At 32.0% G+C, this 282,049-nt stretch overlaps 38 protein-coding genes across 46 annotated transcripts; 17 read left to right on the top strand and 21 right to left on the bottom strand.

Annotated features, from left to right (window-relative positions):
- Positions 1–38,245: 38,245 nt before the first annotated feature.
- On the bottom strand, positions 38,246–38,820 carry LOC139096378 (calmodulin-like). The gene is made up of 3 exons (XM_070648081.1): positions 38,779–38,820; positions 38,357–38,714; positions 38,246–38,301 (listed from the first exon to the last, which is right to left on the bottom strand). The coding sequence occupies exons 1-3, from the start codon at positions 38,818–38,820 to the stop codon at positions 38,246–38,248; spliced, it is 456 nt and encodes a 151-aa protein (XP_070504182.1).
- Positions 38,821–73,488: 34,668 nt separating this feature from the next.
- On the bottom strand, positions 73,489–75,522 carry Tip60 (Histone acetyltransferase Tip60). Its single transcript, XM_070648030.1, has 5 exons — positions 75,390–75,522; positions 75,091–75,217; positions 74,153–75,031; positions 73,928–74,093; positions 73,489–73,863 (listed from the first exon to the last, which is right to left on the bottom strand). The coding sequence occupies exons 1-5, from the start codon at positions 75,459–75,461 to the stop codon at positions 73,644–73,646; spliced, it is 1,464 nt and encodes a 487-aa protein (XP_070504131.1). The 5' UTR covers positions 75,462–75,522; the 3' UTR covers positions 73,489–73,643.
- A 112-nt stretch (positions 75,523–75,634) lies between these two features.
- LOC139096353 (zinc finger protein draculin-like) lies at positions 75,635–77,385 on the bottom strand. The gene is made up of 6 exons (XM_070648051.1): positions 77,200–77,385; positions 76,733–77,142; positions 76,627–76,675; positions 76,543–76,567; positions 76,451–76,480; positions 75,635–76,392 (listed from the first exon to the last, which is right to left on the bottom strand). Exons 1-6 carry the CDS (start codon positions 77,338–77,340, stop codon positions 75,668–75,670), a joined length of 1,380 nt encoding a protein of 459 aa, XP_070504152.1. The 5' UTR covers positions 77,341–77,385; the 3' UTR covers positions 75,635–75,667.
- A 228-nt stretch (positions 77,386–77,613) lies between these two features.
- LOC139096369 (gastrula zinc finger protein XlCGF46.1-like) lies at positions 77,614–79,290 on the top strand. Its single transcript, XM_070648069.1, has 2 exons — positions 77,614–77,805; positions 77,861–79,290. The coding sequence occupies exons 1-2, from the start codon at positions 77,674–77,676 to the stop codon at positions 79,253–79,255; spliced, it is 1,527 nt and encodes a 508-aa protein (XP_070504170.1). The 5' UTR covers positions 77,614–77,673; the 3' UTR covers positions 79,256–79,290.
- A 476-nt stretch (positions 79,291–79,766) lies between these two features.
- On the bottom strand, positions 79,767–81,839 carry Bulli (regulator of MON1-CCZ1 complex protein bulli). Its single transcript, XM_070648076.1, has 3 exons — positions 81,466–81,839; positions 79,879–81,399; positions 79,767–79,819 (listed from the first exon to the last, which is right to left on the bottom strand). The coding sequence occupies exons 1-3, from the start codon at positions 81,791–81,793 to the stop codon at positions 79,767–79,769; spliced, it is 1,902 nt and encodes a 633-aa protein (XP_070504177.1). The 5' UTR covers positions 81,794–81,839.
- A 260-nt stretch (positions 81,840–82,099) lies between these two features.
- On the bottom strand, positions 82,100–87,846 carry Set1 (SET domain containing 1). The gene is made up of 5 exons (XM_070648028.1): positions 87,667–87,846; positions 87,333–87,581; positions 86,988–87,240; positions 82,637–86,917; positions 82,100–82,482 (listed from the first exon to the last, which is right to left on the bottom strand). Exons 2-5 carry the CDS (start codon positions 87,569–87,571, stop codon positions 82,309–82,311), a joined length of 4,947 nt encoding a protein of 1,648 aa, XP_070504129.1. The 5' UTR covers positions 87,572–87,581; positions 87,667–87,846; the 3' UTR covers positions 82,100–82,308.
- Positions 87,847–88,156: 310 nt separating this feature from the next.
- Positions 88,157–89,746, bottom strand: LOC139096358 (PR domain zinc finger protein 5-like). Its single transcript, XM_070648057.1, has 2 exons — positions 89,498–89,746; positions 88,157–89,439 (listed from the first exon to the last, which is right to left on the bottom strand). Exons 1-2 carry the CDS (start codon positions 89,630–89,632, stop codon positions 88,210–88,212), a joined length of 1,365 nt encoding a protein of 454 aa, XP_070504158.1. The 5' UTR covers positions 89,633–89,746; the 3' UTR covers positions 88,157–88,209.
- On the top strand, positions 89,713–92,443 carry Sec10 (Exocyst complex component Sec10). The gene is made up of 5 exons (XM_070648059.1): positions 89,713–90,255; positions 90,315–90,563; positions 90,624–91,208; positions 91,426–92,003; positions 92,077–92,443. Exons 1-5 carry the CDS (start codon positions 89,794–89,796, stop codon positions 92,333–92,335), a joined length of 2,133 nt encoding a protein of 710 aa, XP_070504160.1. The 5' UTR covers positions 89,713–89,793; the 3' UTR covers positions 92,336–92,443.
- LOC139096362 (spaetzle-processing enzyme-like) lies at positions 92,009–94,190 on the bottom strand. The gene is made up of 6 exons (XM_070648060.1): positions 94,024–94,190; positions 93,491–93,967; positions 93,364–93,429; positions 92,744–93,233; positions 92,631–92,685; positions 92,009–92,574 (listed from the first exon to the last, which is right to left on the bottom strand). The coding sequence occupies exons 1-6, from the start codon at positions 94,088–94,090 to the stop codon at positions 92,458–92,460; spliced, it is 1,272 nt and encodes a 423-aa protein (XP_070504161.1). The 5' UTR covers positions 94,091–94,190; the 3' UTR covers positions 92,009–92,457.
- Positions 94,191–94,724: 534 nt separating this feature from the next.
- On the bottom strand, positions 94,725–108,769 carry chb (chromosome bows). The gene is made up of 20 exons (XM_070648055.1): positions 108,632–108,769; positions 107,990–108,428; positions 102,393–102,670; positions 101,240–102,286; positions 100,987–101,180; positions 100,581–100,625; positions 100,195–100,326; positions 99,571–99,687; positions 99,431–99,451; positions 99,215–99,319; positions 98,043–99,148; positions 97,889–97,979; positions 97,717–97,818; positions 97,367–97,583; positions 96,722–96,876; positions 96,499–96,646; positions 96,264–96,438; positions 95,880–96,086; positions 95,608–95,732; positions 94,725–95,539 (listed from the first exon to the last, which is right to left on the bottom strand). Exons 2-20 carry the CDS (start codon positions 108,179–108,181, stop codon positions 95,497–95,499), a joined length of 4,500 nt encoding a protein of 1,499 aa, XP_070504156.1. The 5' UTR covers positions 108,182–108,428; positions 108,632–108,769; the 3' UTR covers positions 94,725–95,496.
- A 773-nt stretch (positions 108,770–109,542) lies between these two features.
- LOC139096359 (traB domain-containing protein) lies at positions 109,543–111,103 on the top strand. Its single transcript, XM_070648058.1, has 3 exons — positions 109,543–109,682; positions 109,799–110,721; positions 110,781–111,103. Exons 2-3 carry the CDS (start codon positions 109,833–109,835, stop codon positions 110,960–110,962), a joined length of 1,071 nt encoding a protein of 356 aa, XP_070504159.1. The 5' UTR covers positions 109,543–109,682; positions 109,799–109,832; the 3' UTR covers positions 110,963–111,103.
- A 114-nt stretch (positions 111,104–111,217) lies between these two features.
- On the bottom strand, positions 111,218–112,228 carry LOC139096373 (formylglycine-generating enzyme). Its single transcript, XM_070648074.1, has one exon. The coding sequence runs from the start codon at positions 112,226–112,228 to the stop codon at positions 111,218–111,220; it is 1,011 nt and encodes a 336-aa protein (XP_070504175.1).
- Positions 112,229–112,274: 46 nt separating this feature from the next.
- Grd (Glycine receptor) lies at positions 112,275–120,283 on the bottom strand. The gene is given in 11 exon segments (XM_070648056.1): positions 112,275–113,076; positions 113,136–113,193; positions 113,264–113,353; positions 113,432–113,638; positions 113,641–113,732; positions 114,243–114,319; positions 114,452–114,578; positions 114,645–114,670; positions 116,132–116,227; positions 116,557–116,729; positions 119,983–120,283. Coding segments are annotated over 10 exon segments (1,647 nt in total). The 5' UTR covers positions 116,707–116,729; positions 119,983–120,283; the 3' UTR covers positions 112,275–112,352.
- Positions 120,284–123,479: 3,196 nt separating this feature from the next.
- Positions 123,480–132,314, top strand: FER (tyrosine-protein kinase Fer). 5 transcript variants are annotated; one of them, XM_070648025.1, is made up of 17 exons: positions 123,480–123,745; positions 124,642–124,807; positions 124,943–125,300; positions 125,702–125,892; positions 125,973–126,069; positions 126,135–126,330; positions 127,019–127,453; positions 127,543–127,708; positions 127,830–128,018; positions 129,989–130,183; positions 130,253–130,429; positions 130,813–131,113; positions 131,181–131,233; positions 131,294–131,369; positions 131,434–131,453; positions 131,511–131,673; positions 132,104–132,314. In XM_070648025.1, the coding sequence occupies exons 3-17, from the start codon at positions 125,111–125,113 to the stop codon at positions 132,241–132,243; spliced, it is 2,589 nt and encodes an 862-aa protein (XP_070504126.1). In that variant the 5' UTR covers positions 123,480–123,745; positions 124,642–124,807; positions 124,943–125,110; the 3' UTR covers positions 132,244–132,314. The 5 variants fall into 5 exon arrangements, with proteins under 5 accessions (XP_070504126.1, XP_070504127.1, XP_070504124.1 ...); XM_070648026.1 differs by lacking the exon at positions 124,642–124,807 and having other exon boundaries at positions 124,851–125,300; XM_070648023.1 differs by having other exon boundaries at positions 124,642–125,300.
- A 253-nt stretch (positions 132,315–132,567) lies between these two features.
- On the top strand, positions 132,568–142,233 carry LOC139096372 (uncharacterized). The gene is made up of 23 exons (XM_070648073.1): positions 132,568–132,640; positions 134,031–134,219; positions 134,286–134,420; positions 134,711–134,738; positions 134,925–135,236; positions 135,307–135,379; positions 135,773–135,860; positions 135,923–136,145; positions 137,507–137,586; positions 138,243–138,412; positions 138,824–138,846; positions 138,924–138,950; positions 139,009–139,093; positions 139,188–139,199; positions 139,265–139,320; positions 139,384–139,515; positions 139,601–139,658; positions 139,726–139,813; positions 139,874–139,907; positions 139,969–140,021; positions 141,392–141,499; positions 141,566–141,735; positions 141,869–142,233. The coding sequence occupies exons 1-23, from the start codon at positions 132,568–132,570 to the stop codon at positions 141,932–141,934; spliced, it is 2,283 nt and encodes a 760-aa protein (XP_070504174.1). The 3' UTR covers positions 141,935–142,233.
- Positions 142,234–144,319: 2,086 nt separating this feature from the next.
- Positions 144,320–150,189, top strand: LOC139096326 (acyl-CoA Delta(11) desaturase-like). The gene is made up of 9 exons (XM_070648018.1): positions 144,320–144,550; positions 148,548–148,729; positions 148,814–148,986; positions 149,049–149,180; positions 149,243–149,425; positions 149,485–149,537; positions 149,606–149,646; positions 149,708–149,774; positions 149,838–150,189. Exons 1-9 carry the CDS (start codon positions 144,469–144,471, stop codon positions 150,077–150,079), a joined length of 1,155 nt encoding a protein of 384 aa, XP_070504119.1. The 5' UTR covers positions 144,320–144,468; the 3' UTR covers positions 150,080–150,189.
- eIF2Balpha (eukaryotic translation initiation factor 2B subunit alpha) lies at positions 150,124–151,455 on the bottom strand. Its single transcript, XM_070648019.1, has 3 exons — positions 151,274–151,455; positions 150,723–151,205; positions 150,124–150,517 (listed from the first exon to the last, which is right to left on the bottom strand). The coding sequence occupies exons 1-3, from the start codon at positions 151,386–151,388 to the stop codon at positions 150,201–150,203; spliced, it is 915 nt and encodes a 304-aa protein (XP_070504120.1). The 5' UTR covers positions 151,389–151,455; the 3' UTR covers positions 150,124–150,200.
- A 63-nt stretch (positions 151,456–151,518) lies between these two features.
- drn (doctor no) lies at positions 151,519–158,447 on the top strand. 2 transcript variants are annotated; one of them, XM_070648021.1, is made up of 6 exons: positions 151,519–151,595; positions 151,828–151,892; positions 156,136–156,548; positions 156,698–156,889; positions 156,975–157,089; positions 157,154–158,447. In XM_070648021.1, the coding sequence occupies exons 3-6, from the start codon at positions 156,453–156,455 to the stop codon at positions 157,300–157,302; spliced, it is 552 nt and encodes a 183-aa protein (XP_070504122.1). In that variant the 5' UTR covers positions 151,519–151,595; positions 151,828–151,892; positions 156,136–156,452; the 3' UTR covers positions 157,303–158,447. The 2 variants fall into 2 exon arrangements, with proteins under 2 accessions (XP_070504122.1, XP_070504121.1); XM_070648020.1 differs by lacking the exons at positions 151,519–151,595; positions 151,828–151,892 and adding an exon at positions 153,336–153,744.
- Positions 158,448–160,985: 2,538 nt separating this feature from the next.
- On the top strand, positions 160,986–163,835 carry LOC139096336 (probable protein phosphatase CG10417). Its single transcript, XM_070648033.1, has 5 exons — positions 160,986–161,223; positions 161,284–161,304; positions 161,420–162,518; positions 162,603–163,126; positions 163,182–163,835. The coding sequence occupies exons 1-5, from the start codon at positions 161,134–161,136 to the stop codon at positions 163,434–163,436; spliced, it is 1,989 nt and encodes a 662-aa protein (XP_070504134.1). The 5' UTR covers positions 160,986–161,133; the 3' UTR covers positions 163,437–163,835.
- Positions 163,836–164,325: 490 nt separating this feature from the next.
- On the bottom strand, positions 164,326–164,968 carry IFT20 (intraflagellar transport 20). Its single transcript, XM_070648085.1, has 3 exons — positions 164,849–164,968; positions 164,719–164,785; positions 164,326–164,645 (listed from the first exon to the last, which is right to left on the bottom strand). The coding sequence occupies exons 1-3, from the start codon at positions 164,903–164,905 to the stop codon at positions 164,374–164,376; spliced, it is 396 nt and encodes a 131-aa protein (XP_070504186.1). The 5' UTR covers positions 164,906–164,968; the 3' UTR covers positions 164,326–164,373.
- A 1,348-nt stretch (positions 164,969–166,316) lies between these two features.
- Hs3st-A (Heparan sulfate 3-O sulfotransferase-A) lies at positions 166,317–174,061 on the top strand. 2 transcript variants are annotated; one of them, XM_070648046.1, is made up of 10 exons: positions 166,317–166,420; positions 166,772–167,087; positions 169,519–169,693; positions 169,758–169,877; positions 169,991–170,206; positions 170,534–170,703; positions 170,831–170,919; positions 171,090–171,194; positions 172,046–172,255; positions 173,430–174,061. In XM_070648046.1, the coding sequence occupies exons 3-10, from the start codon at positions 169,544–169,546 to the stop codon at positions 173,444–173,446; spliced, it is 1,077 nt and encodes a 358-aa protein (XP_070504147.1). In that variant the 5' UTR covers positions 166,317–166,420; positions 166,772–167,087; positions 169,519–169,543; the 3' UTR covers positions 173,447–174,061. The 2 variants fall into 2 exon arrangements, with proteins under 2 accessions (XP_070504147.1, XP_070504148.1); XM_070648047.1 differs by lacking the exons at positions 166,317–166,420; positions 166,772–167,087 and adding an exon at positions 167,940–168,009.
- Positions 174,062–180,926: 6,865 nt separating this feature from the next.
- cv-2 (crossveinless 2) lies at positions 180,927–197,148 on the bottom strand. Its single transcript, XM_070648063.1, has 10 exons — positions 195,947–197,148; positions 192,299–192,413; positions 188,308–188,411; positions 188,134–188,230; positions 187,892–188,068; positions 187,146–187,358; positions 186,825–187,060; positions 185,798–185,839; positions 183,513–184,151; positions 180,927–181,634 (listed from the first exon to the last, which is right to left on the bottom strand). Exons 2-10 carry the CDS (start codon positions 192,384–192,386, stop codon positions 181,230–181,232), a joined length of 2,001 nt encoding a protein of 666 aa, XP_070504164.1. The 5' UTR covers positions 192,387–192,413; positions 195,947–197,148; the 3' UTR covers positions 180,927–181,229.
- Positions 197,149–200,744: 3,596 nt separating this feature from the next.
- On the bottom strand, positions 200,745–202,342 carry mspo (M-spondin). Its single transcript, XM_070648068.1, has 4 exons — positions 202,098–202,342; positions 201,511–201,890; positions 201,157–201,440; positions 200,745–201,101 (listed from the first exon to the last, which is right to left on the bottom strand). The coding sequence occupies exons 1-4, from the start codon at positions 202,189–202,191 to the stop codon at positions 200,864–200,866; spliced, it is 996 nt and encodes a 331-aa protein (XP_070504169.1). The 5' UTR covers positions 202,192–202,342; the 3' UTR covers positions 200,745–200,863.
- Positions 202,343–203,644: 1,302 nt separating this feature from the next.
- On the top strand, positions 203,645–208,253 carry LOC139096377 (protein groucho-like). The gene is made up of 12 exons (XM_070648080.1): positions 203,645–203,859; positions 204,235–204,536; positions 204,627–204,721; positions 204,785–204,848; positions 204,929–204,973; positions 205,080–205,217; positions 205,325–205,540; positions 205,923–206,602; positions 206,665–206,914; positions 206,972–207,395; positions 207,455–207,654; positions 207,720–208,253. The coding sequence occupies exons 2-12, from the start codon at positions 204,501–204,503 to the stop codon at positions 207,825–207,827; spliced, it is 2,256 nt and encodes a 751-aa protein (XP_070504181.1). The 5' UTR covers positions 203,645–203,859; positions 204,235–204,500; the 3' UTR covers positions 207,828–208,253.
- An 891-nt stretch (positions 208,254–209,144) lies between these two features.
- On the top strand, positions 209,145–214,055 carry LOC139096335 (uncharacterized). Its single transcript, XM_070648032.1, has 7 exons — positions 209,145–209,275; positions 210,074–210,183; positions 211,701–211,943; positions 212,022–212,128; positions 212,199–212,259; positions 212,447–212,657; positions 213,261–214,055. Exons 2-7 carry the CDS (start codon positions 210,121–210,123, stop codon positions 213,797–213,799), a joined length of 1,224 nt encoding a protein of 407 aa, XP_070504133.1. The 5' UTR covers positions 209,145–209,275; positions 210,074–210,120; the 3' UTR covers positions 213,800–214,055.
- Positions 214,056–214,583: 528 nt separating this feature from the next.
- Positions 214,584–224,749, bottom strand: Plp (Pericentrin-like protein). Its single transcript, XM_070648072.1, has 11 exons — positions 224,612–224,749; positions 222,744–224,259; positions 222,333–222,494; positions 221,357–221,482; positions 220,379–221,278; positions 219,936–220,112; positions 219,795–219,824; positions 219,068–219,733; positions 217,565–218,194; positions 215,506–217,448; positions 214,584–214,981 (listed from the first exon to the last, which is right to left on the bottom strand). The coding sequence occupies exons 2-11, from the start codon at positions 224,226–224,228 to the stop codon at positions 214,711–214,713; spliced, it is 6,390 nt and encodes a 2,129-aa protein (XP_070504173.1). The 5' UTR covers positions 224,229–224,259; positions 224,612–224,749; the 3' UTR covers positions 214,584–214,710.
- Positions 224,750–226,725: 1,976 nt separating this feature from the next.
- On the top strand, positions 226,726–227,310 carry LOC139096370 (aminopeptidase N-like). Its single transcript, XM_070648070.1, has 2 exons — positions 226,726–227,042; positions 227,097–227,310. The coding sequence occupies exons 1-2, from the start codon at positions 226,726–226,728 to the stop codon at positions 227,308–227,310; spliced, it is 531 nt and encodes a 176-aa protein (XP_070504171.1).
- A 61-nt stretch (positions 227,311–227,371) lies between these two features.
- LOC139096345 (aminopeptidase N-like) lies at positions 227,372–230,456 on the top strand. The gene is made up of 9 exons (XM_070648042.1): positions 227,372–227,426; positions 227,554–227,648; positions 227,766–227,949; positions 228,010–228,155; positions 228,209–228,330; positions 228,389–228,517; positions 228,570–229,545; positions 229,600–229,914; positions 229,974–230,456. Exons 1-9 carry the CDS (start codon positions 227,385–227,387, stop codon positions 230,239–230,241), a joined length of 2,277 nt encoding a protein of 758 aa, XP_070504143.1. The 5' UTR covers positions 227,372–227,384; the 3' UTR covers positions 230,242–230,456.
- Positions 230,431–231,856, bottom strand: LOC139096346 (lysosomal-associated transmembrane protein 4A). The gene is made up of 5 exons (XM_070648043.1): positions 231,688–231,856; positions 231,424–231,609; positions 231,053–231,347; positions 230,856–230,992; positions 230,431–230,792 (listed from the first exon to the last, which is right to left on the bottom strand). The coding sequence occupies exons 1-5, from the start codon at positions 231,778–231,780 to the stop codon at positions 230,634–230,636; spliced, it is 870 nt and encodes a 289-aa protein (XP_070504144.1). The 5' UTR covers positions 231,781–231,856; the 3' UTR covers positions 230,431–230,633.
- A 111-nt stretch (positions 231,857–231,967) lies between these two features.
- Dp (transcription factor Dp) lies at positions 231,968–235,029 on the bottom strand. The gene is made up of 9 exons (XM_070648037.1): positions 234,703–235,029; positions 234,180–234,244; positions 234,045–234,119; positions 233,881–233,981; positions 233,361–233,823; positions 233,136–233,284; positions 232,997–233,079; positions 232,853–232,936; positions 231,968–232,553 (listed from the first exon to the last, which is right to left on the bottom strand). Exons 1-9 carry the CDS (start codon positions 234,746–234,748, stop codon positions 232,381–232,383), a joined length of 1,239 nt encoding a protein of 412 aa, XP_070504138.1. The 5' UTR covers positions 234,749–235,029; the 3' UTR covers positions 231,968–232,380.
- A 482-nt stretch (positions 235,030–235,511) lies between these two features.
- LOC139096343 (high mobility group protein I) lies at positions 235,512–236,794 on the top strand. Of its 2 annotated transcripts, none has more exons than XM_070648039.1 (4): positions 235,512–235,641; positions 236,037–236,086; positions 236,148–236,328; positions 236,395–236,794. In XM_070648039.1, the coding sequence occupies exons 2-4, from the start codon at positions 236,042–236,044 to the stop codon at positions 236,463–236,465; spliced, it is 297 nt and encodes a 98-aa protein (XP_070504140.1). In that variant the 5' UTR covers positions 235,512–235,641; positions 236,037–236,041; the 3' UTR covers positions 236,466–236,794. The 2 variants fall into 2 exon arrangements, with proteins under 2 accessions (XP_070504140.1, XP_070504139.1); XM_070648038.1 differs by lacking the exon at positions 235,512–235,641 and adding an exon at positions 235,704–235,858.
- Positions 236,795–237,575: 781 nt separating this feature from the next.
- Naa15-16 (N-alpha-acetyltransferase 15/16) lies at positions 237,576–240,912 on the bottom strand. Its single transcript, XM_070648036.1, has 6 exons — positions 240,743–240,912; positions 240,159–240,506; positions 238,800–240,089; positions 238,618–238,681; positions 237,881–238,542; positions 237,576–237,787 (listed from the first exon to the last, which is right to left on the bottom strand). The coding sequence occupies exons 1-6, from the start codon at positions 240,797–240,799 to the stop codon at positions 237,653–237,655; spliced, it is 2,556 nt and encodes an 851-aa protein (XP_070504137.1). The 5' UTR covers positions 240,800–240,912; the 3' UTR covers positions 237,576–237,652.
- A 12,839-nt stretch (positions 240,913–253,751) lies between these two features.
- On the top strand, positions 253,752–255,303 carry LOC139096379 (uncharacterized). The gene has a single exon (XM_070648082.1). The coding sequence runs from the start codon at positions 253,924–253,926 to the stop codon at positions 255,232–255,234; it is 1,311 nt and encodes a 436-aa protein (XP_070504183.1). The 5' UTR covers positions 253,752–253,923; the 3' UTR covers positions 255,235–255,303.
- Positions 255,304–260,224: 4,921 nt separating this feature from the next.
- LOC139096352 (uncharacterized) lies at positions 260,225–261,603 on the bottom strand. Of its 2 annotated transcripts, none has more exons than XM_070648050.1 (3): positions 261,012–261,603; positions 260,696–260,939; positions 260,225–260,615 (listed from the first exon to the last, which is right to left on the bottom strand). In XM_070648050.1, the coding sequence occupies exons 1-3, from the start codon at positions 261,325–261,327 to the stop codon at positions 260,540–260,542; spliced, it is 636 nt and encodes a 211-aa protein (XP_070504151.1). In that variant the 5' UTR covers positions 261,328–261,603; the 3' UTR covers positions 260,225–260,539. The 2 variants fall into 2 exon arrangements, with proteins under 2 accessions (XP_070504151.1, XP_070504150.1); XM_070648049.1 differs by having other exon boundaries at positions 260,225–260,618; positions 261,012–261,601.
- Positions 261,604–262,576: 973 nt separating this feature from the next.
- Positions 262,577–263,912, top strand: Txl (Thioredoxin-like). Its single transcript, XM_070648045.1, has 4 exons — positions 262,577–262,746; positions 262,833–262,917; positions 262,986–263,420; positions 263,551–263,912. The coding sequence occupies exons 1-4, from the start codon at positions 262,652–262,654 to the stop codon at positions 263,788–263,790; spliced, it is 855 nt and encodes a 284-aa protein (XP_070504146.1). The 5' UTR covers positions 262,577–262,651; the 3' UTR covers positions 263,791–263,912.
- On the bottom strand, positions 263,892–266,368 carry LOC139096347 (NAD-dependent protein deacetylase sirtuin-1-like). The gene is made up of 4 exons (XM_070648044.1): positions 266,213–266,368; positions 265,840–266,057; positions 264,787–265,766; positions 263,892–264,568 (listed from the first exon to the last, which is right to left on the bottom strand). Exons 1-4 carry the CDS (start codon positions 266,301–266,303, stop codon positions 264,052–264,054), a joined length of 1,806 nt encoding a protein of 601 aa, XP_070504145.1. The 5' UTR covers positions 266,304–266,368; the 3' UTR covers positions 263,892–264,051.
- Positions 266,369–267,136: 768 nt separating this feature from the next.
- Positions 267,137–271,981, top strand: rho-5 (rhomboid-5). Its single transcript, XM_070648084.1, has 8 exons — positions 267,137–267,226; positions 267,488–267,924; positions 267,991–268,674; positions 268,731–270,268; positions 270,329–270,618; positions 270,686–270,940; positions 271,005–271,262; positions 271,332–271,981. Exons 2-8 carry the CDS (start codon positions 267,554–267,556, stop codon positions 271,620–271,622), a joined length of 3,687 nt encoding a protein of 1,228 aa, XP_070504185.1. The 5' UTR covers positions 267,137–267,226; positions 267,488–267,553; the 3' UTR covers positions 271,623–271,981.
- A 432-nt stretch (positions 271,982–272,413) lies between these two features.
- Reck (Reversion-inducing-cysteine-rich protein with kazal motifs) lies at positions 272,414–277,203 on the bottom strand. The gene is made up of 6 exons (XM_070648022.1): positions 276,471–277,203; positions 275,641–275,696; positions 275,231–275,426; positions 273,408–275,162; positions 273,191–273,354; positions 272,414–273,125 (listed from the first exon to the last, which is right to left on the bottom strand). Exons 1-6 carry the CDS (start codon positions 276,565–276,567, stop codon positions 272,493–272,495), a joined length of 2,901 nt encoding a protein of 966 aa, XP_070504123.1. The 5' UTR covers positions 276,568–277,203; the 3' UTR covers positions 272,414–272,492.
- Positions 277,204–282,049: the final 4,846 nt, after the last annotated feature.

The following is a 282,049-nucleotide window of genomic DNA, read 5'->3' as shown; positions in this document are numbered from 1 at the left end:
AATTCTATGATTTTAGCAGTTTTGAAGGATAAAGGAGGTAGTTCGTCAATGACTTCTATCCAACTTCTTTCAATATTCAAGATCAATATTTCTCCAAGGATTTTAACTCATTCTACAAGGGTTTGGTAAAATTCTGAATACTATGTATGACAAGCTGAATGTTTATGTACTTAATTGCTTACATCCTTGGCTTGGGCAGGACACTGCACACTGGAGGGTCCCATTACCGCGAATAGAGAACGTCTGAATATTGCTCTTTCCTTCTAGAAATTCTGCCTGTTTGGAATGTTAAGGACTTTAGCGTCTTTTTCCTCACATCCAATCCAGAAATTTTTAGGAAGGCTTTGAAAGCATCTACAATTTGGGAAATGCAGGCCTGCATATCTTATAGTTTGTTCAAGACAGGAGGCATGGTTTTATGGCCGAAACCTTTATTTATCTCTTTCTTGGCACAAAATCGGAATATATGCTGTCAATAGAGATAGCAATGCACTTGGCATCGGGAATTGACAAGCGAATGCCAGCTTCAGACGCCAACTATGGTAGGCCATGGATCACTTGATCTGTACGGCCAGTGAAGTAAATAAATTGGCACCAAATACCCCAAAAATTCTTTCGTGCAGCTAAAATGCGCATTCCAACTCCCAACATCCCCAAAAATACCGCAACTTGCTTACGTTTTTCATTTTTTGCTTCTTAATATATATGTTTGGTATGAAATTATCGCCACGAATGTAGATTATGCTATAAAATGTGCTGAGCTCTTGAAAAATGGAAAAATTATGAATTTTTCGTTGACAATTTTTTTTTTGGAGAGCACATTGTTCTAGGTTCTACGTCTCCCTTACTTTAATGTCAAACGAAGTGTTTTGATCACGAAAAGAAATTCCAGCAGCAGAAATTGCTGATATAAAGTTAATGACATTTCATGCTGACTTGCACTATAAGCTTTTAAGATTTGTTATCTATGATATTTTCATTTTAAATGGTTTGTAATGTCCAATATTCCATGATTTATGCTTTCTAATTAGTATTTTTTTGTTGGCGTTAGTGTCAGTTATTAATTATATGGATTCAAATAATTGGTTATGATTATTCTTGGTGATAATTTTCAATGAATTATATTAAAAATAGACATGAATTTGTTGAAGGGATGGTTAGCAAATGATGTACCCTTATGAAATGGCGAAGAACATGGTGTCAAGAGCTTGTTCTACTTGAATTTACTGTTCGAGCAGCACAACGTATTCGCTTGGCCACTGCTACTTCGCCATGTCAATGACAAGACTCAAAGTTACCCTGACTGAAACATGAAGGCTGATTTCAACCCATTTGAACAACAATGCGGTTTGTCGTATTGTACAGCTCGAAACGAGCATGAGTAGCTAGTTGAGCATCCTCACTAGTGTGCTCTCAGCTTACTTTTCACTTCCGAGCATGATATTTGCCAGTTAGGGATTCAATTTTCAACAAAGAAAAAAGATTTAAAGCTCTATTTTTAATTGACATCGCTATAAATAATTCCGTCAGTAAGGGGACATTCGCATATTACGTAACGCCAAAAATGACATTATTGTCCCCCAACTTCATTCCTTCCTACAACTAAATCTGCTCAGAAAATCAAAAACGTTAATATAAAGCGTAATAAACCAAATCAGACCCACTTCCATTAGAGTTCCGTAATTGACAAACGATCCCCAAAACAAATATCCATAGCCTGGCTTAATACAGTTTTCCAACCCATAAACATTTTCATAATTGAATAATTAAATTAATAAAAACTTTTATTTTATTAACCCAATTTAAAATGTTTTATGACCGCAAGGATTGCCAATATTAATGAACTTTATTTACCCATTAAATAACTTAATACTTGACCTATTTAAAATCTCAATTCATTTAAAATCAACAGTCATTGTAAAAGTTCAGAAAATTAATTTTCTATTTTTCACAAAAGGCTTCTTGAGTTCTTCGAGAACATTTTTAATGAGATTTCTGGAGGCTCTACAAGATTTTTTCTTGAAATCAATAATGAAAATTTTGAAGTCTACCCAAGCATTTTGAAATTAATTGCTTTATGCTTCTTACTACCCAATACTGAAGTAGTCTACTGTTGATGGTAACCGAGGGACTAAAAATCATTTAACCCAGTGTTATCTATACTGTTTTGGGACATTGGAAACTTTAGTAGTAAGTTAAGACTGAAACCGTCTACGACATGCGGCTTATGGCATTTTCAACAGCATTGGCATCACACTAGTTTGTTACGAGATACAGTTTGGACTGATCTAACCCTATAATGCCACTCATTTATAGGGCAAACTCTTGTCATATCGACACTCTATATCAGTGATTCCCAAACTGTGTGCCGCGGCACGTGAGCATGTTGGCAATTTTTATGGGAATATGGCAAACCGTTTTAAGGTTATGGAAAATGCCATGAACCTCATGTGCTATGCACTGTTATGGTCGTGGCTTTACCCTATGTGTGCTGCACCCCAAGTGTGCTGTACCACAAGTGTGCTGTATCCCAAGTGTGCTGCTGCACCCCAAGTGTGCTGTACCACAAGTGTGCTGTATCCCAAGTGTGCTGTGCTTCAAGTGTGCTGTACCCGAAGTGTACTGTACCCCAAGTGTACTGTACCCCAAGTGTACTGTACCCCAAGTGTGCTGTACCCCAAGTGTGCTGTACCCCAAGTGTACTGTACCTCAAGTGTGCTGTATCCCAAGTGTGCTGTACCCCAAGTGTGCTGTACCCCAAGTGGACTGTACCCCAAGTGTACTGTACCTCAAGTGTGCTGTACCCCAAGTGTGCTGTACCTCAAAAATTTGGATAACAATGCTCTACAATTAAGATCAAGAAGATAAATAGATCCAATCAGTGGTAAGAATCGAACCCGCCTACTCATAAGAGAGTAATACAGAAATTCGGTATGTTGCCTAAGCACTCGGTCATAGATGCCTTACTCTCGCATTGACACATTCGCCTATATATGCCTCGATATCCCAGATTCACAGAATCTACTCTGCTCAGACACCCACACCACTTATGTAACCCCAGATTTCTCCTTTTTAATATGAAATAGCTTTAAGCTTCATAAGCTGTTAGGAACAAAATAAATCACACCTCCTACCCACCAAATTTAATAACTACGCTATTGCTAAAAATAATTAAAATAAGTACAATCATGAATAAATGTTATAAATATTCAAACAGTTCTTTTACTTTGTAAAGGAAAGTCATAATCAGATTATGGCTCGCCAACATCATCTTTAGTGCTGTTTAAAATAACAAGAAGATATTTGACATAGAAAGTAAAGTATTTTTTGGGTATATTTAAATGAGATTTTTTTTCGAGGCAAAAATTAAAGGCAAGAAGTATGGCAAAAAAGTTTTTTAATGAAATTTAAATACGAAAAGATTAGTAAAGGAACTTGAAGATGGAATAAGAAGGAACGAAACTTTATGATTCAAAAAAGTCTCTACCTCTGCATTTTCTATTCATTTCATTTTAGCCTTCATCTAAATCCGCAATGTGGTGCCTTTTTCAAGCATGAGATTCCCTCAGTAGAAGACTTTCTTTTTTTCATAGTTTTTCACTTCTTTTCATTAAGCAGTAAGCAGTTCTTTATCTCTCTTTGCATTCCACATTTTCTATTCATTTCTGTTGTTGATTACATCAAAATGCATTTCATTAACTAAATTCTTTTTATTCATCCGCTTCCTTTCATTTCTATTCCTTTATTCCAGTGGTTGGTAACCTGTGCGCTGCGGCACTCTAGAAATATCACATGAATCAATGCTGTGTTCGGTATTGTCCGTGACTTCCAACAAGTTATGTCGCGATACAAGAAAGGTTCCGTACCACTGGTTTACTCACTTGCTGTATGCTGATATGAGTATATGCAAGTTGCGAATGAATTATTCATGATTTAAGAAGTATGAAAAATAAATTCAATTTTTCCGCAATTTTTTAGCTTCCTTTTCTAGATTTAACATATCATTGACAGATCTAGTCCCGAGCAACACAATATTGAATCAATAGAGTCGACTTCCATTTGATATTAATAAAGAAGCTATATTAACTTGCTTCGCTGACCTGACAGATCATCTATGATCCTTGATCTCTCTTAGTTGGTGTTTATCGCCGGTTGCCAATTGCCAAAACCAATTGAAGAAGCATTGACGGAACCCTAAAACTCCGAGTTGGACTCTACTTCATTTGCAGCATTTTTGGAGTCGAGTCGACTCGATGCAACTTTTTCTGAAAAATCTGAGTCGTCCTCGAGCTCTGCATATGAAGAAGGGTCCGTCTCGAAGTTTAGAACCCCGTCAATGCTTCTTCATTTGACAATTGGCAACCAACAATAGACCCAGTTTAAGACACCAACTAAAAGAGATCATGGATCTGATCTGAGCTGTCAGCGAATTAAGTAAGTAAAGCTTCTTTATTAACACCAAATGGAAGCCGTCACTATTAGCGAACCAAATGGAAGCCACAAGGCTACTGTGGTATGAAGCCTTCTCCATTTGTGCTGCTCAGGACTGAATGTTCTATTGACATGATTTTCAGCAGATTCTAAAATTCTTTATTCGCTGTGGAAAATTCGCTTCCAAATCTAAGTATATGTGCATACTAGAATCAAAAGCGTAGTAAGGAATTATGTATGCATAGAAACAATTCCTTCTAAATTCTCAATTTCCACATAAAGAAACCCAACTGCTTACATCATAAAGGATTAAGCACTAATTTCTAGGATCTCATTGAGAATTCTTCCTCTATTTTTTTTCATGTAAATTTCAATTGATTATGCTGCTCATTTTCATGTGACGATGTGTAAAGATATTTAAATGCGATATCACTTTCATCTTTTCATGCTCATTCACAGTTTGTTCCTTTTTATCTTTCAGTTTACTTTCATGCAAATTTCCTTCTTTATTTTCATTCATTTCGCACATTAAGCCATGATATCATCTTTGAAATTGCTGTTAAAGATGATGTGACAATTTTTTTCCCAGCTATCATCTTGATTACATGTTCATGCACACATGGCATACGATGCTTATTAATTTAATTTTTATAGCCCGACAAATTCGTAAGTGGAACAATTAGGAAGTGCTTATTTTATTCAGGAACAAGGATTGTTTATTACATAACAATAATTAAGGCACGCTGTCTATGTGCTTGTGTCCTCTTCCGATTTTATTATGTCATAGAGATATGATTACAGCTCTTAACATTTAATCCTGCTTTTCGCACGTGACCTGCTGCTTATAAGAGTTCAATCGTATTTTAAAATAAACAAAACCACAAAAAATGCACAAATAAAAAGGGAAACGAAGTGGATTCTTGAACATTTGTGACACTTGAAATTTTTTACAGCTTCACGTGCAAAAAGGAACGGTTTTCACACACAAGTAGGTAGCGAGGTAAAAAGGAACAAATGTGTACATTTTATGGGAATAAAATATGTGAAATGTTCATTCATAGCAGAAGGTATGAAACAAAAATTTTACCATGCATGCCTAGCCTGACTGTCTTATTATCATATGGCAAGAAAATTCTGGTGCTGTACAAAATTTTAATTTTGCCTCAGTTTTGGCATGCAAACAACGACAACAACAGTTTTCATTTTATAGAAGTGGATTTTCATTTCTAATGAAAAACTGCAAACTTTTACGTGTTTACAACAAATTGAAAATTTTGTATCGTACATAACATTGGCAAAAAAAAACCTTTTAATTTTAGAGAATTTTCATTTAATTTTCTCGTGAAAAATAATTTGTTTGGAAAAACATTTCAGGGAAATTTCTAGAGTAAAAACTGTTGAAAATGTTGCATAACGTGGAGATGAGGAGAATGTTATGGTGATTACTTACTTACTTATTTGAATTGCTGGCAGTATATATGTAGATCAATTGTAATTATTGGCCTTGCTCCAAAACTAGATAGGGAATCAAGACATCTCTTGGATTAGAGTTAAAGACAGCGGCTTGTTAGGTCAACGCATCTTGTACAGGATCTTGCTCGACTCTTTACTACTATGCAGGTTATTGGATTGACAGTATTGTCAAGAATATGATGTTGTGTGAAAAGGCTATTGCAGTTCGTAATAGCATATGTTCCGCATTCATATATGCGATCGGGTGTAAGTTTCAATCGAAACCGCAGATGACATACGGTTCACAGGATGCCGCGCACACAAGTTGCACATCACGTTTTTAGTATGAACTAGCATGAAATAAAACGTTGCCACTTTAAATCCTTTAAACATCTAAAGAAAATTAATTACCTATAAAAGTGTAGGTTCATGTCAAAGAGTTCCTATATACAGCACATAAAATCTACCATCTTTTGAATCATTAACAAACCCGAAAGACACAATTGTTAACCGGTCATACAAAAGTATGTCTAGTTAGACATGAATCTGGCTCCAAGTCGGATTTGGCAAAATCACACTATAATCACGCAAATGCCCTGGAATCTACACAGAATCTTAACATCATATAACAAGCAGCATCAAAATCTGATAAACCTCCTCTTTATCAAAATTTTAAGATTGAACATTACAAAATCTAATCACAACTTCTTCTGGGGGAATAAAGCTTTACACGTGAACATTTTGTTCTATGAATGACATGATAGGCAAGTGTGCGATGGATTATAAAGCATTTTGTAATATATAAAACATACATGATGCCATTCATGTGCTTTATAAAATATTTTAACGTAGGAGAAGAGACTTAACAAAGAGGATTTACGAGATGCATGGAAAATGTTAAGCTTAAAAAGCAATCGTGAGAGATTGCAGAGATGAAGGTTAGAGATATTTTGATGATGATGATGGTGCATGTATTGCACAAATATGCTAAGTTATGGCGTGACAGTTATGATTATTATTATAATTGCGTAGTGCAGTATTAGAGCTGCTCAAGATACGGTACACGATCCACAAATGTTCGGAATGAGCAGCACAACATATTCGTTAAGGAATCGCAACATCATCGTATTAACCGTAAGACCTGAAATTGCTCTGAAGGAACCATGATGGCTGATTTCAAGCCTTTTTACACCTAGACTCACCTAAATAAGCATGTTCATGAGTATACTATGCAATATAATCAAACAGGCTCAATTTTGGATGCATACACATGAACGTGCTCACCTTACAGATCAATTGTGCTCCATTGCCTCGCTTAGACGTCCCCTGAAGGAAATTGTATTACTAGATCCCGTTTGTTAATTTCCAATATCGACCAATACTTCAAGTGCATTATATTCTCTATCAACAGCTTCCATCCGTTACCTAATGAGAGGTGAATGGAATTAAACTACTGCTGAATACTTTTTAAATATCTCCTTAGAATTCAATGAGATTCCTCTGATAAGTTTGCTCATTTATACTTAAAATCTTAAATTAAACTGATATCTACTGTACAGAAGACATCGTTGTCATCATTGATCAAAATCGGAAAAACCCGATACAAATGAATAGCAACAGAAACAGTCATTATGATGCGAGAAGCATGAAGGAATATTAATAGAGCAGCATCAGCATCAGTATCAGCATGATTATGAGAGAATATATATGAAGTTGAATGTAGATAGATAAGAGTGAGGAACAAAATATTGGAAAAATCAACAGACATACACAAAGAGGTGAAGGAATTAATGTCAACAGAAAAAATACATGAGAACATACATCGACAAATATACACAAAGGCGTAATGTTCTTAACGTGACTCATTATAATAGATAACATTTTAAGCATCATGTACTTGTGCATAATAAAGTATTCATCTCATAAACATATATAATACAGCATTCACAAAAGCTCCTACATCATTTTCATCAGGATCTATGAATATTCATGTGACACATCATTAGCGGAACTCAAAAACCAATTTTTAAGGCTTTTAATTTTATTTTTCCACGAATTTCCATCAAATGCCTTAAAGCTGTTTTGCTTAATTAAAGACGACTTGAAAATGATAAACAAAAAATCATCAAGGCAAGCTAGTCATTGACATCTTAAGGTTTCCAATAATCTATAGTAAGAAGCAAAACATGATGTAACAACACGTTCAGCATAACATCTTTTATGTATAAAATGTAATGAAATTATTTGGGGTCGATCTATCGGTTTCCAATATTCAGGTCTGACTTTCTCATGTCTCTTACCAAAATTATTCACTTCTGTTGTTGCTTAATCGTTTCAAATTTCAAAGTAGGAATGTTGAATGTGGAAAGGAAGTGGAAGCGTGTGTGTGAAATGTTTTGATGCTTTTTCATGTTCTATGAATTATTGATGCTATTCCTCCTCTAGTTCTTCCCCACAACTTTTTTTTTGTGCTGACTATTTCTTCTGAAAATTCAAACTCGATTCTCTATTTCCATACATACAAACGGCCTATTCAATATTTGCTTAGTAAACCATTCAAAAAATGTGAGACATTATCCACCTTCTCTTATGTCCATACCAGAAGGAAAATATTGAAGTAACTGTAGATGTAATGGATATCATGTTGGCTGCTGTTGTATGCATCACTTGAGATGAACGAAGAAGAACGAGGGGTGAAATTGCTAAATAATTTAATTTTGGTGCCATTCTTTTGCATCATAAATTTGAGTCTGTGCTGTGCTGTGTAAAGTAACAACAGCAGAATGGGAGGTAAATGTGGAAGTAAAAACACTTAAGGGGCACTTTTATGAGTGAGATGACTGAGAGGATATTTCCACGCAACGAACTATAATCGTTCCTTGAGGTGCGTAGATGAAGATATTATAATGGAATTGAAGGAAGTCGTGGGGCGTCCATGAAAAATTTCTTCCTGTATTTTCATCCACAGATTTTAAAGCTGTACAATGGGAGTAATAAAGACAAGGGAAATTCCTTTCAAAATTCTGGTCAGACAATCTCGTTTACGGCTGGTCGTAAATTTCCATCCTGTTTGACATATTTATTGCCAGTTTACGTTGTCTTGATTCCATTCCTGTACCAAAAAGTCATTGACCTTTCGATTCCTTCAAATCAAGTATTTGCATTAATTATTAATGCATAGTAGACATGAAATTATGAAAAGGATACAGAATATGAGGAAGAAGCAGCATCAACAGAATTAAAAGGAAGACGCTATAAGGTGAATTATCAGTGAAAAATGTTCACGCCGTTATGTCCTTTTAAAGGACATAATTGAGATTTATGAGGGTCACTTTACATAAACTTTTTCAATAATATCATAAAAGTAGCACAAACAGCTTAAGAGAAGCGCCAATTTCTCCAAAAAAAAAGATTAAGGAAAGTTGACATTTAAGAGTTCTTGCTCAACAATTTTAGATTTGTCGTCAGCAATCAAGTGACTTGAAAACTTCTTCTAATGGATCTTCACGTAATTAAACTGCATAAAGTGCTTGCTCGACACAAAAAAAGAAAAGGAATCAAGGAAGGAAGAAAAGAAAAGTTTTTAAAAATCTGCGACAAAAGTTAATTAAAAATTCAAGTGGACGAAGCTTGATGACAAGTTGAATCTCACTTCATATTATGCACACTATGCTGTTTGTCGAGAGTTTGTCACATCATCAAGGAGACATTATTTCTGCAACTTTCTCTCGATTATATGCAAGTGGATGGAAAATGTAAAAAAAGGAACTTGGGAGGAAATGGAAGTTGAAGAATTTCATTAAACTCGTTTCTGCAATTAATTATAAAATTTATGTCTTCAAAAGAGACATTCACAAGACATTAGTGAATGTAGTTCCTTTACAAAAGAATCATCGCAATTCCCAAGCACATGAGTAAATGCTTAATGTCTTGTACCTGAACTGAAAATGAATGAAAATTTAATGGAATTTATATTATTACTGTTCTACACTGCCTGCCTGCCTTTTCACGCCTTTTCTTCATTTTCTTACCATTTCCTTACTCTTGACTCATCCGTTCTTAATATCACATCCACAAAAAAGGATTAAGAAGACAACAACAACAACAAAAGTGGTAAATGCTCATTGTTCTCACAATACTTTGTATACACACTTATGGGACTTGCAGTAATTAAGTACGAGGAAAGGAACAAGTTGTAAGTAAGCAGGCATTATTAAGAGCCTTTAAGATGGTTGAGATTAGAAGACATGACATGAGGACGAGGTGAGAATTTATGAATTTCATGAGACACATTCTAGTCGTATTTATGATTATGTGCTCAGATTTTTTGATGATAAGATGTGCTGAATGTTGTGTCATAAAGAATCATTATTCATGCATTAATGTCTTACTTCCTTATAATTACTTGTGCTGTTATTTCTCAACAAATTTTACTTCCTACTTTCATCTACGAGAGAAAATCCTTGAAAGTTCAAGGTTGCAATTTGTGACAACAATTTGAATAATTGGCAGTTGAGTCGTAAAAGGCATACTCGAGATACTGCGTAGTAAACAAACATGAAAGACAATTCTTTTGAAGTGATTGAATATTTGCGAATTTGAAATGACGAAGATTTGTAAATGAAAATGAAGGTTACGACAAGGTTAGGATATGAAAATCTTGAAAGTAAGAGCGACATCCAGTGGTGGGCAACCCGTTCAGCAGACCAGTGTGTCATACACCAATATGTCTTGTTTGATTTCAATCGAGGCTTACCATCAAAGTATGCCGCGAAAAATAAAATGTTGTCCCTAACTGCACCAGTGTGTCATGAGCTGTATGGTGTGTCCAGTTCCGGTCGAGACTCACCAACAAAGTGTACCGTGACAAATAAAAGGTTGTCCATCACTGACTTAGACAGATATTAATTTTCATTGTAAGTTACGATTCTGAAACCGATTTCTCCGGTATTGGTACGATATGGCACGGTTCGGTATGGTATAGGTACACCACTTGTATGGTACAGTGGTATTCCTGCACCGCACCAATGATACTATGGTGGAATGATAAAGTGGTATGCCTGTACCTGTACTGTATCAATTGTACAAAGGCACACTATACCGTACCGCCGGTGCACCATTAATGCCAACCCATTAATTAAGTTTTGGACAGCTAGTCCAATCTGTAAAACCCCAAGCTACATCTCTTTAAAATATCCCATAAATTATGACTTCATCTCCTTTACTTCTTTTACTTCTCAAAATCTCAAAAATTACATTTTCCTCTAATGTTTCACCTGAATTACCTTAGCTTATTAAATTATTCTGTTGTTTTATGGCTTACAATGAAAATCTCTGTGTGAACGTAACCTCGTGTTAGAGACGTAAGATAATGTAAGCAGGTAGGTAAGTATGCTTGTAATTACATTCAATTATGAGACATTTACATAACAAATCCGAGTGAATGTTTGATTCCAAAAATTTAGAGCAAAACTTATTTGATTTAAAATTACAAATGTAAATGATTTGTTTGGCTGTTGCCAATTTAAGATGTTCTACATAATTCAAGTCGCGTGTTACAGTTGTAAAACATCAATAAATCATTATTCGAGTTTAAAATCTCATAAACTCTTCGGCAATATTCAAAGTTCAATGTGTAGACAGTAAATCATCCCAAATAACTCACCCCGTACTTTTTTCTAGGAATTTTTTTTCCTAAACTGCCAATATTTCAAAATGAAAAAGTTTCCTTTAAATCATTAAGCCAGATGATTCATGCGTTTTGAGAGTTAGATTAGGATTATTCAAGTCTTTTTTTATGAATAACTTTTTTTGGGTGCAAGATTTTAGGGTAAAGGAGTTGGGAGTCCGTTCAGTTTGGGTAAATGTGAATATCCAGAGCGACACAAATTAAGTAGACTCCGCCATTGAACATTGAAAACCTCTACTAATACCATTTGAACGACACAAATGATGAAGACGACCCTTCTTCAACATTTCTAGGCTCCGCGTTAAGACTACTTTCTTAATATCAACCATGCCGTCCTGACTATTTTACAACAGCTACAGAATGGATACGAAACGGACCCTATTTCTTCAAGAGAAATGTGTGTCGTGTAGATATATGTGGTCGTCAAGATTTTACTAACCCGATCATGTGACATATTTTCAACATCACCACTGCTTTTAACTGTCACCATTTAGAAAATACCAAAATAATGGCAACCAACCAAAGTTGACCGGGCTTTGAAAGTCTGAACTTTAAAAATCCAAAAAGGTTCCTATAATGGAGATCTGACTTTGTGGGGTTTGGAATCCAACAAAAAAAAAATGAAACCCGGACTTCAATAGAGGCACCTTTACTTTGGAGGTCTTTGCCAATTATGTTTTCAACTATTACATACTAAAATCAGGATGTTCCAAACCCTAGAAGATAGTAAGCGTACTTTTAAGACTAGAGTTAACTAAGAGCAATGCTCATGAACATGCCCAAGTATTATTTTAAACTAGAACAAGCTCTCGAGAGCATAGCCTCCTTGTCTGTTAGGGATATGCCTGGCCTACAAACTCTTTAGTCGTTGTGCATCTTCTGATTGTTAACTACCCATTTACCTTCAATATTCCAACGTTGTCCGTCTCTTCTGGAAAAATCCAGGTTCTGTAAGATTTTCGGGACCCGGAACTGAAATTTCCCAAGATTTTCGATCACAGTCCCTCCATCGAGAAAGCATGCATACCCTGAAATCTTCAAGGAAGCGTCTTATCGCATCGTAAACCAAGTTAAAAATATTCTCGTCCATTAAGTTTCCTTCCCCCATTATTCTCCTCAATGCATTCACGTTTCCTTGAAGTCATCAAGACTCATATTTTAATAAAACAATAAATTACGCATATATTTTTCTTCCTCCTTCTCAACTTTAACAGTCATCGAAACGTGAGCGCATATATGAAAATATATAGCAATTTGAGCAGCATAAGTAGAAAATAAAATATATTGTGAGGGTGAAATGCATTAACATAATTTAACCATTGCTGAATGACCCTTATGCGGTCGTGTGTTTGGTAAGTTAGTCGTTGTATACGATCGGACGTTTATTGCAGTGTGATGGGTTTCATGAATGGTTGATTAAAAATTAAATCAACTCAATTGAAAAATGAATTGTAGATTGGAACTGGTTGTAGTAATAATAATATAAATAATAATAATTTTATGTACACACTCGTGTTTTTTATAATTTAAAATAAATTTAATTTAAATGAAGTGGCGAGAGTGAGATTTATTACAAAATTATGGAAAAATAATATATATTTTTGTTCCTATTTGGTTACCCAAAAAAGGTTTAAAGTATAAATTTATTTTGGAAAAATGAAATTTAATTAAAATATTTTGTGATTTAAGGGATTTTTTTGGGTATTATTGGGAATTTTATACAAATGGCGTTCATCTAAAAATGGTATATCTATCAATTCCTTTTCGAAAATACCCCAGAGTTAGTAACACAACTCTGAATATCAAAGATTCATCCTTAGAGACACGTCATAACGATTTATATGCATTCATAGATAATAGCATCTTAACGATGTCAAATCACCTCCATATGACGGAATAGTCATCATTATGTCGTAATGTTGAATGCCTTCTCGATCGACACAAATGAAGTTGGGACTGCCACGGAGTTTTTAAGGCCCCGCTTAATCTTTTGATATTTATTGACCATCATCCGAAAATTTTGATTTTTAACTGCCTAAATGGCGCAAAGGCAAAGATTCAAAGGTATCAACAAGGAATTGTATGACGTCTTAATTTAGAAGCAGTTATGCCACAAGGAGACGACCTGAATTTGGCAGTTATCTATTTGGTGTTAATAAAAGAGTCTTTCACAAGGCAAAAGTCGAAGCCGACCTTCTGTCTTAAAATTTTTTATTTCAAAGATATGTCGAAAGATTGCCGACTAATTACCAAATATGAATTGGCTCCGACCTCGCTACAAGAGAAAAGGCGTCCCTGTGCTTTAAATGCAATATACGTAACGATATTGAAGTCGAATGCAGTTAGATGTCTAAACTGAGAATTTGGACAAATTTTATGATTCGGCCAGAAATAAAGACAGATGGAAAGCTTTTATAGCAACATAGGTTTCAAGTCAAAGCCTCCTTCATTTATATATGCTTCCAGTAAATCTAAGTTGTAACAACTTTAATTACTTCATTTCTTAAATTTGTTTTTAAGCGTAAATGCTAAAAACAGGACACAGCTGAAATACAAATGCTAAAAGCAGGACCTATCCGTTTACCCTGGCTTCATTTGTGTCACTCGGAATTTACAAAGTAATTATATTTTATGTCACCCTGGATAGATTTCACTTTGAACTCAAATTCTCATTAAATATTTAAACAAATACTTAACTTAACCATAAAACAAGTCCATTTCACACATTTCCTAACATTCTGATTATTTGCATAATAAGTGATTGCTTTCGTGACCCATAATCGACAAGTTGTGAATTTTTTAAAATGAAATAATTGCAAAATTGCGTGCGAGTGACATTTCAAAGCAAGTCACAACTATTAGCAAATTAAATGTCACAATCGACTAATAGACAATGAAATTTGATATATGTAGATGCGGCAGCAATTATAATATGTTTACAAATTGAAATTATATTCAATAAAGGCTTTAATTCAGATCTGATAAGAAGTTTATTGTAGTTGAATCTGAGCTGGACAGTTTTTGTTAAGGAGATTTACAAATCAGTATAATTAAGAACTTCCTTATGGATTTAAGATTGATGTTTATTATTTGAAGTTAGAAAACAAACTAAAATATTCATAACAAGGGGTCAGCAACTATATAAGGGGAAAATCAACTAATTTTAGCTGCAAATACAATTCGAATATTAAATGACAGTTGAAATTTTCTCAGCAGTTTCAAGTGTTATTCAGCCTCAATTTGGTAAATGGATGTAATATGGACGAAATTTAGGTCAAGATTCATTGCACCCTGACAACTTACTCCCACATACTTCATAGATACCAGTCATTATTGTCAAAAATCACACAAAAAGTACAGAACTGTAAATCACAAAGACAATACCAAAGAAAATATTTCATTGCCTTATTTCCAATGTTTAACAACTCAAAAAACCAACAGCCAGTGTAAATCAATTAAAATATCTCGAAACGAGGCATTATTATACACAGCTAGTGGATTTTTATGATGAATATATAAAAATGGATACGAGTAAGTAAATAAACATTAAACAACATTGGTAGCCAAACAGCAAATAACATCAATTGCATTCAATTTACCAATGGTTGACTTTATTTCATGTCATTCATATTTATAAATATCGCTTTGCCAAATATTGTACATGAATAAATATTGAATTATTAAAAACTTTTAACATGATACTGAATAAAACATGTACGACAATTTCATTCTTTTTTTGTTATTCCTGCAATGTTTACAGTTTCAACTCTATGCACGCGAGACAGTTTCCTTTATTTTTATATACATTTTGTAACATTTTAATGTGAATTGGGACACATGTTGCAACGAAAGAAGGAAAAAATAGTACCTAAAATTTACATTCATGGATGGAATTTTTTCAACTCCAAACTCTGCACCCTCATGTTATGTGATACGATGCAAAAATAAAAAGGACAGATTTTTTGGATAGATAAATGATCGTGAATAATTTTTATTCTTCAGTTTGCGAGGGATTTTGGGGAATTTTATTAGCAAGGAATTTAGAATTTATGACTGTTTGACTGCAGGAATTGGGAATATTTGCGGAATTTCTACTAAGCGCTCTAAGTGACAATGAGGATACTCATCTAAATTAGCGATACTAGATAGATAGATAGATAGTTACCTTAAGGTATTAGAGCTGATAATAGTGGTAATTCTACTATATATATAACGAATTTTGTATCATTCATGGAGTCAAGTCAATTAGACTTGTCAGTGCCGCTCATAACGGTCAATTACTAGCGGCAGAAACTTCAAAATCTACATGATTGAGGTTACCTAAATCTCTTGAATTTTGTATGTCGAGTCGACTTAATTCAAAGTAGACTTAGAGCTCTGGTTCTAAAGTAGAACATCAATTTTTTAACATACTTAAGAGCATGATTCTTGTCTGTTCGGGACATTTATCTACAACACCTAAATATATATTTGCGGACCAAAAGATTTCCATAAAACATGTATTTTAGATGTTCAGACCAGATTCAAATCTCCACATGATATGCTTCATAAGAACAAAAACAGTTTAACAAGTGAGATTCCACCAGATCTCCTACTCAAACCTACTCTAATAGTTTAAAGTGAGATCAGAACTACATTCTTCTTTGATGTCATCATGTCTGTAAACTCCAAATAGAAACCAAATGAAAACGGAATCGGGAAAAATGTAACTTACTTTACTTACTTGGCGAAGGCGCACGGGGGCCCATTGCCGCATTTAGAATTTGTCGAAAGCTGGATCCATCTTTAGATAACTTCTGCCAGTTTCTAATTCCCAGTACTTTTGCATCGTTGCTCACACAGCAATCCCATGAGCTTTTTGGTCTACCTCAAGATCTCTTTCCATCCAGAAAGTTACCAGTTGGAAAAATGTAAGTCAGTGTTTATTTGCCATTCCGAATGAAACCACTCTTCTATTAACGACTCGTGAAAAATGGAAATATATCCCTAAAGCCAAATTACCCCTTCGATCAAAAATCTGATCCCAGACCGAAGTGACTGTGACTTCTGGTGTTGAACAACTGGTGTTGGATTCGATTTTGGACCGACTTGACTCTAACATGGTGTCGGATTTATACATGTCATGCCAGAGTCATGCTGGTCTGGTGTCGAATTTAGGATCGATTAACCAACTTGTGTTACACAAAATATAGCTGCCATTGCATACATCACTGTGTTATTGATATTCCTCAAATAAAATGGGGGAAGTAACTCAAAATATTAATTATTCATCAAACAATCCCCTTTACTCTTCATGTTCGCCAGTCGTTAGAGCATAAACTACCAAAAAAATGCGTCATTTTATCATTCCAAACCACTTTATTCATCGTAACTAATCTCTTTTTTTCTGATATAGCTATAAATTTCAATCCTTTTAACTGTGCTTTTAGACAGACAATCTGTTTCAGTCACTAGATGTTATCAGTAGCATCATAATCATCATCACTAACAACATACATCCCATAAACATACGTATGAATGTCTACCCCAATTTAAATGTTAGCGATTCAATGCATGAGAAAAAATCAGCTATTGACAATCAAATTTATCAAACAAATTGCTTTTTTTCGATCATTGAGCTTCTATCTATCCAATTTCTGTTCACATTTATTCATCCAATCAGTTTGAGATTTTTTTTTTCTATGTCCTTTACTTCCACTTTCTGCAGCCACCATATCTTTTTTGTACTCATACATGTGCTTAATTTAATTGACCATTTTATGAGATTTAAAAATAACATTTCGTGTCAATGCACAGGATAGTAATTGAGATTTTTTTTTATAGATAGATCTTGGCAAGCATTAAACTGACACAATTGGTTTTGTCACATTTCTGTCAATTGAATTTAGATGAGAAGTCAGAGAATTGGCAATAAAAGTTGTTTGTGCTATTTGAATGACCTTGATGAGAACATCTCTTATTGATGATGATACTTAAAGTATATCCTTTTAGCTAATAAAGTTTAGTTAGCTTCTATGACCTAGCACTAAGACTGTAATGGTCATTTTGCTCCTTCTTGTGAAATTTTCAAGATTGTGCAATCACAAGTTCAAAGTAAACATAATTGTGGAAGTGTGCAGAACATTTTCATCAATGATTGATGATTATGAGACTTCAATGATTGTCTTTAATTCTTCTATTCATGTTATTTTTTACTAGTTTGTTTTTCTGATGATGCAACCATTTTTTTTCAATGCCATAGATCTTAAATGTCACACCCGAGCGGTAACTATGAACTAATCTCCATGTTAGAGCGTCTTAGTGTCCAGTTGCATTTGGTGGTTTGGTAATTTAGTTTGATAGCTGGCTCGTGACCAATTATAATATAGCTACCTCGGTACCACAATCCATGAATGGACAAAAATACGTTCAGACTAGACATTAACTGGACACTAACTTGCCATTAACTAGCTATAATGTATTTTCATCCAATTGAGAGCACGTCACTTAATTGTTTCGATGGAGTAGTCTTAAAGGTACTAGGATTAAACGCGGTGTGATAAGTCTTATGTTGTTCGGTATTACGAATCTTATAGGCTATTACTACCAAATTTAATGAATTCAAAAATGATTAGATACCTCATACTTAAAGAATTTTCATCAAGACAAAATTGGAGCTCTTGACAATGTTAGATTAAGAAACGGGCCACTGGAACTTGAACTGTGGAACGAAAAAAAGAACAAGGGTTACAAGGTTCATCCTATGTATTCGACTTTTTGTGCCATACAAACCTTGTTGGTAAAAAACGAAACCATCGGCTAAGTCCAAAAGCACTGGCCTTGACTCCAGAACAGATTCAATGAATCCGATTTCTAGATCAGAGTTACGTCATCGACCTAGAGCCATTTTCAATTTTCCGGCCATACAATTCATGACGCCTCCTTAAAAAATCAGTTGAACCAGTGTACCACAGTTTGCCACACATTTTGAACAACACTGCTCTATATCGATATGAATATACATTCTAAATCGACAGTCATTGTCGCTCGGGTTAACAAAATTAATGAAATCGAATAGCATAGAGAAAGATAAATACTATTGATTGGGATTATATTATGTAAGATGTCTTTCAGATTGTGTTTATTTACTAGTTCCAGTTCCTATTGTTTTGCATGAAATTGTTGATGTTATCTGAATGAATGAATGGATGAGAAAACTGCTGAATAGAATAAAAGATGAGACAATAAGAAGAGCAAATTAGTGAATAATTAAGGAACTAAGAAGCATTAAATAAGCAGTAGCAGCAGCAAGTGAGGAAATACTTCTACGCAATAAAAAGGCAAGAACATTTTGACAAATGATATTTTTTTGGATATCCATTATAGAACATTTTTTGAAACTTTTGTCGACATAAACAGCAATGGCTACGATTATGGTAAATTACTGCAAGCACTGCCTGTGGAAACTTGCTTTAATTTATCTTTTGTACATTTAATGGATTCTTACATTCAATTAACACTGTCAGTTATGTTCGCAGTTGCAATTATTTAATTTCTTATTAAAGTAATTTTAGGGAAGTAACAAAGGACGAAGAAGAGATGAAAATGATGTCGGAGGACGAAAAATACCTTGAAAAGGCGACGACAAGATCATTAATCTTTCCACATCTTCACAAAAAATAATTGAAATTTTTCCAGCCTGTCTGTTTAACGGATGTCGTCGCAAATAGTGTAGATTGTTGCTACATCATCATCACCTCCTCAGATATATATTTTTAGATTGGTCGGAATTCCTATTTTATCTTCAACATTTTATTACTAAATGTTGTTAATTAATCAATTCAGTCTACCCACAAGAACATAAAATTATCATGTACATATTTTTAGGTGTCTACTGGGGAAACGATTAAGATCATTGACCTATAAGCTACTTCAGTTTCTAGTATCGGACTAATTTAGGATTCATATCAAACTATTTATAAGTTTCAATAGCAGATGGCAGCAGAAAAGAATCGTTTACTTATTAATTTAGCTTTTAATTGACCTTAATCAGCTTTTTATTGGTGGTCTCTGGTTTTGTAATATGTCCGTCTCAATCCTCAGTCTCGATCTCAATCTTCCGTCTCGGTGTCAATGCTTGATCTAGGTGTCAATGCTCTGTCTTGGTCTCAATCCTCCATCTCGGCCTCAATCCTCCGTCTCGGTCTCAATCCTCTGTCTAGGTCTCAATCCTCTGTCTAGGTCTCAATCCTCCATCTCGGTGTCAATGCTCTGTCTTGGTCTCAATCCTCCATCTCGGCCTCAATCCTCCATCTCGGCCTCAATCCTCCATCTCGGCCTCAATCCTCCGTCTCGGTCTCAATCCTCTGTCTAGGTCTCAATCCTCTGTCTAGGTCTCAATCCTCCATCTCGGTGTCAATGCTTGATCTAGGTGTCAATGCTCTGTCTTGGTCTCAATCCTCCATCTCGGCCTCAATCCTCCGTCTCGGTCTCAATCCTCTGTCTAGGTCTCAATCCTCCATCTCGGTCACAATCGATATCGATTCAGGACAAAATTAGGACCAATGGCATATTCTCCAGAAAGTCTCGTGAAATATGTCATCAAATAAGCGTTGGTTTAAACATTATTTCAAGGTGTCCACTCAAACTAGCAGTAAGAAAGTGTCAAAAAACCCAGCTTAAATTCTCGAAAGACGCAAATGACAAATATTCCTTATGGAATACACAAGGAAGCAACATGCATTTGTCATTAATACATTTATTCCAAAATTTTCCATAACCAAACTTTGACAGAATCATGACGAAGCTTTTCTCACTTGTGTCACTTACCCTAACAGGCAAACATACTGCTTTTAGGTGCCGGAGTAGTCCTTCTGTATTATGTATGAAAACATGCTCTTTGCCTGTTCCGAACCTAACAGGTTGTTTAACTAAATGTTTTAATAAATTCAATTAAGTTCTTCATTTTTTCAAAGATTCTTTTTTTAAAAATTCCAAGAATTTCTTTTTAACTTCACGCAACCAAAATAAGTAGAACAATCAAAAGCAGCACAATATTTGAATACAAAAAAAATATTCGAGCAGTAACGGAGGAAAAATTCCTTTGAATCATGCAAATTAAATAAAATAATTTTTCCATTTTGTTTTACATACAATCAACCTCTTTGAACTGCTTTTAGTATGTAAAGAAAGCAATATAAAAAGGAAGTTTAAAGTTTTTTTATATGTTCATGTTTCATAACAAACAATTGTGGAAATGATAAGGAAACAGTTGGAATGTCAGTGTGAGCTTTGAAACCAACAGCAGCAGCAAAAAAATAATAATAATGTCTCTAAAATGTGCTGAAAAAATTTGTTGTTTTTACAGAGTAAATTCACATCACGTTTGTAGTTATCAGCAGACGAGTAGGAAGAAGTAGAATGAAAATGAATGTGAGAAAGAGGAATTTCCACATGAGTAGAGTGAAAATTTTTCGAGTCAATTTGCAATTCAACTTGTATGAATTGCTATTCTATGCTTGCCATAGTATGTGGTGTAGAGTTAAACAAAATAGAACACATGAATGAGACTCATAATACAGTCACGGAAAATGCGAGAGAGGAGAAAAAAAAAATAACTGAAAAGTGGAAAAGTTGAAATGAGCTTAAATAGAAAATGTATGAGGTATGATGACTGAATAGAACATCTGCGAATCATATTATTTTCCAGGGGGAGTTGAATTTTTTGGTTTACATGATTTGAATTTTTTTAAACTTTTCCAAAATTTCATTAAAATTTAAAACCAGGAAACCTGCAAGGAATTACTCAAAATTGATGAATAGACATTTCTCGCTCAACTTGATCATTTATGTGCGTTGTAAGTAACTGTCAGTATTAACTATTTAAGTAAGTTTAATTTATTACCAAAGGTGAACTCTTACATTTTATGGACATGTACAATAGGTTCTATACCAGATTCTCAAAGTCGACCCGACTTGATTCAAATTTCCCATTTTTCATACAAAATCCGAGCCTACTTTATGTTAAGTTCTAAATTATTAAGATTGTTTAACATCAACTAAAAATTGTCTAGCATCAAAGAACTCACAATGCTTTGATAATGCGTCAGGCAGTAAAGCAATTAAAGGAGTGATGCTGATACCACTACAAACTATAGATCTACAGAGTGCAATGGTCTAGCGCATCAAAGTCTTTAATGAACAAATGTGTTTCATTAGCATCAAATGGAAGCTGCTCAAATTTGGCACTCATATTAACCTCTTATGGACCCTTCTTGGTATTAGCAATTAGCAGAAGACACCCAGCGATAAAGCCTTTTTGAGACGTCAAGTAAGAGAGTCCAGGGATCGCAGTTGATCTGTATGACTAACGAAATAAGTAATTAAGTACGCGGCATTCTACATTTATGTCGCTCAGGCTAATATTCAGTTAATAGTACATCAACTCATAAACCTTAACTACCAGTTGCACCAAAACTTAACCTATCCAACTTTTACCATTCGATTTCCCCAACCACGCACAACAGTCATCCCTTGAACAATCAAATTAAAGAACTTCTCTAATGAAATAGACAAGCGAGTACTTTCAATTTGACAAAAAAAAAAGAGTCAACATTTGCATTATTTCAAATTTTGCATAAAATTGTCGTAATTTTATTACAATACTGAACAATATGCTTTTACAAGCAGTGCAAAATTGAATTTTCCAACAAATAGTACAACAATGTATATTTACAATGCAATAAATAAATTTAGCATAATGCCCTGCATAATACTCATTTAGTGAATGGGAGATGTTTATAGTTTCGATATATTTGGAGCAACTTTTTTATGGTTGTATACATGTGGGAGGATGTGATTAACAGGGAATGAATGAAATTTGGGAATTTAATGAGATTTTTTTTGGAAAATGCTCAGAGCAGTGTTCCTACACATTTAGCGTAAATTTAATGTGTCGCTATATTTCGCTACTTAGAGGTTCCATTGATTATGCTGCAAATGTTTAGAAAGCCTAAGCATGGATGTAATGTCATCTACCTACTAATAATTAAAATGATGTAATTTTCTTAGATAGAAATTCTGTTGCTAAGCTATAGATGTAAACATTTTTGTTTAATAAGATTACTAATTAAATTATGAATATAATTAGAAGCCATAATTTTCATTCAAAGAAGCATAAGCTAAATTTTTAGATTGACTTATAGTAATTAGATCATTAAAATGTTACTGAAGTTTTTTTTTTAATGAATCAAATCCAATTTGGCATATTAATAATCTATGATGATTTTAAAGTCACTCATATTTCAATTAGGAAGGGGGCGTTTATTTATTACGTAACGTGGAAAATTGACCTTTTGAACCACCCTTCCCTTCTTACTTACTTACTTCGCTGGTGGTATAGATCAATTGTAATCTATGACCTTTTTGAATGTCTCCTAAAGCTGGTGTTATTGTCTGTATTCTGTCTGATCAGATACCGATACCAAATGCTCTTCAGACAACTTCTCTTATGAGTTCTTGGGCCTTCCTCGTGCACTTTACCATCAACATAATCTAACCCACTCCAAACAGACAAAGAACATGATTTGATGATGCAGAAAGACCACTAAGAAATCTAAAAGTGGCCTCTTTGCTTTTTAGAGTCCATATCCATATCCCCGAATCCATGTCCCTCCCCGTCCCTAAAAGCGTTACGTAATAAGTGACCAACCCCTTAGAGAACGTTAACGGAACTTAAGTAACGCTAAGATGGAATTGGAGGGTTCACAACTTTGTTACAATGTACAAATTTTAATTCAAATCCTTCAAACACGTCGACTTGATTCTGCTCTGAAGACAGATTTCATCTTATCTTTTATGGAAACAGAGTCACGCTCTCCAGAGGCCAGATTCACTCTGAATTTGGGCCAGATTCACTCTGACCTGGACGCTGGTCTATGGTTGTATTTTCGTTTCCAGTTCCATTCCATGTGCCTTGCGAGTTTGTCGTTACGATGGGGAAGTGGGTGACTAAAAAACTATTTGTGGAGTTACGTAATTTCTGAACATTCCCTTAAATCAGTGGAGAGCAAACTGTGTGCCTCGCAATGTTTGTGTGCCGTCAAATAAGTTTGAAAATGTCATGAATCGTATGCTGTGCAGTGTTGATCAAGCCTTAACAACAAGGTGTGTCGCGACACACAGGTTGCCCATCACTGTTCTAAATAATGTAATTAACATGAAAACTTTAAATTTGGTTGTCATAAGGATAATATTTAATTTATAAAGTTCATTTAATGTAGCATCAGCACGTCTGTTGCTTGTTAATAATAAAGCAATATAAATTTAAATTCAATGATTTTAATTTTATTATGTCAGATGCTTTTATGCTATGCAAAATAAAGAAAAATTCCTTTTGATATTCTATTTGCCTTATTTTTTCTTCATTCACGTTCCAATAACGTGCGATTCTCAATTATTATTATTACTTGTTCTTGTTGCCGTTGGATGAAAAACGTAGATGCACTCATAAGAATGCTATTGATTTCATTATTTTTATTGAAAAACCCTCTCAGTTGTATGCTCAATTGCATGTTCAATGGTGTTCTATATTGATGATACAAATTGATCACGTTCAACACGATATATTATGAACGACTTGCACAATGAATTCTTTTTTATATTTTGTTTGTCTTTTCTATAATTTTTATTAAAGAAAAATGGAACTAAATGATAGAAACATATGCTTTGTGGTGATTTAGAGGATTTCAAATTTTAATGGGACGATTATACAAAAATTTTCAATAACTTTTTAATTAATCTTGTTGCTATTGACATCTAGGAAGTGTTACAACGTCTTTACTAATTTTTTCCAAAAAAGGTTGGGATGGTTGACCCAGGGGCGTATTATCATCGTTTCCAGAGCTTTTTGTCGAGGCAGGGGGTGATTGTTTGAATTTTTCACGATAATCCCTATTAAATTGAGAATTTTCTTCCAAAAAAGAGGGATTGACCCCAAGCATTTGAGTTGATCCTCTAACTCCACCTCCCTCCCCTGAATACATCCCAGGGTTGACTCCTCTTCAGAATAGAATAACACAAATCAGTTACTTTCGTACTTACTTACTTACTGTAACCATGATCCTATGTGGAACTAAGGTTGCAACAAAATACTTTGCATCTGACTCTGTTGCTGGCTCTGTCACCTTTCTTACTTCTTACTTCCTGGCGAAGGCGCACGAGGGCCCATTATTACATTTAGAGTTCATCGAAAGCTGGATCTGTCTTTATATAACTTCTGCCAATTTTTAATTACTGCTCTGTCACCTAGTATGTCCAAATTGTGTATTCGCACGTTGAGCATTCTTTCATCACTGTTCTCGGGCATGTAGCTTTTGGTCCATCAGGTTGTCTTTTCCCTTGTGGAGGGCGTCTTTTCCCCTACGGATACAAATCGGTTAATCAATCAAAAAGAGTGACGCCAATCTGATGCGATTTACGATCGATTAACCAACTTATGCTATTCGTGTCTATTCTTTACTCCAGCAACAGAAAGTATCAGTTACTAAAAAACCTCCAAGGTAATGAAAGTGTTCTAAAAGGAAACGATATAAAATAATAAATCCCCAACGTCTATTTGCATTTTTATCAACATAAATTATGCACTTCCTATTGAATAGACACAGCCGTAAGCAACCTTACTATACCTTAAAAATTGTAATCTCTATGTTTATGAATGTGAGACTATATAATCTCCTTAAATTGAAATATCTTCATTTATGCTGTTGAAAAATAAAAATTGAACATGAAAAGCATGAGGCAAACAACAAGATCCTAATTTATGTCACGCTGAGTTTCGCCTCTCATTTCCATTTATTTTCGTTTTTCATTCTTCCGCAATTTTTCTCTCGATTCCTTTTTTTTTTTGTTTTTCTTCTCCTATTTGCCACCGCTTTCCATCATTCATTGTATCAAGTTCGGTATCAAATACTTAAGCAATCTAAAATATAATAGAGATTAAGAGACACAATAGAATGAAAACAGCATGAAAGGATTTCTTCTCTCCTCTTTTTCTATGCTCTATTCAGTCATTGCCTTTGTTGTTCATCTCTTTTTTTCTCACGAAAAATGAAAAGCTTCAATGTTAAACTAATTGTGATTTTAATTAGCATTGAAATGAGAAATGAGGAATTAATGGAGATTTAAGTGTGAACCTCCTTTCTTTAGATTCAAAAATAATAGTATTTGCGGAAATTGAAAGCTTCTCAATTTTCATTAAAATGAGATTTCAATAAGAATTAAATTGAGGATTTTAAGTAAATTGGAAATTAATATTTTATGTTTTATAACAAAGGAGGCATTGAACTTTTAGTCGAAGACATTAAAGTATGTATTTAAAGCGGTGTAGGCGGTATGATATAATGAAATAGGAGAGTAAGCATGGTTTGAGCAATTAAGCACTAATTTATACAAACATTATATTATATATTCTACTCCGGGCAGCATAAATTAAGAAGGCTCTGTCATGGAGCCTTTAAGACTCCGCTAAACCTCTGTTACTGACACCAAATGGGAGCCGCCTTCGTTTGACGTCCATATGAATGTCCATATTTATCAAGGTCTTAACTGCTCCGTAAGGAACCTTTGCTTTCCCTAAATTCCGAGAATTCCCGGTCCCGATGTTTTAACAAAATCCATTTCTTAGAAGATTGATGTTCCGAAAGATATGTTAAGAATTTTGGGAAAGCATCGGAACCGAGACGGGATCCTTGGAATGTTTTGACTAGGACCATGACCGATACCCCGAGATTACTCCGGTTCCAGTCCCGATATCAATAAAGTATAAGCAGAGTCTTCTTCATATGTGTCACTCGGCAATATAACCATTTAATCATCATTTCACATCAGCTCACTACAATGACTAACAATTTCATAGCTTGTTGCTGATAGACACCAACAATTTTCTTTAATTTTCCTTAACAAGACATTCCACACACCCCAAAAGAGAGCAACATATCTTCATTCATAATCAGAAGAGGTTTAAAGAACACTCAAAGATATTCGCACTTAATTGAAGTATGTGGCTGAAACATATATGTATGTGGATGCATGAATATCATTCATTATTCTCACATTCATCAAAATTCATATCTTGCTTGTGTCATTCATTTGTTCGTTACCACAATGTAGGTTGTTGTTAAGTGATGTCCAGCCATTTAATGTGATAGTGAATTTTGTTCTTTTCACTGTGCGCAAAATTAAGAATTATCATGGAATTATATAGAGTTTCTGACTTAGGTTTTGAGTAAGAATCTAGCAAAAACTGCAAGTCTGCAGACAATAGGAAATAAATGACTGGAGTTTTTGGACGAACTCTGATTTTGAGAAAACTATGGAAAAGTTCCTCGATAGAGAATTGACGGAGATCCAAATTGGGCGTCCTTCCGCTGAGGTCTTCCAAAAAGATTAGGCCTGATTCCAGAAGAGGCTTTTTTCGAAACTTTTGGAATTTGGACTTTCAAAGTCCTGCCTTGAGTGTACCTTGAGGTAGACGGTTTAGTCCCAATGGACGTTTTGCTTTCTTTAACTCAAAATGCTGCATGATCCAGGGAATATCAATGCAACATATCTAGCCACAGATTGTTCAACAAATTAAACAAATTGGTTTTACTAGAACAACTAACTGAATTAAACTAGACTGTGTCTGGAATCGAACTCGGATTCTTTAAGTCCACTTCCCAAATTCGTTACCAATCAAACCATTGCTGCTTTTTCTGTTTGCTAGGACTGTGACAAGTAAATTGCAAACATATGATATCTGATCACATAAGATATCGATTGTATCGCCATAATTCTCGGATTATCGCGTCGTATAAATTGAAAAGCACGGTTAATCGATGCAACTTCCAGTACTCAGCTACCGTGACTCTGTCATGGTGCCTGGTTAAATTTGAATCCCATACCAAATTAAAGTCATTCTGGCCTTGTTCCAGGATTTTCATCAATTAACAGTTTTGTGTTATTCGGGTATGAACATCTTATATTGTTAGAATCCTTCATCACTATTCATTAGACATCATATGTGAATGACTCCTTAGCGAAAGAAAAAAAGCAAATTATTCGAGATAAAATAAATTATTCTGCAAACTCAAAGGGCAAATTAATTAATTAGAATTTTTGCCGAGTGTGAATGTTAAGAAAACAAAACAAAAGCAAATGACCTACGAGCATAAAAATCATCAAGTCATACTAATTAGACTAATTAATGACAAAATAAATTTTCATAGGAAACAATTTCTTTAATGCTGCCCACACATTACAAACACTTGGTTCAGTCATTCATTCGTGCTGAAATTAATTTGATTCAAAAAAATAAATAAATTAATAACGTCTGTACATGTATGTATGAAAGATATCAAGATACCCCTTTCATTCTCCTAATACTCGAGCATGTATATATACACAGAACAAGAAGTTAGAGGCAAAAAGAAACAAATAAAAAAATTAAATGCGCGTGTAGAAGAAAAAAAAGTTATGAATAAGCGCTTTTTTATGTATAACAGGCTTTATAGCTTGACCAGCCAGAAGGAGAGCGATAAATCATCTTCATCGAGAAAGCCAGGCAACGAAAGAAGGTGGACTTGGTATTAATTTTCTGGCTCATAATTTCATGACGCCAATACTATTATGCGAATACAAAAGGAAAATGGAAATAGGAATGAATAAAAATTCATTGATAGCTGAGTCATCAGACTTAAAAGCATTAGCAGCAACCGTTTGCAGGGCCTATAGTAATATAATAAGGAAGTTGGAAGGCGTTAATGCTTGTCTTGATCGTCATTTTATTTGCTTTTTTCATTTTCAAACCAAAATTTCAAACCAGCACGCACGCTTCATTATTCTCTCTTTAATATCATGAACAAAAGGAACTTAAAGACCATATGAGATATGCTTGAAATTGATTTTTCTTCTACGATACCATTAAATTCAAATTTCATATACCAAACATAAATATCGAGTATATGGTGTACACAACATAAAGCTATAAGAATGTGCCGAAATTTGTATTGAATGAACCATGAACAGCATGTGGAGAATCGCATAAGATTAAAAACAACCGAGGATATATGTAAAGAAAATTAATTTTTTTTTTGGCCATTGAGTATGTGTTCACCCGGTATTTGTCCTATTTTATTATCAGCATAGTAAGACTATTATATTTTATACCATGTGTTGCTATTATATCTGCTACCAACTAATTGGATGTTGTAGATTTAATAAAAAAGATTTTGTAACATCTTCTTGTTGTTATGTAAAAGTGATCAATGATTGACCGTAAGTTTAGACCAGTGCCAGAAAAAAATATAGTATCATGTATAGTACTCCAAAAATATAGTACAACACTAACTTTACTTCCTGTTAGAAGTGGATTCCAGAAATGGTATTACAACGGTATATCATTGGTAATGCACTAGTAAGAGGGTTACTGAGTATCTGGAACATATATACGACACTTTGCCATATAGTTGAATAACCCTCGATAGCTCAGTGGTAGGAGCATGTGATCGGAAATCATAGAACGTGGGTTCGAGTCCCACTCGGGATCCCTTATCTGGAATTATACTTTTTCTTTCCATTTAATACTTCCTGCACTTATATGAAGTAGTACTGGTACTTACAATACTTACTGTGCTTATATGGAAAGTACAGTAAGTAAAGAATAATACTTTGGAGTATCTGAACCTTGAGTTTTGGATTAGATGAGATAGAGTATTAAACTTGATGAACCCGTTTTGACCCCAGAATCTAAGGAATTATGAGCTGAAATCAAACTGGATTCAAATTTTGTATGGAACTCAAATTCACTCGACTCCACATAAAATATGAACAACTTCGAGTTCTTACCAATTTCTTGCTTACTTACTTTGTTGACTGTATAGATCAGGTGTGATCTAAAGACCTTGTTCTCTCTCGGTGAATGTCCAAAAATAGCTCTACCGCTGGCTGTTCATTGCCAATTGCCAATACCAAGTCCCACACTGTTTCTTCCAAGAATTATTTGGCCGCCCTCGTGCTACATATTTTGCCAATTTGTAATTATTTAAAATTCGCTCCTTATTTTTATAAAAATTTCTTCTTTGAGATTATCATCCAACGCAAATATCTCTTTTCATTATCGCTGACAATGTATAATTATAAGGATTAGGTTGAATTATGTCTGAATGTATGAAGATTAAATAAGATTGGCAAGCAATATAAATTCTAGTAAGATATCCTCGAATAGCACAAATTGGTTCATCCAAAATCCAACGTTTAGTCGGCTTAGCTCTGTCAGATTCCAATCAAATCCGGCACAATGTCAGAATAACTCTTATCAGGATGAAAGAACTCCTGGAAGGAAGCTGTCGATAGAGACAACATTGCATTTGGTATTGGCAATTGGCAGGCGAAAGCTGGCGATAGAACCAGTTATAGGCGACATTTGAGGGAGTCCAAGGATCAAGATGATCTGAACGGCCAGCTAAGTAAGTAAGTAAGGACTGAAAGCGATTTTCAGGTATGGTACAGGATTCGATTTGAATTCGGCAAAGTCACGCCAGCTTGATGACAGATTATGGATCAATTAACTGATTTGGTGCCAATAATAAATTGTCTTAATTATTGATCAGCATTTCCAAAAATATTGAAATATCCAAATTTAAGCACTAATTTCAATTAATCTTACACATGGTGACAATTAAAACGAATATTTAGTGAAATAGCATGTTACAATAGCTAATAGTTATAGTCGCCGAATGATAAATGTGATCAAGTCATGATACGACCAAAACTGTCCGCATTAAACGACTAATGTGAAATTTATAAATAATCAAAAATTACGAATATTGTCTGTACTCATAGTCATCTATTGTTCCTTTTGTTGATGATAATTACCAATTAGCAATCAGCTATAACAATTTTTTGTGCTCCCTAATGTGCTGTTCGAGTTAGTTTAATTGCAATTTAACTTTATAATGCATATTAATTAAATGAATTTTTGTCATGGTTGAGAAGTTAAGATGCGGAATTTAATGTGAGCTTATCAGGTGAATTATCTATTGAGGGGATAATGTTCCTTTAAAATTTTAGAGAGGGATTCACTAATACTAATATATTAATTTTTTAGCGCATTTTTTGAAGAAAATGCTCGGCTGACTGGAGGCAGCGAAAAAACTGCAGTAGCATAGTGGATAGAGTGTCGCATGGTCAATTGGCAGGATAAGACTCGAAATCTCAACAACCAGACATCCTAAAGAGTTTGGATTTGAAGCATTAGCTTCGTATCATTGAGTTAATGGCTTATTGCTTGATTCAATAGCTTAAGACTATCTCTAAATGCTTTAATTTATGATTTTTCTATAAATTTTTAAATGTATTTTTAAAGCCCTTCAAAAATTGCCTTTACTAAAGATTTGAATTTATTTTAACCGTTAATTTTCAAAACGAAAATGATATTTTCTTCAATTTTGCAATAATACAATGCTTGAAGGGTCAAGCATTATGAGCTGGGGGCACTGCTAAGATAATTGCAATGAAAATTTTGTAACGATAAATTTGAATTTTTCAAATCCGTTAGAAATTCGAATTTCAAAAAGCCGTTAGTTATTTGTTAATAATATACTGATTGTGTATCAGAGAATACCACGAGAAGATTTACATTTGGTATACTTTTGGTCAATCTGACCACTTGACATTTGATCAACTTCAGAGTCAGATATCAGCTTCCCAAATTCCGCATTCAAATAAGGATCTCTAGGCATAAATGCGTTCATGTCCCACGATAACAATAGAACTTTCAACAAATTTTTTTATAAATCATAATTTTAAGTAATATTTTATGCACCCCTTAAACTCTTTAATTGCCTTTAAATCTTATCTGTCAATTATTGTCTTAAATTCAGCCCCAAGCTCGCGTTATGACGACGATGAACAGAATATCTTATATAATAACAATTTAAATATAGACAGATTACATTATTTCCAAGTCATTAATATTTCTGCTTATCGAATCCTAATCATTTCTTCTTCATTTAATTTACCACAAATAAATTAATGTTAATCTCTTCTCATTTCATAGCTACATATCCCCAAAAAATGAAAAAGTCTCAAGTAATAATAAATGACGACCGTAACCAAAAAATAAATAGATTGTGATTGGCATGCTGATTTCAGCTTATTGACATATTTGTGTGTATATGTCAAATACGACTAGTTTGGAACTGCCAATAACATATATTGAATGTCAAATGACAATAACTATAAAGAAAAATGTACATTTGCTTTTCTTTCCTTTTTGGATTTCCGGTTACAAATAATTTTTCACTTCCTTTGACGTGCAAGGTGAAGGTAAAGGAAAGAAAGGTAAGTTGAGTGACTGAAATGGAGATTTTCTTAAGTCTATTCATGAAAAAATTTTAATGAGAAAAGTTTTCTGTTCGACACAAAGTTTTATAAAAATGATGAAGGGTAGTGGATGAATGGATGGATAGATAGATGATATAAAAGTCTTATAAAATCACATTTTGATTTTAATCTCTTTTCATCCGTTTGCTTGCTCTTAATGGAGTGGTGGACAACCTTTAAATTTTCGCGGCACACCTTGGTTAGAGCAATAGCACAAGAAAGTAGCAGAATTAGCAGAAATAACCGTTTTAGCCAGAAACAAAAGCCTATTAAACCGCTTTATTAACGTCCTACGATTCACAGTGGATCAATAGGAACTAATTCATCATCATCACACTTTAGTGATAAGTCTCTGCACACGATAAACTGTTCATGGCATTTACAAACATGTTTGACGACATATCAGTGTATTACTGTGAGTCGAGGAGGCTTGATGGCGGAATGGTTTCTTACTTCGGTTCCAAACTATTGTGATACCGACCATGTGGTCATGGGTTCGAGACTCGGCAGGAGAAACCATTTCACCGGTACTTTTTTGAATCATATAAACGTAGCTCACAGCCTCCCTTTGTAGGCTAAAGACAATAAGCTGATAATATTTTCATCAAAGAAGTGGTTCTGATCCTACTATAAACTGTAAGTCTACTAAGTGCAGAGATCTGGCGTACCCTCACTCAGTCAAACAATCATTAGCCTAAATCACCCTAGCGCAGCTCCGGATCTCAATAGCTAAAAGTCTAGAAATACTCTATATTTTATATATTTTATTCTCAATTTGGTTTAACAATTCTAAAGATTTCTTATTCTAAAGGGACAGATAATGTAATGTTTTTTATTAGAGTGCTGCGGCTCACAGGTTACCCACAACTATCTTTAAGAGATTATCAAAAGTAAAAAGTAATCTTTTCATATTCTTTAATCATTAGATCTGCGTTGTCGAACTGAAAATACCTTTGAGCATTGTGGGAATTATTTTTGTAATTATTTAAGTTGAAAAATTTATTGAGAAATTCAGAGAAATTGTAATTAGACTTTCTTATAATTTCAGACTGTTTTTATAGAGTTCAGGCAATTTATTAAATTAACACGAATTCTCAATTTGAGAATTTCTAGGAATTTTTTGTTATAATTATTCAAATGAATACCAAGTTTGGATGTTGTCAGGGAGAGGAACTTTCACTTTCAATGGATTAATACTAATAGACAAAGAGCATATTCTCTATTTTCGAAGAATTGAATTGAATTTCGAAAAAATTCGAAATTAATCTCGAAAATAATAGAATCCTTTATTGAATTCGCTTCGAGAAAAATGAATGTGTTCGATGATCAGTTGTACTTAAAATCTCTATTGAATGCCTTAATGAAGCCAATGAAGTCCAAATAGCACTGTTTGGGTAAGGATTAATTATCAACTCCTTATCAATGTTTACCTAGGTTTGGTAAGAATCGGAGCCTATTTCAGGTCTGCAATTGTTGCATCTATGCAGGCCTGCGCGTCTCATTATGGCAATTTTACATCTGTATACATCGATCTACACTTACAAAGATTAAAGACAGATTTTGAAGCATTCAAACTAAAATTTTGAAAGTCTAAGTTTTCCATAAGCAGAAAATCGACAATCATTTTATTACTGAGATCTTAGGACTTTATCTAGAAATAGACGTTGACCAGTATAGCACAAATCTATCAATCGATAAAAATCTAACTGCAAGCCGGCATAAATTTGACTAAGTGCCGGACATAGCTCGAAGTCGACTTGATTTTGTATGGTCGATCATTCATGTAAAAATGGAACTTCGAGCTTTGTTGCCTAATTCTGATGAAGCTAATTCAGTGTCAATCCAGCATGATGCATGATTATGATTCCATTAGTCGACTAGCTCTATTCGGGTGATTCCTTTTCTCATCCATGTACAAAGAATATTCTCTACATAACAAGGGTTCAACCAATGCTTCACAACCTTACAAAATCTTAATTCTCAAAACAATTTAAAGACTATACAACATCAGGGTATGTAAATTCAACCCACAAGCATTGCTTCATTCACGATTTTTCTTTTGTTCTTTAATTATCTTTAATCTTTTGGTCTTCAGCTTGAAAGTTTGCTGTATTATTAAAATTAGATTTTATCATTCTCGCATTTATCAAGATTAAAAAAAATTTCTTTATTCAGCTCAAGCCTTTCCGCAAAAAAATTCTCATTCGCATTTTGTTTCCCACTACAAAAGACTTTCTCGTCCGGGCGTTGCTAATTAATTTTAATTGATTTTAATAACATGAGCAAACAGCACACAAAAAATGCTTCATGCATATATGTGTATATACTTCTGTTTCTTTTGTTTCAAATTCAACAAAAGGGAACGGAATTAATGCAATTTTTTTCCTTCTATTTCGACACCCTAATCACTACTTTTTTTCGTCCCTATGCCAAATGCTACTGATGTTGTACAATAGGAAGGAATAAACAAATATTTATAATGAAAAAATGCTGGTGAAATATTCATTGCATTCAACTGTATACATTCTATACGATTTTTTTTTATATTTACTTTAAAATTCCTTGTTGTTTATTTTTCATATTTTTTTGTATCTCAATAAATATGGCAAATTCCTCATGCTCATCTATAAAACGAATTCAATAATACAAAATAATATAAAAAAAAATAACAAAAGAAATGAAAATTCATGAAATTATGAGAGGAATTGGAAATATGGATTAGATATTGGTCAAAGCGCATTTAGAAATTGAAGGTAAGAAAGCAGCAACAAGCCAAAGTGAATAGTTATCTCCCTAACATGCAAGAGCAAGTTGGTTCAAAAGCTGGTTCTTCTAGTTAAGAATTCTCGCGAGCGTATTCTCAGCTTATTCTGCTCTTAAGAACATGCTCTTTGCCTGAAAGGGCCTCTTACAATTTATTATACTTCATCAAAGATCAGCTTTAATGATCCAAGGACATACTCAGTTTGAGACACCAATTCCACTTTCCATTTATTTCGATAGAATTCTTCATTTTGCTTGGATTTAAAATACCTCCTCAATTTTTGCTCTGATACCAAATAAATAAAAAGGTGCTGTCAATGCTTTTCAAGCTCAGAAGCATCTCGGAAAGAGACAACCTATGGAAGAGATCATCAGCGGAAGACGGTAACCTGCAGCAGAACCACTGCGTTAGGTTAGTTGGTAAGCAGCATGACCCGGCTTTTGGCAGCTCTTCTTCACAGATACATTTGCTATCGCAAAATGAAAGCCAATTTGAAAGTCATTCGGAGGTGGATTCCTTTTAGAGCAATGGTCAATCTCTTTTATGCCTTACAAACAAACACACAGATTGCCCGTCACTAAATTTTAGTGCATATTACAATACCCCACCAATCCAACTCCACACTTCACACCAAAAGACAAATTTTTGACAGTTCATTCAACTTAATTCTCATCCAGCTACACCAGAAATCGAATTTCGTTTGCCTTCTGGTTATGCTGCGACGAAATTAGATCTGGATTGTACACAATTTCGGTTCCACCCTCAAAGAAAAAAAAAAATTGAATTTCCAATGAATGTTTATTTGTGATTCATAATTAATTTCATTAGTGGGTAATTTTGGAAATAGATGTTTCCACTAAAAAATTTTTGTATTGAAACAAAATCAAGAAAATAATAAAAAAAATTGAGGCTGAACAATTAGGGAATGTATATAAGTTACGTAATGTTTACATGATTTTAGACACTTTCTTTCTTCCAGAGTTGGCAATAAGCCGGGTATTGTAGCTTCCAAGTCGATTTTTTGTTTGCCACCTTCCGCAAGTTAACGCCTTCTGTCACTGACCTGTTCCACAGGTAGTCACCTTTTGTCGATCGGCTCTTCCGAAGGTTACTCCCTTCCACAGGTTGCTACCTTCCGTCGATGACACGTTCCGCAGGTTGCCGCCTTCCACCGATGGTCCGTTCCGCAGCTTGGCCTCTTGTGAAAATGGCCTCTTCCGCAGGTATCGACCATTTCCAGACGACAATGATGCAAACCTGTAGAAACCGTGATTCTGTGGACTTTCGCTTATTCTTTCTCCCTACATGTCAACTCTGCCTCCTTCTCTCACAGAAAAGCATTGAACAGAACTGTAAACCCTCTACCCTCCTTGTTTAATTATGCATTGATCAGAAATTACGCAATTTCCGAACATTCCCATTACAAATTAATTGTAGGCAGCAAAGTCTTTTAGTTTAATATTACTTTTTGTTCATTCGAGACTCAAAAATAATTACTCAAAGTTTCACATTTTTCAACTTTTCTTTTTTCACTTCACTTCGACTTAATGAAAATCTTCTTCCTTTGTCAATATTAATTTTGATGATAAATCCTCTTCTGTTACTGTACAGTACCGCTATGTGGAAACAGAAAACTTTTTTTTTTATTTTTTTGTGTGTAATTAAATATTCATGAAGATGAAAGAGACGAAGGAAATAGCAACAAAAGAAAGAAAAAAAATCTTATCCTCAGCTATTTTTCAACTTTTTTTGTTCCTTCCTTTTTTGAGGCTTTAAACAATTTTTTGTTATTCTTCTGCACGGGCGGGATGTCGGGATGAGATGAAATTTTAGATGCTTTCCCATCCCTGAAAATTTTTTTTATAGAATTAAGGAATTTGTTGATGCTTAATTGAGGAATGAGGATTTGATTAAAATTAAAAGTTACAAACTGACAATTAAAGGAATTTAATCTACAAAAATTAATTAATTAATCACTCTCCTTGATGATATTCTGATTATAATTATGAATTTTAATGATTTCTCGTTGTTTCTTATTGCTTCCTGCTTTCTAGTTAATCTGTATAAATCAACAACTAAGTAGATTTGTAATTTTTTAATTACTTCATAGGATGTTAATTAAATTTATGAATCTTAGCAATCTTTGAAATTATTTCTACAATTCTGGTTCTTGATTACTGTAAATTTAACAGCGTAATAATGATATTCAGTCTCTAGAGCAATGGTGAATTACCCATGTGACCTTGGCACACGAATGTGCCGCCAAAGATACCATGAGCCACACGTAGTCTGCTATTTAGGTTGTGAATTGCAACCAGGGTGTGCCGTGATACAAAAAGGGTTACCTGCCACGGCTCAAGAAGTTTTGGCAACATTCATGCTAAATCACTGGATAATATTTATCAGAGAGGCGATTTCCTTATTACATAAGATACGTTTAAACCCCTTCTCCTTCTCTTCAATCCAACAAAATCATGATCCAAAATATTTAGTTCGTCGTAAACGTTTAATAATTTCCGATTGTTCCCAAACACTTTTAGGAGGGTTTGGACTTCGTTACAGTTCTTATCAGAGCTCGAAGTCGACCTGAAACTTGCATGGATATTAGTGTAAATATGTTTATACATCCTGTAAAACAGAAACTGTTTTACAACTCTAGCCCCTTTCCATTATAACCTATGGAACCTGTCCATTAAATGTATGATAAATCTCAAAGTATCATTTTAATTTATAATTTATTTGTATTTCCAAACTTTTTCATTATCCTTTGACTCATGGCTTGCAAACAAAATTCATAAGAAATAGCCTCAAGTAAGTTTCACGCCCTCAAGTCATTTTTAAAGGAATATATTTCTTTATTCCTTATTTTTATTTATTTTTTGGAAATGATTCCTCCACTTTGAAGCATTATGGAAGTATGCTGAATATATATGAACCCTTTGGACTTTGAAGAGGAGTTTTATGTATTTGATTAAGTGTATTTAATTTGTAAATTGAAAAGGTGGAAAGGACCAGTTTCAACCCTACCGATGTCGTTCTTGGTCTAGTGTGTAAACTAAAGTAACTGTCCTTAAGTATGTTCTTGATAAATTAAATCATCAATTCAAAATTTCATGAGAATTCTAGATTTCAATTTCGAAGTTTTCGACATTAATTTCGACGTTTTTCGAAAAAAAAAATGAAGGTAGACCGAACTAAATCAAATCAAAGTGCAATAAAAATCATGAGAATCAAATGCGCTTTTTATTGATTGCTCTACATTTAGCTCTCAATATCCTACAAACTTTACATCTATAAAGATAAAGAAAACATCAATTTTCTTTGTTGTTCCTTATAAATTTTTAATAAATTTTACGTTCGAAGAATTTTCTTTTGTAAATATTTTCAATGAAAGTCAAGAAAACATTGAAGATGAATTTGAACAAGGCAATATTGTTGTTTGAAAATGAGCACAAAGTTATTGAAGAGCAGAAGAAGTAAATAAAATTTGATCCCAATGGTGTTGAATATTACTTTGTAGCGCGCAACATTGCAATGAATTCTTCAAAGTTTAATTTCCCATCGCCTTTGAAACAAGTCACAAGTTAAAGAATATCAAAGGTTGATAATTTAATACTCACCATCTGCATCAGCATCCTTCAAAATCTCATTCATTTCTTGATCTGTCAGTTTTTCTCCTAAATTTGTCAATACGTACTTCAATTCCTCAATTGACACAAAACCATCGTTGTCCTTATCGAATACACGAAATGCATCCCAAATTTCTTGTTCCTCATCTACTGGAGACTTTACTATGTTAGCCATCATCTTCAGGAATTCATCGTAATCAATTGATCCACTTCCATCCGAATCAACCTCATTGATCATGTATTGAAGCTCAGCTTCAGTCGGATTTTGTCCTAATGTTCTCATGACATCACCTAATTCAGATGTTGAAATGCTTCCATCGCTGTCTTTATCAAACATTGCAAATCCTTCCTGAAAAGAAAGAGAAAATTGTAAGTTTAGAATTTTGAAATTAAACAATTTGCAAATTTCTTACTTTGAATGATTGAATTTGTTCAGCAGATAGTTTGTCAACCATTTTTAGAGTTTTTGTTTAGTTTTTGTGATTTTTGCGAAGAAAATTACAAATTTAATGTTGAAAAAAAGTTTAGGAAAATTGAATGATTTTAAAGTTTTTTTTTCAATGTTTACTAAGATGTCAAAAGTTAACTTTTTTGCAAGTTTAAACGCGTTTTTCCATATTTTAAGCATACGCGGTTTTGAAACCGCGTTTTTGGTATGTACAATGACATGGTGATTGAACACCAGCATATCGCACAATGAAGTTGGCTCCAATATTTCAGCCTTGACTTGCCACATACCAAGTGCAATGACTAGTCTCTATCAACAGATTCATTCCAAGAACAGTCATGGACATCCAAAATGACAACCATCGGCACCAAATTTCAGTCATTGAACACCAAAATAACAGCATTGGGCACAAACATATCCACATTAATTGCAATATTTCAGTCATGGACAGCAGAATGAAAGCTATTTACAAAAGAATCTTCCAAAGACATCAATCCTGCAAGACTTCATTCAATAAAGCATAAGATCAAGATCAGTTCCAATCTGAGTTGAAAGTGTTAGTCGCAACGTAAATCTATTACATTTTGTTAGTCGCATTTTGAAGTAAATGCTGCTGTTTTGTTGTTAACGGTTAACCTCTGTTAGGAACCCGTAATACATAAGATCGAAAATCGTTAGGACATGGGTTCGAGTTCCACTCGGGATCCATTATTTGGAATTGCACTTTATCTGGCAGATCAAAGAGTAAGCCGAAGTCGGATTTAAGTATTCAAACTTCACCAAAAGATTTCGTAAAATTCCAATTAATTACATCAATTCATAAACTTAACTCTTCGCAAGTTCCTTTCTGCAGGCAATGCAAAACTCTTTTATTTAGAGATGCAATAAAATGTTCATATAACATCCATGTGAACAATCTACTTATAAGAGTACATAAAATATATCCAAAGCTGTTCATCATTCATTTTTTATGTCTCGAGAATCAAAGTTGAGTAAGAAAAGAGAATCCATCAAAAAACAGAAAGAAAGAAAGCTCATCAGGATCTGATAAAAAGGAAACTCATTTCTCATTTATCTCAGAATATTACAAGAACAAAAGGAACATAAAAGAGTGCCATAATTATGATTAAAATTACATCCAATATTTTTTATCCTCTTCCATTTTTTTTTGGATAGATGAAAAGACTTTTGTAATCGACATCGTTTGTCATTTCTCATTCAATACTCTGATTTATATTCACGATAGTAAAAATGCTAAAGGGCACAGTCAATAAAAAGTTAATAAATCTAAGCAAAGAATTTCTCTCTGTGTTCTGTTTAATGACAGTATAAAAAATTACTTCCTCATTCCATTCTTATTATTTTACTGTTCCTTCTTTTCTCTTTTCTTTTTTTAGAGGGTGTCGGTTCTTCAATGCTCGATACCATTAGAAGTGGCGCATGATAGCTCACTTTTTTTTTCGTCCTTCTTCCTCTCGCTGCTGCTACAAATGGAAGGAATTTACCATGAATGAGTCATCAGCATTATTATCATCAAATTTATACTACAAAATTTCCATTTATCTACTCGCTACTCAATTTTATCACCGTTGCTATACTTAATGCGACCATGACATGCACAAGGAGGAATGTTCTTCTTTGGTTGTTAATTTTTCCAGCCCTAGCTGAATATTTCTTTGGCGCATTTTTGAAAAAAATAGGCAGCTCAATAATAGACTTAGTTTGGTCGGTCGACTGACGTTAGGAACTCGTTAGCCAGGCATCGTAGAGAACCTAAATCAGTTTTATTGAGTTATTGATGCATCACGCAGTCTTAAATCTTGTAATCATTACTAAATTTTGATTTTCATTTCATAAATTATTGGTAAACATACCTGAAGTTGGCTACAAATGAAAGAATAGAACTCGAAAATATACCTGAAGTTGGCTACGAATGAAAGATTTGAACTCAGAAATTTGAATTTTAAATAATCGTTACAAATATTATTTTCTTTATGGATTAATCCAAATCTTAATATAATCATGAATTTCCAAGAATTTTGAATGAATTCGCGTTTCCTTATTAATCAATTACTGATCGCTTGGACAAAAATGCGCTGAAGTGACTCGATAAGAACAAGCACTTTTGAAATTTGTTTACTTCTTGAGCTTTTAATAATCATAAAAATGGAAGAAATAATCAAAAAAATCAAGCATGGAATTTTTCAATAAACACAAAAAAAGTGAAACTGAAGAAATATCGCAATCATAAATGTCATAATTGTCTTCCATTGGAATCCACAATCATAATGTAGAATATTTATGACACTTTACGGGAACTTGAACACATGTTGTGGACAAAGACAGGAAGAAGATGAAGGAGAAAGGTAGGAAAAGTGCCATCAAGAAAAATCGATGAGAAATTCCAACAGTGGTTGAATTGCAGCAGTTGGCATCTCAATATTATTGAGCATTATGCAATTCCATGAATTTTCTACTCAATGTTGCTTGCATTTCCATCTTTTTGCATGAATTACTGTCTGTAAAAGGAATTCAATTAAGATATAATATGTGTGCAGTCATTCTCAATAACCAGACAATATTCCTGATGATCAGTAATGGCATTTCATGTAGAATCGATTAAAGGGACATTATGGAAGTGAATTAAGATGCCAATTTATTTATTATAGTCAATATCAATGAGATATGATGGCAATAATTCAATAACTTTTTAATCCAAACTTGCTATTTTGCTATCTAAAAATAAGAATAAGTAGGAAGTAAAGGAATGGAAGAAGATTGAAGGGAGTCATCGATATAAATATAAAAATATCATTCCTTTATTTCATTTATTTTATGAGACGGAAAGTTTATGAGAAGGTTTGGCTGAGAAATAGAAAGAAAAAGGCATTGAGGGAGGAAGTAGCCATAAACACAACAAGAAGTAAGTTGAGCAATCATCTAGCAAAAGGCTCATCTCACATACAGGCACAATCTTACCCTTTTCCATGAATTTCGATTCAATGATCATTTTCAATGTAAAGGAAGGCTCAAAAATCGAAAAAAGGAAGGCCACAAATAAAGATAATTTACAAGCCTGAAAAAGGAAACGGCAGCAAAAGTGTGGCAAAATTAAGATTCCGCAGCAGTATTCAATTAAAAGTTTAATTCCACTTTACTTTCAATTCCATTCCTTTCCTTTTTTACTGTTGGGATAGTCTGCCACATCCAGTGTGACTGCTCATCATTGATTTTAAGAAAATATGACTCGCTACATGCTCTAAGATTGTTACTAGAAACTTCATTCATGACAAGAAAGCAAGAAAGCAGTAAGGAAGCATACAGGAGGGAGAATAAGAGACTCAAGCCATTTGAGACGTCAAGTAAGAAAGTAGAAAATGAAAGGAAAATGGAGATGAATAATTTATAAGATGAAAGTGAATGCAATTACATTTTAGACAGCAGCTATAACCCCACTGATTTATTTACAATTTTGTTCCTTACTCCACCTTCTACTTCCTTACAAATATTTATTTCATATATGAATGCCTACACACATTCATGCCTTAACATTTCCCATGGAACTTAATTTCTCAACCAAAAAAGGTCAACTTTTAGATCAGACTTGCAATAAACTTCCAGTTCCAGTTAATGGATCCTTAAATCTCTAATACTTTTTATATCTCGTATCAATTTAAATGTTTTGTGACTGAAACTGTTCCTATATATAGGAATAAAATTGTCACATTACAAAGTATAAATCGACAGCAGAAGAAGTCATTTGAGCATCAAATTTTTGTGATGTTTACGTGTTCGCTTAACTTCACATTTGACCTTAATTGTATATGTATCAACTAGTTGAGTCATGCTGCATCACATCCATAAATATTCAATTTCTATCATCCATCTTCCTTCTTATTTTCCCTGAATCTAAACAGAGGAACTCGAAAAATCGTGTGCAAATGCACTAACAGTGTATCAAAATTCATCCATAGCTGAAACATTTTTTAACCTGCAGCAGAACAATCTGTAAGGATGAATGCAAAGGAGAGGAAAAAATCACAACATGGAAAATCGATTTCTCGTTGCAGCTAATGATTCTGGAATGAAGCATACAGTTTCTATAGCTATATTGTTTCTTGCCTTACTGATTTCATAACAAGATAAATTAAGGACATCCACTAGAAATGAAATTGCTGCTCTTTCAGATTGATTTCTTAACTATCCAATTATTATTTCTCATATTTGAGGACATGCCAAGCTATAAATAAATCACGGCAGTGTTAAAGCAGAAAATGGAATCAAGTAATTATCGTAAAAAAGTAAGCATAAAGCGCATTTGTCATGCTTTGACAAATTTCTTAATTAATTTAATTTTCTTTGCTGTTTCTTCCTTCCTTTTGTTCCTTGTTGCGAGTCACAATTCTCTTTATAGTCTGTATTCACATTTATTAAATTAATTTCTACAAGAATCTTGTGCATCAACAGGAACTGAAAGCTTTAAAGCACCAAATTTGTGTCCCAATTCTGTCGCATAAACATTTTCTTTTGTTCCTTTAATGTAGCACATAAAAAGTTTTAAGAATTCCTTAGTTACGCTGTGTATAATAAGAACAATTCTATGAAAAACTCATTACGTGCTGTTTCAATGGAATTAAAATGACGATGAAATTATGAAAATGACTAAAATCCCTCAACAGATATAAGAATTGTTTCTATTTCTTCTTCCTTAAATTATTTGTTGCAAGACACTTAATATCTATTTAATTACACTTTAAAGATTGTTTTTGTTTTGTGAGTGAGAGGAACTGGTTTTGAAAATTCTGTTTATTGGGACTGCTTGATCAAGTACTGTGGCCGAGTTCTCTGGTCCTGATACGGTACAGTGGTACAACTAGTATGGCAAAGTGGAATCGCAAAGTCGTATGCTTGTACAGCATCAATTATGCACCGGAGGTACGGTATAGTTACACTTACAAGTGAACACCAATGGTACGTTATTTGAGCATTGATGCTACGGAAAAATGTGATTGGTGCACCGATACCATACCATTCGGTATCACTCACCGTACCACCGTACCTTTGTATGTACCACCGATGACCGTACCACCAATGAACCCATTTTAATACCAGGTGTTTTAATGTACTTTATCAGTGGTGTACCTGTACCATACCGTGTCGCACGATACCATCCCAAAACCACAGAGATCAGCTTCAGAAAATAACTCTTAACCTGTAGAATGTCTCAATTTCATGTAAAATATTTATGATACCTGACTATGGATTTTATTAGAATTTATTCAACAAATCATCGTGCATCACACATTTTCAATCTTATGCTGAACGGTGTCTTTTTATTCCATTCATAAATATTACTTTTGTTTCCACTACCAAAGTCTTGTTTCTCGTAAATAAATCGACAGGAAAAAGAAATAATAATGTAAAGAATGTAAAACAAATGCGGACAAATTTTCTCCTTCGAGCATCGTGTTACGACATTCTTTAAAAGTGAGGGAAAAAATTGGCAAAAAGGAAGAATAAAAGAGAAAATTTTTCTCTAAATATTTATTTTGCGTTTACTTTGGCTCAGATGCCAATACTTATACTTTTTTCATTTTTATTTCATGCTGTATACGCATATACAAATTTATTTTCCCATTTCACAGCCTAAAGGCATAGTAACGTATATAGTATATGTGTATACAATATTTCGCGAGTAGCTTATTATTGACTAGATATTGCTATGTTGATTCTATTTTGTCTTTGGTTTTCGGACTGCTTTGGATAAGAACCTTTTTGTTACATCCAATGCCAAATGACCGTACAATCATACTGATGAAGGAAAATCCAAGTATTGTTACTAAGTAAATCCACTTCAGAGTTGCAAAACAGGCACCTGTGACAGGCAAAAACTGTACAAATTCTCGATAATTTGTATGGTCAGGTGCCTGTTTTACAATTCTGACTCGCATCAACGATAAAGATCCAGTGGTATTCAACCTTTTATTTATCGCGGCTCACCTTAGTCGTATCAACCAAAACAGCACACTACATATGGTTCATGACATTTTCGCGGCACACCGGTTGACCAGCACTGATCTATACACTGTTTAGAAACCTTCAAAGCAGGATAACAGCTTAAATTGCCATTTTGTCAAGGACTTCACACAACCCCGATAGCTCAATGGTTAGAACACACGACCAGAAATCATTTGACGCGAGTTCAATTCCCTTTCGGAACAAGTTGTAAGGTTTGTATCTTTTTAGCAATCAAAAAATTCCTGAGTCATAATATATAATCGTCAAAAATAAGGCTTTTGGTACCTAGTTATTTCAACATTAACAACGAAACTCTCCTAAACACTTCGGGATCACAATGATCTCTGACTAGGCAAAGGTTTTTTTCATGTGGAAACATGACATCTGTCCTTTGTAGGCTTCAGATCCCACTTAATAACTGAATCTCTCTACAGAGTGTAGAGTTTTAGCACCCCCTAATAGACAATGAGTAGCATACTCATCTGAATGAGCGTAGTCATGAGTATACTCAATGAATCTAATTGAGCATGCTCTCCTTGTCTGTTTGAGATACCTTTACTCATTATGTTATTCAATTATTAACCACAAAACGCCTTAACGCAGCTCAACATCTCAACGATCAAATCATGACATTGACATGACCTGAATGCGCTGCAACTTTACAGCAATGGTCCATCCTCACTTCCATTTCTCAACGCTAAGCGATGGGAAAATGTTTTGAAGGCTTCAAATGAAATTTTTTTCTTCGCTTTCACCGAAGACTGATGTTCCATTAAATGTAAATTGATATTTTTTCTGCTGCTGCTCCTCTTGCTGCTACTTTTTTTATCTCAGTTGCAAAAAAATAAAAAGAACGAAACGAGAAAATTGAAAATTCTGAGTGAAGAGAAAAATTCATCCATTCAATCTTATGAATATTTTACCGTATTTTTCCTTTTTAGATACGTACATAAGGAGATATAGGAAAGCGAGTGAAATATTTCAACGAGAATCTAATTAAAGATTAAGAAGGGTAAGAAAAAAAAAGTGGGAGGAAAGACGAGATTTTTTTTAAAACGCTGACTACAAAATCAAACTTTTAATGCTCTGTAAAGTTTGCGTTTTATTTTTTGATTCTGTTCACATTCCAATTGCTTATTTTTCACGGTGAATTATGAGCATCATGTGAAACGTCCACCTTTCTATTTTCCAAAACTACGTTTCGATTTTCGCTTCAAATGATTTATTATTGTTTCCACATCACACACCAGAAATTTATATATGGGGGTATGAAAAATGCTTACTCATGTTGACTTAAATTCACAACTATTACAGCTATTGCCATTAGTGCTGATTATAAATATCGTAGCAGATATGTAAGGAATTTTTGAGCTCTACACTGTATACAGCATTAAATGTCATGCTACATATTTCTTAAAGAAGGTCAAAATTCTGTGAACCGTTGCTAATTTACCGTCAAAGTACTTTTAATGTTCCACATTCCTAGTCTTTATCTAAAATACAAAATGGCATGACTAATTGAAGGAAAAACGGAACATTGTAACAGAAGTGAAAGAAGAAAATTAGATTAAGCTCTAAAGATCCTTGCCGAACAGAAGTTTTCCTCTTATTTCTGTTTCTTTGTCCTTTTAACGCCATTCAAAAAATTTCAATTCATTTTTCAAAGAACAAGAACAAACATCAAAGTATAATTTAAGGTTTTTGTTTAATATTTAACTTCTTATTAATTTCTTTCATTCAAGGGTCTGTCAAATGGATTTCTATTGAATTAGCTCATCAAGTTGTGGGAAGTTCTGATTATATGATTAGTCTACTTATCTACGTAATTATAGATTAATTTTGATTTATAATATGTAGCTGTTCTCTTGTTCTATCACTTATTTATTACGTACAGTATAATAGGGGAACAGCATAATAGGGGAACACACCACAAAAGGTGAATAACACCACAAAGGGGAACAACACCAAAAAAGGGGAACAACACCAAAAAAGGGAACAACACCACAAGAGGTAGAAACACAAAAAAAGGGAACAACGCCACAAAAGGAGGAACAACACCACAAAAATGGAATAACACCACAAAAGGGGAACAACACCACAAAAGAGTTACATCACCACAAGAGGGGAACAACACCACAAAAATGGAATAACACCACAAAAGGGGAACAACACCACAAAAGGTGAACAACACCACAAATGGGGAACAACACCAAACAACAACACCACAAAAATAACAACACCACAAAAGTGAGCAACACCACAAAAGTTGAGTAACACCACAAAGGAGGAGCAACACCACAAAAGAGGAACAACTTCACAAAACATCACCAAAAAGGAGAAATCAACTAATTTTAAATGCAAATATAATTTGAATATCAAATAAACGTTGACGTATTCCCAACATAAAATTGCAATTCCAGTTACAATGTTGACTCTATCAGCAACTTCTTTACATGAGTTAAATAAGTAATAATCCTTTAATCTTCATTCAAAACTTTTGAGCAACTAAAAAGAAAATACAAAACTTTAATAAGATTAAAATGATGAGATTATACGATGCTGCATTTAAAGTTTTCTTGAGCATTTCGTTTCATTTCCAATTAAAATTGTAATTCATAAAACGATACAGTTAACAGCATCATCATCATCATCAAAATATAGAAATCCTTTTATATAATATTCTTAGTTGTTCATATAATAATCTCAGTAATAATTTAAGATACTTGAAGCGTGTTTGTATTGTAAACAAATGCCTGAAATGTGAGAAAAATCACGACATGACATAAATTAGGATCTCATTTTTGACGCCCGTTTCTTTCCTTTCTTCCTTAAGTTACTAATGGAAACGTCTTATGTTTCATTTTTTTCATGCTGTATTAATGAATTTTTAACGTTAAAGCCTTTCATGTCTCTAACAATTTATTCTCATTTAACATGAATAAGATTTTCTTTTTCAGCGTGCAGACAAGTCACACTGAGTTGAGCAATTTGTCACTTCATTCACGTTTTAATAATTTCATTGTCATTTAGGATTCTTTCTTATGCTGTAAGATTTTCATTATATTTATATCATCTGACTGCCATGAAAGCTTTATTATTATTATATATTAAATTATGATCATGATGGAACCAAAAAACAGACCACATAATATATACAATTTTAGAACCTAAAGGACATAAAAATGGACATGAAAGCTTTATGCTATATGTACTGTAATGATTAATTAACGAAATGAAATAATAAAAATCTCTCAAGATGTATTCTGGCCAGTCTAAAAATATATTAGAGGAGGTGGATGATGATGTAGCAACAATTTACACGAGTAAAGACGACATCCGCCAAAGAGACAGGCAGGAAGAAATTTCAATTATTTCTTATGAAAATGTGGAAAGATTAATGATCTTTTTGACACTACCGTCGCCTTTCCTTAAAGGTATTTTGCGTCCACCGACATCGATTTTCATTTTCTTTTGTTGCCTTTTATTATTCCTCTTTAATAAGGCACTAAATGATTACGATTGTAATGATAACTGACAGTGATAATTGATTGTGAGGATTCGTTAGATTTACATCAAGGAAGTTCCCCAACAGTTATGAGAAAATTCTTGTTAATTAAAGATATTTGACGTTCTTGATGCTATTAATCGATGGCTGCTAATCGCCCCTTTAATGTACGGATTCTGGCATATAGTTTGGAATCAAGTGATGTGTTGAGCGGATACTTTACGAAGATACACAAAAAGGAGCCAGCGAGAGAGCCTGCTTTAGACGCCAACCAAAAGAGGTCATGGATCACATTTGAGCTGTACGACCATCGAAGTAAGTAAGTAAACCTTCACGCTGGGCCATAAAAAGAACTGGATTTTATTGCTTCGTTAGTTTTCCTTAACAAGATTTTAAAGCTATAAGGGAAATTTTCCCCGTCAACACAGCTGTAAACAATCAAGTGTTAAAGGAAAACATACAAAAAACTATTAATATTTAAAAGTTGGTCATTAATCATCTAAGCATACTTTCAATGTTTCTTTCTAAGGTTATTGCTCACAAAAGAAAGAAGATTTATTATCCAGGAAGTAATCCTAATTGAGGGTGAAATTTAATTTCCAGATTAAATATCGCAAGATGTTCAAGGATCAAGTCTCATGAATCTCAACATATTACACGTTTAGATACTTGATGTATGTGACTAAACTTTTAAACTCGTCTGTCAATTAAAGGAAAGTCTGCTCGATAGATTTATATCAGTATGAAGTCATTTGGTAATTCCGTAGCCCAAAAAATAAAAGGATCCAGAAGGTAAATCTATTCTAGTCACTGTAACATCAGGACAACTTCACGTCTTATAAATAAGATTGTGCAACTCGAAAATAAGAAAAGGATCCAAACAATGCGAGGTGTTGATGTGTAGTTCGAAATGTGGAAGTCTACAACCATGAAAGCTTAGAACCGTAGAAGCCTTGAAGCGTGGAAACCTATAAGCGTGAAACCGGAAAGCCCAGAAGTCGAGAAATGTGGTAGCTTGGAAGCCTAGAAGTGTGGAAGTCTAGAACCCTAGAAGCGTGGAAGTCTAAAACCATAGAAGCGTGGAAGTCTGGAACCAAAGCGTGTAGCAACAACAGAAGCGTGGAAATTTGGAAGTTTACAACCCTTGAAACCTGAATGACTAAAAGCCTATACGCGTGAAAGTATGGAAGTTCATCCTGATATTGTGTACCGTACATAATAAATGAACGTGTCCCTACCTAAAATCCCAAAGCTTGAAATATTTAATAAAAACTTTTAGTTAACGAAAATTAATTTCACAAAATTGTTCCTGCTTTTAAGTCACACCAGTTTAATGTCTGCAAAGTTTTGAAGTTGCTCAATTCTTTTCCACGAGAATGAAAAAAAAATTAACAACAAGGAAAATTTTCACAAATCAGAAAAGAGCACAAGAGACTGACAGACATGAAATGAGAAATAAGGATGAAAAATTGAAAAATTAAAAACTTTTTAAGTGGAGTATTATGACATTATTATAAAGTCAAAAGATAAAGAAGAGGGAAAAAAGTGTCACTGAATAATTCAAATATGAAGCTTTATATTTGTACAGAACTTTTTATTTATATTCAAGCTGCAAAATATGCTCTTTGGCAAACGACGAGAACAAAAAAAGCTTTTAAAGTTTCATCTCGTAATTTTCAGATTTTTTTAGGGCATATCCTTAAGGGAAAAGACGCTATTGTCCGCACTTTGTCTGTCTATCTGTCTATCAGTCTGTCTGTCTGTCTATCAGCCTGTCTGTCTGTAAGTCTGCCTGTAAGTCTGTCTGTAAGTCTGTCTGTAAGTCTGTCTGTAAGTCTGTCTGTAAGTCTGTCTGTAAGTCTGTCTGTAAGTCTGTCTGTAAGTCTGTCTGTAAGTCTGTCTGTAAGTCTGTCTGTAAGTCTGTCTGTAAGTCTGTCTGTAAGTCTGTCTGTAAGTCTGTCTGTAAGTCTGTCTGTAAGTCTGTCTGTAAGTCTGTCTGTAAGTCTGTCTGTAAGTCTGTCTGTAAGTCTGTCTGTAAGTCTGTCTGTAAGTCTGTCTGTAAGTCTGTCTGTCTCTCTTTCTATCAATCTGTCTGTCTGTCTGTAGTCTGTAGCGTAACTCGACCTCCAGTTTAAGATTTTTTGGGAAAATGCGCTTCTGTCGGTCACGAGTGACTACGTCTTTACTAGTTTTTGTCTTCTTTTTCTTGATGAAAATTAAGAAAAGAAAAAGTTTGAAAATATGCTTTAAGCAGCACTTGCGATCCATAAACAACAACAATTCTCAATAAATAAAAACTAAAAATTAGAACATGAAGACACAGAACTGCAGATTAATTTCTTAGTATTTCATGATCTTGTCGGTGAAAATGAAATCTCCTCCGGAGCTGTAGACATTTGAAAAGATTTTTGGCAAAACTTTCTCATCACTAAAAGTTTTATCTTTATTAAGTAGATCTATTTTTGGATTTTAATTTAAATTTCATACTTAATCTCATCAAAGTTTACGAATGGAATTATTTATGTGTAAGCTTAATTCACATTAACATCTATAAGCATAAAATACTTTTCATCTACAACCACATACATTTTTATGTTTGCATCAATTTGTGAATATTTTGTAGAATGCGCACTTTTACCCATAGCGATAAAGAAGTGTAATATTATATAAATCAGTATGTCAAATTGACAACAATTTTTGAAAGTTAGAACTGGCATTCCTTCATTGCCGTCCTACACATGTTGCTTTGGGAGCGCCAGGAAACCTTTTCCCTTGTGGATTCCAACCAAGGACGATATAATAAGTTTGTGTCTCTCTCCCAGTTACAGCACTATTCTGCATTGCATTCAAAGTGTATAACCTATCAAGTCTTTGTAATGATTGAGAAATGGGAATCAAACTCAAGTACAAGAGAAGTGATACAAAAATCTGGTATCTTGTCTAGGTTACAGAGACCTTAGTCTTGCATTGGCAAAATCATTTTTAGTGACTCGATATACCAGATTCCACTCTACTCCGACACCTTAAATAAATTGTTAAACTAGATATACTTAAGACTTAGCTATGCTCCATCTAATGTCACATTGCTTTTCCAACGAACAACAACCGGATTTTATCGAATCTCTCCTGAAACAGAGTCAAGCTTCCTGGAGCGGGATTTTGTAGCAATTTCTACGTTGCGTGCCTTTCGGGAGAACTGAATAAATAAATTGCCCTGTTAGTTAACATGGCTATTGTTAACATGGCTATTGCATAATTGCTGTCTCTAAAAGCAAAAATGAAATTTCTAGTAGCTTCCTACTTATTCCAAAAATGAGCTTTGTCGCATCACAACTCACCCACAAATCCATCATCAAATTCAAGGTCTGATTTTAAACTTGAAATATTTAATTAATAGGAATTAACATAAATATTGCATAAATGATAATGATAATTATGATGATAATAACATCTCATAATGGAATGTAATTACAAGCCTACTTACCTGCTTGTTTATAGCATCGAATGTCCCTGACGCAAATACAACATTACAGTAATTCATTTACAAATATTCACACAGAGATTTAATTATAATCCATAAAACAACAGAAGAGTTTTTTAATTCTGATGAAAACATTAAGACAGTGAAATTTTGAGATTTAAATGTGGATGGAAAAAGAGCAAACTTTGCCGTCAAAATGATGCAAAATCATCCATTACGGTCCCCTCAGGGCTACTTTACGCCTTCCTTTTATTAAGGAATCTTAGCGGTGTACTCGCGAACAAATTGTGCTGTTCGGGGCGGATTCTATAGTCTGACTTTAGCATAAGCTTAAAACTTTTTTGAAAATTTTCCAAACGTCTTTCATGTTTGCTCTTTGACGACTCAACTGTCAATTATTCAAATTGTTGTCACAAATTGCAACCTTGAACTTTCAAGGATTTTCTCTCGTAGATGAAAGTAGGAAGTAAAATTTGTAGAGAAATAACAGCACAAGTAATTATAAGGAAGTAAGACATTAATGTATGAATAATGATTCTTTATGACACAACATTCAGCACATCTTATCATCAAAAAATCTGAGCACATAAACATAAATACGACTAGAATGTGTCTCATGAAATTCATAAATTCTCACCTCGTCCTCATGTCATGTCTTCTAATCTCAACCATCTTAAAGGCTCTTAATAATGCCTGCTTACTTACAACTTGTTCCTTTCCTCGTACTTAATTACTGCAAGTCCCATAAGTGTGTATACAAAGGATTGTAAAGACAATGAGTATTTACCACTGTTGTTGTTGTTGTCTTCTTAATCCTTTTTCTGTGGATGTGATATTAAGAACGGATGAGTCAAGAGTAAGGAAATGGTAAGAAAATGAAGAAAAGGCGTGAAAAGGCAGGCAGGCAGTGTAGAACAGTAATAATATAAATTCCATTAAATTTTCATTCATTTTCAGTTCAGGTACAAGACATTAAGCATTTACTCATGTGCTTGGGAATTGCGATGATTCTTTTGTAAAGGAACTACATTCACTAATGTCTTGTGAATGTCTCTTTTGAAGACATAAATTTTATAATTAATTGCAGAAACGAGTTTAATGAAATTCTTCAACTTCCATTTCCTTCCAAGTTCCTTTTTTTTACATTTTCCATCCACTTGCATATAATCGAGAGAAAGTTGCAGAAATAATGTCTCCTTGATGATGTGACAAACTCTCGACAAACAGCATAGTGTGCATAATATGAAGTGAGATTCAACTTGTCATCAAGCTTCGTCCACTTGAATTTTTAATTAACTTTTGTCGCAGATTTTTAAAAACTTTTCTTTTCTTCCTTCCTTGATTCCTTTTTTTCTTTTTTGTGTCGAGCGAGCACTTTATGCAGTTTAATTACGTGAAGATCCATTAGAAGAAGTTTTCAAGTCACTTCATTGCTGACGACAAATCTAAAATTGTTGAGCAAGAACTCTTAAATGTCAACTTTCCTTAATCTTTTTTTGGAGAAATTGGCGCTTCTCTTAAGCTGTTTGTGCTACTTTTATGATATTATTGAAAAAGTTTATGTAAAGTGACCCTCATAAATCTCAATTATGTCCTTTATAAGGACATAACGGCGTGAACATTTTTCACTGATAATTCACTTTATAGCGTCTTCCTTTTAATTCTGTTGATGCTGCTTCTTCCTCATTCTGTATCCTTTTCATGATTTCATGTCTACTATGCATTAATAATTAATGCAAATACTCGAATTGAAGGAATCGAAAGGTCAATGACTTTTTGGTACGGGAATTGAATCAAGACAACGTAAACTGGCAATAAATATGTCAAACAGGATAGAAATTTATAGCCGGCTGTAAACGAGATTGTCTGACCAGAATTTTGAAAGGAATTTCCCTTTTCTTTATTACTCCCATTATACAGCTTTAAAATCTGTGGATGAAAATACAGGAAGAAGACGCCCCACGACTTCCTTCAATTCCATTGTAATATCTTCATCTACGCACCTCAAGGAACGATTATAGTTCGTTGCGTGGAAATATCCTCTCAGTCATCTCACTCATAAAAGTGCCCCTTAAGTGTTTTTACTTCCACATTTACCTCCCATTCTGCTCTTGTTACTTTACAGCACAGCACAGAGTCAAATTTATGATGCAAAAGAATGGCACCAAAATTAAATTATTTAGCAATTTCACCCCTCGTTCTTCTTCGTTCATCTCAAGTGATGCATACAACAGCAGCCAACATGATATCCATTACATCTACAGTTACTTCAATATTTTCCTTCTGGTATGGACATAAGAGAAGGTGGATAATGTCTCACATTTTTTGAATGGTTTACTAAGCAAATATTGAATAGGCCGTTTGTATGTATGGAAATAGAGAATTGAGTTTGAATTTTCAGAAGAAATAGTCAGCACAAAAAAAAGTTGTGGGGAAGAACTAGAGGAGGAATAGCATCAATAATTCATAGAACATGAAAAAGCATCAAAACATTTCACACACACGCTTCCACTTCCTTTCCACATTCAACATTCCTACTTTGAAATTTGAAACGATTAAGCAACAACAGAAGTGAATAATTTTGGTAAGAGACATGAGAAAGTCAGACCTGAATATTGGAAACCGATAGATCGACCCCAAATAATTTCATTACATTTTATGCATAAATGATGTTGTGCTGAACGTGTTGTTACATCATGTTTTGCTTCTTACTATAGATTATTGGAAACCTTAAGATGTCAATGACTAGCTTGCCTTGATGATTTTTTGTTTATCATTTTCAAGTCGTCTTTAATTAAGCAAAACAGCTTTAAGGCATTTGATGTAAATTTCGTGGAAAAATAAAATTAAAAGCCTTAAAAATTGGTTTTTGAGTTCCGCTAATGATGTGTCACATGAATATTCATAGATCCTGATGAAAATGATGTAGGAGCTTTTGTGAATGCTGAATATATATGTTTATGAGATGAATACTTTATTATGCACAAGTACATGATGCTTAAAATGTTATCTATTATAATGAGTCACGTTAAGAACATTACGCCTTTGTGTATATTTGTCGATGTATGTTCTCATGTATTTTTCTGTTGACATTAATTCCTTCACCTCTTTGTGTATGTCTGTTGATTTTTCCAATATTTTGTTCCTCTCTCTTATCTATCTACATTCAACTTCATATATATTCTCTCATAATCATGCTGATACTGATGCTGATGCTGCTCTATTAATATTCCTTCATGCTTCTCGCATCATAATGACTGTTTCTGTTGCTATACATTCGCATCAATTTTGTAGACTTAAATCAAAGCGACGATATTCCTGATGATGTGAATCTCATATTAAACTGAAAAATAAGCTATTTAAATAATTTTTTCAAAAAAAAATATGTATCTATTCTTAGACTTGATTGCACTAGCTAACATAACCTCATGCATGCATACCCGAGCGACACAAATGAAGAAGGATCCGCCATGGAGCTTTTGAGGCTCCGCTAAACCTCTTTTATTAATACCAAATGGAAGTCGTTCGCGAGGAAGACCAAAGAATTCCTGGATTGAGTGTGTTGATAAGGACGTGTTGAGGTCCTTAATATCCCGAACTGGCAGAAGGTATCGAAGGATAGAGCTGTCTTCAGACACTCCCTACATGCGACAATGAACCCTCGTGCGTCCCAGCTAATGAAGTTAGTAAATAAGCAAGTCGTTTCCACTTGGCATCCATATGGACGTAATTTGGCCTCCACGTTGAGACAGCTACCATTTGGTATAAATTAAAGAGATTTAAGCGGACCCTTCTTTATTTGCGTGACTCGGGACAGGATTTATTAGGAAAAACAGCAACGAATTCATCATAATAATCATCATCATAATCATCAACAACCCACCATCCTGATGAAATTCTTTTTTGCAGTTCATGCAGCATCAACGTCAGAATTTTTACCATCCTTCCCATCCTCAATCTCGCACAATTGCTTTTTAAGCTCATAACATTTACCATGCATCAAGCAAATCCTCTTCACTTAATCTCCTTACGTTTAAATACCTCACAAGTACATATATCTCATAACGTGAAGCGTTTATAAACTAATGTTGAATATACACATTGCTGTTATGAGCTCTAAGTACATGATTCTTTATGAATCTCTTATTTAGTAAAATTTCACTCACGATTTCTGCCAAACGTTTTGGAATCGCTTTTTATTGTAATATTCGTTTATCGATGTATTATATGTAAATACAGATATGTTTTATTATGTGACATAAAAGACTTCTTTTATTGACTAAGGAATTTGTTCCTCCTTTATTCTATTTATTAAACATACACAAATCATATTCGACGTCTTGTGACAATTTTCTTTTCAGTAATATATCATAAGTATTTGCATTACTACGTGAATGTCAATGATTGTATTACATTGTCAGTAAAATTTTGAGATAAAATTACGATTAAATTTCATATCAAATGTTGAGACTCACTTTAAATCAAACATGCATTGTGATACTTATTTGTTATGTATATCATCTTATTCTGCGATTCTTAACTTGTTTAACTGCAAGGAAATATTTAAGTCATCTTCCATTGAGCATTTCCTGCCCTTACTTAGCCAATATGCACAAAAGAAGTCCTCGTTCTTACCGATTGACTTCAATTATTGTCCCAGCTATCAGATAGGGAATGTGATAAAAAGCATATCCATTTGAGTAGGCAAAAGTTTGAAAACACCTTAATTTTTTCAGTTTTTTGGCAATATCTTTTACAAAAACGATCAATATTGCCTGAAATTTTTACCAATTATGCTTCTTAATTAGTTAAATAAATAAAATAACCAAACTTTAACTTTTACTGTAGCGGTTTTCAAAAATTCAACTTTTATTAAAAACACTGCCGTGCAAAAGTTTGAAAACGGTATAATTTCTTTCAAAAAATTAGTAAAAAAAAGACAAAATTGTCATTTTTGCGTATTAATTGTGCTTAATTATAAGAGATAGTTTATTTTTTGATATATTAGAAGTGAGAAAAACAGGGGAAAGACAAAGGAATTGTCAGACGATATCAAAAAGTTGGTGATAAAAGCTGTTCAGGATAGAATTCCTTGTCGAAAGATTTCTGAGCTCTATAACATCTCAAAACCAGGAATTAGTCTGCTTTACAAGAGATTTCGGCAACGGAATACAGTTGAGAACAATCCACGTTCAGGAAGACCAAGTATAATGAAAGAAAAGTCTTAAAGAATATTGGTAAGATACAGTAAGAACGATTTTGAAAAATCTGCAGTCCAATTAAATCAAATGATGAGCAAATATCATGAAGTAAATTGCAGTGTTGACACCATCAAACGTCGCTTGCGTAAGAACAATTTATTTGGAAGACGTCCAGTTAAGAAACCATTGATATCTGCTAAGAACCGTAAAGCCAGAGTTCAATTTTCGAAGGAACATTTAAACTGGACTGCAAAAGAATGGTCGAAAGTTCTTTTTAGTGATGAATCAAAATGTATGTTACTTGGCTCTGATGGTGTGAAGCTCGTGCGACGTCCAGCAGGTACTCGTTTTGATTCTAAATACAAAATTCCAACTGTAAAACATGGTGGAGGTAACGTGATGATTTGGGGCTGCTTTAGCCGTGATTGTATTGGTCCTGTCACCGCATCACGGCATTAATGGATCAGCAGGTATATTTGGACATTATGAAGGACGTGATGTTACCTCATGCGAAGGATAAAATGCCTCGTGGCTGGATATACCAGCAAGATAATGACCCAAAGCATACTGCAAAATCTGTAAAACAGTTCTTTACAATGAAAAAAGTCAGGCTACTCGATTGGCCTTCACAAAGTCCTGACTTTAATCCAATTGAGCATTTGTGGGAGCAGACTAATTCCTGGTTTTGAGATGTTATAGAGCTCAGAAATCTTTCGATAAGGAATTTTATCCTGAACATCTTTTGTCACCAACTTTTTTATAACTTCTGACAATTGCTTTGTCTTTCCCATATTTTTCTTACTTCTAATATATCAAAAACTAAGCTATCTCCTATAATTAAGCACAATTAATACGCAAAAATGACAATTTTGTCTTTTTTTTACTAATTTTTTGAAAGAAATTATACTGTTTTCAAACTTTTGCACGGCAGTGATTTTAATAAAATTTGAATTTATGAAAACCGTTACAGTTAAAGTTTAAGTTTTGTTATTTTATTTATTTAACTAATTAAGAAGCATACTTAGTAAAAATTTCAGTTAATATTAGACGTTATTGTAAAAGATATAGCCAAAAAACTGAAAAAATTAGGGTTTTCAAACTTTTGCACGCTACTGTAGGTCTAAGTCACTTCGCCGACCTGAAAACAAGATTCATTAAGATCCAAGTATATTCCTCGACCTAAAAACAAGATCCAGTAAAGTTCAAGTCCCTTTTCCGTCCTAAAAACAAGATCCAGTAAAGTTCAAGTCATTTCCCTTACCCAAAAATATGATCCAGTAAGATCCAGGTCACTTTCCCGATGTAAAAACAAGATCCAGTAAAGCTCTCATCGATGTCTGGTTTAAAAGATTTTATTAGCAGCCGACTAAACGAAGTGTATTATTAAGCTATTATTTGGAAACAAGTTTCAAAAATGCGCTAAAAATGTAAACTATGTTGTAAGATTCCTTACGACAAGATTTTAATTTTACTTCCCATCAATTTTTTGTCGTCACGGTTAAGAATCGCATAAAATTTTGATTTTTATTTCAGCACATTGATGCACAAAATTACACACTGAGTATCCATAATATTTTTTCATAAATTTACACATAAGCTTTTTATTTTTATTGAGTTAAATTCTTAGGGCTACATTAGGGTTGTCAATTATTTGAGTTTTTACTATTTGTGCTAGCTAGTGATCAGTATTGATGTGACATTTAATTTCAATGAGCATCATGCTAATTTAGGAGAGAGACTTACCTATTTATCTAGAGCTTATCTGCTATTATCAAGCATCATCTTCCAATAGAGCTTTTGCCACAATTTTTCTATGCTAACTTAATATCCCTGTTGAATTATTTTTCATTTTAATTTCCAGGCAATATTGACTTCAAGTTACAGATCAGCACAAGTCACCCATCAAAAATATCAAAGTGAAATGTCCATTGCATGCGCATGGTTTACTATGTTTTTGTACTAAACATTAGAACAATGTAAAATTCAAATCAATTTTTAACGTTAAAATTTAAAATTAAATAAACCGTTAGACACCAAATACCCAAATATTAGTATATTTTTAATTGACATCCCTTGGCTACATCATGTGAAAATAAATAAATTTTATTGTGTGATAAAAGAGTTAAAATTATGTAAAGAGAAAGAGGATCATAAAAAAAAGCTTTATCTCTTTCTTCCTATATCTCATTCACCATTACGATTGTAAATTTTTATACATTTCTGTTATGGCAAACAAAGCTATTCACTCATTCTACATTTCCGTCTTTCTTCTTTTCTGTCGCATGAAAATGTACAGATAAATTTTCGGATGTAGAAATGTCTTGCTCAAATGAATCCAAAAAAAATGTATAAGGAAAAGGGTGAAATGTGGAAAAAAAATCTGGCACGAGAAAAAATGAATTGCTTAACAAATATATAGCACTGACATAAAATGTTGTTAAGTGCACAATGCATTCATTTACATACATTTTTTTGTAGCATTCTTAAAAAGGGGTCATGGGGTAGGAATAAATACACAAGCTTACATACGATAAGGGCATGCAAAATTCATTAACGTTTTATGCAAATTATTTTAATACAATTATTTTTATCTATATAAGATGCACAATGTAATTTCGCTAATCTTCTTAAATTTGGTGACAAAAGCTTTATTTTATGTGTAACGATAATTTGCTGTGATCGGATGTTAAAGGTTACAACTGCGTTATTGTCGAGAACATTCCGAATAGCACAAGTCGGTAAAGTGAGTTAAAGTAAACAAGCTTCGATGGGCTAGGCATGTTATTGGAAGTCCTGTGGAAGCTCCAGTAAGTAAGGTCTTAAAGTCTGACATTGTAAATGGCAAAAAGTCACGTGAGCCGCCAAAGAACTGATAGAAAGAAGATGACAATCAAGATAATATTGCATTTGGAATCGGGAAGCCAGCGATATAGCTGGACTCAGACGATATCTATAGGAGATCATGGATAACAATTGATCTGAACGATCAGCGAAGTAATAGTAAGCACAAGTAGGTTAATTGGTTCAAAATCTGGCATCCGGTCGGTGTTACTATGGCATAAGCATAACTATGTTAAGTATCAGGCCGATGTCGATGCTTTGGTGTCTTGTTTAGTGATATCTGTAGATTAAGTTACTAAATACAATAATTTAACTTTTAATTGCATGAAGGAAATTAAGAAGTGGACTTGAAATGGACTAAATTTGAAGTTATCTAAAGGCATCTCTAGATTGATAATAAATTGATCCAAAACTTGACTTCAATATGATCCTGAAAAACTTAACACATGACGGATTCCTAATAAATCTCTCGATTTAAGTGAAATTTTATTCAAAACTTCTTCACTAAATTAATATGTAAAGTATTTATCTACAACATATTCCCTCACATATTTTATTCCCATTAAATGTGCACATTTGTTCCTTTTTACCCCGCTACTTACTTGTGTGTGAAAAACGTTCCTTTTTTGCACGTGAAGCTGTATAAAATTTCAAGTGTCACAAATGTTCAAAAATCCACTTCGTTTCCCTTTTTATTTGTGCATTTTTTGTGGTTTATTTATTTTAAAATACGATTGAACTCTTATAAGCAGCAGGTCACGTGCGAAAAGCAGGATTAAATGTTAAGAGCTGTAATCATATCTCTATGACATAATAAAATCGGAAGAGGACACAAGCACATAGACAGTGTGCCTTAATTATTGTTTTGTAACAAACAATCCTTGTTCCTGAATAAAAAAAAGCACTTCCTAATTGTTCCTCTTACGAATTTGTCGGGCTATAAAAATTAAATTAATAAGCATCGTATGCCATGTGTGCATGAACATGTAATCAAGATGATAGCTGGGAAAAAAATTGTCACATCATCTTTAACAGCAATTTCAAAGATGATATCATGGCTTAATGTGCGAAATGAATGAAAATAAAGAAGGAAATTTGCATGAAAGTAAACTGAAAGATAAAAAGGAACAAACTGTGAATGAGCATGAAAAGATGAAAGTGATATCGCATTTAAATATCTTTACACATCGTCACATGAAAATGAGCAGCATAATCAATTGAAATTTACATGAAAAAAAAAGAGGAAGAATTCTCAATAAGATCCTAGAAATAAGCGTTTTATCTTTAATTATATATGCAATTATATTCCTACAGATTGTAATCAAGAATGTAGCCAAATGGGGCTTTGGATCTTATTCAAAAATTTTGAATTTGGTACAGAATTCAAATAATGGTTGTAGTAAGTCCACAATTATTTAATTATTTGGCTTAATTTCCCGATCAGCACAAACTATTCATGGTAGCCAAACGGGTGCGCGCCATTTCTGTTTCGCTTCATATCTTGGTGGTAAGTCACGCACATAGCATGTCTTTCATGATATTTTGAAGTGGCATTTCTAGTGTTCCGCGGTACACAGGTTGGTCATCACTGGAATAAAGGAATATAATAGTCATAGTAGCCAAATGTTTGTCAATTAGCGTTCATGTAGCAAATTTCATGGAAAGTGCCACAAAAATTAGCAATTGAATGTCATGTGGCTGCTTCTTGGAAACCATGTTTCTGCCACTTGAATGCTATGGATGCCATGCCAAAAGTATGCGAATCGGGTTCTCATTTTAAACTGTTAGCCACCCATCCGATATTAATCTATGCATTCGCATGTAAAATCTGGAATAAGAAACGAATAATAAGGATTTTTAAATTCTGAATAAAATTATATGGATATAACATTTATTTGATGTGTCAATAATATGTTTAATCTAGAAAAGGAAGCAGAAAAATTGAATTTTATTTTTCATACTTCTTAAATCATTAATAATTCATTCGCAAATTGCATGCACATACATCAGCATACAGCAAGTGAATGAAGCAGTGGTGCGCAACCTTTTTTCTGTCGCGGCACACTTCGGTGGTAAGTCACACAAATAACATGCGATTCATGGCATTTGCTAGTGGTATTTCTAGAGTGTCGCAGCACAAAGGTTGTACACCACTGGAATAAAGGAATAGAAATGAAAGGAAGCGGATGAATAAAAAGAATTTAGTTAATGAAATGCATTTTGATGTAATCAACAACAGAAATGAATAGAAAATGTGGAATGCAAAGAGAGATAAAGAATTTTACTGCTTAATGAATGAAAAGAAGTGAAAAACTATGAAAAAAAGAAAGTCTTATACTGAGTGAATCTCATGCTTGAAAAAGGCACCACATTGCGGATTTAGATAAAGGCTAAAATGAAATGAATAGGAAAAAGGCTGAGGTAGTAAAAAGAAGAAAAGAAACAGAAAAACTTCAGCAGTGCTCTTTGAAAATAATCAAAAAGAAAATACTCAAAAGTAAAGAAAAGAGAAATCTTTAAAACCACAAACTTTGCCTTTTCTATTTCCATTTTTCATTTTCACGCACTTCACTAATCCTTTGGAATTTAAATTTCATTAAGAACTTTTTCATTTTTTTTCTGGCTTCTTTATCTACAAATATTTTTCCTCTCATTTCTTTTTCCTTTTGCTCTTATGAGATTCAACGAAAAATACCATGAATGTTGTGCTTCTTCACTTTAATGTCGATTCTTCTTTTACATTTCTTTTTAAATTAATAATTTCATTACTGGATGTTTAAAGCGCATCAAAACTAAGTCAAGATTTTATGACTTTTATCCAGGTGTCTGTACAGGGAAGGATCAAATATATCCGCGGATATAAAACAAAACATAAATAATCTCGGTATTGACTTTTTGGTGATGGTAAGGTATGAGTACAACACTGGCTCGGTAAAAGAGTGCACCAATGCCGCACCATGGTACCGCTTTACCATACTGTAACTGTGCACTTTTGTATACCGTTGGTGTACCTTTTCGTATACTACTTACTTCGCTGGTCGTACAGATCAGTTGTGATCCATTACTTCCTACAGGAGTCGCCTAAACTGGCTCTGTCGTTGGCTTCAACTTTCGTTGTTGCTTAGCCTTGGTCGTCGTTGATTGATCCAGCTCGTTTCTTCTTTTTGGTTTCTTTTTGCTAAGAATAGCAGCATGTTAGACAACCAGGACGGTGTCCACCGCGAGAAGGTGAGGTGGAGTTAACGCTAGGTGTAGCTACTTACTTACTTACTTCGCTGGCCGTACAGTCAAGAGTGATGGCCTCTCTCAGTCGGCTCCTGACTAGTTCTATCGCTGGTTACCGCTTGCCAATGACCAATTCTCCTATTTCGCGACAACTTTTTTGCATGAGTGAGGTACCGCGCGATCTCTTGCCATAGGATTTAAATACCTAGGTGTAGCTACAGCCACATACATTACGCGTTCACCACCTTTAGAAGACCATACGATTGATAGGGTAAAGGAATATTACCACTTTCCCAACAGTGTAGTTCCAGAGGTGCACCTAAACCGTGTACCCATACCACAATCGGAGAATACGGTCTCCGACCCAAACAGACAGTATTTAACGATAAAATTATTCCCGAACCTTAACATTACTTAATACGTGTACTAAATCAAGATTAAAGTCTCTGTAGTCTCATTCCTAAACCAAAACTAAATAAAAGCAAGCAAATAGAATTGCGAAATAAAAAATTTAAGAGTCATGAACTCTTCTTCAAATCATGCAGCACAGAAAAAAAATATACTACTTAGTTTGTTGATGTCATTTCTCCCAAAATGAATATTAAAGAAAAAATAATTTGGCAAATAATCTAGTCGAAAATACTGTTGTTGATGTTGGTGTGCCATAAGAGGATTACGAGTTTTATTAAAAATTTAAATTTTTCTTTCTCAAATAAAAAATACGAGAGGATACATTCGCGGTTAAGGGTTTGGAAAGATGGAAAGCAGAAGAAGACGACGATGAAAAATAGAAAGAAAAATTTAAAAAGGAGAATTTCCTCTTGATACTAATGAATGTAGATTTTGATGCTACACTTTGAAGCTACAATATAAGATACATGCATACCCGAGCGACACAAATGAAGAAGACTCCACCATGAAGCTCTTAAGACTCCGTATATCAAGTTAATCATGTATAAAACTCTAATCCGCCCAAAGTTCTTTATGGTTCAAGTCATGGAATATGACTGCTGCAGTCCAACATGCAATTGGTGGTTTTAAGTGGAGGATCCTTTGGAGGTCATCTTTGAATCCAAGAGAGAAGGTGACCAATACAAATGTAGAAGCAACGCAGAACTATATCAACTTAATGTAGAGGATGATACTATAAGAAGAGTCAAAGTGAATAGAGTTCGATGGGCAGGACATGTTATTATAAGACTTGTAGAAGCTCCATTAAATAAGGTCTTTATATCAGACATTAAAGATGGTCAAAAAGTTCGTGGTATACCAAAGAACTTTGAAAGGAAGCTGTTGATAGTGACAGTAATGCATTAGGTATGGCTGTGACGGAAGCCAGCGATCAAGTCATCTTTAGGCGACATTTGAGGGAGTGGATCACAGTTTATCTATAAGACAAGTGAAGTAAGTAAGTAAGTAAGTAAATGGATGCTGCTTTCATGCACCTTAAAAGCTCTATGGCAGAGGCTTCTTAATTTGTGTCTCTCGGGATACTATTTTTCAGAAAAGGGAGGAACGGTGGCAGATTATAGCGATGATAATAATAATAAGATTAATGTTATTGCCTATGCGATTGAATTTTCGAATTTTGTCTGCTGGATGTTTTTTGGCATGGCAAGCTATGCCTCTATACATCTCCTATTCTCGTAAACATTTCAAATTACCATAAAATTTAATTGCAGTTTTAAATATTTACTCGACATAGATTTTTTTGTAAATATCATGAACAATAATGGCTTGTCATTAGTGCGAGATCAGCAGAATGTGCAGGAAAATGAAGTGTCAATTATTGGAAGGATTTTTAAATTTGTTCTGGAATAATTAATTTATTTATGTCATCAACAGGATTGCTTACAATCTTTTTTAATTACTTCTCGTTATCAGTCCACTATAAATGATCGAATGAATGCTGGTTTACAGCATAATTCCTTTTTTTTATCGGAATGTACGCATCTGAATGGGAATAAAAAAAACTTCACTAACCAGAGATTAATTCACAATAATAGAATAAAAAGTGAAGGATGATGGAACTAGAATGCACGAAACAATTAACATGAAAGCTTTAGGATTTTTTTTCAATTGAGTGATTTTAGTCGAGGCTGCTTGTTTTAAATAATCAATTTCATAATTAAGTTTGCTGGATCTTAAAACAATCAATTGAGATATTTTTCCTTATGGGGACTTTTTTTTGGTATATGTACATTCAACCACTCTCTGCCTTTATTAATAAATGCATTTATCCTTTATCCATAAATACCATCCACTTATTCGTGAATACTCAATCCTCTTTCATAAAACCCTTCTCTTTATCCATCAATACACAGACCTATTAGGTATGGTTGCATAGATAGGAGCTTGCTCAATCACTATATTGCCTACAAAAAAGTATATTCTTGCAACACTTACCTAGAAGTCATTCCAGAGAAACACAAGTTTGCTGAGCGTCACAATTTAAATTAGTTTTGAAGGTGAAGAAGTAAATGATTTTAGGAAGCCTGATGTATTATTAACTCAAGTTTGTCCTTAGTAAGCGTGTATATGTGTAAAGTAACGGGTGTGTCTTTAACTTAGTAGTTATTCGCTTATTTAATTTTTAGAGGAAGTGGGTTCTTGTACAAATTCTCAGTTTTGACATGTAACTAGCATTCCTTCATTACCGTCCTACGTCGTGTTGGTTTTGGAGCACCAGTCGTCTTTTTCGATGCGGATTACAACCACGGGCAAACTTGTGCTTCTATCCCTGCATTGACATTCTCTCTGACATTCTTTTCACAAAGCATATGTCCAATTCAACCATACTTCCTCATTTGAATATATTTGCTGATATCTTCCGGACCTGCTTTTTGCAAAAGCTTCTCATTTGAAGAAAAATCATCTGGATTCCCGTTCTACCAAGAATCCTTCTGTAGCAGCTTTTGACTTATACAGCTCTTCTATATAGATAGATCGAACGATCAAGCATCGAAACAAAAATTATTCAATCGACTAACTGTGAGAAACAAAACATCCTCTCAAAAAAAAATTCATCACAAAAATGCAAATGAAATAAGGGATTCATAGTTAAAACACTATAAACGCCTGAATGCATAATTTTTCCACTACAAAAACTAAAGGAAAGGAATATATTCAGGGAATAAAAAAGAAAAAAAAAATTGCATATACATGCATAGGAAAATTCTCGTATGTTAATGAAAAAGTATGGTTCACTCTATGGTGGTCAAACTATTTTGCATAAATGCATATGTGCTTTGTTGAGATTTTTTATTTCTAGTTGGAACTAAAAAATTACAAAAGTCCTCGTGTTATTGATCGAGGGACTTAAGCGCATTTTTGTCCTAGCGATCAGTAATTGATTAGTAAGTCACTTCCTCAACCCAAAAACCAAGATCCAGTAAGATATAGGTCACTTCAAGACCTAAAAAACAAGATACAGTAAATTCCAAGTCACCATACTAGAAATTTAAGAACTTTACCATTTTTCTTATTCAAACCTAATAACGGTCAAAAAAAAATTCAAACATTGTTCAATAAACACTGCAAAAACATCGAAAAACATTGAAGAACACTGTAAAACAATGAAAAAACGTTTTGTTTTTGTTGTATATGAAAAAATCTATCTCTAAGTCTAGATAAAAAGTCTTTAACGTCAGCCGACCGAACATTGTGTCTTATTAAGCTACCTTTTTGAAAAAAATTTCAAAAATGCGCTAAAAATAAAAAATCTTTATTGAAATTTTAATGAAAAAGCACATTTTTGTTGAGATTCGCTAAATAAATTGCCACCCTTACAAACATACACAACCACATATAATGCTAAATATTATCATCATCTACATCATGAATTCGAGAAAAATGATGATGATGATGATGATGTTGATGTTGATTCTGTTCATTCTATCTCTCTGATGATGCTAGGAGAGAGAAAGGAGCTTTGTTGAATATGAATATTTAATGAATCAGCATCAGTGAATTGCATGCTAAAAATTAAAATTGAAATTTATGTTGGAATGAAGTAGTTTGTTTTTATGGTTTTATGTGATGATAAACAGAATGGAAAACAATTTAAAATATGATTTTTTTTTTCAGTAATGAATATGATTTTTGCCATCAGTTTTATAGAGTTCAGATTATGAATATTTATGAATCGTAAAAGCATTTACTTATCGCTCAATTGAAATTTGTGTAATGTGTCCAAATCGCTTTTTAATATTTGATTGTTTTTTAGAGAAAATTAATGGAAAACTCTACGAGTGGCACAATGCGATGAATTGCAGTTATCGACATAACATTTGGTGGAAATCAACTGTGATGGTGCCGTCAGGGTGTAATTTTTTCGTTAATACAGCGGCGTAACAATGTCCCTAACGAGTAAGTTGTGCTTCTCGCGCACTTTAACGTTTATGGTATATGAGAATAATACAGTGATGGGCAACCTATGTTTTGCGGCATACTAGTGTGATTTACCACCAAGATGTGCAATAATGGATGCAATTTTGAACTAAAAAATTTTAGTAGAATTTTTGTCTTTAAAATTGAAATCACAAGATGTTACTTTACTTCGCTGGTCGTACAAATCAGTTGTGATCCATGACCTTGAAATCACTAGATACTTTACTTATTTGTAATGTCGTGACCATTATGAAAATCCTTGTCATACCGACAATACTTTATATGAAACGGGAATTCTATATTGACTAAGGTACAAACCATCAAAGCCTGACGATCTTAAATTTATAAACTACGCCAAATTGGGTTTCTATAGGAATTTCATAAAAGGAACAGCGCTTAAGAGACTTTAATTTACAACAAAATTACCTCAACAAAATGGAACGGAATGACTCATAGAAGAATAGAAGGACAAATGAACTAAACCATATAATTAATTGAGAGAAACACATCTCTGATGGGAATCAAGCCCACATACTTTCAAAAGGGCTATACAGATTTCCGATCTGTTGCCTAACTACTCGTCAACTGAGGTCTTACGCACTGGCAGATAACCTACTCCGCTCTGCTCAAACATACACAGCACAGTTGCAAAATCCCTGTGATATTAAAAGAGTAAATTAAGTGTGTCAACTTTATTTTGGGAACTGTTCACTTATTATGTAACGCTCTTGGGGCAGGAGGATGGGGAACTCTTATCATACTCAAATCGAACGGCTTCTTATCATATTAAATGTCTTTAAAATTTCCATTTTATTTTTAAATATTGAAAAACTCTTGATTGTGTTGTAAATTTAATAATCCTTTATCCTGTAAAATTGGAAAATGTTTTGTATTCAATTTTGGGTATTTAAAGAAAGAGTAAATAAACGCCTAGGTATGTATGTAAAAGACGAGTATCGATGGATTTAAATTTTAAAGAGGATTTAAAGTGAGAAAAAATATTTTTCATGTTTTTCCAATTTATAAAATACCGTAAGGGTAGATTTTTCTATGACAAAATCCGCAGCAGCAGCTTATAGCAATAACAGAAATTCATTCGAGTGAAAAACAAATTTTTTATTTAATAAAATTATTTTTTAAAGCTAAAGTGTCTGATGACTCGCAGGAAAATCAATTTTTTTTTTGTCACATTCAATCCCAAAAAAGTATTTTCAAGATGTGCTGCTATGAAAATAAGATTTATCAAATTCATTCATGATTATTTTCGCTTCATGAATTAAAAAAATAAATTTTTCAAAACTTGGGTGAGGTAAAAAGTAGCAGACGACAGGGTTGTATTCAGTAATCTTCATACGGAGCATAGACGCATAGAACAATCTAGATACAACTAAGTTTCTTCCACAGGTCGAAGTCGGCTCGAATTTCACATAGAGTCGAGTCGACTATTCCATACAAAAATCGAATCAGCTTAAAGCTCCAGTTCCTTCTTTAAGAAATCTCAAGGAACCTAAGCCTCTGTCTCAATTCACTTAAACTCACTTACATTATTGGTAAGGGTGCAGATGGTTCTCTAGCCGCTTTTAGAGGTCTTAGTTAAATTGCCAATTCTTAACTTCACTTTTGTGTAATTTGCATGTTTATTAGGTACGCTAAAGGAACGTTCTGAAATTATACAACACACAGGAAAGAGGGGCACTTACAACTTTGTTATGTAGTCCAAATTTTAGTTCATGATACAATTTTGATTGATACTTTCCAGAGTGGACAAAAATATTTATAACTATTTGATGGTTAGTTAATGTCCAGTTGATATTCAGTTCCAACGTATTTTTGTCCACTTGGGTTTGTTGTCACGCCGCGGTCTAAATTGTTGCCCGTTGTCTCGGGCGGACGGAGCCAAGCAGCGATCGTTATTTCCTCCCATACATTTTTCATCAAATTGTGTATGATTGTCCTTGGTATGGTAGACGAGAAGAAGAGCCAGTCATTTTTAACGTTACACTCTGACTTCATCTCTGTCGATTATCTCCGTTTTCTTTGAAATTTTCCAATCTACATCCCTGACAACAAACTTTTAATTTTTTTATTTGAAGAGTTTTTGATTCAATAAATTGTTTACTGAGATTTGTTTTCGTCGCTTAGATTGATATCGTATCTCACTACTACGTAAGATTTTGGAATAACAAGCTTTTCTTGGAATTTTCAAAATCATCCTGAACATCCTGTTCTTACACATTTTAAATTGCGACTCTAATTTAATATTTGTTACAATTATTATGTCGTATCCTAACAGGCAATGAGGATACTCATCTAAATGAATGTGGTTTTGAGTATACTTAAATAGGAAGTAAGTCCTTAGCGAAAGCGCACATTGTCACATTTAGAGTTCGTCGAAGCTTGATTTGTCTTTAGATAACTTCTGCCTGTTTCTAATTTCCAGCACTTTTGCATCCTCATGAGTATACTCAATGAGTACAATTCAGCATGCTCAGTTTCTAAGAATCCTTCATTTCTGTTCGGGATAAGCACGAGAACATTTAGCATTAGAATATTCTCAAAATACAGACCCTACTAAAAGAAACAAAAGATACAAAGGTAATTAAATAGATATTAAGTGTCTTGCAACAAATAATTTAAGGAAGAAGAAATAGAAACAATTCTTATATCTGTTGAGGGATTTTAGTCATTTTCATAATTTCATCGTCATTTTAATTCCATTGAAACAGCACGTAATGAGTTTTTCATAGAATTGTTCTTATTATACACAGCGTAACTAAGGAATTCTTAAAACTTTTTATGTGCTACATTAAAGGAACAAAAGAAAATGTTTATGCGACAGAATTGGGACACAAATTTGGTGCTTTAAAGCTTTCAGTTCCTGTTGATGCACAAGATTCTTGTAGAAATTAATTTAATAAATGTGAATACAGACTATAAAGAGAATTGTGACTCGCAACAAGGAACAAAAGGAAGGAAGAAACAGCAAAGAAAATTAAATTAATTAAGAAATTTGTCAAAGCATGACAAATGCGCTTTATGCTTACTTTTTTACGATAATTACTTGATTCCATTTTCTGCTTTAACACTGCCGTGATTTATTTATAGCTTGGCATGTCCTCAAATATGAGAAATAATAATTGGATAGTTAAGAAATCAATCTGAAGCTGCAGCAAGTCCATTTCTAGTGGATGTCCTTAATTTATCTTGTTATGAAATCAGTAAGGCAAGAAACAATATAGCTATAGAAACTGTATGCTTTATTCCAGAATCATTAGCTGCAACGAGAAATCGATTTTCCATGTTGTGATTTTTTCCTCTCCTTTGCATTCATCCTTACAGATTGTTCTGCTGCAGGTTAAAAAATGTTTCAGCTATGGATGAATTTTGATACACTGTTAGTGCATTTGCACACGATTTTTCGAGTTCCTCTGTTTAGATTCAGGGAAAATAAGAAGGAAGATGGATGATAGAAATTGAATATTTATGGATGTGATGCAGCATGACTCAACTAGTTGATACATATACAATTAAGGTCAAATGTGAAGTTAAGCGAACACGTAAACATCACAAAAATTTGATGCTCAAATGACTTCTTCTGCTGTCGATTTATACTTTGTAATGTGACAATTTTATTCCTATATATAGGAACAGTTTCAGTCACAAAACATTTAAATTGATACGAGATATAAAAAGTATTAGAGATTTAAGGATCCATTAACTGGAACTGGAAGTTTATTGCAAGTCTGATCTAAAAGTTGACCTTTTTTGGTTGAGAAATTAAGTTCCATGGGAAATGTTAAGGCATGAATGTGTGTAGGCATTCATATATGAAATAAATATTTGTAAGGAAGTAGAAGGTGGAGTAAGGAACAAAATTGTAAATAAATCAGTGGGGTTATAGCTGCTGTCTAAAATGTAATTGCATTCACTTTCATCTTATAAATTATTCATCTCCATTTTCCTTTCATTTTCTACTTTCTTACTTGACGTCTCAAATGGCTTGAGTCTCTTATTCTCCCTCCTGTATGCTTCCTTACTGCTTTCTTGCTTTCTTGTCATGAATGAAGTTTCTAGTAACAATCTTGGAGCATGTAGCGAGTCATATTTCTTAAAATCAATGATGAGCAGTCACACTGGATGTGGCAGACTATCCCAACAGTAAAAAAGGAAAGGAATGGAATTGAAAGTAAAGTGGAATTAAACTTTTAATTGAATACTGCTGCGGAATCTTAATTTTGCCACACTTTTGCTGCCGTTTCCTTTTTCAGGCTTGTAAATTATCTTTATTTGTGGCCTTCCTTTTTTCGATTTTTGAGCCTTCCTTTACATTGAAAATGATCATTGAATCGAAATTCATGGAAAAGGGTAAGATTGTGCCTGTATATGAGATGAGCCTTTTGCTAGATGCTTGCTCAACTTACTTCTTGTTGTGTTTATGGCATTCCTCCCTCAATGCCTTTTTTCTTTCTATTTCTCAGCCAAACCTTCTCATAAACTTTCCGTCTCATAAAATAAATGAAATAAAGGAATGATATTTTTATATTTATATCGATGGCTCCCTTCAATCTTCTTCTATTCCTTTACTTCCTACTTATTCTTATTTTTAGATAGCAAAATAGCAAGTTTGGATTAAAAAGTTATTGAATTATTGCCATCATATCTCATTGATATTGACTATAATAAATAAATTGGCATCTTAATTCACTTCCATAATGTCCCTTTAATCGATTCTACATGAAATGCCATTACTGATCATCAGGAATATTGTCTGGTTATTGAGAATGACTGCACACATATTATATCTTAATTGAATTCCTTTTACAGACAGTAATTCATGCAAAAAGATGGAAATGCAAGCAACATTGAGTAGAAAATTCATGGAATTGCATAATGCTCAATAATATTGAGATGCCAACTGCTGCAATTCAACCACTGTTGGAATTTCTCATCGATTTTTCTTGATGGCACTTTTCCTACCTTTCTCCTTCATCTTCTTCCTGTCTTTGTCCACAACATGTGTTCAAGTTCCCGTAAAGTGTCATAAATATTCTACATTATGATTGTGGATTCCAATGGAAGACAATTATGACATTTATGATTGCGATATGTCAAATATACATCTTGATACATAAAAGAGGGTTATAAAGGATCTCGATTGGTCTAGGTTTGTAACTTTAAGGAATATTTTGATGAAAATTTCGTGAAAGTGAGAATCTAGAACAGTGGTGCGCCACATCTGGACCGAAACAGCACATGGCATACGGTTCATGGTATTTCCAAAAAAAATTGGTAGCCCACAGATTGCCCAGCAGTGTCAGAAGGTGTCATATTGCACTTGCAACTAACGATTGACAAGAGATATCCAACTTGCGGCAGATGCCATAAAAATAAATTCATGACGGTGAAATAGCATCAGTATGCTAAATAAAAGAGCGCTGGCCTTACGTGACAAAGATCCTGGATTCAATCTCCCAGGTCATGTCTAATTTCGAAGCTCTTTTCCCATTTCATCGTTTTAGTTACGAAGCTCGGTTCATGTGTTGGGTACAGTTTTAAAGTCTTTGGCACATAATGTGTTTCCACTGCTAGGTATACAAGGATATGCTGGTTTCTGAATGCTTTTCTTTACGGAATCATATGCACACTAATTGTATCTGGGAACATTGCTAAGTGCATCAGGTCTTATGATGAACTTATGTCTTTGCAGGTTCAGATCTTGCAAGTGGCTCGAATCCCACTATAAATTGTAGGTTTAAAGAGTGTGGTACAACAGATTGTTAATCGAATTGCCTCTCCCTACGGGCAAAGCGATCTGTATTATGAAAGCACACTCTTGGCCTGTTATGCTCCAGCACAGCAGGCTGGGCCCTTCATGCTTTATATATAAGGTCATGGACCGCAATTAATTCACTTAATCAAACAAAATAGAATGAGTATGGAAAAGAAACAAGCATCATTTATGATTGTACCCTAACTAGCCACTTAACTACTAATCGGACACCATAAATTGAATCATCAGGCTTAAATTATATTTCTTAATTTATTTGATTTATGTACAGATGATTCACAAAATTAAAATATTTTTTTCATTCAAAAAATTTTGCAAAAAGTCAAGTTGGAAATTATAGAAAATCAAAGATCATAAAAAAGGTAGAACAACAGGATGTTTTTTAATATCGAGGCTTTTTACTCCAATCTTTTGGCGTCCAATGAAGACATTTAGCATCGACACGAAGACTTCGTTTCTCCATTGCCTTCCTATGTTGATCAATTGTGTCCTTATTAATACAAATTATATATTGGCCATGCTTGTAATAATTTAGGAGATTTAAGGTTCGCAATGTTGAGATGACATCGTCCCTTTTAATGCTTGTCAATTCACATATTTCACTGTGTATGGGAGGAGATTTATTAAGAATTTTTTTCATATCCAACTACAACTAACTGGACTTACTTTATAGTTATTTGTGGCCTCTCGTCACTATCGCCATTATTCCCTTGTTGTAATAGAATCTCTAAAATTGTATGTGCCCAATAACTGCGATATGACAAAAGACCCAAATCCGACAATGGCTTTTCAGGTGAGCCACACTTTCCCTCAAATTTTGATAATTCATAGCCTTTAGAAATGAGAACAATAATTAAAAAGGAATCAAATTGACAGCATGTATCAACTTACTAAATTCAATGAGCATTTTGCCATATCCTTTACGCTGATACGGTGGCAATGTGAGAATACAAGCAACATTATAATCCTCTGTGCTTTCCTTTTCCTTTGAGAAATAACCGACTATGTGAAATCCACGATTATCAAATTCAGTCATAATATAAAATAAAAATGGATCTGTGTCATAATAGAGAGTTTTGTGATCCAAAAATAATTTGGCTAAAAGACATAAATTCTGAGCATAACACTTATTCTTTCGTCCGTCAATTTCAAAAAATGAAATTGTTCCTTTACGATAAATTTCATTTCCTGGCGGATTCCTTAAATTACATTTTGTTAAATGACGTTCCAAGCACTTCCTGCTTTTACGATATTTTAGACAAAATTCACATATATAAATACAATCTAAGGTGCATAATTCTTGAGGATATGGCGAAAAGTACCACGGTTTAATCCGATGCTTTCCTAATTCAATTAACTGAACATTTTTCATACGAGTTACAACATCATCATGATGTGTTACCATACTTCCTGACTGTCTTGGTGTCTTTTCAGAAGCTGGAATGTCTTGAGAATCATCGTCTACAGGTGCTGGTGTAATTGGCGTTGGTGGAGCAGTTGCAGGTACAGGCGGTGGAGTTGGCGTTACAGGTGTCGGTGCTTTTCGTTTTCTATTGAACTTTTTCTGTAAAGCTGCTGCAAGAACTGTATTGCCGTTTACTTGAACATCTTGGTGAATTGGACTAGGCGGGCGTGATGTTGAGATCAGTCGTTTAGGTGTTGATACCCCTGTTGTATTTTGGCCGGTCGTTAATCCATCTTTTCTAGGAAATTGTACCTTTCTTGTGTCTAAATCTTCTTCCCTTACCCATTCATCCAATCTTTTATTAACTGCAAAACAACATTATTCTTAGTTATTCAGTATGAGGACACTATGACTTATGACTTACAATCTACATAATGAACATAATATGTTAATGCTCCATCCTCCTCTCGAATACTAATAATTTCTGCTAATGGCCACTCTTCAGTGCCAGTCATTTTCACTGGAAGTCGACATCCTTCCACCAGTGAAGACTGCAAGAAGAAAATTTATTAATTTATTATTGTTATTTACTTTCAGATCCAGTGAACTGGATCTTGAAACTTTTTTGTTTACATTCTCACAAAGTGAGAAAGAATTGAAAAATTCACTTAAAATCACTAAAAACACCAGAATTGATGGTATTATTATATTTAAACAACTTACTGTGGAGTCACAGATTGAAGATAAAGCATCAGGAATCGTCATATCGTTCGATAAGTTAGTTAGATTATTCATTTTATGAATTTAACATTAGACGCTTTTTTATGCGTTAAGCTGAGCTTCAGCTGAACTGTTTCTCAACATAAAATGAATTTAAATTTTTCATGGCCGTTATATTTGTTCTTTTATAAGCCTATAAGCCGCGGATAATAAAAAAATGCAATTAAAGGACATAAAACAAACACAAATACTGTCTAATTAGTTTATTAACTTTAATCTTTCTATAACTTCATGTCTCGCACTTTAAGTAACAATGCCTTTTTAGTATCTTCCGGTAGTTCCCGATGCGTTAAAATATGATTTCTTAAATAATCTTTTCGTCCAACTGAAAATCTGCATCCCTCAACAAAACAGTTAATTCGTACTTTGTCATGCGACACTGCTATATGCCGTCTAAGATGATTTGCTGAATAGAAGCTCTTCTCACATAAATGACACATAAAATCTCTCTGGCCTGTATGAATCTTTTGATGATTGGCAAGCAGCAATTTTGTAATAAATCCTTTATTACATCCTTCAACTTCACATTTGAATTCTGGATCTTGATGATGCTTCATATGAGTTCTTAAGCTTTTCGTGCTGGAATATTTCTTTCCACAAATCTCACAAAAATGCTCAGATTTATCAATGTATCCAGGCGTGTGTACTTTTAAGGCATGAACTTTTAATTCTTTTGGTGTGAAGAATCTCTTCTCACAGAACTTGCAGGCATGATCTCTAACATTGTTATGTGTTCGTTTAATATGGGTAGTAAGTTTATGCCGTAGATTAAATTCCTTTCCGCAAAAGCATTTAAGCATTACAGGTGTCTCATGTTCGGTCTTAATATGATTCTTAAGGCTTTCGTGTCGTGTAAATGTTGCATCACAAAAATCGCATTTGATCTGTTCCCGAAACTCTTTTGCTACATGCTTTGCCATGTGAGTATTCAGATTGCACTTGAGAACTGCAATAAATTAATTAATTAAAAGGATGTTCCGGAAGTTTTTTGATTAAGGACTTACATGAACCGAATCCGCAGATGTCACAGAAAACTGGAAGTAAATTAATTAGTTAGTCCACAGCTCTAAATAAATGTCAAGCAGATTCTACTTACATCTCTTTACTTTGTAATGCACTTTCTGTAATGAAAAAATGAAGCTATTGATTAATTCTACAAATGATTAATAAATTTACTCACATCTATATGCCGCTGAAGCTGATCCTTATAGTAACTGTTACCGCAGAGTCTAAAAAAATACAAACAAAATAATCACCAAAATCTATTTTAAGTAAGTTCCACTTACCCACAAAGTGCACGCTTGTAAAACTTCTTAGTCTTGCTTACATCTTTGGATGAGAAGGTATTTTCGAGATCCAGTGAACAAAATTGATCGTATTCTCCTGTTTGGTCATTGTCAATTTCCTGGATGTTGTCAAGATATTCAGGAGACACAAAATTAGCAAAATCTTCATTTTCAGCTTCCTCGTATCGTTCTGTTTTGATCTGTGCACTGTCATTTATTGCCTCATCTTTAATATTATTGTCAGAATATGATGTATCTAAATGTTCTGTTTGTACTTCCTCAATTCCTTCAACAAACTGAATTAATGACATTTGTTTGAATATTAAATCTTTCTTGATCGATGAGAAATTTCGGAGATCATTGTTGCAACTTTCGCATATGACATGTGAATACGTTTCTGTTGATCTTAGCTACAACACAGACATTTAGTTAAATTATATTTAAGATGCAAGCTGAATTTAAGTTACCTCCATTTGTGTCAAATTTAAGAATCTCTCCTCAACAATCCTTGTGATTTTAATCTGTATATCCTCGTCATGAAACTCTCGCAAGCAACAGCGACATTTTATCAAATGATTATCCAGCTCTATTATTGTTTCTTGTGTCATTTTTGTTAATCCGCTAATATTTTTGTTTACACCAATTTTAGCCGTTTAAGACAGTTACGGCAAATAAATCTATTCACACCCTATATACTCTTCAGGTAACAATCACTCAATGACGCTCAAAATGGCTATAAATAATCAAAAGGAATGCATTCTTAGAGTTAAAATGATATCAACAATTAATTAAGCTTAAAAGTCAATGATAACACGATGAGGTAAAAATCCGTTAAAAAAATATTCGAAATGACCACGTGGTCTAAGATGTGAATATAATTTTCAGGCAGAAAAAAATAAAAAAGTTGAAAATCCATAAAAAGTTAATTAAAAGGTAGAATAATGAACGAAATAAGGCATCCGGATCATTTGAAAAGTTGTAGGATATGTCTGGAAAAGTTTACACAAAATGAAAAGCAGATTCTCATCACAAATACCCTTAAAAAGCAGTTCTTTGAATTTACAAACATTGAAGTAAGTCATGAAAATTTATTAAAAGATTAATTAACTTAAATATACATCCTTTCAGCTTATATTATCAAATGAATACTCAAGTAGGATATGTCTGAAATGCAAATTGAATCTCCAAAGTTTCTCTGCTCTTCGTCTGGATTTTGTACAGAAGCAACTGGATTTAACAAAATTTGTTGAAAATAAGCAGAACAAATCTATTGAGAAGCTTGATATAACAGAAGTAAAAGTGAAAATTGAACCATTAGAAACAGCAATTCTTAATACAGTATTGACTGATTACGAGGAAAATTGTTTTGATGACGATGATGACAGAATCGATGGAAATGTTAAGGAAGAAAGCCTAAAAAGTGACGACGATGCGCCATTATCAAAATACAGTAATAAGAAAAGGACACAAGAAACCAATGAAGACGGTGTTGCGGCAATTCCATTCGAGTTCAGATTATCAAAGAAATATCGTCGGAATATTCCTCGAACATTCAATTGTGACCATTGTACAGCTGCATTTGAGACAAAAAAGACTTTAGAGAATCACATCATGTATAATCATTCCGAGACAATCAGCACAGAGGAAATTAGACGGATTAAAAAGAGGAATCGGGAAGATAGAATGAGAATATGTCCAACTTGTGGATTGCGTGTTGACCAACTGAATAAACATATTAAGCAATTCCATCTTCAAATTAAACGATATTTCTGTGATAATTGTCCGTACAGTGCATTTAAGAGATTTGATATGATAAGTCATGTCCTTAAACATAGGAAGCATGTCGACAAAAGCTTCATTTGTTCATTCTGTGGAACTGGATTTACAAGAAAATGTGGATTAAGACAGCATTTAAGAGATTTTCATTCTAATCGTGGACCCTTCATATGTTCTTATTGCAATAAGGAATTTAATACCAACACACTAATGAGAAAGCACATCAAATGGATTCATGAAGATGGATCAAAAACAAGATGTCCTGATTGCGACAAAGAAATCTCAGCATTGTGCTTAAAGAAGCATCTTTTGAGAGATCCAGAAGCATTAGATCAGAAATTTACATGCACAGAATGTCTAAAGGAATTCACAAACAAAAGATGTCTAACGTATCACCAAACAACACATCAAGGCAGGTCATTTATTTGCGAATATCCAGATTGTGGAAAGAGTTATACGTCATTAAATCAACTACATTCTCATCAGAAACGCCATACAGACCAAAAGCATTTATCATGTCCATTTGAAGGATGTAATAAAGAATATTTTAAGCAACAAAATTTAAGGCTGCATATTGCAACTGTTCATGATAACAGTTGTCGGAAAAACTGTCCAGTTAAAGCATGCACGTACTCGACTGGAGCATATAATTACATGAGAGATCATCTATTTAGGCATACAGAACTGAAAGCCGACGAGAGACGCCAATTTTTCCTTGCTATCAAACAGATGAACTTAGTGCAGTAATTTGCTTCTAGATTTTAATAAATTATGATTATGAACTTAAGAATTTGTCTAACTTGTGCACTTAAATTAGCACCTCCTTGATTTCAGATGTTCTAAATTTGCAAAATGAGTTATGACCAAAATAGGAGTTAAAAAGATGTATTTCAGGTAGGTAAACTATATATTTTATAACGATAATTTATTCACTTTCTTATAAGGTTCCTATAATATTTTTAACCCATTTTTCCAAAAAGGGCATATCCTCTCCAAGAAACTCCTGAAATTACTTACGTAAATACGTACGTGAGTTTTACGTTGCATAAATTACGTACGTAAAATTTACGTTACGAAAAATACGTACGTAATGTTTATGTAACGTAAAATACGAACGTACGTAATACTTGCGTTACTTAAAATACGTACGTAAGACTTACGTTATTTAAATTACGTACGTAAGACTTACGTAAGTAATATACGTTAATAAATTTCATAGAACGAGAATACTTTATAAATATGCAGGTATATGTCTTCTTTATGCTGGAAACATTTCTTGGAAGATTTTAACGTAATTATCACATTGCTCATCTGAAAAATACCATAACATCAGTAATCACATAATTAACAAAAATTTAGTTCTTCCTTACTCTTCATAAACTCATTATTTCCTCTCAGCCTTTGGTTCCTAGACAAGAAAAAATTAAAGACACTGTAAAATGTCATTTTATCTTCAACTTTTAGTGCTGCATCAAGAAACTTTCGTGCAGGAAGTAAATCAACATTTGTGTACTGCTTTGTCAATCTTATTGCATCAATGATTTTTCCTTGTTCCAATAATATTTCCACTATAATCTCGTGTGCATTTAGTCTCTTCAGCATGTCTAGTGCCATTTGTGAAATCAATGGATCATAATTAGCTAAAGATAGAAGAAAGCATGCCAATGGCTTTGACTCGTGTAGAACTTGAAAACTGAGGATTTGCTGAAGATCCTGGACTTTTTGACTTCCAACAAGTGTCATAACTAGCATCTTGCTTAGGTCATATTCGCATGTTATAGAATGTACCACAAGTGAATATATGTAGCATAACAATACTTTTTCCAGCATATTTTTATCCAGAATTGTGTTAAAGATTTGCAGCATGTCATTTTGGTCAATTACAATTTCTTTTGGATGTTCATTGATTGGCTGTGGTTGGGGTGATGTGAATGTCTTGAAAGCTGATGGAGATGGAAGTGCCTGCATTTTACTCAAATCATGTTGAATTTTCAGCTTATAGACTCGATTCAATTTATTGAAGATAATTTCCAGAATTGGCAAGTGAATCTCATTGTAGTCGTTAGGTAGAATTAGTTGTGTTAGGACATTCATTAGCTGTGATTTTGCATTAGTTCTGTTCATCAAAAAGTCAACAAGCTTGATCTTGTCACCGATCTGAATTTTGTCAATTGACAGTTCCAATTTGAACAGATATCCTAATTTGACATCAATAATGACATCACCAAAGATGATCCAATTGACACTGTACATCTCAAAATTCATGGAATTCTCCTTTAATGATACTGAAGGAATTTTGATACTTAACGGTTTGATTGACTTTCCAGCCAGCAATGGCGAATGAACCATAACTGATTTATCTATAGTATCAGGTTCACCATTTAATGCAATGTCAAACAGCAAGCTTACTTTGGATGTCTGGTGATGAATAATAATAATGGAATCGATAATTGATACAGCAACTCGTCCACTAAATCCTAGTTTTAAGACATGTAGCTTTTTAAATGATGGACCTGTCAATAGATACACATGTATTTCTAATGTCCTATTTCGTGCCGTCGTCTTAAGAATCAAAATTGCAGCTTGATCGTATAAAGTTCCTGTAATGACATCTCGTTCGGATATACTTTGGCCATCTTCCATTTGAATTGGTGCTAACTTTGTCAAGCTTTCCTTTTTTACTAGAATTGGTGTCAATAATAAGCCATTATTTGACGACAGCAGAATTATGTTTGATCTATTGTAACAGAACCAATTTGATGATACAGACAATGATTTCTGTGACTTCATTTGCTTTTTAGCCATGTTGATGTTGAAGATTTCCACTGTATCAGCTGTTATGACTATAAACTCATTCTGTTCACTCCAAACGAATCCATATATTATTGTTCCTGAGTAAATATGAAAGATTAGTTAATGAAATACTGAGACATAAGTTCATAAATTGTAAGGCATACCGTATTTCTTAGTTTCATACAGGATCGATGAATTTGGGATGATTTGATTGTTCTTAAATCCAATTAGTTCCAAACTGTTTTCATTCCTTTGAATAGCTATCACATTGTTCTCGCTGCTAAACTTAATGGCTATCAGAGGATTCTGATTGTCTAAAGAGAATGAGAAATTGCCATTTTTGGAATCTACACTTTTTACACTAACTGCAGCAGACTTGACAATAAAAATCTGCTTCCTACAGTCATCAAAAAAGACATTTGTAATTTGATTGACTGGATCAAACTTTATATAATTATTATCAGCTAAATGGAGATAGTAAAAGTCGTCCATTCTACTATAATTAATGAAATATCGTCAATGTTTACAAATATTATCAGAAAAAATTGTCCTACTGCAAAGTTAAAAATTCAAAAATATTTTGACCGTTATTTTTAAGAAAAAAATTCAAATTTTTATTATTTCTACAATTTCAGATTTATTTTTTTCATGGTTTTATATATGCAATTAAAAATATCTAGTCAATTACAACAAATGTCTGTAAAAATACTTAAAAGCATAATCGTTTCGTTTGTTTTAAACTCTTTAAGGATATTTATATCAAGAGGAAAAAATGGAGAAAAAAAATTAAAACACAGATTTGCAATTTTTGTCAAATATATGAAATATGAAACTAACAAAAGAGTTCATTCATGTTATGGATCTCATAATTATAATTTGTAAAGAACAGTAAGAAACTATACATTATCAATAAAAAAAATAATAAAAAAGTAGCAGAAATTTTTTCGAAAAATGATTAATTTTTTTCACCTTAACTCTGTTTATACATTTAATTATCTTAACTAACTTTAATTTAATGTTCCTCTGCATCCTTGAGCACCACATAGACAAGGAATCTTTTCATCTTCAAGAGGAAATTTGTAATCGTACGTGATTTCTTCATTCACTCCAATCGGTTGTTTAGAGTATATGACGATCTTCTTTTCCGACTCTATCGTAATTACTTTCGCGTAGCAGTTTGGCTGCAAAGAGAATTTAAATTTAATTTTAAAACCATATAAATTACTTCAATATATGAAATCATATTCAAAACCCTACAAATTATTTCTGAAAACATTTGTAGTGTTTCAAATTATTATCAACATTTGTAGGGTTTCAGACCACAAAATTACTTACATTACAACTATGATTGATAAATCTCGCAAGATTACCACATTTGGTTGCATCAATAATAGTTTCCAAATCAATTCTAAACAAGTATGAGCTTCCAATACCAATTGCTTCATATTTTGATTCTCGTAAATCGGCAACACTTGGCCGGACCATTTGTCCAACATATTCAATAACCATTTCGTCAGCAGCGATAGGTTCCATTGCAAATAATCCCCAATCGTGAATAGCTGATTTAGCGAATTTAAGTTGCTTCTTACGAAACTTCAATTGATTAAATTTCAATAAATCTGATTCTGTTGCACCGCCAAATGCAGTAAGTAAGCGACGTTGATTCGAACGTGCTTCTCTTGAGGCATTCTGCATCTTGGCGACTTTTGCTGTCTCTAAATGGCAGCCAGCTACAGTTCCTTTCAAATGATGATATTTATAATGTGCCTTCTCCTTGGAATCAATTTTATAAAATCCTTCAGTTCTCGCACATCCAGTAACATGCTCACGAAGTTCAGGAAAATCATCACGCCTTCTCTTTTTAGGTGCCGATGGTACGAATGAACGATCAGTCGAACAATGATCAACCCAATGTACTTGATGTAAAAGCTCAGTTCCAGGAATATCATTTTGAATGAGATAGGTATAAGCCCGCTTCATATAGTCCACATCCTCTTGATCAATACCCTGAGTAAGGAATCGACAAAGAACATCAAATTCTTCAGTATTTTGACGCTTATTATAACGTGCAATAGGAACGAAATTATCCACAAGCATTTGATGCTCTTTTGCATCCACAATCGTTTCCTTCTCCTTCACCTTTGTCTTGGGTTTCTCCATAACAAGTGACTGATTCTTATCACGTTTATTATATTGAGCTTTTGGTGCATTTGGATCTTTTCGAGGTCTACCAACAGGTCTAGTTCCAATCTGTGCTACTTCCTTCTTTCCTTGCTCTTCCAATTGTGCTGGTTGTATTGATTGTAATGGAGTTGGCGTATCTGTTTTGCCATAATATCCATGATCATGATCAAGTGATCGTACAGCTTGAATTACTTCCTGATTAGGCGATGATTCAGTTGATTGTGAAGCAGATGGTGGTAAGGAATAGCAATGTTCCATTGCTACAAGACTAGCCGTACTTGAACCGCCATCGCTTGACGATGATGGAGATAATTTGAGTGAAAATTTCTGATCCAAATCAGGCTTAATAATTTGAGGTTGAGCAAACAATTTCTCATCGGAAATGATTTTAGCAACAGCACCATTTTTAACTTTCTTGTCTTTCCCATCTTTCGGTTTACCCAAACTACCTTTTGGTCTTCCACGTTTCTTCTTAGTCGCTTGATCACTAATATGATCTTGAGATGATGATTTTACAGGTGAAGAATCTGGCAATTTAAGATCTATTCCAGGCGTTGGAGGTGGTAATGATGTCGTTGGGGTAAATGGTTCATCATAACTAGATTTCTTAATGTCTAATGATTTCTTCTCTTTTACTGGTGATGATGGTCGACTTGTATCAGTTGACACAGCATCATCTTTATGTTGTTCCTTCATCTTTCTCTGTCTCTCGAATTCCTCTTTTGCTTCGCGCTCTATTTGCTCCATCCATTCTGTATTTCTACGAACTCTTTCCTGATATTCTCTTTCCTCCTCGGAATCACTATAAATGCGATCAATAAAATCGGAACTTTGTTTTTTCGTCGGCTGTGGACTTGGTGATTTCTTCCTACTTTCTTTAATTTCCTTTGCTGGTTTAATGTCCTTAACTTCATTTTGATCGTCACTAGACGTTTGCCGTCCAGGCGTTCTTGGAGGTTTAGACATAACTTCATCATTAAAGAAATCACTATCTGATTCCGCTGGATGAATTGGTGTTTTATTTCCATCATCAGGCGTCTTCTCTCGATCCTCAGATGATGTTGACTTTTTAATGTCCGTTTGTGACATCTCATCATCCTCATCATCATCTGAATCGGAGTAAATTTTCATCTTTTGTTTAACTGCAGGTTTTGGTATGTCAACAATTCCATCACTATCGTCACTATCTGAATCTGAGTATATTCTATTATTCTCCTTGTCTTTCTTAGTTGGCGTTGATTTTTTAATCGAAATATCATCATCAGATATAAATGATGCTGTATCAGATGAATATGCATGCTCTTCTGGTTGTTCCTCTTCTTCCTCATCATCCGATGATGAACTTTCAGCATTTTCACTTTCACTACTTGATGACGATGAACTGGAACTAGATGAAATTTTCCTCGTCGATGGTTTTGACGGGCTAATTTCTTCCTTTTCACTATCTGATCCGTGTACCATATCCTCGTCATCCTCATCATCACTTTTCCTTCTTAGGTTTTCATTCTTCTTAATATTTGTTGTTACAGGCTCACGTTTTATTCTTTGTATCCTAAAATTACGTAAAATTCCTAAACTACCACTTTGTTGATGATAACTATCGAGTAATGGATCTCTGGATAGAGGAAGTGATGGATTTAATACAGGAGGAGGTATTGGCTCTAACGTTTCAATTGGCTGTTGCTGTTCAATTTGAGAATAATTTCGAGTATTTTTATTTCTCTCTTGTTCATCCCACCATGCTTCATATTTCTTATATGCTGTATTCTCTATCATACGCTTATTGAAATCTTTCTTTAAAATTTGTTTTAATTCCTGAATTATTTTATCGATAACTTTTTTGCATGCAACTTCATGTGGATCGTCATTTCTTGTGTCTTTTTCTTCCTTCTTATAACTAGGATAATAGCCAGATCCATCATATTGCCATTGAGGCTGTTGAAAATGACTAAATGATTGCTGTTGGTAATAATAATTTGGATATGATGAGAATCCATACATGTATGCAGCAGAAGCTTCTAAATCCTTTAGTTCTGTTTTTATCTCATGTTCCTGTTTAATTGGTTCGGTTGATGATAAACTTGATAATGACATTTGATCATCATCTTTAACTTTTGCTGGCAATGCTGGACTATAGCTTCCTTTTGCTATAAGCTCATCTTCACTGGATGATATATCACTGGCATCTGAATCAACTTTTAACTTTTTCTCTTTTGATCTCTTCCTTAATACGTTTGTTTTTATGAATTTCCTATTGATCTTAAAACTAACACGCGTTTGAAATGGACTCGGCATGCTACTTATTGTACTTTCATTAGTCGATGATGTTTTACTTTCTGCATCATTCACTTCACCATCCTCAACATCACTACTTTTCTCGGTCTTAATTTTCCGACTTTTTAAATCGTTTTTACTGCTGTTATTATTATTATGTGCTATACTCGATGATTTGGATATACTATCTTCATCATGCAGATTTAAGTGCGATTTTAATTTACTCTGTAATTCTCCACAATCATTTGATTTACTATCGACTACTTCTTCTTCTTTTACATGCTCGGAATCGTCGTCTAAATTAAATAGTGAAGGAACTTCCGGTCCAAATGATTTTGTTTTAAAAAGCATGGCAATTCTAGTATCTAAATCAACAGTTGCATCTCCATCATCGGATTTATCATTCATTTTATCATTATCGTCATCACGCGGAGGTTCTGGAGGTGGTCTAGGAGGTGAAAGTTCTTCTTCTTTTGGTGGCGGCGGTGGTGCCCAATTTGATTGATATGGCGGCGGATAACTACTTCCATAATTATAAGATGAGTATGAGCCATAAGATTCATAATTTGAATAAGGTATTTCTGTTGTCGATGTTGATGAATAACTTTCGGATCTTGAATAACTTTTACTATATCCATATCTTTCTTTTTCACTACGTGACGAATATTCATAATAATCTCGATCCTTCCGATGTCTTTCACGATCTCTTTCCCTATAATCATCTTTACTTCTATATCCTCTATCCCTATCTCTATCTCTTCGTTGCCTGTCTCTATCTCTATGGTCATCTCGATCTCTATGATATCGACTTCCATAATCTCTCTCTTTCCTTTTATCATACTTATTACTTCCTCTATAATCGTCATCATATTTTGAACTGCTTCTATTATACTCAAATTCTCTCGATGATTCCCAATCTTCTTTTGGATCTTTATATTTGCTACTATTTGAATTCGTTGCCCAATATTTATCATCCATTAATGGCTGATCAGGTGGCATTTTCACTTCAAATGCTGGAAAATCTGCAGGCGGTAATTTTGGATCGTGAATTGGAAATGGTGGTAAAGCAGGTACAACTGTTGGTTTTTTCTCTGTTGTCATTTCCTCAAACATAAATTTACATTTCTCACCAAAAGGATCGTGAAACACACAAATTATCTAAAAATAATAATAATAAGCATAAAGTCTCAATATTCCATGGATATAAATATACACAAGCAATTATTACCTTTCCCATAACTGATTTATTGTTAAATTTCTCGACACACATTCTCATCTGCCGTGACGATTTTAGAATAACTCTTGCAAGACCTAAATGCTTGTTACTTTCAGGATGGTAATAAATTGTTATCTCGTCAACTTGAAATCCAGCTTTTTGGAGCATGTCTGTTAAAAAGTTCCTATCAACATTATCATTTAAATTAGTTATTGTTAATTCTATTGCTGGTGGCTCGCCAACGTAGTCCTTATCAATTGTGAATCTAAAGGTGAGTAAATTGAACAAATTCATAAATTTTTAATGTGGTAATGTTTGTGTTTTGTTTACATTAAATAAATTTTTAGTGATTTTTACCTTGGAACAGGCAGATCGGCTTGTAGTTTACCTAGTGATGTTAGTCTTTTTCTAGGATCGCGTACAATTACCGTTGTTGGCTGTTCATTAACAAATAAACCATCATAGCGATAAACTTTTGGTTCCTTTTTTCCTGTAAGGAATGGATCGACAAGAAGTTTATAGTTTCGCAATGTTGAGCAGGTTTTCGCAGCTGAACCCGCAATTGGAGTAGATATTCTCTCTCCGCTTCCATTCATTTTGTGTTATCTGTAAATAGAAATAAGACAATGTTAACATTATGCCTGAAATGCTAATTGTTTTTCTTTGAGATTTTCTATAGAAAATTCGCAACCTTAATGATAATTCAATTTTTCTTCTATTCCTCAGCTCTACTGATGCATTTGACAAATTTCTTATTATTCTTGATTGCTTTTTCACGTTCTTAGCCTATTTACAGCGTTCTCGTCATCAAGATTACAGCAATATAGACGATTATTAATATTATTTTTGCTGTATTCTCTTTTTAGCTTTGGAAATGATGAACTCCTTAGCGAATCGCAATATTTGAATTTACAGTTACCGTTATTTTTATTTTCAGTTTATAGTAAGCATTTTTGCTATGCCTTGAACAACTTGTTATTTACTTATGATTTATGTGAATCTGAAAAAAATTATTGGGTACCTACGATCAAAAATTGTTAAAAAAAAAATAACGGTAAAATATATTTTCAAATGATTTGGATAATTCTAGGGATAATTTTCAAAATTTCAAAATTCGTTACAAATTAATCTTACAGATTTTCCACAGATTTAAGAAGCTATATCTAGGTACTTAATAAAATGCCATGATATTTATTATAAATAATCAATTTTATTACCAATTACATCATTATGTTTACCATAGTGGCATTTCTTTAATTCGTTCAGTATAATATTTAAATACATCACTAGGCAGATCTTTATGCTGCTTCTTTACATGGGTTCTCATGTAATCTTTTCGACCAACAGCAAATGTGCACAGATCAACAGGACAATTCAGTGTAAATTTCTCATGAAACAGAGCAACGTGCATGTTAAGGACTCTTTTTATAAAATAGGACTTGTCGCATCCATCATACGAGCATTTATATTCACGGATATTTTTATGGACGCTTTTATGATGAATCAATCGCTTCTCTACGAAAAATGCCTTATCACAATTAGGAAAGTCGCATTTATAGATCCTTTCCCTATGATTCTGTTTATGATACAGTAATGCTCGCTTATTTTTGTATCTTTTGTGACATATTGGGCATGTTTCTCCTGATGCACTTAATGTATGTACTTGTTCGATATGTGATCTGATGTATGATCTTAAAAAGTCCTTGTCACAATGTGGGCATTGAACTCTGACATTATCTTCATCACCTATGCCTTTTCTTTGAGATTTTGGCAGTGCATTTCGATTGTACTTTTTGTCAGTTCGAATGCGGAGATGAACTCTTCTGATGTGAATTTTAAGTGCCATCTTTCTTCTAAATTTATTTCCACAATAGTCACATATAAATATTGGATCTCTATGTTTATGCATGTGAAATTCTAGTTCACTCTTATGGAATGCTGAATGATCGCAGTGGTCACAAAAGAATCTCTTGACTTTCAAGTGCATCCTTTGCATATGATTTTTAATGTAATGAGTTCTAATGCCGCATTCTGGACAAACTAATTTTCTATCATCGATTCTTCTTTTCCTGATTTCTCTTATTTCATTAGATGTGAGTTGTTCCTTATGCTTGTTAACCCAGTGATTTTCTAATAGCTTATTGTCACTGAATTTTAATTTACAGAATTTACATGCAAGTCTTTCAATTGGTTTAATAATTTCATCTTTAATAGGTAGATCTTCCAAAAAGTCATCAAAATCATTGTCAATAATATCATCCAGCACATCCAGTGGCTCGACTTTGACCTTAAACTCTTGTGAAAAACTATCAATTTGGTTCTCCCCAATTGCTGTATTAATTATTAAGCCATCAAGAAATTTCTGGTTGTTGATGAACTCTTGTCTCCAATTAGTAAAGATTTGAAGATTATTGCTACATTCTTTACATAGATTTCGTGAGTAATAATCCGATGAAAGATCCAGCTGAAAAAAATTTGTTTTGTTTACTTTAATGATAATTTGTAATTTTATCAATTCTTACTGATATTTGTGTTAAATCATAAAACTGTTGATGAATTATACTATTTATAGTGATGCTCTCTTCGTTTTCTTCGGTATTTTTAAGACAGCATCGACATTTATTACAGAAATCATTAATATAACTAGCTTGAAACATTTCTGATTAAAATTTACACTTAAGGGTGAGCCAATATAAAATTAATATGTAAACTGAGATGTAAATTTGGGTGATGTGTAAAAAGTGTAAACATTGAATATTCCTTTAAAATTCAATTTTCATTTTGATTTTTGTTAATTCCACTAAATATTTACATCAAAATGTTTTCACAATATATGGAAGAGCTCGAGAAGAATCCTTATGTTGTCGAGGATTTTGTGGAAAAGTTATTTTGGAGGACAAATAGTGGAAATAATTCAGAAAATAATAGTGAACTCCTTATCGAGACATTCCATAATAGTATTAAGGATTTAAAGATTCTACAAGAACGTCAGCAAAGGAAGTGTGAAAAACTTGAAGCAGCACTTAGTGATGAGCAAAAGATTCATGCAAAGCATATCGACAAACTTCTTGAGCGACACAGCATATCCGTAGAATGTTTTCATCAATTGGATGAGAAAATCAATTCTGTTGCTGGAAAAATTATCCATCTAGGTGAACAACTAGAAAACGTTAATACGCCCAGAACAAGAACAGCAGAGGCGCTTAAATTGTTAAATCATATGAGCGAGTTCCTTATTGCTGGACCAATTGTAAATGACATTTTTACGAACAAAGCTAACGTAAGAATAATTAATTCCTACTGGATCTTATCAAATAATACTAATTTTACTGATTACAGCTTTTGGAAGCAGCTGACATAATCCAGAAACTCTATCTCGTTGCACAAGATTTGCCGGCTGATAAATTTGGTGCTGCAAAAAAGAAAATTGAATCTAAATATGATGAAATCGAGCGTAACTTGATTGAGGAGTTCGCTATGGCTCAAACTGAAGAAAACATTGAGAAAATGAAGAACCTAGCTAAGATCTTATCTCAGTTTAAAGGATATAATCAGTGCGTTGATGTCTACATTGAACAAAGTCAAGCTGTAAGTTGATTGACATTCTGTCATTTTCTAGCAATAAAACTAATACTACCCATTTTATAGACCAGCTATAATCGCGGAAAGGACGTTTTCGAAAGCATCCTTCCTTTGTGTAGGCAACACTATGGAATCATCAAACAAGTTTTTGCAAATCCGGACACTGTAATGAGTAAATTCATCCTTAACATTTATCAATTGAGAATCCATCAATTTTCATCGACAAAATTGACTGATGACAGCAAGGATGATTTAAAGTATCTTAAAACTCTCCACTATCTCTATCTTCGAACAATGAAGTTATCAAATGATCTTGCGGAATTTATTAGAGATTCTAACGACGACTTGCTCTCCAAACTAACTCAAAACATGTTTGCAAGGCATTTAGTAAATTATATTGAAATAGAATTAAGATGCTTTGATAACATATGTGCAATGGAACTAAGAAAGTTTTATGAAAGCAAAAATCACCAAAAGAAGCAAACTGAAAGATTTCAGGACCTTAAACGTGACATGCAGGCAATAATAAGTGCAAGAACCAACATAAATATTGTTCAAATTGATAATTATGGAGGAGAAACATTCTTATCGGAGGAATTAGCTATTAATCTACTCCAAGAGTCGACTGCTGCTTTTGAAAGATGCTCTGTGGTAAGCATTAATTAATTTTATTTTAAAATTTCGTACGTTTTTGTTTACGTATTCTTACGTACGTTTTTGCTTACGTATTCCTACGTACGTTATTGTTTACGTATTCACACATACGTATTTGCTTACGTATGTTTCTGTTTACGTATCATTACGTACGTTTTTTCTAAGTAGACATGACAATGATTTAACCATCAATTATACTTGATTTTACTTTTAGCTTTCAAAAGAAGCAGATACACCAACAAACATAATAAAAATAGCAGACATATTGTTGAAATATCTTCTTACTGAACATTGTGATTACGCTGTCGATTTGGGTATACAATCAATTCCAATTGCCGACACCAAATCCGCTCCGCAAATTTATTTCTTTGATGTTGTTCAGAAAGCTAATACAATTGTTCATTTATTAGAAAAGACATATAATGCAAACATAATTCCGTACGTTATTTCCACTTCCAAATACTCTGATTGCATGCATAAGAAGAGATTCTGTACAGATTCGATTGAAAATAAACTGGATACTGGTCTCGATCGTTCATTAAACTCAATATGCAATTGGATGAAAATTTACTTGCAAAATGAACAAAAGAAGACAGATTTTAAGCCGGAATCAGACATTGACACTGTTTCATCAAATGCATGTTCTGCTGTATGTCAATATGTTAATAGCTGTATTGCACAAATTAAGAAAACTATTGACGGTGAAAATTTAACGGAAGTTCTTCAAGAATTAGGAATCAGATTCCATCGCGTAATTTATGAACATCTATTGCAATATCAGTACAATACCCTGTGAGTAGTTAAAATAACTTGCGGAAGTAAAAAAATTTTATTGCTCATTCATTCTTTTTTTGTTCAATTTTAGTGGGGCGATGGTCGCAATTTGTGATGTCAATGAGTACAGAAAATGTGTAAGGAAATTAGGTGATTCACTTGTTTCACAACTATTCGATATACTTCATGCTCTTTGCAATCTGTTACTGGTTAAACATGAAAATCTACAAGAAGTTTGCAGCGGCGACACTCTCAATTATTTAGACAAAACTGTCGTTCTCAATTTCATTCAGCTAAGGAGTGACTATAAAACTATTAAACCACTAACTGCTTCGTTAAAAACTTATTAATCTAATTCATGTTAATCTTGTATTGCTTAGCATTATCAACAACAAATCATTATTATTGGCTTAGTCTTATATTATCATTTATACAAATAAATAATGTTCATTAATGTACTGGATATACTTAATTAAGGTTTCAGTTTACTCTCGATCCAATCTATATATTGGTCAACTTTAGTGTATACTGCTGGATTTCCCTCAATTCCGCAAGGCGTTGCTCCGTAACTAACAACTCCGTAAAGAACCTACAATAAATAATTAAGCCTTATATAGAGCATTAGTTTGAGATTCTCTTTCATACCCAAAACAGTTCTCCGTCCTTGTTTGTAAGTTTCATTAATGGACCGCCGGAATCACTAAAAAATCATAAATTCAATAACTATTTCAGGCTACTTTCTCTTAATCCATTATTACCCTTTACAGCTATCCTGATTATAATTTCCACCTGCGCATATTTGACTGCTGCCTAATTTTCGACCTTCCGACCTAAATACCTGATTGCATTTTTCATTCTCCACAACATTAATTGTAACATGTAACTTCACATTACTACTTTGGACATCTTCTGTTTGTCCAAATCCAGTAACTACTAAACTTTGTCCGAGTAAGTCAAGTACGGTCAGACTTGAATCCTGTTGCAAGCAAATTGGCTTGACGAAATCATTAAATTGAACTTTTCGAACAAGTCTTATGAGAGCAATGTCGTTGTGCTGATTTAAAGATTGAGGTAAATAGCTTTCATGGACCAGCACATCTTCAACTGGTACATCATATACTCCAGGAGAACAAATTCGACGTCCATTTAATGTTTGACAATCTTCATCAGTAATTAAGTTATGCTCGCCTAGTCGTACACTTATTATCTTTGTGTTTTGCAAGTTTCGTGGATGAACGCAATGTGCAGCTTAATATATAGAGAAATATAGAGCACTTTTATTTTTTTAAATTTCAACGGATTTTCAAAATTTGAATGAGAACCATACCAATGTTTCAATATTTCAAATCTTGTAAATCCGTTAAAAATTTCAATTTACCTGTAAGAACATATCGATTGTTAATCAAAGATCCTGCACATCTGAAGACTGGCATCGATGAGCCCGCTAAAATATATATTATAATCACAATTAATACTACGTAAAGCTTATCCTCAATAAATTTTACGTTTTGCATATCGAAGAAGTGCCAGCCAATTAAATTCATTAATATTCGATTTGGTTCCTCCAAAAATTCTGTTATCAAGATCAAATCCACATTTTGTTAATCTTGCGGACGATGTGTCTGTGATTGTTTGTTGCTGATGTTGTTGAAAATTTCCTGTTCCTTGCTGTTGCTGATTTTGGGAAATTCCGCTCTGCTCTCTTGTTTGCTGTTGTACGCTATTTCCAGTTGGTTGCACCTGTATAAATTTTCTGTTCTGGGCCTGTTGATTAACTTGTGTGGGTTTTTGTTGAGGATTTATTGGACAGCATACATATGGTTGCTGCGTTCTCTTATCCTGTCCACAAATACTTCGTCTATAAAAACTTATAGCATCATTATTTTGTGGATAATATCTTAAAATATTCACAAGATATGTGCATGAACTGTAAGGTACACAGTATCCGTATGTGTTCTGAGGATTCACACATTGATAATATTCTGCAGAATTGCTATCGGTCATTAAAAAATTATTTAAATTAATTAACACAACTCACGTGACGTTACATGCTCAAATAGTAACGGAAAAATTGTAAGGACGAGGAAACAGCTCAAAATGTTCATCGTTATTGAAGGTCCGCGACTGAAATATATACACGCAAATAATCTTGCTACAAATTTGTTTACTTACTTCTTGTCGCAACCAAAGAGAATAGAGAACTAAATTGAGAGGAATGAGAAACAGTTAATAAAAGTAAAGATGCTGATTTTTGTGTCTTAAGAAATCCAGTTTTGTCATGGCATTAGACTGTCCATATTTATATCTCTGTTTTTTTTTCTTTCTGTGTAAATCAGCTGGTTAATTAGTGCTAACGCAGAGAAGATGAAAAGGAAAATAAAATCTATATCTTCGACCTGTTGCTCGCTCATAGAAAAGGAAATTTAATGCCTCGTGCATCAATGTTCTGTCAATAAAATTATCTCAACATTTAGCATTCTTAAATGATTATGAGTTAACTGGAAATACCTCGTGTTTGGTGTGATATGTTTATAAGTGGGGAATTTGCGTCAAACTGTCCTTGACGTCATGCTGGTCATTTAAAATTCGGATTGTTAAAAAGTTCAACGACTTATTTAAAACCATACAACAGCAAACGTGATCTGTTATAAGGTTTTGACGACAAAATGTACAATTGTAAGGTTTTTCAGCACTAAACTCCTGAAAAGCTAATTTTGTAGATCAACATAGAGTTAGGGGTAACTTTTTAAAATTGAGTTTTATTAAAATTTATAGATTTTCATCATTTTTATTTTGAAAAATAAAAGATTGTGTAATGATGGTGTTTTTATGTGTTGTGGGTTGCGTTTTTTAAAGGAATAATAATGAATAGTATTAAAGCTAAAAGGATGAAAAAAGAACAATTGCTAATAAAAGTTAAGCGCAATATAAGAGATTTTAAGCGGAAAAATAATGAAACATTTTCATCTTAATTACAAATTATTGAACATTAATCAATCAATATCTATACCAACATTTTTCTTATGCTCTTTACTAAGCACAAAAGCTTCACATTACATTTTTTTTTAACATTCTAACATTCCTTTTTCTTTCTTCTTAATAATTGTTATTCGCACCTTAGCATTAAAAACTGTTTTTCTTATCATTTTAAATTAATCAATTTCTTTCTCATTCACTTTTTTTTATGTGGATATTGATTAACTGCAAAAATATTTGTTTGAAGACTAAATTTGTTTTAAATGGATATGATGATGCATTATATAGTTATATGTACGTAATAAGGATAATTTTTTTGTTTAATATTCATTAGCATTTTTATAATAATGCATCAAAAACACAATGATTTTTGGCGATGATAAAAAAATTATATGCAGTATGTCGATTTGTTCTATTTCCACTACATTTATTCAGGAATTGCCGAAAATTTCTTCTTGCTTATTTTTTTAATTTTTTTCGCCAATTTCCTTGTTGAAAGCAGTAATCAATGTTGATAGTAATGATAGCTTCGCGATCATGATTTTGACTGGTTTTTGCTGATATATACATTTATGAGTCTAGGAATTAAGAATAAATTTCTATTAAATATAGTCAATGATGGAATTAATTGTGTGCAATTGTTTACCTAATTTTGCTCGCATTAAGAAGCGAAAATTTCGGCTTTACTTTCTCCTCGCCCATCACAGAGTACAATTTAACGATACAAAATACAGCTGCTTTACGAACCATTGATTCTTCGACATCTGCTAACTGTAATTAAAGTAAATTAGTTTTAATACAACAAATTCATTTTCAACGGATTTTTAGCATTTAAAAAATTTTGGTTCAAAATTATTGAACCGGTCATTAACTTTTCAAAATGTAGAAATACGTTAAAAATATTGAACATTTACTTACCCTAGCTATATTTGGCATTAGAATATCTAAGTGATTATCGTTGAAATCCTTTCCTTGTTGATCCGCAAGATCGCGTAAAATTTTAAGCGCACATAAATTGTTCGGAAAATCTCCGGTAGCAATTACTGGATTCAATATATTAACTGATGCATCGACAGGCAAAACAGCCGATATCTTTGTAATTATAATGTCAATTTCTCGTTGAACCTAACAGTTAAGCAAAGAAATCAAAATTTATTTAAATCAGCTCACAAAAAATAGTGCCAATGTCGCATTTATTTGCTCCAAATAAACAATGACCTTGACATTCACACAATAAACTTCCATGAAGTCATTTCACTGAATGAGTCAGCATAAATGTTCATGGCAATTAAGTTTTCTCACCTCTTTCCCGGACTTGTAAGAGTCGATAATTTTAAGCAAAATTAGTTCGAGGAAATTTGTCCAACATAGTCGCATTGGCGGACTTCTTATAATTCTTGAAAGCGTCTGAAGTCCGGCAATCATCACTGTACTGTCTTGTGATTCGATTAATTTTAGTAATGTTATCATAATTTGTCTACAAAGAAAGAAGTCCGTTATTGAAATAATTGCATAATTAAAGCATAATTTAACTTACTTGAAGTTTTTAATTGGAAGTTCACAATTTCCATGCCTAATGCACGTCATTAAATTAACAAGGACTTGAGAAATGTATTCAGAATCGCTATTTTCTAATGTCGCAATCGAAATAGTCTGTTTCACAACTTCGCTTTCCCTGAGACCTCCTGTATACCATAAAAAAATTAATTAAATTATTGGATGTACGGTAGGCAACGCTATAAAGAAAGTTTTATGCTTACGATCAAGTACAACTTCGTTATTTTCAATATGGTAGTTATGGCTTTGCTTATGACTCATATTGTCTAATCTAACTGTATTTTCAGGTGTGTTTGATTCTGTTGTTGCTGCTGATTGTGTTTTCGAACCATTCACGGAATCATCTTTGTCAAGAGAGCTAAACAGTGATAAATTATTAAATATTTATCATTAAATCAATGTTTACAGTAACGAGAGAAATTTTTTTCATTATTTACCCAGCATGTCCATTATTAAATCCGTTTGCTGACGCAAGAAGTAAATGATCGCCGCCCATCTGACCTGTCACAGATCTTCATTCCCGAATTTAATTTATGTTTTTTTGTTAAAAATATGAAAATATGAAAAACTTTGCTATTTGCATCACGATCTAATTTACTTTCAAAGCTATAATTTTGAATCTCGGCTGTAGTTTTACGGCAGAAAAATTTCGCCTGTCGACAGGCCACTGTGACAGGCGTGACCTGCGACAGGTCAGACCTGTGACAGGCCAAATTTTTCTGCCTGTCAACAGGTAACGACCTGTCACAGGTCATCTTTTGACAGAATCTGTCACCTCTACCTGTGACAGGTACCTGTCATCGCAACTCTGGTTTACAGTAACGAGAGAAATTTTTTTCATTATTTACCCAGCATGTCCATTATTAAATCCGTTTGCTGACGCAAGAAGTAAATGATCGCCGCCCATCTGACTTATTCCCGAATCTTTGCTATTTGCATCACGATCTAATTTACTTTCAAAGCTATAATTTTGAATCTCGGCTGTAGTTTTACGTAAATTCTTGTAAACTTCTTCATGACTTATTGGATGATCGACTTCGACACTTGTTTGTCGTGATCTCGGACCTGTAAGAAAATTGAAAGTAAATTTAGCAATTCGACTTAAAAAAACGTTTAAATTCAAAAATTAATTTTGAACTCAAAATTGAACTTTTTAATTTGAATTCAAATTGACCGTTATTTATGAAAAGTTACTTACTAGGAACATGATTTTGTAGACTACTGTACTGACCATACTGTTGAGGACTTAATAACAATTTTGGACTTGAGGCAGAAATAGGACTCGAAGGACTGTTGTTTCCTAAAAGTACGAAAAACAATTTATGCTCAATTAGCATATCAATACACGAAATGATAGTATGAGACATTACCTGATGTACTTTTTCTACTAATTGATTGCTGAATATATGATTTGGCAACATCCTGAAATTGCTTCGGCATATTTGCTAAAAGGAGTGTCATCTAAAAGGAATTTCAGTTTATTAGTAAAACCATATAAGGTGGAAAAAGAACTGGGTGACTTACATTTGCTGTATTACAATTGTATAGAGCAAGTATACAATGTTTGGCTTGATTTCGCAACTCCATGCTCTTTTGATCGCACGAATATTGAATAATTTTGAGGATAGCCTTATCAGCAGGCGGTGTCATGAGGAAATGCTCTGCAGTACAATAAGATTGTGCCAATGTCGTTAAAAATTTTACTGTTGCATGCTTTGTCTTAACATTAGGCGTCTGTGTCGAGTCTGTGAGTATTTTAAAGACGCTTTGTATTTGCAAATTAGCTGGAAAGTATTCGTAGATGAGATTTAATGTCTTCCATATTTTTGTAAGCATTGAAGCTAACAAGTCTGTGCCCAATTTGTTGAACAATCTTGTCAATAATATAAACAGCCAATCATGAAGGTCTTGTGAATGTGATAAAATCAATTCATTAACAGTGTCCAAAAATAATGCATAGACTTTAATGTGAGGGTCCATAAACATTTTTCTAAATAAATCTAAAATACATTGTAGCTGATGTGGCGTCAACATCTTTCCTTCCGATAAATATTGTGTTAAATTCGTCAATCCATCTTTCCTCTCATTCCAATGTGACGATGAGCAATACTGAATAATTGTTTCAATATCTTCAATATATTTTGCCGATCCATCAAGTCGGGTTCTTGATCCATTCCATGAAAATGAATCATTTCCACGACGATACGAGTCAAATGAACGTTCAGAACATTGTGATGATGCCTCACTTCCATCGTCTGATTCCTCACGAGAAATCTTTCGATTTAATGTTAATCGTGCCAAGTCATTTTGAAAATCTTGTTCGTCTGGTGAAATAACATCTGCCAGTACCGATTCTGCTTCTCGACTTTGTTGTAACATTTTCTGTGCTGAATATGCACGACCCGGATTTAATGGGGGTCTTTCACCACGTCTTGGACTGCTCGTGTTGTACACTTGACGTCTATTTAATGATCCAAATTGACTGCCTCTTGATGGACTTGTTTCTCGGGAATTTGCCAAAGATCTTGGAATGCCTGTTGTCTTTTTCGGGACAGTACCCGTTTGTCGATAAGTGCCAGCATATGTACCATATTGTAGTCGTGATGAGGGTGAAGTGCTTCGTGATGTTGCTAAATTTATAATTATATTAGTTATTTATTGACATCATTTCTGAACTATTCTAATGTATGACTTACGTTGGGATTGTGAAACTCCAGCTTGTCGTGATCTAACTTGTCTTTCTGGTGATGGTTGGTTTGGTGTTGCATTTACATTCGAACTGGTAATCTTCTTTGCGCGAGCTGTATACGTAAAAATCAAGAAAATGTAATTAGAAAATAATTTAATTAACCTGACTAATTAAAGAAAAAGGAACTGATATGAAAAAAATTTCACAATTCATTTGAAAGTACCTTGCTGTGCATAATGGCCTTCTATCAGTATTATTAATGCCATGCATGGATAATATAGTTTTAAAATGTGTCAGAAAATATGAATGAAATTTTTTTTAGCTTAAATATTTAAAGCATGTTAATTTGCTGTGTGTACTTACGCACTGACGCTGTTCCAGGGGTCATTTTTAGACGTGACATATTAGCATACTGTGCACGAGCACGAGCACGTTGGGCTGCATTTGCATCTACGGCCGAAACACTTCTAAAGTTAGCAGCTAGATATAATTAATGGTAACAAATAATGAACTACAATTAGTCTTGTTTAACATCAAAAATACATAACAATACATAAATCAACAAATAAAGAAAAATCTTGCGCATCTTTGTCAATTTTAAATCTTCTCATGATCCCTTTATCTCTTTTATACAAGTATACAAGTCATAAGAGAAAAGAACTATGAAATTTTACAATTCCGTCACTTTTTTACCTTGCGAGGATTGTATAATTAGATTTTTATCGCTGCATAACTTAACCCGCATCTTTAGTCAATCTAAAATTTCAAAAATTTTAAATAAAAAGCATACTTTGATCAAATAAAACGGCAAATAATTATTCAAAATTAGTCCGTTATTTAGTTTGTCAAAATTAATTTTGTAGAGCAAGTGACAAAAATGCGCAGCTTAATTAATGGAAATTAAGGATCAATACATAAAACAGATAAATCTACAACAAGTTTTTTTGTGAACATATAAAGTACATAAAAAACCATTTATCAATTTACGTTTCGAACCTCCTCGCGTAGGAAATTCTCGATGATGTGCTACTGGAATTCCACTCCTGCCTCTATTTCGAGGCAATGATGGTGCACGAGAAAGACGCGATAAATTTTCAGTGCTCACACTTGGTGAGCCAACTAAGATAGTAATTTTAATGTGATATGCGATATTAGAAAAAGAATTTTTAGTCCATAACAAGGATTGCATGTAAATTATTTTTGTAAGAAAAATCTCATGTTAATAAGAATCTCAAGTTAGTCACAATAAATGTGAAAAATATAAAATAAGTGTACGTAATCATATCATCATTATAATGAGGGAAGACATAAGCAGTGAAAAGGAAATTCAAAGATATAGGAGGGAAATAAGTAAATGAATTCAATTGAGATACCTGTTTGAGCAGCAGGGCTTCTTAGTCCTGACGATTGTCGCCGTTCTGTTTATTATAGGTAATATATGAGTACATTTTCGTGTGGTATGATGAAAATAGATATTGATTGAGAGAAGGGATTTATATTAATTAATATAAGAATTTTAATCTCATTCCAATAAGAGTTAATTTAGGATTCAATGGAAAAATGTGGAAGTTCAGATTCACTTAATCACCAAACAGAAAACAGAAAGTGTTATAATTCTTTTTTTAATGCCAAAACCAAAAGATAAACACGTCCTACTGTAAACTTCCACATTTTAATCAATGAAAAATCAGGCCGAAATAATTTTTTTTAATCCCACGCTCCCTTTCAACCACAAAAAGCTACTAAACAGTTTTTTTTAGTAAATGACTTCACACATACTCAACATACTTCCACCGGGCATAGAATTTAGACTTGTGTTACTTCCACGTAGACTTGCACTCATAGAATTTGTACCGTTTGAACAACCACCTGAATCCTTTTCCTTTTCAACCTGTCTTTGTGTCGCAATGTCCAAAGATCCATAAAGTTGATCAGCTTCTGCCGTGAAATGTTTACGAAAACTCCAATATGCTCTACAAAATAATTATTTAATTAGAATCAGGTAATGAAAGAAAAGCTGTTAAATGTTTACCGTCTACTGTGTCGTCGAGCTTCAGCGTCTGCATCAGTAATTCCTTTTTTAACGGCATCCTTAAGCAATGTGTGATGTCTTTCGAGAGCTTTTGTTGGCCATTCCTCAAATATCATAATAAGGAGCTCACATAAATTTGAACGAATGTCTTTTGATTTAGATTGCATTAAATTTGATGTGATAATTGGAAGTAGTTTGGGCACATGCGAATATCTAATAACATATTTTAGTGCTAACGTTCCAGCACTGGAAATGATTTTTGCTGAATTTTGAATTAAATTTATTAACTCTTGCAATATATATGCAAGAAACTGATCTATTTTATTTCGCAATGTTTTTGACATGTATGCAAGTGTTATGCACGCTTCGCGTATAACTTGTGATCTTAATTCTTTGAGAATGTCGAGGAATGAAATAGATAAGTCCTTTAATTGCTGCTGAAAATTAGGATTAGATTGAGCGTTATTAATTAATAAGGAACGCAATTTCTTGAGTGCATCGACTCTCTTTTCCCAATCCATGTTTTTATCACCAATTATTCCATTAATTGTCTTCATTAGATCATCAATATCCCTTTGTCCAAATATGTTTAATTGTGGAACTTGCTCAAATGCTGCTTCGAAAATTTCCTGAGATATTGCTCCAGCTTGTGCTGTCATATTATCGCCACTTCCACTGAGAATCTCAGTAAGGCCAGGTTTTTTCGATGCTGATGCCGACATTGTTCTTTTAACTAATTTAGTAGGTCGTGCTGGTGGTCCTAAAGATGCTGTATCAATTTCGTCATAATTAGCTTGTACTGCACCTAATGCTGACGGTAGTAATAATCCATCGTTCTTAACTTCATCAAATTTTTGCTCTAATATGACTAATTTCTGTTGTGGTACATCTTTTTTCTGTAAATCTATTCTTAATCGATCACCAACATGCTTATAAATCTCAACTAGTGTTTGAAATGCAGCATCACGAACTGTCGCTGTTGGATCGCCCAAAAGATTAACAATTGGTGTTATGAATGACTTAACAGCTACAGATTGTGTTCCGTATCTAAAAATGGAAACATGAAATTTAATTTTATTCGCGTCATAAATAAAGAACAAGTTACGAGTTATAGGCAAAATGTAAAAAATACAAGAGAAAGAGGTTTGCTTACTCATTCAAAGTTGTCACAATTGTCTGCAAATATTCTTCACGAATTTTAGCGTTTTTATGTTTAAAACAACCTACAAGTTTGTCTAATAATGATTGCGCTGTTAATACACGACATTCAACTAATTTTTGTAACAGTAATTGGGCCTTTTCTCGCACTGTATCTCGACTGTCACCCAATCGATCAACAACGTGAGGAAGAATTGTCGCTGTATATGCGTTAAAATCCTGACCCAATCTCTGTACTAATTCTGTGAATGATTCAAGTGCTCTCTGTGCAATCTGTAAATAAATAAATGAAGAAGGAATTTAATATTAGCAAAGATATTCATCAATAACTGTAAAATTTTATATGAATAATAAGAATCTATTGTTTCTAAATGTGTAAATATTACGTCATGCTCAGAATGTAAATAAATTTGAGACTAGATGTGATTTAGATATGGAGGACAATGCGAAAGCTAAAAAATGAACTTTAGAATAATATTCACATCGTCTGGTTGAATGATTTCAGATCGTAATGACACTGCTGTCGCCGATTCGTAATATAACAAACATTAAAAACCTTATGGTTAATGAATCTGCCTTTGACGGAATGTTTTTGCTCGTTAGTGACGCTATTACTATCATAAACTAAATATTTGATATCAATTATCACTGCAGAACTAGTTTATAGAGATTTATTACTTATTTATCAGGTCATGATCAAAAAAAAGTTAGCAATAAATTTTAACGGCTTTTAAAATTTTGAACTTGGTCTGGTGAATTTGGTGAACATAAAATTTAAATTATTTTTGTCCGTTAAAAAATCCCAAAATTTCGGAGTTGCCTTAACATTTCAATTTACATCACTTACTACTATATAATGACTGCAAAAACAAACCAGCGTAGTGTAAATAACTTAAAACTTTTTATTTCTAAGGAATGTAAAATTATAGATGTGAACTTGAAAGCAGCTAAGAGAAAACTAGAATAAACTTAATATCTGATCAAATGAAAGAGAATATTATTTAAATGGCTGGAATGTATTATATGGTATTAACTTGGAGATTCAGCTGCCCACAAGACGATATAGCTTTTTTGTGATGGTATGGACTTTGTATGACAACAAGTTCAATGCACAAAAAATATAAAAATAATAATTGAGAATCTATCTATAAATTACGTAGGCTATATTTATTAGGTGAGGCACTCCAGAAGCTCAATGACTCATTCATACAATGTTATTAACGAAGAAAATATAGTAATTGTAAGACCATATGTTATCATATCATTCACCTGGCTTTCATCTTGAACTTGTCATATGCAAACAATGTCAAAGATAACAACATGAAGAAAATGCATTCAAAAGGAAAGTGAAGAAGATTCACTCATGTGTATTTATGTGCTTAAGTAGTACTCAATGAAAATTTCTCGCAGTGACATTATTACGTAGATTATCCAAAATCAAGAATCATCCATTTACAAGGTCCAGAATGAAACAAAAACACAACGAAAATGTCATAAATTCATTCAGTCTTCTTGATAGTGCCTATTTAAGATTATACAAGAGACAGTCGTAAGAAGCAGGCGCATCCCACGTTTAATAATTGACGAAAAAAACACAATAAAAAATTTATACAGATGTAAAATAAACAGTCTAGTGACCAAATTATTCCCATACATTAACACATTTTTGTCACAATGATGAAAACTTATTTTCCAAAGTACATACACTACACATCCCTGATACACAAATAAAGTTCATTACGAAAGTAAAAGTGAAAAAAATCAGCAGAAAAAAGTAATTTTATTTTAGTTTTTTTGTTTATTTTTAAAATCATCTACGTCAGTCGTGTATATATTATGAATAATAGGAGATTACACACGATTCAAAATATGCCGGGTGTTGGACGAATTATTCACAGAACACAGACAGTAAGAAGTAAAAATTTCATTAACAAAAAAATCGATCATGATCAACACGTTGATATTGAATATTAATTCATAAGTAACAAGTATGATAGAATTTAAGCTAATTAGCATCGAATAGACAATTGATGTATACGAATGAAGGAAGCAACAAATATAAATATCAAAGTCTTTACATTTGTACTAAGCGATGATATCATTTTGTCTCATTTTGTCATTAATATTTAGCATGCTGTCAATAGAGGATTACTTCTTTTAAAGCTAAGTGTTCACGCATTGGAGCGACGATCGGGAAAAATTTATCATCAACAAAAAATTTTCGTCTTTTTGTTGACGTTAGTCTGTGATTTTTTTAATATTGTTATGTCATAAAAGCGGCATATTTAGCTACGGCATTTTCACACTTTTGTCATTCATATTATTTGCCTTTTTAATCAGTGTGCGAAAAAAATTAAAGGTCGTAGAAATGTCTTTGACTTTCTCGTATTTGTTGCAATTATCAGCTCTTCCATCTGTTACTTTATAATGTTATAATTTAAGGTCAGTAATTTGCTCAAATTACTAATATATTTTAATAAAGCATATAAATCATGAAAAATATACAGCTATGATAATAAGTGCTAAAAGTGGTGTTGAACATGCTGTTTTCTCATCATATTAAAGATTTTCACGTTTTTCAGTCAAGTGGACCATAAAATCGTGCAGCACAAACACCTTTTGACATTAACTTAAATTATGACAATTTTAACGGTTATCCCAAATTCAAATTTTCAACTGTTATCCGTAATTCAAAATTTGAACCTCACTCAAAGTTCAAAAATCTCATTCAAAAGTTTTTAATCCGTTAGAACTGCGATATTGAAGATCTTTTAATTACATTAAGTATGTCAAAAGATAATTTTAATCCACTCCTATCGATATAAAATTAATTACTTTTTGACATTCACCGTATAGTAGAATAATCAAGACTTTTTAGCCTTTATTGCACATTCAAAGATTATTTTTATACAAATTTAAATATGGTAATGTTTCGAGCATTATCAACCGCGATTGCGATTCAAAAGAAATTCCAAAAAAATGTTTATTGTTCGTAGAAATGAAATTTATCATGTGCAGAAAAAAAAAAAATGTCAACAAAAAATAGTCGTCGGACGAAAGTTTTTTTTTTGATGTAAAATGAAGCAGTGAAAAAAGAAAATTTATGAGATTAGTGAACAAGCAGGGAAATGCCACAAATGGCATTTAATAAACTCATGATTTCTCGTAGCAGTACCGCTTATTTTAATGTCTTATTTAAGGGAAATCACTTTTACACGACATGAAGTTTGCTATTTTCTCGCTCTTGATTACTCTACATTAAAATATGATGAATGGAAGTAGATATTTACAAACGAAGAACATAGCCATGAGAGTGAATCTAGGGAAAAATCTTGAATGGAAAAAAATGATAATTTTATTATTTAAATTTAGGTGATTCGATGTGAAAAAAAATGTAAGACTCATTTGTTGTGAAAATAAGCTTGCCGATCACACACTAGTGAAACACATCATGTAAGCAAAAAAGAAAAGAATACGAAAAGAGTTGAAGACATGGAACACGAAAAAGTCATAAACCATCACACTAACAAAAGGAACGTATACAAATTTCAGCGCTTAGAACAAAAGAAGGAAAAAAATGTGAATAAATTAATTGAGACTGAGCAAAAAGCAAATTTGGGGTCGATTGCTCATTACGTTCAGTATTTAGGGGGAGTAGTCACTAGACCTTTAAAACAAATTTGTATTCGATCCTCGAAGGCATTAACTTTTGACAGACATCATTTGTAAGCGACCCATTATAGATTTTATGGAAACGGTTCTATTATTGGCTGCCTCACTGTAAATGCTTTCTTCAATATATATTTTGTTTTATTCATCAATGTATTTCTAGAATTTTTTAAGTCAAGTGTGTTGCTTCTTACTCAAAATGTGCATTAAGATGATGTGTATGTATTTTTGGAACTATGTTTGTTTCATTCAAAGTGACTATTTTTAAAATAGGCAAAAAAACAAACCTACTTATTTTATTTTATCCAATCTCGATTGCTTTCATGTAAAAAAGCATGCATTTGTCGGCATTAATCATCATGTTGGTGAATACTTTGTACTGTAGACAATACAGCTCAGTTGTGTTTTTTTGTATGGACTGAGTAGAAATTCTGGAAATAGTCTAGGCTGTTCTAGATTATACAATGTCATTACTGCATTGTGCACATACTTTGTAAATGGAAGCTTTTTATGCCAGCGATGAGTATATGGAGATCTTTGAAGAATCTGGATCTTTTTGGAAAAACTGACACACTTGTTTGCCGGTTTCATACAAAGTCATACTGTACACTAGAACATTTCAGTTTCGATACCCAACATTGTTATCAATTTCTAAAGGAACTAAATATCAATTAAGCAAGGAATTCCATTAAGTCAATCACTTAAATTAAATACGCTTCATTTGCGGAATGAGCAATTGTGACTGCAACTTTTTGTCTATTTTTTTTTCTCTTTAAGCAAGTTGAATCAACATATAAGTGTAAGAAGAAAGATATTGTTAGACACAACTATTCGAACAATCATGAATCATCATTGAAAGAGAAAAGAAATGTGTATGAATAGTTGGCAATTTGTGGTTTTTCATATTTTTTGATGCCGAAATTTTACTTTTATAGCTATATATTTTTTTTCTTCAATTGATTTAATTCTCTTGAATGTTTACGATATGGAAGAGATATAACAAACGAATGTAGTATGTGCGGTTATTGTCGATGAGAAAATATGATAATAGCGATAATGATGATTACAAATTTCACCGAAAAAAGAAAAAATCATTATTGGAAGTTTTATAATTCACTAATTTTCGTCAAAAAACAAATCACGAGAAAAATGCAATTGTTCAATATTTTATAAAGGTATTTGTCTTCATACATAAAATTGAGGTTTATGAATGGGTGTGTCATATGTATCATCACATGAAAAAAGCAGAAAATCCGGAAAAAAAATAGCGAAGTATATTGGAATCATAATTAATATAGCACGCGACGTCTAATAGAATTTAGTTGAGCATAGAAATTTCGTACCAAGAACCGGAAGTCTACAGCAAAATGCCGTATTTGCTGGACTTGTTTTCTTTTCTTTCCTTATATTTTATGTTGCTATTCACTCTCATTTCACCTCTTCAACAAAGTCTGTGTATGTAGTTTATATATATTAATGCAATGGTACAAAAGTGGATTTTTTTTTTCATACTGAGCAATTAAGGCAATTTTTATGTAAACTGGATGGTTGTTGCACAATTGTATTAAGCTCCAAACTTAACAATAAAAAATAATATGAATAAGATCTCTTAAATGTGTTAACTAACTTTGTACTTTGTTTTCCAACATTACTACACGTCAAGTGCTTATGAAGAGCATAATATAAAAATCATCATCATCAGTGCCATCATAAATTCGTCATTGATTTGGCACGGTGTAAAGAATTTGATCATTTATTATCTTATCAACATTGAAAAAATCACAAACATTCCGTCAAATGAATTTTTGTTCCTTTTATAAAACTATAAACACACATCCAACAAGATTCTTTTCGTACCGAATGAAGCAGGTCGTTATCTACACAATTTTTACATGTAGAATATAATTGAAATGGAGTTCTTACCTTAAAGTGACTTCCTGTCATCCAAGGAATAAGAGCATCAATCAATAATCCTAAATCCGTACATAGTAATGAATTTTCATAGTCACTCAAATAATTCACTAAATCCTCAGCCAGCTGTGTTTTAATTCGCATATCGGATTTGGCCATTAACATAATAAAGCCATCGAGATCGGTAGGCTTTGCGTATGCCATTTTTATGTATTATTTTTACTTTAATTTTGTTAAATTTTTCACTATTTTATGCGATGCTATTTAAAAAACACTTGCCGATATATTTATCAAAGCCTATTTTCTTTTTTTGGATGCTGATTTTCACTTTACTGGAACTTTTCTTCCACAATTTTTTGCCATTCACTTCTTTTGATGCTAGATTTTCTTCTTTTACGATTTATTTCACACATCACATGTCGAATCAACCTTATTACCATTTATTCACAAGCTAGAATTTGATTAAAAGATTAATTAAACATAAATATTTATAAACGACAAGATCCAGTTATGTTATTTCGTCGTTTTTCACAAAAAAAAATTATTATGGAAAAATCAGAGCGATTTTTTCGCGATGAAAAAAAAAATAAAACAACAAAAAAACATAAAAACTTCAAAAGCAATTTTCACTTGTTAATTAACGTAGAAATTCACCTAATATTATTGTAAAACGTTCTCGTCAACTTTAATTTATCAATTTTAATAAATATTACTGGAAATAAAACCTTTAACACTGACTTTTTAATATTTTTACTAATTTTCGTTTTCTTAAAAATCCTCAAACTAAATAAGTTTGCAAATATTACTGCATGCTCATGGTTGCTATTTGTCTGAACGTCTGAAATTCAAATTTTTAAAAGTCGTTACGAGACTATTTTAAAAACCGTTAGAAAAGAAATCAGTTCTAAACATCAAATTATTATTGCAGCTGCAGGTACATTTCCATTATTATAATGCAATTGCTTATATAGATTAATTGGACAATAACGATTTGTTGTTCCTGAGATACAGAATTAATTTCACATTGATGCGCAATGTTAGGGGGTTGAAGAGAGGGGGTTAGATTTTATAGCTGAAAATAAAATAAATTAAAACAATTTTATTAAACATATGAGTCGTGATATGTTTAAAAGGTAATAAATTAGGTAGATAATCATGGAAATGTCTAATGTATCCCGAAATATGCGTGACATTGCTGAATTCACCTCCTCGCCGTAAAAAATCGGAAATCTTATTTGACTTTATTTTCAGTTTTGAATAAAATTAATTTTGTAATAGATGGTACATTCAAATTTATGTTAACAGCATACAGTCTACAAGATATTAAAAGAAGGGAAAATTAAAGATGAATCATCAAAGTTGACATTGATTTTTAATAAAATTTAAAAATTATTTAGCTGTTAGATTCCTATTCCCTCTAATTTATAAATGTCAATTAAAAGCAGTCGCCTACAGCCGTGTTCTATAGCCTACAGCTGTAGAAATACAGCAGCTACTTAAACAGAATTGAAAAATGGCCATAACAAGAAAGTCTGTAACGGACTTTTTAAATTTGTACATAAATTTATAATTTTCATAGAAAAACAAATTATAAAAATTTTATTAATTTTAATTAATTTAACAATCAAATCGATAACTTAGTTAGTAGTTCTTTACACTACTATTGACATAAAATCCTGTAGAACAGAAAGTACACGAATTAGAGGTGAGTTAAAATAGGAAAAGGGGATTTGTTATCAAAATTATTTTATTACATATTGACACGTTAGAACTAGGGCCTAGTTTTACACAAATATTTACTTCTTCTCTTTCTTTTTGCAGCAACTAATCTTAAATTTAAGTCTATCGAATCAAAATGTCTTCAAATCCCTTAGAAAATACGGTGCTAAATTCAACTTCCGAGAAACCTTCGAACAATGATGTAGCTATAGATATTGAGCACAATGAGCAGCCAAAAAGCTCACATACCGATTTCCCTAATATTAAGATCTACGATACGATCGACGAGTTCAATAAGAATCTTCCTGAAACTGTCTCGATTTTAAAAATGCCGAACAATGTAAATATCTATTTAGTTGGAACTGCTCATTTCTCTGAGAAATCACAAGAGGATGTAGCAAATGTGATAAGGAATGTAAAGCCTAGAAGTGTTGTAGTAGAATTATGTGAATCCAGGATTCATATATTGAAGTTTGACGAGCAAAAATTATTAGAGGAAGCAAAGGATGTAAATATGCAGAAAATCAGAAGTGTTATTCGTTCAAATGGAGTTATGAATGGAATGTTTTACATATTGTTATTAAATATGTCAGCAAAGCTTACAAAGGAACTTGGTATGGCTCCAGGCAGTGAATTTAGGACAGCTCTAAAGGAAGCATCTAAACTTAATGGTTGTAAAGTTCATTTAGGTGACAGACCAATAAATATAACATTGCAGCGCGCTATCAAAAGCTTAACATTATGGCAAACATTAAAGCTTGTATGGAAACTTATGTCAATTGATGAGAATATTACAAAAGAAGAGGTTGAACAATGCAAACAAAAGGATTTATTAGAGGGACTTATGAGAGAAATGGCAGGCGAATTTCCAAAATTCGGACAAGTCTTTGTTGATGAGAGAGACATGTATTTATGCTATAGTCTTCAACTAGCATCACTTCATTCAAGACAGCAACTGCAACAATCAAATAGAGCACTCGAGCCATTCAATGTTGTTGGAGTGATGGGAATCGGTCACTGTGCTGGTAAGTTGAATATGCTCTGCAGATCTGTGAGATAAGTAATAATCATGTACATTTTATAGGTGTAACAAAATATTGGAACTCGAAGAAAGCGATCGCCGAAGAAATCCCAAAAATTATGACAATTCCGCCCGCATCAATGAGTACGAGAGTTTTTGGTGCTACAATGAAGTATGGAACATTGGCTTTAGTTGGATATGGAGTTTATCGATTAACTGCGCCTTATATTAGAAGAATATTCTGAACAAAGTTTGGACAAGTTTAATTCTTATTTTTTTTTAACAGAACATTACTACCTACCTACTTATAATTTAATTGTGTTATGAAACTATTCCGAAATATCAACAAAACATTTCATGAAGTATTTAGTTCCATTTTTTTTTGTTTTAAGTAAAAAAGATATTCTAAAACGTTATATTCTTTATTTAAATAAAAAAAAACATTAAAAATACAGCCTGAATATTTGATGATTCTTAAATAATGTTTACAGATCCATTAACTATGCAAAGTCTTTTGCACATCGGAATGACAAATTTCCAGCAGACGAGTCTTGACTGTTTTGAGATCTTGCAGCACATCTGTATCGATAGCAGTGTGATTTATGACATAAGTAGCTGCCTCCTTTTTTAACACGATCTGGATTCTCAGTCTCGCCTTTTGCTGGATCCCATAAATCACTAACCCATTCCCAAGCATTTCCGATAATATTATAAACGTCAAAATCATTTTGTCTGAATTTATCTACAGGACAAGTTCCAACATAGCCGTCCTCAGCAGTGTTGCTTTCAGGAAAGTCTCCTTGCCAAATGTTCATCCAATGCTTGTCATTTGGCATCATTTTATTACCCCAAGGAAATAATCTGTTCCTTTTACCACCTCTACATGCTATTTCAAATTCCTCTTCAGTTGGCAGTCTCTTGTTCTTCCATTTGCAATAAGCAACAGCATCATTCCAACTAACTTGTAGAACTGGATGATCCATACGATCAGTAATATCTGATCCTTCACCTTCAGGATGTCTCCAATTTGCATTTTTAATTTTAAACCACCAAGGTGCTTGCATTACTCTATAGTCCTCATACTCCTTTTGTACTTCTGGAGTTAAGAATATTTTAAAGACAAAGCTGTCACCAAAAGTTTCTGCTTCCGTAACATAGTTTGTTGCTTCAACGAACTTGGCAAATTCTGCATTCGATACTTCATATTTATCAATATAAAATTGTTTAATTGTAACTTCACGTTCTGGACCTTCCTTATCAGCTCTAAAAATTGGCTCATTCGTACCAACATAATACTTTCCGGCAGGTATCAAGCTCATATTTTCAAAATCTTTTGAGCTTGTCCATTTGTCTTTGTGGTCATCTATCTCATCATTCTGTACATCCTCACGTCGTTCATACTTCTTTGCACGTTCCTCACGTGTTGCTTTTGAACATCCACAATCGGAATCAGCAGAACCAGAAAAATTAAAAATTAAAAAAGAAATTATAGACACTCTTAATAGGAACATTATAATGATACTAAAATAATATAAGACAAACTTTATGGAAGTGCTGTTTAAATATTTACTTTCCAGTAATTTTATTTCGTTGCCTGTCTAAATTATTTATTTGTGTGTGTGTATGCTTAATACATTATTTTCTTTGACTTTGTGTTAAATAGAAACACCAATAAAAGACATTGATAATGAAAAACAGAAGTGGAAAGAAAAAGCGCGAAAATTTGTCAATTTTAGACACAGAATTAAATTGTGTCCGTCTATATCTATCAGATGAATTCTTCATCTCGCGACGTTGAACACGTGGTGTATTTTGTGTATATGTTGACATCTCCGATGGCTGTTCACTTTCAATTGTTGAATTATTAATTGAAACTTGTGAGCCATCATGCTGACTTTGAGTATCTTTCTCAAAATATGATAGACAAAGGATATATTTTCCAATAAATTTTCTAAAGCTTTTAAAAGCCCTTATCGAACGAGTATCATCCAATTCAATATCCAGTTCTAATCGCGAAAGTGGAATTACACCACCATACATATCATCCTCAATTTGAGACATACTACTAACATGACTTGTTGTTGACATTGCGCTTGATTGTGGAAAATATGTCATTGCTTCATTGTCATCGCTCTCCGATTCGGATGATGTCTCATAATAGTTATAATAGCATTCACCAGAACCATATTTTGTAAAGTAATGAACAAATGCAAACTGTAAAATTGTGGCAAATATAAAGACGAAAGAGAGAAAAACGAAAAAATCTAGAGCTGTTGGATAGTTGACTTTCGGCAAATCAGTTCGCGCTTCCAGACCTAAAAATGTCATCGTGAGAACTGTCGTAATTCCAAGCGAAATTCTGAAAGAAACATAAATGTTTATGCGATAAGGCATGATTTATGATCAATTATTTTTTACCTGTCGGCTGTTGCTTCACGATTCAGCCAGAATGATACCCATGAAAGAACGACAAGCACTTGAAATAAAAAAGAAAGTAAATATATGCAAGTGCAATCTATGCAAATTTTTCAATAGAATATGCTCACATATGCACGGCCCGTATACTTGTATAAGGAAATTTCCCATATGACGTTGTAAGTGGAATGACACAAGCAATACAGAAAACTCTTTAACATCTATTGTGTTGGTGCCAAAAAAATGAAGCGTTAGTCACTTAAAAAGTCATCAGTAGAACAGTTAAATTATGAGCAAACCTGATTCTTTTCTACTGTAATCTTCGCCAACTTTTATGGATTCATTTGACGATGGTACCTCAATCAGATCGAATTGTGACATTCTTAAATCTTCACTTATTGCTACAGCTCTCGAATTCCATCGATAAAGAACATCTTTGTTCGTGTAACCAACTAGAAGATACAAAAGAATCACGTCCTAAATTATTTTATTCTGTTCGTAGTAATCTCATACTTACAACTTCCTAGCTTTAGTGGACAACGTTGCACATCCATCGGGTAATTTTCGAGGCTCATGAAGCATGCAGCTTTTACTGTTAATCTGTAATTAAATAAATATATAACAATGGATAACAATATACTTAGGAACTTCCTTTCATCACCATGACGTTACGTAACGTAACGTAATGCGAACGTAATACGTATGTAACACAGTCAACGTGACGTAATACGTACGTAACACAATTAACGTAACGTAATACGTACGTAACAAAATCAACGTGTCATAATACGTACGTAACACAGTCAACGTAACGTAATGCGTATGTAACACAATCAACGTGACATAATACGTACGTAACTTACGTAACGTAATACGTAACACAATCAACGTGACGTAATACGTACTACGTAATACGTAACACAATCAACGTGACATAAAACGTACGTAGCACAATCAACGTACATAAAACGTACGTAGCACAATCAACGTAACGTTATACGTACGTAATTTAATCAACGTAACGTATTTAGTTATTTTAGTTCTTGCGTAGAAGTTGAATTTTATTGTCAGAGCTGCGACTCCAAAAGATATTGCAGTAAATTTACCTACCTACTGGAATATAGAACTCTTCCATCATTGAATAAACGTACAAATTTGTTTGGCGTAGTGATAGTATGAAGATAGCTCTGTTAGTACATTGAGTATGAAAACGAAAGACCTCAATTAATTCAGTAATAATACATACAACATCATTGTTAGTAAATGTCATGTCCCTTTTTGAACAAGTGGCTATTCAAATTGTTTATCAGTAATATTACCTGTTTTCCATTAAAGAAGTATGTGTCAGGCTTCCAAATCTTCTTCAACATAGAAATGCTGAGGGCAAGGGTTGTAATATTATGTGTTGAATCCTTAAAAGCCAGCCTTTTGTCTATCCATGATTGCCTTTTTTAAAATGAACTTTTCATTAAAATACAACTTTACTTCTGCTTGAAACAATGAGCAACATACCGGAAATAGCAGTCCATACTGTAGGTCTAAAAGTATAATAAATAAGATAATTTAAAAAGTCTGAGTATCCTCCTTTTATTGAGGAAGGAACAAAAAAAACGAAACTTTTTGTAATATAAATGTTTTCGGTTCTTTTCTTTAAATGCATTATGAGACCACATGATACAAAAATCTTCTATCCTTTGATGTTTGCCAAAAACTTCAACTTTTGTTCTTTTAATTTTTTAGAGAGTGGAAAATGTTCCCTTTTTTCTGTGTAATAAATGTGACACAATATGGAAAAAGTTTTAATGTCTCAATTGAATTAAAAAGTCGAAAGGAACAAGCGGCGAGAAAAAAAAACTTTTAAGCTGGGCATTGTTTCAAAAATATGTCTCTTGATATTAATGTTTCATAAAAAACTATAGTTTTTGTGATTTTTATTCCTTTCATGTTGATTTTGTGAAATGACCGACCAGATGCTTTTTGCCTTTCCTGATTTTCTTTGAAGTCTCATTAAATCAAGAAAATTTATTTTTGTTTACAAAGCTGAATTTCTCGAGAGTTGCATGAACTCTTGGTTATGCCAACAAAAACTTACAGGTTGATGCTCTATTTTAAAATATTCAGGATACAGCTTCATGAACAACAATTGGAAATAATCAGTTTGTGACGATCAAAATTCAAATTATTTTTAAGGGGACAAAACTACGCTTACATTTTTTTGTTTGTTTACAAAAATTCGAACTGAAAAAAACTAAAATGTTCACTTATTTTCGTATTTAACAGTGATTTACACTGAATAAAAGGTTTTATATCTGCTGTTCTATTGATTAATAGTGATTTAGCATCAAAAATAGGCTTTGCTGATGAATTAATTACATTAATTACCGCGTTTGAAAAATAAAATTCTGATTTCGAAGAACAAAGTAACCTTTGTCATTCATTAGACCTAACCTTGGCACTTTAAAATATATTGCTCTCCACTCTATAGAATAGATCAGTGGTTGGCAACCTTTTATTTTTGATGACACACCTATCAGGAAGTCTCAACCAAAACCTCACACGACACACATTCATTGCATTTGCAAACATAACTGCTTTAGATTCAGATAAACTTCAGAAAATCAGGATTGAATGTCGTCTATATGTTATGACAACATATGAACACAAATATGCAATCACATTAAGCTTCTTAAATACTTAATCCCGAAATCATATCTATGTCATTCCTAACAATTGATTGAAAATGCATCAATATCATCTTTTATTGTTCAATTCCATTCTTCATCTCTAAATGAACGAGACAATCTTTAGAAAAACTTTTCCTCATTCATAAAATTCAAAGTACAGGAAGTTGATTTTCTAATAATAAAATTGCAATACTCAAAGAACTTTACTAGATGTTTTGAGGCAAAAAACTAAACCATTTCCTTGTGGCTTTCTCATGTGGTTGAAATTTTTATCATTAAATGAAAACACATATTTTTCATACATGACATACTCACCATTTCAATTTCAGAGATAGACCCCATACTTCTCACCATCAAGTCAATCTCAATGACTGCGGGGGAAAAGCCAAAATCTGGTCTGAGGCTATTATCCTAATATGATGCATACATAAATTATTATTGAAATGAAAACCACAAATTTAATACCCGAGCGACACAAGTTATGGAGGTTAAGACACGGAGCCTTAATGGATCTATTTAAGGGATGTTGTTGGCTCCAGAGCTCGAAGTCGACTTGACTCAAGTTAACTTTTCCATATAAAATTCTAGTCGGCTTCGAGCTCTTTTAAGCACCAAATGGAAGTCGCTTTAACACATGACGGATACTTTGACACAAGCTACGTGACGCAACCGTCCTAATTTGTGTAACTCGGGATATATTTTGTAGCATTTTTTTAGAATACTTTGTGGATGTTATTTACATAATTTTCAAGTAATTTATCCAACAGCTTTGAAATGTTTGCATGCTGATTCTGTTGCCGTCTGTATGAATGATGACGATTAGCTTTTTTGCCAAGAATAAAAATCTTATTTGATAAAGTTGCTGCTAATATTATAATAAGCCATCTCATTTCATATCCTAATGGAATTGACTCTAGAAAAGGTAAATAAAGAGCATATAGATACTGAGCAGATCGTTTTGTCATTAAAATGCTAGTTTTCAGTAACTACACAGATACTTTCAATTAACATATTGTTACTTCCATTCATTGAAAAATGTGCATGCATATCCTTTACACGTCTGATTTCATTCATGAAACAAATAATGCAAATGAAGGAAAAACTATTGTCAAATCCCATGGCATCATTTTGCATTCCAATAGGAAGCAACGAGAAGAAGCGGATGAAAAAAATTGGAAAAATCTTGTAAGCTTTTCACACAAAAGTTTGTCTACTGATTTTTTATCTCCTGTATCTTTTTCATAACTCTTCATTATGTACACTTTCATAATAATCCGATTGTGGTGGAAATAATCCTTTTTGTCAACGAAATCTAAATCCTTACTAGGTTAATAATGTCTTCCTTATTTTGTACATAATTATGTTCACATTTCCGAGCAGCAGAATGCAGTCCTCAACCCGCACATTACAGTGAAATGAATTTTATGAAGTAAAAATGGATCCATATCAACTGGTCGGTCACGGTACCATCAGAGCAACTATAGGTCTTTTCGTTGGTATGGCAACATGGCGGTGTTTTAGAGAACATGTTGTACTGTTCGTTACCGTATGCAAATCAGTTTTTTTTTGCATTTTCCGGGAAAATTAAATTAATTGGCAAATCATATTCTTTGGTAAAAAGTTTGTGCCTGAATTTTACATCATAATTAGAAAACTAATTTGAATTGGATGCGACAATGCGAAGATTTCCTCATTGTAAGTAAGGAAGCAAGCAAGCTAATGTACAAGATAACTCAAAAACGAGACATCGTTGACACTTCAAATATTTTGCATTCGATCAGTGTCGTCTTAAGGAAAGGCCGATTAGATTTTGTGCATGATAAGAACAACCTTTGCTTTTTAAAAATCTTAGTATTCATACAAAATTTCAAACGAAATGGTTCCTATGATTTTTGAAAACATTGAAAATTTCTTGAAATTTACGTAAAATCTTTAAAGCTAAGTCATAACGTGAACGAGACCCTTTAAATCAGAGTTGCGAAACGGCCTGATTTTATCGGCCGGCCAAAAACGGCGAGCGATAAAAACGGCGGGCCGATTGTTTTTTAAAACGGCGGCCGATAAAAACGGCGAGCGATAAAAACGGCGAGCCGTTTATTTTTCAAAATGGCGGCCGGTAAAAAACGGCGGCCGATAAAAACGGCGAGCGATAAAATCGGCGGGCCGTTTATTTTTTAAAACGGCGGCCGATAAAAAACGGCGTTTAAAAGTTTCAAATCAACGCATATATGCTATAATTAACAATTTTTCATTTTCATAAACAACAACAACAAAAACAATAACACGAATTTTCATTGTTTTTCAGTGTTTTTCAATGTTTTCGATTTTTTTACATTGTTTACTGATTAGGGTTTCTGATGCCGTTAACGAAAACGGAAAACGGGCCGTTTTTTTGAAAAAATAAAAACGGAAAACGGCCGTTTTTTGCTAGCCGTTTTTCCGTTTTTTTATATGACTTTTTTCTGAATTTTTTGAAATTTTATGAAATTTTTCAAAAATTTTATTAATATTTTCGACTCAAAAAATTTTTTTAATTAATAACTTTAACCAAGAAAATTTAGGTTCGTCAATTTATGGGTCTGCCGTACACTTTTAAAAGTAAATTTTTCATGTGCAAATCAAAAAGGACTTCAATTTGAATACAACGTGTTATTTCGCTACCATTAAAAAAACGGACCCGTTAACGGCCGTTTTTCGGAAAAAAACGGAAACGGCCGTTTTTTAAAAATGCCGTTTTTCAGAAACCCTATTACTGATCAAAGTTTGAAGTGACTTAAATCTTACTGGATCTTGTTATTTAGGTCTGAAAGTGATCTGGATCCTACTGGATCATGTTTTTAAGGGTCTGGATGTTATCTGAATCCTACTGGATCTTGTTTTTAGGTCTGAAAGTAAACTGGATCCTACTGGATCATGTTTTTAAGGGTCTGGATGTTATATGGATCCCACTGGATCTTGTTTTTAGGTCTGAAAGTAAACTGGATCCTACTGGATCTTGTTTTTAGGTCTGAAAGTAAACTGGATCCTACTGGGACTTATATTTTAAGTCTGGAAGTGATCTGATTCTTACAGGATCTTGTTTTTAAGATTTAGAATTGACCTGGATCCTACTGGATCTCGTTTTGTGGACCGGAAAGTGAACTGGATCCTACTGGATTTCGTTTTGTGAGTTAGGAAGTGACTTGGATCCTACTGAATTTCATTTTGTAGATCTTAAAGTGAATTTTTAATCAATTACTGATTGCTGGGTCAAAAATGCGCTTAAGTCGCTCGATCAATAACACGACGACTTTTGTAATTTTTAAAAAACGTTAGTCAATAAAAAACGGCGGCCGATAAAAATAGCGGGCCGTTTATTTTTCAAAACGGCGGCCGATAAAAACGGCGGGCCGTTTATTTTTTCAAAACGGCGGCCGATAAAAAACGGCGGCCGATAAAAACGGCGAGCGATAAAAAAGGCGGGCCGTTTATCAAAATGGCGGCCGATAAAAAACGGCGGCCGATAAAAAACGATGGCCGATAAAAACGGCGAACGACTGGCCGATTCTCTCGGCCGCCGACATCGGCCTTCGCAACTCTGCTTTAAATCCTTTTCACTAATTTTGTTTGTTGGTGAAGTGACAAAATTCAAACATTAAATTGAAGATAGAATTTATATGATCGGATTTAAAGGGAGATTTTCAATAAAAATGCTTACTATGTGATTTATTAATACACGCACAAAATTCTATTTAAAATGCACCAAATTTTGAAGAATAATTCATAAATCTAAATAATTGACATGGGTATTTTGGAAATATCAAAACTGTCATTTAGACAAAATATGAATTTTTGATTAAAATCCAAATATATTACTAGCATATTCAAGTATTATTCAAATCTACATAATATGTTTTATGTATGTTCTTTTAAAAAATTCAAGAATTTAAGTTGCAATTCATAAAAAATGAAAATTCTTCATTAAAAACAAAAAATTCGAATTTTTAGCTTGAAATTCGCATACAAAAATTTAAATTCAATCAAGTCACAGCAAATTATTCATGAATCATAAATCTAGCTAATATTTTCATATTTCCACTTAGTTTTCCGATTCAATTAACTTCACTCACACATCACATTGAATTTTAAATTTTCTATTACATAAATTTATTATTCATTTCACGTACTCGCAAGATATCCTGATTCTTAGATGTTAATTCAGTATTTTTATGCAAATCAATCTTATTCTTCAACACTTTCTTATGTATGTACCACTTTATTCACTCGTTGGAGTCATATACAGCATAATTTTTACAAATTAATTCATACGGTGATGGTTAAGGCCATCACTATGAAATCGAATGTATGTAAATGTATGGAATATGTGTTGGGAAAATCGATTAGAAAGCACTTAATTACAAAATGCCACTTGACACAATTTTTTTACCCTTTCACTATTATTCAATGTTATCCTTTTTCCATCCGTTATGTTCGCAATCTCATCACCAACTGACTTTACTTTCAATTTCTTTTTTATGATCACCGCAAACACATGAGATTCTATAGCATTTTATTCTGAGAGAATTTTTCATGTTGATTCTCTCAAAATTTTCATTCTTTTCCTTTCTCTGTTAGCTACACGAAACATAGTAAAAGGATGTCTGTTAAATGAAAATTGATTCAATCAACATTAAAATGTTTACTTTTCACGTGCAAATACTTGTTTTTAAAGCAATCAGCAAATTACAATTAATTTTCATTTTAATTACAAATTGTAATTTAATTCAGTTTGTAATTAAAAGCTGCAAATTGAATTTGTATGGACTGTATGCATGCTTTATAAGTATGTTAAAGTAATTGGTGAAACAAGTTGAAGGCGTGTGCTAATGTTATTAAATCGAAATTAAAGATTTAAATTCATATGGCTTTTAAGTGTCCTAATTACGTACTTCGGTACCTAATTATTCCAACATCGACGATTTAATCATGAATTTAAGACATTTCATGATAAATATTTTCATTATACCTTTTTCGAATCATTTATAGTGTAAATTTGGCTCACAGCATTCCTTTGTAAGCAAGACAGTAATGTCATCAAAGTAGTGGTTCTTATACCACTATAAAATTAAGAACTTTAATTAAAGATGAAGTTTATTGTTTGAAGTTAGAAAGCAGACTAAAATATTTATATGAAGTGTTCAACAACTATGAAAGGGGAAAATCAGCTAATTGTGATATAATCTGAATATTTAACGACAGTTGACTTGTTCACAACATTGACTCCGATTAATATTGATCATGCCCCGACTAGTAACTTAGGTTATTACAAAAGGCCTTCTATCTGACTCTATTTCTGGCCATATAACACAACATTGACAAATAAGCCTCTCAAATCCATTTTGAATCAACAAATTCCAGCAATATTTCAGTAAACAGAAAGAAAATTCTATTTGCTGCTCCAAACAGAGATGATCAGCTGTGTGCAAACAGAAAGAGAGTATAAAGCCTCTCTCACTTTTTCAAGCATGAGAAAATTTAAGCATATCTTTATAGTTTTTTTTTGGTTCACATGCAAAGCATACACATTTTCCTCTCGAAGTTTCTACTATCCATGCATATTCACTTCAGAGAAGATTTAATCATTCAATTAAGGATATCATGAATGTGCAGACGAATGGACTGTAAAACATTTTATCTTTCCTTTTTCAATTCAGTTATTCTTTTTTTGATGATTTTAGTGCTCATACTAATAATGTGGAATTAGACTTTTTTTTTCTTTGATAAAATAAATGTTTAAAATAATTTTACTGACTGTTCAGCGTAAACAGATGTTTTTGAGGGTCTAAAAAGTAATTAATTTAGTTTGAACTATACAAGTTCAACGGTGTATTCTGGATATGTTTATGGAATTTTGTGATATTGAACTCAAAATCTAATAAAAAGCAATTGCTTTTTTTACCCTCAAGTGGAAATGAGACGAATACATAGGAATAAATTTCTGGATGTACCTACTTAAATTTACATCGAAAATATTTTGAAACGACGTTTAAAAAATGTTTATAAATACAGGACGCGAAGATGAAATGAGAAACTTCCATGTCTGCTATTTGAAGTTTCATATGAGCTCAGACTCTTTTTAGTACCTATTAATTAATATATGGAATATAAAATGTGTTTTACAGAACTGAGATGACAAACGACAGTCTTTTGCTATTTTTTGTTATGCATCATCGGCAGCGACCGACGATGTCTATCGAATGAAAGCTGCATTTGATGAGTTGTTGACAATTGCAAGCTGTTTCCGACTCAGTATAAAACGCGAAAATTTTGGGGGACTTGACATTTTTTCCTTAAAAACCCAGATGTAAGCATTTTGTTCAAAACGGGAGAATCGCCTCTGAAAACGCTGGAAACATTTCAAAATAATATTTTAATTTTATTTTATGAAAACCTAGGTGGTCTATTAGTTTCTCAATGATCAAATTAGTTCTCTTAATAGCTCAAAGCATCCAAGAAGCTCTTAATAAATTTGTTCAAATGCAAAAATTTTAATCACAAATTGCCCACCTACTGGATTTTCATAAAAAATTTCACATTTCATATTTAATGACAGTAATAACAAGAAACTTGTAAACGTCAAAAATGTGCATTTGAGTCATCTCAATATTTACTTGGTTTTTTGAAATATTTCAGTGCTAATGTGAGAAGCTGTTCACTTATTACGTTACGCAAATAATAAAACGAATTTAAGTTCTTCCTTTTTGTAATCGTTTGATTATAGTTTAATTAAATGACTTCCTTACGGATTTATTTGTCAACTTTGATGTTTATTCTTTGAAGTTCAAAAACAGACTGACATTTTCTAAGAAAAAGGGGATTGCAACTATGAAATATTCATATGTATTTGATATGTAAATTATTTGAATCACAAATGAACGTTATAAAATCTAATCATCTGTTTAAACTGTTATAAAATCGTAAATATTCCTCTTTCTTAAAAAGCGAACGTAATTAATGAACAAACCCTAAATTAGTCATATGAAATAATAATTTTTCTTCACATTAACTGCTTCTGCTGTGATATTGTAAATTCCAAGGAAAATTCTCTAATTTGAAATATCTTCACTATAATGTTCAAGTGCTGATAAGCTCCACTCAAAACTATTTATCTATAAAATGTTGAGCAAGCACATGTTCAGTCAGCATTCAACGAACATTTTTTAAAATAAATAATATTGTACAATCATCTTGCATCAATTCTCATATGTACATCCACCAATACTCATAAACATCAATAGCACTCATTCATAAATCATTACATCAAGTCACAGATTTCTATGATTTAAATCGATGAAAGGTGTGATAATTTCATGTGCATCTCTAAAATAATTATCATCTAATTTAATAGTACAATTATTAAAATTTTCGAAATTAAAAAAAGATTTCTTTCCTCTTAAAAAACTTCTTTTCTTCTTTTTGTTGTCTTCTCTCGTTTCCTCTCAATTTTTTTTTTATTTTATCTTTTTCTTCACAACATTTTTAAAGTGTAGATTCATATACCAAAATATCGCTCTATTCTCTGTTGTTGTTTGTGTATGGAATATGAGAAAAAAACTAGAATTCTCATTTTTTTTTTTGTTTAATTTCCTTTCCTTACTTCTTCGTCTCAGAAACGAGTGATCGATCGTACAGAAAAGACGTAGTATTTGACATATTTCTTATTTCATTTTCGATATAAACTTTATTTTAAAACATTTAAAAAAAAAGAGATTTCGTGGTATTTTTCTTTATCGTTCTGAAAGTATATACGAAAAAAGTATCGTGTGTGATTTTTTTTTTCGATCGAGTTGCAAAAAAACGAGTTAAAAAATCAAAGTGATTAGATTCTTCACTTTCTCGTCTTTCCTATGTCAAGAGCATAAAAAAAAGTGTATAAAAGTCAATAACAAGGTGGAAGAATTTGTGCCTCTTCTTTTACTTACTAACTAACGAAACAAAGTGTTTATAGACGAGAAACTATACGTTTCATTAGAATTACTTCTTTTTTTTGTTCTCTCTCTTTACCTCGTCTCTAAAAGAAATAGAAGTGTTTAAGAATTCATTAGAAAGCAATATAACAATAAAAAATAATTCTTTTGATTTTTGTGTGCTCTGTCTTTTCTTGTTCATTTATTTTCCTTTTTAAAGTCCACTCCCCGATCCGTGCATATCAAGTTATTGCCACCACGGCGACTAACCTGACCAAATCACAGCAACCATTCAAATTTAATTGGATTTCTTAAGAAACTCTCATTTGGATTTAAGGATATTGCTTTGTTGCACCTTGATGGCAATATTCCAATATGTACCGATCGGGTCACTAAAAGAACTTGAAAGGAATAGAAAGAAAAGAGAAATAATCTTGTGAATTAGTTCATTTAGGATAAATTTAAGAAAATGATGTAAAAAGACTCGTGTATTATAATCGATAAAAAATTTTAATTGTACGTCATTTTTTTAAATAAACTTTTGGCCAACAAATGTGCTATTGTGCCTGTTCGCTTTAGCTAATGTTTCATTTCGACTTTTTCTAAAATAAACAATATTTCCGATGTTGAATTAATGGACTTGAGTTTTTGAGTTTTTTGTAGAGTTTATCACAATGCAGATTATTTAGCAATTATATTGGAATTGGATACAATAATTGACAATAGTTAATTAGTATAATATTCATAAACTAGATATTGCAAAAAAATGCGTCTAATGAATTCATTTTGAATTACCTTCAAACACATTATTTTATTTTTTTTTTTCCTTCTCTCTGTCTTTAAAGTCTCAGCAACTTGTTTCTGTTTCTGTTTTTGCAGAACATTTTCTTCATAAAAGTGGCACACATGTAAGACAGTCTTGCTTTGTGTATAACAAAAAAAAAAATTAAAGACAACTGTAAAAATCAGCGAAATTTATCATTTAGTTTATGTGTATAATTTAATATACGGTGATAAAGAAATAAGAGATATTATGTGAGCTCATGTAAGATAGCCTTCAACTTTTTTAATTTTTTTTTTGTAATAAGCATACGAAACAAAAACATTTTATATCGAATCAACCTTAATCACTCAATTTAAATTAATTGAAAGATTCACTCTCTCTCTATTTAAAAACAAGAACAGCAACAACATTTTTTATTGGAAGTGATGAATAATTTTCTGAGTTTGACTTAAAAAAAAAAGGTTAAAAATACTCGAGTAGCAAGCAAGAAAAAAAGTAGTAGAAAAAAAAAAAATATGAAAAAATAATTAATCGATTAGTGCAAAAAAGTTATAAATTTATACAATGGGATACTCAACACAAGGGAAGAATGCACACGAATCTCTCGTAGCACGACAAGACTCTGAAATACGTTTACTTGAATTAATGAGACGTTGTTTATTACAAAAAGTGAAATGTGATCGAGAGTATGCTAGTGCAATTGCCAGTGTTGCGCAACAAGGACTTAAAATTGATAAGACGGATGAGCTAATTGGTGAGTTTGACTTACTTGGATTAATCCGAGCAGCACAATGTGATTCATAACAGGCAAAGTGCATCGTACTGGTCTATCTGTACCTTTAAAGCATGCTATTTGTCTGTTAGCAAATACTGCATTTTTCGACATAACCGAGTGGACTAAAATAGATTAAAATTAGTCATCAACTGGACATCATCTAGTCATAAACTTGTTATGATGTATTTTTGTCCACTCGAGTTGAAAATGAGTCGAAAGCGGTTATCATGGTGTCATCCGCGTTGTACTGTTGATAGCGATACTCAACCGATCAAGTTGTGCTGTTCGGGCTTATTGCTCACTTACTTTATGATCTTCCTACAAAAGCATTTCAAGAAGAAGAATATTGATTAAAATTGAAAAAAAATTTACAAAAACAGGAAGTCAAGTACTTCAAGCATGGAAAAAGTTTATGGAGGAGATGGAAAATCAATCAAAATTAGTACGAACAAATACTGAAAATTTAGAGAATGTATGTAACGATCGTATGTCACAAATGTGTCAAGAGAAGCGAAAACTCAAGAAACAGTATCAAGAGGAACATGCGAAAATTGCATCGAGATTTTATCAAGTAAACTTTACTGTACATTTTGTTGATATGCATGAGGAAAATTACATGTCTCTCTCTTTTATTATTGTATTATTTTCTAGCTAACTGAAGATGTAGCACGAAAGAAGGCTGAATATCAGAAACATTTAGAATATTACAAGCAAATGCGCATGAGATTTGAAGAGCATTACATTAAATGTAAAGGCAAACTTTTATGTTGTAATCATGTACTTATCATTAATTGTCATAATTAAAATTTACAGCTGGTAGAGCAGGTCGAAAATTGGATGATGTAAGGGACAAGTACCAAAAAGCATGTAGAAAACTCCATTTAGCCCATAATGAATATGTCTTACTATTGCATGAGGCTACTGAAGTCGAAAAAGATTATCGTACAATACTTTTACCAACATTGTTGGCACATCAACAAACTGATCAAGAGCAATTCATAACAATTTGGTAATTAATTAAATCATTTTCTGACTGACTGCAGTTTCCGTAAAGCAAAAATCAATGGATATTTAAGTTTATTATTCAATTTGACTGTCTTTATAAATAGAAACATTTAGTCAAAAAAATATTTAAAGACAGAAGCATTAAGGGGACGTTCGGAAGTTACGTGACGCATAGGTCTACATCTTTGTTACTTACTTACTTTACATCGCTAAGTGAACAGATCAATTGTGATCCATTGCATTCCATAGATGCCGACTAAAACTAGATTTTCGTTGTTAGTTCCAGTCCAGCTCTTTTGTTGGCTCTCATAGCTTGTGTTTAGAGATGGCGACTTGCTATAAACGTACCCTGTAATAACCAGAGACTCGTTTGATTCCGTCTACTATGTGGATTGGATTGATGGTCTTTACCGCGAAAAGGTGAAGTTGGTACATTGCATGGAGTTACGCTAGGAACGGCAGAGCCACATGTATTATGGATTAATTACCTTTAGAAAGACAAAAGGAATTCAAAATTTGGTTCACCAACCGTTATGTAAGGAGTAACTAGGAGGAGTTGTCAAATAACATTACGTAACATCCGAACGTATCCCCCAATATTTTTTGTTGCTTGCCTTTGTGGATTCGCACAGCACAAAAATCGCTTGAACAGAGAAAAATTTAATATTTTTTCATATTTTTTTTTTTTCTAGGAAAAACTTACTTAATGATATAGCAAAATTTAGTGATTACACATCAAATGAATATTTGAGCATTCAACAGCACATAAGTAACAGTATTAACTCCATAACACCAACTGATGAATACAAAGATTTGGCTGATAAATATAAATCATTACCAGTTATATTTCGATTCGATGATAACCCAAATGAAGAGAATTTTGGTAAACTACAACCAAATCAATTAGCCATAGATAATCTTACAATTGATTCGCTAAGACAACGAATTGCTGATTTAGAACAGTCAATAAAGGAATGCCAAGAAAAACAGCAAAAAATTGTTAGTGAAATGAATGGAAAGAAAATTTCATCTTCAACATCGAGTATTCAATCAGCAGCATCCAATAATATTCTTACTACAAATTCAAGTAACTTGAATGGTGTTAGTAACAGCATTAAAGATACAAAGTAATGCCTTAATATTCTTAAACTAATTGTGCATTAATATTAATAATGGAATATTTTTTTCCTCCTTCCTCTTCATTGACTTATTTTAGATTCAATAAAGATTTGTGTTCCTTAAAATGTCAAGAACGTCAGATGAATAAACTTGTTGAGATTATAAGATCGTCACTCAATGAAGTCTCAATTAATGAGCTTCCCAGTGGATGTGACGATATAAGCGTTGAAATCGATAAGAATCTTGGAACTGATGAGAATATTGTGAGTATCTTAATTAAGCATTTCTTTCGGTACATAGCAAAATTGATAATTAATTAGGTCATTTAGTTAATAATTGGATGAAGGTCTCTTATTAAACTTTATCTAATATATATCATAATAGACATCTTCAACTCATATGTCAGTAATTTTACAAAAAAGTGGTGATTTTATGACATTAATTAGAACGCCATTCAGAAAGAAAAGAAGAACAGTTGCGGGAGAAGAGTTATCAAGAAGATCAAAGTCTCAAACACCTATGACTGTTCGTGCTACTACTAAAAAGCGTACTCTAAGTGCTTCTTCTTCATCGGTAAATAGTGAAAGTAACAGTAATACGTTTGATGTGTCATCTACTAATACTGAATATGCTACTAAAAGTAATAATTATGCTGATATTAACAGTGTTTTTGAGTTTGATTTTAATATTAATTCCTTATTCAATGATTACGATGATTATATTGATGAGAGTCAACTGACAAATGTTAAGGCAATTAGTCCGTTACAAACGATTGAAATTAATGAATGTAAGCATTTAGAAGAACAAGTTGAAATTGATGAAAGTGAAACGATAAAAATACCTGATGTGAAAGAGAAAATTTCAAAAATTCATTTGCCAAGCATTCCCAAAATATTCTTATTTGCCACACACTCAGATAATGCCAAAGGTTCAGTCACTAAAGTACATGATGATAAGCATGATAGCTCTAAAGAGAAGAAAAAGTTATTTTCATTTTTCAAGAAGAAAAGTACATCAAAGTCATTGAACTTGAGTGATAATCTAAAAATTGACAATGAATTAATTATATGTCGTCGATGCAACAAGCGAATAATTTATTCTAAAGAAGTTCTTGATAGCGATAGGCAATTTAATTATAATGTCGATATATGTAACTGTGAAAAAGTGGTTAATGATGAAGGAATTTACATAAAGAATTCTACCTACAAGGATGTAAGTGGTAATTATAACATTATACTTGCATGACATAATGGCACGATATAGAGTGTCAGTGGTGGACAACCTTTTATTTGGCGAGGCGCAACTTGGTTGTAAGTGTCGACACGGTATTCTTATAAACTTTTAGCTACACACTAGTGCGTTTGACACACTCTTGTGTCGCGGCACTCAGGTTGAGCAACACTGATCTAACTATAAATCAGTGGTAAGCAATCTGTGCTGCAATTCGTGGAATTTCCAAAACCATTGGCAACACACTAGAGTGCCGCGACGAACAGGTTGGACAACATTGATCTGGTTATAAATCAGTGGTAAGCAACCTGTGCCGCAACTCATGGAATTTTCCAAAATCATTGGCAACACACTAGAGAGAACCTGTTGGACGATCTGGTTTTACAGTGGTAGGGAGCATGGCATATTCAGTTGAAGATACAACCACGGATGTAGAAAGATCAGATCAGTGTTGAGCCGTGGCACCAAACTATGTGAGTTAACCAAATTATGCGCGACTTTCTAGATGCCCTAAAGATAAGATATCATGATTGTCGTGTGTCGCATGTCGCATGTCGTGTGTGGTAACGGTAGTGTCTTAATATCAAGGTGTGCCATGACAAAATAAAGGTTGGACAACACTGAAATAGATGAATGATCAAAAAACTAATAGTCACGACGCTCTCTTTTGAATGAATTTATCATGCAGTCATCGTCATGTAAAATGTGACGAATATTTAATGACACAATTTTCAATGAAACTTATTACCTAATTACAAAATATATTTTTGCATCCTCGTAGCGCATTGACTACAAAAGTGCTCAAAACATTTTCACAGCAGAAATAATAATAAGTCATTTAATGAAACAAATACACATGTGTAAAAATTATTTTTAAATTTTCTCTCCCAAAAAACACTTTTTTTTTCATCTCCTCCGCATTGAGCATGATGATGATTTTTTTTTTCTATCTGAATCATTCGCAAATAGAACATCTCAGAAGTATTTTATTATTTTTACAATAGTCAAGTTCATTTGGTCGGTAGTTTAGTTTAAATAAAAGAGTATTAATGGCTTCGGATAGTTCCTGTTCATCATCTATAATCGATAGTGGATTTGAAAGTACATCAACACATTTTATTCCAATTCCGCCACCGCGAAAAAAGCGAATAAAAAAAGAAATACAGCAACAAAAGAAAGGAAGAAAATGGAGCGCAGTTTTATCGCATCATATTAACAGAATTTCTAACTTTATTGAGAAAGTAGCTTAGATAAACAATTGAATAAGAGGATGTGAATGTAATTACTTTATTGTTTTTAATCGTATAATCTAGCTGACTGTGTCAAATCGTCCAATATATGAAGAAGAATGGTTTCATGGTGTTCTTCCGAGAGAGGAAGTTGTGAGATTACTTAGAAATGATGGTGATTTTTTGGTACGAGAGACAACTCGAAACGATGAGAGTCAAACTGTTCTCAGTGTTTGTTGGAATGGACATAAACATTTCATCGTACAGACAACAGCAGATGTAAGACATTTTGTTATTGTTTTAATTAAACTTCATTTAAATTTATTTTAATTGAATAAATTATTTCAGGGTCACTTTCGATTTGAAGGTCCATCATTCCCGAGTATTCAAGAGCTTATTCTACATCAATTTCAATCGGAATTACCCGTAACTAGCCGGTCTGGTGCAATATTAAAAACGCCAATATTCAAAGAACATTGGGAACTAAGCAATGATGATGTTATATTGATCGATAAAATTGGAAGGGTATGTCATTTATGACCTATAAAGAAAGCTAATTGATCGTTAAAAGTTCTGATCTATCGGTCAACAGCTGATCAATTTATTGCGATGAAAAATCAGCAACAGGCCACTGTAAATTTTATTATTAATAATTTACGATCAGTTCTTCAAACTGAGGAACTTTAGTTTTGATAGAATTGCTCATGGACGTAGTCAGGGAGTGGGGGTTTGGGGTTAAACCCCTCATTCCCTCAGACCCTTATGGTCAAAAAGTTATCAATATAATTTACGATCAATTCTGTTAAAAGGGTAACCTTATCTTGATATATCCAGACCGTATTCCAGGGTCAAGCCCTCACTCCCCTCCTTTTTTGAAAAACCTCTTAAATTTCCAATTTGATTTTTAGGGTAACTTTGGTGATGTCTATAAAGCAAAGCTTAAATCATCTCGTCAAGATGTAGCAGTTAAAACATGCAAGCACTCTTTACCTGACGAACAGAAGCGAAAATTCCTACAAGAAGGAAGGATATTAAAACAGTATGATCATCCAAATATTGTGAAATTAATTGGAATTTGTGTGCAAAAACAGCCTATTATGATTGTAATGGAATTAGTTGAAGGCGGATCGCTTTTAACGTTTCTGAGAAAAAATTCTGCAACTTTAGATCAACAACAAATAATGGGAATGTGCAGAGATACAGCAGCAGGTATTATATCTGTTCTTTTTTTCGTGAATTAAATAAAATAAACATAAATTAATTTATTTTTTTGTAGGAATGAGGTATTTAGAATCAAAGAACTGTATTCATCGTGATCTTGCAGCCAGGGTAAATATTTAATTAATTTGAATAAATACAGTCCCTCATGTGATGTCTTGTCGATTTCAGAATTGCTTGATAGGTTCAGAAAATATTGTAAAAATATCAGATTTCGGAATGTCGCGAGAGGAAGAAGAATATATTGGTAATATAGTCATAAAATTACTGTAATTAATTGATTTAACATACTTTCTATTTAATTGCTGCAGTTTCCGATGGAATGAAACAGGTGTGTATAATGTGTTATGGAAATAAAAATTAAGATAGTAATAAACTTCATCTTTAGATACCCATTAAATGGACTGCACCAGAAGCTTTAAATTTTGGCAAATACACTTCACTTTGTGATGTTTGGAGTTATGGAATTTTAATATGGGAGATATTTTCGAAAGGAGGAACGCCATATCCTGGATTAAGCAATTCTAAAGCTCGAGAGAAAATTGATGAAGGTAAGAGCTTTAATGTCTGGTTGTCGATTTATCCGATGTACTGGTACGGTACGGTAAACTCACTACTGGTATGGTAAAGTGTTACACCTATGCACGGCCTGTATACCTGGTATAGGTGCACTGGTGGTACGGAAAAATAGTACGAGATTGGTATGCACCTATACCTATCCATTGGTGATACCACTACTGTACCATACTTGTATTGGTATGTATACTATACTGTACCAGTGTTGCAATATTTGCCAATACCGGAGAAGTACCTTTCCTGATTATACCAGTGGTGGGCAACCTTTTATGTTTAGCGGCACACTTGGTTGTATCCTCAACGAAACCGCACATGGAATACGGTTCATGCTACACTAATCTGCCGCGTCACACTAGTTTCTCACCACTGGATTCTACCATCACTAATCACTCTCATATTTCACAGGTTACAGAATGCCGATGCCTGAAGGAACACCACCAGAAATGTACAAACTTATGCTTAAATGTTGGAAAGAAATACCCGAGGAACGACCACATTTTGATGAGATTTATAATGATGTTGACAGTCTCATGAAAAAGCTCTAAACACTCAACAAACTGTAAACTTTTTTATGAAAAAATTAATTTAATAAAATTAAATATTTGAAAAATAATAACACTTTCTTTGCCTATATAAATGTGATAGTAATACTACTACTTGATATAAATTGAAAATAATTTCATTGAATTCATTAATTAACTTTTCTAGCTTCTTTCCAATTTTTGTATTGGCGCTAACAATGTTAATTAAATTTATGAAATACCTTGTTTGTTTAATTATTTAAAACCTTAAACAATGCTTGGACCTAAATTTTTAGGAATTTTAGTTTTATTTCAGATTTTGTCGCGTTCAGATCAAAGTGATAAGAAATGGTTCCTAAGGTTTCCTATCCAAAAAAGGATAAATTAGATTCCAATAATAATGAAAAGTTGGGCGATAAAAGTAATGATATACTGTGACATACCTAAATATAATGAAATGACAAGAATCAAAAACCAGATAAAGCTTCGTATTAACTTGTGTCTGAAATCTAAGCTGAGTTTTAAAATTTGTCATAATCTTCTTATAATTAAAATGTTAAACAACAAAACACTAAAAAACTCTTGAGAAATATTGATTTTAATCGAGAGACATCATTAAGATATTTTGGTTCCAATCAAAAAATTCATTAGAAATATTTTAATTTTCAAGGAAAATATTCAAATGAAAGTGAATGTGTTTTTCAATTCAAGAATTTCACTGTTATTTAATAAGTTTTCGTAATTCAACTCAGTGATAGTGTATGTCAGTGTATGCCAGTGTTGTCCAAACTGTGGGCCGTAGAACAAGCTCAGATGTACCACGAAAAAAATTTCATATCTTTACTAAAAAGACTTAATTCCCAAAACTTTAGTTATATTTTCAATATTTCGGTCTAATGTTATTAACCCGATCAGCACATATTGAAATGTTGCTAATTTAGCATAATTTTTGTGAATATTGAATTTATTGGTGCCGTGAAATATATTAGTTATGAAATAGTGTGTCGCAAAAGATTTGCTAATCTAAGTCAACCTTGAACTATACGATAATATCCTATATATAATAAATCATACCTCAACCTTGTTCTATATATACTATATCATTTCAACGAGCGACAACGTAGTAAAGCGCTATAAACTTAACAATAATTCTTAAATCTATAGGTCCTAGACGTCAATTGTGTTCTAAACGTCAATCCATTGTTCTGTACGACAATTTCTTAGGTGTGCTAAACTTCCGTGGCTGGAGTTCAAAACTCAAAAAGTTTGCAACAACACTGATCTAGTCTAATAGTTGTTTAAGTGAGGTTTTCGTTTGATAAAGCTTTGATTAACGAGTGAAGATTTACCATATCACATCTAGTTCATGATTTGCATTTTCATGTATCATTGAAGTCTTCACATTAACATATTGAGACATTCAACTATGTATCGTTATTCAAAATATATTCAGTCAAACTTTAGTGTCTGTTCATAATAATTTAATGAATCTGGTGTTAATTTACAGTTTTTAATGTTTCTTTTGTTATTTTCATAATTTGACACATGTGTGTCCATGTGTGCTTTTAGGAATAAAAAGCATTTGTTAATTCGTAAATCAATTTCAAGCACAAATTAGTAAAAAACAACTCGTTTCCATTTGATTGCTTTTAAATATAAATATCTTGTATTCAAAACAATAAAGCTAAGAAGAGTTTTTCTCAGCAATGCTTTGTCATAATTTGATTCTTATGACATGTAATTTAATTAACTTTTAGAGCCTTCACCTGATTTAAAATTACACTATTAATTAATTGAAAAATATCCTGCAGAGAAAGAATGTCCATCACTTTATGGGAGCGAAGACGATGACTACAAGCTACAAATTGTATGGAAGAATGTGCTCATATTCCTTTACTTGCACATTGCAGCCATTTATGGATTTACATTAGAAAAAAAGCTCTCATCTGTAATTTTCGGCTGGGTGTGCGGATTTTTATGCGCATTTGGAACAACCGTTGGTATGAATTAAATTAATTCACACTTTATCAAAAGATGAAATTGTGACATAATATTTTTAAACATAGGTGCTCATAGACTATACACGCATCGATCATATAAAGCCAATAGAAGCTTACAAATTTTATTATTAATTTGGCAAACAATGGCTGTACAAAATTCAATGTATACTTGGACGCGAGATCACCGAATGCACCATAAATGTAAATTGTAGATGTCGTTCATAAATGTTGTCTATCAAAGACTGTTCTGCTTATCCTTAATCCTATGTATTCTTATGTTTACCAAGATTAGTCTTGGCCTGAATCTCGAGATTTGCATAGAGCCGAGACTTCGAAGAGTCTCGAGTCTTGGTCTTGGTCCCGGTCTCAGTCCCGATCTCTAAAATTTTTCAAAACTAAGAATATCTTTAAGATTTGACATCATTTATGAACGACTCTTACAAAATCAAAGCAAGCTGCATAAGGATAACTAATTAACAAACTTTTTTCAGACACTGATACAAATGCCGATCCACACAAGTAAGAGTTCCCATTTATTTTCATATTTATGTTAAGTTTCGTCTAGACTAGAAAAGCACATATGGCGAATAGTAATAAAAATATGAATCAGATTTTAAGAATCTACTGATGCTGTTAGCATATTAAATAATATGTTTATGAATATATGAAGCAAATGATTAACATCCAATTAATATCTATTTACAGTTCTCAAAGAGGCTTCTTCTTTTCACATATAGGCTGGTTAATGTGCAAAAAGCATCCAGATGTTAAAAAATTTGGTGCGAAAATCGACATGAGTGATTTGGAAACTGACCCACTTGTTATGTTTCAACATAAATATTATTTCATACTTGCATTAATTTTCGGATTTATTATTCCAATTTATATCACATGCTTAATGGGTGAATCATTTCATGTTGTCTGGTATGGGCACATCTTTCGTTATATATTAGGACTCAATCTTGTTTGGTGTATTAATTCTGTTGCGCATTTTTGGGGCACTAGACCATATGACAAGTAAAGTATCATTTAGATAAGAGAATCAATCAATAAAAAGTGATAATGAATGTTTTTATTTATTTTGTAGAAATATTTCAAGTACAGACTCTTATCTAGTTGGAACAATTGGATTAGGTGAAGGTTGGCACAATTACCATCACGTAAGTAACTTTCTACTATTGAGCTTATAAATGATATCTTTTTGACATTTTTGACCCCTTCATGTAAATATTTAGTTTGTTTTCTAACTTCAAATTGAGATAATTTTTTCTTATTTGAATTGAACTCTTGTCTTGTTATATTCAAATTATATTTGTCTAACTGTAGTGTTGTTATGGCTTAATTAGTTATTTTCCCCTTTTAAAGTTGTTGACCCTTCATGTAAATTTACAGTCCTTATTTAGTTTTTTTCTAACTCTAATTAAACAAAAAATATCATTCTTAATCAAATCTTTAAGGAAGTTCTTTACAAATTATACTTATTAGTAAATATGATTTTTAATTACACTTATTTGTTGTTCCTCTAACCTTTACCCTGATTTACATTTTTAAAGGTCTTTCCATTCGACTATAAATGTGCTGAAAAAACAAGATATTGGTGTAACTTATCATTAGGAATTCTAGATTTTTTCGCATATATAGGTAAACTTGATAAAATAAAGTAAAAATATCAAACGATTAATGGTTTAATGTCATATTTTCAGGATGGGCAACAGATCTTAAGGAAGTTTCTAAAGAAACAATAGAAAAACGTGCTTTGAGAACTGGAGATGGATCAAGAGAAATCACAAATGAAACAGCAATTTCTGAAATTGAGTTAGAGACTTCCAATGTTCAAGCTTCAAACAGTCTTTGGGGATGGACTGATACAGATATCACGACTGACATCAAGAACTGTGTCGATATTTCACATAAGAAGTTTGATTGATCGCAACTCAATCAGACAACCTTCAAAAATTGTCATTCAGAAGCAACATCATCTGGTTCCAAATTTTTTATATTGTTTATAAACTGTCGTTTTTGAACTTACCATAAATTTGATTTTGTTGTGTCTAATGACCTCAAATCTTTACCACATTTTATTATCATATTACCAAAGATGCCATGCATCCGAAGATGCATACCATAATCATTTGTTTCATTTTTAAACTTGTTCACATTGGAAGAAAGAAATTAGCAAATAAAACCTTCTGCCCAAAAAATTTTCCTGTTTTTCGTGATTAAGACCAGTTTTTTTTACAACAGATTCGACCAGTCATGTTTAGATGAGATTCGATTTTTCTAACTTGTCAACAGTATATTTTTGTATGCTTTGCTGATCACACGTGAAACAGCCCATAAAAATTTAAGAGACACAGTATCATTTAATTTAGAATAAGTCATGGAACTTATTACAGAAAAAGAAACTCAAATCAAAGTGGAAGAGAAAAATGGTAAGAAAGGAATTTTGTATACTTAATGAAAGTGAAAGAACAAAGATGGTACCTTGAGACCTTGAAATTAAATATGCAAAAGAAAACTCTAGAACATCCAAAATTAAATATTATCATAATATGATGTTTTGATATTTTTCAAAAAGGGCAAAAGCTTTTTATAAGATATGCAAAGCTAGACAGCATATAAATTTATTTGAAATAGCAACAGTGAGAGTTTGTTTCAAGCCACAATTTAAGGATTTTCTTTAAAAAAATGCGCGAAATTTCTGAACCTTAAAATTTTGCATAAACATTTTTGCAATATCCAAACAGCAAAACGTATTTATCCTAGCAAATTGTCGTCCTATTAACAGTAGGCGCAAATGTTGCGAAAATTTCTTAAAGTTGCCATGGTACCATGACGATTGATTCCCGATCGGCACAAGTTTTTCATGACATCCTTATTCCAAGTTGCTATTATTATGGTAGTTAGTATGAAAATTATATAGTATGCAACAATTTGCCATAGCAACCAAATGGCTGTCATGAGCAATTTGTACTGATCGACTAGTATTTTGTGAAAAATGCAGTCCATCGCACTGTGCCGCTCGGAACATGTGAATCTGAAGGAAATTGCATCAAACTAAATTGACAAATTTCAAATCAAAAAGTGACTTGTTCTATTTATGCTAAAGCAGTGGTGGGCAACCTTTTATTTTTCGCGACACACCTTAGTGATAAGCCACCACCAAAACCGCACACGGCATGCGATTCATTGTATTTTCAAAAAATATTGTCACAGGTTACCCAACATTGTGCTAAAGAGTAAGAAAAAATTGATTTTGAATTCAAATCTCATCAATGATATTCAAGGTATACATGTAAATATATGCAACATCCAAAAATTTCGGATTCATCATTTCACATTTTAATAGAAACTAAAAAGAAATCAAGTTTGTTTCATCATCATGCCTAAATGATGCCCATGACTAGATCATAAAATCTAAATGTTGAACGTTTGATTCCGTCATTAACTCTTATTTTGAAAACAAAAACTGCATTAAGGACATCACTGATAATGCCATTCCGGTATTCATAAAACAGAACTGATTTTCGTATATATCAGAAGGATATACATTTGCATTTTCTTAATAAATTCTTTGTTGAATAACGCTCAGATTATTGACTGTTGGTCGTTCTGGTTTATTTTTTCGGCAATCATCTTGTTTATAATATGTACCCGACCGGCACACGTTCTTCATGGCAGCCAGATGGCGACCCCATGCAATCCAAGTGGCAATATCTATGACAATTAACATGGAAATTGTCAATTTGACGTCATATAGCAGACAGCCACTTAAGTGCCACAAGTTACCAGCCCACAAACACAAATTGTGTTGGTCGGGTTAGCGATCATTGGCCATAAAGCAAGAAGATGTTTCAATATTTTATGTTGACGAAAAACAAGAAAGCATTGACCAAATTCAAGTTTTTGGACTATCATCTTCACTGCCATTGTCACATGTTTATCCACAAAATGTGCATAAATTTTTATTGACTGGAGAAATCATATGCTAATTTAATTTCACAATGATTGATTATTTTCAAGGATTAAATGGAAATGGACATTTTGAGATAGAAAGGCCGGCAGCAATCCCGGACCCAGATTACAAAATTAAACTTAGATGGAGAAATATTATAGCATTTATCATTATGCACACATTCACAATAACTTCATTTTTCTATCTTCCTAAATTATGGACGACATACGTTTATCAGGTGAATATTAACATCAATTAACATTTCCTTTTAAGTTCAAAAAACGAAATTTGAATATTTTGCAAAGAAACAAGTTTTAAACCCGAGCGACACAAATGACATAGTCATATTGCATAATTTTGGCTGCCAAACAGAATTTACTTCCATTTAGTGCTAGAAAAAGAACTTTGTCGGAGATAAAAGCTATGGACGAAGACTTCATCATTTGAGTCGCTCGGGATAGTTAGTGTTAGAGAAGATTTTGCATTACAATAAGGGTCTGCGCTTCTCAAACTTTTTCGAATGAATCACAGTAAATCATATCTCTAATACTAATTTATGGACACTTGTGTATCGTAAGGCATAGTTTGAGAAGCTCTAAAATGAAATAAATAATAATTCTTGATTTTTAATCTATTTGTGATATTTTAGATACTTCTAACTGGAGGCATTGGGTAAGAAAATAAACATTATCAATTTCTTAATCACCAAATTTAACTTGCAAATCGTTCTTCTTATTATTTAAAAACAGTTTTGGAACAACAGTTGGAAGTCATAGGTAACTTGATGAAATTTATATCGTAATAACAATATTTTAATTACTAAATTTTTTATAGACTTTTCACACACAAAAGCTATAAAGCCAGCAAATTTTTGCGATATCTCCTTATATATTTTCAAACAATGGCAGGACAGGAACCGGTATGTATTTTATTGATTCGTCATGTTTTGATATGAAACTTGTTATGTATCCACTATAATGACACCTTATATGTTCTTTTATCTCTTTTTGTAGATCTATCGATGGGTAAGTGTCTTATCATCCACTGAAAATAGCAATGCATCCAATTTAAACTCATGATTACTTTTCAGGTTCGTGATCACAGAGTACATCATAAATATACAGATACAAATGCAGATCCACATAAGTAAGCATTGCATTAAATTTATCAAAATTTATCTCTAAAATGTCAATTTCCTATAACTTCCAGCTCAAACCGTGGATTCTTCTTCGCTCATATGGGCTGGCTGTGCTGCGCGAAACATCCAGATGTTGGTAAATATGGAAAGAAGATTGACATGAGTGACCTTGAGGGTGATAAAGTTATTCAATTCCAAAGGAAGTAAGTCAAATTATTGAACCGAAACGGTCATTAAGTTATTAACAATTATTGACGTCTTGATATATCCAAAACTTTTATATTATAGAATTTACACGGCTGCATCAATTCTCTTTTCTTTGGTTATTCCAATTTTAATAACCATGGTAAGTTGTTTATCCAAAATGTAAAGCTAGATAATTTCATCTTTCAATCATTATTCTTAATCCAAAGTCTTTCGGCGAGGATTGGTGGAGAGCAACGTGCTTTAATATTCTACGTTATACATTAGGTCTTCATTGTGTATGGCTAGTTAATTCAGGTAATAATATTAAATGATATTCATCAAAAGACATAGCTAAATATTCTGATTCTATTTTAGGTGCGCATTATTGGGGAAAACGTCCATACGAAAAGTAAGTTAAACATTCATTATAGTAATTTGTGATATATGACCATAGCAATCATATTTTTCAGAGATATATCAGCATCAGATTCATTGTTAGTTGCATGGCTAGCTCTCGGAGAGGGTAAGATCTATGAATAATATAAAGCTCTGTAACAAAAAGCTTTTATTCATAAAATAAGCTTTTTATTGCACAGTCATACTATTGAAATTTATTAAATCGTTAATATTTATGAGATTTTAGTTATTTTTAACTTACGCACTTGAGTATTTGTTATTGGTATTGGTCAGAACCGGTCAGAAATGACATTTTCTTGTTCGGTATATGTTACGCATTGTTAAAAATTTCAAATGATGCCATAGTATGCGAATTAATGAAATAGATTTTGAGGATTTTAAATTTTGGCATTACGTATCACTTTTTGGGTCTAAAACTCAGAAAAACATGATTTTAAAGGACAAATTAATGAAAACGAGATAAAATTTAAGGCTGAAATTGATATTCACAAAAATCACATTTTATACTTCCGGACCAAAGTGCAATATAAGATCTAAAGAAATACTTAATTCGCTGGTCGTACAGATCAACTGTTATCCATGGCATTACTTAGATGTCTTCTGAAACTGGCTTTATCGTTGGTATTCTACGCCGGTATTCTATGTTTAATTAAGTAACTCGGTTAGTTACATTTCAATTAACTTAATGTTTTTAATTGAATTAATTATCATCGCTATAAATGTTATTTTTAGAAACAATGAATTTAAAAAATTTAGATAAATTTAAACCAAATTCGATCAAGATATTGCAAATCTTAAGATCTAGTCGAAATTTGTATGAAAAAGCCGACTGAACTCCATACACAATTCAAATCGACTTCGAGTTCCAAGTTATTATGACAATCAATTTGTCAGAGGCTACATTCCTTTTGATCTTATAAGAATTTATTCAAATCAGAAAAAAAAATAAAAGTTCAAATAGTCTGCAGGAATTTAATATTATTGCCATTTTATGATAGTGTGATGACAAAACAAGAATCAACTTGCGGCTGTTCAATTATTACGTAACGCTCTTAATTGAGAGAGGCAAGTCGTTCAGAATTGATACGCCTCAATCACTGAAATTGTTTTTATATGGAATTAATGTTAAGTAGGGTGGGAGGATTGATAATTCAAGTTACGTAATAAGTGGACAGCTCCTTACTACATTGATAAAAGTCATTATTCATATTTGTTTTCGGATGCAAAATTATTTACGCGTGTTTTTATAATTAATCTGCTTGAAGAATATCTGTGTATAGTATTAGATAGCCTTGACCATACCAAAGATAACTTTCGAAATTATCTTCTTATTCCAAAAAATTGCGGATTGTCATTACAAATCCTACAATATTTGTTTTTGGCACTCTTTATAATTATGTAAATAAGCTTATATGATTGATAAAAGTAATTGGATCAACAAAAAATCAATAAATTTAATTTCTTCTTATTTTATAGGCTTTCACAACTATCACCACATTTTCCCATGGGATTATCGTACATCCGAAACGAAATCATATTGGTTCAATCTATCAACATTATTCATTGATCTTTTTTCTAAACTTGGTATGCATTTGAAAAATTTCATTGAAATTACATCTTTGATTATTTCATTTTTCAAAAAATTTTAAGGTCTTGCCCATGACTTGAAATCAGCTTCAGATGATATGATACGTGCACGTGTTTTACGTAGTGGCGATGGATCTCACAAATACTCAAAAATGGCAAAGGAAGATGTTGAGAAAGTTTTAGACAATAATAATCTTACAACAAAGAAGGATCATGATATGTTCTGGGGATGGGTAAGAATGATTTATACTTCTTAATTGGCTGTCAGTTCTTTAGTAGAAGTTTAAAGACTGCTGCCATTAAGTTTAAAGAATTTTTGCATTTAAAATTTTATTTGACATTTCTCTAAACCTTTTGCCTTTACAGGATGACGCAGAAATGACGGAAGACGATAGAAAGGATGTAGTTATAAGCAATCGGTCAGAAGACTAGCCTCATTAAAGCAATTATGTTCAAAAATTTCTTTATATAAAATAATTTTTTATACAACATCAAAACATCTTTTTCGGAATCATCGTCATCAGTGACACAACAATGTTGCTTGCATGAATATAGTGTATTAGATTTTACAACATAACTTTCGAATAAGAAATACTTACACTCAATGCCACGATCATTATTTTGGTGTCTCAGTGTATTTGTGACGGTCCACAAAAAAAATTAATTGCTCAAGACAAAAAATCGCAATTTTTTTTATTTATTAGCTAATAAACAATCATATTCAAACCTGATTTGCAGATTGTGTAGATGTAATATTTTGTGTCCTATCGATACCTATCATATTTGTGACAAATTTAGGCGAAAGTATCCTTGTGTAATAACTTGTTGAACTTTTACATTATTTACATTTCTCCACCAAAATCCCGAACCACACATTTTGACGAACCATCGATCCACCCAAGAAAATGTTCGAAATCATCCGTCACGGTGTCATAAAGGCAGCTTATCATCTTACTTGTAATATTGCGTCATAGCGGTGCTCTAGCCAATACATTGTGCTGATCGGGTAAGACGCAAAAAAGCAACCACTATGAAGGTCATTAAATCATGAGGCAACCAAAGTGTTTTTTTGGTAATTGCTTTGGATTTTCACTATACACATGAGCTTGCACGTTTACTCATTTCCATTGATTATTTCAAATTATTTTATTTTCTTTTTGATACTCTTAACATAAAATTTGCAATTGTTACACGCGTAAATCATTTTTTTTCAGGTGTTATGTACGAAACTTTTGCTTTTTAATGGAAGTCGTTTTCCTGATCAAAAAATGATAACCACTCTTTATTTTTATGAATCAAACAAAGCAGACAGTATGGAAGCATGATTCACTTTTCGGCTTGTATTGAGCATTTTGATGATTTCCTCTTGTAATATGTACATAACCCGATGATAATATTACACAAACATCTGTACATACCTCTTTGTAGAACACTTTAACCTTGAATCTTTTTTTCTATAATTTCAAACTTTTTTCTAAAGAAGTAATTTGTTCATCCCAAGTCATAATTTATCCATTAATTAAGCCACGTTTTTACAGTCAATTTACAATATGATTTGAATTTTATCGGATTTTCCCATAAATATTACGTATCGTATCTTATACGTTTGTCTGTGTAATGACTTTAAAGAGAGGCGTGTTCAATTTTTGGGGTCGGATTCCCCCTTCTATTTGTACGAAATTTTCAATTTACTGGGGTTTTTCAAATCAATTCTTTCCTCATCCTTAAAATATTTCTGGATAACCCCTTCAGAAAGCATGGCTGATAAGAATAATAAAGTCGTTTACTTACCTTAGAAAAATTGTTAATAATCTGCCAGAAAAGTGCATCGTGATTTATCTTAATCTTTAATAATGTTCTTATCCGTAAGTCTGATGTGAAGATATCGATTTATAGGTCCTGCAGATGTTTTTTCCTTGAGTTTCTATACTAAACTGAATTTTTCTTGGAAAATTAATTCTTTTGTTTTAATAAATTACAAAGTTCAAACTTTGAACACCACTTTTGAATTTTGAACTTCAGATACATTTTGAATCTTGAATGACCGTTACATTGAAATTCGATTCTCAATGCATAATTCAACGTATCCATGACAAATTTGTACAATGATATACGTTATTTAGTGGATCCAACTAAATTTTACTAAAATAAGTGATATTGTACGGTAGTAATTATTTATAAGAGTTTCGACATACTGTAAAAAAGAGAAAGTTTCCTTAAAAACCATTTGTTCGGACACACGAACAACAAATAAAGCTACGAATGACGGAAAATATATGATTAATAATAATTTTTATGCGCTTTCATTGATCACAGCATCTGATCAAATTGTTACTAGCTTTTCAGATGTGCATCATAATGATTTTTTATTGAATACTTTCATGATGTACTGTGATGTGATGCAAGACTTAATAAAGGGTATTTTTCTGCATTGGCATTTACCATTGAAAATGCATTGTCATGATACTGTGTCAATCAATACCAAGATGCACTAGAAAAATAGAAGAATGGTCTAAAGATCAACAGGTGATTTGTGTGATTCTCTCATTCCAATGTCCGCGTAGCCAAATTATTTTTGATACACATGAGAACACAAATTTTGTTGTCTTACACTACACAAACATAAATGTACCATTCGATTTACCACAGCCAAAAAAATTATATTTCGGATATTTTTTGCTCACAAATGTTAATCCATCGACGTTATGAATTGCCCAACACTGCCTGGCAGTAAGTAAGTATGAAAAAAAAATAATAGACATTACAGAAAGAGTATTTACCTAAAATTTGTTCGCGAAGCAAATCGAAGAAGTTTTTATGAAGTATCATTCGGAGTCTGATCGTGGACCATAGCAGACGTGTTTAACTAATTTTTTTTGGCTATTCGGTAGTTAGCCAGTAGTCATACATTCAAAAAAATATTTTTTAGTGAAAATAAAAGTAATTATTTTAAAATAAATAAAGTCATGGCACCAAATTCCATGAGTGAAGCTGGTACCAGTAGCAGTGGGACCTGTAATACAGTCAAGAAAGAGAAAACTGAACATGGTAAGGATATACAGTGGAATTATCAACAAGTGAAAAGCATCGACAGGATATAACAATCAAGAGCTTTCGATGTCCATTTTGGACAAAAGAAGTACTTTCATGTCCATTTTGGATTTTTCTAGACCGGAAAATAAACAATTACATCCAAGGACACTGTGCATGAACAAAGCATAAACAGTCAGTTTTTATATAAACGTAACCCATCGGATGAACTCAAAATAGTCAAAACTAATTTCTTTCTCAGTTCCAATTTTCAATTAAATTTCTTTTTTTTTTTCATAATTTCCATTTCTCATTTTTTTTTTAAATTTTCATTACTTTCTAAATTGAAGCTGCCACCAATTCACAGTGAAACTTCATAAATCATAAGCATCTCATGTCAATTTCCAAATTAAATTTTCTTTTATTAATTTCACGATTTCCTTCCTATATGATATAATCAATGTATGTACGTCAATCGATATAAACCTAATTTATTCTGCATCTTCAATAAGTGGCTTTAAACATTTGAGTATTTTGTTTAGTTTTAGAATTGACACTTTGCTATTTTAAGTCATACATGTATTATCTTCCTTATGGACTTTGCAGATTCTCGCTAGTTTTTTAAAAATATGTCATACATTCTTAACCAATTAGCTTTTCGAAATGTTTTGGTATTCTTATCCAAGGTGTTGATTTCATAAGATGTTTATGCATAAGATCATCAACAATTGTCTAGTTAGGAAGATGTGTCCTCATTCTATTTCATTTTTATAATTACAATAGATCTTGAATAAGCTTCAATATTTTATGGACATTATTTACGAGTTAATCTTCAATGAACAGCACAATCTGTCCGCTAGGATACTGCTACGTCACCGTATTTAAATTACATTTACAATTACAAAACAGTGAGGCACGATGTTGCCCTTACGGCACCGTAACAGTTGATTTCGACTCATTTTATGGAAATTATACAGTTTCCTTAATTTGTGCCGCTCGGATTTATTATTTATTTTATAAAAATTATCTTTTTTGAGCTTTAAAGACAAGACGGCGTGTGTTCTCAAATACCACAAAAGTGTCAGTGAGCCATAAAACACAAAATGAATGTTTAGTTAATTGGTAATTCACTTGTTCACACAAAGATAATTTGTTCATAATCATTTAACATTAAGTTAGTTCAAAACAAAACAAAAGTTGAAAGTTTAAAAATTTGACAGATTTTGAAAGGCTTAATCTTAAATTGGAAGGAGCACTTATGTCGCAAACCTTTTTCATACAATCCGTGTTTTTGGACATTTTAAAGCTTTAAATTACAATTACAAAACAGTGAGGTACGCATGTTGCCCTTACGGCACCGTAACAGTTGATTTCGAATTTTATGGGAAATACAGTTTCCTTCATTTGTGCCGCTCGGATTTATTATTTATTTTAAAAAATTATCTTGTTTGATTTAAAAAAGACGGCGTGTGTTCTCAAATATGTAGTGAGTCATAAAACACAAAATGAATGTTTAGTTAATTGGTATTTCTTGTTCACACAAAGATAATTTGTTCATATTTTGAAAATCCGTGTTATTTTAAAGCTAATTGTTTCACGCAGAATTAAAAAGGTCAATTAAATCAATGAAGAGCGAAACAATAACGCATACCCTCCTCAGATTGAATTATAAAGACATTTAACATTAAGTTATGGTCCAATTAAAAAGCTTTCTTATTAGAGTTAAAACAGTTTTGCTTTCTTTAATTTTGAAGGTTACTTTGATCAAAACAAAAGTTAAAAGTTTAATAATTTGACACATTTTGAAAGGCTTAATCTTAAATTGGAAGTAGCACTTAGGCAAATGAAGCTTAATGTTTTAATTAGTCTGCTTATCGAGGTTTTTAACTTCGACTTTAATAAAGTCATTTAAGAATTAATGAGACGCAAAAATCGCTTGATCATTGCTGACGTACTTGTAGCTCTTAAAGTAAAAATTACTAAGGATTAATAAAAAATCACCAAATATTTCGGAACTTCTAATTTCGGAAGCGTAGCAACTTTTTTTTGCTTTCCTGTAATTCTTTTAATTTGATGGAAAAACCCAAAGTACGTCGACATTAAATCTCTAAGTCATTTATCTTCTTATTGTTGTTTTGCTGAAAGTTTACCTTTCAAAATAATTAAGTATGGATGAAATGTGTAATAATTGCTCATATTAAATTAACACAGCATCATCATGGCAGACATAAGTATTTCGGCAACAACTTTTATTTGCGTGCATTTGCAATGTTTGTTTTGTTTGTTTTGCCATAAACACCTTTAATTAGCATATTTATAAGAGTTTTTGCCCGAGCGACATAAACGAAGAAGGCTTTGTTAATGCTCTTTCATTAACACCAAAAGGAAATCGTCTTCCTGTGCCATCCAAATGGCTGCTATATGTTGACAGTCACTTGTAGTCACTTGGATTTTTGGAAAGTCTCCAAGATTGTGATGCTTGAAATGGCATCCACTTGGATGCCACTATTGAGTGACAATCATTTGTCTGCCTTCTTCATTTATGTCTCTCGGGTTGTGATAAAGCCCTAAGCCTAAATAATTATGTACATAAGAAGAAATAGAGTGTTGCTAAGAATCCTTTTTCATGGATCACATCTGCGGCTTGTATTTATTACCTAAGTTGATCTTTAAACTCTTATCATTTGACTACTAAGTACAAAGCAATCAAAGCTTTTCTCAAGTTCCGCATTGAAGTATTCATATTTATTTACAAAAAAACGGTAGACTGCTATGGCAGAACAGTAAATAAACCACGAGTTTTAATACAAAGAATGAAAAATCCACTTATCATGAATGGATGGATGTACGTAAGCAGCATCACGTTTTTAATAATTTCATTAACAATTTTTCGAGAGTTTTATGATTAAACATTATTAATTAATGTTTGCGATTTGTATTTTCCATTATTTAATCTTAAATTTGAACCAAAAAAGTGGATTTCATAACACAATGAATTGTCTGCCTGTGACAGTGGTGCGCAACCTGTGTGTCGTGACACATTCGTGTGTTTCCGAAATTTTATCATAAAATCCATGAGATTCATGAAAATGCCATGGACATCATGCCGTGTGCGGTTTTGGTCATGGCTTACTGCCAAGATGTGCCGAATCACAAAGGTTACTCAACACTGGCCTATGATATAATGACGAAATGTTGCATTAAATGAGTATTTCTTTTTTGTAAAGTACTTACTCTTTCGCTTATTCAGAGATTTGTCATGTGTGCTTACCGCCGAAAAAAAAGTTATTTCAATCCACTACTATTACATCGTAACTAACATTTATGTGCGCATTTAAAATCTCTATTTTTTTTCGGTAACATTGAATTTTTTTTGGTAATTTTGTTGTTACCTAAGATCTTATAACAATCTGCGTACGTACATTTAAGACTTTTTTTATGAATGTACAAACCTCAATCACAACAAGTGTCATAATCGACCACCTGTCAAAAATTGCTTGCTGTTAAGCAACTAAGGATACTTTTACTAATTGCAATTGCAGTACATGCTGCTATAGTGTCGATGTATGCCGAAGCTATTAATATTATTGAACAATTCAATTTCTTGATGCTATTATTAAGTCCTTGCCTGTTAGTCATGTCACACAGAATTGCACAACACATTTCACAGAAGGTCATACACTCAATAATTGTTTGTGTTTTAAAGTGAAAATTTATTTATGATCTGAGGTGACGATTGCAATGAAGATATCTAACTATAATGTAAAGCTCATCGTCCGAAATTGCATATGCAATGTGCAATAAAATAAATACAAATAATAAAGTTTTTATTGCTAAATGTTCATAAATATTTAATTTTTGTGATCAAAAGTTCACTTTTTACCATTTCTACGCGCGTATATATCCTAAAGTGCAAGATTGTTCACGTGCCATACCTCAACCAACACATGAATACAAGAAACAAAAAGTATAAATAGATTTAAAGTCATTATTCATATGCTTTATTCATTCACAGACGTACCAAACTTAGGCGAAGGTCAAGTGGAATGGACATGGACGTGGAGGGACATAAAACCTTTGAATACAGCCGTACTGATATATCTTCACATTGCTGGAATACAAGCGTTTTTTAATATGCCAAGCTGTTGGCAAACGTATCTATTCCAATTTATAATTCTCCTTGGATCTGGCTTTGGCGTAAGTATTTTGTTGTTATGAAATTTCTTTTTATAAAGCTATAACTTAAAATTTAATCATCTTTACAATATAATAATAATATAGGTAACTGCTGGAAGTCATAGATATTTTACACATAAATCCTACAGAGCTAATTCACCATTAAGATATTTCTTAATCTTCCTTCAAACTCTATCGGCTCAAGAAGACATCATCAAATGGGTGCGTGATCATCGAGTCCATCATAAGTTCACAGACACAAATGCAGATCCACACAAGTAATTTCATCCTCTATTGAGTTTTAATGATCTAGCAATTCTAAAATTTAATTATTCTATAGTTCCACTAGAGGATTCTTCTTCTCACATATGGGATGGCTGTTTATTAGAAAACATCCTGATGTCACCACATTCGGAAAGAAAGTTGACATGAGTGATTTGGAAAATGACAAGTTCTTGCTCTTCCACAAAAAGTATGACTACCTTTATACCTTTAAACTGCTTAAAAATTAACGAAATTTCCTAATTTTAACAGAATTTACATGCCAGCATCATGGATCGTTGCATTCATTGGACCAATTTGTATTTGCTACTATGCTTGGGGTGAAGACTTCATGTGCGCATATTACTTGAATATGCTTCGTTACATCTTGGGCCTTCATGTAAATTGGAGCATTAACTCATTCGCTCACATTGTTGGAAACCGTCCATATGACAAGTAAGCAATTTAGGTTATGCAACATCCTTAATATTATCTGACTAATATTTAAATTACAGAAATAATTCATCAAGAGACAGTCCACTTTTCGGATTCCTTGCTTTTGGAGAAGGTAAGTTTGATCTTTACCTTTATGTCTATGTCCAACATACTTATTGACAATTTCCAATTTCTTTCCAGGATGGCATAACTTCCACCACGCTTTCCCATGGGATTATAAGGTATAGTAATGTCATTATACTCAATGATTCATAATATTAATTAAAATGTTATGCTTTACAGACTGGCGAAAGAGGAGATTACTTCACCAATTTCTCATGCATCTTCATTGACTTCTTTGCATGGCTTGGTAAATATTTTAATAAATTACGAAAAATTTCAACAAAATTACTAATTTCTGCTTAATATCTAGGCTGGGCAACTGATTTGAAAATTGTTCCAGACGAAGTCATTAAAGCTCGTGTATTAAGAACTGGTGATGGATCACATCCATACAGCATTGAAGCAAGAAAGAAGAATCCTAATTTCCAGGAGGAACTTAAGAATAATAATGAAGGCGAAAGAGACTTGGATCATTTCTGGGGATGGGGTGATGGAGATATGGCTAAAGAAGATTTAGCTGGAGTTGATATCAAGCATAAGCATTATGAATAAATTTAATTAAAATAATTTTTGGTATGGGAGAAAACAAGTGTACATATGATTTTTAATATGATCTTTATAGTTTTATTTTGGATTATAAAAACCTCTTTTTTATAAAATTATCAATGCATTTTTAATATAACTTGATTAATTCATCACTAACAGCACTAGGTGTTAAAATTCCCAAATCAGTAAAAATTAATGTAATAAAGAGTGGAGGTGTATAGTCAACAAGAGGATGTGCATTTCTTGAGTTACTTCCATCACTAATTTTTTGAATATAATTGTAATTGTTCGGTATATCTTTTTGATTCAATGGATATAGACGTGAAAATTTGAAACTTTCTGTCAGCACATAAAATGGTTTGCTCATTTCCTTTGCACATAAGGCCGTTGTGTATGTTCCAATTCGATTTATTATTCCTCCAGATTCCATTACTCCTTCGGCACCTGTTTGAATTATTAAAGAAATTATTATTAATTAGTGTTGGATCATTCAATAAGTGATCTTTGATCTAAAGCATGTTGTGAAATTCAAATAGGCATTTCTTGACCTTCAAGGTAATTATACTTGAATAAAAATCGTAAACAACTAGAAAAGTCTGCCGCATACCATGTCGGAAGCTTCAAGAAGGAAAAATCAATCTTTACTTACCACAAAACACAAAATCAATGCTTTCCATTATGTAGCCAATAGAAGCATCGAGTATGAGAGTCGAATCTATATTGAGCTTTTTCAGATCTTCGACCATTTGGAAGCCTTCATTGTCAATGGAACTCATTGTGACAAAGACATTAAAGTGTTTGTTCTGTGCTGCTGCTGCTTTCAATGCCTCATAAACGACACGAGATTTGCCAATTGTTAAAATTCTACAGCCATCAGTAATGAAATCAACAGCATGTCTAGCAATTACATCTCGGCTACATAACAGCTTCTTTAGGAATGTCTGTCCTCTATTCGTCATAATTTTCTTAACTTCGTCCATCGTAAATCTATCTACTTTTGGAGATGATATAGTCAAGATGAAACACATGAACAGCTCACAGGAACTAGCAATTGATGTAATTGGTCTACCGCTTTTCTTCAGGACACCGATTGCCGACTTGATTGTATTCACCAATTCTTGAATCGTGCAGACTAAAGAGAAATGTAAATAAAAGTATTATTTTCGGTAAAATTGACAAAATTTTTTTGCTGGATCTTACAGTTTGACTTTTCCAAGACCAAGAGAAGCGTTTTGATGGCAGCGATTCCATTTGATATATCCTTATCATTATCAACAATGTTTAAAAAATTATTAATAATCGATTCATCATCCATATTAACTTAATTTTATAAATTAAATGTTACTTTCTTATTTCATCAGTCGAAGTTCAAAAAAAGTTCAAAATGGGATGTGAAACTACGCGAATCGATTCCGTAAGAAAAATATAAAATTGTTCTGTTCAATTCTCTTCTGATTTTACAGCTCACAAAAAAAAATTAAAAGTTAATTATAATACAGGCATATTAAAAGGTGTAAAACAGGTAAATATTAAAGTTTATGACGAAAAAGTTTCGAAAAAACAAAGTTGGCTATAAAAAGTGTATATAAAAGTTGAAAAAATTCAATTTCAAATCAATCGCCATTTCTTTAAAAATCAAATACAGTCAAGTACAGTGACGACTGAAAATGTAAAAAAAAGTTCACACACATTGAAGAAGATTTAACAATAATAATAATAAAGAAAAATATTTTCTCTATTTTTCCCATTTCCAGCTCTTCAAATCACGGAAATTAAGTGCAATATCAATATATATTTTTTAAATAATCGTTCTTGTATGGTGAGTAAGCTTTTTCTTTATTATTTTTCATCAATTTTAAACCATCCATAATTATCCATCAATTTTAAAATTAATTAATGAAGTAGAGATTATTAGTAAAATACAATGATTATCAGCAATCTCATAGGCTGTTGATAAAAACCCACAAAAATTCGATAGTCTAGCATTATGCTTGAAATGTTGATAACGTAAACTCGAACGTCATATTTTATCAATAATAATAAACATCTTGGGGTTCTTTCTATTTTTTTTTCTTCAAAAACTTGGCATTGGCTAGATGATAGATAGATAAATAGAAGATGTGTGTTTGTACCAATAATCATCTGATTCATGCTTTTGAAAAAAATATTGAGTATTTCGTACAAAAAGGAAACATTTAAGCTTTGAAGAAAAATATATAATATTGTTAAATGCAACGTCTTATGATTATCATGTGATCGTTTAATGATTTTATATTACTTACTTTCGTTTATTTATTTTTATCACTTAAATTTTCATTTACGTATTCATTTAAAGAATGAATTCAGTTCAATACGATTTAATTCTAGAATAATGTATAAATATATATATGTGAAGGAATATCATTAATATATTTTTCGTTTGCGTACTTTATGAGTTCTCATTGACTGCTTTACATTAATTAGCATACAATTTGACGACTCAAACTTGTTTAAATTATTCACTTTGTACGATTATCTAAGCATAGTAAATTTATCAAGGTCCATTAATCTACGTGTTTCCGGGACGACTTATAGACATTACAAACTAAAAAGTTCCGTTAGAAAAACAATCAAGGTTCATCGTGTTACATACTAAACGTCCTTGAGCGAACTTAATAACCGAAATGCGCCTCTGGCAAAAATCGTACGCCTCCAGTGACTTACATTTTATATTCGTTACAATTCAATGCCCTCAAAAGTTTTTTTATTTTTTATTTTTTGTATTTAAACAAAAGTATTCTACTTCCTCTAATTTTCCACATATACGTTTGTATAGGAAAGTTTTCGTCTTATTATTAATGGGGCAGACTTCTTTGATAAGGTACACTTTAAAAGATATACACTAGCCAAGGTCATTGGATTTTGAAAAAGACAAAAAGAAAAATTGGCGGAAGTAAATTAAGCACGAAAAAAAGAATCTTCGAAGATAAAATAAGTCGTACGAAAAGGCAAAATTCATTGTCGTCTCTTTGTTGTATTCTCATTCTTTACATTTACTAAATAAATGAGTCAATGTAAATTTTTTATTGTTCAATTTTTCCTCCTTAATGTTGTAAACTAACGCTCACGAGTCAAAATGCTGAATGTTTTACACGTAAAGTATTGTTTTGTATATAGCATGCAACATGCTATACGTAGAAATGTATTAGTAGTAGGATGATGATTCGAAATATTTTTATACAATTTTTCATACAAAGAGTCATTTTACTTTTGAAAGTCGTCTAGTAGAGTTCAAATCGAGCAAAAATATTTTTGATATAAAATAATTAAATAAATGGTTAAAAAGTCACTTGAAATCGTTTTAAAATAATCTTAAAAGTGTGATATTTAACGTGTGTGTATTTTTATCAAGACTAAAGGATTAATAAAGCATTTAATTTGAGCTCTAAAGTGGATTGAAAAAAAAAAAGTAAAAAAAAATATATATATGTGCTGCTTACATAAATGAAAGAAAAAAAAGATTCATACATTTTGTATAGAGGAAACAAAGAAATTAAAATTTTGTGTACTAGCTGAATAAACAAAGACAAAAAAAATATAAAGTGCTAAAAAAGTCTACCTTCATCTTATCACCTGCCCCAAATATTGGCAAAAATAATAAAATAAATACGAGGATTAATTTATTTTTTTACGTAAGTCATCGTTTATTCATAATTTCGTAATTGCGCTTTAAAATGTATTGCGAAGTTAACATAAAGTAAAGTTTTTTTTTTTCATCATTAAAATGAAAAAGTTCGACGCAATAAAGAAACACATGCACAAGTCTATTGTGGCACATGAATTAACAAAAAAAAATTATTAATAATCTATAATATAAATCAAAAAATATTAAGGAAATGTCCTAAATATCCCAAATATTTCGTCAGGTTTTTTTGCTACAGCCAAACAAAAGAATGTTGAAATTGAGATTTTTTTTTCTTTATAATTTTAGATGAAGTCTTTAATATCTATCTATCTACATGTTAAAAAAAACCTAACACGTAGGAAAGAAGAGAAGAAAATGAACATTGGGTTGTTTTAGTTTCCTCAGTAGATATACATTCACATATATATATAAATATATGTGTATAAAATTCACTACTTTACAGTTACTATTTCGAAAAATCAACCAATACACTAGCGTAGCAATAATAATGATGAAGATATTCGAAAAAGAAATTAAAATGTATATAATTATGAAGGCAATGCTTCTTTTGCTCATTCAATCGTTCAATTATTTCCTTTGCCAAGAAATTAAGTCTAGCAATCAGGAAATTTCCCCAAAATTTATACATATTTCATGATGCTGATGATGACTAATCCCCTTTATCACTCAAAACACAAATATTTTTGTTTTTGTCTTTTACGTCTTTTTCACGTTTATTGTACGTAATCAATGACTTATTTGAATTTCTGAGAAAAAAAAAATACGAATGAAGTTTCGTCACGTTTTTCAATGTGTTGGGAGATTCAGCATGAAATAAAACATTTGCAAGTGAAATAAGTTATCATAAATTTATTATTGTGTTATTTCCAAAATGCTTAATAGTGTGATGTTTACGTCAGAAACAGTCTCTATATTAATTAAATATAATTTAATGTTTTTCATTCAACAATATTGTTTGCAAAAAAATGTTTAAAATTAGGGTCCATAAGTCAAGTTTTTAAGAATATCAAGAGAAGTAAATAGGATTTTGTGGAGCTTTAGACTCAAATTTTCTTCAACTAATTAGTGAATTTTCGTCTTAACAAGAAAAAATAAAATATAAATTCAAAACATTCATGAATTCGTAAACAAGCTTGCGAAATTCGTGTTGTTTGCGTTTGGCTCGTGTAGACATACAAAAAAAAAGTGATGATCTTCTTATCCATTGTTTGTGATTTTTTTTAGATAAAATGCGAAGAAAAAAAAAAGAGTTGAAATGAAACGGATATATTTTGCATAAAAGTATTATGTCTATTAAATGCAAGTGAATTTAAGTCATTGACAAATAATGACGAATGTTTGAGAATAGAGGAACTGACGAACTATTTTAATTGTTTTATTGTGACGATAAGAATTTAATATTTTCTTATTGGATACACGTCACTTGTGAAGACGCTCTTAATCAAATTTTCAAATGACTTTGCTGAAACCTTGTGCAGAAGTAAAAAAAATATGCGTAACGTTGAGATAATCTCCTTAAGACAAACTTCCACATTGACTATAATACAATTTAATTTCGCAATATTGTTGAATTCTGAAAGCTTCTTAATGATGTTGTATTACTATAGAAAAAATTCCTTGACCTATTTAGCTATATTATTAAGAGATTTATATGCTTTGTAATCATTTAAAAGTTTGTGTTGCTGTTAATATTCAATTAGGAACAGAGCTCGAAATAGACTCGGATTTTATGCGGAAAAGTCTTCTCAAGTTGACCTCGAGGTCTGATTAGTACCCTGACAGACAATGAGCATACTTACCTAAATGACCATTAAACAGGATGTACACTGAATCAATATAATTGAGCCTGCTCAATTTTGAGACCATACTCATGAACATGCTCAATTTTGAGAGCATACTCATGAGCATTCTTGTTGTCTGTTCGACATACTTAACGGAATTTTGAATTTAATTCTAAAAACTGGATAATAAATGTTCCTAAGTTACTAAGAGGATTTTTGAGTGTCTAAATCAGTCCTTAACATGATTTATTGAGGCACAATAATTTGCTCGATCTTGAAGCTTCAATACTTCAAACGTGGACAAAAGAAAATAATCCAAACAGCTATGAGATTCAAAAAAAAAACTTGCTGCATGATCTTGAAGTAAAAATAATCACTATCCGTGCCAAATATGCGCCTTAATGACATGATTAATCTATTTACTTGGTTATTTTCATTACCACAGTATATATGCATACTTTTTGATGATTATAATAGAATGAAGTAAATTATATAAAAAAAAAATTGATGGTTGCACACTTTTAGAAAACTATTTTCGTTATTTATTTATATAACTCCTATATTCATATATATATTATCGTCTTGTTTATTTACAGAAATCAAATTAGAGCATCAGTAACCAAAATAAACATAATAAAAAAAAGTAGTTGGTGAAGAATAATGATGATATGAGAACAATAATAGTAAAAACTTGATAATTCATAAAAATATTTCATCGAATATAGAAGTGAAAAGGAAGAAGTGTTATTTTGGACATAACTTTTTAGACAAAAAAGGAGAAAAAAAAGACATTTAAAATTGTGTTGAGTGTTTATCAGAGATAATAATTCTCTCAATATAAAGTATACATCAAGTATATTTAGAATAATATTAAATTCATTAAAAAAACAAAAAAATATATAAATAAACAAATATGGAACGCGAATCAAATATGCAAACCATGTGCCGATCTGGCTGCGGATTTTATGGCAATCCAGCTCAAGATGGATTATGTTCAGTATGCTTTAAAGTAAGTTTATTTACCTATATTAAGGTATTTCATTTTATGGGTTCAAATCCCTCGAAACAAAGATGATTGTGACAAGCAAAAATATATGTCACAGCTGACGACCAATGACACTCAATTCTAAAGAATTTATTATTTACTTAATATTTCAGGATGCACTAAAAAAGAAACAACAACCTCCAGTTAGTACATGCACGCCAAGTCAAGGTACTGCAAATAATTCAACACAACAACAAAATAGTAATCAAAGCACTGCCGCATCATCACAATCGACACCAAAACATGTCGTCGTTGAACATAACACAGCACAACCAACAGTTTTAATTCATAATCAGTCTGCAGATGTAAGTTTTCATTTCTTTTTTTTTTTTTTTGAGTATGAAATTGTCATAAACATATAATAAAATCTCATAATTTGCAATTATACAGAAATCAATCCCAGAAGAATGTGCAGGAACAAGTAATCAAGACGACGATGGAGATAAGGATGCCAAAAAGAAAAAGAATAGATGTTTTACATGTCGCAAGAAGGTTGGCTTGACAGGTGAGTCCAGAAACTATTTTTTGACACTTGAAATTGAAACTAATGATGATGATTTTTATTTTAGGATTTGAATGTAGATGCGGTGGCTTATATTGTGCAATCCATCGATATAGTGACAAACATGAATGCAGTTTTGATTATCGAGAACATGGTGCAGCTGAAATTCGACGAAACAATCCGGTCGTTATTGGCGAAAAGATTCAAAAGATTTGAACGTTCTTTCAATTAAATTGAATAGTTTTCAGCAGTAACTCCAAATAGAAAATAATAACAGACGATAGTTCTTTTTTCCTCTCCTATTTTGTCTCTTATGTTTTGCGCTATCGTTGTGCCATGTTTATATTTTGCAACCATACAAAATTTTTTTATATTTTTTCTTTCCTTCTAAAATAATTTTTGCTTGAAAAGAAGAAATAAGAAAAAAAGAGAGAGAACGAATATGAGAAAAAAAGAAAAGTATATTGAGATGCACACCTATTTTTTTTTTTTGTTTTTCGTGAAGTGAATTATTTTTTAGGGAAACGATATTCATACCATAGCCAATGTGTCTGATTCTTTAACTTCATAATCATCGTAGTCTTATTTGCTCTTTTTTTTGTTCGTTGAAAATCTTTTTTTTTAAAAAAAAAATGGAAATTATGCAATTTATTGGGGTACATTATTATTATCATTACTATAATTATTAATTTACAACATTATTTTACTATTATTTGAACACTTTTTTTTTGTTAAGGATGAAGTTTAGAAATAATTTTGAATTTGAACAAGTGTTATGTATTAAAAAAAAAAGAAAAGAGATGAAGAAAAAACGAATCGCGTATATAAAAAAAATTGAAGTGGGGGGAGGATATGTAAGTAAATATTAACAACTTATGAAATTAGCGAAAAAGTTTCAATTTTCTTTTTTTATATGAAAAAAAAATCATAAAACATAATTTGATATTTGGATTACCCTAGCAGGCAATTAGTGTTTCTCAGATAATGATAAAATTGTGAGTGAATGTACTCAGTGTGATTGCTGTCTCACTATTAAAGTAGAATCGAGGAGAGTTTAGAGAAAATCATTGAAATTTGTCATACGTGCTTTTGTGTGCAAAGGGAAAAACGTACGTACGTAAGGAAAAATTACGTACGCTAAATTTGCTTTACGTATTTTCACGTACGTTATCTGATTACGTAAGCAGAGTTTACGTATACGTCAATGATTTTCTCTACCTTTTTTTACCTCTAAAATCTACTATTAAGTCACTCCGAGTGAGGATAATGATTGCCTGCTAGAGTTGATGAATGAAAACATGAGTTAGATAAATATATAATAATGTAAATGAAAACAATACATAGATTTCTTGTGTCAAGTACATTTATAGTTTGTAATTCGTTTTTAAATTTTTTTTAAACATTAGAAAATTTTAGAGGTATTTTGCTTGGCACCGTAATTGTGACCATTTTACAGTCACAATTTTGAGTGTTCACTCAGAACACTTTTTCCTTCGATAATAATTTATTAATTCTACTTGAGTTTAGCCTAAAGCATAAAGAAAAACGACATTTCAAAATTTCCAATAAAAAAAGTATTTGTAAAAGCTTTATAAACATACATCTACAGACAGAAACAACATAATATTTGTTTTTTTATTAAAGACTGTCTACGGTCATCAAAAGCAATTCGTGAAGAGTTGCAGCATCAATATATCGTCAATTCAAAAGAATACAGCTGAAAAGTCATCCAATTACCGTCCTTAATATTTGCAAAAACTACATACGAGAATTAGGATGATTGTGATTATAAGTGTATCATATTTTGCTAACCAAATGCCCCTAAAATTTTCTATTGTTTAAATTCTACACGATAAAGAGTTGTTGAATCGATTGGAAGCTGACTGGGTTAGTCTGCACACTCTTATCAAGTACACGAGCATTTGTGTATGGCATGTGCATATTGCCAAAAACAGCCTGAAATAAGGTCTAAGAAGACAATTCTACGACAACATGATGGCAACGATGTTTGCAACTGTTTCAGTGACGTGATGATGTCGTAGGATTGTCTGGACTATTTTAGTGTCTGGCTGCAGATAAACTCGAGTCAGCTTCGAAACGATCCACGATCAGCAGAAACTTTTTGAGCGAAACTATACAGCAGAAAAAGAAACACAGTTTAAAGAGAATATGGCTTAATAGATTGGTTTGTAATGTTTGTAAAATATTCGTTTTATGTTCCATACTCTTTATGTCCTTTAAAAAATTTTTGTTTGTTTTTTCGTTCAATTGTGAAAGATGAAAAGCAAAAGCAAAAAGTATAGAATTTGAAAATTTTGTAAAAAAAAAAAAAAACTAAGTTTATTTGGAAAGTAAGAATCAAGGATTGATGCATATAGAATGAGAGTTTATAAGCATAAATGAGCAATTTTTTTAATCTATCAGAAATATATCTATCAGCTAGCTACTTCATGAAATGAAATCGGCAATTAGTGAGGGGTAGTTAGACTGCCATTAACTACAGGCAGTTATGATATCATATTGCTCTAATTACTATATACATATACACACACACGTCACTAATAAAAGAATATGTATACACTTATATTTTTTTGCTTTTACAAAAACTTTTAATATATTATGAAAAAAAAAAAAAAAAGTAATTAAACCTCCTTCAGATTTGTGTCTTTTTTTGCTATTGTACATAGAATGAAAGAAAAACTGACTAAAAATTAAAAAAAATTAATTTTAATGTAGAATATTGAATAAAAAAAAAGAAGAAAAAATATTACTTATTATTGAAAAAAAAAACAATGAATAATCAATAATATCTGATTTGCTTTTGATTATTTACTCCTTATTATGTGAAAAGTATAAAAAATTGATGAAAATATATTTGAGCTAAGAAGAATAATAAAAAAAATTATTAAAATAAAAAAATAAAGCTGCAGTAAATTTACCAATTTTTGAAACAGACATGAAATAATCAATGTTTAATCAAAGCAACCTTTTTAGATGATGTCTCTTTTTGTTTTTTGGTGTGAAGTAATTACTTAAATTCTTTTTCCATCTTTATTAATTTTTTTCAAATCTGCTAGAATATTTGAATTTTTGAATTAAACCACAAGAAAAAATCCAACAATAGTAACTAGAAATTATAAAAGTGATACAAAAAAAAATTTATATTAAAAATGGATAATATAATAAAAAATAATATTTACAAAAATACATCCTTCGGCCTTTCATCATCATGTTGCCGTGTTGTGCGATGACATTTTAAATATCAACAAATCTAACGTTCACGGAAACGTGAATATCTGGAATTGCGGGCAGTTCACGTGGTATTACGATTGTGTGTGGGTTGTCCACATAAATCGAATCTCATAACAATTATTGGCGGAATCAATGTGCAGCTTTAAAAATAGCGGAATATTATGCACAACGTATTTTATTTAAAATCCTGAAATGTTTCTTGTTCAAGCAGGCAGTTTAATCAGCCTTGATAATGTTGTCGCTTATAAACGGTCAAAAAATATTCAAACAAATTTGGAGGGAGTTGAATTATGTTGTCGAGGGGACAACAAACTTGAGAAACTTTGTCATAGCAAACTTTGTTTGAATTTTCAATGACCGTTATGACAAGACGCTAAATTTAATTGTTTTTCTCGCTCAATCCTTAATAATTATAGCTATATTTGTACTGCATAAACTTTATTTAGTTTCATATTACTACCTGCAACTCCTCAATTAATCAAGTTTCCATGAAACGCATTGCAACGGTCAAAATAATTTCAAATAGTCTGAGAAACTTTGTGGCAAAACAAACAATTTACAGAACATACTCATTAATGCAGCATAAATCATTCGTTTTCTGTATCAGAAGCATATAGCATAAATAACATTCAAGTAGAAGTGACCGGATTTAAACGACGTTTCTAACAAGTGATTGGTCCCCTGAAGTTTTAAATAATCAAATCATAAAAAAATCTAATTTTCAAGTTTTTAAGTTAACTAACTAATTTTAAGTTAAAACCTTATGAGAATTATAAAAATAAGGAAGCGCCAATAATGGGAAGTTATTTAGATAAACCAGAAACGACCAAAAAGTCAGCATTTGATGAAAATGATTATTTAGAAATTGGTTCTTCATCGATGCAGGTAATAATCTACGATTTATTGTATTTATAGACTTAAAAATAACTGTATCTTTTTATCTAGGGATGGCGTATAAATCAAGAGGTAAGTTAATTATATGAAATAGCCGCTTGGCATAATAAATTAACCGCATAAATTGAGGTTATGATGTACAAGCTATAAATTTTTTGCTAACATTGAAAATTGCAACTTTTTGCAGGACGCTCATAATGCTATTCCACAACTAACAGATAATGCATCGTTTTTTGCTGTCTATGATGGCCATGGAGGGTCAGAAGTGGCGGAATATTGTTCGATGAAATTACCAGATTTTTTAAAACAACTTGATTCATTTAAAAATGGAAATTATGAAGAAGCTTTAAAGGAGACATTTATGGGCTTTGATCATACATTATTAAGTGATTCAGTCGTTGAGGAATTAAGACAATTGGCTAAAAAGAATCCAGATTATGAAGATTCTGACATGGATGATATGGAAGATGAAGAAACAGCAGAAGAAATAATTAATTTACATCAAGAAGCATCGATGCCGCTCAATGAAGTACTTGAAAAATATAAGGGAAATGTTGAAAAAATCTCACGAATTCAGAGTGTACAACAAATTATAAGTTTTCAAAGCAAATCATCGTCCCATAAAAATGATTCTGAAGCTGGACCTTCGGCAAGCGGTAGCTGTTCTTCACATTCGTCAAAAAAGGTTGAAAGCAGTAGCTCAGTACAACAATCGGCATCAGATAATGAAGTAAGCAGTTCAAGCGGGAAAACAAATTCAGATGAAAGTGAAAAGAATGAGCCTAGTTCCTCAAATTCACAGCCTAGCAATCAAACACCAGATAGCACACTTGTTATCATTCCATCTTCATCAAAAAGTGATGAAATTAGTAGCAATGAGCCAAAAAGTACGACACCTGAACAAAGTTCCAGTAAAGAACCTATTACTCAAGACAGTGAATGTTCTTCAAATGGAACAGTTTCAGAAAGCAAAAAGGAAGAAAAGGAGGAAAATGCAATTTCTTCAACAAAGGAAAATGGTGAAGTCGGAAGTTGTTCCTCCTCAACTTCAGCAAATGTCAGTTCAAATTCACCAAAACCGAGCACTGCAAAACCTGTTACAAAATCAAGCGAAGCTAAACAAAAAATCGACGATGATGATGAAGATGAAAGTAGCGACGATGAGCACGACGAAACATACCAAGAATCTCCAAAAAATAAAATTCAAGAAGATGATTCCGATGAGGATGACGAGGACGATGAGGAGGTGTATGATGAAGACGACGAAGAGGAACTGTCTAATGAAGGTAATTAATAGTTTCCAGCATTAGATAGATCAATTGAACTTGACTTGTTTAGACTTAAAAAATAATTACTTGTTATAATTGTAGAAATCTCTGGAGAGGAGGATGACGATGAAGACGGTCTGGATGATGCGTTTATGAGTAGCATGGAAACTGGTCCTGCAAAAGCCTCAGGTTGTACAGCTGTCGTTGCTTTATTGATTGGGCGCGATCTGTACGTAGCAAATGCTGGTGACTCTAGATGTATAGTAAGTCGAGCTGGAAAAGTTGTTGAAATGTCATTCGATCACAAACCAGAAGATCAAATAGAATTTAATAGAATTCGTAAAGCTGGTGGTCGTGTAACAATGGATGGACGAGTAAACGGAGGATTGAATTTATCTCGCGCTATTGGTGATCATGGATATAAAATGAATAAGGAATTGCCGGCAGAAGATCAAATGATTACAGCAATGCCTGATCTCAAAAAAATTACATTAACAGAAGAAGATGAATTTATGGTATTGGCATGCGACGGAATCTGGAATTATATGTCAAATGAGGAAGTTGTTGGCTTTGTTAAACACAGAATTGATGCAGGAAAATTATCTCTTACCCAAATCTGCGAAGAAGTAAGTCTACAAATCTTATTGTTATAATATAAATTAACCATGAAATGTTTTGCAGCTTTTCCACAATTGTTTGGCGCCAAATACATTGGGAGATGGAACTGGATGTGACAACATGACAGCTATAATAGTCAAATTCAAACCAACATTATTTAAATTACCAGTACAGAAGGACGTCTCAAATTCCGAAGCTGAATGTATTGCACAGAAACGAGCGCATGGTGACGATGATGTTGCAGACAAGGAGCATACCGAAAAGAAACAAAAACTCGATGATGATTTAACTCCTTCGACAGTTGATACTTCATCTTAAATAAGTTTTCATCTTTTTAGACTTTAATGATAATTTACTAAATTATATTGAATTAATTTTAATTTTTTTGATCCTGTATAAGGTCATTTTCCTCTTTCTCATTCGATTTCATTTTTTCCTCCGATTTTTATTTTTTTAAAAAAATTGAATTAAAACGAAATCAATAAATTTTGTCATTTAAAGATGATTGCATTGCGGTAGACTCATTTTGAAGTCTTATGTCAGAGATTGTAAATGAATTTTCTTTTTTTTTTGCTGTTCCAAATAATTTCATTTTAAGAAACTTTTCTTCAAGCATGTTCATCTTTTTTTCTGGGAAAATGTAATACAAGCAGTATTGCTCTTAATAACAGCGATTTGTTAGGAGCTTAAGAATGAGAAATTTGATGTATAATTTTACGTTTTACGTTTTTATACTTATAGCCGAAATACGTACGTTTTTGATTACGTAATGATGACGTACGTTTTTTTCAACGTAATTTTACGTACGTTTCATCAATACGTAAACGGTTTACGTAATAACTACGTACGTTTTTGAAAACGTAAACTGCTTACGTACTAAGTACGTACGTTTTTGAATACGTCAAATTACGTACGTTTTTCTTACGTACTAAGTACGTACGTTTTTGAATACGTCAAATTACGTACGTTTCTAAATACGTAAATAATTTACGTACGTTGCTATATACGTAAATACATTTATTCGTTTGTAACGGGCTAAACAAGTGTAATAAAAGCGCGTAGAAAAATTCAAACAATCTTAAGTTCCCGCAAATCCTGTAGACAAATTTAAGAAATTTATTAAATTCTCTTTTGAAAACAAATAACTTAATTTTTCTAAAAAGGCAAATTTTAAAACTTATAAGTTGAAATTTAAGAAATCCCCACATACAATTATAGCGTAATAATAAAAATCTTAATTAATAAGTGTAATTCATCATTGGTTTTGACGAAAATTATCAAAAATCTCTTGCAGCTCCGATTCACATTTCTGTAAATACTTGAGTTCAATCTTTAATCGATCCAGTTCCAATGACATCTCAACGATTTTTGTTTGTATTTGTTGCTGTTCAATTTCCTTTTGTTTAGCAGATGAATTAGCTAAATTTTGTGTATTTATAGCCAACAGTTTTTGTCTTTCAACCACTTCACCAAGAAGAACCAAGTTTTTTGCTATAGCGCTGCCTGCACTCCGAAATACTTGAAGCTCTAAGGATGTTAAGGGAAAGACGAGAAATTTTGTAAATTTCATTTTATTTTAAATTGATTATTTCACACATACTCTCTTGGAAAATCTCATTTTCTTCCTTCAAGTCTTGCGTCTCCTTGAAGATTGCTGGTTCTAGTACCTAAATAAATTACATTTAACAATATGTAACACATAAAAATACAAATGAAATATATACACTGACCCTTAAAATGTGATTCTCATCGACATACAGTCCATTTTTCTTCAATTCCTCTGCCATTTCTTCTACTTTACAAAAGATTATAAAAAAACCTTTTTTTTTAACAAAGCAATAAAAAATTTTGAAAAGTTTGTGTAGTCATGGAAACATAATTCTCATGTAAAATATATTTCTGAATTTTTATTTCATGACATTCATTGAACATAAACAATTTATCATTTCAAAATTTTTCTTTCTATTTTTCTATTTATCTAAGAGAATTTGTCATATTTTCCCCCCAAACAGAAGGAAATTTTTCTCTCTCTCTCTCTCTCTCTCTCGTGTATGATTCAGATGGAAAATGTAAAAGAAAAGTTTGAAAATGATCTGTTTTGTTGTGCTTATTGGGCGCATTGTTTTATAATGTCGCGGTTGAGCTTTGGAGGATATCAACTATAAATAATTTTAATGTTAGATTATAACTTACTTTAAAAAAATTTAACGTTTTTCATGAATTTGAAATTTATGTATGAAATCAGACTGTTAAATTTAACGGGCTTTTTAAATTTCATTTTCAAAATTCTGAACTTTAACGAATTTTTTTTCAAATTTATGACTGACAATTTTGAACTTCAACGGATATTTTTAAAATAACGAACTTTTTCAATTTGAAATTGATAATTTTGAACTTCAACGTTTTTTTTTATTCAAAAATCTAGTACTTCGAAACTAAATTTGAATTTCAAAAATCGGTTACAAATTCAATCAAATGACAAATGTAAATCATAACTACCACAATTATTTCAAATTTTTTACACATCGTTTTTACATATTTGTTAAAATTTAACAGTCATTTGTGTAATGTGAGCTTTTGAGCTTAAAAGAGCTTTTAACGAACTTCTTTAATTCGAATTTTATGAATTCTTTCTTGAAATATCCAGAGGTGAAATTAAGTTCTCTTCGGTTTGTTAAAAATTGATTGAAATTTGAGCGAAATGTTATACTTCACAAGTGTCAGCAGAAGAAAAAATTCAAATTTTATTAGTTTTTTAACGAACCGAAAAGACAAGTTGGCTTCGATCTAGGGGCCGATCAGTTATTATGTTCATATTTTTTAAGAATGGGTATACGATTTCGTAAAAGCTCAAAAAGGGGATAATTTTTGAATGGAAATTTTTAATGACAGGGGAGGGAAAGTCCGAAAATTTGTTTTCTGTGCCTAACTTAATAATGAACGGTTCCTATGGAAATACCAATTGCTTAACACCATTTTAATTGCTCACAATATATCCTAAAATTGCCTAAAATGTCCACTTACCCTCACCACTACTTTTGAAAAAAGCTTGCAGACAGCACAACATAGTGAATGAATGAAAATGTGCTGGAAATATTTCATTACTCACTCATAAAACATAGTGGATTCGAAATGCGCAAAAGCGCGTAATTTTTCAGTTTGAAATACATGAAATTTTTAGATATTATAGTATTTTTTTGTTATTTTATTGTATAGTATTAAAATTAAGTGAAAAAATAATATTATTATAAATATTTGTATGTTGTTAAGAGGAGAATATTGAAGGAAAATCATTAAAAGGCGTAAATAATCAAGAAAATTGCAAAAAAAGTTCTCTTTAATACAAATACATGTGAAAGTCTTTTTTTTTGCTTTAATTCCTTTAACCATAAAAGTATTTATAAAGTGAAGCCTTAGTACACAAGTTAATTATTTTCCAAGCTCTACCAAAGTTTATTTAAGAGAAAATAGCCCAAAAAAGGAGAAGAAATTCATCAAATTTATTTAGTTCCTCTGTTGAAATAATTAATGAGATTCATATCATATCCTTCTAAGTAGATAATTTCATTATTCATACCATTAATCTTTTATGGTATATCCAAAAGAGGAAATAGAATTCTGTTAATTGAGCTTTAAAAATATATAAAAAAAAGGAACTTCCAAGCACATACAAGTTGGATGTGAAAAATTTTTACAAATACATATCAGTAATTTTAAGGACTATCAAGTTACAACTATAAGCTATACACACATATGGATGTAGCAATACTACGGATATATTTCGTTCACTACACGACGATGATTAATTAAATGAGTTTAAACATCATCAACAAAAATATAAAAGTTATGTAAAGAATGTCCTTCTAAGCGAAGCAAGCATTGAAAAAAAGAGGAGTAACAAGCAAAAATATTACTTTTGGAATGTATGTGTGGTGTTCTTAAGCTGTTGAGTGTGCATTATGCATACAGGTGAATTTATTGAATTTTCTCTTACTACGAATTTTAGAGGTTCCAATAACATTTTCCATTTATTTTACAACCTCCATTCAGTCGTTCATGTTCTGTGGTGATGATAAAGTGCTTAAAGTGGGTGGTGCTGTGTCTTATTTTGACATTTAAAAAAAGGCATATTTATAGGATAAACGATTATAAATAATTTGTAATTGATCTTCCCGAGCGATGCAATTGAAGTAGGCTTTGCCACGAAACTATTAAGGCTCTGCTATACTTTATGGACGCCAAACGGATGCGGCTTCCATTTGATATTGATTCAGATCCTTATAAGCTCTGTGTCAAAGCCTTCTTCAACTGTGTTGCTCGGGCTTTTACCAATAGCTTAAAGAATGTATACGAGAAAGTCGTGCAAGGCAATTAAATTCTTAATCTATATTGTCTACTTCTCTTTAATCCTTGAACTGAAAAATTTGTTCAGTAAGCATCATTCATAGCGTGAGAGTACGTTTTGAGAGAACTATAAAGCTAACTCTCAAGCTGAACTCATGAAATTTTCACAGCGTTTTTTTTACGTTTCGTACGTAATCTGTGAAATTCAGTTAATCTTAATCCATTGACATCAAGTGACATAAATTCGTCGGTTATCGTCTTATTATAAATCGTACCTAAAACAGTATCGAAGTTTAAAATTGCATGAATAAATTGAATAAATGAATTATGAGATGCATAAATGGAATCAATCAATGTGCTAATTATGAAAATGGAATGTGGTTCAGATTACATGAACTGTATATCGTGCAATGGATTTGAATAAGTGGTTGTGCATTAAAACTTTAAAGTGATTAAATTAATTTCGAATATTAGATTGTGTTTAAATGACTTTAAAGTTCATATTTGGTGATGTCGTGAAGCACTGTGAGGATCCTGTTAACATCCAGTAATATGATCCTTCTTTTTAAATTTGCTAGAAATCATTAAGATCTACTTTAGCGGCACAATGCGGCGAATCGTATTTTTTAACTGTAAAATCAGTCATCACGGTGTCGTCAAGGCAACTTCATGCCTTTAATGTTAATAGAGCGATGGATCGGTGTCATAGCAAACACGTTGTGCAGTTTAAGATTTTCGATCGGAACATGTTGAACTATTGCCACCACGGGAATATACTTGGATCCAACTGGCAAAACCAAATTTGTCTGTTGCCGGTCACTTGGTCTTAAGTATACCGCTGCCTAGTCGGCTTGATATGTTCCGATCGGGATTTTATTAAAAGTGGGCTTAACTGTCTATCATAGAAACGAATTGCCTTGAAACACCTGATTACACTTTTCTACGATGCCATAAGCTTCAAGCCTTGAATCGATTTCATTTCCGAGAATTAGAAAACTCTTGTACAATTTTCGAAAAATTCACACTTTATTCACACACTATTCTGATTGCAAAGTATTAGAAAAAGTGTGAACATGACCTTTAACACCATATTCAATTAAAATATAATCATAAATGATTAAGTAATCGTAATTTTATAGATTATATACGCAGAACTTGAAAATTTGTAAACAAAACGGCAGGAAAAAACCAGAAATTTAAATTAGTGAGACAATACTGGATTCTTATCAAATTAACTTAGTATTTCCATTTGATAAAACTTGATTCTTCTATCTTCTGACTCTATTTTTGCTCAATTAATCGACAATGATTTTAAATGTCAATAAACCCTGCAATAAACAATATCCCAGGCGATAAAAATGAAGAAGCTAAAGCTCTTTTATTAACATCAAATGGAATCTTCATGCCTGGGACATCCAAATAGCCCTCATATTACATCCTGTGGATTTTATAGAGTGGTGGATAACCTTTGTTCCATGACATCCTAGTGTCCCGCCAAAAATTTCAAAAGATATGCTATGAACCGTATAATGTGTGCGGTTTCAATCGAAGCTTACTAGCAAGGTGTGTCACAAAAAATACAAGGTTTCCCACTACTATTGTAGAGCTTTAATAGCTCCTGTAATGTCTTAAGCACTGTGCGAATCTCTGTCATGTCGAAAACACTCGACTCTCATTCTTAATGGATTAAGAGACCGGTCTCTAGTGGGAGTTGAACACACGTCCTCACACGATATCCGGTCTGTTGCCTAACCACTCGTCCACAGACTCTACTATCATACTGGCAGATTTGCCTATTTATGATTCGATACCACAGATTCCACTCTGTCTAGACACCACAACTTCATTATAGAACCTTCTTTATTTGCGTCACTCGGGATAACTACAATCACGTGCGTAAAAGTATTTTAAAAATAGCACTAATATGTCAACATACATCTCAAAGGGAAAATATTGGAATCGCTAATATCCGTCTGCTACACATATGTCGTTGACTTTTCATGCTAATGAGTATTCCTCTTCTTTTTCTTCTTCTTGTTCATTGTTTTATATTCAGATGATTCACAAAAGTTATTGCGGTAATGCCATCGACGGGACCAGACACGGATTTTATAATTTTCGTTGGCATTTCAAAGCCAAAAATTGCTGCACTATTTCTGTTTGTTATGTTGATATCATTATTCCTGACATTCCATATACTTTTATATGATTCTGCTGTTTATTCTATTCAGGTAATTGAGATTTATTAATAGAAGGCATTAAACTTAATTATTAACGCTTTAACAATGTATATAGGCTGTATCTGTAATTTCGGCTAATAAAGCATTACCACCGGATGTACCAAGATTAAAACATCAAGGAAAGGATTTTCCATATCATTTTCATTTTCCAAAAACTAGTCGGAAATTACCACAAGTAAATAGCCATCAACTAATTTTTCTGTTGAAAGCGGATAGAATTTTATTTAATTTTCTCTTCTTATTCTTTCCTTCCCGTTTCATTTCCGTCTTCGTTACATTTATATTTAGTGTCTAATCATCGGCGTACGAAAGTGCGGTACACGAGCTCTTTTGGAAATGCTTAATCTTCACCCGCACATTCAGAAAGCAGCAGGGGAGGTACATTTCTTCGATCGAGACGAGAATTATTTGAAGGGATTAGAATGGTATAGGCGTAAAATGCCGCACAGTTTTCGTGGCCAGATAACAATTGAGAAGAGCCCAAGCTACTTTGTAACGCCAGAGGTAATTTTTCTATTTACGAAACAAATTAATCTCTCCATGTCTCTTCATTGTCGATTAATGCTGTTCAGCAGTGCTGTTCAAACTTTTTTTGTGGCATGGCACACGTTGCTGTGACTCATGTCACACATGTCATGTGGTTCAAAAGACATCAGTACCACAGTAATGTGTCTAAACTTTTTTGTTTCATGACACACGTTACTGTGACTAATGTCGCAAATGACATGTGGTTCATAGAATTGTGGCATCACAAAAGTGTGTCGCAGCACACAGTTTGGACAGCACTGCCTGTAGAGTTATAACATTATTATGTTTTCTGTTTCTATAAAGGTCGCCGAGCGTGTTCGAGCCATGAATTCATCTATCAAATTGCTATTAATCGTCAGAGAGCCTGTTACACGTGCAATATCAGATTATACACAACTACGTAGTCATGCGGCTACGGCAATTCTTCCATCAAATTCTAATTCTGCTACTCAAGCGTCACCCGCAACTACAAAGTAAATGCTATTATATTTACTCTATTCTTCTTGTTCCTTTATTGTTGTTTTTTGGTTCCTTTTCCTTCACTTTTTGTTCTATTATTTCTAATGCCATTCATATTTTTTTTCCTTTATTCATTTGAAGGACTTTTGAGGAACTTTCGATTCTTGCTAATGGAACTGTCAATACTTCTTATCGTCCACTTGCATTGTCTATATATCACCAATATACATGTATGTAATTTTTTTTACCGATAATCTTGTTGTCTTTTCGTGTTCACTTTTCTTCTTTAGTAGCTTAAATTAACTAAATTTGAGTAATCATTGAAGGATCTTTGAACATGACATGTTTACTTGGATGACGTAGGTTACTTGTTTAATGTTAAACTTGTGTCTATTTCCAGTACGATGGTTAGAGATATTTAAAAGAGAGCAATTGTTAATAGTAAATGGTGATCAACTAATTGAGGATCCATTGACACAAATTAGACGTATAGAAGATTTTTTGGGTGAGTATCATGAACTGCAAGTCATTTGAAATTGCCCGAGTGGCGAGATGGCGTCAACTTGGCAATGTAACGTTGCTTTTGTGATGAAGCATAACGTTGCTTTTGAGACGTAATGTTGCTCTTGCGACGTAACATTGCTCTTGCGACGTAACGTTGCTCTTGCGACGTAACGTTGCTCTTGCGACGTAACGTTGCTCTTGCGACGTAACATTGCTCTTGCGACGTAACATTGCTCTTGCGACGTAACGTTGCTCTTGCGACGTAACGTTGCTCTTGAACTTGTTTTCGATTCCTAACGACTCTTGCGACGTTACGTTGCTCTGCGACGTATTGCTCTTGACGTTATTGCTCTTGCGACGTTATTGCTCTGCGATTTATTCAAAGCCACAACCGAAACCGAACACAACATGCGGTTCATGATATTTCCTAAAAACTTGGCGGCAAACTTTGTTGTGCTACTCGGTTAATGAACTCAAGAACATATTAAGCAATCAATAGTTTTTAAATTTCAAAGCCAAGTCGACTCGAATCGCTAAATATAGCATGTCGAGCTTAAAGATATAGCAATCTTATGTTTCCATACATTTTGGCGCCAAACGAAATTCTCTTGAATTCTCCTCGAGAAATCAATTTAGAAACATTGGGTATGAATATAATGTGTGGGTGTAAAATGAAGGATTTACATGCTAAGGGATGCTTGAGAATATCGTGATAAATTTTTTTGTTGGGAATATCACAATTCTCAATTATAACCCAAAGTTTTCAAGGCTTACAAAAAAGCCCATAAAATCTAGTCAGTAGAAAAGTTATTTCGTGTTGACAAGCCATTAATCTAGAACCATTCAATTTAGGTATTGAGAGAAGAATAAGTCAACACAACTTTTACTTCAATAAGACGAAAGGATTTTATTGTTTAAGAACAGATATGGGCGATAATAAATGCTTGAGAGAAACAAAAGGAAGAAGACATCCAACTGTCGATCCAAAAGTAATTTCTAAACTAAGGAAATTTTTTGTAGAGCACAATCAGCGATTCTATGAATTGATTGGTGAAGATTTAGGTGAGTTGATGCTTATGATATTATTTTGAGTGATTTGTGACAAATTGTCATGCAGTGTTGTTAACTTTGATTTTTGGGTCAGACTAGAGCAGGAGTGGGCAACCTGTTTTTTCGCGGCATAACTTAGTGATAAGCCGCGACCGAAATGATACGGTTCATTGAATATCCAAAAAAAATTTGAAGATACACTAATGTGCCGCTGCACACATGTTGCTAACCACTGATCTAAATCAAAGATATTCGAGACCATACTTCAGACAATTCAGTTAGAAAAATCTCCGATTCGGGAAAACTATGTCTTAGAATTAGATATTTAGGTCTCTAGCTAGTGTCTTAGTCAATCAAGCACAGTGATTATGCTTCACGAAACAAAACTGTATCGTCACATGATCTTAAATGTGTTTCGAAATGTTTGACGACATACAAAATTTCATCGCCTCTGTGTCGTCTGCTATAATGTGTTGGGATTACTCGTACTAGATTTTGTAAATGTTATTCAAAATTTGATCTAAAGGTCTGCGATAGAAATCTTAATCTGCTTCTTGATCAAAAGGGTTTGTAACTGTGAATTATAATCATATACAGATGACCGATTATCAGAAAATTAAAAATTCCTCTATTTCTAAGAACTATACATTTCTAAAACTAAATTTGGCACAGATACCCAAACACAGGTCCTTATGTTACTTACCTACTAATCTGTTTCTAGACCAGATCCGAATAAATTGTGAGTCTTTGTATTATTATCACAATTTGATCAAGTCGTAATTACGACACTTACACGTAAGTGTCATAATGAATTAGCAATTTGGTGCATAGTTATTCCAACACCGAACCTGCGATAGTGGGTTCGAGACTCGGCATGGGAATTTTTTCACTGGTCCTTTTTCGAATCATATGTAGCCGGCATGAGGAAACGAGATTCTCTGCCATTTTGTAGGTTACAGGCAGTATTATAATCAAAGATGCTCCATACTGAGTACTGAAGTCTAGCGTACCCTCACTCAGCTGCTCTGTTTCAGCCGCCTTAGCGCAACTCTAGATCTTAATGATCCGAATATCTTAAGATCAACCTCAAACTTGTCTGACTTATATAAGAAACATGCAGTTAACAACACTGTTGCTGAAGTTGAAGATTGTCAACTAATTTTATATACCATATCTTCTTTCACAGGATGGCCTGAAGAGTAATAAATTTGCAATTTTTCATAATTTAAGTTGTTATCAAAAACAAAAGAGAAAAAACAAAGTTTTAGATAGAAAGTTTGTTATTGTTAGCCATAAGTTGTTTTTGAAAATTTAAAAAAATATTTAAGATGATAATGATGAAACTTAAACATATCAATGAAGCAAAGAAGAGATGAATAATTTTTTTTGGACTCACAAGTCCGCATAAGAGAAAAGACAATGAATCCCTAACATGATTATCGAAAAAAGCATGTTATGTGATTTGAAGCATACATATCATGAGCAAACATATCAATTTTATATATACAAATGAAATACTTATTAAGTTCATCAAGATGATGATGAAATGGATGAACAAAATTATTAGGAATTAAGTTTATGAATGATGAAAATTTTTGTGATTTAAAAAAAAGTAAATTTCGTGTTCCACGCGGAAGATTTATAAAAAAAAGTACTATCCGTGTTCCACGCGGAAGTTAAGAAAATCAGTAAATGTAATATGTTCAAATGATGAAGGATAGATCATTAGTGATTAAGTGACATACTGTCCTTGGAAATTGAGATAAAAAAAACTAGTCATAAGAATCAGAGCTTGGAGTTGACTCGAATTTTGTATGGAAAATTAGCAAAATTCCAATTTTGGACTTTCTAAACTGTATTTTGGGTTAAAATTTAAGTTTTATGTGTGCTCCGACCTAAATATTAAGAATTCACCAAAAAATTGAAATTCGTCTTGTTTTGGATGATTTATTTCAAGTTAAAAATGCGATGTGGACAGTTGGTGTGAAAATTACATTTTTGATCCAAGGTCAATAATGAATGCTGATTTTAAGCTTTTAATTTGGTGTAAAAATTACATTTTTGATCTTGATGAATAGTTTTTAAGCTTTTAGTTATGAAACATACAAAATCCAAGCCGACTTCGATCTCTGATAAGAAAATTATTTGAAAAAGTTGAAAATTTCTTAAATTGTTTTTTCATTTTGTGTCAATTGAAGTTTAAAGAAATTTGGCTAATGAAATCATAAGTGCAAAAAAAAATGTTAAATTAATTGATTTAGCTCAAGAAAGTTAATCTTTCCGAATTCTTTGATTCCAAATCTACTCATTTCCCCAAAAGAAAAATTTTAATCATAGCTGTTTTAAATGAATTGAATATTTTTGAAAGATTCTATTTATTAAATGGAAAATTTGTTGAGAATATTTTTATCTTAAAATTATTATATTTCAGAATATATGGTAGATTTATACTAGTTAAGGAATTGGGATATTGTGAACCTTCTGTCAAAAATTATGTAGGCACAATTCTGATTATACATTTAAATTTTTTGTTAACTAATTTTAACTATTTCTGATGAGGAATTACTCCGAGTAGACAACGTGACATAATGTCTGTTTATCAGCAAGACCTACGGGCGACCAATGACATCTTTTGTGGATCGTTCCATGAAATTTAATATTAGTCGACCTTAGGTCTAGTTATTAACTAGACATTATGTCAAGTTGTCCACTCAGGTACTGCAAGAATGTGGTGTCGTTGGAAATAAGAATATAGAATATAGACACTTTTAGACAAATTTAAATATATGAAAGTAAGATCTCTAAGGCTGAGCGGTTAGGCAACATACCGGATATCTACAATCCTATCTATTGTATTTACATCTAATCCTCTTTTGCCAATATGACAAGGATTGGCATAATTCTCACGACATTATGAAGGGGGAATTTACAGACCAAAGCCAGCTTTTGGCGCCATCCGAGGAAGGCAAAGAATAACAATTGATCTATACGGTCAGTGAAGTATGTAAGTAAAGAGTATACAGCTAGTCATATCAGATGTATATTTTAAAAACCTATGAATATTCACTTTTTAATTAAGGAAGTAAACGTTTACAGCAATTTTAATTCCTCCGGAATCTCGTGCCACTTGCTTTATCCTATTGTTTTTGTTATTTTCATTTCATTTCCCTTTAGGAAAATCCCGAATACAAAAAAATAAATGTAATAAGCTAGGAAATGAGTCATACCATATGACGTCAATAAAGAAAATTTATCATTCGTCACTGTACAGCACATAAAAAATTTTCATCACAGCAAGCATTTTCATTTTTACAAATTCTGTTCCTTACCATCTCCCGTCAATTATTTTTGTTACTACAGACTTGGCCTAATCATTTTGACCTAATTGAATTTTCCATTCACAAAATATCTACAAGAAGAACATTTTATACGCTTTTATACACTCACTACCTTGCTCAAAATATTAGTTGAATGACATTTGTGGCACTTGAATCTTAAATTTAAAGATGATTTGACATGTAGTTCAAAAATCCCATTTCCTTAATAACCCTTGTGAGTTTTTCACATTAGATAGTAATTTCCAAATCCAAAAAAAAAAAAAAAAAATGAAAAACTTCTTGTCGATTTTCCACGTACTGATTAAATGCATTAATGTCGTTGCTTAAATCCCATTCTATCTGTTAAACATATCCTTGTAATGAATTTTAAGACAATTGAGAAAGATGATGATGATAACAAAAAACTGTATTTGACAATGAAGAATGATGATGTATTAAATCAATTCCATAATGATGAAAAGAGTTTAAAACTATGTGTATGATCAAATATTTCTTAAACTTCCCTTTTATTTTATGTATAAAATTTATTGAATTAAATAAAAAAAAGTTTTTATTCTTAAAGTTAAACATTTTGTGTTACTGGATCTTGTTATCTTACCTTGTTCACCATCAGGGATCTCTATTTCAGCTTATTTTGAAGGATACATTAGTTACAGTCTGCTCAGAGTTCTATTTTCAATTCAGCTTTTCTTAAAATTTGGTTTTTATTTTAACGGAAACTTTAGATTCAAAATTCATGACACCGTACAAATTACAATTTTGAACTTGGTGAGTTCAGAGTTCAATTTTTACTGAACACACCAAGTTCAAAATTGACAATTGAATTTTAAATTGGTGAATCACAAGAAAATAATGAATTTAAATAGTTTAAGGAGCTTATCAAGTGAACTGCGATCGAAATTTAAATAAGACAATAATTCAAGAAATAGGTGAGTTAAGTATAATTAAGTTTTTACTTTCCCATCAACAACAAATCTTCAATAATATCAAAATAAAAAGAGAATCAACCACATCCAAGATGTCAATCAGGGAAAATCCAGACTCGATTCTAAATTGGATTTTTATCAACCCACAACAAAACCAAGAAGCCACAATAAATATCACTTGATGATGTTGAAATGATAGAGGTTTAAAGGCTTACGAATGTCATACCAATTTCATCCAAGGAACTAATGTCAATTCAACACGACAAAACGACCATTTCAATAGAAATTGTAGCAATAAACTACATTCATGTGGTTAATTAGAATTTATCGAGAACTATTCGTGACATTCGATTATTTCCTACCGTCGATTCCCTCTTGAATTAAACAATTGTCCTGAAAATGAGATTGAACTGTCAATTATCAACAAAATAATCATTATTGAAACAAACTTAACATTTTATTGATACTTTTTTTTGACTTGTCAGGATTTTATTCTTTTCATGTTCATTTGATTTTTATTATAACTATGGAATAATAATAACAAGTATCTTGATGATTTTGTGCTTTCCTTTTTCAACTTACAAAAAATAATAATAATAATAAATTGAATAGTGAAATTCTTGATTGAGTAGCTTAAATATAACAAATATTTTAAGGTTTTTGAGATTCGTGATAATTAAATTAAACTTTTTTTTTTTATTTCCTGTTTAAGAGTTCAATTAGATTAGGAATACTATTTACTTTATTTTCATTTAATTCTTTATTATTTTATTAATTTTTATATTTTTTATTTCTTCAGATCTCTAATGACTGTTTTTGATCATAATAATCATTTAAATCACATACATTGATTCCCATGGATTTCATCTTAAAGTTCAATTAAGATACAAAGGATTTAAGTATTTTAGGAAGTTTGTGTTAATTTATCAACGCATTTTTAAACTAAAATAATACTTCTGGAAGCTTTTAAGCAATTGATATCCGAATGGAACATTATGATAATGGTAATCAGAGTTGTCAGGACTTTCCGAAAAAGCAAAAGGTGTCTTATATTGGAGGTATCTTCATTATGACTTCCTGCCAATGCTGATGGTAACCAAATGTTTGGACTCATTCGCTCTGTGTAGCTAAGGTAGCAGCCAAAGTTCGAAATCAAATCAGATTTTGTATGAAGTCGAGTCGACTTGATCCGGCTTTTTCCATACAAAACCCCATTCGACTTTAAGCTCTGGCAGCAGCTATTAGATTACCACTACTATCATGTGCCACCCGGTATGTTTGCGTTAAGCCTCAAACTTAATTTGTGTATGAACTTATCATCATTTATTTAGGTATTTTGACAATTTACGCATCTTTGATAAGCAAAATTATAGAAATAGACACGCAAAAGTCGTAGCAAACGTGATGAAAATTTACATACGTATGCACGCTTAAAAAGTTAATGTTTCTTTAATTCATGAACCAAAACAAATAAAATAAAATACGATTAATATGTTAAAAACAAATATTCATAAATACACGGATTTTCATAAAAAGAAAAAAAAAAATAAAGACATTTTTAGATACTTCTTCACTATTGACAATTCCTTATGATGTTGATAAAGCTTAACATAAATTTTCCTTTCGTATAAACTCAGCTTTGTATCTTAACCATGTCTAATATAAATTTATTTTCAGCTAGAGTTGGATAAGATAGATAGTTTTTTTTTATTAAGATCATAAAATATCCTCACAAGTTTCCTTTAAGCGTCTTTCATATCCAATAACTTAATCCTCACATTTATTACAATCCTTTTTATGGCAAAATTTTATATCTTTTTGTTTCTTAAACTCAATTTTCATCTCTCAAGTAGCATCAACATTAAAGAGCTTGACACCTGTCAGATTTTATATATTTTTTAGCTAAAGGAATCCAATTTATTATATTATTGGTCACTCTACCTCCTCATAATATATTTATTTTTTTTTGTTTATGCTTACAGATCTGGTTCATAAATCTAAATATTAATGATAGCCAAAACTGTTGCTAATTTGATTCTACGGAATACTTAATAATCTATCCGTCTTACAATTTGTCTATCCCAATTTATAATGGAATTAATCGATAAATATTTATATTAAGAAGATGGATCTTCTATAAATTTGAAGAAGAAAAGAACGAGAAACTTTTTAAAGATTGTTAACTGGTAAAAGTAGCTTTGTAACTGGTAATGGTTAAATTTTAAGAACCGCTACAGCTGCTATCAATCCTGATCTGAATAAATTTTGATTTTAAAGGTAGCAGAGTAATTGATTGTGATCCACCAAAAATTAAGGGTTTTGTCGAGAATTTCCTCATGATCAGGGTCTCGGTTTTGAAAATGAGAATTCTAGAAACTACTAGTAATGAAGTCTAGAGAAACAGAATTTGTAGGTTGCTTTGATGCAACCAAAGAATTGCTAGTGTCATTGATAGGGACTTTGTCAATCATATTGATTTTAAGTACTATTGTATATTCAGGGACTATTATGAAAGCTCTATTAAGTTAATTTTCTATTAAGAAGTCACTCCTATATATCTGGTTATATCCAGACATGGATCCCGAATGAAATATGGATCCTTGACTTGTTTTGGATGTAAAATCCGAGTCGACTACGAGCTCTGATCTATTGGATATAGATTCCGGGTTATATAAACTCTGCAGCCTCAGAACATGCTCAAAAAGCAGAGTTGTAAATATCTATTAAATCGGCCTTAAAAAGCTTTGTCTGTTGAATATTATTTAACTTTATTTATTAGGAATTGAATAAATATTGAGTAGAATTTTTTAAATTAGTTCCAGTAATGAAAAGATCATGTGCAATGACTATGAAATAGATTAATCTAGCTCAGTGGTTTTCAACCTGTGTGTAATAAAGCCTGCTAAGCTAATTTTTCGCGATATTTTTTAATTTATAAATTAATTTTTAGAAATTTTTCAATTTTGGCTCTAAATCTTAATGTATGGAGTAGAAGTATTGTTTAAATGTGTTTTATAATTGTAACTGCAGTGTAATTGTAATTAAGAATTTATCTCTTATAGCAATTTAATGAGAAATGATGTTTATTCTTCGGAGTTCAAAAACAGACTGAACTTTGTTTTAAAACGGGGCCTTCAACTATGTAACAATAAATATTATTCAAATCTCAAATGAACGTTATGACATAGTGATAAAAGAAAAGGTTAACAACCACTGATCTTTCTTGATTTAGCACAAGCAGCTAGTTTATAGCCACTAAAAGTCAATTTATTACACATGACAACTGTACTGGAAGTTGGAGATTATTGGCTGTAGTGAAGTAATAGCATTGTTTATATTTTTAAGAAGCAATAATCGTGTGCAGCTTTTGTTGAATATAATTAAATAAAGTGAGCTATATTCATATTTGTTCATTTATATATTTCTTATTTTCCATCGAAGACTCATCCATTCTGAACACATTTACTTATTGTGTCTCGTTATAATAAATTTCATAAAGCGATTCTTTGTCGATTAATTTTTTATTAAGCATACATGGCGGAAAACATACACCATAGACGTTTGAGGTATAAAAATAATTTAATTCTATAAAAAAAAGTGTCTGAGAGAAGTTTAATTAAATATTTTCATTCCTTTTGCAATTTAAAAATGCACATTTTAAGTGTGATTTAGGATCTAGAGAAGATTTTTGTTCATAAATAAATTAATAACTTTATGCTATTTACGCAATGTTGTTCAAAAATATGTGGAGATTACAATCTCATAAAAGTTACATAAATACTTTGTGCAATAAATACCTTAACAGGCAAGGAGCATGCTTCCATGGTGCAGAAAGAACAGCCAACAGCATGATGCATGCTTTTCTGTGTTCCAAAGGACGCTAGAGTCCTTAATATCTCGAACTGGCTGAAGGTTTCAAAGGATAGAGCCAGACTGTCTTTAGACATTCCCTTCGAGCGGCAATGGGCTGAGTGGTTCGTGCGCCCCAGCCAAGAAAGTAAGTAAGTTAAGATCCAGAGTGTGGCTCTCTCAAAAACGACTGATAATTTTTTTCAAAAAAAAAATATTTTTGTCGCTAAAATTTAAATTTTTTTTTGACCGTTACTTATACTTTTCTTCGTAACGAAATTTTTTATTTCAAAACAAGTTGAGTTCGAAATGTTTGACAATCAAATATTCGAATTGGAGACGGCCACACCATGAAATCATGCTCATTGCCTGTTAGGGTTGTGTTAGAATAAATCTATTGCCATTGTTTCCTGAGTGACACAAAGTTGCTGAAACTGTAGAGCGTTCAACAACTTTTCACATTGTCCCTGCTTTGATCCAGTAGCTGAAATTGGTTTAATTTGATCGTTGCTCACTTGAGTATGGAGTCAATCCTTAGTATGAGATATCTAGGATCTCATAGGTAATTCCAAAAAGTGACTGTGTGCAAGTTTTATCGTGAGTCTTGAAATTTTTCTCGATTGTCAGGATGAAATTGTGAAATTCGGAACGCTCCACAAAGCAATAATGCCATTGAATTGGACATTCGTGCCACTCGAGTTTATCATCCATTAAAATGATAAATTCAATTAAAAATTATAAATAAATAATAATTTCATCACGTATTTCACATTTATATCTTCTTTCATCTCGTTCCTTATAATCGTCAAAAATAAATTAATAAAAAACTATTACTCAAGATCTCAAGCTTAATTTGTTGTTGGTTGATTGTGTTTAAGAAATATTCATATTTTTCACTACTTTCGGATATCTCGCCTTTCCTTTTCGATTTTTTCTTCTCTTTGCATTTTGACCTATTTGTTGTTGATTATTTTGATTGTGTAAATTGCTTAATTTACAACCAGCAAGATCTCTCCAATCTAACAATTTCACACCATTTCTTTCGCATTCATGAGCATACGCTGCAAAACTCTCACAATAACATGTATGTGTTGCACAGTCACACATGTCCATTTTACAAAATTCAAAATACTTATCAGGATTAACGCGACTATTACAGTTCTCAAATATATTCTGCGATTTCAACTCGAGACATTTCGCGTAGACTTTTTTCTTGTTATTTATGCATTGTTGTGGATTTTGAGATAATTCATGTTCGTTTGGTCGTCGAGCACAAGCCTAATAATAATAATAATGAAAAATAAAAATTTATTTACATGTGTTTTCATTGAACAATTTAGCAACAATATAGTTGCAGCTATAATTAAAGTTGGCATATTGTTGGAGCGCAGTTTCTGATATCAATTGGATTCTAACCCAAATGGACAGATTTTGAATTAAGTTGTAAAAAGCGATGGGAGAAATCGAAGTCTGACCTCGAAACTGGACATAGAATTGCATATGCAAACTAGACGACAGAACCATGAAATCGAAAGCATTTTGTTGTAATCTAAGTTCCATATAGGACACAGAACAAAAATATGTCCATTCGGTTTATACTTGGTGTAAATGTCATGAGCATTATGCAAATCCTTGACATATGGACACCACTTTTTATAATAACTGAGTAGAATCGGCTCCGATGGGCTGGACATGTGAAAGATGGTAAGAGAACTCAGGTAGACCGAAAAACTCATGGAAGGAAGCTGGTGTTGAGACAGCATTACATTTGGTAGTGGTAAACCATTCCGCCACCGAGCCACTTTGACTCACGTAAATGTCATGAGCATTGTGCAAATCCTTGTCATATCGACACCATTTTTTATAATAACTGAGAGGAATCGGTGCCTGATGAGAATCGAACCAAGGATCTCAAAAAGGCTTGATTCAGATGTCCGGTCTGTTACCTAACCACTCGGACTTAGAGTCCTTGCTCCCTTATTGACTAACTCGCCTAAATGGCTCGATGCCACAGATTCAATTTTGTTTAGACACCACATTAGGTCAAAGCATTTTGTATCAACCCGAATTAGACTTCTCCCGAGCGTCACAAATGATTTTTGACATTTCAAAATTTGCCAGACATATGGATGACACACGACTATGCATTCTCGTTATCGAGATCGTGATTTCCCGTGATAATATGTCCGCAATTTAACAATTTGCCATTAAATTACAGCTATTTTCGGGATCATTTCCTTGGATGGAAAATTTTAATTACAATCTCGAAAATTTATCCGGACCGGGATTTCGACATACACACACTTCCATTTGGGATTAAGAAAGGAGTTTTAGCGAAGCCTTGAATGTCCCGTCATTTGTGTCGTTCGGGTCTTTATTCTTAACTGTCTTTAGGATTTTCCGAAGTCTTGATTTTAATGAGTTTTCGAGAACTAGATCGAAACTATAATGGTCTTGATTGATCTCCAAATGATTATTCATAAGCTTCTATGAAGAGCTTACAAAGAAGATAAGTATAGAAACAGTGGACTAGCGAATTGTAGAAATAGAATTTTGACCATAAAAACACCTGGCTATGCTCCTGAAGAATTCATTGATTTAATTTAGTTCCATAAAAAACGTATAGAAGAGTTCAAAAGAAAATGTCAATGCTAGGATAGAAACTAATAGAAACACATTAACTGTAAATGGAACCAAAATAAGAAGGAAGATTTGAAACACGCAAGATTGAATTTGCAGAATTAACAATATCATCAAAAGCTTCATATTTGACGCACTGACAAAAAATTAGAAGAATGTTTAGAAATTCCACAAGCAATATTGGTCATTGACATTATTCACTAAGAATTTTGCTAATTGAAAAGTCATGACTCTCAATTTAAAATCTAGTCTAGAATAGTTTAGGACAGTAATGAGCAATATTTTATTCTTCATGGCATACTTTGTTGGTGAGCCTTGTTCAAAACCGTACACAACATACGGTTCATGACATTTCAAAGAATTTTTGGGGACTAAGGGGTAACCGACCACAGGTTTAGACAGACAGACATACAAACAAGGAACAATAGCACGCTATCGACTCAAAAACAGCACAGCAACAATATTATTGAATAAGTAAATTGTAATTCTTAAAATATAAAAAAAAAAAAAATTTACCTTCATTCCACCCACTCGCCAACTGTTTGCAAACTTTTTTACATCATGCTCCGGAAATGTTATGCCATTTCTTGAAGTTAAATCATCACGACCGACATTGTTGTAGTTGCCACACAAACCACATAATTTCCCTTTATAGCTGACTGGTGCCTCAACTTGTAAGAAGTTATATCCATCATATATTATTTTAATACCGAGATATGATTCTACAATAACTTCATCATTGTGTGTCTTATTGATTCTCACTATTTTATCTAAAGTATATGGTAAGTCAACGCGCGTTCCGTTCACTTTAACACGCAATTTTTGTCCTAAATTTATTTTTATCTCAGCCATTTTAAATGTTATCGTCTTTGTCCAACTCTTTTGCTTCTTTTGTTGACGAACACCGTTCGTTACACGAATTGAAAATGAATGAGTTACGCAGTCAGCCGTCAATTGATATTTACATGCACCTTGAAAGCTATAAAACTTTCCATCGAATGTCTTATAATGTGGATCACCAAATACCGTACAAACATGTGATTTTTCTTGACATTGTGCACAACATTGACCTTCAATCGTTGATAGGTGCTCATTGGGTCGACACTTTATTTTTGGACATTGTGTTTGTGCACAACGAATTTCTCCATTTCGGCACTAAACGTGATTTGATTTGAAAAAGATAATAAAAATAGTTTTAATATAATAAAAAGCGTGTCAATGTGTACATATTTGTTCATAAGAAGGAGCGTCTGTTAAAAGAAAACATGTACGAATAAAAAAAATAATATAAAAAATTTAAATAACAAATACAGCGAAAAAATTTGTGTCAAAAATTATATGCAAGTCTTTTGAATTTTGGAAAAACGTTGGTTCTTTTCCATTATCATAAGATTTTTATTACTTTTTTACCAAAATCGATATCGACAGCATAATGTGGGCCATAATTTATCGATTATAATGTTAATATAATGGCTTGCTATCTTCCGTCTTTAAAGTTTTTTTAAACTTAATTATTATATTTCATTTTGTTGTGACTGGACTATGATCATCCTGTTAATATTGACTGTTATGAGTAGCACAAAATAGTGACTACGACACCACCATCTCACTAGGGCATCGCCATGTCGTCGTGTGGAGTTGTACAATATTTTAGTCACCTAGTACCCGGATATAAAAAGTTTGTAAGTTTATCATTCTACACTGTAGACACGATTTATTTGACTTGATCTATGTCTAGTTTTAAGGATGAAAAATCGTTTTTCAACGACATTAATCGTCCTCAAAACTAGACGTGCAATAATATATGCTATTAGATTCTGGAATATATAGCAAAGGTTGGGGAAAAAAATCAATTTAGCAATTCAGAACACTTAGATCCAGATACTGCACTTTTTGTTAGGACATTTGGTGACTAATAATTGTTTAACGGGTGAGGGTGTGCCAGACCTCTCCTTTAATTTCTAGTGAGATCAGAACCACTAATTTGATTTCATTACTGTATGGAGCTTCCAAAGAAAGTCTACACGAAGCATACAAAGGATAACTACATGAAGCTCGCCTTCGTTTCCAGTATAAATGATTCGAAAAATGTGAAAATTTCTAATGTCGAGTTTCGAACTCATGATATTATGGTCAGTATTGCAGGTACTAAAGTACTAAAACATTCCATCACCTAGCTCAAAGCAAAGAAGTGCTGCGAAAAATAAAAGGTTCCAAATGACCAAGCCACTTCGACATAGAGCAAAGGTTTGATCAAGTTTGAACGAATTACAGTTATATACTCAACGTAGGAATCGAGCTTTGCAACCACATGGGTGAAAATCAACAACAGGCTTTCAATTAAGTATGATCAAGTATTAAACTCAAGATCTTTGGTTTGTAAGGCCAACGATCTACAACAAAGGCCACTGATGCCATTACCTCGATTGTTAGATAAACAAGTAGTCAATTAAAAACCTGTCTTATCAGGTGTGATCACTTTAATCTTAATATCCAATCATGGATACCCTTTATCTTAGATTAGACATCGAGACAATCAGTAAAATCCAGAGCTCAAAGTCTACTCGGATTTTGTATGGAAAAGTCGAATCAAGTAGTCGAGTCTATGTAAATTTCAAATCGACTTCCAGGTTTGATAAAATCTAGATGCAGTTTCGGTTCAACAAAAGCAATGAATTCATCTATTTTGCTCAACAAAAATACAAAATTAGAGTAGTTGCTACCTTCTTAGTCATGACAACATGACAAAATGAACAAGCATGTGATCTAAATACTAGTAAATAAATCAATTAACTTCTTACCTCGCATGACTGACATGGTCCAAGTTTCCAAGTTTCATTGTTCTGTTTAAATTAAAATGTAAAAAAATTAAAATAATTAAAAATCATTCAGAAATGCACTTTGCTGTCTAATCAAATGATCAGATGTAGTTATAGCAATTATTCGTAATATAATTCAATTCCAATTATTCTGCGAAATAAGTCATAAACATTATTTGAATATTTATGAAGAAATATTTCTTGAATTTAACAAAAATCGCAAGTTAATTTAACTTAATTACTTGAAAAGTTACATTTTATAGTTCATTTAAATCTACACAAAAGTATTTTTTTTTATGACAAATGACATCGCACAAAATATGAAAAAATTATAATAAAAGTACTCGTTCTTACTCGAGGTACTTAAGCGCATTTTTGTCCCAGCGATCAGTAATTGGTTTCAAAATTGGATCAAGTAAGCTTCGAATCACACGATTTTATCATTTAACGGTTTTTTGAAATTCAAATTTTTTAACGGTTGCTAAAAATTTAAATTCTTTAAAGCAACGCTTCAAAAAATAATTCGTTTCGGTATATAAAATGAAAAATCATTAATTAATGTTCATAGATATGGAATTAGGCTTCGAAACTAATTGATATTGGAATAAATAAATGGCACGGAGCTAATACTTCAAACTAGAGGTTTCTCCTATGCATGTCTCCTGAGATCTCGTCCGTCACCCAGCCAGCAAACCAGCTAGCCGAACAAAGTGTATTATTAAGCATCCTTTATTTAAAAAATACGCAAAAAAAATGTAATGCGCTACACTTATTTAATTACTAAATGGCGACGTCAGAACTTACTTTATGAAGTGTTCTCACATTTCTACAGACATAAATTCTTTCTATAATTTATGAAATACAATGTAAAGTTTTTTTTTAAGTTAAAGTAATAAAAAATAAAGGCAATTAACATATTTGTTTTATTCATAGAATAAGCAATTATTTGGATTTCTGATGGGAATGAAAATGGCAATCAAAATGGAATTATTAATTAATATGCATGTACCTTGTAGGTTTTCTCTTTGTATGTGCATTCAGATGTTGCATATTCTGCAGTTAGGCACTCTGGACAGCATTCACCAGGCCTTATCACTTGATTTTGTGGAAGACAATCTAATACCGGACATGTTTGCTTTAGACACAATGATGTCTCATTATGGCACGTGCATGTACTGCATGCATCGGGCTTTACTTTCGTATCTTTTGCTGATGGAAAATATTCTCCATTCATAAGGCAACCGCCTAGAGACAATATTTAAAGAGAAAATATTTATACTTAATTCTTATCTATTTCTGGATGTACAAACAACAATAATGATGAAATTACCTTTAGCAGGTTTATTATATCCAATTTTTTTCCTACATTTCTTACAACAACTGCCTTCGGGTGCGTACTGCAGACTAATAGGACATTGAAGAATTGGACAAGCTTGTTTAACACAAGTTAACCTTCTACCATTACAATGACATTTAACACATGGATCTTCACTCAGCGTCACAGCTCGATCTTCATGAACTAACTGTCCATTTAGTAGACATCCTGTATGAAGCAATCAAAATAATAATAATAATGGAATTTTAGAAAGGTTCTTAAAAAAGATTCTGTCGAAATATTTTGTCATGCTTTATGACACACAAAAATATCATCGTAAGGGGATTTTTAGTGACGCTTTTTTGTTGTGTTGTGTGCTAAAGAATTTTTTGAAAAGCATTTTCGGACATAAATCTGATAAACATCTATTCTTTATATTATTGTATAGTGTATGGACAATGATGTAACAAAAAAAATTTATTGATGACTCAATCATCAACTTGACCTAGCACATATATACAGTCTTCTTTTATTTATTTATTAGTTTTCAATCGTTACTGAAAGAAGAATAAAGTGCCAATTGTAGGTCAGAAGTTCACTTATATATTTAGAAATACATGAATTCTCTTTGGTATAAACAAAAACGCAGAAGTTCCGTAGAAGCAACTGATGATTTCATGTTTGCAGTCGTCTCCGACAAATGGATGGCTGCGCTGATAGATTGGTTACATAATTTTTGATATTTAAATATGGAAACTTACCTAAACATGACGGGCAACATTGTCCGGGTGCTGGTTTTAATGGATCACTACATGCTGTATAGCATTTTGTTATAGACTCTGTAATGACACCGGCGACACACTTAAAAACACTACATGGATCATCTTCATCAAACCATTCGGCTCCACTTTGATAAATTTCTCCTTTATAGACACATTCTGGATGGATGGACATAAGAGAGGCTTAAGATGTTGTATTTAAATATTGAAAATATTTTTATTACCTTTGCATTTATCACAGCAACTTTCTGAATTTTTTTGTATTGCATAACAATCATCAGTTGCAGGGCAACTATCTTTTTCACATTCTACGAAGCCATTCTGTAGTAAATTAAATAGAAAAGAGGTAAACATTACGTATATCCAAGAAATATTTTTTTTTGCAAAATCATTCCTACCTGACAAATACATTTGAAACATTTAATGTTCGCGATATTTGTTTTAGGTGCAACTTCTTCACCTTCATTTGAACATGGCCAACGATTTCCAGGCAGACCAAGATCTTTCGATTGGAACAGAAAAAGGAAAAAGAATTATAATTTTATATTTTGAGGTCATTGACTTGATATTTTCGAGTACATGTAATGTGAATTAAAATGACATAAAATTATGCGAATATTTTCTTGGGTACGGTACTTAATAGAACAATCTGTTGAATGCAATTTCTTCTCATTCATCGTTTACGTATTTCACATTAATTAAGGTAATGTAAACAGATATTTGCACGAAAATTCACTTTTAAACATTTCCCAGTAAACAGGAACGTAATTAGATAATTTTAGAAAATAAGAGGGAAATTTAGGCTGTTTGTAGTTTAATATTGTAAAGTATGTTGTTTGTAGTTTAATTAAATGACTTCCTTATTGATTTATTTATCAATAATGATGCTCATTCTTTGAAGTTCAAAAACAGACTGATCATTTCCAAAAAAAGGGGGTCTTCAACTATGTACAGTAAATATTATTCAAATCTCAAATGACCGTTATAACAGAAATGAAAGCGCCGCTTCATCTTATTCAAATATCATGGAATTTTTAACATCAACAGCCCTTCCCTGAATACAACCCAGACAAGTACTCCAATTTCTTCAATTTTAAGCAGTTAATCTTGAATGAGCAAATGAGATGAAAATTTTATGCGGAGAATCAAAAGCTTGACATTAAGCAATGCTCTTGAAAAGATAAAATTTAAATTAGTGATACAGAATTTATGCAAATCTATACATTTATGTAAAAATATGTGCTTTCTATTAATTTTAATTAAGATAACCAAGAATCTTATTTGTTGGATCGTTCAACAGAAGCTCGCTATCATTTTTCATCCCTAAATGCGAGAAACTTTATATTAAATATTGATATTTTAATTGTAATCAATTAGAAACAGAAGGGTAATTTGCCAACTATAGCCAACAGTAATTTTGCAATAAATTACAATTTATTCTTACATTTTCAAAATTAAAAATAAAAAGAGTCTAATTTACAGCATGACTTTTATGGCTAAGGAAATGACAACGTGCTAGCATATAGGCTGCAAACATAGTCAACAATCTTAAAGTGAAAAGAATTATAGCTTAAAAAAGTTTAAATTCTCTTAAGATCCGAGGCGCCAAAATATATTCGAGAAAACAGCAAATCTGAGCAGGCGACGTAAACAAAATATTGTTCACGAATGTATTTTTTTGATATTGTAAGGAATGAACCAGCATTCCAAAATAACAATATTTTGACAGCAAAAAAAGTATCATTCATCGAACAACGGAAATTTGCATTTTAAATTCAAATTTAAAGCTTTTATTTTATTATTAAGAGAATCAGCCAAATATGGTCATAGCGTTAAATGCAATAATAAATATTAAAGGCATTCTGATTACATGACATTTACAGACATTGAAATATTCCATTAATAATTTATGTTCTATTCAATTGATTCTAGCATTCAATTAAACCTGATTTTAAACAGCACAAAAATATTTCTATTTTATTATTTTACATATTTAGTCGTGTGTATTGCCCATATACGCAAATATAATATTATTAATTCTCTTTTATTATGTTGACTTAAGTTCACAAAATATTTGTGTGCGATTACTGCTATTTTACAGATAAAAAAAATATATTTTTTTTTCTCTTTCCAAAATTTCTATGATTCACATCACGTGTTTCAAGCCGGAACTCGACGTCGATTGTTGAAGACCGAAGAGAATTTGTTATCAAATTAATCAGTGTGTTTGTTTTAAAACAAAAAAATTTATCGTGCTATTAAAAAAAAGAGTCTTTGATGCAATGTAAATTCTGCTAAAAATGAATGAGTAGGAACACAATAGAATGTCTTTTAATTATTGCCAGACTTTGCAATTTGTATGGTTTCTTAACATTTTATTTGGGGATCGATTAATTATTATGTCACATAATCTGTTCTGTTATTGCTTAGTAACCTCCTTCTCTTTCGATGGACTGGACATGTTATTAGGAAGCTCCATGAATTAAAGGCTTCAAATCTGACTTTTTGGGTGGTAAAATAGTTTATGGACGACCAAAGAGTAATTGGAAGGAAACTGTCGATAGAAATAGTGTTGCGCTTGGTATTGGAAATTGGCAAGTGCCTGCTCCTCCCCATCCACCCTTCCTCTTCCCATAACGGTCTCTTAAAGCAACAACTTGACAACAAAAAAATATTATAAATAGTCATCATTGACGATAGCATTTATTTGAATTTCGTACGATACAGCTTATCAAGTAGCATTCAACTGTCATTATGTTCCTTGTGGGCTGACACAAGTACAGTAAATAAAACAGAAAATACAAATTTCAATAAGAGAGCAAACTCCTCTCCTTAGGAATAAGAGATCGTTGGAGGTATTTGCAGACATGTCTACAAGTCTCTTTAAACTTTTTTTTTTTTTTTATTATTCTTTATTCTTCATTTATGAAAATGAAAAATTACACAAAAATTGTCATGTTTCTGTTTATTCATTAAAGTAAAATATACAATTAATGCTAATTTATTAAAAGGAGATCTTTCTATTAAGAAGTGTCTTGTTTTATTTCAATGATGCCGAAAGATGATGTGAAATACGTAAAAGAGTTTTTTTATATCTACTTAAAATTTTTAAGATAGGTGCATCCCGAGTAGCACGAAGTCATGTTTATACCTTGCCTTTAATTGATTGTCTTGATGATACATTCAAGGTTTTCTATTTTATTAGAGTTTAAGCTTGAAAGTTTGAATCTTACAATACGTCAATTGATAGAATTGTTTTCAAAGTCAATGCTTTTACGCAGTTCCGTTCAAACTGCGTAATCTTGACTTTAGAACGTCATTACATGACAATAACTACAGTTATAAACAAATAAATTCCTGTAAAAACATGATAATGGAAGTTCTTCTTGTTTTTAAGGATGAATTACTTGTTTATTTACATCCTAAGATATAATATTCAATGTTTTTCATTTGTAAAAATCAGAACTCGAAGTCGACTCGAATTTTGTATGAAGTGGAGTCGATTCAAATTGACTTATCCAAACAAAATCCAAGTCGGCTTCGAGCTCTGGTAAAAGTAATGAAAAACAATTAGTAAAATCTCTACTGTATAACCTATTTTAGAATCTTTAAAGGAATACCTTCTTATTAAATTGTCTGCAACCAGGCAAGAACTCACAAATAGAGATTCGGCTGCATGCTTTATAATTGTGGTTGCGTGTAATTGTAATTAAGAACTTCTTACGGATTTTAATTGTTCATAATAATTGTTTATTCTTTGGAGTTCAAAAGCAGACTGAACTATTGTATGAAAAGGGGCTTTCAACTATGTTCAGTAAATATTATTCAAATCTCAAATGAACGTTAAAAAACGAAAAGAATATTGCATTGTTTTGAAATAACATAGTAACAATAGTGAAAGCTTCAATGTGGCCTTTAATAGAAAATTAATAAAATGGTCACAATCTGGGGATTGATTAACGGTTGTTTTCTTGTTGAACATTAGAAAATTGAAGAATTTCGTGCAAAAAGGAGGGAAGTGGAGGCTTGATCCCAAAAAACCCTCTAAATGGACCTAAACATAGTCAAATTTTCTACAACTGAAGACTCTTCTAAATTATTACATTTTGTTCCTAAAATCATACGCTATTGCCTTCCATACTTATAGACGATTAAGAACTGTTTTCTAAATTCCTTAGCAATATAAAATCAAATAAAATATTTTAGAACCATCCAAACTAAAGAATGTTGCTACCACAAAGAACAATTCAAGAGATAATATAGCAAGTAATACAAGAGAATATAATCAGACAATGATCGGCATTCGCTTTTTGATGTTGTGCCGCTCGGGATTGTTCAACACAATGTTAGTATATATGATTACTATAATAATATTAAATAATTACTCACCTTTTCGTTGTTGTGCAGAATAAATATATTTAATTTTTAATATCAACAGCATAAGAAGATAATATGACTTTTTCTGTGGCACGATCATCCTTATTCATTTAAATTTCATATGTTACTAAATTAAAGAAAAAAAAAAAGTAATTATACTTTCTGTTAGTTGAGTTAGAAACAGAACAGCTTCTTACTCTTCATTATAAAATGATTTAATTATTGTATATACACAATATGAGGAAATATCATTGAAGTTGTGCAGTGCTTAAATTTTATTACACAACAATTTATTTCGTCTGAATCTTTTTCTTTTTTTTTTGTGGATCAATCAACTATCTTTGTAGGATTTTCACAATTAACTGAAATTATATTATTGTTCTCCTTATCACGGCCGTAAAAAAAAGTTATATCAAAACAAAATATTTGTGCCGATATGATTCAGTCATACGAGATATTGCGAAATTAAAAGGTTTTGCACTTCAAACCTACATTTGACTCAAATTTCGTCTAATGATGAAACACATTGAAAGAATTTTTTATTTTAGCCGAAGTCTGGAAAAACTTAATTAGAAATAAGATGCTGAATTATTATAGAATTTGGCTTTTGAACAGCTTCTTTTTCTCTCTCTTTCTTTATTCGCTTAGATTTGTTTAAATATTGTGCGAACGTGTTCGAGAATGAAGTGAAAATTCGCAGAAGCTGCACAAAAATTACTTTGTTTGATAATTTGTCTATACGTATAACGATTTTACAGCATTGAATTTTTTTAGAAGTAACAAAGAAAAGTTTTTTTTATGAAAAATTATTTAAAGAGCTATTTGATCTTCATTATGTATATGTTTAAAGCACATGTTATGAAGGTTAATGAGATTACGAATGAGTTTTGTCTGATTGTTAAGGCTATGTATATTAATGCACAAGGAATTTCCTCTCATATGGAGCACGCAAGTCACAAGTGGGAACATAAGAATGAATCAATCAGAATTGAGACAGCAAGACTATAATAAATTCTACAATCTTTGACTCATAAAGATTACTGAAATTGACTTATGTGACTCATAATGTCTCAGCACACAACTTTTCAGCACGAATTTAAATATTAATAAAATCCTTTGAATTTTAAGGTTTTGTAATTGAAAATGTTGTAGGTGATACAAACTCAACAATGTATCCCAGTCGTGGGATTGGCTGCCATTTGTCGACTGTACGTCTAGTTATAAACTTGACATGCTATGGCAAGTCCCACAAATGTCAAGTTTGTAACTAGACAAACGATCGACTAATTGTAGCTTGTTCTATTCGAGATTAGATCGACAGTAGCTCAGCTGTTGTCACTGCTGTGACATGTCGGTTATGTGTACTTTATAGGACCAAATTTAAAGGATGCTTCTGAAGATTTTGGAAGAGACTACGCACTTTTTAGGTACTCATGACCGTAACTCCAGAAATAAAATTAAAGCAATCACCTTCTTAGTATTAAACCCGAATAATCTTCTTTGAAAAACTTGAAAGACCCGATTAGCGCTAGATACACCGTAAAATAAGCAAGATATAGGTAGTTATAAACAATGATGCCAATTTATATCGTACACGTGGCACACTTAAAAGTAAAATTCAACAGATTTCAATAAATTCACCTTTAAGCACGAGAACAAAATGCTACTAGCTTCGTACTTGACTGTTAAGTGAAGTCGAACATTCATTTATCTCGAGACACATCAGAAAATTTAAATTGCACATCAATCTATCAGATTAGATGTTTGAACGTCAGGTGGTTTATGAGGCACTTTTATAAACAATTTGAAAAGTCAACGATGACTTTCCATTGTGGAAATTTTTAATGCCTGCTTAAAAGATTTTTCAAAAAAAAAATATTTGTTTGAAATTTTTTTTGGAAATAAATTGGTCCGATTCTTTTATGAAATAATTATTTTTTACTAAGAACCTTACTCTGTTTTCTTCTTGGAATAGTTATTACTCATGATTATTTATTTGCTTATTTTCACTGTTTTGCAAACATTCGAAATGTTTAAAATCTTTTGGAGAGCAATTTTTAAAGTAATTAAAAGATCGCGTTGCAGCACACTGCCACTAAATATCAATTTAGCATAAAATACTGATTGGATTTAGCAAAATTTGTACAATTTGACCAAACGAGGATAACAAGATTAAAAAATTATGTTAATAAGGCTTAATAGGATTCTATTGAGAACTTTTTCGGAAACTTTCTTGAAATGTTCCAAAGTTTTGAAAATTCTTCTTCTCTTATTCATTCTAATTCTTGCATACAGTCAGTTTGTGACTGAACAGTTTAGTGTCTTAAGAACCACTCTTTTGATGACATCACTGTCTGAATTCTACATAGCAGATCTCGAAGTCAACTCGGATTTTTATATCAAAAAGTCGACTCGATTCTATGTAAAATTTGTGTCGACTTCGAAGTGTGCTTCAAAGAAAGAGTATGGTCTGGATTTCAGTAAAACTCAGCAAGTATATTCGAGAATTGCAAGTGGTCAGGTTTTATTTGGCCAATATTATCACGACTACATTAGTTGACTTTAGAACTAAGTTTTATGTTTAGATTTAGAGTGGACAAAATTACAAACAGCTAAGAACTATTCAAAATCCTAGCATAAATAGCTGGATTGAATCTAGATTCAAAAGAATCTGTTTTACCATTCCGACATTTATTGTCTTACTGAATTAAAAATTTGTGTTAACTTCCATATGATCTTACTATCGATATCACAGTAATTTAGCACTACAACATAGTTGAAGAAATAAATCAACAATGCGATACTTACAAATAAGTATAATTTAAGAACTTTCTTACGGATTTTAAGGACGATGTTTATTGTTTGAAGTTAGAAAACAGACTGAAATATTATTATGAAGGGTTCATCAACTGAAAAAGGGGAAAATCAACTAATTTTAATTGCAAATATAATTTGAATATTAAATGACAGTTGACATGTTCTGAACAACAGAATAGAATAAAATACAAGGTTTCTTTATAGAAAAATCAGCAATGCGATCGATGATCTATTGTTTCATCTTAAAGTCTCATAATGAGCATGTTCTTAAAGAAACCAGCAGCATGCCTTCAAGAGTCACTTGTACTTTCAAAAATTACCTCAAATCAAGCCTTATTTACACAATTTTTAACTATTGTTTGTCTTTTAAATTTAACAGACTAGAGTTGGCGCCACAAAGGTCAATGCAATACCCCTTTACAGCCGATATGTTTCTCGGTCCTTTAAGAATTTATAAACAAAAGAGAAACTACAGGAAGGATAATTGGTTAAAATAAATTGTGTATAACAGGTACAAAATTATCTTAACCCATTTACTTTAATAATTATCAAAAATGCGCTGCATCATTACGTATATAAGTATCTCAAAACTCAAACTTTAGTTCGTTACAACTGAGTATTAAGTATCTAATAATACAACATTTTCAAATACGATATATGTTTACAATATGTTTGACAAATAAAAAAAACCCCACGACGTAATAAAAATAAATAAATTAAAAAAAAAAGAAAAAAATAATTAAAAAAAAATTGTGCAGACGAAATAGAGACGAAAAAGTATAATAAAAAGAAGAAGTAATTAAAAAATTGCATGTGAAAGTTAATTGATGATTGCCTTCTTACCATTTATTTACATCATAATAATTTCTTTTATCATAAGCTTCTTATTATCACATTGTTTACTAAATTAATATAAACAAATTTTCTTGCTGCTGCTATTGCTGCTGCTCTTTCCACACTAATTGAATTTGCGCGCGCGAGTTTAACTTATAAGTTAAAATAAATATTAATTATGAAAGTTGCAATAGAGATTTCATTCTTTTTTTTTTTTAATTTCACTTGCACACTATACACACACTGACTTGCTTGCCTTTTTTTAAATTTTATTTAAGTATATTTTTTTTTTTTGATTCAGGAAAATAAAATCGTTTCATAAACCATAAATCTCGATCTCTTTCTTTCCTATGATTTGGCCGTGTAAAATTGTTTTCCGAAGAAAAAAAAAATATTGTTATTTATAGATTAATGAATTCAATTCTAGTGTGAAGGCGTTGAATTGAAAGTTAATAAAAAATTATTCTTGATATTTTTTTTTTTATTTCTTGTCGTCACACATTCACAAAAAAAAAAAAAATAAATACTTTTTGTCATATACAACATGAAATGAAGTGTGTTACATCTGTTGCAATAATTGTTTTCAGATTTTATATCTAGTCACTGTATCATAGCAGAAAATATTACATCTTTTTAGTGTCTATTTGAATATTAAATTCCTTTGGCTTATACATTAACAATCAACATTCTTCTCTCTTCACTCATTCAATTAATAATGTTCACTGAAAGGAAAATAATTTTTTTTTTTTATATATATATTTCGAGTGGATTTCTTTTCTGTGTGAAAAAAAAGAAACGAAAAAGATTTGCTCATTTTGTCTGTCTGTGAATTGGCTTTTATTGTCATTAAACTCTGTACGAGCTAATTTAAAACATGCTTTTTTTTAAAAAAAAAAAAGTAGTCGCTAAGAATAAGAACAAAGCATGTTTTGCACAAACTCATGAAATTGTTAATGAGTTCGTGTTGTCGGTTAATAATTTAAAATTTTAAACACGTTTCCGGGGAAAATGGCACTGCCAAATAATAAATTTTATTGAATTTCTTATGAATTGTTGCTATTTGAGAAACTTTTTTTTTTTTTGTTGTTTATGAATTAAATGTATAATAAATTAGTGAATTCAGAAAGTATGGGTTCTCATAGTATGGGATTTGTCGAGACTGAAACTTTGATGAATTCCCTTGTAGTGTCGGTTTTAGTTTCGAAAATTTGTCAAAATTGAAACTTTGGGAAACCCGAATGAGTTTGAATGAAATCTAAATTTGGAATTCAAAAAATCTAAAATTTGATTTCGAAAAATTAATTTTCGATTTGGAAAAATTTAATTTTCAATTTCGAAAGATTTAATTTTTCGAACACGAGAATGAAAATTCAAATTGAAAATTTTCGTTAAAATTTTTCTTCTCTTGGGCAATTCTCAACGGTTGCATGAAAAATTTTTTAATCCAAGGTTATATTGATCAAAACATTTATTAACTTTTCGAATTTTCATAATTTCAAAGTAGAAAACTTTATATTATTAATTATTCTTGTGTTTTGAAATATATTTTGTCTATTTTATGGATTAGAGAATTTTTGCTTTGTGACCAAATTATGTAATTTTTTCTCCTTAATTGCAAATTACTTGTTATTGGAACAGATCAAACTGGCAACTGAAGCATATCTAAAATAAGGATCCAGCTTTTTTCACGAACTTTAACAAAGCACCTAGCGAAGAATCAATCTTGAAATAAGCCCTGGATTGTGTATTCAATTATATAATAGAATTGTGTACACTTGAAGAAAGAATAGTTTTAGTAAAAATTGTAAATTTTTTTTCCCCTGTAAATAAAGATTTTGTGTTTTATTTAAATTTTGAAATTTGAAAAAATTGGTAAAAATATCTCAAACTGAATTTGTAGCTTGACGAATGATTAGAAGAAGTTCTAATTTGCTTTTGTAAACAAAGATTGAAACAACTTAAGGAAAAATTGGTAGAAGTATCTCTATTTTCTAGTAATGATAAGAAGAATTGATCAAATTTGCAGCAAGCTTTTAAAATCATAAAAACACAAGAATAATCCTTAAAAGTTGAAATTTTATCAATATTTCATTCTCGAAGAATTTCGAAAATCACTCGAATAAAAGTTTGGAAAAATTCAAATCTTTCGAAATCAACTTCAATTTCTTCAATTCACACTGATCAAGGGAAACCCTAAAAGACAGTAATATTGCGAAATTCACTTGTCAAACTTCTCAAAATAAGAAAATCTTTTTTGCACAACGAAATCCATCAATGACACAGTGTCAACCACGTGTTGAATATTCAAATTTTCACAATCCGTTAAAAATATTTTTTTCGCAACAAAAATTCACTGGGTCACAAAATTATTAAATGCACATTAGTCATCTCGCGATGATGACTTATTTAACTTGTTTATTTCATTTTAATATAGCAGATAAGATGGTTTATTAAATTATATTTATATATTTTTTTAATTATTGAATTCATCGACCGTGTCATGTGGATTAAATAATTTTATTTTAATATTTTGATAATAAATTTACTTTTTTTTTTCAATTATTTTCCTCTCTTTTTCTCATTGATCAAAAAAATTTGCTTAATAATTAACTACTCTTATTCCTCATCCGAAATTCTAGCTATGAGAGTATAGAAGAAGAAGCACAGAAAATATTTTTGACGAGATTAATAAATATAAGTTACGATAATTGATAGATTCAACCATATTCGTGGAATATTTTGAATGAAACTAAAGCGGATAATACATAAATATATTTTTATATTCTCTATTTTTTTTTCGAGCGTAAGAAACTGTAATCAGTATATTTCTTCTGCTTCAGCTTTATATTTTCATTGTAATTGTGTTTGATTATCATTGTGTGCGAAAATAAAAAAAAAAAATATAAGCAGTGCAAAAAAGCTCTTGAAATTAAACGGGGTTGCCATGAGATAAATAATAATAATAAATTCTTTTCTGCTCATATATATATTTCCATATTTTCACATATTCGAGACAATTTATGATGTTATGAGGATGTATACAGAAAAAAAAAATAATAATAATAATTCTAGCGAGACACTATGATGACGAAACTCACAAAACAACAAAAATATACATTTTTTTTCATATTTCTTCTTCTATTCGCACATATCTTTTTCACATATTATTCACGAAATATATATTTAAAAAATAATTTTTTTTTTCATACAAAGAAAATACACACTTTTTAACTTTAAAAAAAAAATAAAAGAGATTTGTTAGAGAAAATACATCTTTTTTTTCAAACGTCTAATTGATCTATCACAATATTTCTTCGACAATACAGGTGCCTTTCTCTCAACTGTTTACTATAATACTATACTATACGAGATGAGATACACACTACATATATTGAAGAATTCATCTTTTTTTCTTTTATTTTTTTGGTGAGAGACACAATATATGAGAGTGAGAAAATTTATATACCAATACCATTTAATCAAAAAAAAAAAAAATATACATGAAAAAATTTAAAATAATTAATGATCGACAACGTGACGCCTGTGGGTTGTAAAGGCAAAAATCACGACAAATTCTTTTCTCGCAAAAATTGAGAGATAAAGAGAGAAAGAGAGAGAGAGAGAGCTTCTTTTATTCCTCTCTGTTTAGTGTTAACAAGTCGTTCCTTGAAGGAGGATTAGTCTTCTCCGTTATGTTGAATTTTTCGCCACTTGCTCTTTCGCTTTACTAGCTACTAGTGTTTGTTTTCAATGGCGCTAAAATATCTTTTTCATTTTTTTTTTTTAAACAATCAGTCCCATACTGAGTTTGGATATTTTTTGGGACTTTTGTACGCATATTTTGCAGTTTTGTTGTGACTTACTTGAATAGTACAATGTAGCATATTTCGTTCTTAGCTGTTGAAATCAGGCATGATCTGGCGTTCTGAATAGCATCACATATTGCTGTCAACATGGTGACATAGTGACACCCTAATGACTAATACGACACATAACTCTTGGATTAGTTTTTTAAGTAGGATCAAGCATTTGATTCATAGTTTTCGAAAACAATTAAGCTCTCGTTTTGATATTCAATTGATCATTGGTTCGATCCTCAATGTGATACTTTCAGGCTCGTTCTGACAATATTCCAATCTTAAGACTTTCGGAATTCTTCTTCAAACTACTGACCCGTTCCTTAATCCAACATTGTCTAGAGGCCCAATCATAGTTTGATCTCATACATTAATTAGCACTTGTTTCAATACTGGAACCATGATTCAATGTGGAGCCTAGCTTTCTACAAAAAACTTTCCATCTCACTCTATTGCTGACCTTATCACAAAGTTTGTACAAATTATCCGTTTTTGCATCTAACTGACATTCTTTTAGAACCGTCTAAGCCATGTTGCTTTTGCTTCAGCTTCAGGACGTCTTTTCCTTGTGGATTCTATCCTATTGCGGTAAAACAAAACTTGTGTTTCTTCCCTCAAATTGACACTTTCTGCTGTATTGCGCTTTCGAAGTTGGTGACCTATCCAACCGTACTTTCATTAAACAGTCAAAATATCTAAATTTCTGAAAAATGACAAATCGGTATATGATTGGATTCGAACCCACGACTTTCGGGTTATCTCATCAAAATTTGAGTCAAACACCTTAACTGTATTGTGCCGCTAGGCTCGAGTTGACAATAATACTATATAACTAGTTACAGAACTAGCCATCAGCTAGTAAATGTCTAGTTGATGTCTAGTTTAACGGCCTTTTTTGTTCACTCGGAAGAATAATCCATAATATGAACAGTAGCAAATGAATCATTCGATTTAGTCATAAAGGAATAATCATATCAAAAAATAATTTCAATATGATTCCTATTCCCACTCTAAAGAGCTTTATTTAAAAAAACAAAAAAATATTCACAATATAAAATGAGTATCAAAATCACCATGAAAAGTAGGATGAGCTTGAGGATTCGCATCGACTACTTCCACACCAACTTCGTTCAATGAGATGTGGACATGCTTTTCCGCCGTTCTTTTCTAATCTCATTATTGTACGATTTCGGAATTTTTCGCCAATTCCACATTCTTTGCTGCATGTCGACCATTCGCTCCATTTTGTAACAACGCAATCAGAATTGTCGTGATGAGCATGCTTCGATGGATTTTTCAGTGTATTTCTGAAAAGTTTCTAGTTCTTATAAATATAATGTCTTGATTATATCATGAGAATACCTTCGATACTTCTGATGGATCCGTTTAACAGATGAATCCTTCACGCCAATATATTCTTTAATTTTATGAATACGAAATGAGGCTATGGGCGGTAGATGAGTAATATTTTGATAGTAAAATGAGGACGCATGATTATTTGGAAAGTTTGAAGTAATAAATGTCATGTCGTCGCGTGGTATTGTATCCCAAATTGGGGAACTAAATGTAAAACCAGAATTAACTCCACAATCAATTGGTTGCATTTCAAGTTTGATCTCATCGACCCATTTATTATCAATGCATAGCTTCAGGAAGAAGGAAAAGTGAATGTTTATAATTAAACAAAACTGGCGGAACTGATAATCGTTTACTCACTTCTAAAGAGTCAATGCCAATTATCCAATCTGGAGAGGGTACTATTTTCGTCACAATTGAGAATAAGGAATGATTACTGCTCACAAAAAATCGCGATTCAATTTTTTTACTTGGGTCATCGAGCTTAGGCATAATGAGTTCATCAAAAATATTTTCTTTACTGATTTGCGTATGAAGCTCCTCAATGTCTCCTCTCAAACAAAAGTTTTCTAGTTCAGGTCTTACGACGTCGTCCATTCTAAACAGATAGTCGTGCTGGGAATGACTTATTCCATAACTTTTTGAAAAATGCGCATGTGGACGGAATTTAGGGTAGTTCTTTGGGAAATTTTCTTCCGTCCAATTTCCTTCTAATTCAATCTGATAAACTGCCAATGAACCTGGGATTTTTGACGTAAAGAAATACGTAAACTTATTGATTTATTTTGAACTTTACGTATACGTAAACGTAGTACGTATACGTATCTGAGAATTTTACGTTTATATACGTATACGCAATACGTTTACGTATTCTAAGTACGTTTACGTATACGTAAACTTAAAATTGTAAATAAGTTACGTAAAAAGTTTAAAAATCAAAATTTCACCTTTCTCACAGACATTTTCGTAATTAGAATTCGCATTTATAGCACTAAAACTCAAACATATTTCAAAGAAAATGATAAGAAAATTTAAATTCATAATTTAATGGAATATTTTTCAATTTTTAGTTATTTTTCCTTTCCCACAATATTAAATATTAAATAACTCCTTCACATTTAGCACAATATTAAATGATTTAATGATCACAGCTCAATCAAACTGAATGAAATTATGTAAAAATAAAAGAAAGAGAACGTCTATTCTTTTGCAAACTTGACTCAATTTAAATCTTTCTCAATATGTGATTTTTGATAATTTTGGTGACATACTTTCTGTACTCATACACTCTTGTCTGACACTCTTAAAATCTGTTCTAATCACCTTTGGTGCATATTCTATCAAATTTTTTGGGTTTTGTTCTCATTTAAATTACATGATCATTATTACAAAAGAGAGAGAGGCTGTATTTCTTAATCATTCTGACTTGTAAGTTTAGGTACATATTTTAATCGTGTGGATTAAGAACTTTATTACTCTCATTTGTTTGTTTAGTTTGCTCACTTCTCTTTCCTGAAAATGATAAGTTCTATAACTTCTCACTAACTTGACAGCATCAATTATTTAATTCTTGAATAATCGTTTATTGAGTAGTAGGTAATATATTTTTTTGTAGCTAGGTAGGCTTTTTAAAAAAGTTTTTAAAGTCATAAAAAATTTTGATTTAACGGCTGTAAAAATTTCAAATGAAGAAATTCATGAAATGATCCAAAGATTCAAATTTAGAAAATTCGTTAAGACCAAACTGATCTTTGGCGGATTATAATGCACACATGGCTTATCTACGTGATGTACCGTTAATTTACTAACGAATTCCTTGGTTCCTTTTCTGTTTAAAATATTCTTTTAAGCTTTATTTACAATGATAATTTGATTGATTTAAGCTGTTTATGATAATAAGATGGACAGTTAAGAAAGATTAAGTCAGAGCATTATTTATTGACGTTTAAACAATTTCCAAGAAGTACAGAATGATCTCGATGTTTGATGTAATTAAAGTTTAACTTTTTTCAACATTTTAAGGAATAGCGGAAGCGGAAGCATTGAGTTCTTTTGAATATTGGAAGCAAAGTTATGGAATGAAGTTTCTCTTAAAACAATGATCAATTCATATTGTGTGGAGGTAAATTTAATTTAATAATCCAGAGGGGTTGGAACTTTAAACTCCACAATTCACACTGGATGTTATCGTGTCTATCCTCCACGTTCAACAGAACATTTTAGAATATTATCCTTAAAATGCTCTTTATTACCTTTAAAAATGATAATATTTACAGTAAATACCGACATTCTAAGTTAAATAAGTCAGCAACTAATAACAAGACACAACATTGATCAGCTACAGATCATACAAATTGTGTGAATATACTTGAAAAAGCTAACTGTCTTTGGAAACTTTAATTTGAATTTTGTCGGTTAAAAAGGGGCATGCAACTTTCTGCGTTAAAAAACATGAGGGTCCATGTTTTTATGCGTCATTACGGGACATGAAACTTGTTATAGCATAAACCATATATACAAGCTAAAGAAAAAAATAATAAATCGTAAATTTATAGTGCATAAAATATAACAAAAGCATAATTTTTAAGTTTATAACGAGCAAAATAGTAAAGTGCTAAGTATAATGTATGATATGATGATGAAAATTACTTAGATTGTGAATGAAAGTGTTTGTAAACGAAAGTGTAAAGTTTCTTAATAATAAATCAGGTAAAAACTTATTAGCATATAAACTCTCGAGATAAGTTTCATAATAAATATTTTATTCGACTATAAAACTGGATGGAAGATAAAGTAATCGATTAAAATACAGTAAAAAGCATCATTACGACATTTTCAATTCATTTAGATCCAGTGAGACTGCTTTGAGCATTAATTGGTGTTAATTTTTCATAAGGTTAGAGAATTGAGCGCAGAAATCCTGTAATTGTGAGGATCCAGAAATATTATATTATGAAACTTATAAAATAAAGCATTACTTAATAAAATATAATCCAGATAAAGAAATTTTAAAGCAAAAGAAGCAATTCTGGATGTATGAAAAATTTATAGAGTCACACTAACCGGTTACTTTTTCTCTTATAGATCTCATAAGAAAATTTTGTAAGGAACAAAGTAGTAGAGTTTGTGGATCAAAAGTGAAGTCGGTTAAAAAACAATCGGAGATGAAATCATGATTGATCTGATTAGAGGTAGTCAAGGAAACAGCAACAAAAAAATTACTAACAATTCTTGAAGAAAAATTGTATTTTTGACAAGGAGCAACATTAAGATAATTTTATCTATAAGCTATACAAAATTTATAAGCATACAAGTACATCAAAAGTTAATTGACACTCATAAATAAAAAGATGTATCCAAATGCAGGATCTGTAGCAAGGCATCAGGTAATTTTATCATCGCATTTTTTTTGACACTTGTTTGAATCATTAATGACATATTTCTTCATAATCGATCATTATCATGTCTTCCAATAGGGTCCACAATCGACTCAGCCTTTCAAATTTACTGTTACAGAGAGTTGTGAGAGAATTAAAGAGGAATTTAATTTTTTACAAGCGCAGTATCATAAGTATGTCACTATTCATTGCCCTAATGACAATTTTTACTAATTTTAATCATTTCTTTATTAAAGTTTAAAGATAGAATGCGAAAAATTAGCGCAGGAAAAAACAGAAATGCAAAGACACTATGTTATGGTAAGTTGATTGAACTGATTGATCTAACTGACGTGATCATTAAATCATCTAAAAATTTCGTCTTCTTCTCTTATTTACAGTATTATGAAATGTCATATGGTTTAAATGTGGAAATGCATAAACAGGTAAGGCATCATCCTTATTTATTCACATCATAAAATTAAATTAAACATATAAAAAAAAAACGTGTTATAATAATAAATTACTCATAATGTTTTTTTCGTCCAACAGACAGAAATATCGAAAAGATTAAGCGCATTAATTAACCAACTTGTGCCATTTTTATCACAAGAACATCGACAGCAAGTTTTGACAGCTGTTGAACGAGCAAAGCAAATTACAATGGCAGAATTAAATGCTGTGATAGAGGTAAGCTATTAATTTACTTCCTTTAAAAATAATGTCTAATAGAAAGTCATAAAAGTGAAATATTTTATTTAAACTGCCTACAATTTTCCTTGCCATTTTTTTTATAGCAACAACGTGATTTACCACGATTACTTCAAATGCACGCTCAACAAATTCCAACAGGAAGTGCAGCTCTGCCAATTCCAATCCATCCAACATTACCAAACAACAATAGTAATGGCCCAACACCACCGCAACCACAATTGGGGATGCTAAGTAAACAGGAATTGATGCTACATAATCGCCCTGAAGACAGTAAAGGTCCAAACGACGATTCCCGACATGTAAGTAATATTGTAATGTAATTTTTGCATTATTACTCTCGCGATGGCTTGCTGGATGGATCACTGCCATTTAATAACAAGAATGAATTTAAAAACTCTATTAGAAATATCTCATATGTCAGTAATATGTTTGTGCTATGCTTAAGATGCACTTTTTCACTAAAAAAATGACTTAATTAAAGTTACATTTTCAAGAAAACAATAATTTGACGCGTCTTTTCCTTCTAATAGTAACAATCAAAACATTATTCTGAACACCGTTCACTTCATTTCAGTTACCCTAGTTTGCATACTTCTTGTGAGAGATCCGCCTATTGCTTTATTTACAGTCCCTTAAGCCACGACATTGAATAATATAAAATGCTTTCATTTTACATTGTAGTTGAACTCAGTATCACCAGCAGAAAAATATAGACCACGAACACCATTATCGGCAGACATAATTCCTGCTCAGGAAATAAAGAAAATAAAAAAGGAGGAAAAAGAGGGAGTTGGTCATCAATCGGATGGCGAGAAGTCTGATCAAGATTTGGTTGTAGATGATGCATGTTCAGAGGATATAAATCCAATGAGTCCAATGAATGCATCTGCACAGCAACATCATCAACATAATGGTGCATCTTCCTCGCCTTTGCCTCGTGAAAATGGATTGCTTGTTAAGAAAGTTGATCATCTCAATGAGAGGAATCTTGCAATGCCTAATTCACCAAGATCATCATCATCAGATCGCGGCTCATCATCAAATGGATCTACGACACCTTCAAATACGAAAATGAAACTTGAAGATAAACCATCAACACCAGGAATTAATGGAAATGCCTCAATCGCAAGTGGAATTCCAAAATCGATTGTTGCAAAACCACCAACAGGATATCCAGCAAGTTATTTGGGTGGACTTAATGGAAATAATCAAATGCAAGCAGAAATGCAAGCTGCTTATGCTGGAGTTCCAGTTTTAGCTCCAGGACATCCAGGATATAGGGGTCTTCCGATGGGGTTTGATGCTCAAATGAGAGCTCCCCCGATCGGACCTCCAATCCCAAATATCTCAAGCGGAAAACCGTAAGTCATTAAAGTTGCCAATTTTAACCTTCATTTAATAATGAAATTATAAATTATTACAGAGCGTATTCATTTCATGTGGCCTCGGACGGTACAATACAACCAGTTCCATTTCCCCCGGATGCCCTAATTGGTCCTGGAATTCCAAGAGGTGCACGTCAAATCAACACACTTAATCATGGAGAAGTTGTATGCGCAGTGACGATTTCAAACCCAACAAAATATGTTTATACAGGTGGAAAGGGATGTGTTAAAGTTTGGGATATTTCCCAGCCATCAATTAAGAACCCAGTCAGTCAACTTGATTGCTTGGTAAGCTATATACTTTATATTTGTAGACATTTTGACTAAATAGGATTCAAATTTTAGCAAAGAGATAATTACATTCGATCCGTGAAGCTTTTACCCGACGGACGAACATTGATTGTTGGCGGTGAAGCATCAAATTTATCTATTTGGGATTTAGCAAGTCCAACACCAAGAGTTAAAGCTGAATTAACGTCCACAGCACCAGCATGTTATGCATTAGCAATATCGCCCGATTCAAAGATCTGTTTCTCATGTTGTAGTGATGGAAATATCGCCGTATGGGATCTCCAAAGCAATTCATTAGTAAGACAATTTCAAGGTCATACTGATGGTGCATCTTGCATCGATATATCTCCTGATGGTACAAAATTGTGGACGGGCGGTTTGGATAACACTGTTCGAAGTTGGGATCTCAGAGAAGGAAGACAATTACAGCAACACGACTTTACTTCACAAATCTTTTCTTTAGGATTCTGTCCAACAGGTAAAGTCAAATGGATTTTCAATTGAGAGCTTCCTAATAATATTAATATATAATTGTAGGTGACTGGCTGGCCGTTGGTATGGAAAATTCAAACGTTGAAGTGTTGCATGCAACGAAACCTGACAAGTACCAACTCCATTTACACGAGAGTTGTGTCCTAAGTCTTAAATTTGCAGCATGCGGAAAATGGTTTGTTTCGACTGGTAAAGATAATCTCTTGAACGCGTGGAGAACACCTTATGGAACATCAATCTTTCAGGTAAATACTACAAAAGTCTTAATCCTTTATAGCTTGTCTATAATTAATCAATTTAATAATTTCAGTCAAAGGAGTCTTCATCAGTATTGAGTTGTGATATTTCAGCTGATGATAAGTACATAATAACCGGGTCTGGTGACAAGAAATCGACAGTCTACGAAGTCATTTATTAAATGATGGACGAGAGTGACATAAAAAAAAGGAAGATAAAAGAAAAATATGAAAGAGAATTGAAAGAGATTAATTAACTTTTAATTTAATATGTATAAAAGTTCATATATTGAAAAGTTGGAATATAAATATGAGATAGCTTAGCTTTTAAAAGTACACACATAAGTAACAATAGCTATATCAGCTACCACACATTTTTAAAGGTACGCTATTTTCATTAACACTGACAGAAGAAGAAGAGATAAAAAAAAATATGATGTAAGTAAATTAGCAAAAGATATCATTTTCATTTTTTAATTGTGACTTAGTTCAACATCTCTGGGCTTCATTCTTAATTACATTCTCAAAAAAGAAAGGAAGAAAGAAGATAAAAACACAACATTGTATTAATCATTAAAAATCAATTATAAATTTTTAATCAATCGCAATTCTGAAGTTTTTTAATTGTTATTTTTTTTTTATTGTTAGATTATCTATACAATTTCAGCTTAGTTTTCTCGTGCATTTAAAAATGCTGTCAATACACTATTCTGCGTATTCTTCAAATTTATATTGATCTAAGTGATATTGACGTAAATCAGTTTACGTACGTTTTTTAATTACGTGAAGATCATGCGTAAAATTTACGTACGTATTGTTATTACGTAAGTCTTACGTTTTTAGATTACGTACGTATCTGTACTACGTAAGCCTTACGTATTAAGATTACGTACGTATTGTGGCTACGTATATTTTACGCACGTAAAATTATAAGAAATTTTATAATTTTATAAATGTAAAATTATAAGAAATTTTACGTAATCAATCGCCATTATTAATTACGCAACGTGACCGATACCTTGAATCTTAGAGATCTATGATTAGAAAATCAGCTTGTGACTTGTTCACATGCTCGTGTATTGTTACATAAATGCGATAATATCTTAACATTTTCAACACAACATTTTAACATCTTCGTGGACGTCTAGTGGATAATTAATAACGAACTTCCGAATTTATATATTTATATACTAAATAAATGTTCAATAGATGGCGCTAGAAATAACTTAGAAGAAACTAGGACATTAAATGTTGAGGAATTATGATAACTGTAAAAATTCAATTAAAATAGTCAAATTAAGTTCAGAATTGTATGAAATTAGATTAAGTTATAAAAGTACAATAAATCATTAATTAGGATATAGCATGAATATGCAGCATAAAAAAGAGCGCCAGAATTGTTGAAACAAAGGAATTGAAGTACTAGATTCGACATTTGTCGTAACGAAATCATAAAATTTAAATCTACATTTTTGTGATACACAATTTTTTGATCTTACCTGTGAGATCGCATTAGAGTTTATAGTACTGAAAGAACTTGTTGCTCGCAGAAGAGCTAAAATAATCGTGAAATAAACATCATTAAAAGAATTAAGTTAAAGAAGTTTACATATGTACCATTAAATTTAAGGTGTGTAGTATGAAAATATTGTAAAATAATAAGCATAAATTAATTAATTAAAGAATTATTAGCAAAAGTTAAAAGCATATGAAGAATTTGAACAATTTTTAAAAGAATAAAATATTATTAAGCTTTGTGGGTGTATTCAAGGACAGAATTTTTCGCCATCGTACAAATAAATAAAAAAAATATTAAATAAATTTCTTATAAGAATCAATTAATGCTTTGTTTAATTTAAAAGCCATTGAGCTTTTTGGTAAGTTAGAAAAAAAGTTATGCAATTTAAGTATGAAGTTATAAAAAAAAATAGAAAGTAAACAGTGAACAATAAAGTCAGTGTCAAAAACGTGTGTAGCATAATAAACATAATGGTCGAGAATAAGCTAATTTTTATGGAACTAAATTCGTCATTAATGATGGTCAAAAATAAATAAAAAGCTTTTTTAAAAAAGTGATTCATGCGAAAAAAGAATTCAATTCTTGTGTAGTGTAAGATGAATAATTCTTCAATGACATCATATCACTTAACAAGAAAAACTCAATACATACTTGCAATTCAAGTTTTTTTTGCTTTTCTTCTTTTTACACTATATATCCACCTCAGATGTGAGATGTTAAGTAATACGTATACCTACATTTTTTTGTTTACTTTTCTCCATTGACTGACTGAGTATTTACGTATATGGAGACTTCATGTACACAAAAATATTATAATGTGTATTATTTTCAAGTTTATTATTATATTTGGCATTTAATTTTTTTTTTGCGTTATTTCATTACATTATTTTTGATATTTCAATTACAAAGGATAAATTTTTGCGCGTCTCTATAAACGAAAGACTTCAATTAGCGATATGATTGAAATATCAAGGAAATATTTGATAGAAATCTTTCTATCACTTCTTCTCATAATAAATGTAAGTACAATTATTCATTACTAATTAATAAATTACTGTTGTTATTAATTCAAGTGCATTTTTACAATGTTATGTGACAAATCAATTAAATTATATTATTATATACTTTAAGTATCTCAATTGAGTTCACGATCATTAAGCAAATTTTAGAAACTATATAAAGATTTATAAACTGCTAAATATGCTTTTTGAATAAAAAATTTTGTGGTGCTCTTCTGTATTTATCTCAAGTCATAACGCTGGCTAACCCGGTTTCCTACTTTATTCAACATAATTAATGATGATATGAGTTTTGAGCATTATATAAACAATTTAAAAATGGGACTCTTTAAATTATTCATAAATATTCATGTCGCGTAAGCATGATTTGATATATATTGGTAGATAAAGTAGATAGCTCGTACGTTTCTTTCACTTACGAATCTTGTACGCAGCAATACGTATGATTCTTTTACATAACAATACTTACATTTATTTTACATATGTACAAATTTTTACATGTCAAAAAACGTACGTTTCTTTTACATAACAATACATACGATTATTTTACATATCAATACGTATGCTACTTTTACATAACAAAACGTTCGTCTATTTTACTTAACAATGCGTACGTCAATTTTACGTAACAATACGTACGTTTCTTTTACATAACGATACGTACGTTTCTTTTACGTATGTTTAAAACATAAACGCAAGAAATCATCATTATTTTATTAAATTAATCGTGGATTATAACTAATAATTATACAATATTGCATGATAATGATGAATAGATGAGATAAAGTGTTCATATAACATTAAATATCTCACATTCTTTTACAATTGAAATCATAAGCAGTATTCAATATTTAAAATAATTGTGAATTCTAATGTACATCTAAATATAAATATTTGCATTATCCGTTTACTTAAGAATTTGTACATATGTATTTAGATGAATCTAACGTTTTCATCTTAAACATTTAATTTTGCTCATTCCCTAATAACATGCTCAGACGCACTGATTAAATGAAATGTGTTGATTATTCATTAATAACGCAAAAGGCTCATTAAAGAAATATTTACATCCGATTTTTACAAGAAATTTAATTCAATTGCTGTAGAATTAATTTTCAATGATTCAATCAATATACAGCATTATTCAAATGAATCAATTGATGCTGCATAGATGCAAATTTCACATCGATTATGCAAATATAATCAATATAAAAATATGAACCTTCCCAATCTTTTAACAAGGCATGTGCGAAATAAATGTTTTGTTAAATCTGCGACTTCCAAGAAGATTTAAGAATAGCATCGAGACTCAAAACCCATCAAAAAATCAGGTTTTTGCGAAAATTAAAACGTCAGAAATCAGCATGTGGTTGCGATATATTTTCCATAAATATTCTAGAGCAGACATCCAAAATCAACACAAACAAATCTTGTAAAAATGCACTCGAAATTAATTTTATGCGCAAAAAAAAGAACGATTCATTCATTTAAAAAAAATATATAATTAAATTAAATAGGTTAACACAGAGGAAACAGATTTTGCGCCGCTTGTATCAGCGACATGTAAAGCTGGCTCTATGAATATTAAAGTTCTCTTTAATAGTCCATATAATGGAGCAATTCACGCAAGGGATTTTAGAAATCCTTACTGTATGACATTTGGTAATGGAAGTAATGTCTTATCAATGAGTCTCAATCTATTAGCAAAACAAGGAGCATCTGATTATTGCGGTATACTTGTCAGTAACGTAAATGAAGATGTAAGAACAGCTACTTAATTCTTTAAATTTGATTAAAGATGATTTAACACTTTTTTTCTACCCAAAATAAATCATTAGAAAACCGAAGAGAGATCAGTTCAATTAGCTGTAAGAGTTCATCGTACTTTAGAGTTAGCTGAAGATAAATTTTATATCATAACGTGTGGAAAGCCAACATTACCAAAGTAATTTTCAAGTCATTAAACTTATTGCCAATAATTAATTAATTTATCACCATTTTTGTAACATTAACAGAGACGACAACTCGCAAGTTGTACTCAAATTCTTCGAGGACGATCGTCGTGTGCGTGAATTATTTAGGTGCAATGAAAAGTAGAAAATAATATTTAAATTCCAGTCTCAAATTTAAAAGATACAAATTTTGGAAATTAGGTATGGCTTTGTTTATGTCTGCATACTTTTTTTAACAATACAAAAAAATTAGCATTCCATTGTATGTTCAATAATGTATGCCAAAAAATAAATTTTTTGTTTCGTTTGCAGCATATGGCAGAGAGTACGTACTAAAGGCTGAAATTAACCTACAGTCAAATGACACACACCTTTATCGTGGGATTAAAGTGAGGAGTTGTTTAGCTTTTAATAAGAAGAACAATAGTTATCCTTTAATCGATGATCGTGGATGTTCAACAGATGGAATTTTGTCAAGATTCATGCCAAGCAGTGATGGATTGACTGCAACCTCTATGATTGGTGAGTCAAAGGTCTTCAAGGACATTTCAGTTGTCAATCTATTTAACGGCTGCTTTTTATGATTGGCTAGTCTTATTACTACTGATTTTTACTAAAGGTTGTTTGCAGTATATTAAAGTTCAATGCTTACCTTGTGACTTTTATGCGAAATTTCTTCATCTTTCTTAATTCTCAAGAAACCAGTTTATTTCCTGAAAATGCTGGGCTTCCTTCATGTCTGCTCTGTCCATTGAACTCTAATGAATTTCTTTTCACTTTGTCAAGTCTTGTTCCTACACCAAATGGCTCTTTTTTAATAAAATAAATAAATTTCGAAATAACATTTTGAGGTTAAAATGAAAAACATCCAGAAAGAATTTCCAATGGTTACTAAATGTCATTTTGATTCCAATTAAAGCCATGCATTTCAAATGATGACAACATGAGTTTATTTGCACAATTTGTTTCGAGCATTGCCCGTAAACGTTCATGTTGCGTTACACATTTGTAACTTTTTATATCATTTATGAAATTTTTTACTATTTTATTGTTTAGATGAGACCATGCATGTAGGCACTTTGGTTATATATAATTAAAAAATTTCTTTTTATTTTCATCATGTAGCGTCAATGTTTAAATTCCCAGAAGGAGCTGAACTTCACATACAATGCTCAGTGAGTTTATGTACTGACAAGTGCCCAGATGATGAAAAATGTGTCGATACAAAGTCATCATTTAGAGATGAAGACAAGTCAGATGTAGTCTTAGCAGCAACAACAGTCTTTGTGTTAGATCCAGCAGAAATAAGCCGATCAGCTGCATTATGTGATGCAACAGGAATAAGACCACATTGGTTGCTGTGGCTTGCAATCATCTTAGGAATTTTATTCTTAATTATGCTCTTAATGAATTTGTTCCTTTGTACAGCCATGTCATGTTCATGCGCAAGAACTGAAGTAATTGAAAAAGAACCATCCATAATTGAAGAATATGATCCATACAGAAGTTGGCATGGAAGCCAATATGGCTCAAGATATTCTATAAATGGAAATGGAATGAAAGGTTACAATAATAGTGGCGGTTCAACAATCCACTCTAATCGAACAATTGATTCCGATTATGCCATAGTTCATAGCCGACCAGGTTCATCTCGACGAATGTGAAGAAATAAAGCCTTATCACTATGCCTTTATTACATCACTTCAATTTAATTTCAATTAATAATGCCTGTGTCACGAAAGTACTTACTAAATCTTTTGAACGTAACATTATTAAGCAAAGTATTAATAAATATCAACATGACTCTACTTCCATTTATAAAAATCATATATATACTTCCTCATGTGAAATGTACTGCACTTTAATTTCTCTTAATCCCTCATGAGACGAAAAAATAACTTTTTGAGCGCATTTTTCAAGGCAAAGAACTATATTGTCTATTGTTTGTCCATTGCCTTCGATAATAAGCGTTTGAGATATAATCTCTTGCTTGGTCAAACAAGTCTTACGTTACGTATTTTTCATCTACGTAAAGAAAGTCTAACGTTACGTATTTTCCACGTACGTAAAGAAAGTTTTACGTTACGTAATTTTCGACTACGTATAATAAGTCTTACGTTACGTATTTTTCAACTACGTAAAGAAAGTCTTACGTTACGTAATTTTTACGTAGAATTAACCTTACTTATTGACAAATTCTTTGAGAGGAAAATGTGCTTCCGCCAGTCTTTCGACTCTAGTTTCCATCCGTCCATAATAGAAGAATTTTTTTATTATTAAAGTTACTTAAGAGATATATGATTAATTAAGATACCTTAATTATAAAAAAATAAGAATTTTCGAAGAAAATTAAAAATAATAAATGTTAATTGTACTTAATTCTGATGAATGCTAATATAAGTGTAAATAAATTGAAAAATAAAAAAAATGGATCAAACAAGCAGTTAGTTCATTTATTTCTATTCCTATTAATCTCTTTATTCATCTTACTTTTTTTGCTTCTTAATTCTTTTATCCATTTTTTAAAAATCCGTAAAACATTCATAAAGTTAATATCTAATAATTATAATAAATCTTATTGCTGTGTATCATGAAACAAATTTTGTAGTCTTGTTAACTGTGATTGCTTTGGTTGCTGAGTAGTTGTAGGCGATGGCAAATAATTTTTTGGTTGTGCATTGCTCGAGAAATTAATTGTACGTAATACCGTCCAATTATTATTCGAAGCTGATTGAGATCGTTTTGGCGGTGATGCATAAAGAGCTTTGGCAATTACTCTCTTTCCTGTCCAACGTTTAGCAATGAACTTGAACCTCTCGATTGCAATTATTAGTAGAGCAATTGACCTGGAAAATATACATCACATTATTACCAGCATGCAAAATACATTCAGCGAATGTGAAGAAAAAATAAAAATAAAAAGGTGTTAAATAAAGAATCAAGTAGGTGGATGTACGTTGGCATGACCGGTCAGTAAACTAGCTTTGAATTGTCTAAAAACGAATTAAATTTCTTGAAGCTCAACAACCGTTAACGACTAAGAATTTCTTCCGAGATCCCAAAAATGGTAAAAATAAATAAAAAGGAATTATCAATTAGATCAGTAAATAGCTATGAATAAAACTTATTCATGGAAATTGATGGTAAATAGCCGTTTATAGAATTGAGGAAATTCTTTTTGGATTACTTATTAAGTTTACGTAATAATTCTTACGTATACGCAATAAAAATTACGTATTTCAGAAAATTTAAAAAAATTATGGCCGTTATTTATCACAAGATTCTTGCTTTCCCATAACACCAACTTAGAATGCATGCTTTGCACACAAAAGAGTGATAATGAAGGGATATAAGTATTTAATTTACATACCTAAATGTCTTTCGTTTCTTAGAGTCCGCCTTGTAAAGTGTGTGCGGCGGTGAACCAATTGTCGTGGCTAATGTAATTAAAAGGAATTTCTTCTGGAATACGAGTGCTTTACGGAAACTCTCGCTACGCATAAATCGTGCTATTAAATAATTGTTTTGTTCTTCCAAATCTCTCATGTCGTGGTAATTTTGAACTAAATTATTACTTCTTTCATATTCTAAAACTTTCTGCTGTAATTCATGTCTTTCTGTTAGTAATCTTTTGAGTGTTTCAGCAATTGGCGCAGAATCATCCAACATATTGTTATATCCATCCAATTCATCAAATTCATTATTTCCTCTCGTATAATTTCGTTCTCGTACCTTATTAATCTCTGTCCGTAGCGTTTGATTATCATTCAAATGTTTATGTACTTCGCGTTTCAATTGATCAATGTAACTTTGTTGATCGGATAACGTTTTCTTAAATCGTTCTCGTTCTCGATCGACAACAGACTGTAAATCCATCACACGATCTTTCTCAACATCATTTTGAGATGTTAACATTTTAATTTCACTTTTAAGACGTTGAATCATTTCAGATTCAAGCTCTAGATCATGCATTCTTTGTGCTTTATTAAAGATCAAATTACTATCAAAAGATTTGGTTCGTTGAACGCCACTAAGATGTGATGACAATGAAATCATTTTATTCTTTTCAGTTTCAAGTAATCGCTTTAATACCGACTCATTTTCCAATGCTGCTTTCAGTCTCATATTCATTGACTCGATTAACTTTGCATCTTGTGAATGAAACTCACTAAAATGTTTCTTTTCTTCTTCCAGCTCATTCGAAAGTGCTAAATATTTTGCCTTTTGTTCTTCCAATTCCATTTTTAGCTTCTTTATTTTGTCGCTTACTCGATTGTTGTCTTTTCCGCCTAATTCTTCAATTTCCGAATTGATTTCATTTTCACTTTCAATTGCCTTAATAATCTTCCCGTCCAATTCAGCTGCATAATTAAGCTCATCATCTAATTTTGATGCAATTTCAGCTATCGAGTAACGATCAATATTCTCATCAATACCATCATTGCTTTCTTTCTTTAACGATTCTACCTCATTTGCCATTTCATGCAAATCAATCTTACATTTTTCTAATGAAAATGTTTTAACGCACAGCTCGTGTCTTAGACTCTCAATATCATCTTCCAATTGCCGATTCGTTTCCAACAGTTTATCGCATTGTTCTGCTTTGCTTAGCAATTGTTGTTCATTTTTTACATAACTCAAGAGGTCAAGTTCCAATTTTTTCAGCATTGTTTCTTTCTCTACCATCACATCATCATAGGATGAGACTTGCTTCTTCAAATTTTCCAAATCAACTAGAACCCGCTCATTATCCCTACATTTATTTTTCATAACAACCAAATCTTCTGACAATTGATTGATTAGATCTTCTTTCCCATTCAATAAATCACGCAAACTTTCCAGATCTTGTGTCTGTGACTTGAGATTCAATTCCAAATCTTGAATTTTTAACATAAAATTTGTCAATTCGCCTTCCTTCTTTTTTAATTCATTCTCAAGGGCGTTCGATTGAATAATATTCGATTGTAGTTTCTCTATTTCCTCATTAATGGCTTTTTTCTCCATTTTGGTATCTTCATACAATTTTATTTTCGATTCTAATTCTAACTTTAGCTCATTTATTTGTTTATTCTGATCATCAATTGTTGTTTTAAGTTTCTGTATCTCTTCATTAGCATTTTTCAACTCGTGCTGTGTTTTATCATGCTCAGCGGAAAAGTCACCTAATGAACTAAATTCTATTTTTCTAGGAATTATGTGGGATGGCATTTGCATGTGTGATTGATCTTGTGATGTATTACATGTTGCTTTATCTGTTAATATCTCATTAGTTGATGACATTGTTGAATCTAAATTTGATACTTTAAGCTCATCCTATGAATAAGGAAAGAAAAATAATCAATTTTAACGGTCATTCAGAATTTAAAATCGTGAAAAGTTCAAAAATTGAACTTGATTTGTTTCAAATAATAAAAATACGTTAAACTCACAATTTTGTGTTCAGTAAAATTAATTTGATTTGGCTGTTGGACTACTTTTCTGAGGATATCAGGCTCATCATACTCTGATATCATTGTAAGGAAGCCACTGCCAGTGAATTTTGAATTATTCATTTGAGTACTTTGTTTTGACATTAAGCTACTTGTCATTAGAGAAATTTGTTCCTTAAGATTATCAATCTCTTCATTCTTTTCAGCAATCATCGTTTCCATAAGATCAGGAATCATTGCTTTATTGATCATTTCACTTTTCATCTTATTTTTAAGTGTCTCAATTTCATTGTCTTTATGCTTCAGATCATTATTCAGTTTCTCATAAAATGACTTATCGCTATCACTTCCTTGAGCCAATTGTTGATCTTGCTTCTCAATAATTGTCTTGCTGTGTTCGAGCAGTTGATTTAAATTCGATATCTGTTTGTCTCTTGCTGATAGAATTTCTTTCAGACTTGACAATTCATTATGAAGATCATGAACTCTCAAAGTCAAGTCTGATGTATTTTGTTTGTTCAATTCTTCCGCACGAATTCTTTGCTCGTCAAGCCTTGTTTGGAGTGACGAAATTTTTATTAATTGCTCTGACATCCGTTCTTGTAATATATCCTTCTCTTGTTGCAATTCCTAGAATAGAGTGAAAGAAAAGAAATAGCTGTCATTAGTTTTAGTTGTTGTCATTAGCACACAAGCGTGCGAGAGAAAAGTCATGCTGCGGGAAATATATCATTTACAAGTAAGAATGTCTCCATGATGTTCTATGTAGCTTGAAAGAGTCTTGAGTTCATTTTTGAGCATAATTTGAATAATTTTTGTCCGTTAAGTTTTCAAATATTTTTTGACCGTTATATTTTTGATCACTTTAAATCCAAACACAATCTTCTCAAATAACAATGAAATGCAGAACATATTGAAGTAAGAAGTAATCGTCAGGCATAATAAACAAATGCTGCAGTTAGCGTCTGAAAATCACGTTAATAACAAAATACATACGGGTTCACACTCACAAAAACTTTCTTTGAATACATTCACAGTCATTCTAAAAATAATATCACACATAAATCCATAGAGAGCATATGACTGTGTATGAGAAGAAAATTGAATTGCGGAAGCCGAAAAAAAATATTTATTTCATGATCACATCACAAATTTTCTACTTACAAATATATTGCCAGAATTTTCCATTTCTCATCAGCTATTACGACTTGTGAACACTATTATCATAATAAGCAGGCAATGAATGATGGAATTGTGTAATTAAAATTTATATCTTTGGCTTAGAACTTGAGAGAAAATCGAGAAACACAAAAATACTAGTGACTTCCTCAAATTGTAGATTGAAAAGAAATTGTATATTAAATTGAAAATCATGCAAATGTTAGAGCTTCTCATTCTCATACAAAAAAAAAGCCGAGAATTAATGTATGTGTCTCATAGCGTTTGTATATATGCAGGCATGAGCTATTATCAATTTATAAATCAAAAAAATTTAATACTCACATTGAAATTATTTTTCATCTCACTCAGCGTCATTTCTAGATCAGTCACTTTTTTAACGGTCGCTTCCTCCATTCGATTATGTTTTGATAATTTCTCTAATATTCTCTGTACTTCCTCAAATGGAAGTGATATACCGTCAGTTGGAGGTTTCCATAATTTGATTGGACTTCTGTCTGACGCGTCAAGATCAAAACCTTTTGAAACATCTTCTGAAGGACTACTGCAGGCAGTACCTGAACATGCTGACGAAAGTGCATGAAATGCTTCCAACGTCTTTGTCTTTCGATCCATTAACATCTCAATGGTCTTTAATTGTGTTGTCATCTGCTCATAAAGCAGCTTTTGTTCATTTGATGGTTTCAAAATTTTCAATTGATCTTCAAGGCCTTTAATTCTCTCAATATATTCATTTTCTTTATCCAAATCCGATTCATTCTTCTCATCTTGCAGGTCAATAATTTTTTCAAGCTTTTCACATTTTTCGACCAAAACATTCTCGTTGAGTGTCTTCGTCTGAATTTGCGACTCCAAATCGCTTATGATTTCTCGTAAATCAAAAACTTTTTCTATCGATGCCTTAAGATCTTCTTCGGATTTATTCTTAAGTACTGACAAGCTCTCTACTTGTTCCGTTAACTCTTTAATTTGCTCTTCACAACTGGCAATCTGTGGAATGTTAAAAAATATTAAAGCATTTCTTGAATGTTAAGTAGCTTCATCTACTTACATAATCAACAACAAATTTAGGATCTACGTTCTAAAATAATTTTGAAAATGTGTGCGAAAAAACAATTAATTAAACTAAATTTTTGTGTGTGCCATAGAATAGAGATAGACATAAATTACTAGAAGTTATTAGACAGTTTACCTTCTTTTCAAAATTCTGAATTGCCGATTTATCCTTGTCCTTGTTTTCTTTCTCCTTCAAACTAATTCGCAGTTTTTCAAGCTCTTTTGAAAATTCATCTCTCTCAGCATCTCTCTCTGCTGCTTGCTCATCCAAAAACTTCTTATTGGATTTAAGTTGCTTATCAGCTACTTCCAACTAGATATTTTAAAGTAATAAGATTTTAGTGTTATTATCTTAAAATATAACTAATAGCAGGTAAAAATTTTATCATGTCTTCGCATGTCAAAGCATGTGCATCACGCACGTGCATGTGAATGAATCACATTGAATCAATGATCGTTAAAAATGAAAAATTTGAATTTTCATGACAAAATTTGAACTTAAATTGAACTTTGAACTTTCAAATTAAATTTGACCGTTAAATTTCATCAAATTTCCCGTATTTAACAGCACTTAATTACCTGTTTCTGTAAGTCTTCACGTAGTTTTTTCTCACTATCAATAAAATAATCAGTTTCGCGACAAAAGTCTTCAATCAACTGATAGAGTACGACTGCGTTATCAAAATTTGTAGGCTCTGCGAGAAGCTCTTTGGCTTTATTATGAACACTTTTTAAAGAGTTATGATGCTTATGACTTGGACTTATTGTGCCAAATCCTTCTGTGTAGATTTCCTTTTGAATTATTGGTGAATCAAATTTTTGAACTCCATTTTCATGAATTTTTCTTGGTCCGTAGCCGTTGTTCATTCCTTCTAGGAATATCGGTAAACTTTGAGCTTCCTTACAAAATTTTTCGCTGTTATCATTTTTGTTACACATTTCTAATGATTGATAATGGCACCTCAATCCGTCTTCTTCTTCACAACTGTCTGCTTTATTATCATCAATTTTCTCTATACATGCAAATGATTTTTGATTCCGTTCTTGTATTTGCTCTGATAATTCCAAAATATTGTTTGCTTCTGTTCTTAAACGATTTAAACAATCCACAATGTTAATTTGAACAGACCCATCGTTTTGTTGTTCTGGTGAATTGGATATGAAATCTAATAACTTGGGATCTTCCACAATCGCAAGTAAAGTTGATATGTCTGGTTTGTAAGCTAAGAGTCTTTTTGATGATATTGTTGATACATTTAGTTCATCTTTTGTTGAATTGAATGTTATGTTAAGATCTTCATCGTATTGGTTAAAGCATTTAGCCAGCTCACAAAGTGTAAATCTTAATGATGCTGACAATTCCCTCAAATTGTCCCTTTCATTTAGAATCTTTCCCAGATCTCGGTGCTGATCGAAATTGTTTTGTCGCTTCATTCTTCTCTGCACTTCAATATCACTATCGCTCTTAATTCGTGCCATCTAATGAATAACAAATGAGCGACAAATGTTTGTGAATTAATTAACATACTTTATACACAATTTATGGAATCTAATTACCTCTTCTTCATGCTTTATTTTCAACTGAGCTATTTCCAATTGATTTGCGGCAGTCAATTTCTCCCTCAATAAGATTAATTCCGGTGGCCAATTTGAATCGTCTCGGAAGTTCTCTGACAATAAACTCTGTTGAGAATAAGGAAGCGATGTCAATAACGTTGATATTGAACAAATGAGAATTTGATAAGGAATAGTGATCAGTTAAAGTTTTACTAATATGTTAATTTAAATAAAAATAAATAAGACACACAGAAAATAGCAAGCCTGTGCTCTGTACAGACTCAGAATGTGAATAATTCTGACTGCTTTACATTATTTTAAGCATTTTATCTTAATATGTTTATGCTTGGTGAGATAAGAACTTTTGTGATTCATTTTATGCTGATTTTATCTAGTTTTGTTGTAAATTCACACATATTTATCTTTAAAAATTTCATTGTCGTGTATAATTAACAAAAACGAAGCTGATTTAATTCAGACTTTTTGTTTTTTTTCGTCAAAATAATAAATTCCTGCATTGTATTACAATATTTTCAAACAAAAAATCACTTTTGTATATATAAACAGCCTTAAACTCATCATTATTGGATATTCTACAATGTATAGACACAATTCCTCACAACTTATCAACACTTTTCACTACTTTACCTAATTATTTTTAATTAAAACCTTTTTAATTATGAGATTATTAAAATAATCTGTATGAAGTGTACACTTAATAAAATTTGTGACTTATTTACGCATATGCTCCCTTGCGTTTAAATTTCTAAAAATAATTTACATGCTTCCCGATCGTTCATCTCTCACATATACACAATTCGCTCACATGTGTTCTTGTTTATTTTCTTTCATTTTTTTGATGTCTCTTGAGCATTTCTCGAGGAAAATTCGATTATTTTTGTGTGATTTTCGAACTGAGATTCTCCAAAATTTATTCTGATTCTCTTGGCATTAGAAAGCATCTTTTTTTACTTACTTGTATGTTCTTCTCTATTTCATGTAAAACATCTTCTCTGGCCAGTATCACTTGTTCTTTTAACGATCTCTCATAATCTGCTTTTATTTTCTGAAGTTCGTTATAGGCATTAAAATCGTTAGGAATATTTTCTAATTGTGATTCTTTTGCGGAATGGTGTGACTGTTAGAATATGAATAGGAATGACGAGAAAGAGTTAGAATTAGTATTGTTAGGACACACATTAGATTTTGGGAAAATTGTTTAATTATTTTAATTTTGTAAGTTACAAACACCAAAGTGACGTATGACGTAGACAATATACGTACGTAATCTAGTACGTAAAACGTACGTATTCTAATACAAAATACGTACGTTTATCACGTAATAAAAAATACGCACGTAATTTCCATTTTACGTATTCTGAAAAACGTAAATTTTTAAACTACAAATTTCCGTTAAACTACTTACAGCGTAATCGTCTGTCAAAATATCATCTACGTCTTGATTTGTTGATTCAATTTTTCTAGAATGAATAGACTCGTTCATAGATAAAACTTCTTCCGTATACTCTTTTCCTAAATCTTGACACCGTTTTTCAAAATATTCTCGAAGTTCCTTCATTTCGTTTGCATGCTTAATCTCTAATTCTTTTTTCAGCTCTTCTATACAAGACGAATCACTCTTCACAGAACTTAGCAATTGCCTTAATTTATTGATTTCCAATTCCGTTTCTTTTCGTTCTTTTGCAATATTTTCTTGAAACCTTGACATTTCTTCTAGATGTGTATTTTTAAGCAAATTGATTTCGCATTCAATGAAGGACTCAAATTTTGGCCATAAATGGTCAAAATTTGGTGCATTTACTATTTCACTGGATAGTGATTTCTTGAAGTCATCGACCCTTTGGGAAAATACTTCAATTCTTCCTGAATGCAATGACTTTAAAGATTCTTCTGATGCCAACTTAGACTTCAATAGTTCAATTTCCTGACTTAATTTGGCTCTTTCTTGAGATGATTCTTGTAATTGATTTTGAAGAGACTTGATGTAAGTTGCGCGATCGTAAAACTCACTATCGACATCAAAAATCTTTGAATTCAGGTAATCATTCATGGTTCGATATTCTGTACTGGTTGTTGCTATACTATTTAAAGCCGTTTGATTTTCCTTGAAAATTTCTTGCGAATCTAATTGGTCATTAAAGTCATTCGACTCAGCACCTCTGTCAATTACTGTATCTTGTGCCTCACTTTGATCATCAAACAAGTTACTTTTAAGGATGTTTCTCACTAAACTTCCCTTTTCAATCTTATCTTGCATCATGATTGGAGGGATGACTTTTATTGGTTCCTTTTCTCTTGACTCTGTTTCTGATTCCTCTGTTATATCGTCAAGTATATCATTCAAAAAATCAGAACTAATTTTTTCCATTCTCTTAATAGAAGCTTTATCAAGAGATGTGGATTGAGCAGTCACTCCAACACTTTCCCGCGATTGCTCAACTTGTTGCGGTGAAGCATTAACATCATTAAACTTCTTTAACGAACTTATGCTAACTTTTTTATCATTAATAAAAATTGTATCTTCTGTTGAAGGCGATAATTCCTTATTACTGGCACTAACATTTAAAGGCACTTTAATATCACTGTCTATTCCATCATCTGCTGATGTAAAATGTTTTGCAATATTATCTAAAGCTAGAATCTCATCCACATTATCGTCAAATAGCTTTAAATCGTCATTCTCGTGGATGATTCGATTGTGTTCATGCTGCTCATCCTTCGTATCATTTAAAAATATAGGAATATCATCTGAATCGTCGAAATCTGAATCACTAATGTCTTCTAATCTCGATATATCTTCAATTATTTCCTCCTCTACGCTCTCATCTGTATCATGCTTTAAACGATCCATTACTTCAAATCATTACTATGAAAAGCTGCACCTAAAACAATCAATTGTATTCATATTATATACTTATTTAAAGCACTTTTTTTGTGTTACACATAAGATTTGAGTTGATCATGCATTAAAAATACTTTTGAAATTGGGTAAAATGTAAAAATAGCGACTTAATGCGCCGATCACTCAACATTATATTTACTTTAAAAATTCTATCTTTATCACTTTATGATCAATCAACTTCCAGTGTAAATATTATTATGTCTTTAATTCCATAAATAGACTTTTCAATAGTTTAACAAAAATACAAGTTTTTTATGTTATGAATTATGTTTCTATGGAAATTTTTTAATAAACAAATCATAGTTTGCTATTTATTCCGTTGTAATGCTTACAGAACTTTCACTACTTTTTCTCCAAATGTTTAATCGATATTTCCTGTTGACGTTGCTATAGAATTCACGAATTTTAATTAACTATAACTTAGTTTTTCGAGATTTTATTTAGTTATGTAAAATTCCTCTGCATTTACTGTTTATAGTCGTTTTGAATTAGGTATTTTGAAATTAATGTAAAAATTTGAATTTTTCATAACCGTTACTGTTTTACACAATGATCGGTGGTTATGCTGTTGATTCTTGTTGCAACATGTGGTTTCTTTGTCCTAGGCTTGTTCCTTCCTGACTTTTTGATTCTCATTTTTCAAGGATTTATGCTGCAACATGATGTTTATGCTCCTGAACCCTTATAAATCAGCACAACATGAAAATACACTCAAAGATGTACAGCATGCAAATGTGGGCATGATATGAGTGATAAATGTGTATAGGTATTTTGGGCTCTAGCTTTTTATCAGATTTGAGATCTACACAGTCAGGATTAAAGAGTCGTACGAATCAGTTGTCTTTTAAATAAAGTGAGAAGTGAATAAATTGGATTTAATTAAGTTAATTATTTTGATACTCTAAGTCTGTAACTTTTGGAGACATTTTGGTGCTGAAACGTTAATTTGTGAGCACGTGCTACTTAAAATATAACGGAAATTGACAAAAAATTGTCTTAATTGTAGATTTAATTAAAATTAATTTTTACAAAAAAACATTAATTTAACATGTAGGCTAACCTTGGACGACTATTCTCATTATTCATAAAATTAGAAGCATTTTTGTCGAAAAATTCGGATTAAGTAACAAATTTTCAGTGTCAGAAATCGAGTTTGTTTTTGAAATTTTGGCTTAATTATAATGTTTTACATTTATACATCAAAATGTTCGTTTTCAAAAACCATACAGGAAGTTTTTAATATTACCATCAGGAGAGAAAAAAGCGAATTCCAATATCCAAATTATGTCAATATTTAAAGAAAATCCTAATTTGAATCATAAATTTCGCAATTTCCCATCGATATTTTGTTCTTTTCCTCAAAGTAGATCACATCTTCTTAAAGCTACTCAGTACACTTTCATTGAATCGTAGAATTGATTTTAATCATAAAGCTGTTTATCTTATCATATCGTAAATTGAATAATTCGCTGAAAATTATGTAGTAAATCACAAAGTGAAATTCTTTAGCGCAATATTTCTATGGATGAGCATAATTCACTTACGGGTCGGTCTGAGGCTGTATTATATTTTATGATTGCCTTGTTCTGAGAGGCACGTTTTGGCAAATTTCATTGTTCGACGTCATCCTACTTATCGTTGGTCGTACAGATCAATGGTGTTCAATGACCTCCAAATTCAACATCAAAATGAGCATAAACCGTTTGCAACGGTGCAGTCAGGATACATGATCGCTTGTTGTCAAAGCGGGAGGGCAATGGTGTCCTAGTGATTCCATTGTGCTTGAAAAATATTAGTCATACATGGAGACATATACGTAGCCAACGAGATCGTTTAACTGAAACTGCACATGGTAGGGGGTTCATAGCCGAGATACACAGTTTGGTAAACACTAGATTATGCCTTTGAGGTTATCATGCAGAAATTTGACTTAATTTTCTTCATGAACAGCATAACGAGTCCGCCAGAACATCCTACTTGTAGGCGTGTTTCCGATATACGGTGTCCTGAAGGCAGCAAGATGACTGATTTTGAACCATTTTTACGACAAAAAATCCAATTCACCGTATTAAGCCTCTCGGGCTTATTGAAAAATATAAAAATGCCTACTAAGATTTTTCAATGTCTTGACATATTCTCGAGATTAGATTATTCCGGGAAATCCCGAAAAAATAATTTCCTGATCTCATTCGCGTCAGATCAAGAACTTCTACTCGAATGAAGAAATTCGATAGCCCCTTATTCATAAAGTGCGCTCTATACATTTCAATGATGATTCTGAGGATACATGATGTTGACAAGTTCACTTACGATGAGCTATTCAAATTAGATTTCCGTCGTAAATAAGCAAACGAGAGAAAAGAAAAGAGAGACTTAATATGATTGTTATTGAAGTCAAAAACGTGATTCACTAATAAAATTAATAATTTTCAATAGACAACTGACGATGGGGAAATTTTACGTCATTTCCGTGCTGATAGCAGCCTTCATATTATCAGTATCAGGAAATATAAGAAGAATACGTAGCATCGACCTATCAGCAACACATTCGCTCGTCTCGGAGACAAAATTACCTGGTGAAGTAGTTCCTAACAACTATACACTTGACTTGAGGCCTAATGTTGATGAAGCGACGTTTACTGGAAGTGTTGTGATAGTCGTCACATTCCAAGAACCAACTAATAAGGTTGTTCTCCATGCTTCACATTCACTTGATATTGCAGAAAATGAGATCAAATTGGTCGAAACAGGAATTGATTCCAAGTATATCTGACATTTTGATTCTAATGCAGAAATGCTAACTTTATGAACTTACAGATTAGATCCAGAGAGAAAGTTTGTAAAGGAAAAGGACTTAGATATTCGACGTGTAGATAAGATCATGAAGAAATCAATATTAGAGATATATCTTAAAGATACAGTCAAGCAAGGAACAATTGCCAGATTAGAAATCTCATTCAATGGTAAAATCTACGAAAATTCTGAAGGAATCTTCAAGGGAAGTTACATTGATGGCATGGACAAGAAGTAAGGCACATAAGCTTATTCAATTTTTCATACTATATAGCTAATCATGTCTTCCACAGATTCTATGTAGCAACATCTATGAGACCAAACAACGCAAGGAAACTATTCCCATGTTTTGATGTAAGTCCTTTGAATTATTAAGGATCGTTCACTTATTACGTAACATGGGCAGAAGTTGGGTTACGTAATATGTGAATGACCCCTTAGTGCATCCATAAAGATTCCTTAAATACCTTCATAATTTTAGGAACCAGCATCAAAAGCACCATTCCTTGTGTCAATTTCTCGACCAAAAGGCTACACAACGCTGTTCAACACTCCTTTGTCAAGATCGGAAGCCATGTAAGGGATCGTTCAGTTATGACAATGGCATCTTGCTTGACGTCATGATTGAATTATATCCAATTTAATTTTCTGATTCATAAAGCATAATACTTACAATAACATAATCATTTATAGCGATGAAAATAATGTTTTGGATCACTTCCAAATCACCCCACCAATGAGCACATTTACATTTGGATTCTTGATTTCACAATTGACTGTTGTTGAGAAATCTGATTATTTACAAGATCCACACATTAAAAATGTTTGCATCAAGGTTTATGCTCGATCTGAATTACATGCTGATCTTATAAATACTGTGAGTAACATCTGCCATACATGCAATATGAGTCATGCCTTAATTCAATAATTTATTTAGAGAATCCATGAGAGAATTGAAAAGACCTTTTTGGCAATTCGATCATATTTTGGAGAGGACTATCCATTGACCAAGTTAGATATTGTAGCATTGCCTAATTATTCAACTGTTAAACCTGCAGATAACTGGGGATTGATTGTTTATAAGTATGCCTTCCTGTTTGTACTATTGGTGATGTATTTAACTGTAATACTTTCAGGGAATCTGAACTTAATCAAAATACGTATTACTTGATTGCTCAAGAGTTGGCTTACCAATGGGTCGGAGCCTTGATTTCTCCTTATTGGTGGACTGACTTCCATATCAATAAGGCTATAACAGGTATGATTAAATTTAAAACAGTAAACTCTGAAATTGAATCCTATTTATGTCATTTAAGGCTTCATCGCTGCCAACACTGCCCTAAGCTTAAACAACGGAAATGAATTTGATGGAAAGTGGCCAATGACCATTTTGTACTCAATCTACTATGAATTCTCGAAAAGATATCCACATTCACGAATTACAGGTAAGCATATCCAAATATATCTTTATTCCACTAAACAATAAATAATCAACAGGTATGAAGCAAGAAACAATTTGCAGCAAAACAGAGCTCGTCTTGCGTATGTTCAATTACACAATGGGAACTGAGACATTCAGGAAAGGCATCCAAAAATTGTTCATCAATCGAAAATACAAAACATTCTTCACTGAAGATGTCTGGACATTACTAACAGAACAGGTCCATCGAGATAATAAATTAGATGGCAGAGACACAATCAATGCAATTGCTACAAGTTGGGTACAGAAAGAGAGACTTCCAGCCGTAACCGTTACAAGAAACTATGAAAAGAGAACAGCTACATTGAGTCAGAAGTTATTCCTGAGAGAAAGACCTCATGACGTGCCTGATCAAGACAAGATGTTGTGGTGGATTCCTGTAATAATCGTAAAGGAAGACAAGCTTGATTTTGATGATTTTGAACCTATGAAGTGGATGAAGAAGGAAAGACAAGTTGATGTTTCTAATATGCCAGCAGCTGATAAGTTCATTATCATGAATCCTGAAGAAATTGGACCCTTCCCTGTTAATTATGATGAAAGGAACTGGAATATGATTGCAAATTTCCTACAAACTGAGAAGAGATTATTGATTCCAATTAATACACGCGCAAAGCTTCTCCATGATGCTTGGAATTTGGCATATGCTGGTTCATTGAGTTTTGCAACTGCCCTCAATATGACATTATTCATGAAGAACGAACGTGAACATATCGTATGGAATCCAGTTTTTACAATGATGGATCATATTGGAAAGCACATTGACGACATTCAATCCGTTCATCAAAAATTCAATGTCTATGTTGCACAATTATTGATTCCATTGTTCGAAGAGCTTTCAAAGACTGAGGAAAATGAGGAACGGTGGATGAAAAACTTGAGAACATTGTCCAAGACATTCTTGTGTCGTGCAGGATATAGACCATGTATTGAAGAGGCTCAGAAAGAATTTAAGAAGTGGATGGAAATGGAAAACCCAGAAGAAGGAAATCCGTAAGTTATTCCTTTATTGTTCCTTAACATAATATTTCAATCTGTTGAATTTAGGGTAGCAAATCAGTTCATATGTCCAGTATTCAGATACGGAACAATGGAAGAATGGGAATTTGGTCTTAAGAGAGTAATGAACTTCCCATCAGAGCGTAGACAAAGTGAGAGAACCTACTTGCTGAAAACATTAGCTGGATGTCCAAATCAAAATGAAAAGATCCTTCGACTACTCAACATCACTATTTTGGAAGGAAATGAGAACTTTACAGAAAATGACATCTTCTTAATCTTCAGCATGCTTTCAGGCAATTCCGTTGGTTACTCAACATTATTTAAATTTTTGGAACAAAACTGGGATACAATTAAGATCAAGTATGGTGATCTATGCTATATATACCTTTGGTACATGTTTAACATGCTGTTTTTTTTAGATTCGCTAACAAGACGAACTTGTGGGACAATTTAATCAGCACTTCCTGTGGTATCTTCACAACTCAACGTGGCTACGACATGGTTTCAAAATTGTACGTCGCTAAACAAGGTGAATTTGGAAGTGCTGAACACATCATTGATAAATCTTTAAAGAACATTAAGGAAGAAGCTAAATGGAGCAAGGAGAATCTTCCAGTCATTGAAAAGTGGCTCGACACATATTTTAAGAATTCTGGCAATTCTTACAAAGATAAATTTGTTATGTAAAGTATTAATCTATTCCATATTATTATCCTATTGACAAGTATACCTAAATCTGTAATTTGGGGATGCATCATCTATTCTATTTTTTTAAACAAAAATGCTGATTAATTAAAAAGTAATTGAGGACCGAAGTATCAGGTCTGATTATTCAAATGTAGTCAGCAATAAAGATTTATGTATAGAACAATAAAATTTATGCTTTTTCACATATAATAATATTCAATTAAGTTTTTTTATTCCATCTACATTTCTGCCTTAAAACTTATTATTATCTAATAATCTAAAGTAAAGTAAGATCATCAATAAATTACATTGGAGAGGGGGATTAACTTTATTTTGGGAATGAAAAAAATATATTGTAGATTTTTTTTTGTAAGATATATCCTTTGATTAATTTATGTAGAAGAGCTTTCTCCAGGTTGTCGTGTATTTGTAGCCTCTGTATTAACCTGTATAGTCATAGCTTGCGTGTAACTTGGCGGATTCATGTCTGATGATGTTGGTATAACTTCAGTGGTCTGCATTGCAGCAGCATAACTTGGTGGCGCTTTCATCTATAATAATTAATATTTAATCAGTTTAATTGGAAGTGAATAGAAAGTGAAAGGTTGTATTACATTAAGTGCCTCTTCATAGCCTGGGAGTAATGAATTATACAGGCTTTCTGTATTCATTGGTTGATCTTGTATAATGTAGGATAAAATTGTGGCGTTTTGACGAATTGTCAAATATTTGTAGCATCTCCAAACAATGCCTGCATAAATTGAAAATCACAATTAGTTGTTCCACTAAATTGCACCACTTATTCACTCACCAATACAGTATGCTTTGAGCATTACCATGAAAACGAATGCAAACAAAACAAGGATTCCTAAAGTCTGTGAATCCACTCTTAATAATTCATCCTTCCATGGTAAATGTTTTGAATTTTCAATGATTTTATGAATGGTACGAAGATAGCACAGATAACCAGCTGCACTCAAAGTCGTTATAGCAAAATCACAGAGTTGAAGGAAAAAGAAGGGAAGTAAATGACTCGGACGGTTCTTCATTGCACCATAGATCAACATCAGTGTAATTGCAATCATACACAAGCAAACTAAACCGCCCTATAATAATAAAAACAAGGTATGATTCACCCGATTAGATAGTAAATAAAAAAAAATGGAAAGTATAATAACAAACCATATCTATGTCATTGTGATTAAGCGAATGATCTCTATACGGGTCCTGTTCGACAATATTTCGAGAGACTGGTGTCGGTAGTGCATCAATACCATCATCATCAAGTTTATTATCACTCGAATGGTGTATAATTGTTGGATTTTTGGCAATAATACCCAGTAATGTGAGTGCAAAAAGATTAAGAATCTGGAAATTGCATTGCGCAAAATAAAAAATTTTTGTCTATGAAGAAAAAATTGATTTCGTTAAAAAGGTAAATCTTACCAGATGCCAGGCTCCGATGATGATACATGCTGTCTTAACATGTAGGATCCCAAAACAGCATCGAAATTGACTCGAATTTAGCTGATTAGACATATTCTAATCCTGTTTAAAGAAATATTTTCTACTTTTAATTTTCACAATTCTTTGCCTACTTTTTTCTTGTCTTCCAAGATGATGAAATGTTTTTGAAATTTTAAAGTCCGTTAAGATATTGTTTATGTCCGTTTCGCGCACAAATTCTATATGTGATCACTGTAACAATGTTGTAAGGAAAACTAGATTCTTATCTTTACATTAACTTTTTATTAGGTATTAATTCTTTAAGTTCTTATTACCTTCTAAAATTTATTTCTCTTAATTATAGTTTACTTCTGCAGCAACTTGTTGTTTTGTTTTTTTGAAATCTTTCTTACAATTTTTTCGTTCACTTAGCACTAAGTATAATTAGATAATTTGGAAAAATATTTTTTTCGACAATCAAGCCTTAGAAAAAAGAAACAAACTCTAATTTCAACTAGCGCAATGAACTGTATCGTTGCGTAGTTCTCTTAAAAATATCATGCAACGATTTTTGCATAAAATTTCTAATTTAAAGCGCTTGATTATCTTAATAATTATTTTTATGAAGTTTTGAATATTAAAAAATTTGTAGATTATAAATTTGTAGCAAAATGATTATTGAATAATGACGAATTATTCAATTCCATCGTCAGTCATTTCATCTTCTCCGTACTCTTGTTCGTCATAAGTCTCAAAACGCGACGAATCCTGCGAGAAACTACTCTGACTTTGGTCAATCATCGTCCAATCCTCTTCGATAATATCATTCTCAAGCTGGTTTTCCGTGAGATAGCCATTACCATACACTGAAATTAATTTTCATATGTCAATATTATGCCAATTTGATACTTGAATAAATGTACACTATGAAATTACGTACGTAATAAAGTTACGTATATAAATCTTTGTTATGTAAAATTACGTACGTAAAACTAAGTAAAATACGTACATTTACGTAATCCAAAATTACGTACGTAATACGTAACATAATAATACGTACGTATTACGTAACTTTACATTACGTACGTTTTACGTAGTTCAACTTAAAGTAAGTAAACGTAACAACACTACGTACGTAAAATTTTAACTCAATGAGAATACTTACTCTCGATGTACTTCTGATAGGCTTTGGGAACCATTTTCTTAAGCTTCTCAATATCTTCTGCAGATGATTCTCCCTTGTCCATACCTGAATAATTATTGAGTGTTAGATGAGTTTCAAGCAATTCCTGCATTATTAATAACTTACCTAACAATAATCCCATCCGTTTCAGTACCTCAAAATCATCTTGCACTTCGAATTTATCATCGAATTTGAGCAAATATTCACGCCTAAAATGAATGCAATAAAGTATAATCCAGTTTTAGAGGAATTAAGGTGCACATACTTATCATTCGATATGTTGCAGTTAATGTGAGTTTTCTTATTTGTATTAATTACAATGAATGGCAAATGTACGGCTGAATTTGCTGACGGTACGATTCCTCTCTTTTCAAGATTCTTATTTCGCTCAATGAGACTTTTAAATGACACGTGCTATAGAGAAAAAAGTTAAGTAAGATATTTACGAGTGATGAATTACATACGAAGAAATAACAAGAAGCTATCTCACCTTCAAAACAAGTTCTCTTAATTGTTGCTGCTTCTCCTCAATTCGCTTTCGAGTCTGTTGATTTTGTAATTCAATTTCTTCACATTCTTGTACTGAGGATGTAGGCAATCCAAGCCACTTGATTTCCTTCTTCTCCTTAGAAATTATATTCATTGCCATGAGTACATTAAGCGCATCATAAACTCTTCTACGGATATTTTTTTGATCATATGATCCATTGACTGATGTGCCAGCATCTTCACTTTCTTCCAGCACTAATTCGTCAGCGACTTCATTATATGATGTTGTGCCCTTTTCCTTCACCTTTTGACATACGCGCATTGAAAAATGTCGCAAGCCTTTCCCAGGCTTTTCATTTCGTTTTCTGTCTGTTTTCTTAAAAACTGTTGTGGAATTTGTTACTGAATGATTTGATGATGTTGACTGTAGTAAATTTGAAGGTACTGATGATGATGCTGGTAAACTAAAATACAAATTTTTCCTTAAATCATGTCCAAATTTGTCTTTTTACTGTGCCTACCTTTTTCGTAAGTTTGTGTATTTCCCTGAAGTTCCTGGTCTCTCTGCGGATTTTGTTAGCTTTGATGTTGTGATAACTGAAGGTGCTACCTTCTCAATTTTCTAAAAACCAAGCATATATAAATATTAGAATCAAATAAGAAGAGGAAAGAGTTAAATTCGTACCACATTATATGAAGCATTATTGTAATTCTGTAATGATTGTTGATACACAACATGAGGTGTTTGTGATGAAAAGGCCTGAAAAATAAATTGATTAAAATAGTTTCGCGCGTCCAGCTAATACCTTAATTAACTTACTTGTTGCGATGCCAAACTCTCTTTTTTGACGGTAATTGATGATGTTGCTATCAATTGTTTTTTACCTATAATTATTTATGTAAAATATTGATAAGAAAAAGTGATCGGAAAAATTATGCAGCAAACTAGACTTAACTAGTTTAATGATACAGTAAAGATAATCACTTGATGATATATAAAAGAATAAATATAGCACATTCAGATATTTGAGGTTTGAAGGAACGAAAAAAATTCCTTTTAGGAATGGACAAAATGAGCAGGAATGGATGTGAAAAAGGATTTCGAAAACATCATGGAATTTAATAGAAATAAATTATTTAAATGAAATCTAATTGAATCCAAACATCCAGAATCGAAGCATTATACATTAATGCACACTTTGAGATGTATAATGATGCTATAATTAACAGCTATAGTCGTCTTAGCAATTAGGAATATGCACAATTTTTTTTCGTGCAGAAACTTAATGATCGAAATATTTTTTGAGGAAGAAAATTTTTCAAATGCAAAATTCGTGACTTACCATTGGCATCTGATACTAAAACATAGGTGGGATTCTGTGTGGTCATCTTATGTGCTCTTTATGATAAAATTCCGTCCAGAGCTGCTTGATTTATCTGATTTTTAACAATAAATTAATTTCTTGTGTTTTTTCTCAAAACTCGAATATTTTAGGGGGATTTTAGAAATGACGAAAAGCACACAGGCTTAATTGCGTTAAATTTTAGCGATCAGTTAGTCGTTCCGCTCTGTTATCGCCAAAATTAGTAATTCAGTGATCCAGATCTACTTTAACTATCATCAATATCACTTCTGATGACTATTTAAATTAATTTATTTAGAAGAACAATCAGCAGCAATGTTTACTTTTATCACTGATAATAAGTCCAACGGATTTTTTAGATTCGAAAAGTTTGCGCCTTAAAATTATCCGGCTTTTTATTGACAAGTAAAGTCTGCACGACGCCTATCAAAAACTGCATAAAGCGCATATTCGAATGCTCTTATCAGTGAGCACATTATTTTATGCTAAAATCATTTTAATTAATTTTTTCCATTCTGGATCTTGTTTTTCTTTAATAATGTTTATTTTTATGGTTCACACGGCCTACTTATAATTTTTTCATATTTTTAAAATGATAAAATTTAATTATTTTTTGATAGCAGTTTACGGGATCTCATGGAATCATCCTAATGATAGATAATACAGCATAATTTCTATTATTTTTGAAAATCTTATGCCTTGAATGTTATTTGAGCCGTTAAAAATTCAAAATTTTGGGGTATTAATGTTATTTTTAGTCAGTTGGACTTTTGACTTGACCGCGTGAAGACCTCTGTATAAAAATTCTAAAAATTACTTAAGTTAACTAGTAATTAAGTTCATTAATTAAACAATTGTCGACAATACATTGTAGTAAAGAGTTTAAAGATCCAGAAACTGTTTAAATTGTACATAAAGGTGAGAATAAATAATATTTAAGGTTGTTGGACAGCCAAGCGGACAAAATGGCCGATAAAGCATAAAGACCGGTGAAAATGTGTGATAAAAATTCATTTATGTGTTCTTAAGAAAAGTTACTTGCAGAAGCAGAAAATTTTCTTTTCCAAGTTTTAAATAAAATACATCAAATCTAATCTAAATTTATACACAACTTTATTGAGAAACGAACGATAAAGTAAGTTTAATTAAAATAATGACAAGAGATAGTGAATTATACATAAAAATAGTTATTTTGAAAAGTATCAACAAATTTTCCAATCAAATGTCGCCATATTTAAATCAGTACTCCATTTTTATCGTTAAGATCAGCTAGTAGAAAAAAATTAATTTAAGCATTTTTTACAACATTACAGCAACAATGTCTGATTCACCAGTAAAGAAAGGACGAGGCCGCCCAGCAAAGGTAATAAATTAATTAATTTTAATGTGAGTGACGCTACTAAATCAAGTGATTTATTTTATAGGCAAAGGTTGAAGAAACAGCGTCACCCAAAGCAGTAAAGAAGGACGAAAAGAAAGTTGAAGAAGCTCCAAAAAAGGTTGAGGAAAGCACTAAACCAGAGAATGGCGCAGCACCTAAAAAAGGAAGAGGGCGTCCAAGTAAAGGCGACAAAGCAGCCCCAAAACGGCCAGCTAGTGGAAAAGGTTAAATTTGTGAATATATTAATAAATTTTTTCTAAACATCTCTAATGTTATGTTTGGTATTTTAGGCCGAGGTCGTCCCGCCAAAGCAAAAAAGGTAGAAGTTGATGATGCTGAAGAAGGAAACAGTTCGGATTAATTAATTCGTAAAGTCATATAAATTTAAACTCAAAACACAATACAAAAACAAATCTAAAATAAATGTAGAAAGTGTTTTCTTAATAACAAAAAAAAAAAAAAAAAAACAAATTTGGAAAACTATATTCTCCATATTAATAATAATAATAATAATATCCATATTATGAACCATTTAGTAAGTTTAAGTAATGCATTTTTTATTTCGTAAATTTAAAATTCATGTAATTTTCTTAAAAGAGTAATAATACAACAAAGGATTTATTTAAAAATGTAACTTTAAAACAAGAACCGCATTTTAAATAAAATTTTATCATTTCTTAAACACAAAAATTCTTCTTTATGTTTCGATCTGGTCTGGTGTCAAATTGGTCGCATTCATTTAGTTTATTATTATTTAGTCTTGAACGACGTGACAGTATGAACATAATCATATTACAAGAATCCGTTAATTAACGGACTAAAAACACTTGAATTTAAATAATTCATATTAGATAATAGTTGACGTGATAATGTTTTTGGTCTTTTTTGGGCTACAGACAGCATTATCTTAATCATAAATTTTTGGGTTTGCATAATCGTGATATCTTTAAAGCCTTTTAGTTGATTACTTAATTGATTTATTGCACACGTAACAGAGTTTGAAGTTGGTCGACTTCGAGCTCTGACATGCTCACTACACAAATCGGCTTCATTTCAATTTATGTAATTGACGGTTCACGTAAAAAAGCGTACGTAATTATGAGATTACGTACGTAAAAATTATACGTAAGATAATGATCTACGTAAAATAACGTACGTATACAATTTACGTATAAAACATACGTATACAAAGTACGTAAAAATGTACGTATTCAGTTTTACGTAAAAAAGCGTACGTAAACATAAGATTACGTACTTAAAAATAACGTACAACACAATTTACGTAATAACGTACGTATATAATGATTTACGTAAACTAATGTACGTAACAATAATTTATGTAAAATTACGTATGACATAATTTGCATAGAATTACGTACGTACACAGATTTGCGTAAAAGTGCATATCGTCTAAAAAGGCATAAGAAATTCAAAAGGACGTAAAACAAAAATTATTTGAGTACATTTTTCACTTCATGAAATGGTTTTATTAATTTGAAAGTGTTTACTACATTTTGCAAAAAGGTATGATAAATTTGTAATATTAATTTATTGTAAATTAGTTTGCTTGAAGGATAACACATAAGGATATTTTTCTCTGAATGATGAAAGAAATTCTTCCGTTTCTTTTTCACAATTACCTAGTTTGTTGCTCTTCAGTAAATCATGAATGAGGAGGGCATGCTAGAATTAGAAATAAAAATGATATGTCAATGTTTTTAAAAATAAAAGAAGTGAGAGAAATAAAATTAAGGCAAAAAAGAATGATTTGTGTACCTCTAAATAAAAACCGTCTAATTTCGTTGAAGTTTTCAATAAATCAATTGCTTTAGTTTTGTTATTTTCAGGCGATGTTTCATATAAAATTTCGGCTGCGACTATTAATGCGTCAGGATTGTTTGGATTTCTCTTAATATAGTCTTCATTTAGTTCGACTGGCTTCTTCTCAAGAATTGGCAATTCCTCTTTAATTTCCTGTAGTAAAACTTGCTTCAAGATATCATCAGCTTCTGCGAATTTTGTTTCAAGGAGTTTAATGAATTTAAACACACACATATGAAGTGTTGCAGAGTTTGGATTAATCGAATATGCTTTCTTTAAAGCCTTCAACATTATTAGAACCTTGTTCTTACGATAATAAATTTCAAATGTCATTAAATGAGTCTCAATCAAGCCCGAAGATAGCATTTGAAGGGGCTTAAGGAATTCAATTGCCTTTGACAAAGGATCTTCAGTACGTTCCAATTTCTCTGGAATCAATTCATCGAGTTGTGGTGCTTCAGGATCTCCGCTGTCCTGATTCTGCTGTTGTTTTGATTTATTATATTGTTCTTTCTTCTTTTCAGCTTTAGCTTGTTGTGCATTCTCAACTTCTGCCTTCTTCTTTGCCTTTCGCTGCTTATTTTTCAATTTTTTCAATTCGGCAGGCGATAAGTTTTCTTTTTTAAATAAATAAAAGAATTTCAATTAGACTATTTACTTAGCTAGTTAGCATAATTAAATCCAATATTTACCCAAATCGATTTCTTCCGTTGCTGAACTAGCCTTCAATGGCTCATCAAATAATTTTATGTACACCTATGAACAGAATGAAAATTGTTAATATATGCTAAATAAATTAAGCTTCTTATGCTTAGTGCGTTTTGAGGAATTAGATAATATTAGGGTACAGCTGACATGACTTAATAGTTCTTACCTCGATGGCACATTTAGCCGCTTTAAAGTAGAATGGATGATCTCGCAGACGATTTTCTAAGCGAAGAAGATCAACATAAGATCGCAGAGTCATCTTACGAATGCAGTAAGTATGGAAATCAAATTGATCTTCAACAATTTCGGAGAAATGTCGTTCGATTTCGTGACATTTTTTGAGGGAATCGCCAAGTTGATTTAATCGTTTGTAAGCAAGTGCACATTCTGTTTGGAACCACATACATTGCATTTCATTCAAATTTTCCATAGCAGAGACTCCATCTCGTGTAAACTTTGCACACATTTCTTCTGCCTCCTTAAGCTTATTCGCACGTAGCATATACTTGGCACATTTAGAATTTATATATCTATCAGCCGTATCTAGTGATTGTGCTTCATCAAGCCATTTGTAGGCTTCAATTGGATCTCCAGCATGTTTGAAAATTTTACCTTTGACGACAAACAATTCAATTAATGTTGGTGTATGTTCGATGGCTGCATCCACATACTCTAGTGCTTTTTGAGTATTTTTCAAATAATCAAAATGTTGTGCTAGAAAATAATATGTCCATAATAATGCGGATGCCGGTTCTTGTGCAATTCCCGATTCAAAATCATCTTTGGTAAAATGTCCCGAAGCTTTAAGATTCTCGCAAAATTCTAAAGCCAACTTTTCAATTGTCGATACTTTATATGAATCCGAATATAATGAGCGAATATTGACAAATAATGGCGGAACTCCTTTTCGTAAGTTCTTTTTCAAATAATCGCTGATCAGCTCATCAAACGTACTTCCTTGAGCTACATCCAAAGGCAATCTTTGAACGCACAAAGATTTTGGGAATTCCTTCGCCATTTCCTTATAAAATTGTACAATTTCATCTGAACTTTTCATTTGTTTTGCTTCCAAATAACACTTGAAATATTCAGCATTATCTGGATTACGTTTTATGAGATCCATATATGTGCCGATAGCTTTATCGTATTTTTTAATTTTAAGGCTCAAGCTTCCGACTATTTCTTGAACTACAACTTTGTCTAAAATTTGTCCTTGATGCTCCTCTAAATGACTTAAAGCCTTTTCAAGATTTCCCGATTCTTGAATCACTTGATTTTGATACAATAAAAATTCGCTATGCTTGTAATCATAACTTTCAACAGTCTGTGATGTTCTGAACGTTTCCATTATCTCATATGCCGTATCAAAATCATTTAACAAATGATAGCTCATTGCAAAACCAATCCATGATGCATGTTGTGATGGACGAAGCTTAAATAACTGATGACGAGTTTCCTAAAACAACAATAAATAAAAACCATAATCAGTTACTTCTGTTTTTAACCGCAAAAATAATCTACATACTCTATATCCTTCCAAGTCGCCCATTTGAATTTGAAGCAGTGACAAATCTCTCAAAATTTGTATATTATCTTTTTCCCATTTAAGAGCATTTCGATAGCACTTGATGGCCTCATCATATCGTTTATCTGAGCGTTGTAACAGCCCATAAACATGCCAGCAGACGTGAGATCTCAAGTCATTTCGCAATCCTCGGCGAACATGATCATAAGCTTCATCTTTTCGTCCCAGACAATTTAGCGTTAAACCTTTCATAGCTAATGTCTCGCCATGTTCCGTGTGTTTTGGATTGGTAAGAATTTGCTTTGCTAATTTAAGACCATTCTTATACTGCTTCATTTCATAGCATTTCTAAAAAATTGAATTAAAAGAATAAATTAATATAAACATATAACCTCGAAACTATCATAAATTGGATAAAATTAATGATATCAATGTTAATACATAATGCACATTGACAAACGTTAAAATATACCGGTCTTTTATGTTATCAACATTATTCATCACCGAAATATTCCACTTAATTAGATAAAAAAGTTATGATACATTTTTCGTGAATGTAAAATTATTATTTTCATAAATCTTACCAAAATCTTCCTGAAAATTGCATTTTCTTTTGGCGGCAATGGATCAGAGCTCGGCATCTTTGCTTCTTTTTAAACCACTCACTGACTTTACCTCACAATTAATAGTTAAATTTAAATTTATTAATAAATTTTCAAATTCAAGTAAAAATTTGATAGACCGAATGCCCCCTGTTTTTGGAAGTAAACAGCCCCCTGCATTGCAAAAAATTTCATTTCAAAAATATTCTAGCCGTTAATTTCAACCGTTTTAGTCATTTATGTCTAATACAATTCTCAATCTCAAGCTGTAATCCTCTTGTTCTTGATTGAATTAAAGCATGAAAATTAAAATCTTGGTAGGCATTTAAAATTAAAGTTGTTTGAAAATCAAAGTTTAAATTATACAAATCCGTTAGATTTTTCAATTTCGCAATTTCAAGATCTTATCAAGTATTGGAAGTGTTTTGTAAGAAAAATCAGGAATAACATTTTTATTTCTCATTGCGCATTGCCTGAATTTATGTTAAATTCATTGATCTGTGCCTCAGACCGCCATACTAACTTAAATTTATGTCTATTAAATTACAAAGGGAAAAGAAAATTCATTGATTTAGGATGTAGGTATATCCATTACAATTTATATTTAAAGTGGCTCAAATCAAATTCATAGGCATCTAAGTAATTCCAAAATCAAAATTATTATGATGCTTGTAACAAAATTTCTTCACATGTTGATCTTTAAAGTGTCAAGTTTAAATAGCACTCATATTTCATTTCTGTCTTCTACATATATGTCCATTGTTCGTTTAAATAATTTTGCCAATAAAAATGGTAATCAAACACACAGAGGTCAAAGTATTGCTGTTAATGAGCATGGTCAGTTTTTAAAACTGGTGAAAATAAGAAATCACTGCCGAGGTGTTTGATTTATAATTTTGACGTCGGTATTAAGTAGTTTGAGACATGAATTGTGGATGAAATTGATTTGCACATGAGTGTCTGCAAAATCTTATTGGATTTAATTATGATGTCCAATATTTTTAAGGCGACGGTGAGTTGAAAGCAAGTATTCCTATAGAAATGCTTTGTTAATGCTTAATTTTATTTTCAACGATAACTGAACGTATCCTTAATTTTATTCACCATATTTTCACCTCAATCTAATTTAAATTTCTTAAGTCCGTTAAAATGTAATTTTAAATATTTGCATGTTAAATTTATAATTTTTTGCGATTTTTAATGCTGTATGAACGCTGTATCTAATTTATGTCTATTATGTTTACTTTCATAAATTAAATGAATAAAGAACTTTTATAAAAAGAACATGAAACGAAACGCCGTAAACTGGTTTAAAATTTGTCGGCCAATCTGATTTGTCGGTGCTGACAGAGCAATTTCGCATATTATCGTTAATACTACGAAGGAGCTTTTAAGGTTCCTTTGAACCTCTTTTATAAAACCAAATGAAAGCCGCCTATTTTTGGCAGCCATATGGACGACAAATTGAACTAGAGGGTATATAATCTTAAGAATAATTTTATGAACAGATCCGAGCAGTTATAACAGATATATCCGAAATATGAGACCCGATCGATTTAGTTGAGACGAGAGTATACCAAGAGTCGGCATATTGTTGAAAAGGTCTTTTAAAATGATCAATTTGCTCCGTTCGGGATTAGAACAATTTTGGAACTATGATGAAACCCCAGTGTTTGGAGCTTTTTGAAATTTTTAACAATAGAAACTGATAGAAATTTATAAAAATGCGTCAAAATTTACTTACTTAAATTAATCATGTGACAGCCGTAGTTCCTACACCTACTGCAGATATACACAATCTCCAAACGATTGAGATAAAGAATTATGCAGTCTTCAGACTTAAAACTAACATAAAGTCTGATATCATCAGTTTATCAATAATGATCATGTGACTTTCTGACCTATTTAGCTACTTGCTTTGAAATCAATATGTAGAGAGACACTTAAGAGACATAAAAGTGTCAAACTAATGTGTATCGATGAAGGAAGGGAAAAAAGGTAAGAAAATTAAACACTTGAACATTTTTATGATGAAAATAAATAAATAGTAACAACTTCAAGTCTGTCTTTTGCAAAAAATGCTAAGAAGAAGACAGAAGAGATTTTCTACGAAACTGACAAGTGTGTAAATTCATTGAAAACTGTTATTAAAACAGTTTCTTTTTGTTGTGTTCATTAGAAAATATTAAATTGTGTTTATGATGAGTTTTTATATTCATCTTCTCCTTTATTGAAATTTAATAAGTGTTTGGAAAAGAATAACAATAATCTATCCATCCATCCAGGTCTCTCTTACATTATGTTGTTTATTTTTCTATTAAGTGTGTATAAAGAATCCAACAACAGAATGTAAAATGTGCTGAGTAATTATATTATTTTAAAAGATATGTTTAATATTTAGTGCGCTTTTAAAATGAGAAGAGAAACATATAATTTTGAGATATTTTTTATAATTCCTTTATGATATCCGACATCAAATTTTCACTTTTCAACTCGGCACAATGAGAGACGTAAACTGACTTCAAAGGGAAGCATGTTTCTGAAAAATACAAGAATAAAGTATCTGTAACGCTCGCTCTGTGTGTAAATTGAATTATTAAGCAATTTTGTTTCTAAAAGACTCGATATAATGCAAAAACTAATTCATTTTTAAATTTACAAAAAGTAAGGAACGAGAAGGAACACAATGAAAAAAAACACACATAATATATATATTTTTCTTTAAGAGGCTTATCATTTTATTTTATTCATTTCAGTACACATACACCATATTGTGCAGCATGAAGACTTTTTAAGTAATACCTAATTTCTGGTGAAATGGAACTCAGAGGATTATTGTTGATTTTGACAGAAAAAACAAAGTTTTAAATTCATTTTTGAAACCTTACAATAGTTTTGGAATTTTCATGGAATTGTATGGTTTTTAAACATTTGAAATTCTAAAATCTAAGTAAGCAATTCAAAAATTCAGATTGAAGTTGAAGCCTTACAACAGTTTTTAAAATAGAATTGTACGGTTTTCAAGCATTTGAAATTAGATAAAACATTTAAAAAGATACATGAAATTACTTTGAAACCTTACAACAGTTTAATATACATTTGGAATTGTATGGTTTTCAAACATTCGACATTTCAATTTAGGTAAGAATCTAAAACATCGAATCTAAGTTGAAATCTTACAACAGTTTAATATTTTACGGAATTGTACAGTTTTCATACATTTTAATTTAAATAATAAAAACTCAAAAAACGAAGTATGCATTTACTTTGAAACCCTACAACAGTTAAGTCATTCATGGAATTGTAAGGTTTCCAAACATTTGAAACATTTTTCCTGTAAATTTGTTTGTGATTCATAATCCCATTAAGAGATTTACATTTTAATTAACTTTGCTACAATTTTAAAAATCATCACAGAAAAATTTTAATTCCTTATAAAATAAATAATACACTAATTATATCGTATTTTTCGTATTATTAAACATCAAATAATAATAATATAACAATTGGGAATAATTTTCTGCTTGAGGCAATGAACAGTAAAGCATATTGAATTGTACTTGAGGGGTCGATGAATCCCATGAGATGAATGATATTCGGATTACAACTTGTGGTTGTAGGATAATAGAAAATGATCCTTGTTAATCGTATTGTCAATACAAAAGACCTAATAATATCAAATTCTATTGACGAAATTTCATTTAAAAATCTTCTTTTGCTTACTGGGTATTATTAATAATTTTAAAAGAATGAAAATGTAATCAAAATAGAAAGAGATAATCAGTTCGGTTGAGAATTTGGTTTCATGTCAATTGTTCAGCATAATAAAAATTGCAATTTCACACAAAATAAAGGTATACCTTGTTGAAATTTGCCACTTTTTGTGCTTCTTTGTGTCAATAGTTTCTCTTAAATAAAGGAAACTAAAGCAATCTCTTGATCTTCTTGTCTGATGAATAGAACATTATTCACTTCCTAAAAATTCTTTCTCTATGCTACTTCTTCTTATATTTCAATCGTATCCACAAAATAATAATAGTTTCTATTATTCTGAAAATTGTGCTCGATTCTTTGAATCAATTTTATTAACCAATCGCATTTCATGTAATTAGAAACAATTTTTTAACTATCAACATTTCAAATGCCTACAAATTGAATGAAATTTAAATTGAACGATGAATATATTCAAAATGAATAATGTGTTTATAAAAAACGCTTTCAATATTTTATTTTCATCATGTTGTACAGCGACTCCTCGAGTTTTTAATAAATGTTGTAACAATACGTCTAGTATACACCTCTAATTTTGGTAAATAGGCAAATTGATTCAAACGTTTATGTTTGCTTTTATACATAAATATAGAGATGTTATTATGATATGATGATCTGAGAAATGGAAAAATGTCCGATAATTTTCGTGGAATGCGTCTTTCTGGGTATTCACTTAATTTTTAACATATTTTAGTCATTTATTGGGACATTTTTTAAATCGATGATTTAAGTAATTAAGGTAGAAAAAAAAACGAAAATTTGGATTTTCAATGTAATTTAGCGGTCTTCCTATTGTATTTAGAGTCATATCCAAACAATATGCTGCAAATTTCATTGCTCGCCATAAAAATGGACCGAAATCACCAGGGCAAGAGTACGTTCTACCAACAATGCATCCATTCAGCGGAGCCCTGACGACTATACTGTATTGCTCGAGATAGGTGAATGACATGGTGACTATCTGCGTGTATTTTCAACTGATAGGAAGAACTGACTCTTATTAGTCCTCATATTTTGCAAAGGTCGAAGACAATTTGGGTTTGTCAAAGTTCGTAAAGAACCGATTGAAAAATTAATGAAATGTTATACTTCAAATTCTGAAATCAGTGATCAACGCTAAATGAAAATCCTAGTTTCATTCTGCTTATGTAGTTCGATCGGTACCCATTCTTTGCTTATAATGACACCGCCTTCTTTGTTCAATATCCGGAAGCTGAAATCTATCAAATCAGCTGTCAAGAACTGTAAGTCGCTTGCAAAGTTTTTTCATGACTGGATAAACTGACATGAGTCTTTATTGTCTTCTCGAAGTCAACAAAAATATCCACGCGATGATACGATCAGCTTTAACGGGTCGGAAAAGAATCAGTCAATTTGGGCGTAGTGCTTGATCGGAAATTGAAAGCAACACATTTCTATTCAGAAAGCTTGCTGCCAGCTTCTCAGGTTTTACTGCTTGCTGAACAGGAAGTCTTCAACTACCGTTCAAAGATAAGAATCTTACAAATCCTTTATAAGACCCATCTTGACTTATGTTATAAATGCTGCAGCCTGTCATGGAAAAAGCTTCAGCTGTTCCAAAATAAAATAATAAAAATGATTCAATGTCGTTTTCCGTTCAAAACAGTTCGAAATTCAAAAGAAACAAGCATTCACTGAATCTTTCAGGATAACCAGTAATTTTTACAGTTCGCTCACCATCCGAATGATCTATTTTCATTACTTGGCCAATACAATTATGTTCACTGGACTTTCGTGTAAAACATAAGTTACCGAAACCTCGTCATTAATAACTAGTTTTTTTTTTGTTCTTTCTTTTTAAAATAACTTGCATTAGTATTGCAACTCATATTGGTACCTCTGAGACGAGGTTAATATCAAGCTAGACTCACTTTTGTTCCGACTTATATCATTGCTAGGAATATACAAGGTTCATTTCTCCGATCATACAGGTTTGTGTGGTGGGTGCATGTCTTTTCAAATCGTGTCTATTTTGCTAGGTATAAAAGAATCAGATACATGCCTTTTCAAGCTCTTGTTTGGATTCTACTATTAACTGTATGTCTAAAATGTTCGATATATCATCAGTCTGTCCAAAATGAGCTCCGCTATAGACTTATTTAGGATTATAATGGAATTTTTATCAAATCTTAGACTAATAGTTCGCATTCATGAATAAACAATTTGCAAGTTGGATCACGATTTGTGACCATTGTTTCATTTTTAAAAACTATTACACTTGCAGGTTTAAGAAAATTTAGGTCAATAATAGACAATAAATCGTGAACTTCATGTTTTGGATATCATATTAGGTTAATTCGTTCATGGGTCATATCTTCACATTAGTTGTTTGTTGAAGAAAGATGAAAAAAATGTTGAAAATCTCTCAATAATACATGACAAATTATGTTTTGACTGATTCTATTAAGTTACATCAAATGTACCGTTCATTGATTTTTTTATTTGTTAACTCCATAAACGATATCCTCTCATGCACAACACGCCATTAAATCGTTCCCCAAAAAAATTTCATCGTGCATTATTTTTTTCCTTAAAAATTCAGAATCATTGTTTGAAATATAGCCTGAATTGTTAAGCACATCACAATGACCCTCCATAATGATTGGTTTCCATAACCCCTCGAAAAGTGCAAGGTATATGTCGGACGTGTCTGGTAAATCAGTAACTATGATTTCAATAAATGTATTGTGATATAAATGCAGTATTGTAATGGATTTTACTTATTTGGGTAGTTTTGGTTTTGTGATGGATAGACTTTTTGGAAAGAGTGTGCATTTTAGTTCAGAAATAGTTTTCTAATGGCTCCGATAAAGCTCTTTTATTAACAGTAAACGGAAGTCGTATCGGAATGGCGTTCATATAGCTGTCAAAAAAAGCCGGCTCTTAAAATCTCGGTGGTTCGGGTTTTAATCAGAGTGTATGCATACCTTCTCGTGGTATCCCTAGATACTGCTAAGTTCACCGCTGTGCTTTGAGCTATGTGCCGGGACAAATACGTTAAAGGAAAGAGTAAAAGACTATCCAAACCACCTCGTCGGAAGGGTGGCTGTGGCACAATTAGAGTAGGGATGGTTAGGTTTACATCCGACCATTTACGAAATCAACTTTTACAAAGAAACCAGCACAGCATTACCCCTCCTGAATATCATTATCTAACTAAGAATTTTTGTTTAAAAACAGTTTTAACCTAAAATTTCAAATTACAAAATAGACGAAAAAACTCTTCAAATTCCTCAAAATAGAGGATGGTTATGCTTTGATTATTGAAGATGAACATTGTGACTTTCATCTGTCATACATGAAAATGATGATTGAAATGATTTCTAATGGAATTTTAATCATTAAACTATTAAAACCATCAACTATATTTTGAGCATTTTTGAGATTTTTTCAGATAGTCACACCTTGACAATCTGTGTGAAAACTCTCTAAAGCAGTTGTGGGCAACCTTTGTGATGCGGCGCTTTAGTGTGCCGCCAATAACTCTAGGAAATGTAATGAACCGTATGTCGTGTGCGGTTTCGGAATAGGTTTTCCATCAAGGTGTATCGCGGCACTCAGATTGTCCATCACTGTTCTAAACTCATGATAATTAGCTAATCTTTAACATTATTTTTTTTACAAAACCTACTTGAGATGGTTCAAAAATTTCAAAAATATTATTCAAGTATTGAGCGTGACATTTATTTATCCACAAAATACCATTTTACAGCCATCTTTTCCCCCCATTGAAAATCAAATTCTTATGAAATGAAGAAAATGGTCTTGAAAATACGAAGCAGCCATAAATGGCGGATGTAATACACAATAAACAAAAAATTTATTCAAAAGGAATTCCAAGAGATATTTGTTGTCTCTCCATTTTTGACACCTCTATTGACTAAACATATGTAGAAAAGAACTATCAATATAAATGTCCCGATCGGCACATGATGAAATGTTGAAATCACGGCGATGAACTGGGAGTATACTAATTGTATGTGGTAGCTAATTTGCAAATTTCGATGAACGACTGGCCGATTCTCTCGGCCGCCGACATTGGCCTTCGCAACTCTGGAGCGACACAAATGAAAAAGGCCCGGCTAAATCTCTTTTACTAATAATAAATGGAAGCTGCATCCGTTTAACGTCCACATGGGTACCAAATTTAGACGACTTTCATTTAGTATCCCATATGGACGCCAAAAGGAGGTGACTTCCATTTGGAATTAGTAAAAGAGATTTGGTGAAGCCTTAATAGCTTGGTGGTTGAGCCTTCTTCATTTGTGTCGCTCGGGTGTTACTTAACTCTAAGTAACACTTAGAGTGTACTTGGCTCTGTGTCACTGCCTCGTCGCCGTAGTGACAACATTTCAATATGTGTCGATCGGGTATGTGTGTTCTGACTTGTCACCAACTTGTATATTAATATAAGTGTCATTATATCAAGCATCTAACGGCGGGGGTAATAAGTGGAGTAGAAAAAAATGTTGGACTTTCTTATTTGTCACTGCATGATATCAATATTGTGTAGTTTGTAACCATAAATGAAATCAAATTCATTATGTACACAGCATTTCTAGTTGATTAATTTGTATTCCAGCAATTTTTAACAGTATTTCTGCTTCTATTTTGTGTCTCCTTCCAAAACAATAAGCAATTACAAAAGACATATAATTTATAGAAATAGAAAATTATATACAAAATAAATGCTGTGCGTAGTTTGAACCTTCATATAAAAAAATGTTCGACAGCATAAAGTTGACACAGTCGGAAACAATTAGAGTATGTTTTATTGAAAATCAAATGTTTTCTTTTTCTCAACAATAAGCACATGCCAATTATTTTTCCGCGTAAAAGAACATAAATAAATAATTTCGAGTCACAGCAAAAACACATCAGATTCTTTTGAATATAAATTTTATACAATCATTTTTGAAATAAATAAAAAGTATTCCTTTCTCTATGACTGAACAATCAATTTCCCTAGGAATAAAACGGAAAATGCGTTAAAATATTTTTCTAGCAAATTTGCGTCAAATCAAGATGAAAATATTCTTTTGATTGTAAGACGATTGAGTTTTGTGGGTTTTGAACAATTGAACAAGTAAACATGCTGAAAACAATGAACAATTCTGGTTGTTGCGCAGTTTTTTCGATTATTTGGATTTTGGATCGATTAACTGACTTGCACTATTCAGGTCAATGTTTTGACTTATACTAGGATTTTGGAAAAATGACAATTATGTTAGGAAATCATTTAATAATGAGCCTTAAACAAACATATTTCCAAACAAATTAAGAATTTTTCACAGCCTTCTACGAGTCTTCAACCAAAAATTTAGAAAGTTCCCTGAAAACATTCCATTGCGCCACCGTGCAACGAATCACATTTTTGCCGTAAATATGAGTCGAAACAGCCGTTAGAATGCCATTGGGATTGTCCCAACGACTCAATGGAATGTTAAAGTCGAATTCGGTTTTCCTTCTTTATGATATCGGGATGGTATGGGAACATTCTGTAATTATGTAACAAAATCATTGGACTCGATCAAGAACCGCAAGTTTGCATTTCAAATGCTTTAGTAGACCTAGTGATTTCTGCTGTATCTTATAGTTCATCTAATGCTGTAGGTCTGCTTGTTTTGTCTTGCAGTTTTGAACGAACTCTGCAAAATCATGAACCAAAATTTGAATTCCTTAACAAAATCGTTAACTTAATTCCTTCACCTTAAGCGATACGTAATTTTCGAACGTTTCTACTGAATTTCACACAAAATTTAAGCAAGCCTTGAGAATTTTCATTTAAACTAACCAACAAATGTTGATGCCATTCTGGTATGTTTTGATACCTTTCAATCCATTATCTTTAACAATACATCTCGCAAAGAATTATATCTCTCATCATCTCGAATCCCAATTTCTCAGATCTTTTCATTTCTTTTTCAGCAGTTTAAATTCAATTACCGTAGAATTAGACGTCTCTGGTGCCAAAATGTACAAAACATTGTCGATGGAAAAAAAAAAATGTTAAAATAAAAAGTCGGAAAAATTTAAATAAATTTTGCTTGAGTTTGCCATTTGACGTACATTATGATTCCTAATTTTAACTTTGATGTCAATTACGTGCATTATTAAATCATCACCATGTAATAAAATTCTAGTATATATTTGTAAGGGAGACGACTTCTGTTCAAATTATTCTATAAATGTTTTCGATCGTAATTTAATTTCATTATCTGGTAGTTTTAGAATGTACCAAATGCATCCCCTACAGGCAAAATGCGAAATATGTATTTAATACACATTTCAAGCCTTACAACATCCCTTCCATTGAAAACAAAATTCGATTGTAACTTAATATGTCATCATTGAGCAATAAATGACACATAATAAATTTGATTAAGCAAGCATCAGATTAGATAGCAATTAGCTGCAGCTAGTTGAAAAATGGTTTTGGGTATTGTAAGTCATAACCACTACTTTTATTTACTTTCTTTAATTTATTTGTCAATGGTGGCATTTTTCTATATTTGTAGAGCTATCATAACGAACAAATTACTTTAGACTGTTTTAGACAGTCTTTAAATGAAATATGATAGTGTTGTCTTTACTAAACAATAGACCAGTGGTGGACAACCTTTTGTTTTTCGCGGCACACCTTGAGAGTAAGACTTGATTAAAACCGCATTTGGCATACGATTTGTGACATTTCCAACATTTTTTGGCGGTACATTCATGTATCATGACAAATATGTTGCCCACCACTGCAATATACTTTATAATACGCACAATCATCTTCTTAAAAATAGCGTCCCTTAGGAGAGTAAGTTTAGGAAGATTTTTAAAATGAAAATGATCGTCGTACTTCTAAAAAATTATTTGTTTTTTCAGTATGGTGCTTAGAATATACCAACGGTCGTTTGATATTTGAATTTTATTTGCAACTGCAATTAGGTAGTTGATTTTCTCTTTCATAGTTGTAGACCCCTTTCATAGAAATATTTAGTTTGTTTTCAATCGTCAAACAATAAACATCTGCTTGATAAAATCAACTTCATTATTACTTAGCTATGGAAGACATTTACTGCTATTGGCGGCTTACCAAAGTCAGACAATAATTTATTTGAAAGTGATGAAATTAATGATTGAAGAAAGCATTGAAATAGTGATTTATTGTTTATTAATTAGGTAAATTATTGCAATATTGTTGAGACGTCATAAGTGGGCAGGTAGTCCATGAATCATCACACGGAAGCGTTAAATAGCTAAATTAGAAGCTCAATAGATCAATTAGCTTAAATTTTTTGCACGTTTTCATTGATAATTTATAAACAAAACTATCATCCAGTAGCCAGAAATTTAAAAGTTAGTTTTAAGCAATCTTACAGCTAGGATACAGTAGATTTCACAAGGTTTTAGTTATCTATTAAAGGTTATAGTAAATACGGGGACAAAGCAGAGGAGTCAACTTGAGTTTACTCCGGTTCCCAAAAAATTATTAAGAATTTTCAATTCAAATAAATGTCAATCGGATCTTAGCCAACTGAACTGAACTCCAGGTTTAGCTTTGCTTTCAAGCTAACAAATTATGATACATCTTTAAGCGATTTACAGTTTAACAAGAACTGAAGTTAACCAAGAAACCAAATATTTTTTGGCACAATTCCAAATTGGTTTTTTATTAAAAGCATTTTTTAACGGCTTTGAACAAAATGTCTTGACTCTTTAGGTAATTTACTGCACAACCTACATTTCTTAATCGATCGAATAAATTAAGTTAATAACAAAAATATTTATTTAATGTTTTTTTAACAATTACTTCAAGTTCCTTTGTATTATGCCTCATGTTCTCAGAAGAGGAAATAGCAGCAATAATAATAACACTAGCTTAATATAAAATTATAACATACAACAACAAAATAAAAATGTATCGAAATGTCACTATTGTAATGAAAGAATGATTTTTATCGTTTTTATTCCTATTGCCGAGTCTATTGCTACTTACTTAATTTACACTCTTGTATTATATATTATATTGTTTTGTATTTGATACATACACAATAAAAATAAATAAAGGAAAATCAAATTTCATTATGAAAAGGTGACGAACGAACAAAGCTTACTTCTTTTATTTATTTCCATTGCTATTCTCGATTTACTCTCCTTTTTTCCTATAAATAAATGCTGTGTTTTTTTTGTGTGCTGTTGTTCGAGAGCAGAAAAAAATCTTTATGAAGCCACACCTCTAAGGGAGTGGCTAGTTAACATATACTCTGTATATTATACAAGACCAGGAGATGAAAATCATGAAATGGGAATAATATTTTAAAAATATTTATAAGTATGTAGTCAAACTGATTTCTTTCTTCTACTTCTTTTTAGCTGTGAGATATTAAAATATTTAAGTAGGAAATGAGCAAATCAAAGCAAAAAAAAAATATGAAGAAATCAGATTGAATTGTTATGTACATAAATCATCTTAAAAATCGATATTCGCACTTGACATGCGTCTCAAGAGTGTATAAAAATCACTTTACATATATTTTAAGTACCATAGAAGAAATGTATGTTTAGATTTGTTTGAATGCATTTCTTCTTGTACCTAAAGATGTGACTCTCTCTCTCGCTTACTATGTATGATACTCGAGTATACAGAGAAATGCAAATTTGCGACTTGGGATGTGAGGAAATAAAATTTTACTAGAGTCGACTATGAGTCAGTATAGGGAGAGAAGTTTCCTCATAGCCCGCACGACATAAAATTCTTTTCTTTTCATTCGTTGTTTTCTTTTGTTTGTTTATGTGTGATGATCAAAAATAACAACAATATTGCGAGAAAACAAAAATTGAAACGAAAAACATTAGTCCAATCGTTGCCGTTGTTCGCTCTATGCAGTTTTTGTTTGGTTAGTCTTGGATGATAAATCATGTTGCTTGTATGTTGTGTTGTGTGTTGTATGTAAACACAAACTAAATACATCAAACAAAGTGTTAAAGAGAATGAATGGTTTTGTTGAATAAACAACCGAGGCATTCACAAAAGTGTAGTGTTTACTTTATAAATCGTTTTTTTTTTTCTCGTTCAAAGTACTGATATACACTCCCATCCTATAGCCACAAGTCGGTCATTTATTTTTATTTTTTCGTTATTTTGTGACATTTCGAAGTAGCAGCAGTTTCACTTTTGAAGTTGTTGCTTAAATATATACAACTTGATAGATAAAAAAAAATTTATACTTTTTTTTTTGCTGCTTCCTTTAATAAACCACTGGATTTTTTTTGAAAGGACGGAGAATTTTTTAAATAATTAAAAAAATAAATCATCCAGTAAACTGGATCTTGTGAATTTATAAAAAAAATAATAAGGACATCCAAATGATTTGATAAAAATGTGCAGTAATAAAAATTATAGTAATATGAATATAAATGAGGATGTAAGCCAAACTGTTAATAATAGTAGAAAAGTGTCTGAAAGTGTCGAAATAAATTCAAATAGTGAAGAAAAAGTATCAAGTTTTAATTCACCAAATCATTCATCACATTCGACGTCATCAACATCACCGATATCTATTAATTCAACGTCAGATAAATCAATGGTGCCTAATATTAATCAACACACATTAGATATTCTTGAAAGATCATCAAATTTTCTATTCCCAGTGAATAATACCAGTGAAATTAATTCAATCGACAGATATAGACTTCAATTTTGTAATTATGCTATGTTAGAGCGTATGAGGAATCAAACAAATGCGGGATTACAACAATTTTATCAACCATTTGCCGGATGTAATTCACAGCTTGCATTTTCATTTTTTCAAAGTCGCGTTTTTCAATCGGAAGAACCAAAGCCACAACATTCGTATATAGGCTTAATTGCGATGGCTATTCTTAGTACTGCCGACCAGAAATTAGTTTTGTCTGACATCTATCAGCATATACTCGATAATTATCCATATTTTCGATCTCGTGGACCAGGCTGGAGGAATTCAATACGACATAACTTATCGTTGAATGATTGCTTTGTTAAAGCTGGTCGATCAGCAAATGGAAAAGGACATTATTGGGCTATACATCCTGCAAATCTTGAAGATTTTAAAAAAGGTGATTTCCGACGGCGTAAGGCTCAACGTAAAGTAAGGAAGCATATGGGATTAGCTGTAGATGATAATGATGCTGATTCTCCTTCACCACCTCCAATATCCTTTATACCGTCGCCTTCACATGTACTACATAATTACAGATTTAATTTTTCAAATGAACATCAGCAGCCATGGAATGCTAAATTACTTCAAAATGTATCTACAGCATACAGCAATTGTTCACGTAAACGACAATTTGATGTGGCATCATTATTAGCTCCTGACAGCGATGATTACATAAGAAATAGCTTAATATTGAATAATAATAAGAGAATACATTTAAGTCAAGAACAAGAGGATGAAGACATAGATGTAGTAGCAAATGATGATTCCATAACTCCTACATCATCAAATATAGACTCAAAGAATGAATGTTTAAATACAAAAATATCTCCTTGGACTAACTTATCACCATTAGCACCAGATAATAAATTTTTAAATTATTATGCTACAGGACAATATCATACAAGTGTAAGATCATTAGTACTTAATGAAAACATACCTGAAACGTCCTTTTTTGAAAAGAATAAATATCTTGAACTTTTAGACAAAAAATAATTGTGAATTAAATTAATAAAAACTGATCATGTATTATTTTTTAACACAAAAAAATCTATTATCGTAAAGTTATAAGGATGTTCATTCATGTGGCGGAAAAATAAACCTTAGTTGTACATTAATAAAAATTAAATGGATATAAAAAGAGTTGACAACTTTATTGATCTTGACTTATTTTACAGGACATTTTGAATTAGACCGTCGGACTCAAAGGGATTGTTGTTCTCAATTGGACACGCAGAGGATTATTGTAGGAATGATTCCTAAATACGTTGGCTCATTGATGTTAAAATTTGAGTTTCCTCTAGCAGATAATGAGCGTTCTCATGGGTATACTCAATCAAAACAATTGAGCATGATCCATTTTGTGAGCATACTCATGAATATGCTCATTGTCTGTTCGAGTTCATAGTCATTCCCGTACAGATCAATTGTGATCCATGGCCTCCCATAAATGTCGTCTAAAACTAGCTCTATCGCTGGCTACCGCTTGCCAATTTCCGATTTCATGTGCAATACTGTTTCAATCGACAGCTTCCTTCCAGTCGCCGATACGTTATCGTGTATCTTCTGCCCATTTGCATCAATTCCATCTAAAAATGATTTTTCTTCAGCGTGCTGTTCAGAATTGACTTCAAAACTTAATATTTGACAGACAAAATTGATTCAGTTAATCCAAAAATTGTAATTAAATTCCCATAAGTTCTTTGTCAGCTACATTATTAATCCAAAGAAGCTGTATAACAACAAAAAAATCTAATTTCATTAAATAAAATAATACATTCGCATGTTATGGAAACTACACGAGAGAAAGACTGTGCTGAATTCTAAAGGTAATCTGATTAAAAGGAAAAGTCGCACAGAAATTTAATCTGAAGAACATTCAGGAAAAGAATTTCTTCGTTATTACTGTTGCTATGAATGAAATTTATTCAACTGTAGTTAAATGGAACTGCATGTAACAAAGAGATTAGAATGCGATTTATATTTATTATTTGTGGTATTATTCTAGTGCTGAATGGTTTTGATGCATTTTGTATAATGATAAGTAAATTTGATAATGAATATTTTTGTTCCGTTATTTGGATATCCTGTCGTGAGAAATGAAGATTTTCACAGGAATCTTCAGATTATATGCTTGATTTGTTGTAAATTATTGTGATAAATATTTAGAAATCGTTGATTACAATTGATTCCAAAATCAAGGAGATTTTTCGATTATTTTAGACAAGTTAAAGTTGACTTTGTTAGCTCTGCTATATTAAAAATGATTGCTGCACAACTTAATTTAATAAATCACCTAAAATGTAAAATATGTTAATTGATTGACGTTTGAAAACAAACTAAATATTCATATGAAGGGGACAAACAACTTCAATAGGGGAAGCCAACTAGCAAAAGTTGCATAGATAATTTGAATTTGAAATTACCGTTGTTATATTCTTAGCAAGTTTAGATTCAAATTCAAATGTTAATGCTGCTTCCTTATAAACAATTAAATGTTTTGATGTGCATCTTGTTCCACCCACAAGTAAAGGAAATCAAGTGTAATAATATTCATTAAATTCTCGAGAATCTATGTGCATATTTTAAACATTCTAATAGATTCAGAAAGGTAGTTCATGATTTTCAGTTTCTTTTCAACTCCTTCTACATCCTTTATCATAATGCACAACTAGTGGAAATGTTTATTTAAGATTTGCTCTTCTTCTTCTTCTTCTTCTTCTAAAACTCGCAATTTACAAGAAGAAAAACTGACCACAAAACAAAATATTTTGGTACATGGATGAAGACTTGAGACATTTTATGAATGAACAGAGTCTTAATCCTAATTCTTTAATCGTTTCCTTGTTTTTCTTTCTTCTTAGCTTTACCAAAAAATTCAGTCTTTCACCAAAAAAAATCATTTTTAAACTGTTTATTTTACTTATGAGGACATTAAATCCAATTATTATGAAAACAATTTTTACTGCTGTCTTTTTTTTGTTGTGAATCGTCCAATTGTAGTCAAAAGAGATGTGAATAATAAAATAACATCCCTAAAATCTAACAAACACTTTTTTTTGCTATGCTTAAACTTTAGATATTGATTATTCAAAAATCATAAATTGAAACTCCCATGAGATTGAAATAAAATTTGAATACAGTCTTTGGGTATAAGGAGAAAATTATTTTGTTCCTGCGGAGATAATTCGAGTTTGAAAATTGTTTTATTTTTTTTTTTTTTTGGGAAATTTTTTGTTGAAATTTAAGAAACTAAGACAGTTTGTGTCTGCAGGCAACCTGTGTGTCGGACACTCTAATGCAGAGATGGACAATCTATGTTCCGCGATATTCTGGTGCGTTGCCAAAAATGTTTGGAATTGCCATGGTTCGTGACTAACCACTAAGGTGTGCCGTGACGAAATAAAGTTTGTCCACCACTGAGCTAAGACATTCACATTGAATATTGCTTATGTATCCGCATGATGGAATCAGCTAAGCCACTTTGAAAGAATGATACTTAAACGACCATTTAAATATAAAATCTTCAAATTAATATGTGATGTGAAATTAAGCTGATGTGTTTACAAATATTTTCAATTGGTTGAAAATTCTTCAACAAGCGATTGTCAAATATATAAGCGTTCAATGAGCATGCAATAGCTGACATACTGTGAGAGTTTGAAAGGGTTGTTGTTCGTTGTTGTATTTTAAAATTAAATAAATTTGATTAAAATTTTGTTTTAATCTCTAAATAGTCTGTGCAGTAGTAGCGTAATCGTTAGCTTAATGGTCTCTAAATTAACAACTTAGAATTTTAGTGGTTCTTCGTTATTTTTGGCATACCAAACAGCACAAAGTTTTACCACCATCGCATCGTTACGTTGCCGTATTAACTGTAAGACGTAAAGTGACCCTGAAGGCATATTTCGACCCATTTTTATCGGCGAAAAATGCGGTTCGCTCCATTGTGAACCTGAGCTTTTTTTTCAGTCGAGTTCATTGGATTGACGGCACACCAAACACTTGAAACAATTCAAACTTCAGTTATACAATCTGCTTCTGTAACACTGGCTTAGCAGGAAATATTGGAAGATCGAAGCATCGTCGTTTGATTAAGGTGCTTTTTCAGATGTTTACACAAATGAATTGTATCGGGATAAATTGGAACATGAGCTAAAAGACTGCCTTCCGAACGGAATAATGATGTAAAGAATTTAAGAGATTACCACGCCACTTAAATTCTAGTTGATACTTCTTACTTTATTGAGGTTTTAGTCAGTAAACTGTGCTTTAGATCAAAATATTTTGAGAATTGTCAATTTAGAGATTTTTGGATGGTTGCGACCTACTTACAAACGAATTTTTACTTTTCGTTACAACTTACTATTTTTTAGGTTTCATGCCTAAACCTGCACGATAAGAATGGATTTTTCTATTGAAACTTCCAAACTTGTCAAAATAAAAAAAAAATCAAAATTTTTTCCGTTTTGTATAAAATCGCGCTAAACATCCAAGACACTTAGCCGAGACACAAATTTAAACAAAACAGATCACAATGAATAATAAAATTTTATTCACACAATTTACACACATTCCATTGTTGTGTTTAATTGACTTCCAAAGCCCTCCCAATTTGCTGTAAATAATTGATTAAGATACAAGTCACATTCTTTATTTGTGATGTCATTAATTTATTTTTTTTTTTTTTTTGTATTGAAATTTATCCAATTTCAATCCAATTTGAAACATTAAAATTTACTAAATTAAAAAATATAAAATAAAATAGAAAAAATATTAAATTTTTTTAATACATTTTGTTTTTAGACGGAATGTGATTACAAAAACTAGATTTAATAGATTCAAATGTTACGCTCATCGTACATTAATTTTTCTCTCAAAAAAAAAAAAACAACAAATTAATTAATTTTGTTAATGATAATGATTAGCACCCCGAGCGGCACAAGGTTAATAAAAAGATCTGCCATAGAGTACGTGTATGCTGCTTATAACGGAACATTTATGCAATAACTTCAAACTATTTCAACATTGAAAACTGAGATTCATAATAGAAATTCCCTTGCCCAATTTTGGCTGTCTAATTAACATTTTTTATACATTTCCGTGCCACTCAGGTATGTGATGAGATTTCCCAAAACAAAAAAACAAAAAGATGTGATGTGTTTATGTCAGATTCAATTCGTGATATGCAACAAAATCTCAAGAAAGTTAGGGGTCGTCCATTAATGATGGTCAATTTTGAAGGGAATATTAATAACTTTTGGTATCCAAATGACAAATTGCAGGTTGAGACTTGGGTGATGCAAATGAAGAAGGTTCCATCATTCCGCTAAACCTATTTTATTAGCTTCCATTTGGAAGCCGCCTATTTTTGGCAGAAATACCCGAATGGACAAAAATACGTTAGAACTAGTCATTACCTGGACTTTAACTTGCCTTTAACTAGTTCTCATTGTTATAGATAAGAAGCAACTGCAAATAACAGTTAGAACTAGTTAAAGGCAAATTAATGCCTAGTTGATGACTAGTTTTAACATATTTGTGTCCATTCAAGTATGGCTGCCAATCGGAGGCAACTTCCATTTGATGTAAAAAAAAGAGGTTTAGCTGAGCCTTAAAAACTCCGTGCTGGATCCTTCTTCATTTGTGTCACTCAGTAGAGAGAGATGGGAATCAGGAGATGGAAGTCATTTGTGGACAATCTCCAAAAGAAGTAGTTAGCTTTGTCATTATAAGTTTTTTCCTAACATACATAAGCATATGCTCAATGAGCACTATATGGTAGTTAGCAGAGTTGCAGAACAGATGCCTGTGACAGCCGAAAACCGTACAAATTCTTGGTAATTTAAATGTTTTTGTAAGGGAAACCATATAAAACCGTACAAATCCCAAGTGATAATTTGTAATGTTTTGTAGGCAAAACCATATAAATTATCAAGAATTTGTACGGTTTTTGCCTGTTTCAGGTGCCTGCTTTGCAATTCTTGTATCTAGTGAGCATGCTCATTGGTACCATTACGTGCTCATTAAGCATATGCCTGCATGTTAGGGTTCCTTTTATGTCAAATTTAAATTAAATAAGTGTTAAAAATTAAGCATGTAAATGCATGTACGCAATACTATTTTTGTAAAATAGTGAAATTGGAATGCATTCCTTCCTCTTATTGGACTGTTTTTTTGTTTTTTGTAGTTAAATAGCAATCGAGATTATGATTGAGATTATTATCTTACTATGTGTGTGTCACTTTCTCAATGAGTTTAATTTTGTTTTTTTGTTCAATAATTTAAATTTAAAATTTTTTTATTCTTGTGTAGACGGCTTCAAGATAATTCTTGGATCGGAATCGGCTAATAATTGACTTTCCTCAGCCATAATACTGCTAAAAATAGATGCGAGAATTTTAATGATATACACACTATATTGATATTAATATTCAAAGACTAAATATTATCATACCAATCTTTATCGTGCATTAATTTTTTGCGTTCTTCTTCATCTTCAAAACGTGGTACATCTGAGACGGATACTTCATATTGTGTATGTGATACCAATGGATCTGTAGACGGATTTAATGCCATAATATTTTGTGTACCATTATGGCCTTGTAGTTGACGTACAAGTCGATGCTTTCGTCGATCAGAACATGGACATATCATTATGCAATTTCTCCTCCAATGTTCAATGAGTTTTATGTATATGCCTGAATAAAGAATATAGATAAATATGTCATAATAATCCAATCATATGTATATGCATGAATGTAATTTGTTACCCAATAAAACAAATCCTAAGGATGCAAAAAATACTCCCAATATGATGAGTGTAATGTCAAATTCCTTTTCACGTGGAAACTCTGATGACATATCACCATCATCATTAGTCATCGTATCCTCATAGTCAATTGTTCCCAAACAAAAGATGACTAATCCAACTGCTAAGAATAATAATCCACCAATTAGCAGTAAAATTTTCATCCATGTCTTATGAAATATTATTTTTAATCGTGATGAGCTTCTTGTCTGTGCGATTAGAGAATTTGAGTTCTCAAATGTGACGGTCGTCGGTTGATATACTGAATTTGTTGGCATTTTTTCCAATAATTTTTTTTTTTTTTATTATTTTTCAATACTTTTTTCCGTTTTCTTATTAAATATTTGATGAAAAACTTGTAATTTTCCTAATATTATGATTTTTCAACCATCTAATAGGTCAACTCACGTCATTAACTTAATTATCATAGGATTTATAGCTTTATTTTAACAATTTTTTAATACTATTTAGGACTTTTTTGCTTAATCTTTAAATATTGTAATGCACAATTCTTTTTTTTCTTTTCGTTCTATAATTTGTTTTACAATTATGGATATACTAAGTAATAATATCACCCCACCTCATTGGCATCTATATCAACGCATTTCCAGCAACTCTTTTGATTATCATGTTATATAATAAGCATATGGAGCGATCAAGAGTGTTTAACTTAACTAAATGTTCCAATTTTTGCAAATTGTGCATTTATATCCGATGAATAATGTTAAAGGAAGCTAATTTTGTTGAACTTTCTTCAATGAAATAATTGTAACTGACTTTTTTCAAATCAATCACGTGTGACAAAATTTAACGGTTTTATGCAAAAATAATTTGAAATTTATTTTCGAAAACTTTTCGAAAATCCTTTTAACAACAATAAACAGTTTTTCCTGAATTCTTCATCTTATTTAGCTTAGTAAGCTGATCTAGATAACTTATACTATGAAACATTAAACTAAATACCTTTTCATTTCCTCAATAGTTCAGTTAATAGTTGTTTAAGAGATGTTTTTAGTAAATTATTATTTTCAAATTTAAAATGTTTATTTTCGAAACTTCGAAAATTTTCGAGTGTAAAATTCAAACTTTTCGAAATCGTTGATAATTTAAATTTTATTGATTGCTGTAACTATAAAGGTAAGATACTTTCATAATGGATTTTAAAATTATAAAGCAAAAGTTTATTAAATCTAGCTCAATGATCTTTCAAAATGTTCCGGAACATTCAAGAAAATCTCACCAAGGTCTCCATCCAGACAAATTGACAAAATAAAAACATTCGATAATTGATCGCAAAAAACTTGCTGCAAAAAATCATTTCCGCAATTCAAATTTCAAAAGTCAGTTTAAAAATGGTCAAAAATTATATCAATTTATTAGCGATATAATAAACTAATTGTTATGGATATAACACTTATCAATATGATTCAACTACTTTTAACCAAAATAAGACATTTGACTGACTAGAAACTGATAAAATGAGCAATAAAAAAAGATGTAACGGTTATGCGGAAAATTTGAATTTTACATTGCGAAGACAAGAAATAAAAATTGTTCGAGTAAATTTAAAAATAATTAATTAAAGTTACTTAAAAAGCCATCATGAGCGTACGAGAGATCACAGACGAGAGCCATTTTCAAGCTGAATTACAAAATGCCTCAATAAAACTCGTAGTTGTTGATTTTACAGCAGCTTGGTATGTTTTTTAATACAATAAATATTTTGCTTAATCATCTTCGGTGTATTAATTTTATAATACTAATTTCTTAATCTTCTGCTTAGGTGTGGACCATGTAAAGCTATTGCACCGTTCTTCGCATCCCTGCCGGCTAAATATCCAAAAGCTATCTTTCTCAAAGTTGATGTTGTAAGTATGAATTTTGCATAAATACAATTCATGTTCCATAAAGTTGCAAAATTGTCTGATTTCTTCAGGATAAATGCTCTGAGACAGCTGTAATGCAAGGCGTTTCAGCGATGCCAACCTTTGTATTTTACCGAAATAAGTCAAAAATTGATAGGATTCAAGGAGCTGATGTGAATGCATTGGAAGCAAAAATTAAGCAACATTATGGTGCGGAAGGAACTAGCGGCGAAGAGGAACCAGAATATGGCCAAGGATTAATGGATTTGTCTACATTCATTATGAAAAATATGTGTGAATGTTTGAATGAGAGCGATGATCACAATTTCCAACATTGCTTAGATAGTGGATATTTAGCGTCAGACTGTGACGAGCAACTGATCATATCGATTACGTTCAATCAAGCAGTAAAGATTCATTCTATTAAGATGAAGGCACCAGCAAAGGAAGGACCGAAAACTGTTAAATTATTTATAAATCAGCCTATTTGCTTTGGATTCGATCAGGTACGATACAGTTGATAATTTAACGTATTTTAATATTTTAAATTCCTGAAGTTCAATTTTTGAACTTTCGTTTACTTTTCAAATTCTGAATATTCGTTAATTTTTTATATTATTCTCTCAACAATAACAGGTACCAGGACAAGCTCATCAAGAATTGGAATTTACGCCTAAGGATCTAGAAGGAAATTTAGTGAATCTTCGTTTTGTGAAATTTCAAAATGTTCAGAATATAATTCTCTTCATTGAGGATAATCAAGGAGGTGGTGATAGGACTGTAATTGAGGAATTGAAATTTATTGGAGCTCCAATCTTAACAACTAAAATGGATGATTTTAAGAGAATTTCTGGAAAGAAAGGAGAAAGTCACTAAGCAACTAAGTAACACATACTGCTTCAGTATATTCAATTTTTTCATACTTACTAACGAACTGCTGAAAATCATTAAACATAATAATAATAAAATACATGCTGATGTTTATTCTGAAATAATTTCTTTAAAGTTTTTTTTGTTTTATTTGTTTCTTAAATTAAATGAGAACACTAAAAATTAGAAAAGAATGGAATTAAATAAAAGATTTTTCATTTTTTCTTGAAATAAAGAAGAAGAGACATTTTTTCTTAAGGATAATTATTACAAAATAGAGTTTTCAGTAGTATCTAGTTTAGGTTTCTTTATTGAAGATGGCCCAAAATCTTCATCGTCATCATCATTATTTACGTTCTCACAAATCTCAGATTTGTCTGAAAAGCTGCTGTTTGCTGTTGTTTCAGGTGAAATAAGGGACAAAATTTCATTTTCGTCGGAAGCTTGTATTGGCGACGCTACATTCTCAATATCATCGCCGTCGCTAAATTCATCAGATATATCTGAATCGTCATCATCAATGTTATCTAGTGTAACTTCAGCACCATGAAAAATGTAGCTCCGAGAATTTGGTGAAATTCTGGCATAAGAATTCGAAGGCAATAAGCTTGAAAGATTTTCAATGTTTGAAGAGTGAGCATCTTGCGGTGGAAAAGGATTCTCTGTTATATCATTTCCTGGCGCTACTTCCTCGATTATTTTCTTTGTTGGAAGTGTTATTGTTACTTCCTTTAAAAGACAGCTTGCATCACATGTTTCCTCGTATCCGTTGTTTTCCTCGATCCTAAAATGGTGAAATTAAAGCTTTAGTAAATGCCTCAAACTTATGAAATTACGTTTACGTAATATTTGACATACGTATTGATTACGTATACGTAATATTTAACGTACGTATTTATACGTACGAACTATACGTATACAAAATACTTATACGTAAACGTATATTTTACGTATGCTCTTATTTCATCTTAAATAGGAATTAGTTGATGTGAGTAGACTTACATTTTACAAATATGATTAACAATAATATCAGAATCTCCAAAGAGATTAACGTCAAAGTTCATGTGTGGCAAAGGTTCCCGATTTATCAGAATTTGGGGAATATGAGATGCTATGAGATTTGGAATCATTGCGACAGGCTTAACTTTAAGCGATGATCCAATAACAATTAATAGGTCGCATTTGTGCCTGTCAGCATCGATAGATTCGTGAAAATCGTCGGGAAGTTCCTCGCCGAAAAATACAATCTCTGGTTTAAAAACTCCCATTTCCACCAACTGCTTTAACTGCTCACTGTATTGTGTATCGTCTGCCAAATTCTCGTCTATGTGAAATGTTGTCGTAACATCTTTGTTGCAAATGTGACATAGTGGAATTCGTTGTTGATAAATATGATCACGAATGTCATCTCCGCTTATTCGATATCTGCATTTAGTACAGCGTGCATACTGAAATGATCCATGACATTCGACCAATCTCGAGATACCAGCAATCCTCTCTAATGTATCAATATTCTGTGTATAATTACGAAGTAGAACTCCACGATCTTCCATTTTCTTAATAAACAAATGAGATGCAGAAGGTTTAAATTGCCCCGGGTAGATTTCACGTGCGAACTTGTAGAACGGACGAGGATCTTGTGTGAAATATTTAATATCAAACATACTTTGTGGATCTGGTAAATTTGGGTATTCGCGCGAGAGACGACTATATATACCATCTCGTGAACGAAAATCTGGAATTCCACAGCTTACAGATACACCAGCTCCAGTTAGGATAATAATATTTCGTGCATATTTTATCAAGTGAACAGCATCATCAAAACTTCGAACATTTTCTAATCGATCTCTTTGTGGAGTTATGGCTAATGATATAATTCGCCATAACATTGCTTCGCTCATATCTTCTGGAACATCAAAATTGTGAAGTAAGTTCTGAATTATAATCCTAGGATTCATGCCTCTTTGAATTTGCTGACGGACCTAATTAAAGATAATTATAGAGTTAGTACATCAGGTATATATCATCAAAAATTGTGCAAATTATTATAATTACCCAGCTATATACACTTGTTTGATCCACTTTCTTAACATTTTCCGAATCATCATAGTCCGAGTCGTCACTTTCATCAGAATCATTCTCATCATCCGACATTTGATATGGATTTATAATCTCTGAAGATTGCTGAGCAAAAGTCTCCGATGTATTTTCACTGCTTCCTTCATACTGACTATAATTGCCGGAATCGCTCGTTTCTGTCATATCATCAGTTTCTAAAAAGCCATTAAAAGTGTTAATTACACTACATTTTAACTAGTTTTTTATTAGAAAAATTTCGAGAAAATTTCCAAATTTTGTTTACAAACAAACAAATTGAAAAAAGTTCAAAAATCTACTAAAATTCACTAAATTCCAACTTAATACTTACCTTGAATATTTTCTAAATCATAAATATTTAAGCTTTTACAATCTAAAGGGTTTTTTAAATCCAAAGATTTGGATTTTTCTATATCCTCCATGTTTTCTTCAGGGGGATAAGTTTTTTAAGAAGAAATCAAATAAGAGACTGTAACTTTTACAAAATAAATTGGAAAATATGCAGTCCCCCTGTTGCACAAGTAAGTATGCACTCTTTTGTCTATTCACACTGTTATTTCCTTATTAATTAAATATTGCTGGATGTCAATTATGAATAACCGGTTGAATCGGTTTTTGTGCAATTTGAATCGGTTTTTAAGAAATTTAAATTATTTTTTGTCGTCATTAAATTTTTTCTGTTGCTATTTCAAGGCAATGTTGATGACGGATGTAATTGCGCTATAAATTTGTGTCTTTTATCCAATTAGCATCTTATTGTGTCGATCAAAACATTTAAAAATTTATGAATATTTCTTATTATTATGAAATTTGAATGTATATTAGTGTTAGTAAACATAATGTCAATGTGTTAGTAAATTAATGTTCATTGCTGTACATACACATTCAAGTAATTTGATATTGATGAATCATATTTGAAAATCCAATTCCATAGGTGCAATTGAATAACCAGCAATAAGAACGATGTGAATATGACTCGTCTAAAACCAAAATAGTCTCTTGACGTAGAAGTCCCCTCGTGCTAAAATAGCAAATTTGAAATCTAGTAGGCCAGTGCATCTTATCCTTCATTAATTTCATTTTCTAAAAATTGTAAAATAATTAATTAATACTTCATAAAATCATCACATTTTCTATGAAAAATCTTTAATTAATGATTCCAATTAAGAGTCATGGAGAAAAGCCACAAAATTGTTAATTTTATTTAATCATCTAAAGGAATTTCCATCCATACCAAAATTGCGCAATCGCAAAGGATTTTCTCAACAAAAAGGATTTCATTTTTTTCCACTTTAATGATATCTTATCTTTGTGTAATTTTGTGAATAGATCTTAGTTATCTTCGGTAAGTTTAATAAAAATTTCATACCCAAGAGTTCCATAAAGTGAGTGATGATATTAATTCATATAAAATCCTTAAGAAAAGCTGCATAAAAGCTTTTAAGACTTTTGACATTTTCCATGAAAATTTTTGTGAAAAATTCTCTTTATTTTTTTTAAAAATTGTGAGATTTTCGTGATGACTTTATAGTGGAACTCCAATTTAAAATAATAAGTAGCACATTTAAAGCATAATTAACGAATTGTTTGTTATAAATTCCTATAGGAAAAATCGATATCAAATTTAGTGGAAAAAAAAGATTCAAAAATAGGAACTAGGCGTAATAACAAAATGTCTTCTGAACCTGATATCGATAATTATCATCTTGGATGCTTTCAACAATCATCAAGTCATCATAATCCAAACATGCAGACAAAGAGAAGATCATCGTATAGTAATAGTCATTTCAATCAACCATTGAGTAGTCAAGGGATCATATATAAAGATTCATGTTCTATAGTTAGCTCGCAGGATAATTTGGGTTGTTCCCCATCTCATTACGATTGCTATGGTAATCGTCCGCAGTTAAGATATGAAGAAAATATTTGTTGTATACCACCATCACCAGCCCCAAATAGTGACAGATTTGTCATTGGAATTTCCGCTCCGCAACATAGATTAATGGTTCAGCAACAACAAAGAACAATGTCACCAAGTTCAAGGTAGTCTATAATATTACTATTTTTATCTCATCCTTACATGCTCAATAATTTTATTTTATCAAACAGATATCGTGTTCAAGATAGATATCGTGATGTTTCATCACCAGGACATTTTCTTGTAAATAGCACTCCATTATCATCAAATGATAACTATGCGACATACTTATCGTCAGCTGTTCATACACCAGTTAAACGTTACATCCCAACACCTCCTTTGTGTACCAATGATCAGGGTCAATATAATGATCAACCAACATTAAGTAATCCAGGATATCATCTATCAGTCTCATCTACACAAAATTCATTAAATCAAATTGGCTCATCGCAAACATTAAAGCCACAAAAGTCAAGAAATTCATCACAACAGCAACAACAAGCACAAGCACAACAACAAAGCTCACAATATCGTATTAATATGAAATGTTGCTCCGATAAACAGCAAATTACTTCATCAACATTACCATTAACTTCCTCGAATACTGATCACTATGCAACAACACCAAGAATTCGTTCGAATATGAGTAGCATGAAAAGTAATCAATCAACTGCTTCCAATTCCTCATCATCGAGTGCAGCATGCTGCTCTCAAACACAATCTGTAATGAATGCTCCATATATTTCGCGAGATTATACGACAGGAATAACTAAAGTTATAACACCAGTTAATTTGATGAATCAAACGGATCAGTCATGCATCAATTGTCGTCGAACGACTGGTGTTCATCAACAGACACAAACTGGTCCTATTAGGTACGTAAATGAGTTTTAAATCCACTTCCAAATTCACAAATAAATCCTTTGTTTAGCCCAATACCACCACAACAGTTGACCTTATCAGCTATGTCGGATAGTCATCAAGCTCAATCACCAATAAGCCCACAACCATCAACACATTCGATGGCATCAGCAAAATCAAACGAACAAACTTATTCATCAATTCCACTTCCAAAACAACCCGAAAAGATTGAGGAAGAACCAACAGTAGCACCTCCACCAGTAGTTTTCGCAAATAAGCCACCTCAAGCACCCACACAACAGGAACAATCATCAATGTCACATTTACCTGTTCAACAAGAATCATCAATTACAGGCAGTAATCGTTCATTTGTATTCCAATATCATCACGATTCATCATCAAATTTGCTGGTTAATTCGAATGCTAATCAACGAAATATGTTACAACAACAGCGTCAACAAAATCCATCATCACGATATTCACGAAAACAAAAAGTTAAAGATTATGTGAAGCGAGAGATTGCGAAATTTTTCGGCGTAGATATATTGAGTGAAGAAGAAGAACGCATAAAATGGTTTGAAAGGCAAAAACGTTTAGCAATTCGATGCTTTGGACAACTACGTGATGATATGGATTGTACAGGTTCGCCACGTCATCAAGGACGTAATGATCAACAATTGGGATATAGACCTGATATTTTACCACAAAATACAGATGAATCGGAAAGAACTCATTATAAAATTGAAAAGAAAGCATCAGTGGCTACTATGATGTGGAATGGAGTTTCATTCTTAGCAAGTCGTCGTCATGTTCGAAAACAGAAGCAATGGTCACGATCATTTGCACCAGCACATGTTAAAAATAATGATGATAGTGACTTGTGCGATGGGATATCTCCATTGCCGAATGATGAGACATTTTTTGATTCACCAAATGCTAATTCTGGCAACAATCAGGATGAATATGGATACAATCGTCAATTGTATTCCACACCAAGTACATCCGTACGTAGTAATGGATGGCAAATCAAGTCTAGTCAACATGAACATGAACTCATTGCAGCAACAGGAATGCGCCCTGGAACTAGAATTTCAGCACAATTACTTGATGGAATAATGGATAATTCACGTCGTCAAGTTACAAATGATATCAAATTATTGAGACCAAATGAATTGGATGATCGTCATGATTATAGACCATTCTTTACATACTGGGTTAATACTGTTCAAATTTTGGTTTTAGTCATATCCTTAATTTGTTATGGCGTTGTCTCGTTTGGCATTGGAATGGAACAGAAAACAGGTCAAGTAATGGTCACAAATTTAAACTTACAACAAGTTTCTCATCAAGAACAGAGAAATGTTTGGATTGGACCACGATCGATGGATTTAGTTCATTTAGGTGCAAAATTTGGCGGATGTATGAGGCGTGATGCGAGGGTATTGGATGTAATAGCAAAAACTAAAAGAAAAGAACGTGAAACGGCTTGCTGTATTCGTAATGATGATTCGGGTTGTGTACAAACATCGCAAGCAGAATGTTCAGTCGGTGGATTATGGCCCACGCAGAAAACAATATCGACATGGAAGAAATGGTCTCCTGGTGATGGTAAAATTATTTTCATATTTACGTCTAATGATGCACATCATTAATTTATCTCTTTTGTAGGACCCGGCGGTCGAATTTCAGGGTCAGTCTGTGGACTAGATCCTAAATTTTGTGACGCTCCACAGAGCTTTGAATGGCCAGATGATATTACAAAGTGGCCAATTTGTCGTAAAACTAATTCATTTTCACATCGTTCACGTCTTAAAGATCATACTGCCGAGCACATGGTTTGTGAAATCATTGGACATCCTTGCTGTACGGGCGTTTATGGAGAATGTCGTATAACTACTAAAGAATATTGTGAATTTATTAATGGATATTTTCATGAAGAAGCATCTTTGTGTTCACAAGTAATGACTGACTTTATAGACATGTTTAGTTCACATGATTATAATTGCTTTTAAAATTTAATTGTAGGTTTCGTGTATGAGTAATGTCTGTGGAATGTTTCCATTCTTTTCACACGATGTACCCGATCAATTTTATCGTCTTTTCACGTCATTGTATTTACATGCTGGAATTTTGCACTTGGCTATAACAATTGCTTTTCAGCATATTTTCCTCTCAGATCTTGAACGTCTCTTAGGGCCATTAAGAACTGCCATTATATACATAGCATCTGGTATTGCTGGAAATTTAACTAGTGCTATTTTCGTCCCTTATAGACCTGAGGTAGATCATCATTATTTACATTGTATAATCATATCTAGTAACTATTTGTATGTATCATATTAAGGTCGGACCATTAGCATCCTTAGCTGGCGTAGCTTCATCACTCATGATAATTTTAACATTCTGTCATTGGAAACAATTAAAGAAGCCCTATTTAGCATTGATCAAGTTATTACTTATATTAGCATGCTTATTTGGAATGAGTTCTATGCCTTGGCAGCTTAACTTTGCTGGCCTTATAGGTGGCATAGTTTTTGCAATTGCTTTAACATTTGGACTCGTCCCATTTGTAAGCATTACAAAATACAATCGAAAATCAAAGGTAAGTTGACATAGAATTTCAAATTGTATATCCTGTAATTAATCAACATCCTTCTTCCATTTCCTGCAGATAAATTTAATTTGGTCTTCAATGCTGTTCCACTTATTCATGTACATTGTCATGTTTATCATCTTTTATGTATTCCCATCTTTGTTCTCTTCAATTGGATTCATCGGAATCGGACATTCTAGTGACCATTTCGAAGGATATGATGAACATACTATGAATAATAATAATAATAACAATAATAATAATCAATTTAATAGAGTCATAAACAATTTTAATGTTGCTGGTGGGATAGTATCGAGTGTAAGAAGCATTTCTTCTCAATTTCATTTGACACACAAAAATTTACATTGAAATTTTGATTCCTTTGAGTGAAGCTATAAAAAATGAATATGATAAGTATAATTACCTACCTTATGATAAGTAATTCGGATATATCATTCTAATTAACATAATTTAGATGCAAAATGAAATTAAATTTCTGGTGAGTCTGCTAAGTTGCAATAATTCTTCTTAAGTTACAATGTGTCGTTCAAAATGACACGAAAATTTCTGCACAAATCAACATTCTGTTCAAATTTGTTCACCTAATACATACTTTAAGGAAACAAAAGTAATCGGTAAATGTGAAGTAATAGCCATTGGAATTATGATTTAATTCATAAAAACTTTTTGTTACTTTTATTTATGGCTCTAAAATAGTTCAATAAAAAAAACCTTACTTAATTATCCAATAACATGTTTTCTATGGCTACTTTAACTAACTAAAATATTTTTTGAGCTTTTTCAGACTAAATTACAGTTTAATCTTTGACATTTTTTGGGTAACAAATAATTATCTCTTTGAATGATCTAGTGCTGGATTCTCAGAATGCATCTGATTTGTTCTATGGATACAACATAATGTTTAGAATTTCAACGGTCATTTAATATTCATATTTGCAATTATTCAGTTGATTTCCCCTAACAACGGTCATTTGAAATTCAAATTGTATTCACAATTTTTCCGTTGATTTCCCCTATCATAGTTGCAAACCCCTTTCATAGACATATTTAGTTTGTTTACAATCTTCAAACAATAAACATCTGCTTATTAAAATCAACTTCATTGTTCTAAAGCTGTACATTTATATACATTTACAGATGCACTTCAAGAAACCAGCCCAAGGCACGAAATAAAAGCTCATTCCTTGATCAGATCATTTAAAAAATGTACATTTTACCCTAAAGGATGTTACTTTTACTTACATCAAAAATATACAGTATAAAATTAAGACTAATTGAAATGACGATGTAACATAATATGCTAGATTGTCGCGTAGACGATGCAGGTACTGGCTCAATATAATTTGCTGTAATTAATGCCGATAATCCCAAATTACTTACGACATGATGACTTCTAGTGTTAATGAGATTCGTAATTTTTACTGCTTCCTCGCGACATACTTCAATTTCTGTTAATGTAGGATCCTTAACTATATTATATACAACTATCATAATATCAGTCTCAATTGTAAGAAAACCAGAAAGGTAACATGAAGGAACTTTGATTAATTTCTGTAGTGACTTAAGAACTGACTTTAATGTTATCATTTCAAAATGCGTATTGTTCATGGCGTAAATGCCTCGATCAATCTGTTTCTTTGAATAAATTATCTTCACAACACCTCCGCAGACGGGACAACAAGCTCCTGTTGGAACTATTCCTTCACCACAATAGTGCGGAATAGTATTTGGACAACTAACACTTTCACATGCTGGCATTTTATCGATGGTACCGACAGTTCTGCAATAACCATAGTAGTCAACCATCGAGTAGTCACTCATGGCTTCACATTCACTTTTGTATGTAATTCCCTAATTTCAGGTACAAAGGATTAGTCAATTTATTCAATTTAAAGGAAGTGTAAGTTGATACTCACATTTATACCACAAACAATTCCCGATTTTTTACAAATCCTACTGTCAAACACTCCAACATAAGCCAATTGTTTCTTGGCTTTAATCAAACTGCATGCTGACGAGTGTATTTTAAATGTTGTATCAGTCAGCAGTTCTTGTTCACAATTATTGGAATTAGCTGAAACTATTAATAAGTAACAATCAATTAATATTCAAATCAGGCTTTGCTAGACCTACCGCATTTGTATTGTGGACATGCATGCCTCAAACTCGATAAACAGACCTGCCGATTTGGGAAGCAAGTAGTTTTTGGCGAGCAATTGTTCTGCTTGCATGGATCTCGACTCTCGCATGTCCCGAACTCAAACTCTGTTTCCTTCATTCCAATACATTTTGCAAGGCACTCAGAAGCATACGTTTTGCCATTAACTCCACAAACGGGCACATAATGAGGTGGGCAATTGCAAGGTAGCGATGAAAATGATCTGACATCAGTTATGCCTTGCATTTTGCACTGCTTCTTAGTACATGTAATTTCCTCGGCATAGCATGTACATTTATTACATTCGATACTTATGGAAGCACCATGTTGAATTGTTTGATTTCCTATTTGGCACGATTTCGGCGAAACACACGGTATGACTTGACATTTTTCAATATTTCCGTCGTTGCACTTACAAATTTTATAGCACCCTTTCTTTAATGACGACGGAATTCTTACGTAGCTTTTCGATGGAATTATGTAATTTGATCCATCACCTATTTGACAGCCACCTTGTTCGCAATAATAGTTATTAGTGTTTCGATCTATTTCACATATTTCTGTTGTGACATTGCACTGATGATTCCTGCATGGTGAAATTATTAAATCTGTTTCTCTGCTAAGATGCTCATTTGGACTTAAATATTGTTTAATTGAAATACATGGAATATTTCTGTTTGGTGACAAACTTGAACAGATGCTTGTTACTAACATGTTCTGCTTCAAGTCTAAACATTTTCCTAAGAATTCCAAACAATCTTCCCAGCATATTTGATTGTAATGCAAAGATCTTGTCGTGGGTTTTAGATGTAAAATGCAGGAAACAGTTTGCAGCAAAGGTATGCATGTCTTTGATTGAGTTATAGGAAGATTAAAATCAAAAACATTTAATGTTTTCTTTAATATCCATTGCTCGTATTCATTTCTAGCAGTTAAGTCTGAAATTGGATTACAATTTCTAAATAGCTCCGTTGGACGATTATTGAAGTTTTTACAAAATGATAAACCATTGCAACCTATTTCAACTGGATAGTCGATTTCTTCTATGCATTGTTTTAAATTAATTTCATTATTATTTTGAAGGCATTCCTTTTGAAATGTGATAGGCAGCGAGTAGTTCTCGGCATATGAAAAAACATTAAAGCAACCTTTTTGGCAATTACTGCTTTGAGCTTTCTCAATGCAACAATGCAGCTTAGTGGAATCAATTCCAACATTTTTAATTCGCGAGACATCACCACCAATATCATTACGATTGACTTGTGGCTTATTGTTGAGAAAACACTTCCAAAAGTCCATTGTCACTTGAATCATTCCACATTTATCCTCGACAATTTCAAGAATTTCAGTTTGTGTTAAATTTTCACTTCCATTTAAATTACTCTCGCACGTGTCTCGACATTCCTTTGACGGAGCAAGTCGGCAGCAATGCGTGAAATGGTTGGTATTTGAGAATACTTCTGTATCGATATTATCATAAACACAATTTATTACGTTCGCGTTACTATCCATGCAATTTTCATACAACTGTGACTCTAACGTCTTCACAGATGTAGTCTTATTTTTTCCCAACAGCATTTGTTGACATATCGTAAGGCAACCATGTGTTTTTGCATTCGAGCAGCAATCTATTTTTCGCTCAAATGTTTTGACGCATGAAAAAAGTGAAAATTCGTCACTTTCGCGGCAAAATGATTTTAAAGTCGACAATGATGATGAGAGGGCACATCCTTGAAAGAAAAAAGGAAGCAAACATTGAAGTCAAAGTAAATATTTTCATTCATAAAAGCTAAACAACCTTGTTGACATCGAGCTTTATTGACAGCATGAGAGCAGCATGATCGTCCAATCCAATACGATCCATTGTCAATCAACTCCATTGCTTTATTGATGCATCCCCAAAACTCTAATTGCAATTCGGGACATGATTTCCGGAGATTATGGAGGTAAATGTCCCTTGCCGTTGCCATTGTTGTTAATTTATAAAGTGAGAACTGAAAATTAAAATTTATTATTTCATTCACACTCTTTGAAGCACTCGCGTGCTTGATATTTATAGAAATAAAAGAGTTTTTTTGCAGTTTTTCATCTGTTTCTCTTTATGCGATGCAATTGTACAGTCTTCTCTTCTATTTTCAAAATTGTTTTCATTTCTCTTGTCATATTTTTTGCTGTTTCATGTAAATATGATTTATCACTGATACTTACGCTCTCGCATGCTGATCGACAAGGCTCCAAAACGCTCTTACAGCACAAAAACACATCTAAATTGTTTTTGATAAGAAAATTAAAAAGAATTAGCAATAAAACTTTATATGGCAATAAACTCTTTTTGATTTTTTGAAGCTGCCCATGCAGTTTTATTATGGACGGACTTCCATAATTTTGTTTTTTGATCTTTGATTCAGAAATTATGATTTTATTGTGCGTAACATAAATTTGTTATGGGCTTAATCTCAGCAGGAATTTGGTATGAAATATTCTGTGCAAAATTCGTGAATGAGATTATTGATGGAACTGCTATTAACTTTTTTGAGGTCATTTCCAAATATATTCCATAAAAAGATTTTAGCAGAGTTAAATTGAGTTCACTAAGAATCTATTGAAATTTGTATGAAATGTTATATTTCACAAGCGAATGCAGAAATAAATTTCATGCAAATTTTAAAAACCGGTTGAAAATTTGTATGAAATATTATACTTCACAAGTGCCAACAGAAAAAAATCAATGCAAATTTTAAGAATCGATTGAAATTTGTATGAAATGTTATACTTCACAAGCGGATGTAGAAATAAATTTCATGCAAATTTTAAGAACCGGCTGAAAATTTGTATGAAATGTTATTATACTTCGCAAGTGCATAAAATTTTATACTTCACAAGTAGATACAGAAAAACATTTCATGCAAATTTTAATCGGCTTTTGATCAACCGGCGTGAACTCAACTCGACTTCGAAATCTAAGTTCTACTAATCATACGAATTGACGTCATTTGAAATGATCCCAAAAAAATCTTAAAAGTCATTCAAAGCCTTACCCATTTTATGATCGTTGGATTGATCATTGCCTTCACTCAGCGTGAACTTTGATAACATTTGACACATAAACACAAGTATGATAAAAACGTTCCTCATATTGAGTAATTTCTAATTGAAAAATTTCCACTTATCCTCTTAATCAATCACATTTTCATCTCTTTGATGTTGTATAAGAGTTTCTTTTCAAGATCTACATCAATCAATATTTACATCGTTTAAACGAAAACAATCAACGATTTTATATTTATCTCTGTTTTGATTGCTCGACGTAATCATTCTCGTCGTTCAACATAATTCACACTGAATACACAACACAGCGTCAACATAACCGATTCATCGTTTCAAATTAATTGATTTTAATTGGTTAAATTGAAAATGTGTGAATATTACATAGTAAAATGTATTCTCATTTAGAAATAAGAATTAGTACACATGAGGCGATTAATGGAAGAAGTAGGTTTCCTCAGCAAAAACTGATCTCTGACTAATTTTTCATGTCTGGGAATTTTATTTTATTTTTTAAAATAGAAATTCTCATTTTTCTTACTCTCTTGACGTTCTCTCTTTTGGTGTGTGTTTGTCAAGCACTTTATATTCCATGTGCACTTTTTTTTATTATTTATTTTGAAATTATTTTGACTTATGTTGTCGACTCACCGAGTATGAGTACGAAAGGAAAAAAGGAATAAAAGAGAGAAAATAAGATTAAACGATTTTCACGCTATTTATGCCATAAATCGATAAATTAAGTGATAATAAGTCATGAAATAAAAATTATAATTTTTATGGGATCATAAAAAATCTCCCAGTCGTAAATCAACGATGATCGCATCGACAAAGTGTTGCGGAGGAAGTAATCAATTTTATGAGAAATTTTCGCTAATTTACGTGACAATTTTTGTGAATTATTTTTTATTCTTTTGAATCACTCGAACGGAAGTTTTTAATCAAATTGTTGAGTTCAACAAATCTTTTATGTTTGAAAGCTTCTTGAATTTCTTTTATTTTAAAATAATTTAATTCAATCTTTTGAATTTTAGAAGAAAATGAATAAAATCTTAAAAATAAATTTATTTGCTTTCAAATCCGATTGGCACAAGTCAATTAATCTATCCAAAATCCTGTACTAGGTTGACGTGATTCTAATGTAGTACTTAACCGAACCCGACACAAAGTCAAAGCGACGCCGTACTGGGACTTATGAATCGATTAAGCAAAGCTTATGGAAACTTTCAACTTAATATTACAAATTTTGAGAGAATTTGCTGTAACGAATGAATTATTTCGCATTGTTATACATATTGAAGTAATATGTACCTACATACAATCCCTTATAGGGGTTAGTAATCAATTCAAAGTCAAATAATTATTTTCTAGATTAAAAAAAATTTTGTTCGATTTGATAGAAAAATATTATAAATCAAAAATCAGATTTGATTGCACTAGATGAAAAAATAGATCAAGGATGTCGTGGGAAAATTGGATGTATTTGATGGATAGTCAAATTGGTATGATCTCAACTATATTCATAGCAGATGTTATCTTAAATCTTAAATTGTTCAATTTATTTTGAATACGATTTTTGTTGGAATTGATTCCTGCAATATGCAATCAATTTAATTGATCATGTTCAATTTTGTAATTATTAGTTTTTTTCTTATCTTTTAGTGTTTAATAAAGGGTTGTTCCTAAGTATTGTTCCATTCCCGTTTGGAATAAATTCCATAGATTGACGTATCCAATGTTTTAAACAAATCAGCGTCAGTCAATTTCCAACAGATCAATATTAATATTTTGAAAAGAGCAAACTCAAATAAATTCAACTTGATAGTGAAATTTTACGCCTCTTAAATCATTAATCATGAAACTGTTCTGTTGTTTAGGTTCAATGAAATCTGTAAAGTGTATCCAAATTTGATTCTCAATTATTATTTATGTATAGAAAAATGATTGAAATAATTAAGGAAACGTTTTGAAATTAAGTAACTATTATGGGGAGATGGGGACGAATTGTAATTTCGGTACAAAAATTAAGATGAGAGAAGTTAGGGTTGCTTTGAATATTAAATCCTTGTTCGTTTTCTCCTTTTTAGAGAAATTTCAATTTTCTAAGGATTTTCGTAAGTTTTTCATGAAGAAAATCCCAAAGCCACCTTAAATTTTGGCGATCATACAAAAAAATTCAAATCCTCTCCCTGAAAACATTTCTAACTCCGCCCTTGAATTGGAATCTAAAAACGCTAAATTTATTGTTACGGAATTTCCAAACGTTCCATAAGTGCTTTAATATTGCAATACAAATTTAATTGGCAATTTTTCATTCAAAGTAATGCAAAAAGTTTGAATGACTGCTGACTTGTCATATCAAGAATAAATGAAAACTCTAGAAAATGTAGTACAATTCAAATTTAAATGTATCTAAATGATCATGATTTCATAAAAAGAATAGAATTTAGAATCTAGTCATTGTTTAATGTCATCGACAGATATTACATCGTATAATTTAGATTAAAATTAAGTATTTTTTAACGATTTTTGAGATTCAAATTTTAACGGGTTTCTGATTTTGTGTGTGTGAAAAAGTAGAAAATTATTTATTTAATTTATTTAGTGGATTCCGTTGATTAATCAAATTTATAGTAAAAATAAATTTGAGAATCTATAGTGAATTTTTCGAACATTTAGTTTTGAGATTTTATGAAAAAAATCCGCAAAGATAATAATTTATACCTGGTATGAATTGCTTTTAAACTTTAAAGATTTTGGCGATCAGTACAAGAAAATTCAAATCCCGGCCTGAAAAATTTCTGACTCCGCCCATATTGTCAATAAATTTTTGTCAACAGTTGGAATATAAAAACGCTATTATTAATATCACTGTAACTGTAGGAACGAATTCCCTAGCTGCTTAAATATTGCAATACAAAATTTGGGTGTGTCAACGTTGGCAATTTTGAAATCATGAGAGGACATTAAGAAGTGCAAAGTAATAGCACCAGAACAACATTTGCGCCGCGTCAATTGAAATTCGACTAATTCCAAGGCCACTAAGACTTGTCATATCAATGATGATGAAAATAAGAAACTGAAAGAGGAACTTGAGAGACCAATTTTCGATCCAATAGATTGCTGAAACACCAAAACGAACAAGCCCAGTTGAATGTCAAATAACAGTTTGTGATGGAACTAAATGATGCAACAAGTGATTATTGAACCAAAAAGATGATCCAGCGGCAAATTTGTCAAAATCTAGATGCATTGTATGTTAACCGAATGTACCTGTCAATACGGTGCATAATGGATATGTTCAATGAAGAAAAATTACCGACGTTCAGTGGTACATTTGAAGAATGGCCATTATTTGATTTATAACACCACAACTTACACAGAAGAGCTGAATCATTTAAGGCTGAAAAATGGTGAAGCAAAAGTCGAATGAAAATGGAATGGCAGGTGGAAATAATGTTAAATCTGTGTATGGAGATCCAGAGAAAATATTGACACGCCAAGTTAAAAGGTCAGCTCCGAAGGACTTAGAAAAGTATCAATTGAAGGAATTTGTTTGTGAATGGAGTCATTCGTCATCAATGCTTTTTGAAAGAGCTTTACTTGTGTCAACCATCGATTAACAATTAGTGTGATAGACAGTGCTTGGAGTAATGAAACTCGCCAATCATGTGAATCTGTTGTGGAAATATTTGGCGGAGAGATTGAAAGATGCTTTGAATCTTATGAGTATCGAGCAGGAGATTCAAGATGCACACACATAAGAACGATTTGAATGTTTGAAATTTGACTTGCAACATTGTGGTGATTTCAAGAATCTGATTTTTTCGAGAATTATGCAATTGTTGTTTGAAGTATCGTTGGAAAGATTGAAGACAAAGAGGATGTGCAATATTGATAATTGTAGGGAATTTCATCATCGAGTATTGCATTTGAAATCACAATCCAAATGTTAATTGTGAAGCTGAAAGGGAATTCAAGATAAGCCGGTAATTCGAGCTGGATCTTCATCACAGCCAAATTCAGAGAGATCGAATTTCACAAGTCAAGTTCTGTGATTATAAGATAACTTGCCTGATAGTTTGCAGAACAATGCCGAGCCGTTTGAGACTTATGCCTTCTTAGACGACGGATCTGTCATTACCTTGCTTGATAGAGAGCTTTAAGAAATTAAATGTGACATGGCCATTGAATTTAATGGACTAGCGGCATATGCAGAGAAGAAAGTGAATCGTATTTTTGAAGTCAAGTGGTTTCCATTGAACGGAGTCTGTTGAACACTTGACTTAATCGCAAACTGTAGTGGCAATGAGTTGCAATTCAAGCACTCCAAAGTTTCGAAAATGCACAACCAAAGTTGCTGATTGTTGAAGAACGTTTCAAACCAGCATGTCATGCAGTGCTGATGTTGCTATTAAGACACTGTATTTGGTACTTTTAACAATTGCGCTTTATTGGATGAGGAACGATTGAATTAAATGCTGAGACATTGTTGGAACAACAAGGAATGAACCAATGGCTTTATGCAAGTTATTTCTTTCTGATAATGTCGATTGAGAAGATTGGATCTTGATAAGTGTTTAGAACGAACATAAATTGAGAATTTCAATTGAGAAATTTGACATTCAAGCTAAAGGCTATGTGAGAACGATGAATGAACTCATAAATGAGAATAAGTTCTCGATGAGAACTCGTCGCGTGTATGATGAAAGCGCAAGAAGATTCCAGACGCTGTCGATGAATCGAATATTAGAGAATTGATTGTAGCATCAAAACGAGTCATGAGATTACATTTTGCCAGTGGAAGATGATTTTGAACATGTTATATCGTGGTGCACAGTATTTGACAAAAGTGCTATGACATTGACGTGATTATAAATCCAACAATGATTTGGGAAGAAACAAGCAGTTCAACTGTATTGAATATTAAGTATTAGAAGGTTTTCTTCAGTTCAGAACAAAACGGAAGGGAGCATGTCTCGAATATCCATACATCAATTTTTTAACGTATCAAATTTTAACGATTTTACAAAATTTAAATTGCATTTTGTGTGTGTGAAAGTAGAAAATTATGTGGATTTAGATTGATTAATCAAATGACATTAAGTATAAAAGTAATGTGAAGCTATTCGAGTTAATCTATAGTGAATCGAAAATCTTAATGAGCATTTATATTTTAGAATTTGAATTTTAAAAGTTTGTTTACAAAAAAGATTGGCTTTGAAGATAATAATTTATACCTGGTATGAATTGCTTTTAAACTGTTAAAGAATGATTGTAATTTGATTAATTTATATTATGTATATTTTAACCATCAGTTGTAATATTAGAGATTAATTTATGTCACATTAGTTCATCGACGGCTAAACTGTTTGTAAGTGACAATTTATTTATAATTAAGACACAATTTTTATTTTATATTTTCCAGTTTTATTCCGTTCATTGTCAATAAATTTTTGTCAACATTAAGCTTGAATTTGTGATTTATTGGGGAATCAAAATACAGCTGAAGCCGCCGTGACATATAATTAGAGTTCAATAAGAAAAATTATAAGGGAATCAAAAATTTGAT

This window comes from Chironomus tepperi, unplaced genomic scaffold, assembly GCF_022539635.2.
Source record: "Chironomus tepperi strain 1889 unplaced genomic scaffold, CSIRO-AGI_Ctep_v1 contig_386, whole genome shotgun sequence".
NCBI classification, from domain to species: domain Eukaryota; kingdom Metazoa; phylum Arthropoda; class Insecta; order Diptera; family Chironomidae; genus Chironomus; species Chironomus tepperi.
This window is presented reverse-complemented; position numbering and strand designations above follow the sequence as displayed.

Excerpts from the sequence above, each read along its gene's own strand:
- LOC139096358 (XM_070648057.1), bottom strand. The coding sequence starts at position 89,632 with ATGTTTCAAGCTAGTTATATTAATGATTTCTGTAATAAATGTCGATGC. Across the intron at positions 89,440-89,497 it reads ATGATTTAACACAAATATCA|CTGGATCTTTCATCGGATTA; the intron begins GTAAGAATTGAT and ends AATTTTTTTCAG.
- LOC139096373 (XM_070648074.1), bottom strand. The coding sequence starts at position 112,228 with ATGTTCCTATTAAGAGTGTCTATAATTTCTTTTTTAATTTTTAATTTT.
- Naa15-16 (XM_070648036.1), bottom strand. The coding sequence starts at position 240,799 with ATGCCGAGCTCTGATCCATTGCCGCCAAAAGAAAATGCAATTTTCAGG. Across the intron at positions 240,507-240,742 it reads CAATTTTCAGGAAGATTTTG|AAATGCTATGAAATGAAGCA; the intron begins GTAAGATTTATG and ends TCAATTTTTTAG. Across the intron at positions 240,090-240,158 it reads GCGACTTGGAAGGATATAGA|GAAACTCGTCATCAGTTATT; the intron begins GTATGTAGATTA and ends TTGTTGTTTTAG.
- LOC139096370 (XM_070648070.1), top strand. The coding sequence starts at position 226,726 with ATGGGGAAATTTTACGTCATTTCCGTGCTGATAGCAGCCTTCATATTA. Across the intron at positions 227,043-227,096 it reads GAAACAGGAATTGATTCCAA|ATTAGATCCAGAGAGAAAGT; the intron begins GTATATCTGACA and ends ATGAACTTACAG.
- Plp (XM_070648072.1), bottom strand. The coding sequence starts at position 224,228 with ATGGATCGTTTAAAGCATGATACAGATGAGAGCGTAGAGGAGGAAATA. Across the intron at positions 221,483-222,332 it reads AAATAGAGAAGAACATACAA|AGTTTATTGTCAGAGAACTT; the intron begins GTAAGTAAAAAA and ends TATTCTCAACAG. Across the intron at positions 221,279-221,356 it reads AAATAAAGCATGAAGAAGAG|ATGGCACGAATTAAGAGCGA; the intron begins GTAATTAGATTC and ends GTTATTCATTAG.
- Sec10 (XM_070648059.1), top strand. The coding sequence starts at position 89,794 with ATGTTTTCACAATATATGGAAGAGCTCGAGAAGAATCCTTATGTTGTC. Across the intron at positions 90,564-90,623 it reads ACATTGAACAAAGTCAAGCT|ACCAGCTATAATCGCGGAAA; the intron begins GTAAGTTGATTG and ends CCCATTTTATAG. Across the intron at positions 92,004-92,076 it reads CAATATCAGTACAATACCCT|TGGGGCGATGGTCGCAATTT; the intron begins GTGAGTAGTTAA and ends GTTCAATTTTAG.
- LOC139096345 (XM_070648042.1), top strand. The coding sequence starts at position 227,385 with ATGAGACCAAACAACGCAAGGAAACTATTCCCATGTTTTGAT. Across the intron at positions 227,427-227,553 it reads AACTATTCCCATGTTTTGAT|GAACCAGCATCAAAAGCACC; the intron begins GTAAGTCCTTTG and ends TCATAATTTTAG. Across the intron at positions 227,950-228,009 it reads ATGCTGATCTTATAAATACT|AGAATCCATGAGAGAATTGA; the intron begins GTGAGTAACATC and ends TAATTTATTTAG.
- LOC139096346 (XM_070648043.1), bottom strand. The coding sequence starts at position 231,780 with ATGTCTAATCAGCTAAATTCGAGTCAATTTCGATGCTGTTTTGGGATC. Across the intron at positions 230,993-231,052 it reads GCTCAAAGCATACTGTATTG|GCATTGTTTGGAGATGCTAC; the intron begins GTGAGTGAATAA and ends CAATTTATGCAG. Across the intron at positions 230,793-230,855 it reads GCTATGAAGAGGCACTTAAT|ATGAAAGCGCCACCAAGTTA; the intron begins GTAATACAACCT and ends TAATTATTATAG.
- LOC139096336 (XM_070648033.1), top strand. The coding sequence starts at position 161,134 with ATGGGAAGTTATTTAGATAAACCAGAAACGACCAAAAAGTCAGCATTT. Across the intron at positions 162,519-162,602 it reads AGAGGAACTGTCTAATGAAG|AAATCTCTGGAGAGGAGGAT; the intron begins GTAATTAATAGT and ends TTATAATTGTAG. Across the intron at positions 163,127-163,181 it reads TTACCCAAATCTGCGAAGAA|CTTTTCCACAATTGTTTGGC; the intron begins GTAAGTCTACAA and ends AATGTTTTGCAG.
- drn (XM_070648021.1), top strand. The coding sequence starts at position 156,453 with ATGGAACGCGAATCAAATATGCAAACCATGTGCCGATCTGGCTGCGGA. Across the intron at positions 156,890-156,974 it reads TTCATAATCAGTCTGCAGAT|AAATCAATCCCAGAAGAATG; the intron begins GTAAGTTTTCAT and ends GCAATTATACAG. Across the intron at positions 157,090-157,153 it reads CAAGAAGGTTGGCTTGACAG|GATTTGAATGTAGATGCGGT; the intron begins GTGAGTCCAGAA and ends TTTTTATTTTAG.
- LOC139096377 (XM_070648080.1), top strand. The coding sequence starts at position 204,501 with ATGTATCCAAATGCAGGATCTGTAGCAAGGCATCAG. Across the intron at positions 204,537-204,626 it reads GATCTGTAGCAAGGCATCAG|GGTCCACAATCGACTCAGCC; the intron begins GTAATTTTATCA and ends GTCTTCCAATAG. Across the intron at positions 206,915-206,971 it reads TCAGTCAACTTGATTGCTTG|CAAAGAGATAATTACATTCG; the intron begins GTAAGCTATATA and ends TTCAAATTTTAG.
- LOC139096352 (XM_070648049.1), bottom strand. The coding sequence starts at position 261,327 with ATGCCAACAAATTCAGTATATCAACCGACGACCGTCACATTTGAGAAC. Across the intron at positions 260,940-261,011 it reads CTTAGGATTTGTTTTATTGG|GCATATACATAAAACTCATT; the intron begins GTAACAAATTAC and ends TTCTTTATTCAG. Across the intron at positions 260,619-260,695 it reads TTAATGCACGATAAAGATTG|CAGTATTATGGCTGAGGAAA; the intron begins GTATGATAATAT and ends ATCTATTTTTAG.
- chb (XM_070648055.1), bottom strand. The coding sequence starts at position 108,181 with ATGGCATACGCAAAGCCTACCGATCTCGATGGCTTTATTATGTTAATG. Across the intron at positions 100,327-100,580 it reads AAGCCCTGCTGCTCAAACAG|TTGGCTCACCAAGTGTGAGC; the intron begins GTATCTCAATTG and ends TTACTATCTTAG. Across the intron at positions 96,087-96,263 it reads CTTACAAGTCCGGGAAAGAG|GTTCAACGAGAAATTGACAT; the intron begins GTGAGAAAACTT and ends CTTAACTGTTAG.
- cv-2 (XM_070648063.1), bottom strand. The coding sequence starts at position 192,386 with ATGATCGTGCCACAGAAAAAGTCATATTATCTTCTTATGCTGTTGATA. Across the intron at positions 188,231-188,307 it reads GTTTCAAATGTATTTGTCAG|AATGGCTTCGTAGAATGTGA; the intron begins GTAGGAATGATT and ends AATTTACTACAG. Across the intron at positions 185,840-186,824 it reads ACAAAGAGAAAACCTACAAG|AACAATGAAACTTGGAAACT; the intron begins GTACATGCATAT and ends TAATTTAAACAG.
- Txl (XM_070648045.1), top strand. The coding sequence starts at position 262,652 with ATGAGCGTACGAGAGATCACAGACGAGAGCCATTTTCAAGCTGAATTA. Across the intron at positions 262,747-262,832 it reads GTTGATTTTACAGCAGCTTG|GTGTGGACCATGTAAAGCTA; the intron begins GTATGTTTTTTA and ends TCTTCTGCTTAG. Across the intron at positions 263,421-263,550 it reads TTTGCTTTGGATTCGATCAG|GTACCAGGACAAGCTCATCA; the intron begins GTACGATACAGT and ends CAACAATAACAG.
- eIF2Balpha (XM_070648019.1), bottom strand. The coding sequence starts at position 151,388 with ATGGATGATGAATCGATTATTAATAATTTTTTAAACATTGTTGATAAT. Across the intron at positions 151,206-151,273 it reads GGTCTTGGAAAAGTCAAACT|TCTGCACGATTCAAGAATTG; the intron begins GTAAGATCCAGC and ends ATTTCTCTTTAG. Across the intron at positions 150,518-150,722 it reads CATTGATTTTGTGTTTTGTG|GTGCCGAAGGAGTAATGGAA; the intron begins GTAAGTAAAGAT and ends TAATTCAAACAG.
- LOC139096359 (XM_070648058.1), top strand. The coding sequence starts at position 109,833 with ATGTCTTCAAATCCCTTAGAAAATACGGTGCTAAATTCAACTTCCGAG. Across the intron at positions 110,722-110,780 it reads GGGAATCGGTCACTGTGCTG|GTGTAACAAAATATTGGAAC; the intron begins GTAAGTTGAATA and ends TACATTTTATAG.
- FER (XM_070648026.1), top strand. The coding sequence starts at position 125,111 with ATGGGATACTCAACACAAGGGAAGAATGCACACGAATCTCTCGTAGCA. Across the intron at positions 126,070-126,134 it reads TGAAGAGCATTACATTAAAT|CTGGTAGAGCAGGTCGAAAA; the intron begins GTAAAGGCAAAC and ends TAAAATTTACAG. Across the intron at positions 130,430-130,812 it reads TGATCGATAAAATTGGAAGG|GGTAACTTTGGTGATGTCTA; the intron begins GTATGTCATTTA and ends TTTGATTTTTAG.
- LOC139096347 (XM_070648044.1), bottom strand. The coding sequence starts at position 266,303 with ATGGAGGATATAGAAAAATCCAAATCTTTGGATTTAAAAAACCCTTTA. Across the intron at positions 266,058-266,212 it reads TGATTTAGAAAATATTCAAG|AAACTGATGATATGACAGAA; the intron begins GTAAGTATTAAG and ends ATGGCTTTTTAG. Across the intron at positions 264,569-264,786 it reads GTTAATCATATTTGTAAAAT|GATCGAGGAAAACAACGGAT; the intron begins GTAAGTCTACTC and ends TCACCATTTTAG.
- LOC139096353 (XM_070648051.1), bottom strand. The coding sequence starts at position 77,340 with ATGACACAAGAAACAATAATAGAGCTGGATAATCATTTGATAAAATGT. Across the intron at positions 76,676-76,732 it reads TACAAGCGTGCACTTTGTGG|ACTCTGCGGTAACAGTTACT; the intron begins GTAAGTGGAACT and ends GTATTTTTTTAG. Across the intron at positions 76,481-76,542 it reads GCATTACAAAGTAAAGAGAT|TTTTCTGTGACATCTGCGGA; the intron begins GTAAGTAGAATC and ends ATTTACTTCCAG.
- IFT20 (XM_070648085.1), bottom strand. The coding sequence starts at position 164,905 with ATGGCAGAGGAATTGAAGAAAAATGGACTGTATGTCGATGAGAATCAC. Across the intron at positions 164,786-164,848 it reads ATGAGAATCACATTTTAAGG|GTACTAGAACCAGCAATCTT; the intron begins GTCAGTGTATAT and ends TAATTTATTTAG. Across the intron at positions 164,646-164,718 it reads AAATGAGATTTTCCAAGAGA|AGCTTCAAGTATTTCGGAGT; the intron begins GTATGTGTGAAA and ends TAACATCCTTAG.
- Hs3st-A (XM_070648046.1), top strand. The coding sequence starts at position 169,544 with ATGCCATCGACGGGACCAGACACGGATTTTATAATTTTCGTTGGCATT. Across the intron at positions 169,878-169,990 it reads CTAGTCGGAAATTACCACAA|TGTCTAATCATCGGCGTACG; the intron begins GTAAATAGCCAT and ends ATTTATATTTAG. Across the intron at positions 171,195-172,045 it reads ACGTATAGAAGATTTTTTGG|GTATTGAGAGAAGAATAAGT; the intron begins GTGAGTATCATG and ends CATTCAATTTAG.
- Bulli (XM_070648076.1), bottom strand. The coding sequence starts at position 81,793 with ATGGACGACTTTTACTATCTCCATTTAGCTGATAATAATTATATAAAG. Across the intron at positions 81,400-81,465 it reads GTATGAAACTAAGAAATACG|GAACAATAATATATGGATTC; the intron begins GTATGCCTTACA and ends ATATTTACTCAG. Across the intron at positions 79,820-79,878 it reads AAATAATGAGTTTATGAAGA|ATGAGCAATGTGATAATTAC; the intron begins GTAAGGAAGAAC and ends GGTATTTTTCAG.
- LOC139096372 (XM_070648073.1), top strand. The coding sequence starts at position 132,568 with ATGGTTCCTAAGGTTTCCTATCCAAAAAAGGATAAATTAGATTCCAAT. Across the intron at positions 136,146-137,506 it reads TCACATAAGAAGTTTGATTG|GTATACATGTAAATATATGC; the intron begins ATCGCAACTCAA and ends ATGATATTCAAG. Across the intron at positions 139,814-139,873 it reads TGTATGGCTAGTTAATTCAG|GTGCGCATTATTGGGGAAAA; the intron begins GTAATAATATTA and ends ATTCTATTTTAG.
- Set1 (XM_070648028.1), bottom strand. The coding sequence starts at position 87,571 with ATGAATGGAAGCGGAGAGAGAATATCTACTCCAATTGCGGGTTCAGCT. Across the intron at positions 86,918-86,987 it reads ATAAATCAGTTATGGGAAAG|ATAATTTGTGTGTTTCACGA; the intron begins GTAATAATTGCT and ends TATTATTTTTAG. Across the intron at positions 82,483-82,636 it reads TTATCAATCATAGTTGTAAT|CCAAACTGCTACGCGAAAGT; the intron begins GTAAGTAATTTT and ends TTCTCTTTGCAG.
- LOC139096326 (XM_070648018.1), top strand. The coding sequence starts at position 144,469 with ATGGCACCAAATTCCATGAGTGAAGCTGGTACCAGTAGCAGTGGGACC. Across the intron at positions 144,551-148,547 it reads GAAAGAGAAAACTGAACATG|ACGTACCAAACTTAGGCGAA; the intron begins GTAAGGATATAC and ends ATTCATTCACAG. Across the intron at positions 148,987-149,048 it reads ACAAATGCAGATCCACACAA|TTCCACTAGAGGATTCTTCT; the intron begins GTAATTTCATCC and ends ATTATTCTATAG.
- rho-5 (XM_070648084.1), top strand. The coding sequence starts at position 267,554 with ATGTCTTCTGAACCTGATATCGATAATTATCATCTTGGATGCTTTCAA. Across the intron at positions 267,925-267,990 it reads ACAATGTCACCAAGTTCAAG|ATATCGTGTTCAAGATAGAT; the intron begins GTAGTCTATAAT and ends TTTATCAAACAG. Across the intron at positions 270,941-271,004 it reads TCGTCCCTTATAGACCTGAG|GTCGGACCATTAGCATCCTT; the intron begins GTAGATCATCAT and ends TATCATATTAAG.
- LOC139096379 (XM_070648082.1), top strand. The coding sequence starts at position 253,924 with ATGTGCAGTAATAAAAATTATAGTAATATGAATATAAATGAGGATGTA.
- LOC139096369 (XM_070648069.1), top strand. The coding sequence starts at position 77,674 with ATGAACGAAATAAGGCATCCGGATCATTTGAAAAGTTGTAGGATATGT. Across the intron at positions 77,806-77,860 it reads TTGAATTTACAAACATTGAA|CTTATATTATCAAATGAATA; the intron begins GTAAGTCATGAA and ends ACATCCTTTCAG.
- LOC139096378 (XM_070648081.1), bottom strand. The coding sequence starts at position 38,820 with ATGGTTGACAAACTATCTGCTGAACAAATTCAATCATTCAAA. Across the intron at positions 38,715-38,778 it reads AACAAATTCAATCATTCAAA|GAAGGATTTGCAATGTTTGA; the intron begins GTAAGAAATTTG and ends CTTTCTTTTCAG. Across the intron at positions 38,302-38,356 it reads GAAGGATGCTGATGCAGATG|GCGATGGGAAATTAAACTTT; the intron begins GTGAGTATTAAA and ends CTTGTTTCAAAG.
- LOC139096362 (XM_070648060.1), bottom strand. The coding sequence starts at position 94,090 with ATGAACATTTTGAGCTGTTTCCTCGTCCTTACAATTTTTCCGTTACTA. Across the intron at positions 93,430-93,490 it reads ACTTCTTCGATATGCAAAAC|CGGGCTCATCGATGCCAGTC; the intron begins GTAAAATTTATT and ends TATATATTTTAG. Across the intron at positions 92,686-92,743 it reads AATCAGGATAGCTGTAAAGG|TGATTCCGGCGGTCCATTAA; the intron begins GTAATAATGGAT and ends ATGATTTTTTAG.
- LOC139096335 (XM_070648032.1), top strand. The coding sequence starts at position 210,121 with ATGATTGAAATATCAAGGAAATATTTGATAGAAATCTTTCTATCACTT. Across the intron at positions 211,944-212,021 it reads TCAGTAACGTAAATGAAGAT|AAAACCGAAGAGAGATCAGT; the intron begins GTAAGAACAGCT and ends ATAAATCATTAG. Across the intron at positions 212,129-212,198 it reads GGAAAGCCAACATTACCAAA|AGACGACAACTCGCAAGTTG; the intron begins GTAATTTTCAAG and ends TAACATTAACAG.
- LOC139096343 (XM_070648039.1), top strand. The coding sequence starts at position 236,042 with ATGTCTGATTCACCAGTAAAGAAAGGACGAGGCCGCCCAGCAAAG. Across the intron at positions 236,087-236,147 it reads GACGAGGCCGCCCAGCAAAG|GCAAAGGTTGAAGAAACAGC; the intron begins GTAATAAATTAA and ends TTTATTTTATAG. Across the intron at positions 236,329-236,394 it reads ACGGCCAGCTAGTGGAAAAG|GCCGAGGTCGTCCCGCCAAA; the intron begins GTTAAATTTGTG and ends TTGGTATTTTAG.
- Tip60 (XM_070648030.1), bottom strand. The coding sequence starts at position 75,461 with ATGAATAATCTAACTAACTTATCGAACGATATGACGATTCCTGATGCT. Across the intron at positions 75,032-75,090 it reads TTATGTTCATTATGTAGATT|TTAATAAAAGATTGGATGAA; the intron begins GTAAGTCATAAG and ends GTTGTTTTGCAG. Across the intron at positions 73,864-73,927 it reads AGGCCACAAATAACTATAAA|TGAAATATGTGAATTGACAA; the intron begins GTAAGTCCAGTT and ends TCCCATACACAG.
- mspo (XM_070648068.1), bottom strand. The coding sequence starts at position 202,191 with ATGAATTTAAATTTTCTTATCATTTTCTTTGAAATATGTTTGAGTTTT. Across the intron at positions 201,441-201,510 it reads TTGGCATTGACTCTTTAGAA|CTATGCATTGATAATAAATG; the intron begins GTGAGTAAACGA and ends TTCTTCCTGAAG. Across the intron at positions 201,102-201,156 it reads ATCCATCAGAAGTATCGAAG|AAATACACTGAAAAATCCAT; the intron begins GTATTCTCATGA and ends GAAACTTTTCAG.
- Reck (XM_070648022.1), bottom strand. The coding sequence starts at position 276,567 with ATGAGGAACGTTTTTATCATACTTGTGTTTATGTGTCAAATGTTATCA. Across the intron at positions 275,697-276,470 it reads ATCCAACGATCATAAAATGG|ATGTGTTTTTGTGCTGTAAG; the intron begins GTAAGGCTTTGA and ends AAAACAATTTAG. Across the intron at positions 275,427-275,640 it reads GTCGATCAGCATGCGAGAGC|TTCTCACTTTATAAATTAAC; the intron begins GTAAGTATCAGT and ends TTTAATTTTCAG.
- Dp (XM_070648037.1), bottom strand. The coding sequence starts at position 234,748 with ATGACCACACAGAATCCCACCTATGTTTTAGTATCAGATGCCAATG. Across the intron at positions 234,120-234,179 it reads AGAGTTTGGCATCGCAACAA|GCCTTTTCATCACAAACACC; the intron begins GTAAGTTAATTA and ends TTTATTTTTCAG. Across the intron at positions 233,285-233,360 it reads TAAGAGAACTTGTTTTGAAG|CACGTGTCATTTAAAAGTCT; the intron begins GTGAGATAGCTT and ends TTTTCTCTATAG.